This window comes from Rhinopithecus roxellana, chromosome 12 (assembly GCF_007565055.1).
Source record: "Rhinopithecus roxellana isolate Shanxi Qingling chromosome 12, ASM756505v1, whole genome shotgun sequence".
Classification (NCBI taxonomy): domain Eukaryota; kingdom Metazoa; phylum Chordata; class Mammalia; order Primates; family Cercopithecidae; genus Rhinopithecus; species Rhinopithecus roxellana.
In genome coordinates, this window is record NC_044560.1 from 26,173,373 (window position 1) to 26,456,867 (window position 283,495).

General features: G+C 52.6%; 1 protein-coding gene across 11 annotated transcripts; it reads left to right on the plus strand.

The window, feature by feature from the left end:
* Window positions 1-29,622: 29,622 nt before the first annotated feature.
* ARHGEF10L (Rho guanine nucleotide exchange factor 10 like) lies at window positions 29,623-211,697 on the plus strand. Of its 11 annotated transcripts, none has more exons than XM_010373032.2 (28): window positions 29,623-29,772; window positions 92,261-92,340; window positions 100,048-100,233; window positions 101,032-101,065; window positions 114,521-114,612; window positions 115,899-115,982; window positions 120,028-120,197; window positions 128,244-128,352; window positions 131,495-131,601; window positions 134,916-134,993; window positions 136,043-136,222; window positions 137,428-137,544; window positions 138,985-139,077; window positions 140,360-140,533; window positions 145,213-145,358; window positions 147,406-147,420; window positions 147,677-147,858; window positions 150,400-150,515; window positions 151,072-151,199; window positions 152,728-152,828; window positions 161,201-161,322; window positions 167,262-167,348; window positions 168,462-168,685; window positions 171,319-171,473; window positions 179,111-179,259; window positions 201,618-201,792; window positions 208,974-209,096; window positions 210,670-211,697. In XM_010373032.2, the coding sequence occupies exons 2-28, from the start codon at window positions 92,304-92,306 to the stop codon at window positions 211,200-211,202; spliced, it is 3,717 nt and encodes a 1,238-aa protein (XP_010371334.1). In that variant the 5' UTR covers window positions 29,623-29,772; window positions 92,261-92,303; the 3' UTR covers window positions 211,203-211,697. The 11 variants fall into 11 exon arrangements, with proteins under 11 accessions (XP_010371334.1, XP_030768550.1, XP_030768549.1 ...); XM_030912690.1 differs by having other exon boundaries at window positions 29,638-29,772; window positions 120,025-120,197; XM_030912689.1 differs by lacking the exon at window positions 29,623-29,772 and adding an exon at window positions 49,060-49,256 and having other exon boundaries at window positions 120,025-120,197.
* The last annotated feature ends 71,798 nt before the right edge of the window (window positions 211,698-283,495 follow it).

The window sequence follows — 283,495 nt, forward strand, 5'->3', positions numbered from 1 at the left end:
ATTTTAGCATCCCCAGTGCCAGGCAAGGCCCAGAGGAGATGCTCAGGAAGACCTGCTCTGGGCCAGAAGCAAAGGGAGGAAAGGAAGACTCCTCTTGCTGGTCTTTTCCCTGCTACCAGCAGAGGGCGTCTCCGTACCACGATTCTGCCCAGGTGGGTCCAGCCTCCGGTGGGGCCGCAGCCAATCTCCTTGTCCTCAGGAGGCTTCAGGACAGAGGGGAGACTTCCTTTGTTCTTTGAGAACCAGGTCCCGAGTGGTTACGTGCCCAGGCCTTGGGTGCAGATACTGCTAGCTGTGTGATCTTGGAATTTGTGACTTTCTCATCTGACCCTTGATTTCTTGATTTTCTCATCTATAAATTGGCTGTATTACCTTGGGGAGTTTGTGAGTCTCTAATAAAATCATCAATGCATTGCTGAGCTTAGAGGCACCGCTTGCTAGCTGGATAACCACGGACTAGTGATTTTGCCTCTCTGTGCCTCAGTTTCCTCGCCTGCAAAATGGGGATAATTGTAACCACCTCATAGGGCTGTTGGGACAATTAAATGAGTTATTCTATAAAACATGAAGCAGAGTGCCAGGCACATGGCCAGGGCTGTGTTATCATTTCCTTTATTGTTATTGTTGGTTGATGAGAGAATGGCCCAGCTCCGACTTTCACCTGCCATGTCGCACCCATGATAACTCTAGGGTAGAGGCTGCACCACCTGTTTTTTTTTTTTTTTTTTAAACAGAGTCTTGCTCTGTCACCCAGGCTGGAGTGCAGTGGTGCGATCTTGGCTCACTAACAACTTCTGCCTCCTGGATTCAAGCAATTCTCTTGCCTCAGCCTCCAAAGTAGCTGTGATTACAGACGCCTGACACCACACCTGGCTAATTTTTATATTTTTAGTAGAGATGGGGCTTTCACCATGTTGGTCAGGCTGGTCTCGAACTCCTGACCTTGTGATCTGCCTATCTTGGCCTCCCAAAGTGCTGGGATTACAGGTGTGAGCCACTGTGCCCGGCTGAGGCTGCACCACCTTTAGTCCCTGTGCTCTCCTGGAGCTGTTACCCTAGGTTGGGGCAGGATCCATAGCCAGCTTTCCCCTGAGGGGTTAGTGGAGGCACTTGGCCTGAGCTGGGCGCCAGGTGGCATCTGGAGGCCCCCACAGAATCCCAGGCTTTCCTGAGTCCCTGAGTAGACCCCGCCATCTATGAAGATGTCCCCTGTAGGCCAGGTACAGTGCCTCACTCCTGTAATCCCAGCACTTTGGGAGGCCGGGGGGGTGGGGGGCAGATCACCTGAGGTCAGGAGTTCAAGACCAGCCTGGACAACCTGGTGAAAACCCGTCTCTACCAAAAATACAAAAATTAGCCGGGAGTGGTGGCGCATGCCTATAATCCCAGCTACTCAGGAGGCTGAGGCAGGAGAAACGCTTGAACACTTGAACCCAGGAGGCGGAGGTTGCAGTGAGCTGAGATCGCGCCACTGCACTCCATCCTGGGCAACAGAGTGAGTCTAAAAAAACCCCCAAAAAACCAAAAACATGTCCCCTGTAGACAGGAAGCAGAGGCAACAGGGAGGAGAGGGAGGCTGGTGGCAGGGCCAGCCTTACAGCCACCATCTCAAGGGGATGGGGCAGGGCAGAGGGTTGGGCTTGATGGGGGTATGTAGAGACTGTGCCCCTCAGGAGGCGTCTGGTGCACGTATCCTCTGCACTGCCTCTGGTCTTTGTCTTTTGTTTGTTTGTTTTCAGAGACAGGGTCTTGCTCTGTCACCCAGGTTGATGTGCAGTGGTGTGATCACTGTTCAGTGCAGCCTTGACTGCCCAAGCTCAAGTGATCCTCCCACCGCAGCCCCCCAAGTATCTGGGACTACCGACATGCACCACAATGCCTAGCTGATTTTTAAATTAAATTAATTTTTTTTTTTTTTTTTGAGATGAAGTTTTGCTCTTGTTCAGGCTGGAGTGCAATGGCACGATCTTGGCTCACTACACCCTCCACCTCTTCAGTTCAAGAGATTCTCCTGCCTCAGCCTCCTTAGTAGCCGGGATTACAGGCACGCACCACCGTGCCTGGCTAATTTTTTGTATAATTTTTTTTTTTTTTTGAGACAGAGTCTCGCTCTGTTGCCCAGGCTGGAGTGCAGTGGCATGATCTCGGCTCACTGCAAGCTCTGCCTCCCGGGTTCACGCCATTCTCCTGCCTCAGCGTCCCGTGTAGCTGGGACTACAGGTGTCCGCCACCATGCCCAGCTAGTTTTCTTTGTATTTTTAGTAGAGGAAGGGTTTCACCATGTTAGCCAGGATGGTCTCGATCTCCTGACCTCGTGATCTGCCCACCTCAGCCTCCCAAAGTGCTGGGATTACAGGCGTGAATCAATGCACCCGGCCAATTTTTTGTATTTTTAGTAGAGGTGGGGTATCACCATGTTGGTCAAGCTGCTCTCAAACTCCTGACCTCGTGATCCACCTGCCTCAGCCTCCTGAAGTGCTGGGATTACAGGCGTGAGCCACCATGCCTGGGCTTTTTTTTTTTTTTTCGTAGATGGAGTCTCGCTCTGTCGCCCAGACTGGAGTGCAGTGGCAAGATCTTGGCTCACTGCAACATCCAACTACTGGGTTCAAGTGATTCTCCTGCTTCAGCCTCCTGAGTACTTGGGATTACAGGCACCTGCCACCATGCCCGGCTAATTTTTGTATTTTTAGTAGAGACGGGGTTTCGCCATGTTGGACCAGGCTGGTTTTGAACTCCTCCGGTGATCCGCTCGCCTTGGCCTCCCAAAGTGCTGGGGTTACAGGTGTGAGCCACCACACCCAGTCTTTTTTTTTTTTTTTTTTGATGGAGTCTCGCTCTATTCCTTAGGCTGGAGAGTACAGTGGTGCGATCTTGGCTCACTGCAACCTCTGCTTCCCAGGTTCAAGCAATTCTCCTGCCTCAGCCTCCCGAGTAGGTGGGATTACAGGCGCCTGCCACTAAGCCTGGCTAATTTTTGTGGTTTTAGTAGACAGAGTTTCGCCATGTTGGCCAGGCTGGTTTCAAACTCCTGACCTCAGGGGATCCGCCTGCCTCAGCCTCCCAAAGTGCTGGGATTACAGGTGTGAGCCACTGTGCCTGGCCTGATTTTTAAAATTTTTTGTAGAGACAGGGTCTTGCCATGTTGCCCAGGCTGGTCTTGGACTCCTGGACTCAAGCCATCCTCCTCCCTCAGCCTCCTAAAGCTTTGGGATTACAGGTGTGAGCCACTGCACCCACCCAGTGTTTTTGTTTTTGTTTTTGTTTTGAGACGGAATCTCACTCTGTCACCCAGGCTGGAGTGCAGTGGTACAATCTCAGCTCACTGAAACCTCCGCCTCCTGGGTTCAGTTGATTCTCCAGCCTCAGCCTCCTGAGTAGCTGGGCTTACAGGCAAGGGCCACCACACCCGGCTAATTTTGTATTTTGAGTAGAGACGGGGTTTCTCCATGTTGGTCAGGCTGGTCTTGAACTCCTGACCTCAGGTGATCTGCCTGCCTCGGCCTCCCAAAGTGCTGGGATTACAGGCGTCAGTCATCGCAGCCGGCCCATGGCATCTTAACCTTGGAGAAAACAGCAGAAGCAGATGGGCAGTCTCTCACCTTTGCCGCTCCCTTCTTCCCTGATCAGACCATAAAGCTTTCACTGAGGAGGTGCCCTCCCTATTCCCAGAGGAAAGGAGCCAAAGACACAGAGATGCCAAGAAGAATCTGAGCAATCGGGCCATGCTAAGTCCCATTTCCACTGTCCTGCCACCTCTCCCCGCCCCTCATCTATCATCATTAGATCAGACTCTTGTTCTCCAATTATACTTCTTCACAACTGCCTACTCTTCATCAAACCAAAGCAGAAAAGTACACAAATTTACTTGTTTCTTCTTCTTCTTCTTCTTCTTTTTTTTTTTTTTTTTTGAGACCGTGTCTCACTCTATCACCCAGGCTGGAGTGCAGTGGCACAGTCTCGGCTCACTGCCACCTCCGCCTCCTGGGTTCAAGCAATTCTCATGCCTCAGCCTTGGGAGTAGGTGGGACTACAGGCGCGTGCCACCATACCTGCCTAATTTTTTATATTTTAGTAGAGACAGAGTTTCGCCATGTTGCCCAGATAGGTCTTGAACTCCTGGGCTCAGCAATCCACCCGCCTCAGCCTCCCAAAGTGCTGGGTTTATAGTTGTGAGCCACCGTGACTACCTGTTTCTTTTTTCTTTTTCTTTTGAAACGGAGTGTTGCTCTGTCGCCCAGGCTGGAGTACAGTGGCACTATCTTGGCTCACTGCAACCTCTGCCTCCTAGGTTCAAGAAATTCTGCTGCCTCAGTCTCCCGAGTAGCTGGTACTACAGCTGCATGCTGCCACGCCCGGCTAATTTTTTGTATTTTAGTAGAGACAGGGTTTCACCATGTTGCCCAGGCTGGTCTCGAACTCCTGAGCTCAGGCAATCCATCTGCCTCGGCCTCCTAAACTGTCAGGATTACAGGCATGAGCCACCACGCCCAGCCGTGTTTCTTCTTTTTTTTTTTTTTGAGACGGAGTCTGGCTCTGTCGCCCGGGCTGGAGTGCAGTGGCCGGATCTCAGCTCACTGCAAGCTCCGCCTCCCGGGTTACGCCATTCTCCTGCCTCAGCCTCCCAAGTAGCTGGGACTACAGGCGCCCACCACCTCGCCCGGCTAGTTTTTTGTATTTTTTAGTAGAGACGGGGTTTCACCATGTTAGCCAGGATGGTCTCGATCTCCTGACCTCGTGATCCGCCCGTCTCGGCCTCCCAAAGTGCTGGGATTACAGGCTTGAGCCACCGCACCCGGCCGTGTTTCTTCTTTTTAAAAATATTTTCTCGATAGCTTTTGGGGTACAAGTGTGTTTGGTGACATGGATGAATTGTATAGTGACAAAGTCTGAGATTTTAGTGCACCTGTCACCCGAGTAGTGTACATTGTACCCACTATGTACAATGAGACCCTGTCTATTTTTTATCCCTCACTCCCCTCTCACCCTCCCTCTTTTGAGTCTCCAAAGTCCATTATACCACTCTGTATGCCTTTGCATACCCATAGCTTAGCTCCCACTTATAAATGAGAACATACAGTATTTGGTTTTCTATTCCTGAGTTACTTTGCTTAGAATAATGACCTTCAAATAATGTCCTCCAGCTCCATCCAAGTTGCTGTAAAAGACATTATTTCATTCTTTTTTATTCCCGAATAATATTTTACGGTGTATACATACCACATTTTCTTTATCCACCTATTGGTCAATGGGCACTGAAGTTGGTTCCATATCTTTGCAATTGTGAAGTGTAATGCAATAAATATATGCATACAGGTATCTTTTTTTTCTTTTCTTTTTTTTTTTTTTTTTGAGACCGAGTCTTGCTCTGTGTAGAGTGAAGTGGCGCAGTCTTGGCTCACTGCAACCTCTGCCGCCTGGGGTCAAGCAATTCTCCTGTCTCAACCTCCTGAGTAGCTGGGATTATAGGCTTTTTTGTATTTGTAGTAGAGACAGGGTTTCACCATGTTGGCCAGCCTGGTCTTGAACTCCTGACCTCAGGTGATCTGCATGCCTCGGCCTCCCAAAGTGCTGAGATTACAGGTATGAGCCACGGCACCCAGCCTAATGACTACTTTCCTTTTGGATGGATACCCAGTAGTGGGATTGCTAGATTGAATGGTAGATCTACTTTTAGTTGTGGGGGATCGGTCAGAGTGGTGGGAAAAACTGTAAGGAAAGGATGCAAATCTTCTGAAAGGTCAGAAGGTTCTGCAAAGCCCCGGGGGAGAACAGCTGAAGGCAACTGTTCTGTAATCCTGAGACAGAGGGCAAGGAGTAGGTACAAGGGAGTGTAGAGGAATTGATCTTAAACAGGCTTGTTTACTTATGTTGACCAGGAACTGACCTTTGATCATCCGCAGGCACTTGTGAGTTCCCTGAAAGGGGAACAATAAATGTTAATTACTTACAGGTTGTGTTGGCTCCAGGTTTTTGGCATAGTGCCTGCACTGACTAAAAGCAAGCAGCCTCAGCTTCTCGGGGCTGCTCTCTGGCCACGAGAGCCAGGCAGCCACCTAGCTGCTCTAACACTGCATACCTGTGTCTGAGTACTCATTTCATCCATCAGCCGGGGTCGGCAGGACAGACTCGGTATTCAGTTCTTTTTTTTTTTTTTTTTTTGAGACGGAGTCTCGCTCTGTCGCCCAGGCTGGAGTGCAGTGGCCGGATCTCAGCTCACTGCAAGCTCCACCTCCCGGGTTTATGCCATTCTCCTGCCTCAGCCTCCCGGGTAGCTGGGACTACAGGCGCCCACCACCTCGCCCGGCTAGCTTTTTGTATTTTTTAGTAGAGACGGGGTTTCACCGTGTTAGCCAGGATGGTCTCGATCTCCTGACCTCATGATCCGCCCGTCTCGGCCTCCCAAAGTGCTGGGATTACAGGCTTGAGCCACCGTGCCCGGCCCTTCAGTTCTTTAAGAAATCTCCATACTCTTTTCCACAGAGGTTGTACTAATCTACATTCTCACCAGCAGTGTACCAGTGTTCCCCTTTGACCACATCCATGCCAACATCTATTTTTTTTTGACTTTTTAGTAATGGTCATTCTTGCAGGAGTGAGGTAGTATCTCGCTGTGGTTTTAGTTTGCATTTCCCTGATGATTAGTGATGTTGAGCAGTTTCCCATTTGTTTGTTGACCATTCGTATATTTTCTTTTGAGGAATATCTATTCATGTCCTTTGCCCACTTTTTGATGAGATTATTTGTTTGTCTTCATGCTGATATGTTTGAGTTCCTTATAGATTCTGGATATTAGTCCTTTGTCGGGTGCATAGTTTGTAAATATTGTCTGCCATTCTGTGGGTTGTCTGTTTGATGATTATTTCTTTCACTGTGCAGAAGGCTTTCAGTTTAATTAGGTCTCATTTTTTTTTTTTTTTTTGAGACGGAGTCTTGCTCTGTTGCCCAGGCTGGAGTGCAGTGGCCGGCTCTCAGCTCACTGCAAGCTCCGCCTCCCGGGTTTACACCATTCTCCTGCCTCAGCCTCCCGGGTAGCTGGGACTACAGGTGCCCGCCACCTCGCCCGGCTAGCTTTTTGTATTTTTTAGTAGAGACGGGGTTTCACCTTGTTAGCCAGGATGGTCTCGATCTCCTGACCTCGTGATCCACCCGTCTCGGCCTCCCAAAGTGCTGGGATTACAGGCTTGAGCCACCGTGCCCGGCTAGGTCTCATTTTTATCTTTGTTTTTGTTTTACTTGTTTTTGGGTTCTTAGTCATAAATTCTTTGCTTAAGCCAATGCCCAGAAGAGTTTTTCCAATGTTGTCTTCTAGAATTGTTATTGTTTCAGGTCTTAGATTTAAGTCTTTGATCCATCTCAAGTTGAGTTTTGTATGAGGTGAGAGATAGATAGGGATCCAGTTTCATTCTTCTTTTCTTTTTTTTTTTTTTGAGAGGAAGTCTCACTTTGTTGCCCAGGCTGGAGTGCAGTGGTACAATCTCAGCTCCCTGCAACCTCCACCTCCTGAGTTCAAGAAATTCTCCTGCCTCAGCCTCCTGAGTAGCTGGGATTACAGCGCCTGCCACCATGCCCATCTAATATTTGTATTTTTAGTAGAGATGAGGTTTCACCATGTTGGCCGGGCTAATTTCGAACTCCTGACCTCAGGTGATCCACCCACTTCGGCCTCCCAAAGTGCTAGGATTACAGGTATGAGCCACCGCACCTGGCCCAGTTTCATTCTTCTACATGTGGCCAGTTTTCCCAGCACCGTTTATGAAACAGGGTGTCCTTTCCCCAATTTATGTTGTCGTATACTTTGTTGAAGATCAGTTGGTTGTAAGTATTTGGCTTTATTTATGGGTTCTCTATTCTGTTCTATTGGTCTATGTGTCTGCTTTTATAGCAGTACCATGATGTTTTGATAACTCTAGCCTTGTATAATTCAAAGTCAGGTAATGTGATGCCTCCAGATTTGTTCTTTTTGCTTAGGATTACTTTGGCTATTTGGGGTCTTTTTTGGTTCAATATGAATTTTAGGATTTTTTTTTTTTTTTTTTTTTTTTTTTTTTGAGATGGAGTCTTGCTCTGTTGCCAGGCTGGAGTGCAGTGGCATGATCTCAGCTGACTTCAACCTCTGCCTCCTGGGTTCAAGCGATTCTCCTGCCTCAGTCTCCTGAGTAGCTGGGACTACAGGCGCAAGCCACTATGCCCAGCTAATTTTTGTACTTTTAGTAGAATGGAGTTTCACCATGTTGGCTAGGATGGTCTCAATCTCTTGACCTCGTGATCCGCCCACCTTGGCCACCCGAAGTCCTGGGATTACAGGCATGAGCCACCTCGCCCAGCCCCTTGTTTTTCTGTGAAAAATGATGTTGGTATTTTGATAGGAATTACATTGAATCTATGGATCACTTTTGAAGCATGGTCATTTCCATGATATTGATTCTTCTAATCCATGAGCATGGGATGTGTTTTCATTTGTTTGTGTCATCTATGGTTTATTTCAGCAGTGTTCTGTAGTTCTCGTCAGATCTTTCTTTCTTTTTTTTTTTTTTTTTGAGACAGAGTCTTTTTTTGAGACAGAGTCTTGTGTGTTACCCAGGCTATAGTGCAGTGGTGGCATCATCTCGGCTCACTGCAACCTCCACCTCTCGGGTTCAAACGATTCTTGTGCCTCAGCCTCCCGAGTAGCTGGGACTACAGGCGTGTGCCACCATGCCTGGCTAATTTTTCCATTTTTTTGGTAGAGACGGAGTCTCACCATGTTGGCCAGGCTGGTCTTGAACTCCTGACCTCAAGTGATCCATTTGCCTTGGCCTCCCAAAATGCTGGAATTACAGGTGTGAGCCACCACGCCAGCCAGAAAGATTTTTCACATCCTTGGTTAAGAATAATCCTAAAGGCCGGGCGCGGTGGCTCAAGCCTGTAATCCCAGCACTTTGGGAGGCCGAGGCGGGCGGATCACGAGGTCAGGAGATCGAGACCATCCTGGCTAACACGGTGAAACCCCGTCTCTACTAAAAAAATACAAAAAACTAGCCGGGCGAGGTGGCGGGCGCCTGTAGTCCCAGCTACTCGGGAGGCTGAGGCAGGAGAATGGCGTAAACCCGGGAGGCGGAGTTTGCAGTGAGCTGAGATCTGGCCACTGCACTCCAGCCTGGGTGACAGAGCGAGACTCCTTCTCAAAAAAAAAAAAAAAAAAAAAAAAAAAAAAAAAAAAAAAAGAATAATCCTAAAAGGTGGAGCATGATGGCTCACGCCTGTAATCCCAGCACTTTGGGAGGCTGAGATGGGAGGATCACTTGAGGCCAGGAGTTCGAGACCAGCCTGGTCAACATAGTGAGACCCCCCCCCCATCTTTATTTAAAAAAAAAAAAGAATATTTTGTTAGGTATTTTACTTTATTTTTACAGCTATTGTAAAAGGGATTGAATTCTTGAGTTGATTCTCAACTTGGTCGTTGTTGGTATATAGCAGTGCTACTAATTTGTGTACATTGATTTTGTAACCTGAGACTTTACTGAATTTGTTTACAAATCTAGAATTCTTTTGGGGGAGTCTTTAGGGTTTTCTAGGTGTATGATTATATCATTGGCAAACAGAGCTAGGCTTCTTTTCCAATTTGGATGCTCATTCTTTCTTTCTCTTGCCTGATTGCTCTGGCTGGGAAGTTTCCCTGTTTCTTTTGGTTTTTATTTTTGAAGCCTCCCGTGGCATGTAGGACTTATATTAAACACATCACTATACTTTTCTCTTAATTTGTTTTTTTTACAGGTGGCTCAGCCAAGAACCTAGTGATGGGTGAGGAAAAGAAATCTTTTCTCGGCTGGGTGCAGTGGCTCATGCCTGTAATATCAGCACTTTGGGAGGCTGAGGCAGGTGGATCAAGGCTGAGGCAGTAGCATTGCTAGAAACTGAGAGGTAGAGGTTGCAGTGAGTTAAGATCATGCCACTGCATTCCAGCCTGGGTGACAGAGTGACTTTGTCTAAAAAAAAAAAAAAAAAAAAAAAGGAAAACTTTTATCTCCTGCAGGGTTTCTATGTGATTTTTACTAGAGCAATACAAGAGTATATCGTCCAGGTGAGCACTTTGAGACTAATGGTGAGGGGTGACCCTGAGTTCCGCATTGGTCAGCATTCATATTTCTGTTTCTTTCTTCCTTTTTTTTTTTGAGACAGTCTCGCTCTGTCGCCCAGGCTGGAGTGCAGTGGCATGGTTTTGGCTCACTGTAACCTGCACCTCCTGGGTTCAAGTGATTCTCCTGCCTTAGCCTCTTGGGTAGCTGGGATTACAGGCTCCCACCACCATGCTCTGCTAATTTTTGTATTTTTAGTAGAGACGGGGTTTCACCATGTTGGTCAGGCTGGTCTCAAACTCCTGACCTCGTGATCCTCCTGCCTTAGCCTCCCAAAGTGCTGGGATTACAGGCGTGAGGCACCGTGGCCCGCTGTGTTGCTGTTTCTGACTGGGGAGGTGGAGCTACTGCCCTCTGGATGGAGGAAATATGCTCTGTGGCCACCACCAGGCGCTAACCTTTTATTTCATTGATTCCTCGGAGCCAGGATGAGAGGTAGCATCATAATCCTGATTAGTGGACAAGAAAACTGAGGCTCCAGAACACTGAGTGACTTGTTCGAGGTCCACTCCTGCAAGCCCAGAGGCTGCCTCTGGGGCGGGGGAAGGGGCCCAGGGTCATGCCCTTCATACAGTCCCCGCAGTCCTGGAGGTGCTGCTCAGTGCACGACGCCAGGGGGCGCCATGCGCATCGAAGAACCCTTTGTGGTTTCCCAGCCCTGGGGTGCAGCTGCTGCCTCCTTTGATGGATTTCTGCGAAGATGGTTTCATGAGGACAGCACTATAAATGGGAATGACCCATGATACTCATGACTGGCCCCTTGGGGACTGGGCCCCTGCCAAGCCATGTGCTCCCAGGCCTCCTCCTACTTGCTTTCCTTTCTGCAATGTCTTGCCTGTGCCCCAGCTGCCTGTGATGCGAATTTAATTCCTGCAGAGGACGGATGCAACGGGAATCTCATAAATGCATGGGTGACCAGGCAAATAGGTATAAATAAGTAAATAAGTTGTGCCTCTGAAGCTCTCCGTGGGGTAACACATCCTCAGAAGAATGTTTATGGGCCTGAGCTGGAAACAGAAGAGATGCAAGTTCCATCCTCAACAAGGTGCCTGTTGGCAATTTGAGCTGGAACTAGGGTCAGGATGACATAATAGTGAAGTGACAGGTCTGTGTTTCAATCCTGACCCAACCACTGTGTGTGTGTGTGTGTGTGTGTCAAAAATGGCCACCATGCTTCATTTCTCTCATTGTTGAGGCATATTTTTCCACTTCTTTTGGACCAATACAAAGTGATGGAGGACTTGTGGCTTCCAAGCCAGGACCTCAAGAGGCCTTGCCCACTTCCACGTTCTCTCTCTCGGACTTTGGTGTGATATGAGCCTGAGTTAGAGTGCAGGGGGATGAGAGACCATGTGGAGGAGAGTGTTCCAAGCAAGGCCATCCTAGACCAGCCTGTCCCCAGCTGGCCTGCCAGCTGACAGCAGATTCATGAGCAAGCCAAGTCCAATTGAGATCAACCTAGCTCAACCCTGGCCAGCAAAACCACACGGCTAACCTGTAGATCCTGAACTGTAATAGAGGCTTATCACTCTATAAGTCATTCCATTTAGATTAGTGTATTATGTAGCAACAATGAACCGATATGGCTAATTATAGTGAAATGGTCATGGTCCATTTGCATACTCCTGTGAGCCTCAATTTCATTATGTGTGTGACGGGTACAATACATGATAGTAGTCTCTGTCCCAGAGAAGCAAAATGAGGAATAAGTTAAATGTTCATAAGGTTGCTTGCACAGTGTCTGACGTGGAGAATATCAGCTGGAATGGGCCTGGTGGTGCAGCCATACTTAGCAACCCCAGGCTGGGCGCGGTGGCTCACGCCTGTAATCCCAGCACTTTGGGATGCTGAGGTGGGTGGATCACCTGAGGTCAGGAGTTTGAGACCAGCCTGGCCAACATGGTGAAACCCCGTCTGTACTAAAAATACAAAAATTAGCCAGGAGCAGTGGTGCGCGCCTGTAGTCCCAGCTACCCTGGGGGGCTGAGGCAGGAGAATCGCTGGAACTCAGGAGGCGGTGGCTTCAGTGAACTAAGATCGTGCCACTGCACTCCAGCCTATGTGACAGAGCAAGACTCCATAAAAAAAAAAAAAAAAAAGAAGAAGAAGAAAAATTAGCAACTCCAAATCTTAGTGATTTTAAACAGCAAAGGTCGGCTGGGTCCGGTGGCTCACACCTGTAATTGCAGCACTTTGGGAGGCGGAGGTGGGCAAATCATGAGGTCGGGAGTTCCAGACAGCCTGATCAATATGGTAACACCCCATCTCTAATAAAAATACAAAAATTAGCCGGGTGGGGTGGCTCAGGTCTATAATCCCAGCACTATGGGAGGTAGAGGTAGGCAGATCACAAGGTCAGGAGTTTGAGACCAGCCTGGTCAACATGGTGAAACTCCATCTCTACTAAAAATACAAAAATTAGCCAGGTATGGTGGCAGGCGCCTGTAGTCCCAGCTACTCGGGAGGCTGAGGCAGGAGAATTACTTGAACCTGGGAGGCAGAGGTTGCAGTGAGCCAAGATCACGCCACTGCACTCAAGCCTGGGTGACAGAGCAAGACTCCGTCTCGGAAAAAAATAAAATAGAATAAAAAATAAATAAAAATACAAAAATTAGCTGAGTGTGGTGGTATGTGCTTGTAATCCTAGCTACTCCAGAGGCTGAGGCAGGAGAATCGCTTGAACCTAGGAGGTAGAGGTTACAGTGAGCCGAGATTGTGCTACTGCACTCCAGCCTGGGCAATAGAGCAAGACTCTGTTTCAAAAAAAAAAAAAAAAAAGGCCAGGCGAGGTGGCTCACGCCTGTAATCCCAGCACTTTGGGAGGCCGAGGTGGGCAGATCACGAGGTCAGGAGATCAAGACCATCCAGGCTAACATGGTGAAACCCCAACTCTACTAAAAATACAAAAACAAACAAACAAACAAAAAAACAACAACAGGCCGGGCGCGGTGGCTCAAGCCTGTAATCCCAGCACTTTGGGAGGCCGAGACGGGCGGATCACAAGGTCAGGAGATCGAGACCATCCTGGCTAACACGGTGAAACCCCGTCTCTACTAAAAAATAAAAAAAAAATTAACCGGGCGAGGTGGTGGGCTCCTGTAGTCCCAGCTACTCGGGAGGCTGAGGCAGGAGAATGGCATAAACCCGGGAGGCGGAGCTTGCAGTGAGCCGAGATCTGGCCACTGCACTCCAGCCTGGGCGACAGAGCGAGACTCCGTCTCAAAAAAAAAAAAAACAACAACAAAAACAACAACAAAACCAGCCAGGAGTGGTGGCAGGAGCCTGTAATCCCAGCTATTCGGAAGGCTGAGACAGGAGAATTGTTTGAATCCAAGAGGCAGAGGTTGCAGTGAAGTAAGATCGTGCCACTGCATTCCAGCCTGGGCAACATAGTGAGACTCCATCTCAAACAACGACAACAACAACAACAACAGCAAAGCAGCAAAGGTCTATTCCTTGCCCTTGTTACATGTCCACAGTAGGTGGACCAGGAGCTGTGAGCATTACGGTCACGTAGAGTCCTGAGCTGGTGATGTTCTTCATCTTGGCACTTTGCTGGCCACTGCACCAGAGAGAAAAGAGAAACTCAGGAGGGAGTTCAGAACTCATCAGTCCCACCCACCCAAAGGGCCCATCTTTCTTTCTAGAAGGGGAGAGCTGGAAGTATTTGGTGAACAACATTTATGAATTCATATGAGCAGTGAATGAGTGTTAGGTATTGCTTTCTGCTTGAGCCCTCAAGTTGGGAGAGTAGTAAAGTGAAAATAAAAAGAACCAATATTGTTTTGTTTTTTCGAGAGAGAGTCTCACTTTGTCACCCAGCCTGGAGTGCAGTGGCGTGATCTTGGCTCACTGAAGCCTCCGCCTCCCAGGTTCCGGTAATTCTCCTGCCTCAGCCTCCCGGGTATCTGGGATTACAGGTGCCCTCCACCATGCCCAGCTAATTTTTGTATTTTTGGTAGAGACGGGTTTCACCATGTTACCCAGGGTGATCTCGAACTCCTGAGCTCAAGCAATACACCCACCTTGGCCTCCTAAAGTGCTGGGATTTCAGGCATGAGCCACTGCGCCTGGCTGGAAGCAGTGGTAATAGAAGTCACAATAGCATAATAGCAGTTCCACGTATTGAGTACCTACTGTATGCCAGCACAGGGACAGGCCTTTAATCTGTGTCATTGAATCCTTACAAGAACCCCGTTAGATCAATATTATTGTCCCCCTTTTAGCTCAGGATGAAGCTCAGAGAGTGTAAGGGACCTGCCTGGCATGGCCAGGTTTGTGGCAGAGCCAGGATTTGGATCCAGGACTCTATTTTTTTTTTGAGATGGAGTTTTGCTCTTGTTGCCCAGGCTGGAGTGCAATGGTGCAATCTCATCTCACCACAACCTCCGCCTCCCAGGTTCAAGCGATTCTCCTGCCTCAGCCTCCCGAGTAGCTGGTATTACAGGCATAGGCCACCAAGTCCGGCTAATTTTGTATTTTTAGTAGAGACGGGGTTTCTTTATGTTGGTCAGGCTGGTCTTGAACTCCCAACCTCAGGTGATCCACCTGCCTCGACCTCCCAAAGTGCTGGGATTATAGGTGTGAGCCACTGTGCCCGGCTGTGACCCCTTTTTAATGCTCCCCAAAGGCTGACCAAGGTGTCCCAGAGATTAGGCAAGGAGCCAGACCAGGCTGTCCATCAACTGGACTGGTCCCTCTGGACTCCTGTCAGTTATGATCAGGAATCAGCAAAGAATAGGTCAAGTACAGTGGCTCATGCCTGTAATCCCAGCACTTTGGGAGACTGAGGCGGGAGAATCCCCTGATGCCAGGGGTTCAAGACCAGCTTGGGCAAAATAGTGAGACCCGCATCTCTGAATAGAAAAGAAATCAGACAAGAACTGTCTGGTTTTGCACCTTCATTCCCCCGATCCTTCCAGTTTTGTGCTATAAATTCCTTTGAGGAATTCCAGTGTAGGCGGAGGTAGCCAAGAGGCACAGGGCCTCCTTAGCCCCATCAGACTGATGGTGGCTCCTCATCTCGCACAGCCATTCATAGCAATGGCCTGTATTGACTGCACCAGCACTGTCTACCCATGCTATGCTAAGGGCTTTGTGAGCATTTTCTTATTGAAAGCTCCCCAAACCCTCTGCTATTATCCCTATTTTACGCAAGTGGGAACACATGCACAGAGAGGTGTGTGTCCTGTCTAAGGTCCTACAGCTGGTAAGGAACCACAATTGGAACTTAGGCAGCCTCACCCCACGTCTTCATCTCTAACCTTAAGGTATAAAGGGCTCTTACATTCTTGAGCTCTTGAGCTCTTCTGATCTCCCCTAGGCACCTTACGCCACATGCACTCACATAAGAGATGACCAAAGCACTTATTATGACTCCAAATCTACAAACATGGTATCCGAGGCTCTGGGACAAGTTCAAGGTCACAGGCTGGCCACCTGGTTCAAATCCAGTGTCCTGGCTGGGCGCCGTGGCTCACACCTGTAATCCCAGAACTTTGAGAGCCCGAGGCAGTGGATCACTTGAGGTCCGGAGTTTGAGACCAGCCTGGCCAACATGGCAAAACCCTGTCTCTACTAAAAATGCAAAAATTAACCGGGTGTGGTGGTGGGCGCCTGTAGTCACTACCACCTGCGCCTTCTGGGCTGAAGCCATCTTCTTCTCTCAATCTCCTGATTAGCTGCGACTACAGGCAAACACCACCACGCCAGGCTAATTTTTGAATTTTTAGTAGAGACAGAGTTTCACCATGTTGGCCAGGCTAGTCTGGAACTCCTGACCTCAGGTGATCTGCTTGCCTCGGCCTCCTAAAGGGCGGGGATTACAGGTGTGAGCCACTGTGCCCAGCCAGATCATGTCTTTTTGACTCTGGCAAGGCACTGTCCCACTGTGGGCCTCAGCATTCTCATCTGGAAAATGGGTGTGCTAATGGCACCCCCCCCCCCCCCGCCCTTAGGAGCTTGTTGGGAGGTAGAGAGGCTTATGAAACCACCTGGTACTTAGTAGGTGGTTAACGACAGCTTCTTGCCTTCCTGCTTTGCTGCGGGTGCCTCCTGAACCCAGGGAAGTAAGTTTATGAGCCACTGGTCCTCATGGATCTGCTGGGAGGTTGGGGAGAGAGCGTGGATGGTTGTCTTGTCCATCGCAGCTCCTTGGTGCAGTTCCAAGCAAGCGAGTGGAGACAGGTCTCCGGAGGTGTTCCTGTCAGTACAGAATGAACTAATCTCAGGGCCTCCGCCCTGGGCCTCCTGCTGTGCTGTGGGACGCCATGCTGGGCTGCAGGTGTGCATCGGGGCCCGGCGCACAGCAGACACTGCCCTCTGGGAAAAAGGAACGTGACTGGCAACATGCCACAGGAATAACAGCAGCAGCCCCTTCTAGGCACAGGCAGCTACTGGGCACCAAGCACCCCACCCTCTGTTCCTCGTGGCCTTTGTTCACGGTGACCCTTTCCCACCTATTTTGGGATGCAGAGGTTGAGGCTGCACTGCCTTTCTAGATGCCTCGCTGCTCCTCCCTGCTCTGCTCCACGTGAGCTCTGAGACACAGCTCATCTTAACATGGGCCCCTGAGCACCTGTCCTGACCTCTGTTTTTTTTTTTTTTTTTTTTTTTTTTTTTTTTGAGATGGAGTCTTGCTCTGTCACCCAGGCTGGCGTGCAGTGGTATGATATCAGCTCACTGCAACCTCCACCTCCTGGGTTCAAACAATTCTCCTGTCTCAGCCTCCTGAGTAGCTGAGACCACAATCGCACACCACCATGCCTGACTAGTTTTTGTATTTTTAGTAGAGACGGGGTTTCGCCACGTTGGCCAGGCTACTCTTTAACTCCTGACCTCAAGTGATCTGCCTGCCTCAGCCTCCAAAAGTGCTGGGATTACAGGTGTGAGCCACCGTGCCCAGCTCTGTCCTGCCCTCTTTCCTGCCCCTTTGCCTTCCAGCGCCAAGCTCCATGGCTGCCCATCCACCCCGGCTCGCACACCATCCTTCTCCTCTCCGTGACCTCCTCCCCCTAGTCATGGATGGTGCCAGTCCCAGTGAGCAATGAATGACTTCCACAGTTGTCCTTGGCTGGCTGACACTTGTCTGGAAAGTGAGGGTGGGGTCTCATTAGGGGCCCCACTGAGGAGCTTTATGAGCAATAGAGATCACTTAATTAATTTATTTTCATCATCATTATTATTTTTTGAGACAGAGTCTTGCTCTGTCACCCAGGCTGGAGTGCAGTGGTGTGATCTCAGCTCACTGCAACCTCTGACTCTCGGGTTCAAGCAATTCTGCGTCAGCCTCCTGAGTAGCTGGGATTACAGGTGCCTGCCACCATGCCCAGCTAATTTTTGTGTTTTTAGTAGAGACAGGGTTTCACCATGTTGGCCAGGCTGGTCTCGAACTCCTGACCTCAGGTGATCTGTCTGCCTCAGTCTCCCGAAGTGCTGGGATTACAGGTGTGAGCCACTGTGCCCGGCCAGAAATCACTTAACTTTAAAAAGTTCCTTCCTCCCCGGTTTCATCGGTGATCCTGAGGCCTAATGACTTCCAAACAGGAAGTCTTTGAGGAAGCTGCATTCAATGTTGAAAGCCCAGGAACTCACTGGCTTCAGAGGGGCAGGGGCGAGGGGAAAGTGACGCCTCTCCCGAGCCTTGTGGGGCCTCTGGAAGGGACTGATTTTCAGTGAATCAGCCTTAAATTTCCCAGCACTTGGGGCAGCCTTGCCTTTGGTGCAGTCCAGGTGCCTGATATCAGGGCGGCGCACTTCATGACCCTGGGGGCACCGTCCCCAGGCTGCAAAGGCACCTCTCGACTTGTACAATGTGGTAGGACTAAGGCTCTGTCACCTCCAGCTGCCAGTGCTGGCCTGGCCTGCGTGGGCTTTGCCTATGAACGAGGAGGAGGAAGGGCCCTCCATGGCCTACCTTGCCCTACCTGTGCCTTGCACCTGACTGCCTGCCTTGGTTTCCCTGGGCTGGGCCCTATACTCTGCCCATCTCTAGCAGTAGGAGGGGCCCCAGAGGGATCCTCCTTCCCTGGCCAAGGCAGCTGGAGGGATTGCTCCACATTGCGGTGGCATCAGCCCCTGACACTGAGGAATGCGGCCGCCTGGATGCTGCTATCAGGACTCCAACTTGGGACAGCCGCTGACGGGCTGACATTTGCCCAAACTAGGCCCACATTAGAAGAAGAAGGAAGAAGAAGCTCCACATCCCAACTCTGCCTCTTTCTCTCTTTGTGATGATTGGACAAGACTCTTAAATCTCTTTGAACCTCACTGTTCTCATCTACAAAATGGGGATAATGGCCAGGCATGGTGGCTCACACCAGTAATCCTAGCTCTTTGGAAGGCAGAGGCAGGAGAATCACTTAAGCCAGGATTTCAAGACCAGCCTGGGCAACATAGTGAGACCCCACCTCTAAAAAAATGGGGATAATAATAAACCTATTACAAATAGGTGGGGTGAATCTTGGTGGAACCGAGTAAAGGTGGCTCAGTGGTGAGGATGGAGCAGGCACCCAGAAAATGCCAGCTGTCAAATTCCTGTTTTTTTTTTTGAGATATAGTCTTGCTCTGTTTCCCAGGCTGGAGTGCAGTGGTGCAATCTGGGTTCACTGCATCCTCCAGCTCCTGGATTCAAGTGATTCTCCTGCCTCAGCCTCACCAAGTAGCTGGGATGACAGGTGTGAGCCACTGTGCCTGTCCTTAGCTGCCAAATTATCTTCCCCTCAGAGCCCTAGCTGTTTACGTAAGGCTTCCCCACTTCTGTTCCACCCAGACCCTACCTACCCCTGCCCCTCAACTCAGGACAGTCCAGCATCGATGGCGCAGCTGAAATCCTGAGCGCCAAGGCAAGAGTTTAATCTCTCCTCTGCATTTTTGATGAATTGATTTGGTCCAGTGGAGGTTCTCAGTAAATCTGTTTAAATGACAGATAAGAAGCATTTGCTGTTATCCTGGCCATCAGGAGTGTACATGGGGCTTCCACGGTGTTCGTTTTGCTTTCTTAAATTTATTCATTTCTTCAGTACATGCTTATCAGCCCCCTACTATGAGCTCAGCACTGGGTTAGGCAGTAGGGACACTGGCGAATCAGGTTGGCAGACTCGGATTTCCATGGACTTTGTGACCCGGTTAAGGGCACAGATAAAATCTAAGCCAACAGATATATCACCTCATTAGTGATTGTAATAAATGCTTTGGGCCAGGCGCGGCGGCTCAAGCCTGTAATCCCAGCACTTTGGGAGGCCGAGACGGGCGGATCACGAGGTCAGGAGATCGAGACCATCCTGGCTAACACGGTGAAACCCCGTCTCTACTAAAAATACAAAAACTAGCCGGGCGAGGTGGCGGGCACCTGTAGTCCCAGCTACTCGGGAGGCTGAGGCAGGAGAATGGCGTAAACCTGGGGCTGAGATCCGGCCACTGCACTCCAGTCCGGGCAACAGAGCAAGACTCCGCCTCAAAAAAAATAAAAATAAAAAAATAAACGCTTTGGAAAAAACAAACAATTTGCTTATTAAAACTTAAATGATACAAAGGTAAGTTTCAGTCCCGTGAAGTCTGAAGGCTTTTTTTAGGATAATAGAATAAAAAACAATAATAAGCACCCCCATGGTCCCTGCATAATGAATGGCCTGCTAAGGCTACAGTCTAAGTGCTTCATACAAATAAGCTCTTTTATTCCTTATACCAGCCTTTATAGTTGAGTGTCTTTATCCCCATTTTACAGACGGGCATATGGAGGTCAAGGGGTCAAGCGGCTTGCCCAAAGTCACAGGGCTTGCTGATGAAGCTGGATTCAAACTTGGATTTGTTTGATCCCTCCCTGTTGTAATTACAGACCTATGGTATTTGTTGCTGCGTCTCCATCTCAGCTGGGAGCTCTTAAGGCTGTGTGGCTAGAGGCTTGGGAGACAGCAACTCAGGAAGGGGCAAGTAGGTCACATCCCCTCACCTGGGGTGAGGCCTCCCATCTGAGCTAGAAGTTGCTAAAGTCAAGGCCCAACCCCACAATTTGTCCCATAGTGAAAGGGAGCAAATGGCATCTGTCTCAATGACGTTGACCCTGAAAATGGGCCTCTGGTCTCAACCTTGTTTGCAAAAGTGGGATGAGGATGAGGGGTGGGGAAAAGAGTTCCCATTCTGCACTCATGCAGCATGCGAGGCCCACCTTGTCACATGGCGTTGACTTCTTACACTGTCAAGGCTGCGGGCGGGTGGCTTAGGAAGTTGGGAGCCAATTAGAGAACGTTGAGTCCAGAATCTGGACTCCCTGTTTCTGGTACCACCTGCCATTGGCTGCCTCAATCCATTTCTCCCCTTGGTTAAGAGCCTGGGCCCTGGAAATTAAAGAACCTAGATTTAAATACCAGTACTCCCACTTAATAGCTGTATGGCTTGTTAGATTATTTAACCTCTGTTAGCCTCAGTTTCCTCACCTTTCATTTTTTCATTTCTAAATTAAAATTTTTTTTTTTTGAGACGGAGTCTTGCTGTCACCCAGGCCGGAGTGCAGTGCTGTGATCTTGGCTCATTGCAACCTCTGCCTCCCGGGTTCAAGTGATTATCCTGCATCAGCCTCCTGAGTAACTAGGATTACAGGTGTCTGCCACCATGCCTGGCTAATTTTTAAATATTTTTAGTAGAGACAGGGTTACACCATGTTGGCTAGGATGGTCTCGAACTCCTGACTTCAAGTGATACACCTGCTTCGGCCTGCCAAAGTGCTGATATTACAGGCCTGAGCCACTGCGCCCTGACTATATTTAATTTTTTTGAGACAAGGTCTTGCTCTCTTGCTCATGCTGGAGTTCAGTGGCATGATCTCAGCTTACTGCAACCTGGACCTCCTGGGTTCAAGTGATCCCCCTGCCTCAGCCTCCCGGGTAACTGGGACTACAGGCACACAATATGATGCCTGGCGTGGTGACTCATACCTGTCATCCCCAGCACTTTGGGAGGCCAAGGCAGCAGGTCACTTGAGGCCAGGAGTTGGAGACCAGCCTGGCCAACATGGCGAAATCCCATCTCTACTAAAAATATAAAAATGAGCTGGGTGTGGTGGCGGGCGCCTATAATCCCAGGTGCTTGGGAGGCTGAGGCAGGAGAATTGTTTGAATCTGGGAGGTGGAGGTTACAGTGAGCTGAGATTGTGCCACTGTACTCCAGCCTGGGTGACAGAGCAAGAGTCTGTCTCCAAAAAAAAATCAATAAATTAAAAAAAAAAAAAATCTGCAGCTCAGGCTGTCTGGGAGTAAACCAGATGGTTTATGTAAATGACTTTGCCTGGTTTCTGGATGATCATACTGCCTCAGTCGAGTCAAATCCTATTCTTCCAGGAACGTGGGGTATTGGCAGCAGTTCCCCAAATGCCATGGAAAAACAAGGTGTGGCCCATAGCTCTTTTTTCTGTGATTTTGTTCTAACCGCAGGAGTGCTTATTCATGTAAGAGACTGTTGTCTGGCACTCCTGGGAACTTTGCTCTTGGAAATGTCTTCAGAGCCTGGGTACAGCTTTGAATGTGTTCAGTGGAGAGTGCATTCATTCTCCAAGGGTCGGCCTGGTGTTTGGAATTAGCAAGAAATCCTTTGGACCCAAGACTGATGACTTTGGGTGAAGATTTGAGCTGGGAAATACTGACAAGGACAAATGGAAACAAAATGCAGGTTGGGGAAGGTAGAGAAAGGTTTTCAATCATGGAGGGCCGGAGAGCTGCTTTAAGCAGTTTCACAATCAAAAATGTTTGGAGGATGATTCTCGCATGGGTCAGAGAGAGAAATCTGGGGTTTCGAATTGGCGGTATCAATTTTGGAGGGCTGACCTTGGGCAGAGGGTGATGCCCCTCCAGAAACAACTGTCCCCAGATGTCACATGGAAATTATTTCTTTCTTTTTGTTATCTTTTTTTTTTTTTTTTTTGAGACGGAGTTTGGCTCTTTTGTTGTCCAGGTTGGAGTGCAATGACACAATCTCAGCTCGGCCCAATCTCGGCTCACCGCAACCTCTGCCTCCTGGGTTCAAGCAATTCTCCTGCCTCAGCCTCCTGAGTAGCTGGGATTACAGGCGCGCATCACCATGCCTGGCTAATGTTGTACTTTTAGTAGATATGGGGCTTCTCCATGTTGGTCAAGTTGGTCTCGAACTCCCGACCTCAGGTCATCCGCCTGCCTCAGCCTCCCAAAGTGCCGGGATTACAGGCATGAGCCACCGCGTCCAGCTTCTTCTTCTTCTTTTTTTTTTTTTTTTTTTAAGACAGAGTCTCCCGCCGGGCGCTGTGGCTCAAGCCTGTAATCCCAGCACTTTGGGAGGCCGAGACGGGTGGATCACGAGGTCAGGAGATCGAGACCATCCTGGCTAACACAGTGAAACCCCGTCTCTACTAAAAAAATACAAAAAACTAGCCGGGTGAGGCAGGAGAACGGCGTAAACCAAAGTGCTGGGATTACAGGCGTGAGCCACCGTGACCAGCCCAAAATTCTTTCATTTGCAAGGACAGAGCCCTGCTTGAATGTGCTTAAGCAAAAGAGGGAATGTAGGCTGGGCACAGCAGCTCGTGCTTGTAATCCCAGCACTTTGGGAGGCAGAGGCAGGCGGATGGCTTGAGACCAGGAGTTCGAGACCAGCCTGGCCAACATGGCGAAACCCTGTCTCTACTAAAAATACAAAAATTAGCTGGGTGTGGTGGTGCATGCCTATAGTTCCAGCTACTTGGGAGGCTGAGGAACAAGAATTGCTTGAATCTGGGAGGTGGAAGTTGATGTGAGCCGAGATTGCAGCACTGCATACCAGCCTGGGAGACAGAGTGAGACTCCGTCTCAAAAAAAAAAGGGTATATCTTCTGAGGATTCAGGGATGTTTTGGAAACTAGGGACCTGCCCTGGCCTCTTAAGAGGCAGACTCAGGAGCTGGACATGGGTTAGGAAACCAGGCAGTGCATCTTTCATTTTCTCTCTCTCTCAATTGTAGTAAAATATACATAACATACATTAAAAAAAATTTTTTTTTGAGACAGAGTCTCGCTCTGTCACTCAGGCTATAATGCAGTGGCACTATCTCAGCTCACTGCAATCTCCACCTCTCGAGTTCAAGTGATTCTCCTGCCTCAGCCTCCTGAGCAGCTGAGATTACAGGTGCCTGCCACCATGCCCAGCTAAGTTTTGTATTGTTAGTAGAGACGGGGTTTTGCCATGTTGGTCAGGCTGGTCTTGAACTCCTGATCTCAAGTGATCCGCTGGTCTCAGCCTCCCAAAGTCCTGGGATTACAGGCGTGAGCCACTGCACCCGACTGGCCAGTTCCAAATTTCTGAGGCAGAGAATGTGCCTGTCGAGTGGGCAAGCCATGGGATGGATCACATGGCATCACTCTGCCTGCTGGGATCCATCCTTGGATCCATCCTTGGGAGTGGAGCATGCTTCTCAGGAAGGAAATGGGAGGGTTGTTTGGGATTGGGCAACCTCCTCCTCAATAATAAATGAATTGGGACCCCTCTATGGAATCACTTCCACTCTGATGAAATCGTCTGGGAATTTTCAATCAGAAGATTTAGAAAGATGCTATTTTCATTTTGCCTTACATACATCTTTTGTGTCTTCTGGCTTATTGCTTTTGAGGTGTGTGTGTGGGTCGGGGGGGGCCTCTAAAAGTCATCCTGGGTCCTGGTTAGGCTACCACCTTGACCTGGCCTGGGGACCTGCTCAGCTTGGAGGCCAGTTGGCTGGAGGTGGGGGAGGAGGGAGCCCCAGTTGCGGCCTCTGAGCCTCTTGTGCCAGCGGCCCCGTGCAGTCCATTTTAACCCCGGCACCAGTTGTCCTTCGGCCCCTCCAGGGAGTGACTTATTCCCTTTCCAGCTTCTGTTTGTGGAGCATGAGCCACTGACTATTTGAAATGGGACACTCTCTTGATAGCACCAAGCCTCAGCTTTCCTATGGATAAAACGGCTAAAAATGCCCAGACTGCTTTCTTCAGAAAGTTGGTGCGGGAATCACATGAAATTGACGGCTGTGAACAAGGGTCCTCAATGCCGGGAAATTGGTCCTGGGTGGTTGGTGGGGGGCATTAGGTAATGTCTGCAGACATTTTTGGCTGACAGAAGTGTGGGAGAGTGTGCTCCTAGCATCTTGTAGGGGAGGCCAGGGTACATAGTGGGCACTTAGATACTATTTCTTTTTCTTTCTTTTCTTTTTTTTGAGACGGAGTCTCACTCTGCTGCGCAGGCTGGAGTGTAGTGGTGCGATCCTGGCTCACTGCAACCTCTGCCTTCTGGGTTCAAGGGATTCTCCTGCCTCAGCTTCTGGAGTAGCTGGGATTACAGGCATGGTCACCATGCCCGGCTAATTTTTTTTTTTTTTTTTTTTAGTAGAGATGGGGTTTCACCATGTTGGCCAGGCTGGTCTCGAACTCCTGACCTCAGGTGATCTTCCCGCCTCAGCCTCTCAAAGTGCTGAGATTACAGGCTCAAGCCACTGTGCCCTGCCAGATACTATTTCTTTTTCTTTTTCTTTCTCTCTCTCTCTTTTTTTTTTTTTTTTTTTTTTTTTTTGAGACGGTCTTGCTGTGTCACCCAGGCTAGGGTAGAGTGATACAATCATGGCTCACTGCAACCTGTGCCTCCTGGGCTCAAGAGATCCTCCCACCTCAGCCTCCCGAGTAACTGGGAGTACAGGTGTGCGCCACCATGCCCAGCTAAATTTTGTTCTTTTAGTAGAGACAGGGTTTTGCATGTTGCCCAGGCTGGTCTTGAACTTTTGGACTCAAGAGCTCTGCCCGCCTGAGTCAAATGCTGGGATTACAGGTGTGAGCCACTGCACCTGCCCAGATACTGCTTCTAAATCAAAGTTTAGCCTCAGGTAATGGTGAGCCCGGCATGGTACTGCTTTGGGGTCCTGTACAGACGGCAGAGAAGACTAAAGGCTTGGTGAGGGACTCCTTGGGGTGCTGTCTCAGTGACTAAGTGACTGTAGGTGGGCACAGCTGCTGCTGACAAGGGCTGCTTCCAGTGTGCTGGGGGAGCTGGTCGCCTGGCAGCCTTGCTGAGTGGAGTGTGGCTTAGGAAACTCGTTATGCTACCAGTGGGGAAAAGCCTCCCCTCACCTCTTGGAGTGACCAACAGTTTGGGGGAAAAAATGTGGAGGTGGATTTACTGATTTGTTTTTCTCTGAATGTGTGGCTCCTTCTCAACTAATATTCAGCCCCTCCTTTGCCCTCCTCAGGCCTTTCCAGGGCAGGCTGGGGGTATGGATGGAGTGAAGAGGGGCAAAGGTAGAGAAGACCCCTCCCCTCTACAGGGCAAGAGGAGATTCCAGAGACCTTTCCACCCTTCAGAAAATGGAGGCTGGTCCAGAGTTTCAAGTGAACACACAAAGGCCAGCTCTGGCCGCTCCACACTCCCCTCCCTGTCCCCTGACCTCTGCTGCGGCGGCTGCTGCTGTGGGAGTGAAAAGCCCAGGTCAGCCTTCCAGGTGGGTGAGATGGGAAGGCAGCCCTTCCCGGATGGGGATCTGGGAACGAGAATGCAGCCTCCTAACCGCTGCAACCTCCTCCTTGCCAGGGTTAAGGGAAGTACAGGAATCAAGGCTAGGGGGTGGGAGGGGGCAGCATCACCTCTTGCAAAACCCCAGAACAAGGGAACCTGGAATCGCCCCTCCCATCTCTGGCCAGGTCCCCACCAAGGAAGAGGTCTCCACGCTATTACTTCTGCAGGTGGAGCAGCCTGTTTCCACCTTCCCTCCTCTCACACTCTAAGCCTTCAAATAAGGACCACAAAGCTCTCACAGTGGCAGAAGGCTTTCTGCCTGGTGAACGCTGTTCTAGGTGCTGTATAGGCAAAACTGCATTTAATTCTCCTGCATGGTTGTGTTCCTATTTCATAATCAGAGCCAGGATTCAAATCTAGGCAGTCTCTGGTGCAAAGGTCGGCAGCCTCCCAGGAGGGAACCCAGTCAACCAGGCACGTGTTTACTCTCTCACGCTCCAGGACTTTTCAATCCAACAGGGACTTCCTCATTTGGGTAACCAGGAGAGCCAGAGACTTTGGATTTTGTCAGCTCTTCATTCAAAACATTTGTGTACTACAGACTCTCAGTGTAACCTTGGGCAAGTTACTTTAGCTCTGAGAAGCAGTTTCCCTCTTTATAAAAAGGGGAAATCTTGTGAAGCTTATACGAAATTCGGTATGGAGAGGTGTTTTTTATTATCATTAGTTATTTATTTTTGAGACAGAGTCTTGCTCTGTCGCCGAGGCTGGAGTGTGCAGTGGCATGACCTCAGCTCACTGCAACTTCCAGGTTCAGTGATTCTCACGCCTCAGCCTCCTGAGTAGCTAGGACTACAGGTGCGTGCCATCATGCCTGGCAAATTTTTGTAGAGACAGAGTTTCGCCATATTGCCCAGGTTGGTCTCAAACTCCTGACCTCAAGTGATCTGCCCACCTTGGCCTCCCAAAGTGCTGAGATTATAGGTGTGAGCCACCGCCGAAGGTTTTTAGAGTATAACACACGTAAGAGCCAATGACCAGGATTATCATTATTATTCTTTTCTCTCTTTCTCTCTTCCTTCCTTCCTTCCTTCCTTCCTTCCTTCCTTCCTTCCTTCCTTCCCTCCTTCCCTCCCTCCCTCCCTCCTTCCTTCCTTCCTTCCTTCCTTCATTTTTCCCTCCCTCCCTCCCTCCTTTCCTTCCTTCCTTCTTTCCTTCCTCCCTTCCTTCCTTTTTCCCTCCCTCCCTCCCTCCCTTCCTTCCTCCCTCCCTCCCTCCCTCCCTTCCTTCCTCCCTCCCTTCCTCCCTCCCTTCCTTCCTCCCTCCCTTCCTTCCTTCCTTTTTCCCTCCCTCCCTCCCTCCCTCCCTCCCTTCCTTCCTTCCTTCCTTTTCTTGTTTTTTGAGACAGAGTCTCCCTCTGTCGCCCAGGCTGGAGTGCAATGGCACGATCTTGGCTCACTGCAACCTCCACCTCCAGGGTTCAAGCAATTCTCCTGCCTCAGCCTCCTGAGTAGCTGGGATTACAGGTGCCCACCTCCACGCTCAGCTAATTTTTTGTATTTTTAGTAGAGACGGGGTTTCACCATGTTGGCCAGGCTGTTCTTGAACTCCTGACCTCAGGTGATCCATCTGCCTCGGCCTTCCAAAAGTGTTAGAATTACAGGCATGAGCCACAGCACCCAGCCTTCATTATTATTATTTTCATCATCTAAGAAGTCAGTAAACTTCTCTGTGAAGGACCAGATTGTAAATATTTTTGGCTTTTATGGGTCCTTCAGTCTCTGCCATTGCTCAGTTGTGCTGCTGTGTCTCCAGAGTACCTATGGACAACATGGTAAATTAGCAAATGGGTGTGGCTGTATTTCCATAAAACTTTACTTACCAAAACAGGTGATGGGCTGGATTTGGCCCATGGGCGATAGTTTGCTGGACCCCAATCTAGGACCCTGAGGCCTCTATTGCTGGTGTCTGAGCAGAAAGTGGGGCTGGGCTTTGGTGTGAAATTCATGCATCCATGTGTAGACTGCTGATCTGTGAGTGTGTTGAGGGAAGGGGTTGATTACCTTTGAAACCCCATTCTGGGTTCTCAGGAGCACATGAGAAGGGTAGAGCAAGTGTGTGTGGTTAAATGACTTGTTCCTGATGTCTAGATACTTGTGCTCTTAATGATCCCAGAAGATGTTGGCCAAGATCTAGGGGTGATCAAAACTGACAATATGAACTCAGAGTGAGGCCGGGTGTAGTGGCTCAAGTCTATAATCCCAGCACTTTGGGAGGCTGAGGTGGGTAGATCACCTGAGGTCAGGAGTTCGAGACCAGCCTAGTCAACATGGTGAAACCCCGTCTCTACTAAAAATACAAAAATTAGCTGGGCATGGTGGTACACGCCTGTAGTACCAGCTACTTGGGAGGCTGAGGCAGGAGAATCACTTGAACCTGGGAGGCGGAGGTTGCAGTGAGCTGAGATTGCACCACTGTATTCCAGCCTGGGCAACAGAGCAAGACTCTGTCTCAAAAAATAAAAAAAATAAAAAAAAAGAAAAAAGAAGAACTCAGAGAGCTGGTCCCACTGCCCTTAAGCGGCATCAGTGCCAGGTGCAGTGGTTCACACTGGTAATCCCAGCACTTTGGGAGGCTGAGGTGGGTGGCAGATTACCTGAGGTTGGGAGTTTGAGACCAGCCTGACCAACATGGAGAAACCCCATCTCTACTAAAAATACAAAATTAGTCAGGTGTGGTGGCGCATGCCTGTAATCCCAGCTACTTGGGAGGCTGAGGCAGGAGAATTGCTTGAACCCGGGAGGTGGAGGTTGCAGTGAGCCAAGATCGCACCATTGTACTCCAGACTGGGCAACAAGAGTGAAACTCCATCTCAAAAAAAAAAAAAAAAAAAAAAAAAAAAAAACATCAGCATAATCAGAGCCATCATTAGTGCCAATTCTCTCGGAGCCAGGAGCCCTTTCCCTACACAGTCTCATTTAATTCTCACAAAAACCCCATCAGGCAGGGCCTATTATAATCATCCCAGGTTAAGAAGGAGGAAACTGGATGGGCACAGTGGCTCACGGCTATAATCCCAGCACTTTGGGAGGCCTAGGCAGGAGGATCACTTGAGCCCAGGAGTTCGAGGCCAGCCTGGGCAATATGGTGAAACCCTGTCTTTACAAAAAATACAAAAATTAACCAGGCATGGTGGCGTGTACCTGTGGTCCCAGCTACTTGGGAGGTTGAGGTGGGAGGATCACCTGAGCCCAGGAGGTTGAGGCTGTAGTGACCCATGATCTGATTGTCCCGCCACTGGGTGATAGAGAGAGCCCTTGCCTCAAAAAAAGAAAATGAAAACAAAGGAGGAAACTCCAGCATGGCTAACCTGGTGAAACCCCGTCTCTGCTAAAAATACAAAATTAGCTGAGCGTGATGGCGGGTGCCTATAATCCCAGCTACTCGGGAGGCTGAGGCAGGAGAATCACTTGAACCTGGGAGGCAGAGGTTGCAGCGATGCAGTGAGCCAAGATTGCGCAATTGCACTCCAGCCTGGGCGACAACCAGAGACTCCATCTCGAAAAAAAAAAAGGAGGAAACTGAGGCTCAGAGAGACAAGGCCGGTTGCATGATGTCACACGGCTGGAGACGGCAGGGATTGGCACTTGCATCTTTCTGACGTCAAAGCATATTCCTTTCTACCTTCTCTGGCTGAAAGGGGTGCAGCCCATGGGTTACCCTCCAATCCTGCCCTGTACCCGGGCCCTGTGTGCCTTCCCAGGCCAGCAGGCAGTCGTCGGAGCTCAGCCCTACTGCTTGGCACCCCCCTCTGGAGGCCCCATCTTGGTTCTCGCCCCTCCCTTCCTCACCCGAGCCAGCTTCCTGGCCCTCCCAGGCTGGCTGATGGATGGCCCAGCCCTGGCTGGCTTGACTCAGTCTAGCTTTTCCTCGTGGACTGCCAGGGCCGCCTCCTGTCCTCCTGCTCACCACCCTCGCCTGCCCGGCAGGTCGGGCAAGTGAGTGACTCACATACCTGGGCTCTGTGTGGGCCCAGCCCTGGAAGCCAGTGTACTCACCCTCTGGGCTCCTGCCTGCCCTGCCAGCTACTTCAACCAACAGACGGGACCCTTCCCAGTAGAAGGGGGCTGCCCCTGTCACTTGTGCTCCCTTCCCGGAGGACTGCGATTGGACTGCACAGGATTGAGGTCAGTTTCCTTTCTGTTTTTAACCATCTCTGCCCCTCGCTGAGTTGGAGGAAAATCTTTTGGAAGTCGTGGGGGAGGGGTCCCCGCTGTCATTGACACCCTTGTGCATCAGGCCCAAGGACACCTTGCTCCCTCTCAGCAGGTGCTGGAGCTTGGGGCCACCTTGGGATGGACTCAGTGAGGAGAACCATGCTGGGTGCCTCTATGGGTGTGACCCCAACCCTGCAGCCACCTAGCGGGGCAGGTCATGGCAACCTGGAGTGAGAACGGCAGAGGTGGACTTCAAGGGCATGTGTAGGGGGGTACTTTCCTCACTTCCTTCTTAGGATCACAGGGTGAGGGACGCAGCCTACGATGGCTTCAGTTCAATGGCATCATTTTACAGCTGGGAAAACTGAGGCCTGGAGGAGAGGGAGTAACTGAGGTGGATTGATGCATTGGTGGTGGAACTGGGGCTGGAAGCCGGACTGGCTGACTCCCTGCCCAGGGCTCCTTCCTTGGTCCTCCTGGCTCCTGGCTGTTTCCCCCTGCTTCTTCCCCCCTCCGTTAGCTCTCTCCCATGTCATCCGGGCCTCAGCAGGGAGGAGGAATGCAGCTGGTGGGAGCCATTTCACAGGAGGATTTTATGGGCTCACAGTTGGGAGGCATTTTGAAGGTCATCCAGGCCATGAACCTCTGACAGGTGGCTGTTTAGCCACAGCTTGACTATCCCCGGCAATGGAGAGCTCACTTTTTTTTTTCCTGAGATGGAGTTTCCCTCTTGTTGCCCAGGCTGGAGTGCAATGGCACGATCTCGGCTTACCACAACCTCCACCTCCCAGGTTCAAGCGATTCTCCTGCCGCAGCCTCCCAAGTAGCTGGGATTACAGGCATAAGCCACCACGCCCAGCTAATTTTGTATTTTTAGTAGAGACAGGGTTTCTCCATGTTGGTCAGGCTGGTCTCGAACTGCCAACCTCAGGTGATCCACCTGCCTTGGCCTCCCAAAGTGCTGGGATTACAGGCGTAGCGCTCACTGTTTTTGGAGGCAGTCTCTTTTATTTGCATGGTCAGTGTCTGGCAAATTACTGGGCACTTACTTCGTGGCGAGCACTTTGCTAACAAAGTACAGTAGGTGAGTAAATGCCTTTCATCCCCGACACCCCAATGAGGTAAGTGTTATTGCTATCACTCTTATTTTATAGCAGAGGAAACAGGCACAGAGAGGTTAAGTAACTTACTCAAGATTTCACAGCTTGAGGAGGAGGAGCCGAGTTTTGAACCCAGGGAGTGTGGTTCCAGGGCTTAGCCAAGCTCTTAGCTGTTGTACTTGGCTGCTACCATAGGAGAACGGGACTTCCTAGGGAGGGGGTCCTGCCTGGCATGGTGAAGCTGAGGTCGGAAAGGGGACATTCAGGTGACTGCGTGACGCTCTGGTTGGTTGGCCTCCTGGGGCTGAAATGCCACCATCCAAGCTCTTCTCCTGTCACCTGCTTTGCCTCCTTGGCAGATTACCCTATTCTCACGTAGCCCCCAGCTACCAGAATCCAGGACCAATGACTGATGACTCCCAGGACAGTTGCATGCAACAACAGAGGGAGGGTTGAAAGCTGTGGCCCGGGATCTCCAACACCACTGTCAGGGTTTCCTTGGAGTGTCCTGGGCAAAGGAGGCAGGAGGTGAGAGTGGGCGTGGCAGAGGGGCGGGAGGGGCCTGGGCCCTGCGTCTGTTTCCTTCTTAACATTTTGACCTCCTGGAGTGGCACCTCACATGCTGCCTGTCCACACCACCTTGCCCATCTATTTAGGGGAGCTTGGTGGTTAATGAGGGCAGCGCCTCATCCTAAGGTGCTGGACAGTTTACGAAGCCAGCCAATGCCATCCTGAAGGGTGCTCACAATAGCCTGGGGAGCTGGGAAGGGCAGGAATGGTGATAATGCTCATAGTTGAGGGATGGAGGCTCAGAGAGGTCAGGTGAGCTGCCTGGGGCCGCACAGCTAAGTGATGGAACAGAGTCAGATCCTGCCTCCCCAGAGGGCTACCCCTCTCTTCTGTCCCCACAAAGGCTTGCTCTGAGTGTGATGCCAGGAGTCCTTCTGGCTGGATCTCTTCAGTTAATGAGACTTCGGGACTTTCAAGGGGATGACTGGCCTGGCTCCATTCACATCCCCGATATCTTCTTCCAGGACTTCCTCTCCAGGGCAGTCACGGGAACAAGAGATTCTTAAGTTGATCCCATCCTGTCTTCTCCCTCTTGTAATGATAATACTAATTACAGCAATATTAACTACTAATTCTAGTCATGTTCCTGGTGGCACACGTCTGTGGTCTCAGCTACTCGGGGGGCTGAGATGGAAGGATCGCCTGAGCCCAGAAGTTTGAGGCTGCAGTGAACTGTGATTGCCATTGCTACATTTTCTTTTTCTTTTCTTTTTTTATTTTGGAGATGGAGTCTAGCTCTGTTGCCCAGACTGGAGTGCAGTGGTGTGATCCCGGCTCACTGCAACATCTGCCTCCTGAGTTCAAGTGATTCTCCTGCCTCAGCCTCCCAAGTAGCTGGGACTACAGGTGCCCACCACCACGCCTGGCTAATTTTTGTATTCTCAGTAGAGATGGGGTTTCACCATGTTGGCCAGGCTGGTCTCGAATTCCTGGCCTCAAGTAATCAGCCCACCTTGGCCTCCTAAAGTGCTGGGGTTACAGGCGTGAGCCACTGCACCCAGCCCACCATTGCTACATTTTCATTTATTGGGCACCCATCGTATACCAAGCTCTGTGCCAGGCATCCTTCAGGCCATAGCTCATTGAACCCTCCTGGCAACCCCATTTCACAGATGAGGAAGCTGAGGTCCAGAAAGATGAAGTCACTTGCCCTGGGTCACATAGCTGGTCAATCACACTGAAATCACCAGTCAGAAAGTTGAAAGCACACTTCACCCAAAGTCACCACCCAAGGTCACACACTGTTCATGGCACAGCCAAGACTAGAGCCTGGCTTGGCTGAATCCTGATTTCCTGCTCTTCCCACTCAGTGCCTCTGGGTTGAGCTACAGTGGGATTTCTGAGCCATGGATTCTAGAGTTATTTCTGCCTTTACAGGACATTAAACAAGCCACTGAATCTCTTGTGGCCTGGGTCACACCATCTGAGTGCAGGGGCTGGTGACTTATTCCCTGTGACTGATAGCCATGTCTGGGAATGCTTTTCAAACACTGGCACATGCACACAGAGAATTAGTATGAAGAGAGGTAATTACCCAAGGCATGTCTCCAGTCTCTTCTGTGACTGAAAGCTTTGATATTTAATCCTTAGAATGAACTTGGACCTCCGGGTATGGTGGCTCATGCCTGTAGTCCCAGCACTTCGGGAGGCTGAGACAGATGGATCACGTGAGGTCAGGAGTTCGAGATCAGCCTGGTGAACATGGTGAAACCTCATCTCTACTAAAATACAAAAATTAGCTGGGCAGGGTGTTGTGAACCTGTAATCCCAGCTACTCAAGAGGCTGAGGCAGGAGAATCGCTTGAACCTGGGAGGTAGAGGTTGCAGTGAGCTGAGATTGTGTCACTGCACTCCAGCTTGGGTGACAGAGTGAGACTCCTTCTCAAGAAAAAAAAAAAAAAAAAAAAGAATGACCTTGGACCAGCCTGGGCAACATAGTAAAACCCCAACTCTACAAAAAACAAACAAACAAACAAAAATTAGCTTGGTGTGGTGGCTCGCCTATTGTCCCAGCTTCTCAGGAGGCTGAGGTAGGAGGATCACTTGAGCCCAGAGGTCGAGGCTGCAGTGAGCCAAGATGGCACTACTGCACTCCATCCTGGGCAGTGGAGTGAGACCCTGTCTCAAGGAAAATTTTATATATATATATATATATGTGTGTGTGTGTGTGTGTGTGTGTGTGTGTGTGTGTGCATATAAAATGACCTTGGGATGCAGGAACACAAGCCATGTTCTATTGTAGGGAAGCTGAGACTCAAGGACATGAACTCCCTCACTCAGGGTCACAGGACCAGGAGATGGGGAACCAAGGATTTGAACTTGGTCTGATCTTCATGTTCCCAGAAGTAAGCACCTCCCATCATGTAGAGAGGCAGCTCCCCGGGGAATGGGAGTCTCCCAGGGTACTCAGACGAGAAGCAGTGAACAAGTTTGCAGCATGGACTCCTTGGATTCCAGGAGGCCAGGCTTATAGGAAGAAAGTTTAGGAGCTTAGCAGGTAGGTCTGAGGCAGGTGGCCTGGTGCTGCCTGGTGCTGCCACCAAGTAAGTCCTCTTCTCCCCTGCTCAGGCCTGCTCCCATTTTTTCCTTCAGCAGAATGACAGAGACCCCCTTCCCCCATCCTTCCTTGTCTCAGAAACAAAGGCAGCCTTTGTTTCAGGGGGAACCAAGAAAACAGGGAGCTCTCCGGACCACACTGTGACCTGCTCTGCAGGTAACCCTGGTCCTTCCTCCTGGCCCAGCCAAACCCAGCTCAGCTACTATAGAAACATCCGATACCCCAGCAGGGGGAGGGAGGAGAGGGAGGGAGCCAGTGGGGTTAAGTAGGAGCCCCTGCCCACCTTCTCCCTCCTCATCTTAGTCTACCCTGTCTCTCCCCGTGAGCAGTGTTATAATTAAATCTGATAAGCATCCATTCTATCTGGTAAAAAGGGTCCCAATGTCATGGTTGGTTTGAGTCAATTGGGGTGGGGGATGGGACCCTAGGCTGGGAGCCAGGAGGCTGCCTCTGCTCCCCACTCCATTCTTCACGCCCTGCATGACCTTGAGCAAATGCTTGCCCTCTTGGGGCCTCAGTTTCTCTCTCTAGGAAAGCAGGATGTTGGCTTGCGCCATGGGTTCTAGTCTTGTTCCTGGTGGCACACACCTGTGGTCTGAGCTACTCGGGAGGCTGACATGGAAGGATCGCCTGAGCCCAGAAGTTCGAGGCTGCCGTGAGCTGTGATGACACCACTGCGCTCCAGCCTGGGCAACAGAGCGCGATTTCTTTCCAAATAAAGAAATAAAATCATTTTCTTAATAATTTTTTTTTTTTTTTTTTTTAAGTAAAGAGACTGGGTGATGTGGCTTATGCCTGTAATCCCAGCACTTTGGGAGCCCGAGCTGGGCAGATCACTTGAGATCAGGAGTCTGAAACCAGCCTGGCCAACATGGTGAAACCTCGCCTCTGCTAAAAATACAAAAATTAGCCAAGCATGGTGGCGTGTGCCTGCATCCTAGCCACTCCGGAGGCCGAGGCGGGAGAATCGATTGAACCCTGGAGGTGGAGGTTGCAGTGAGCTGAGATCCTGCCACTGCACTCTAGCCTGGGTGACAGACCGAGACTCTCTCAAAAAAAAAAAAAAAAAAAAAAAAGTAAAGAAAACCAGGAGGAAAATAACTAGAAGGCAATAACTCCTTCCCCCACCCCCTATTCCTCAGGGCCCTGCCAGCTCTGAAAGTCTCTGAATTGCTCGAATGGATGGCTCCCGGGTGCCCTCTCTGGGTTCCCTGCCAGTGCTCCCTCTCCGTCCTCCCTGCATGGCTGCAAAGCCCAGGGAGCACAGGAATGCGGGGGAGGTTCTTATGGCTTCTGATTTTCGGGGGACTGGCCAAGACTGGAGTGATCTCTGTAGAAACCTGCCCCTAGTCTGTGTGGCCAATTTTTGGAATAAACCCGAATGCCAATGTTTGCGGGAGAAGAGGCCTCCTAAGTCCTTTCCACCTTATTAGTGGAAAAATGTGGACTTTTTGGTCAGACCTGGGTTCAAATCTCAGCTCTGTCCCTTCAGATGGTGTGAACTTGGTTGAGTCACTTGGTCTCACTGAGGTGTTGAGAGGGTTGAGAGTTATCCCAGGCAGATCACTAAGCCTGGTGCATAGCAAATGCTCAATGAAAGGAAGGCCATGTCTTGGCACCAGGTTTGCCCCCGCTCCCTGTTTCTGACAAATAGACAAGGCTGGCTGGGCGCAGTCACTCACACCTGTAATCCCAGCACTTTGGGAGGCCAAGGTGGGTGGATTGCTTGAGCCCAGGAGTTTGAGACCAGCCTGGGCAACATGGCGAAACCCCATCTCTACTGAAAATATGAAAATTAGTCAGACGTGGTGGTGTGTGCCTGTAGTCGCAGCTACTTAGAGGCTGAAGCATGAGAATTACTTGAGCCTGTGAGACAGAGGTTGCAGTGAGCCAAGATCACACCACTGCACTCCAGCCTGGACAAGAGTGAGACCCTGTCTCCAAAAGAAAAAAAAAAAGACAAGGCTCGGGGATGGCAGGATGCCTCGTTGTGCTGTCTTGGACGGCAATGACTTGTTCCATTCAGGCGGTGGATGTCTCTAAGTGGGGCAGGGATCCCACTCTGCTTTCTAACCTTTTTCTCTTTTTCATTTTCTTGAAAAGTTGTTCTGGAAACTACAAAACTGGGCCACAGGCCTCCATGCCTGCTTTCCTGGGACTACTGGGTTGTTTCATCTCTGAGTCTTGCTTCTCCCACAGGAAACTGGAAGCCCTGGGCTCTGATCAGGGAATGCAGGGGTGGGGGAGGGGGGAACCTGCTTCACATTGATCTCACCCCAGTACCGGGTGGCTGGCTGACGCCGCTGATCAGAATTCATGTGGTCGGAGGATTTGTGGGTCAGCATGAGATCTTTTAATACACCAGAGAATCATCTCCCTAAAGTTCTAGGCTCCTGGCAGGTGCTCCACACACAATTCTGAGACAGCACCCAGGGAATGGGTTGGGATTGACTCTGAACAGAACTTGAGAGTCTGGCAAGGCTCTGTTCCCAGGCCCCACCCTGGAGCCACAGGGCAGGGAGCTCACTACATTGGAGACATTTTATGGTGCCACCCTTACCCCCCAGCCGGAGCTCATCCAGAGACCTGTAGTTTGGAATTGAGCAGGTTAAATTCCCTGGTGACTTCTGGGAAAATGCTTGATCAGACTCTCTACGCTGCAGTCTTTACTGAGCTCTCTCAAAGTTTATCACCCCCAGGATGCTCCTTTTTTTTTTTTTTCCTACCCCTAAAACATCAACATACTCTTCTCTGCTTTGCCTGGAATCCTTGCCAGGGGATTTTCCAGTTAGCAGAAAAACTGCATCCAGTTTCTGACCTATTCACTGAGGGGGTAGGTGACTGGGAAAGGAGGGTTATTGCCCTCTAGTGCTTTTCCTCTTGCTTTTTTCTCTTTCTTTCTTTCTTTCTTTCTTTCTTTCTTTCTTTCTTTCTTTCTTTTTTTGTTTCTTTCTTTCTTTCTTTCTTTCTGTTCTTATCTCTCTCTGTCTCTCTCTCTCTCTCTCTCTCTCTCTCTCTTCTCTTCTTCTTTCTTTCTTTTCTTTCTTTCTTTCTTTCTTTCTTTCTTTCCTTTCCTTCTTTCCTTCTTTCCTTCCTTCCTTCCTTCCTTCCTTCCTTCCTTCCTTCCTTCCTTCCTTCTTTCTTTCTTTCTTTCTTTCTTTCTTTCTTTCTTTCTTTTTCTTTTTCTTTTTTTTTTAGATAGAGTCTCACTCGGTCATCCAGGCTGGAATGCAGTGGCACGATCTCGGCTCACGGCAACCTACGCCACCTGGGTTCAAGCGATTCTCCTGCCTCAGTCTCCTGAGTAGCTGAGACCACAGGCATAAGCCACCATACCTGGCTAATTTTCATATTTTTAGTAGAGATGGGGTTTTGCCATGTTGGTCTCAAACTCCTGGACTCAAGTGATCTGCCTGCCTTGGTCTCCCAAAGTGCTACGATTATAGGTGTGAGCTGCTGCACCCAGCCCCTTTCCTTTTCCTCTTGGTTTTCTTTACTTAAAAAAATTCATTAAGATAATTATTTTCTTTGTTTGTTTGTTTATTTATTTATTTGAAACAGAGTCTTGCTCTGTCCCCCAGGCTGGAGTACAGTGGCATGATCACAGTTCATTGCAGCCTTGAACTCCTGGGCCCAAGTGATCCTCCCACCTTGACCTCTTAAAGTGTTACAGGCATAAACCACTGTGCTTGGCCTCCTTTTGGTTTTCAATTGTATTCATCTGTCCATCCATCCATCCAGCCATCCAGCCATCCAGACATCCATCCTCCATCCATCCATTTGTCTACCACCCATAATTTTTATCCATCCATCCATCCTCCATCCATTCATTCATCTAAAGACTGTTTATTGAATTCCTCTTCTATGCCAGGCACTGCATTCTGGAGACACAGCTCTGTGCACTGGATACATGATCCTGCCCTCAGGAAGATTACAGTATAGCAGGGGTAATAGACAATTTAACAAGCACTATAGTACTTGGTGCTACGGCTCAACGTCTCTGCTTATCGGTGTGCTCATCTGTTGTGTGGGATGGTTCCAGTACTTACTTCATGGGATTATTTTGTTTCCGTGGCATAATACAGTAAAGGGCTGGCTCAGGTCTTGTCGTGTAGCAAGTGTTCAATAAATGTTAGCTATGTTGATGGTGATGGTTGTGATGATGGTGATGCAGATGATGATGATTAAGATCATTTTGTTTTGTTTTGTTTTTTTGAGACGGAGTCTCGCTCTGTTGCCCGGGCTGGAGTGCAGTGGCACAGTCTTGGCTCACTGCAACCTCTGCCTCCTGGGTTCAAGTGATCTCCTGCCTCAGCCTCCGAAGTAGCTAGGATTACAGGCACATACCACCACACCCAGCTAATTTTTGTATTTTTAGTAGAAACAGTGTTTCACCATGTTGGCCAGGCTGGTCTTGAACTCCTGACCTCAAGTGATCCACTTTCCTTGGCCTTCCTTGGCCTCTCATGCCTTGGGTTTACAGGCATGAGCCACCACACCCGGCCAATTAAGATCATTTAACACAGGGTCTGGCATTAACTAGTTAACCAGATGTATCCATGAGTTGTTCTGAGCAGTTGGCTTGTCCTTGGCAGCCACAGACAGTAGAGGCGATGGTGACATAGGGCAGACCCCAAGCCAGCTTCTCAGGATGGGGAAGCCCGTGAGCAAACCACCTCCACAAAGGTGCTGTGGATGCCAGCCGTGGCTTCTGGGCTGGGTCTAAGGGGTTCTTCAGAGAAGCCTGGGCCACCACAGCTGCCTATCTGGTTTGCCCAGTTAGGAGCTGGTTGAGAAGCATCTGAGGGCAAAATGACCCATGAGATGAAATGCTGTGGACTGCCTTCGCAGGGGCTGGGGCAGGCTATCTGGGAAGTTCCTGGGAGCTCAGAGGAGGCGGGTGGCACTGGAGGATGAGAGGAGGCAGCTATAAGGGAGGCTCCAAGCAGAGCAGCCAGGAATGATCGGGGGTCCCTGGTAACCTTCCATGGGGCTTATGGGGCCATGGGGCCAGGAACACATCAGTCTTTTTTTTTTTTTTTTTTTTTTTTCTGAGACGCAATCTTGCTCTTGTTGCCTAGGCTGGAGTGCAGTGGGACGATCTCGGCTCACTGTGACCTCTGCCTCCCAGGTTCAAGCGATTCTCTGCCTCAGCCTCCTGAGTAGCTGGGACTACAGGCACCTGCCACCACGCCCGGCTAATTTTCGTATTTTTAGTAGAGATGGGGTTTCACCATGTTGGCCAGGCTGGTCTTGAACTCCTGACCTCAGGTGATCCACCCGCCTCGGCCTTCCAAAATGCTGGGATTACAGATGTGAGCCACCGCACTTGGTCACACAGCAGTCTTGTTTCTTTTACTGGCGGCTCCTGGAATGGTGCTGGGCACACCCTAGGCACCTGGGATGTTTGTTGAATGCATGCCAAGTCTCTTTTGGGATGGTTTGGTCTCACTGTCATGCTGGCTTACCTGGAAGGAACAGTGGTTCTGGAACCAGAGAGAAGAGAGTTCAAACCCTGGCACCTCCACTTACCAGCTCTGTGGGACAATGGGTAAGACATTTTCCCTTTCTGAGCCTCAGTTTCCTCATCTGCAGAATAGGAATTGCAATATCAACATTGAGGGTTGTTGTGTAGATAGGAGATGGTACAGGGGGCAGTGAGGTTGGCACTCAGAAGGTACCCATGAAGAAGCAGCTGTTATTGTCGTTATCCATGCATCTGTGGTGACACCCAGGGTTGTGAGCCAGTACTGTGGGATTGAGAAGGTGGGGACAGAGTGTCTGCTGGACCCACATTGTGAAGTTTTGGGGCAGTGTGGTGGGGTAGAGTCAGATAGACCCGGAATCTGTTGTTTACTTGCTGTGTGACCTCAGGCACGCTACTTACCCTTCTGGACCTCAGTTTCTTGTATGAAAAAGGGGATCTTGAAAGCAGCCATTCTAGTTGGGCATGGTGGCTTATACCTGTAATCCCAGCAACTGGGGAGACCGAGGTGGGTGGATCACTTGAGGTCAGGAGTTCGAAAGCAGCCTGGCCAACATGGTGAAAACCCCGAATACAAAAATTAGTCGGGCATGGTGGCAGGCGCCTAGAATCCCACCTACTTGGCAGGCTGAGGCAAGAGAATTGCTTGAACCCGGGAAGCAGAGGTTGCAATGAGCCGAGATCGTGCTACTGTACTACAGACTGGGTGACAGAGCAGAGCAAGACTTCATCTTAAAAAAAAAAAAAAAAAAGAAGGCAGCTATTCTACAGAGTTCTTGCAATAGTCAATGGGATTATGCATGAAGACTACAGAGCCTGGCGTATGGTAAATGTAGACAGATGCACAGTAAAAGTGGGGACATCATCAGCACAGGTGGCCTTCAGAGGAGGAATGGGGTGAAAGGTCTTTGGAGGGGTGAATGTGGGATACAGTGGGGACTCTGGGTTTCGGCGGAGGGAAGGGGCTCAGGGCCTCTTTCATGTCATGTCCCTGATGTGCTGAGTCTCCCTTCCAAGGTGACCCACCTCCTGTGCCTCTGCTGACCCTCTAGGTGGGTCAACATGACCATCCTGGGCTTTCGGGTCTCATAAGATGTCATATCTGGGAGCTTAACCTCTTGAGTTCTTGGGGGAAAACTTGGGCAAGCTTAACCAGAGGTCACACGGTCTGGGGGAAGGAGCATGGATTCTGGATTTAAACCTCAGCTCTTTTACTCTCCCACTGTGTGACCTTGGACAAGTCACTTAACCTCTCTGGGCCTCTGTATTTATTCATAAAGCAGGATAGAGCCACCTTCCTTGCGGGGTTGCCTGGAGGCTTGGCACACAGTGGGCCTCTGTAAACAGGAGAGATGGGTGTGATTCCATGCAGCCTCCACACAGTCTCCGCAGAGGGCAAGGGAGTAGATGTTAATGAGCTCTGGGGCTGGTCCAAAAAGCCAGTCTATAAAACCCCTGCCTGCAGCTTCTGGTGTGTTGCTCATGGGAGTTTATGTGAAGGACACAGCCGGATAACAGCCCATTGTTCTGAGTGGGGATGGTTTTATGACTCTTAGAAAGCGTCTTTCATCTGGGAGACCAGGGAGCTTATGGAGCCTCCCCGCCCTGGGCAGTGAAACTGTGGGATGATGAAGGTTTCTGGGGCTGGTGCCAGGCTGCAGCCATGGCCAGGCCCTCCTGCCACAGCCCAGGCCAGCCAGTGGGAGCTGAGCACCCACCCCCTGCCACCCACCCACCAAGTGTCACTGAAGTCTCTCTCGAGGCCCAGACCAAGGCCCTGCCCTCCTGAGGACCTCTTGCCCTGGCCCACAGTCTCCAGCCAGGTCTGCTTGGCAAGGCTGGAGGTTCACTGTGTCCCCTGGGCTCTCTCCCTGCTTCCTCTCCTCAGCAGCCAGTGACACATTCCCTCTATCTTTATGGCAACTTCTAGAACAGGCCCTCTGCCCTGTCTGCCATCAGCTGACCAGCAACTCTTATGCCTGGGAGCCTGGCCTGGTGCTCTGAGCCCTGGGTTGGAGCAGTAATCTGATGCCAGGAAGCAAAGACCTTGTCTGCTTGTCCTTTCTGGCTCCTTGGCCAGGCCCCAAGCCGAGAAATGCAACCTCCCCTTGGCTCAGCAGACAGCCCCAAGTGCTTTGCCTGTTATCCCTAGGGGAGGCTGCAGATACCCCTGAGGAATAGGTGGCCCCCTGGGGCCTGTGGGGTTTGGCCTGCTGGGTAGAGGAGCTGTATGTGTTTGCAGCTGCCTCTGATACCCCAGCCCACATTTACCCTGTGCTAAGGCTTTGTCCTTTGTCCCTTTCCCCTTGACCTTTTTTTTTTTTTTTTTTTTTTGAGATGGAGTCTCGCTCTGTTGCCCAGGCTGGAGTGAAGTGGTGTGATCTTGGCTCACTGCAACCTCCATTCCCCAGGTTCAAGCTATTCTCCTGCCTCAGCCTCCTGAGTAGCTGGGACTATAGGCGCAGACCACCACACCCAGCTGATTTTTGTATTTTTAGTAGAGACGGGGTTTCACCATATTGGCGAGGCTGGTCTCAAACTCCTGACCTCAGGTAATCCGCCTGCCTCAGCCTCCCAAAGTGTTGGGATTACAGGTGTGAGCCACCGTACCCGCGCCCCTCCCCCCTTGGCCTTTTCTGTTTTAGGAGATACAGGAAGGCTGATGCAGGGTGCTGGGGATACCTTGTGCCTTAATTGGTCCCTCTCCTTGCACAGGACTCAGGAATGCCCCCTTCGTCCTGCACCAGGACAGTAGCCAGGGACAAACAGCACCACCTGAATATTCATCTCTCCTCTCATCATAGGCTTCTTTGCTTTCAAGGAATAAAAATCCACTCAAGTGGTTCAAGTGAAGGGGTGCTGAGTAAGAACAGGTCATCTTGACGAACATTCAAGGCTAGGACAGAGTGTCTTTGTGCCTCAGTTTCCTCATCAGTAAAATGGGGATAAAAGTATCCACTTTATAGGGTTACTGTGAGGATTAAATGAGCTAATACATGTGAAGTGTTTAAACAGAACCTGGTATACAGAGAGTGCTATTAAGCGTTTGCTACTATTATTTTATCATTATTTTTGTAGAGATGGGGTCTTGCTATGTTGCCCAGGCTGGTCTTGAACTCTTGGGCTCAAGCAGTCCTCCCAACTTGGCTTCCCAAAGTGCTGCAATTATAAGTGTGAGCCGCTGTGCCAGCCTGCCGTGGTTATTTTGACACTACATCACCAGGAGAATGGGCTACTCGGACTGGTCTCTCCTGACACTAAGTCCCGTAAAGGTGCAGCTCAGGGAAGTCAGGCTTCCTTCCGCCTGATCCCCTGGAACACCTGTGGCTGTGTCTTTGCCCTTAGCTTGCTTCCCCCCAAATGCAGGTCCTGGGTTATGAAGAACCTAGAAGGCTTTAGGGGTTGCTTAGTGCATCCCAGCTCCCCTCAAAATGCCTGTCCTATCAAACAGGGGCAGGAATGTTATGGAAAGAGGGTTTCAACTTGGTAAGACAGACTCTATCATCCTCATTTGTAAGCAAAATGTGACCCATTCTCTCTTTGATACTAGCCTGTTCACGATTGGCTTGATGACGTAGTGCATAACAAGGACTGGCTGCTGGCTGGGCACTCTCCATTCATACTGCCTATGCAAGGCGGGTATCCAGACTTGGGAAGTCCACATTCCCATCCACCTACTTTCTTTCTTTCTTTTTCTTGAGACGGAGTCTTGTTCAGTCTCCCAGGCTGGAGTACAGCAGCGCGATCTTGGCTCACTGCAACCTCTGCCTCCTGGGTTTAAGAGATTCTCCTGCCTCAGCTTCCTGAGTAGCTGGGATTACAGGCGGCTGCCACCACGCCTAGCTAATTTTTGTATTTTTAGTAGAGACAAAGTTTCGTCATATTGGCCAGGCTGGTCTCGAACTCCTGACCTCAAGTGATCCACCCACCTCGGACTCCCAAAGTGATGGGATTATACGTGTGAGTCATTGTGCCTTGCCAGCCACCATGCCCAGCCCACCCATTTTCTGTTTTTTTTTTTTTTTTTTTTTTTTTTTTTTTGAGAAGGAGTCTTGCTCTGTCGCCCAGGCTGGAGTGCAGTGACACAATCTCAGCTCACTGCAAGCTCCGCCTCCTGGGTTCAAGTGATTCTCCTGCCTCAGCCTCCCTAGTAGCTGGGATTACAGGCACGTGCCACCACGCCCAGCTAATTTTTGTATTTTTAGTGGAGACAGGGTTTTGCCATATTGGCCAGGCTGGTCTCAAACTCCTGACTTCAGGTGATCCGTCTGCCTTGGCCTCCCAAAGTACTGAAATTACAGTTGTGAGCCACCATGCCCAGCCACTTTCTTTTTGATCTACTACGGCAGAGGTAGATCAAAGTTTTTGATCTACTTTTTTGATCACCCTCAAACTTTTTGGCATCAGGAACTGGTTTCGTGGACGTGGAAGACAATTTTTCCACGGTAGGGGTTGGGGGATGGTTTCGGGATGATTCAAGTGCATTACATTTATTGTGCACTTTATTTCTATTATTACATTGTAATATATAATGAAATAATTATACAACTCACCATAATGTAGACTCAGTGGAAGCCCTGAGCTTGTTTTCCTGCAACCAGGTGGTCCCATCTGGGGGTGATGGGAGACAGTGACAGATCATTAGGCATTAGATTCTCACAAGGAGCGTGCAATCTAGATCCCTCGCATGTGCAGTTCACAATAGGGCTTGTGGTCCTCTGAGAATCTAATGCCACCACTGCTTATCTGACAGGAAGCGGAGCTCAGGTGGTAATGTGAGTGATGGGAGTGGTTGTAAATACAGATGAAGCTTGCTTACCTGTCACTCACCTCCTGCTGTGTGGCCTGGTTCCTAATAGGCCACAGACTGGTTCTGGTCCATGGCCAGGGGATTGGGGACCCCTGCACTATGGAACTGACTGGTAGGAGCAGGGCCAGACTGGGAGGCAGCAGCGAGGGTCCTGGGTCCCCATCTTGGCTTTTCCACCAGATTGCTGAGCAACCTTGGACAGGTCACCTAGCCTCTCTGACCAGGGAAATACCACCCCTGTACACCCTCATTCCCTCTTTCCCAGGTCAGCAGTGGAGACAAGGAGGACGGACTCCTGAGTCCCATCCAGATGTAATGTATCATTGATGATTTTGCTTACACAATAAATCCTGCCCTCACCAGAGTGCTCACTGAGTGGGTGATTCTGGTTAATTGAATGTTCTGGGACATGGAAATGTTCCCAGAAATCCTTTTTGTTCCTTTTGTGGCTATTGAAACCCATCCACTCATCTATTCAGCACATATTTGTTTCGTGTCTATGCTGCAGCAGGTTTTGGAGCAGGTGCCGGGGATACCACCCGGAATGAGACAACAGAGTCCAGCCTCTGTGGATTCACAGTCCGGGGAGGAGACACGTGGCAAACATGCCACCACACATGGTAGGTAGGGCACACTGACCAGGGAATGCAGGCTACGGGTAGGAACCAGGGGCCCCGTGTGGAAGTCCTTGGAAAGAGCTCCCAGAGAAGGTGCTATTTATGTTGACAGCACTAAAAAGCAATTAACCATAGCGTCTGTGGGACGGAGTAGTCAGGGGCATTCCAGCCTAGGGCAAAGGCTCAGAGAAACACCTGTGCATTCATTTGTGCTGTGGAGTTAGAGTGTGCAACTGGGGTAGGGCGCAATGGCTCACACCTGTAATCTCGGCACTTTGCGAGGCTTGAGTCCAGGAGTTCAAGACCAGCTTGGGCAACATAGTGAAACCACATCTCTACAAAAAAAAAAAAAAAAAAAATACAAAAATTAGCAGGGCATGATGGTGTGCACCTGTAGTCTCAGTTAGGAGGTTGTGGTAGGAGGGTCACTTAAGCCTGCGAGGTGGAGGTTACAGTGAGCCGAGATCACATCATTGTACTCCGGCCTCAGTGACACAGCAACACTCTATCTTCAAAAAAGAAAAAAAGAATGTGCTTTTGGGAAAGTGAGAGTGAAGAGGCAGGTGCATGTCAGGAGGACAAGAGTACGTGAGGATGTGGCCTGCTGAGGGCTGACCTGGACTGTGAGGGCGGCAGGTTTATTTATTTTCCAGCGTATGTTTTGTGATGTGATTCTTTCTCATCAAAGTGGAGAGTAGAGGGGGAAAATGAAATCAAAACACTAAATCACAGAGGAGGGGCCTCAAATCAGAGGAGTGACAGAGGGCTGGGAGTGACACTGACAAGTAGAGAGCACAGCTGTGTCTAAAGGGCCACCACTCCTGGGGCCCTGCAGAGTGTGGCCATGGGGGAATGTGGACCTGACATTATCAGATCTTCAGATTTGTTAAGAGAAGCTAGAAATCTGGCTTTTAATTTTTTTTTTTCAGAGACAGGGTCATGCTGTTGCCTAGGCTGGGGTGCAGTGGTGGGATCATGGCTCACTGCAGCCTCAAACTCCTAGGCTCAAGTGATCCTCCCACCTCAGCCACCTGAGCAACTGGGACTACAGGCATGCACTACTGCATCTGGCTAGGTTTATTTTTTATTTTTGTAGAGACGGGGGTCTCCCGATGTTGCCCAGCCTGGTCTAAAATGCCTGGCCTCAAGCAATCCTCCTGCCTTGGCCTCCTAAAGTGCTGGGATTACAGGCATGAGCCACTGCTCCTGGCTGCAATTTGACTTTTTATGGGAAATCTCCCAATGACTAAATGATGGCAACTAACAACAACAAGAAAACCACTATAGGCAAAACAAAATGCTTCTGCAGACTCAATTTGTTTTATGAGCAGGTGGTTTGGAACCCTAGACCCAGAGGGTTCTATTGATAAGGGTTCTAGGGTGTCCTTTAGAATCCATTACAATCCTCTAAAGGATATGCCCCTAAACTGTGCTGGACTCTGGGGGGACAATGGGGGTCTGGGGCATGACCCCTGCCCTCAAGGCTGTATCATAGCTGCCCTCAAGCTAGATGCGTCAAATCAGTTATCACCCAGAGCCAACTTATAACAAAAGGACTAGGTGCTATAGAGAGCTCAGAGGAGGGGGAGATCAGGGAATGGAGGAGGCCATGTGAAAAGGCCTCCTGGGGATTCTGGGCCTTGTGATGGTTCTCAGAGGGGAGGGTAACACTTAGTACAACCATAGAAGGTAACGGCATCCTGAGCTGGAGGAGTCAGACATTTCGGGATCAGATGAGAAATAAAATAAAGGAGGCTGGGCACGGTGACTCACACCTGTAATCCCAGCACTTTGGGAGGCCGAGATAGGATGATCTCTTGAGCCCAGGAGTTCAAGACCAACCTGGACGACATAGTAAGACCACCATCTCTACAAAAAAAAAAAAAAAAAAAGAAAAAGAAAAAAAAATTAGCCAGGCATGGCTACCTGGCAATACAGGCACTACAGGCACCACCATGCCCACACCTGCAGTGCCAGCTACTCCCAGGCTGAGGCAGGAGGATTGCTTGAGCCCAGGAGTTTGAGGTTACATTGAGCTGATTGTGCCAGCCTGAGCCACAGGGCAAGACCCAGTCTCTTTTTTTTTTGAGACAGTGTCTCTTTCTGTCACCCAGGCTGAAGTGCAGTGGCATGATCTTGGCTTACTGCAACCTCCGCCTCCCAGATTCACGTGATTCTCCTGCCTCAGCCTCCTGAGTAGCTGGGATTACAGGCGCCCACCACCACACCCGGCTAATTTTTTGTGTATTTTTAGTAGAGATAGGGTTTCACTATGTTGGCCAGACTAGTCTTGAACTCCTGACCTCGTGATCTGCCCGCCTTGGCCTCCCAAAGTGCTGGGATTACAGGTGTGAGCCACCGTGCCCAGCCAAGACCCCGTCTCTTATAAAAGAAAGAAAGAAAAAAAAAAAAAAAACCAGATAGCCATGGAAGAGGTTGGAGTAAATTGTGTAAGACTGCGATGTTGGTCTGGGACGTGTACTTGGCTCTGGCACGTGTACTTGGCTCTGGCTATGACAGCAGGACTCAAAAGTCCATATTCTGGTCCAAAGCTTAATACCATGAGCCTGAGGTCACTCAATGGACATCTGAAGTGTTCTTCCTGCTTTGCTAGCATCCCCAAATCTCTCCTGTCTGCTGTCCTGCCATCATTTATTCACATCAGGGCAGGGGCCGTGCCTGTTGTGTTCACTGATGCCTCCTGCATGCCTAGAACGATGTGTGGAACAGAGCAAAAATGCTCAAAGAATATCCACCGCCTATTACTATGAGCCAGTGTTGCCCCAGCCTGGGGCTCAGGACAACTCTGTGGTGCTTATGTTCTTGTGTGGAGAGGGATAATAAACAAACCAACAAGTCGGTGAATAAGACGATTTCAGAGTGGCCTGTGTGACTTGTCTCACTGCACTGTAGCTTTCTGTTTATTTGTGTCTTCTCCTAAGCCTATGAGCTCCGAGAGGGCGGGGCTGGGGTCTGTCTGCTTCCTTGTCTCACTGGTAGCCCCTGAGGTTGGTGCCTGACAAATAGGGAATACTAAGAAAAAAAAAAAAAAAGTTTTTGCCGGCTGTAGGCTGTAAGGAACACAAGCTGAAAATGATTTCAACCTACGTGCACCTGTACCCTTTGGAGGCTGCAGAACTTATCATTATCAACCCAGGAGTAATTGCTGATAAGCCCGCGTGTGAATTTCCTTGCAAATAGAGAGGTAGCGGGGGAGTGTTTAACAACAACGCGGATAATCTTAATTAATAACCTGATAACTGTAATTAATTGCATCATATCCAGAGGCCCTCTTTGGAATTTCAGGAGGGAGTACCTAGTGTTTGGCAGCTTTGGAGCTGCAAAGGCAGGGGAGTGCTAGGATCTCAGTCCCAGCACTTTGCTGCTCAGTGAGCTTTGCCAAGTTACTCACAGTTCTGAGCCTCAGTTTTCTTCTGGGGAAAATGGGGCTACATCACTGGGGTGTTGTCAGTCTCAAAGCCGCCAATGCCTGAACCCGCCAGGGTTGTTCTTGGAGGTTAGGGTGCATGGCTGCAAGGTTCCCCATGTTGCCATGGCGGGGGTGGGAGGGCAGTAGGGGGCCGCTGAGACTGGTTGAGGGGCAGGTCATAAGTCTAGGGTTTCCCCTGGGGCCCGCCCAGGAATCTCTCACCCATTTGGGGGAACCTCAGGGCAAAATGTTGAAGCCGGGAAGAAGCCGGGAAGCCGGCACCCTGCGCGCCTGCGGGATCTCTCCGCGGGAGAACGCGAGAAGGAGAAGCGGGAGGCGGGAAGCGGGAACCCCGGGATGGGTGAAGGAGCCAGGAGGTCGTCGTGTGGCCGGGGACGGGTCCCATCCCCGCGGGCCGCAGTTTCCGCCCTGTACTGTGGGGGGCCGGGTGGGCTGCCGGGACCGCTGGGGGCTCGCAGCGGGTTGGGGGAGGCCCCATCTCCTTCGCGGCGCGCTTGGAGCAGGGAGGGGGCGCGGCGGCCGCGGCCCCGGCCACCAGGGGTTAAGCGGTGACCTCAGCCGCGGCGCCCCGGGACCGGGCGGGTGGGGGCGGCGCCGCGTCGCGCACGGCGGCGGCGGCGGGACCAGGCCTCGGAGCGCGGCGGGCGCGGGCGCAGTCCCGGCGGCCCGGACCTCGCAGGCGGGCGGGCGGCGCGGCCATTGGCTCGGGCGGCGGCGGCGGCGGCGGCGGCGGCTGCGGTGGGGGCGCCGTCCCGGCCATGGGCGCCCGCGGCGGCCTGAGGAGCTGGAGGCGCGGCGCCGGCCGCCGAGCGCCTTTGTGAGCGGCGCGCATGACAAAGGCGCGGGCCCGGTCGGCCGAGGCGGGTGAGTGAGCGCGGGGGCCTGCCTCCGCGGGATCCTCGCGTGTCCCCGAGTCTGCGAGTGCGGGGGAGGCGCTCCAGGCGCCGGGTCCTCCGGAGGTCCCGGGCGTGTCGCCGTGGGCCGGCAGGGGCTGTGTCCGCCGCTGTGTCCCTGTGTCTGGGTGTGAGAGCCCCGCGCCCGCGTCTCCCCTCTGTGTGGGTCTCTTCTTGTGTCACTGGAGTTCTGGTGTTACTAGGGCGAGTGGCCTTTGTGCTTCAGCTTGTGTGTGTGTGGCCTCCAGCCGGTTGGGGTCAGGACAGTTTGGGACCCCCCCACCCCCACCCTGTGCCTCACTTTCCTCTGTGGTCCACCTCCTCCTGCGCTGACCTTGGGGGTCCCTGGGATCGGGTGAAGTCAGGGAGTGCCCCTGTCGCCTCTGTGGTAAGTCAGCCTCTCCCACCCTGGACCCCCGCCCAGAGGCGGAACGGGACGGCCTCCTGCAGGAGGAGACTGTGGGAGGAGAGGATGCCGGGTCAGCCGGAGGCCGTGGCTGCAGAGCCGCCAGTGCGGATCCTCCCTGGAACAGGAGGGCCCTACATGAAGACCAGCCTCCTTGGAGTGTCTGGGATGGCCTCTGAGAGGGAGCGTCGGCCTGACTGTAGGGAGCATGGGGACAATTCTTCCTCCCTCTCCCAAAGCGGGGCCCTGGGGCAGGGGTCTCGAATCTTCCTTTGGCCCTGAAAGCCAGGAGGCCCTGCGTTGCGTCAGTGCCAAGCAGAGAGGTGGTGGCTGGTGGACTGCACTTCCCCACTGGCTTTGGAGCTCAATTGCTGCCCCAAAGTCCTTGGCTTCCCTTAGGGATGCTACTGGGAAGCCACGCACCACCTGCCAGTAGCCCCATCTGCTCCTCCTCGGATTCTGGGGAGAGAGGGCAGGTTGTGCAGGCTCATTAAAATGCATAGCTCTTCCTGGCATCCGCCCAGCACTGTGCCCCCCACGGTGTTCAGGCCCTGGACACACAGACTAGATAGCAGGTCAGCCTCCGGAAATCTCCAAGCTCCCTGTGACTGTGGGCTGGGGACTGCCCTTCCCCTTCCTCGGGCCCTCAGGGTGAAGCTCAGAACCCTCCTGTAAGGCTTCCTGTGGTGCCCGAATATGATGCTCGCTCTGTCCCCAGGCACTTGCCTTCCTGAGGCCCCCTGTCCCTTCCCCTTCCACCAAAGAGCCTCTGCGGGCTGTTCTCTCTATCCAGGAAGTGGGTCCCATCCTTCACCTCTTTGATTTCTCACTTGAGAGCTACTTCCTCTCCAGTGAGCCAGGCTAGCCCCAATGCTCTGAGGGTTCCTGCCCCAGTCATGGGGGCGGGGGGCTTTTTTTTACGGTCTTCCAGTGGAGCAGGGACCATGTCTGTCCTTGATCACAGCTCAGAACAGTGCCTGGTGCATAGTGGGTGCACTACACATAGTTGCTGAATAAATGAATGTCAGTTCTGTTCCAAGTTTTAACTCTGGAGGAGTCTGGGGAGGGGGGAAAGCTGGTGGACTGCTCTGGGGCCCAGGTACCAGGTTAGTATGAGAGGAGGTTGGGTGTGGTGGCTCACACTTGTAATCCCAGCACTTTGGGAGGCCAAGTTGGGTGGATCACTTGAGGTCAGAAGTTTGAGATCAGCCTGGCCAACATGGTGAAAACCTGTCTTTACTAAAAATGCAAAAATTATGGCCAGGTTCAGTAGCTCATGCCTGTAATCCCAGCACTTTGGCAGGCTGAGGTGGGCAGATTACCTGAGGTCAGGAGTTCAAGCCTAGCCTGGCCAAAATGGTGAAACCCTGTTTCTACTAAAAATATAAAATTAGCTGGGCATAGTGGCACATGCCTGTAGTCCCAGCTGGAGGCTGAGGCAGGAGAATCTCTTGAACCTGGGAAGTGCAGGTTGCGGTGAGCCGAGATCGCACCATTGCACTCCAGCTTGGTTGACGAGTGAAATTCCATTTCACAACAAAAACAAAAACAGAAATTAGCCGGGTGTGATCCCAGCTATTTGGGAGGCTGAGGTGGGAGGGTGGCTTGAACCCGGGAGGTGGAGGTTACAGTGAACCAAGATTGTGCCACTGCACTCCAGCCTGGGTAACAGAATGAGATTCTATCTCAAAAGAAAAAAAATAAAAAGAAGAAGATTGAGCATGGTGGCTCATGCTTGTAATCCCAGCACTTTAGGAGCCTCAGGTAGGAGGATCACTTGAGCCCAGGTGTTCGGGACCAGCCTGGGCAACACAGGAGACCACGTCTCTACAAAAAATCTTAAAAATTAGTTGGGTGTGCTGGTGCATGCCTGTAGTCCCAGCTACTCAGGAGGCTGAGATGGGAGGATCAATTGAGCCTGGAAGTTCGAGGCTGCAGTGAGCTGTGATTGTGCCACTGTACTATAGCTTAAGTGACAGAGGGAGACTCTGTCTTAAAATATATATATATGTGTGTGTGTATATATATATATTTATGTGTGTGTGTATATGTATGTGTATATATATATGAGGAAAGTGTACTGTTACTTGAACAAATGGTATATTAATTAACAGACATTTATAGTATATGCTGAGTGCCAGGTGCTGGGCTAGATGATTTAAGCATGTACCTCTTATATATTGAGAAGGAATAAAGTAGAAAGAATACATGTAATCTTTTTAGATTAATTTTGAAAAGATAAAGTAAGTGATATATATGCCATGATAAGATAGTAATAACATAGATTTACATTGCACTTTCATATCTGCTATCTCTTTGTTTTGACAACACCCTAGTAATTAGGCAGGGAGATGGGTTCATACCCATTTTACTGATGAGGAAGATGAGCATATAGTGTCACTGCTGAAGCGAGTCATCGAAGGAGCCAGCACTCAGCCTGGGACTCCCTGGCCACTCAGTCCTTGCTTTCTTCTGCACAGCTGTCTCCAGTGCCTTTTGTATTCCTGTCACCCGGCTAGGCTAGACGGGTGAATGAGCCACTGTTCTTGCCCCCAAGGGGTCTAAAGTCCAGGAGACAATCAAGTTCTTTAACAATTATGCCAAAGTTGTTCCACCCCACGGTGCCACCTTGGGCCCAGCTCAGTCCTTTCCTTGCTGTGTCCCAGAGAGTTCTTGGTCTCTCTACCTCCGTGGAGGGCATCAGAGCCATTTTCCTTCAGGACCCTGGTCTGATGACATTCCCAGGAGTCCTTATAGAGCCTCTGCTGGGTCCTGGGCAGTGGTGAGTTGGGAACCAGCTCATACCTACACATAAGAGCAGATTGCTAAATTTTAGGAATTTTATGAGCCAGTTGTTAAACACAGCCATTATAACAAATTTTGAGACTGGGCATGGTAGCTCACGCCTGTAATCCCAACACTTTGGGAGGCTGAGGCAGGCAGATCACCTGAGGTCGGGAGTTCGAGACCAGCCTGGACAACATGGTGAAACCTTGTCTCTACTAAAAATACAAAAATTAGCCGAGTGTGGTGGCACGTGCCTGTAATCCCAGCTACTTAGGAGGCTGAGGCAGGAGAATTGCTTGAACCTAGGAGGTGGAGGTTGCAGTGAGCCGAGGTTGTGCCATTGTACTCCAGCCTAGGGGACAAGAGTAAAATTCTGTCTCAAAAAAGATTTTTTTTTTTTTTTAGTATATACAGTCATCATTAAGTAAATTATATATATATATATATATATATATATATATATATATATGGAGGGAGAGAGAGAGAGAGACGGAGTCTCGTTCTTTTGTCCAGGTTAGAGTGAAGTGGTGCAATCTCAGCTCACTGCAACCTCCACCCCCTGGTTTCAAGTGCAGGGGGAGCCTCAGCCTCCCAAGTAGCTGGAATTACAGGAGCCCACCACCATGCCTGGCTAATTTTTGTATTTTTAGTAAAGACAGGATTTCACCATGTTGGCCAGGCTGGTCTCAAACTCTTGACCTTAGGTGATCCACCTGCCTCAGCCTCCCAAAGTGCTGGGATTACAGGCGTGAGCCACTGTGCCCGGCTATTATTATATATTTTTGAGATGGAGTTTCACTCTTGTTGCCTAGGCTGGAGTGCAATGGTGTGATCTCTGCTCACTGCAACCTCCACCTCCTGGGTTCAAGTGATTCTCCTGCCTCAGTCTCTGGGATTACAGTAGTTGGGATTACAAGCGCCTGCCACCACACCTGGCTGATTTTTTTTTTTTTTTTGAGACGGAGTCTCGCTCTGTTGCCCAGGCTGGAGTGCAGTGGCCGGATCTCAGCTCACTGCAAGCTCTGCCTCCCGGGTTCACGCCATTCTCCTGCCTCAGCCTCCTGAGCAGCTGGGACTACATTAGCGGGGACTACAGGCGCCAGCCACCTCGCCTGGCTAGTTTTTTGTATTTTTTTTAGTAGAGATGGAGTTTCACCGTGTTAGCCAGGATGGTCTTGATCTCTTGACCTCGTGATCCGCCCGTCTCGGCCTCCCAAAGTGCTAGGATTACAGGCTTGAGCCACTGCGCCCGGCCTGATTTTTGTATTTTAGTAGAGATGGGGTTTCACCATGTTGGCCAGGCTGATCTTGAACTCCTGACCTCAGGTGGTCCACCTGCCTCGGCCTCTCAAAGTGCTGGAATTACAGTCATGAGCCACTGTGTCCAGCCATAAATTTTATACGTATACATATATTATTATTATTATTATTTTTTGAGTTGGAGTTTTGGCTCTTATCGCTTAGGCTGGAGTGCAATGGCATGATCTCGGCTCACTGCAACCTCTGCCTCCCACGTTCAAGCGATTCTCATGCCTCAGCCTCCCAAGTAGCTGGGATTACAGGCACCCGCCACCACGCCTGGCTAATTTTTGTATTTTTAGTGGAGACGGGGTTTCACCATGTTGTCTGGTCTGGTCTCAAACTCCTGACCTGAGGTGATCTGTCCACCTCAACCTCCCAAAGGACTGGGATTACAGGTGTCAGCCACCGTGCCCAGCCCATAAATTATATTTTATAAAGTAATAAATACTCAAATTTTTTTCTAATTATTTTATTCTATTACCTGTGCATTTGTGGTTATTTGCTGCTTTGTGTGTGTGTGTGTGTTTGTGTGTGTGTGCATTGGGGGGTGTATTAGTTCTTTTTCATACTGCTGTTTTTATACTGCTAGGAAGAAATACCCGAGACTAGGTAATTTATAAAGAAAAAGAGGTTTGCTGGGCGTGGTGGCGCACGCCTGTAATCCCAGCACTTTGGGAGGCCGAGGCAGGCGGATCACAAGGTCAGGAGATTGAGACCACGGTGAAACCTCGTCTCTACTAAAAATACAAAAAATTAGCCGGGCACAGTGGCAGGCGCCTGTAGTTCCAGCTACTTGGGAGGCTGAGGCAGGAGAATGGCAGGAACCCGGGAGGCAGAGCTTGCAGTGAGCCGAGATCGCTCCACTGCACTTCAGCCAGGGGGACAGAGCCACATGGCTGGGGAGGCCTCACAATCATGGTGGAAGGTGAAGGAGAAGCAAAGGCACATCTTACATGGTGGCAGGCAAGAGAGCCTGTGCAGGGGAACTGCCCATTATAAAACCATCAGATCTTGGGAGACTTATTCACTATCATGAGAACAGCATGGGGAAAACCTGCCCCTGTGATTCAATTACCTCCCACCACGTCCCTCCCATGACATGCGGGGATTATGGGAGCTACAGTTCAAGATGAGATTTGGGTGGAGACAGAGCCAAACCATATCAGGGGGTGTGAGTGTGGGTGTGTGTGTAATGTACATAGTGGTGTGCTACTGCATATCTCAACTCCATTCAGTGATGTGATGTTGGCAGCTTGAAATTGGCCACAGTGAGAATATTTATACCATATAAATTGGCAAACACTGCAAATCAGAATCTTTTCCCCTGAAGAGCTTGTTTACCAGCACACCACTGGGAATCCAGCAATGAACAACTCAGTCCCTCCCTTTGAACTTACATTTTCATGTGATGCTGCTCCAGGACTGATCTTAGTGTCCTCGTGGCTGAGGGGCAGCTGCTGGGCAGGGCCTGCTGTGCTGATAGAGGTCGTAAATTGCCCTCAAATCACGGGAGCTCTCCACTCCAGCACGCGAGTTGTTACCGTGCACCAGGAAGAGGGGAAACAGGACAAGGAGGAGATTCAGTTAATTGAGAGCTGACTTTGCCATTGAATAACCCTATTCAGGATGACCCAGGCATCTTGGAGGAAAAACAGCGGTGGCGTCTGAGGACAGACCGTGGACAAGTTAAGTAGCTTGGGGCTTGTGGAGTTGTGACGTCCAGGACATGGGTGGCTAGAGCTGGCATAGACAACAGTGGGTATGATCTGTCCATATGGATGCAGGGCCTGCATGAGAGAGTAGAAGCAGACGGTTGCTCTTGTACAGCCTGTGATCTCTGGTTGAGAGATGGACACGTGCACAGTTACATACAGTGGAGGGATGTGCAGAGTGTAGCAGGGGAATGGGGTAGGGAGAGGGAAACAGTTCATGCCTCCGAGTCTTTGCACATGCTGCTCCTTCTACCCAGGGGAGTTAGTGTGTGTTTTTTCTACCCAGAAGGAACGGCATGTGCAAAGGCTCAGAGGCATGAATTATTGAGAGCTCAGTCTGACTCTGGTGTCAGGTGAATCAAAAGTCTGCAGGGTTTGAAACAGAGCAGGGGAAGCATTGAACCTTCCTCAAGTCTGGGGGCACAGCATCATCTGGATGCCAGCAAAGGAAGTCTGCCAAACCTCGCCTGTCAGGGGCCTTATGCTGTGTGGATCACCCTGCTTCCCTGAAAATCTTTAAGGTTTCTTGGTAGTTCTAAAGCTTGCTGCTGTTCTAGCCCCTGCCTCTGTGACTGGTGGATTCTCAAAAGAAAAAAAAAAAAAAATCCATGTTAATATCAAGCCAAACAAAACTTAATTGGGAAGAGGGGTCTGCTGTTCTTCCCCCATTGCTAATTAATACCAGAAAAGCTGCTTCTGTCTTTCATTCAGGCAGACAATTGAGAGCTTGTTTGTTTAAAGGCAACTGATTTTGACTTTATGCCTATATGTGCCAGGTATTTTTCATGCATCAATTCATTTCATTTCCATGCCGATCCTGCAAGTAGGTCCTATTTTCCCATCTTATCGATGAGGAAATTGAGTCTCAGAGACTTATCCAAGGGCACTGTGTTTATAAGTGTTAGGATTCGAACCCAGCAGGTGCTGAGATCTTTCTGCAGTCCCATGCTCCCCTCCTTTATGCGGTGTTCCTTTTCCGTTTGAGGAGGGGAAGGAGAGATTAGTCACATGCCTGGAATCTCAGCACACTTTGCCTTTCTTAGTTTGGAGTTAATGTGTGTTTTTTAATCCAGTGTTAGCAAGGCCCAGTCTGGATTTGTTACCCTGTGGCTCAGGGGCAAGGATGAGAACCCTGGTATCCACATGGGCCCCCTAGGCCTGGTGTCAGGAAAGAGCTAATACTAATGGCTAATAATTGCAGAGTGGCAGGCCCCTTGGTAGTGCATGACTTGTGGGAGCTTGCTCAGTTCTCAGCTACTCCAAGAAGTGGGGTGCATCATCATCTCTGTTTTGCCTCCATTGAACTTGCCCAGGGTTGTGCAACCAAGAGGTAGAAGCACCACATTCTGCTGACCCCAGAGTCCTGCCTTTCCACTCTGTGTCTTTCCTTGAGCAGTGCCAACCCTCCCACGGTCTGGCTCGGCTGTGCCTTTGACAGCCCCTAGCAGCAGTGCCCATATGCCATGGAAAATGGGGAAGGATAGTTGACCACTTGGCCACAGGCCCAGGGTCTGCCCACCACTTGGTTAGAGCCAGCACCGAGCTCCCTGCCATGGGGTTCATCTTCCCACTGGCCTGTTGGTTGAGAGGGTGGTCTCAGACCAGGCCCCAACACCACCTTCTTGAAGATCCATCCCCAGTCCAGGGCAGTGCAGGTGGTTTGTGATGGTGCCAGCCCATGTTGGCATGTTGGGCCCAAGATGAGGCGGCATTTCTGAGTTGTGGAACCCCTTTCTCCTTGAGAGCCTGCCCCCAGAGTGTCCTCCTCTCTGCAAAAGTCCTGGTTCTAGTCACTGGCTGATTGGTATGCATCCCAGAATCCCAGTCATTAGCATACAAGGCGGGAGCCAGCTCTCATTACTCCCCTCTCTTCATTGTTTGAAGTGGGCAGACTTGGAGTGAGCTTTGGAAATGTGAGCTTTTTATTCAATTTCCCTAGAAAAACAATGGTTAAATTAAGTAGGAAAATAACAGTCTCCCGAAATTGAAGAAAAATATTTCTGAACCTAGACATTACCCACAACCTTTGAATTTCTTTTAAAATAGGCATTTGTTTTACTCTTAAGTTATATATATATTGCATGACCACTGAAGAAAACACAGAGAAAATACAGAGAGAAGAAAATGGAAATCATTTTACCACCTAAAGACAGCCTTTCTCAATATTGTGGTGCATATCATTCATGTATTCAGTGATTCATTTGCTCATTTGGCAAGTATCTATTTAGGGCCCAGAAAGGGAGAGGCTGTATTGGGTTCTGGGAGTAGAGGGGTACCCTGCTCCCTGCTGGGGCTCTTTCTATGTTGGGCCTTGGGCAACTCACCTGACCCTTCTCTTATCTGTTTTCTCATCTGTAGAATAGGGATAACACTAGTAGCTGTGTCATAAGGCACGGGGATTTAACAAAAGTGCAAGTAGGATGCTCATTATAGTGCCTGGCCCCGGTCAACGCTTAGCAATGTTGGCTTTTGTCACGTAGGGGAGGAATACCTTTTCTTCTACCCTGTTAGGTTCTGTGATAGAGCCTATGAATTAAACTGACAAAAGACAGATTAATAGGAGAAAAGGCATATTGATTTTATTTAATGTTACCATACATATGTATTTTTTACTGTAAGGGATCTCCATAGAAAAGAAATGAAAATCCAAAGAGGCGGTTAGACCCGGAGCTTACGTAACATTTTAACAAAGGGTGATAAATTGTGGAGAAGCAGGAGACAAAAGAAAAGGATTGGACTCTTATAGGGGCAGTGCATTTCAGGAAAGTGACTAGGGAATGTATGGTAGATAAGGGTGGTTTAGTAAGGTTAGTTATGCAGATAAGGTAGAGGGATACACCTTTGCAAATGGAAATTTATATCACTTTTACAAAGGGAAATGTGTGCCCTGCTTATAGGCAGAAAAGGGGAGGCAAAGAGCTCTTCCTGCATCTGCTGCTGCTCAAGTACCTTGAGCTCAAAATAATTCTTTTTTTTTTTTTGAGACAGCGTCTTGCTCTGTTACCCAGGCTGGAGTGCAATAGCACAATCTTGGCTCACTGCATCCTCTGCCTCCTGGATTTAAGTGATTCTCCAGCCTCAGCCTCCTGAGTAGATGGGATTACAGGTGCATACCACCACACCCACACCCAGGTAATTTTTGTATTTTTAGTAGAGACAGGGTTTCACCATGTTGGCTAGGCTTGTCTTGAACTCCTGACCTCAAATGATCCTCCTGCCTCAGCCTCCCAAAGTGCTGGCACTACAGATGTGAACTACCACTTCTGGCCCTGGGATGGCATATTCTGATCTTTTTCAGTTACAACAGTGAGCAGGCTGACATTAACCTTGCCCTGGTGGTTTTTTTTTTTTGAGATGGAGTGTTGCTCTGTCACCCAGGCTGGAGTGCAATGGTGCGATCTTGGCTCACTGCAACCTCTGCCTCCTGGGTTCAAGTGATTCTCCAGCCTCAGCCTCCTGAGTAGATGGGATTACAGGCTCCTGCCATTACACCTGGCTAATTTTTTGTGTTTTTATTAGAGATGGGGTTTCAGTATGTTGGCCAGGCTGGTCTCGAACTCCTGACCTCAAGTGATTCTCCCACCTCAGCCTCCCGAAGTGCTATGATTACAGGTGTGAGCTACAGTGCCTGGCCTCGTGGGTCTTATATGATGGTGGAGGAGACAAAAATCAAACACATCAAATTTATAAAGTAACCACATTTTATGCATTAAATCCTGTGAAGGAAACAGACTGGTGTGACGGTGATAACTGGGGATGAAGGGTAGAGAGGGTGTATGTGGGGGTAGGGGTTACAAGATTCGTTATCTGCAGGTGGTCAGGGAGGCATCTCTGAAGAGAGACACTTAAGCCAGACCTGAATGACAAGCAGGAGCTCCCCCTGCAAGGATCTGAGGGAAAAGTGTTCTGGATAGGGGCTACAGCAAATGCAAAGGCCCTGAGGCCAGAGGAACTTGGCCTGTTTGAGCAACAGAATGGCCTGGGCCTGCATGGCGGGGAGAGGAGGGTGTAGAAGAGACAGTGTTAGTTAGGATTGTTACTCTAGGTGCAAAAGGAAGCCATCGGAGGTTTGTTTTCTACTTCCCATAAATACCTTTACTAATGAAATATAGTTCCAAGATTCCAGCTAGTAATAACTCTGTTAAGAAATTCACCTTTCCCAATAATGTATTCAAAAATAATTTACTGAGTGCCTATGATGTGGAAGCACTTGACTCAGTGCTGTGGGGTGATGGATGGATATAAAGATAAGGTGAGGTTTTAGGCTCCAATAACCCACGGTCCAGCAAACAAGACTGCAAACATTCGCAGGGTCAAGGGCAGGGAGTGACTGATTTACCTTTGCAAAAGATCCCTTGTCTGCTGGGAGGAGAACTGGCTGTAGAGAGCCAGGGTGGAGAGGTGGAGCTGGGAACTAGAGGAAAGGCAAGGAAAGGTTCCCATTTGGCAGTGGAATAGGAGAAAAGTGTTGCGTTTGGGTTATATATCAGCTGGAATCGGCTGGAATTTCTGGTGGATTGTACACAGGGGTGAGGGAAAGAGAAGAACTGAGCATGACTTCTAGATTCTTCTTTTGAGTATATGAGTGAGTGCTGGTGTCATGAAAGGAGGTGGTTAAGAGGGAGTGAGGAGCATGGCTTTTGGAGAAACCAGGGGTTAGGTCTGGGACAGGTTCATATTGAGAGGCTGATTAGAAGTACAAGGGGGTATGCCGGGTGCAGTGGCTCACACCTGTAAACCCAGCAGTTTGGGAGGCCAAGGTGGGAGGATCACTTGAGGTCGTGAGTTTGAGAGCAGCCTGGCCAACATGGTGAAACCCCATCTCTACTAAAAATACAAAAATTAGCTAGGTGTGGTGGTGGGCGCCTGTCATCCCAGCTACTCAGGAGGCTGAGGCAGGAGAATTGTTTGAACCCAGGAGGTGGAGGTTGCAGTGAGCTGAGACTGTGCCATTGCACTCCAGCCTGGGCAATGAGAGTGAAACTCCGTCTCAAAAAAGAAAAAAAAAAACCCCAAAACCCCAAAGAAGTCCAAGCGGGTAGTGAGGGCCTCTGGGCTGGAGTTTCAAACTTGGGCATCCTTAACATATAAGGGGGACAGGTATGACCACCCAGAGGGACAATTCGGAGGAGAGATCCCTCCACAGGGAGGTGAGCTCTGGGAGCTCTTATATTTATAGTCTGGTGGAGGAGGAGGAGCCAGGGCGGGCAGCCTGGGAACTGGGGGAAGATGGGTGCAAGGAACTTACTTTTAGTGCCAGGCGCTGAACTAAGCACTTGGGGAGGATCAGCCCCTGGTCCTCACAGTAAGTCTGTGAGGTGCAGGTGCTGTTATGCTTTTCACCTTATGGAAGGGGAAGGAGGCCCAGAGGTGACCCAGTGCACTGGCCAGCAGGTGCACAACTGCGTGGGGAGTGAGTATTGACACCAAGGGGGCAGTCCAGCTCCTTCGCCCACGGCATTCCCGTGTTGCAGAGGAGGATACCAAAGCTTGTGGTTTCGTTAATTTGTTTTCATTTGTCTGTCCTTGCATTCCTCTTCTTCCAACACATATTTACTGAGCACCTACTGAATGCTGTGCACTGGGCAAGGAACTGGAGATTCCAAGATGAGTAAGGTATGGCGCCCCTTAGTCTGGTGAGGGAGGCGGACGGGCAACAACTGAAGGGTGGACGGTGCCTGATTCAGGTGGAGGGGCCCCGAGGAGGCTTCCCAGGGAAGTGTCCAAGCCAAGCAGTGGAAAAGGCAGAGTTAGGTCAGGAAGCAGGAGGCATTCCAGGCATGTGCTGAGGCTCAGGGAAGGGAATAGCAGGGCCATGTCAAGGAGGGTGCAGGGGGTGCTGCTCAGGACCTCTGTCCATTGCACTAGGGGCTTGTACTTTATCTTGTGGGCCCTGTGAGCCGGTCAACTGTTTCAAGCCAGGGGATGATGGGATTAGTACTTTTTGTTTGAGGCAGAGATTGTGCTGCAAGGAACAGGAGAGTTACCAGGGAGAGCTTTCAAGGTTGTTAATAGGCTCTCTGGCCAGGCGTGGTGGCTCACGCCTGTAATCCCAGCACTTTGGAAGGCTGAGGTGGGCGGATCACAAGGTCAGGAGATCAAAACTATCCTGACTAACATGGTGAATCCCCATCTCTACTAAAAATACAAAAAATTAGCCGGGCGTGGTGATAGGCACCTGTAGTCCCAGCTACTCTGGAGGCTGAGGCAGGAGAATGGCATGAACCTGGGAGGCAGAACTTGCAATGAGCTGAGATCATGCCACTGCACTCCAGCCTGGGTGACAGAGTGAGACTCTGTCTCAAAAAAAAAAAAAAAAAAAAGGCTCTGATTTCTAGGTCATTCTCTGAACCCTGCTGCTTCTTTACTCCTTCCCAAATTCTGGTCATTTTTCTTTTCCAAAAAGATTTCTGAGTCAGAGAGGTTAAGCAACTTGCCTGAGGTCGCACAGGGTGCCAGGGCATCCAGGCTGGGACTGGTCTCCTAACGGAAACAACCACAGTCCCAGGGGTGGAAGCGGATGGTGAGTAACCCTAAGGAGGGGTTCACTGGAGGCTTGAGTTGAAGGTCACCGTCCACAGGTCCCCGTGTGCCTTTAAACATTGCCTTTTTGCAGTCTCAGAGATTGGTGCTTCTGGGCAGAAGGAGCTGGGCTGCTGCTGGGAGCCAGGACTGGGGCTTTCCCGGAGCTGCATGGGTTATTTAAGCAGTTTCCTGGGCATCTGCTTCCTTCCCAGTGAGTGATGGGAAAAATCCACGGGGCTGGTGCAGGATTCGATTAACAGGTCACATGAGGCCAGTGAGGGAGGCAGTCCCCGCTGGGGAGGGCAGATGCCAGGCAGAGGCTGGGGGGAGGGGGAGATGGGAGCATTTCCCAGAGCCCTGTGCTATGAGCTCTGTCACTTTGGGCAGGTGTCTTACCTCTCTGGAGTCTTGGTTCCCTCGCCTGTAAAGCAGAGATAATATGAAACGTGACCAATAGGATTGAAAAAATAACCAGTGTCTACTGCAGGCCTGAAGTATGCCAGGCACCGTTCATGATCTTGTTTCAATATCTCTTTTTTCTTTTTTTTTTTGAGATAGAACCTCACTCTGTCACCCAGGCTGGAGTGCAGTGGCATGATCTTGGCTCTCTGCAACCTCTGCCTCCCGGGTTCAAGTGATTCTCCTGCCTCAACCTCCCAAGTAGCTGGGACTACAGGTGTGTGCCACCACACCTGGCTAATTTTTTTTTTTTTAGTAGATACAGGGTTTCACCATATCAGCCAGGCTGGTCTCGAACTCCTGACCTCAAGTGATCTGCTCCCCTCAGCCTCCCAAAGTGCTGGGGTTACAGGCGTGAGCCACCGCGTCCAGCCTCTTGTTTCAATCCCTTGTCATCTTGTGAGGTATAGATGCTCATTATCTTCATTTTATAGATGACACAGCTGAGGAACAGGAAGGGTAGATATTTTGCCCCAAGTCACACAGCTGGTAAATGGCAGAATTTGAACCTGACCCTCTAACTCTGGAGCCCTCTCCTGAAATCCCTCTGGTCCCCGCCAAACTTTGTTCAGCTGAGCATGAGTCCCTTCCTTGGTAAATCACTTGATAGGATCCTGTGGGGCACTAGCATTCTGCCCACCTGAGTTTGGGACACCCCAATCCCTACAACCCCTTAAGTTTTATCACAAAGCCTTGGAGCTCCAGTGGGCCTCAGACCCTGGCTTGTCATCTTGCAGCCACTTGGGGCTGACCCGGGACCAGAACCCCAGCATCCCAGACTCCTGGACTTCTACTCTTTTCACTCCTCCAGGGCCTCAGAGGGGGACCGGACTGGGAGCCAGTTGCCTGGGTTCTAATCCCACTTCTTCCTTGAACCAGCCACAAGAGCTTGGGCAACATTTCGCTTTGCTCCTGCCTTTACCCTAAGCCTCAGTTTCCTCTTCTGTGAGATGGGTAGATTGAGAATCTAGAGTCTTTACTAATTCTAATAATTCATAAGTGTAAGATTTCAGGTTTCTAGGAACCTGTAAGAGTCAAACATTTGCCACCTTTTCTACTTCCTGTCCTCTATTGCCTGTGGGACTCAGAGAGATCGAGATGAGAAAACAATTCAGTGAACCCTCTAGAGTTTGATAGGCTGTAGTCTAAGAGTGTGGCTCATGCCTGTAAAATCCCAGCACTTTAGTAGGCTGAGGTGGGAGCGTTGCTTGAGCCCTGGAGTTCAAGACCAGCCTGGGCAACATAGTCAGACCCCATCTTTACAAAAAATCAAAAAACCAAAAATAAGCCTGGCGTGGTGGTGTGCACCTGTGGTCCCAGCTACTCAGGAGGTTAAGGTGGAAAGATGGCTTGAGCCCAGGTGGTTGAGGCTGCAGTGAGCTATGATGGTACCACTACACTCTAGCCTGGGCAGCTCAGTGAGACCCTGTCTCTAAAAAATAAAAAAATATATAGCTTACTAGCAGCATATGATAATGACTATCACTTGAGTACCATTGGGTGCCAGGCACTGTGCTGGCTGCGTCATGTATTATTTTATTGCCTCCTCAACAGGGAGGCGAGTATGATTAGCTCCATGTTAGATGTGAGAACTGAAACACAAAACGTTTAGCTAACTTTCCAAAGGGTCAAGTGATTGCATTATCTGTATATGAAAGCTGGACTTCAAAGACCAGAGGAAGTGCAGAGGACACGTTTGCTAGGTGCTTCCTTGTGGGGGTGGGTACGGCCTCTCTACCTCACGTCCCATCACTTGGAGCTCTCTGCAAAACCCGTTCTCCCAGGCCCCAGATGCAAAAATCCACCCAGTTCATCCGCCCTTGAGAAATGATGTTGAGTCAGATCTGGAAACACTAAATAGGTGAGTCACAGTGAGGATGGTGAGGGGCTGGGCAGGGAGGAACAGTGCTTAGCCCACCATTGGCCAGAGTTCAGCCTTGCCAAGGAGCTCAGCCCAGAGGGCAGGCCTCAGCTGTTTACAGAGAAGGGGACTTGGGAGCAGGGAGAGGATGCGGCTGGCAGGGAGGGAGACAGAGGAGCTGAGGGTCAGACAGCAGAGCTAGAAGGGTTTTCAGGGGTCATCCAGTCCACATATAGGACATCTCAGTCCCAGAGAGGGGCTGAGACTTACCCTAGGTCACACAGTCCATGGTGCCAGACCCAGCAATAGAAGGGGATTTTGAGGGAGGCTGAGGATTCAGCCTTCCTCCCTCCTTCTCTCCCTCCTTCCTTCCCTTTCTTCCTTCCTTTCTTCTTTTTTCTTTTCGTCGTCGTCTTCTTTTTTTTTGACAGGGTCTTGCTCTGTCGCCCAGGCTGGAACACAGTGGCATGATCACAGCTCACTGCACCCTCGATTTCCTGGGCTCAGGTGATCCTCCCACTTCAGCCTACCGAGTAACTGGGGCTATAGGCACATGCCAACATGCTAGGCTAGTTTTTGCATTTTTTTGTAGAGATGGGGTTTTGCCACATTGCCCAGGCTGGTCTCAAACTCCTGCGCTCAAGCGATCTTTCTGTCTTGGCCTCCCAAAGTGCTGGGATTAGAGGTGTGAGCCACTGTCCCTGACCCTGGCCACTTTCATGGGCATGACATTCTGACTGGGCACTATGCTGTTTGCCTTCTCTTTCTCCAATCAGGAGAACAAGAACAAACAGCAACAATAATAAAGGAATCATCTTGCTAAATCCTAAGCATGTTGGTTGCCAATATGGGTAGACTGTACCCAAGTCCCACCTCCTCCTCTTCCTAGGTGAATGACTATGGGCAAGGCACGTAACTCCTCTTAGCCTCCAAGTTCCTTTAGCTGTGTCGTGGTTTAAGCAGACTCTGAAATTGCAGCACTTCTCAGTGCCTTTAACATGTGGAGTATTGTTATTCTCCAGCAGGGAGACTTCTGCTGTGGTTTTCCATTGTTCCTTGAACACTGAATGGTTTTTTTTTTTCTCCCAGTGAGCACCTATTAACATATTTCAGGATACAAATGTTTCGCCAAATACAGAGATTGAGAGCACTGGTGTCAGTGGTTTCTCAGGATGGTTTAAACTTTTTTTTTTTTGAGACAGAGTCTTGCTGTGTCTCCCAGGTTGGAGTGTAATGGTATGATCTCATCTCACTGCAACCTCTGCCTCCCGGGTTAAGTGCTTTCTCAGCCTCCCGAGTAGCTGGGATTACAGGCTCACGCCACCACGCCCAGATAATTTTGTATTTTTGGTAGAGATGGGGTTTCTCCATGTTGGTCAGGCTGGTCTCGAACTCCTGACCTCAGGTGATCTGCCCGCCTTGGCCTCCCAAAGTGCTGGGATTACAGGTGTGAGCCACCACGCCTGGCCTGTTTAAACTTTTAAACTCAGACAGTGGACTGATTATGGAGTTTGGGGGACACATCTACTGAGCTGTGACAGTCAATCCCCCTCTGGGGTCAGCAGCACCATAATCCCCCCTGTCTGTTCTTGCTTCTTTTTTTCTCTCATGCCCCCTCTACCCTGGAGCACCCATTGCTTTTTTTTTTTTTTTTTTGAGACAGAGTCTCGCTCTGTCACCCAGGCTGGAGTGCAGTGGCCGGATCTCAGCTCACTGCAAGCTCCGCCTCCCGGGTTCACGCCATTCTCCTGCCTCAGCCTCTCAGGTAGCTGGGACTACAGGCGCCACCACCTCGCCCGGCTAGTTTTTTGTAGTTTTTAGTAGAGACGGGGTTTCACCGTGTTAGCCAGGATGGTCTTGATCTCCTGACCTCGCGATCCGCCCGTCTTGGCCTCCCAAAGTCCTAGGATTACAGGCTTGAGCCACCGCGCCCAGCCACCATTGCTTTATCAGCAGGAGCCTTCCTGGGAGGAAGGTCAGGCTTCTGTAATTGGAGCCACCCTGCCTATGTGGGGCAGGAAGACTGGCTGAGATGTCTTGGGCAGCGGCAGCTACCCTACAAAGGCTCTTCTCAGGGACCCTGGCTCACCTGGGAGCATATTTGGAGGCAAGGAGGATGGTGAGGGAGGAGCAGAGACTTCCAATTAGGTCAGGGCAGACTGGGAGCACTGGGGTGGGCCTGGGAGCATGGGGTGGGGGGCTGGGAGCATGGGGCGGTGAGACTGGGAGTATGGGGGTGGACCTGGGAGCACGGGGGTTAGCTTGGCTCTGTCATTCACCCTTTTAATGACTTTGGGCAAGGCACAGTCCTCTCTGGGCCTCAGTTTCCTCATCTGTGAAATGAAGGCCTGGGCTTGGTGATTTCTTGGTTCCCTTCAGGGCTGACGTTCTGTGAACTAAGTAATGGAGGAATAGTTACATTTTGTACCTTTTGGCCACACCCTGGTTTGCTGGGTTTCTTGGGGCCCTCCAAGGCTTCCCCCATCAGGAACTTTTCTCTCTCAGAAGGCGCGGTATGTGTGAAGATGCTGGATACAGGCAGGTGGCCTAAGCACCCTGGGAACCGAGAGCCAGTAATTCCCATACATTAATATGAGCCAGGGTCACCCAGACAAGCCTGCTAAGAAGGCAGATTCTTGGATCTCATCCCAAGAGACTCTAGTATTACAGGTTGGTATCAGAAGCTTAGCATCTGCATTTAAAAGAAACCTCCCCTTCACTCAGGTGGCTCTGAAGTCAGTAGTTCAAGGACAACTTTTTGAAAAAGGCTGTTAGACTCTTTGAGCCTTAGGAAAGGCTGGGCACAGCAGCACTTGCCTATAGTCCCAGTTCCTCAGGAGGTTAAGGCAGGACAATCACTTGAGTCCAGGAGTAAGAGGCTGCAATATGCTATGATTGTGCTTGCGAATAGCTACTGCACTCCAGCTTGGACAACATAGCAAGACTCCATCTCTTAAAAAAAGAAAAAAAAGGCCGGGCGCGGTGGCTCAAGCCTGTAATCCCAGCACTTTGGGAGGCCGAGACGGGCGGATCACGAGGTCAGGAGATCGAGACCATCCTGGCTAACACGGTGAAACCCCGTCTCTACTAAAAAATACAAAAAAACTAGCCGGGCGAGGTGGCGGGCGCCTGTAGTCCCAGCTACTCGGGAGGCTGAGGCGGGAGAATGGCGTGAACCCGGGAGGCGGAGCTTGAAAGGAGCTGAGATCCGGCCACTGCACTCCAGCCTGGGTGGCACAGCGAGACTCCGTCTCAAAAAAAAAAAAAAAAAAAAAAAAAAAAAAAACAAAAAAAAAAAACAAAAAACTAGCTAGCGAAGTGGCAGGCGCCTGTAGTCCCAGCTACTCAGGAGGCTGAGGCAGGAGAATGGCATAAACCCGGGAGGCGGAGCTTGCAGTGAGCTGAGATCCGGCCACTGCACTCCAGCCTGGGTGACAGAGCAAGACTCCGTCTCAAAAAAAAAAAAAAGAAAAAAAAAGAAAAAAAAAATGCGGCCGGGTGGAGTGGCTCAGGCCTGTAATCCTAGCACTTTGGGAGGCTGAGGTGGGTGGATCACTTGAGGTCAGGAGTTTGAGACCAGCCTGGGCAACATGGTGAAACCTTGTCTCTACTAAAAATACAAAAATTAGCTGGGTGTGGTGGCGTGCACCTGTAATCCCAGCTGCTCAGGAGGCTGAGGCAGGAGAATTGCTTGAACTCGGGAGGCGGAGGTTGCAGTGAGCCAAGATCGCACCATTGCACTCCAGCCTGGGCGACAAGAGCCAGACTCCATCTCAAAAAAAAAAAAAAAAAAAAAAAAAGACAATGCGTAGGAACATGCTAACCTTTTGGGGTTGGTGATGGGCTCTGTGTGGGATGCCCTCACCTGCAGTAACAGCCTTCAAGAGCTGGTGACTCCTCTTCCCACACACTGGTGTGTCCCAAACCTGGCTGATTGTCAGAATTGCCAGAAAGCTTTTGAACAAAATAGGAATTCCTGAGCCTCATTATTAGAGATTCTGAGGCAGCAGATCTTGGCTGGGACCGCAGGATCCGCATGTTTGAAAAGCTCCTCAGGTCTTTTGTTAATTTGTTTATCATTTGTTGGACAAGTATGTCTCAAGGCCTGTGATGGAATGGCCTAGGCCCAGGGAAAGGACACATAATTGTAAGGCCAGACACAGTCTCGGACATTATGTCACCTGCTCTATGGCTTGGTGAAGGAGACAGACGGTGATTACATAGGGATGCTTGGCCAGGCTGGGGAAACATGTAGCAAGAAAATGGTTGGGTCAGACTAAATACTTGGGGCAAAGCTAGGATTCCTGGGTTGCTGAGCTCCAGTAAATTTCACGTTGAAATAAAGCCCTGGGCACAGTGTCCACTGGCCACTACTTACATTCTCCTGACATCCATCCACTCTCCCTCCCCGCTCATCCACCCACTTACCCATTCATTCATCTGTGCATTCATTTACCCACCTACCCATGCATCCATCCGTCCATCTGTCTGTCTGTCTACCTGTTTGACCGTCCATCCATCCATCCATCCATCCATCCATCCATCCATCCATCCATCCGCTCGCCCATCCATTCATCCATTTATCTACCCATCCACCTACTCATTTATACATCTGTCCATCCACCCACTCACCCATTTATTCACCCACTCATCCACCCATCATCTCTTGAATCTCTTCGGCATGCTAGGGACTGTCCTGGGTATTGGACAGACAGCAATGAAGGGCATTATTCTTGCCTTCAAGGAACTCACAGTCTAGTGGGCTGTCAGAAAACTAAGCAAATGATTCCAGTCCAGAGTGTTAGATGCCCAGAGGGACAAGTGGCCAGCTGTCTGTCCCAGTGGTCACCATGGGAGACTGCTCCGACGTCAGCTGCATGTGCTAAGCAAAATGTATTTGGGAGTGGTCCAGGCAGATGAGGTGGGGAATGGCTTCCAGGCCCAGGAAGGGTCTTGCCTTTGGGAAGGCAGGTCATCATGGCTGGGGCAAGTGGGGACCTCTTCCTCTCTTGACACTCAGATTCTCTTTGGTTTTCCAAGTGGCCCCACGAGGTCTGGTCCTTGGTAGATGCTTAGACAACATGAGTTGTCAGTGAATGGGGAGATGAGTCAGAAAGGATGCCCTGTGAACCTCACTGAGGAGCTGTGGCTCTGGGGGGCCACAGACAGGGTCCAGGCAGGGGACAACACTGTGCCACAGGCTCCCTGGTCTGGGCAGGGAGAATGGAGGGGAGGGCTGAGGGGCCGTTCCCCAGCTTCCTTGGCTTTCAGCTCTTTTCTTGTGCAGATTGGAACCTTTGCATTCACGAAAGTTGATGACTCCTTTCCACCAGTGAATTTCCTGCAACCCACAGGGCCTGGCTTCAGTTGGGGTGTTGGGGGGAACAGAATAATGTGGGAAGAGGAGAGTGGTGGATGCAGCGGCAGCTAAGAGCCTTGGCCTCTGGAATCAGACTGCCTGATGTAGAGTTTCACTTCTGCCACTTGTCAGCTGTGTGTCCTGGGGCGAGTGTCTCAACCTTTCTGTTTCAGTTCAGTTTCTCAGTTGGGGATAATATCAACCCCTATCTCATATGGTTGTTGGGACGATTAGGAGTTATCTCTAGTAAAGCACTTAGCGCAATCCTGGTACACGGTAAGCATCGATACAAGGCAGCTTCCATGTGGAACTTTGGAGGCAGCCATGTCACAGGGGCAGGATGCTAGAAGGGGCTGGGTATTTATTAGCCCTGGAGCCAGAAAACCTGCTTGGAATCCCACCCCTACCTCTGACTGATTGTAGAGACCTTGGCAGGCTGATTCAATGCTCTGAGCTCAGATTTGTCATCTGTGAAAAGGGGACCGACACCCCCCAGGGCTGCTGGGAGGTGTCACTGGGTCTGATGGCTCATTCTCTGTGTTGGGCTTATGATTGAGGTAGGAAAACTCTAAACAGGAGGAGCGAAATCTTCATTTGCTAGGGTGGCCTGGATGGCCATGCCTGGGGGTCAGTCTGTGGGGTCTGTCGGGCCACCTCTCTTGGCCCTGGCCTTCTCCCTCAGTTGCCCTCACAGTTGCAGGTTCCTAAGGAAAGGGATGATCATGTGACTGGGGCCCATGGTCTTTAGAACGAGGTGCTACAGGGGCAGAGGGCCAGGCTGGTGCCATTTCATTTGCAGGAGTGCTGGGGAAGGTGACTGTCCTCCTCCAGCCACACTGGGTCCGGGTACCCAGGAGAGATTGAGGTTTCTGGTGCCTGCCCTGGGTTTAGCACCCCTGTCCCTCCACACCTCATGTTCCTGCTTAATTTGAATTCTCAGGGTTGGGTGACTCAGGCATGCCTGATGCCCTGCAAGATTTGGGTCACAAGCAGGTAAATATTAACCCACACGCATAGCTCTGAATGCAAACCTGTTTGGACTGGCTGCTTGGGGGACGGCTAGGTTCTGAGTGCCCCCTCTTCCCCAAGCTGATGGCCAAGGTAAGCAGGTGCCCTCCAGGGGAACGAGGTCACCTGCTTTGTGCCAAGTGATTGCACTGAATTCATACCACTGTCCAGTAGCAGGGGCTACTGTATCTATTTTACAGCAGAGGAGGAAACCAAGACATCAGGAGGGGAGGCCAGCTCGGTTACACAGTTAATGAGAAATGGGCCTGTGGCTGGAACCCGGGAGTGCCTCCCTGCAGAGTCCACACTTTTCCCACCTGGATCTCCAACTGTCTCCTTGCTATTAGGGTCACACGGCGATGCTGTGTGTATCAGAGGCACCTAGGTTTGCTTTCTGGCTCTACTTTACCTGGGCCTCAAATGACCCTTTTGTGAAGTGGGGTCAGGCTGGTTTGGGGTCCCTGATAGGCAGGAACCAGCCCAGGACACCTGAGTGCAGTAATGGGGCCTGGGTTGGGATTTGGGAGTAACCACCTGGCCAGCCAAACAAGTATCTTTTTCTTTTTTTCTTTTTGAGACGGAGTTTCGCTCTTGTTGCCCAGGCTGGAGTGCAACGGCGCGGTCTCAGCTCACCACAACCTCTGTCTCCTGGGTTCAATCGATTTTCCTGCCTCAGCCTCCTGAGTAGCTGGGATTACAGGCGTGCACCACCACACCCGGCTAATTTTGTATTTTTAGTAGAGATGGGGTTTCTCCATGTTGGTCGGGCTGGTCTTAAACCCCCAACCTCAGGTAATCTGCCCACCTCCCAAAGTGCTGGGATTACAGGCGTGAGCCACCGTACCCGGCCCTCAAGCATCTCTTGAAGACCTCCCAGGAGGCACTGTGGGGACACCCAGGGAGGAGCCACGGTTTCTGTCCTCTGGGAGCTGACATATGAGCAAGAGTGAGAACACAGGTTTAGGGGCTTCAGGACTGGGTTTGAATCCTGGCTCTTAGTAGCTGTGTGGTCTTGGGCAGGTGCCTTTCCCTTACTCAGCCTTTGGGGCTCCTGGGGCTTCCTCCAAAGATGGGAATAACAAGTCTTACTTCAGAGTGTATTGTGAGGCTAGAGTGAGATGGTGTCTGCAAAGCTCCCAGCACGTAGTAGGTGCTCAGTAAGGTGGTTTCCCCTGCCCAGACCCTCAGATGACCGTCTTCTAAGTCTGAGAGCAACCAGTGGGCCTCAAAGGTGATTGAGGGCTGCTTCCTCTGTCCTGTGCTCACTCCCATGATGCTGGCAGCCCGGGAGCAGCCTCTGACAGTTCTGTGGGCAGCTGGAGATGGGGCAGAAGTGGGCGTCAGCTCCACAGTGGGGGCACTGGGAGGTGGGGCCAGGCTTGACTGGGAGGAGAGGGAGATGCTGGCTTTTCCTTGGTCCTGCCCCCACAGCCTTGCAGTCAGAGGTAGCCCTGATGAGCCCTCTGCAGTTCTGAGTGCCTTCTTCTCCCGTCTCTCAGAGGGGGAAACTCAGAACCCCTGATAGCAGAAGTGACTTGCCCAGCGTCGATGGGTGCTGGTGGCAGAGCCAGGCTGACCCCCAGCCTGAGGCCCACCTGATCCCGATGCTGCACTCCTAGCTCCTTGGCGTAGGTCCCTGGGGCTGTCGGGTGCCTTGGCCTCCCTGGTCTGTCCTGGAGCCAGCTATGTAAGGAATATTCTGGGGCACATGACTCACAAGGCTGGCCCTTTCTCGGCCAGTGCACTTTTTGTTTTCCTTTCTTTTACTTTTCCCTAATACAGTCTCTTGTGGCCCTTGCTTCTCCTTTCTTGGGGCTCTGAGATGGCAGTGCCTTTTGCCCTGGAAAGCCTGTCCTGGCAGAGCTCCTGTTAGCTGTCAACCACAGCTGCTCAATCGGGAAGGTTCCAAGGGAGGCTGAGCAAAGGCATCAGAGCTGCACAGACCTGGGCCATAGCTTGGCCGACCCACTCCCTAGCTGTGTGACCTTGGACAAGTCGCTTTGCCTCTCTCAGCCTCAGTTTTCAGATTCAGTTCAATCCAACCAACATTTATTGAAGACTTGTTAGTGCCCAGTATGATATTAGCCATTGCAGGTGGAGCAGCTCCCCTGGGAGCCTCAAGATTGAGTCGGGGTTAGGTGCAGTGGCTCATGCCTGTAATCCCAGCACTTTGGGAGGCTGAGGTGGGCGGATCACTTGAGCCTAGGAGTTGGAGACCAACCTGGGCAGCATGATGAGACCCTGTCTCTACAGACAAATACACAAAATTAGCTGGGCGTGGTGGCGTACACCTGCAGTCCTAGCTACTCAGGAGGCTGAAGTGGGAGGATCATTTGAGCCTGGGTAGTAAAGGCTGTAGTGAACCATAATAGTGCCACTGCACTCCAGCCTGTGTGACAGAGTGAGACCTTGTCTCAAACAAACAAACAAAAAGATTGAGTGGGGCGTCAAGTGGGACCCTGGACATCCACCTCGCAGTGTTGTGAGGATTATGTGAAATAACACATAAAGCACTGCATGTGGTTCCTGGTTTTAGTAGAGTCTCAGAAATGACATTGAGCATTCATTTATTCCTGGCTAGTGAGAGCAGTACTGGGATTTCAGGTGAATCTTTGTCACTTTGATTTCATACTTGTTAGCAGAAAAGTGCGGAGGCTGCTTCTGCTGGTATTGTGTTGATTTTTTGTATACATTGGTGAGGTGAGCTACTCCCTGCTTGTGAGTTGAGGCTGCCATGTTCCCAGGTGTGCCCAGATCTTTGAAGGAGGAAGCACAGCCCATGTGGTGCCCTGCCCTAGGGCAGTCCACCCCTGGCCCATGCTGGGCACCCAAGAGGTGTTTGTTGAACTAATAGGAGAGGCAGTGGCAAGCTGGGGTACATCCTAACAGTGTGATTGACGTGGGAACTGGGGGTCTGGGAGCCACAGCAGGCGGCCATGGGACCATCTGACCAGGGCAAGAGGGGCCCTGGGATGGGAGGGGAAGCTGAGGACTGGCCTGTGCAGGATGAGAGGCCTCATTCTGAGAAACTCGAGGATGAGGGGAGGGCTGGGTGTGGGGAGGAGGCAGATTTAGACCCTTTTCTTCGGAGACAAGGAATCTTCTGCCAAAGGAAGAATTTCACTATGGGAGTTTGATGCGGGCCAGTGAGTCGGGCTTAGAGTGGGGGGCATTTATGGAATACCCACACTGTGCCAGGCACAGGGCTAGGATCAGTAAGCTTTGTCAGGGAACCCTTTTATTTTTTTGTTTTTTTGAGACAGGGTCTCGTTCCATTGCCCGGGGTGGAGTGCAGTGGTGCCATCTTGGCTCACTGCACCCTCGACTTCCCAGGCTCCAGTGATCCCCCAACTTTAGCCTCCAGAGTAGCTGGGACTACAGGCGCGTACCACCACGCCCGGCTAATTTTTGTATTTTTTGTAGACATGGGGTTTCCCCATGTTGCCCGGGCTGGTCTTGAACTCCTGAGCTCAAGCAATCTGCCTGTCTCGGCCTCCCAAAGTGCTGGGATTACAGGCATGAGCCACCGTGCCCAGCCCATTTTTCTTTTCTGTTCACTGATGTGTCCCAAGTACCCAGAACAGGGCTTGGCTCATGGAGGTGCTTAATAAATGTGGGTTGAATGAATGAATGATTGGATGAATGAATGAATGTTACCTAATTGGGTCTCAGGCGTATCATGACACCCAGTTTGCAGATGAATAAACTGAGGCTTAGGGAGGTTAAGTCGCACATTTGCTAGGTTGTGTATCTGGGATTTGGTGTCCCCGCTGTCTGACTCCAGAGACTGTGCACAGACCCACCCATCTATTAGGATCCTTAAGGAGGAATTCTTTCTGTGACTGACAGGTTGGATTTCATCTCAAAGACCCCTCCATCATCTGAGAGTGTCTGATTGTGGGAAGAAACAAAATGATTGACCCAGACGACCGCTGGGTCAGTGCTGCGAGTGGACAGCAGATAGCTCCTGCCACTAACTCCTGTTCTGATCAGTGGGTGCCCTTTCAAGGAGCCAGGTTGGGAGAGAGATGGATGCTGCCAGCCCCAAGGAGGCCCTTCCAGGCTTGGTCTGACATCATCGTTACCCTCAGCCACAGAGCGGGAGGTCACTGGCTCTGGCATGGCTGGTACATAGTGCTTGCTCTGGCCTGCACAGTGGGGCCTGTGTCTCAGCTCACCCCTGCCTGGGTGCATCTCCAGGGTGGTGACTGGATGGCCTAGGTGAATCCCAGGTGTTCACGGGGACATAAGCCTGCCCTCAACCCCCAGGTGGTTCTGGATCAGAATGCCGGGGAGCCTAGGGCTGGGACCCAGAGAGACTTGGAGGGGTGCGGCTTTCAGAGGCTCTGTTGGGGCAGTGCAGCTGCAACACTTCAGGGGGGCCATTGGTCTAGGGCACTTGGTCTGTGAGTCCCCCAAGTTCTCCTCCTGATGTGCTGCCCCACTGGGGCCCTGCCTTACTTGCTCCCATGGGTGGGGTCTTCATGGTCCCACCTGAGTGCACCCCAGCAGCACAGGAGCCCAGCTGACTGGTGGCTGGCTAGTGGCTGAGGTTTTAACATGCAAATACTGCAGGGGCTCAAGGCACAGGCTCTGCAGCCACGTGGCCTGGGTTCAAAGCCCAGCTCTCTCATTTATTGACTGTGTGACCTCCAGCAATTTTCGGCACCTCTCTATGCCTCTATTTCCTAATCTGTAAAATGGCAATGAGAGTGGCCCCTATCTCAGAGGGTTTTTAGGAGGAAATTATAGGAGCTGTAGGAGTAAAGGGCTTGGATTAGCACTGGGCCCTTAGCACGCTGTTAACCCATGTTTGGTGTCTGATGTTGATTTTAGCACTGACATTGGGCAACCCAAGGAGCCACTGCATTTCTCTTGTGCCCTTTGACTGGGACCTGGATTCGACTTCCTCAGTTAATGCTTGTCATGAATGGATGAGTCCCTGGGCCAGGTCAGCAGGGACAAGAGGAGCAAAGGCAGCACCGGGACACTTCACTCCCATCCAAGGCCCCATTCGGGCAGCTATAACGAAATGCCATCACTGTTACCGGCAACAGGCAGTTATTTCTCAAAGTTCTGAAGGCTAGAAGCCCATGATCAAGGCAACAGCAGATTCGGTGTCTGGTGAGGGCCTGTTCCTTGTAGATGACACCTTCTCACCGTGTCCCTGTGTGGTGGGAGGGCCTAGCTGGGGCCTTGTTTACAAGGACACTAATCCCTTTCACGAGGGCTCCATCCTTATGACCTGATTACCTCCCCAAAGCCCCACTGCCTAATCCATCACCTTGGGGGTGAGGTTTCTGCATAGGAATTGTAGGGGGATACAAACATGCAAATACTGTGGGGCTCAAGGCACAGGCCGTGGAAGCCCTCATTTCTACCTTCTTCCCTTCTCCCTCCTGCGAAGCATTTGCTTCTTGCTGCTGCGTCCCAGGCATTGCAGAAGAGCCCTCCATGCTTTTGGTCACCGTTTCAAGGAGTGCTGATGGACGGGTCCCCCTCCAACTCCCCATTGCCTGAATCTAGGCTCAAGTCTGCTCTTAGGAGTTCCTAGAGCCCCCAGGCCTCCTGAAGGGAAGCCCAGCTGCTATTGTCAATACTGTTCCGTTCTCCTTCCCCTTCTGGACTGCCAGCGGCTGTGTCTTTCTCACCACAGCAGGGGATACTTGATGAAAATGCATAGAGGGTTGAGCCATGCGCTAGGCTCTGGGACACAGGGCAGGAGGGCACAGCTCCTGGTCTCGGAGAGCTCACAGTCTGATTGTTTATGTACGAACTCGGGTGCCAGGACCGTGGCTGGGCGCTGAGGATGTGGAGAGGCATAAGATGCAGTCCCACCTTAAAGAGGTGGCCGTACATATTCCCCCTGCCTCCCCAGCTGCCTCCTCTCCCCACCTCCTGTATTCCGGATGCTGGGCCAGGTGGTGCAGTCACAGAGACAAGTGGGTCGTGGTCTCCACCCCCACAGTCTAGCAGGGAGAGGCACAAAAACAAGTACTGTAGCAGGATGCAGTTTCTTTAGACACTTGTAGCCTGGTATTTATCTGCCATGGAAACCAGTGGCAGTGGCTTTGGTCTCTGTATTCTTGTGACTAGTAGTGGTGACACAACCCTGCATTAACAGGCCAGCGCCTGCTATAGATCCCCAGAGGACGTCACCAGTGCCCTCTGATCGGGGTTTCCCAGCCTCGATCCATTGATATTTGGGCTGGATCATTCTTTGCGTTGGGGCTGTCCTGTGCCCTAAAGGATGTTTAGCAGCTTCCTTGGCCTCCACCCACCAGATGCCAGTAGCGTCCCCACTCCCCACCTAGTGTGGCAACCAGAGCGTCTCCTGCCATTGCCAAATGTCCCTTTGGGGACACAATAGCCCCCGGTTGAGAACCATGGCCTCCTATAGATCTATACAGCTGTAACTATAAATTAAGGTGGGATGGAAATTTTGAAATCCAATACTATCTCCCTCCTCAACATCCCATGTACCTTGGGAGCATCAGTGATCTGGTTTGGCATAAAATGCAAACATCTTCTGGGATGTGGAGGGGCCCTTGGAGGCCGGAGCAGCTGTGCACCTTGTCCAGGCCACAGAGAAGCAGGGCCCCTGGCGGAATGAAGTGGATCATTGCTGGGTCTTCCTGCGCCCTGTTCTGTGTGGATGCAGTGTTGGGCCGGTCATCACATGGCCAGCATCATACCTGGGAGAGTTGAGTCCAGATGTTCAACTGTCCTCTTGAACCTCAGTTCAGCCCCAGTATTCTCCCTCACTTCACAGCACCTATGACCAGGGGACCAAGTGCTCATCAGCAAATCCCAGAACCTCGAGTGCTTCCCAGGGCACAATCAAGATTTGCTGAACGAGTAGGGGGTGTTGTTGGATGGCAGAGGGATCCCAAGGGATGAAGACTGGCTTTTCTGTCACCCTCTTGAATGCCGTTGAACTTAAAAGTGTCCAGAGTGAGGAAGCGGGGAGTCTGGAGACCTTGACTCTGACACAGCATGTGTGGAAGATGTGACCGCCATCACTCTCTTCCTGCTTTGCAGCCTGTTCTGGAAGCAGATGGTGTCCCTGTGTCCTCGTCCTCTGACAAAGAACCGGGCCACAGGACGACCTTGGATAGACCTGGCAAAGGCTCAGTGTTGGCAGGCAGTGTCCAGGTGGCCATCTGTGCATTCGCCCCTCCAGCTAGCATTTTCGGGCACCTGTTATGCTTGCTGGCAGCCTGCAAGAAGTGAGCCCTTGATCCCACCTTCCCAGGCCACTGGCCTCTTTCTGCTGGTTACTTGGGATGCTCCTGTGTCAAGTGACATTGGGGACATGCTAGGAGATCATTGAAGGTTTGCTGCCTGGAGGGGTTTGCTGTTCCTAAATCGAGCAGACTTTTTTTTTGGTTTTTTTTGAGACATAGTCTCACTCTGTCACACAGGCTGGAGTGCAATGGCGCAATCTCGGCTCACTGCAGTCTTCGCCTCCCAGGTTCAAGCAATTCTCCTGCCTCAGCCTCTTGAGTAGCTGGGATTACAGGCATGTGCCACCACGCCCAGCTACTTTTTTGTATTTTTAGTAGAGACAGGGTTTCACCATGTTGGTCAGACTGGTCTCAAACTCCTGACCTCAAGTGATCCACGTGTCTTGGCCTCCCAAAGTGCTGGGATTATAGGCGTGAACCACTGCGACCAGCCTAGCAGAATATTTTTTGAGGTCCAGTCAGGAAGTGGAACCTGAGTTCCTGGGGCTGATTCTCCAGCCGGAGTGCTTTACTCGAAGTGGCTGTGTCTGCAGATGGCTCCAAGCTGGCCCTGTGCTGACCATGCGGATGCAGGGAATTGGAATGTCTCTTTGGCATCATGTACAGAGCTTGGTCATTGCTCCATTTCACACCAACTAAGGCAACTCTGGCCTTGCTGTCTCGTTTTTGGATCCTCCCCCTTCCTGACCTTGACCCTCTTCCCTGGAATCTCGACTTTAAAAGAGGGAGGGGCTGGGTGCAGGCTTTTGGGTGCTCAGTGTTGGGCCAAGCTGATGGCTTCCTGGAGCACTTCAGTGGCCTCCTCTTCCCCAGTGAGGACGGGTACTGCATGGTCAGATACTGTGGGAGGGGCTGCCCCCTAAGCCTTGCCTTCTCCATCCAGGCAGGCAGTGCCTTCCTGGAGGGCAGTGACGGGGAGCTCTAGGACCTTTCAGCTCTAGCCTGGTACACCACCCCTTCTTGTAGGCCAGTGCTGCTGTTCATTTAGGAGTAGGCAGTCATTTATTCATTCAACAAACATGTATTGAACACTTACTGTGTTCCAGGCTCTCAGTGAAGCACTTTCTGAGAATTATTATCTCATTTAATCCTTAGAACAGCCTTGTGCCATGGTGATTCTTATAGTTGTCATTGTATGGAAGAGGAAACCAGGGATCGGAGCAGTGGATGGCATCTGTGTCACAGCTGGCCTCCGCTGGGATTGAGTGCAGAGCTCATTCTAAAAATTCATATCCAGGGCATGATGGTGGCAAAAAGGGGAACCTGGAGGGCACCCTGGCAGGACCAGAGATTGCTTCAGAGCAGAAATGACCTGGAGTAGAGTGGTCCCGTTTTTCACTGGACAGGCAGCGGTGTCTCTGCCTGCAGGATGTCGGCAGTAGGGGGCTTGAAGCTCATTGCACCCAGTGTGGCTTCCATGCCAAGGCAGAAGGAATACTAGGGGGAGTTTAGGACCAGGCTGTGGGCAGCATCCGCGTTGTCTGGTTCCTCATAAGTCGCACCGCAGGGTTGGTCAGAAGCAGTCTGGCTCTTGTTAAAGTTGATAGGGAAAGAGGATGGGTGTTTGGGAACAGTTCTCTGGGGGGATCATGGTCCCAGATTTGACCTCAACCCAGGACAGCAGGACTCAGGGCAAATCCTTTTCATGATTGAAGTCATCCCTCCCTGCTCTCCCTCCCCCAGCACCTCCAGCCCAATCTCCCCTGCCCCCTTCCCACAGCCCCAGGCTGCATCTTCTCAGATGGTGAAGTTAATTGCAAGGGAGTGGGATGGACCCACTAGCCTGATCCTGATGGACCTTTCCAGTCACACCTGAAAGACCTTGGGTCTAATCATGGATCCACCTTGGATCAGATTCTTGGCTTTAGACAAATCTCTCTACCTCACTGAGCCTCAGTTTCCTCCTCTGTAAAACGGGGTCAGGTGCCTGCCATTTGTGGGTTGGCTCTGCGCCTGGAGGAGCTGGTGGGAGGATTAGAGGAGGCACCAGACACGTCTCCTGGCCTGGAGCAGTGCTCAGAGCCAACTCCCTCCAGAGAAGCCCCGGAACAGCTGGAACTGCACTCACACCCGTCTCTGGGGAGGACAGCACATCACTGAGGGGCATGGTTTGAATCTTAAGTGCTGGCTACTCTGAATTCAGCCAGAGCTATCCTGGGCTGTGTGGCTGGGGGCCCCTGGGTGTCCTGTGGCTCCGTGCTGGGCTTGCGTTTCAGGAGACCTCAGATTCTGCCGGCCCGCTTGCCCTGCCCTGGTTGGGTGGGTTGAGCTGTTTCTATCTCTGAGTTTTGCAAAGGCTATTTCTTTCCTGCCCAGAGCTCCCTTGTGGGACAGAGTGAATGGCCCCCTCCCTGCCAGTCAGAGCTTGGGCCTGAAGAAAGGGCTTGGAGCCAGATGGGACCCTGTGGGCTTTGAAAGGGAGGCCTGGTTTGCTGTCTGTGGCCTGCCAACCTGGGACACCGGTGTCCAGCCTTGCTCCTACTCTGGGAAGCTGAATAGATGCCAGGGCCTCACACCTGACCCGTGGGAAAGGCTGGGGTATGTGCCTGCCTGCTTAGTAGCAGATGACAGTGGCAGCCGCAGAGGCTCGCAGGTCCTGTCCCCTTTGCCTGGCCACATGCTTCTGACTCACCAGAGGAAGAATGTGGTCTTTTTGGGAGAGAGTTTTTAAAAACAGTCCAAGTCCCTCTCTGGCCCTGTCCCATTCCTCCCCTTCTCGTCATTTCCTGGCATCGGCCCCAGACCTCTTTCCACTCTGGTTTTGGGGAACTGCCCCTTTGCAACTTGGCCGTGAATCTGTTTGTGAAGCTTACTGGGGAGGAGCTGTCCTGGGTGCAGGCTGGTTTCAGAAGGGAGGGGCCCAGCTGTGGCTGCCTCCTCCCCAGGGGCCCAACTTGGGACCAGGGATTTCTGCATTCCTTCGGCAACTGTGCCTTGGGTCGCCTGTGTGTCAGGCCTGTGCCGTGGGTGCAGGTAAGAGTGGGGAACAGTGGTCACAGTCCTGCCTTCATGGAGTCCACATTCTTATAGGAGGAAACTGATAAATAGCTAAAATTTGTAGTTGCTGCAGGTGTTAAATCCTGTGGCAATGGGGACACTGGGTCAGGGGATGTGCGTGGGCTCTCAGGAGAAGGCCTCTGATACAGCGACCTTGGAGCAGAGCCCTGAAGGTGAGGGCAGCAGTGTGTGGGTACCTGGGGGAACAGCATTTCAGGCAGAGGGAACAGCAAGTGCAAAGGCCCTGAGGCAGAAATGTGCTTGGGGCATTCAGGGAGCTGGAAGGTGGTAGTGACTAGAGTGAACTGTGTAGAGAGAGGTAGGACATGAAGTCAGGGAGGTCGTGGGGGCTCTGACATGTGGGCCCTCGAAGACCAAGACGAGGACTTTGGTCTTCCTTAGATGAGATAGGCAAGCATTCCAGGGCTCTGAGTGGAGGATGAACTTGGCTGCTGTGTTGAGAACAACATGTCAGGGCAGGGGTAGAGGTGAGAGCAGAGGGACTGGTCAGGAGGCGTTTTGAATAGCCCAGGTGAGAGGTGATGGTGGTTTGGGCCGCAGTGGAGAGGGTGAAATGAGCTCGGATTCTGGGCGTATGTTGAAGGTAGAGCCAGCAGGTTTGCTGATAGTAGGCCCTGGGTATGAGACAGAGGCGTCAAAGATGACTCCAAGGTTTTGGCCTTAGCAGCTGGTGGGATGGAGCTAGCAAGCGGGATGGGAAGACTGGGAGGAGCAGGGTTCTTTGTTCGCGGCAGTGTGGTGATCAGGAGGTGGGTAAGGGCACATTAAGGCTGAGATGCCTGATTGATCACTGAGTGAAGACATAGAGCAGGCAGAGGGGTGGAGCCTGGAGTTCAAGGGCAGGACAGGCTGGCGGCATCACTATGGCCATGGCTTAGGACCCACGAAGTGAGCCAGGTGGTCCAGGTGGCCTGGGGAGGAGCCGAGGTGGAGCCTGAACCTCGGAACTGCCAACCTGGAGGGAGGAAGGTAGAGCAGAGGAAGGGGAGCCAGAGCGAGAAGTGAAAGAAGGGAGCAGCTGGCAGGTCAGGCAGAATGGGGACCGAGATGTGTCCATCAGAACCGGTGTAGTGGGGGCCCCAGGTGACCTCATGAGCTGGCCGGCAAAGCGGTGGACACACTTGGTTGCTCAGCACAGAATGGGAGACGGACAGGAGGCGGAGCATGGGTACTCCTCGGGGAAGTCTTGAAAAGGGGAGCAGAGAAATGGGGTAGTGGGTGGAGATGGTATGGGATCAGATGAGCAGTAACGCAGTGTATTTATTCATTTATTTATTATGATTTTTTTTGAGACGGAGTCTTGTTCTGTCCCCCCAGCTGGAGTGCAGTGGTGCAATCTCGGCTCACCATAGCCTCTGCCTCCTGGGTTCAAGTGATTCTCCTGCCTCAGCCTTCCGAGTAGCTGGGATTACAGATGCACGCCACCACGCCCAGCTACTTTTTGTATTTTTAGTAGAGATAGGGTTTCACCACATTGGCCAGGCTGGTCTTGGACTTCTGAACTCAAGTGATCCACCCACCTTAGCCTCCCAAAGTGCTGGGATTACAGGCATGAACCACGGTGTCTGGCTACGTATTTCTATTTGCTGGGAATGATCCAGTAGAGAGGAGTTGTGTCTCCTGGTGGCCTTGGCTTCTACCCCAGAAAGACATCCCTGTACCATGCAAAACACTCCTCCCTGCCCTCCTTACCCCATCTCATCCCATTCTGGCATCAGTTCAGAGGCCAGTTTGGGGGGGCTCCTCCAGTCACCATCTGTAGACCTGCAGACCAGTGATGGGATGGGCAGGGGACCCCTGCAGGTAATCCCACTCAGAAAGGCAGGGGTCACCAGTGGGCAGCAATTCTGAGATCCGGCTGTGCACAACCATCTCCCTGACCCAGCCCGAATTCTTTGCTTGCGGGGGTCAATCCACTCGATGCGGGAGGGTGCAGCCTGGGAGAGACCACCAGGGCACCAGCAGAGGAGAATGCCTTGTACTGGGTTCATTTTGGGAGCCTGGGACGCCCTTCTCAGCCCCCTTCTCCATGGGGCCCTGTGGGAATATCAGGGTAGAAAACTGCAGGCATGGAGAGTTTAACTATGGGTTGGGTTCCACCTGCGACTGATGGAGAGCGTGGTGCAGGCCCCTTCCTGCCGTCCTTCTGTTGTGCTTTAGGTGAGTTCCTGCCCAGAGCTGGGCCAAGTTTATTACCTTACTGGTTCCTCATCTAAACCCAAGAGAGCCTCACCTCCTTGCACACTCCCCCCTTTTACTTACATGGCTAAGCGAGTCTAAGAAGCCTAAGCCAGCGGTGGAGCCAGGATCACACATGCCTGATTCCTGGGCCCCTGCCTGGGCTCTGATCTGGAAGTGGGACACTGTGCCCACCCCCTGCCTTGGGGTCTGTACCCGCTGGCCTCCTGTGGCTGCTGTCTGAGGACAGGAACCCAGAACTCTTTTGTTTCTTTGTCCCCAGTGCCAAGCTGGGGCCTGGCAGGCAGTAGGTGTGCAGCGAGATGTTGGCTGAGTGGGGAAGGGAGTGACGGGATGAGCGACTTACTTTGGGAAAGCAGGAGGAGGTGAGCTTGACCCCTGGAGGTGAGGAGGGTGAACTGGGGTCACAGAGTCCCCAAAGGTTGCACCTCACCTTGGCTCCCTGGAGGCTTTAGTTCAGCCCTGAGGTGTAGCAGGAGCAACCCTGCCCCTCCCTTTGGCTCCACCCTGACGCCTGGGGAGCGGTAGACACCCCTGTGTGTGCCCCCGACACCTACTGTCTCCCTTGGCAGTGCCCTTCCCTGAACCCCAGCTCTTTCCTGCCATTCTTCCGTCTGTGTACACCTGCTGGGTTGCAGGGATGCACACGGACCTCCCTTTCCTTGCCTGCCTCATCCTCCCGGGGGGGCTTTGGGTAGGTCCCTTCCCCATCTGAGCCTCAACTTCTCTGTGTCTAAAAAGGAGGTGAGGAAACCCGCCTCTCAGGCTGCCTGCAGCCTAAATACACTCTCATGCTGAGTGGCGAGGGCCCAGCAGTGGGGACACTCAGCGGCTGGGAGGCGGGCATCCCTGTTGTAGGTGGGGAAACTGAGGCTCGAATGGGCGAGGTGATGGCACAGAGTCTGTGTCATGCCAACTGCTGTCCCTTCTCTGGCTTCCAGGTGGGAGCCACAGTGCCCCATCGCAGGGACACCCCTGATGTGGGGCTGAGGGTCTGGGGTTCTCTGGAGAAGAAGGGGGTCAGTTCAGCTGACGGCAGGTGGCTTCCTCCAGCACTTCAGCTTCTTCACTCCTGCTGGGCTGGATTGTTGGGGACAAAGGGGTTAATGTGTCTGGGGGATGGGAGGGAAGGAGGAAGAGCAGGAGGAGGAGGAGGGGGAGGGGGAGGAGGGAGGCTAGAGACAGAGTCTGGGCCGCCCCCCTCCCACGCTGTCCAGCCCGCTTCTCCAGGCTGGCTCTGGTTTCCCAGGCAACAGCCCCCAGGGGTCCCCTCTGGCCTGGCCTCAAGGTCAGCTCCTTCCCACAGAGACCTACTCCCAGGGCCCCCTCCCCAGTGCTCCCCACTCTTCCTGCCTGCGGATCCTCACCAGGGGCTCCCTAAGAGGTCAGTGAGGGAGAGCGGGTGCCACCGACTCTGGGCTCAGGACAGAGTCTCCATTGTCTGAGGCTCCAGCCATTGACCAAACTTGGCCCCTGCCCCAGCTAGGCAGGCCCCCTTCTCAGAGCCCCCCCCACCTCCCTGGTGAAGAGGAAAGGAAGTTGGAGTCACCCCCACCTCAGGAAGCCCTTTGAGTGTCCATCAGGTGGGCGAGGGAGGAGCTGGGGTGTGTGGTTCCTTGCCAGGTTCTGCAGCTCTGGCACCTGCATGGCTGAGGAGGGTCTGGGAGGACGTTCCCCGACCTACCCACTCCCCTACTCCCCTTTCCACCCTGGGCCTGGGATCAGCCTGAGGGTCCTGCCCTTTTGCTCCCAGGGGCTCAGTAGCTGTGTGGCCTTGGGGATGCCCCTCAGTCTCTGTCAGCCTTGTTTTCCTCATCTGCTGTGAGAATCAAATGAGATGCAAACTAAAATGTTCAGTATGGGGCCTGGTGCACACAGTGCTTGGAGGTGTCAGCTATTGTCATTTCAAATTTTGTGATCTCAGGCCTGCTGTTCTGGTGGAATACATTTGTCTTAGATTTAGTTTAGCAGTCTGTAAAATGAGAAAATGCTGTTGGTCCTCAGGGACTGGCAGGAACTCTGGAAGGAAACGGACATTCATTACAAACCTACCAGCATTGTCCAATGTCATCTTATTTACACCTGCACCTGACAGGTGAGTACAGGAGGCGCTGAGGGGTGCCTGCTTTGGAGCAGCGCTGCTGGAGAGCAGAGGATGAACGTTGTTTGGGCTGGCTTCATACTGAGGCCGGGTTCCTGTCCACGTACCTTATCCCTCCCTTCTGCCTGTGCCCCTCCTGCTATAGCTCCGCCTGTGTTTTCTTGAAGGCAGCTCCTCTCTCCCCGTGCCGGACTCTCCACCAGGTGGCCCTTTGATCTGAGAAGAGCTGTGGGCATCTTGCTGCCCTGCATGGGGGAGCCGTGGGCCCTCTTCTTGTCAGGAGGCCCCACCCGACTTCCTATTCCAGCTCCATTGTGCAGTTTGCATCCCCATCTCTTCCTTCTGGGCCCTGGGCTTTCAGGACAGGCAGAGGACACCAGGAGGGCTTGTACCACACCTTCCATCTGTTCTCCCCTCCTCTGGGCTGAAGCCCCACACAAGCAGCTCCCCCAGTCCAGGGATGTCCCAGCCTCATGGGTTCCTGGTCTATGCCCTTTGGTTCCATGCTGGGTGGGTCCCAAGCAAGGGAGGGTCACAAGCTGTTATCTAGTGTGTGCCCCGGGCCAATCCCAGTGCTACCCATGCTGAGATGGAAAGAAGCCCAGTGGCCCCAGAGAGGTCACAGGCTCTTAGGGAGGACAACAGTTATAATGGGGCTGTGCCTGCAGGCATGTATGTGTCCCAGCACCACCCATGCTCTTTGAAAAGAGCCTGTTGACCCCCTATCAGCTGCACCTCTGAGCCACTGTAGCAGAATCTCCGGGTATGAGCCTGGGACATAAGTATTTTTAAAAAGCTTCACAACTGGAAACCACTGTGTGAAATGGGTCTAAGGAAGCTTTGTAGAGGAGAAATGGGGCTGGATTTTGATGGCTGAATAGGAATTTGCTTGCTGGTTGTGAGAGAGAATTCCATGTGGAGGGAACAGACAGCTTAAGCAAAGTCCCGGAGATGTGAAACAGGTTGGGTGGCATGGTCATGGGGCTGAAAGCCATTCATGAGAGCCAGAGCAGAGTTCTAGTCCAGGCCCGGAGCTGCTGAGACCCGAGAGGTCAGTGGAGGGAACGAATCTTGGAGGGCCTTGCTTAGGACCCAGGCTCCATTCTGACAGTGATGGGGAAGAGTTTGAAGCAACAAGGTGATGTGGCAGGTGTGTTTGTGGAGTGTCTCTGTGGCAGCAGAGGTGGCAGGCGGGTTGGCCTAGCATGTGTCTAATGAGGCTGAAAGCCAGAGCGACCTCTCAGAGAACACAGCTACGTGGAGGAGCTCCGGTCCTGACCAGCCCAAGCACCTAGTCTTTCCCCCCATTCCCCACCTTCTTTCTCCTTCAGGAGGTGAACCCTGCAGAGGGCCTCCGAGGCCAGAGCTTGACAAGGTTGCCTGGGCCAGAACCGATTCTTGTTTCTCTCTGGGCAGGGCTGGGTGGCCGCTGCCCAGCTCAGCCCAGCAACCCAGTTGCTGCTTCCCCTGTTTCTGCCTGGACCTTGTTGGAGAGAAAGGCCGGCCTTCCCTGTCCTCAAGGCATGACTTGCTCAGCCTTCCAGACTTTCAGGGCCCCCAGGTGTTTTCTTCCTCCAGGCCTCATTCAGGTGGAAGAGGGATGGGGCAGCTTGATGGGTGAGGGATGGGAGATAGTCTTGGGGGGCCCAGCGTGAGACAGGGGCAGGCAGGAGGAGGGTTTCCTAGAGGGGCCTCTGGGCAGATGGTCTTTGAACGCTAGAGGGAGGGGAACTGATAAGCACTTTGACTGAATTAGCCAAGCTGGGAAGACACCTACTGTGATGGGCTGGGCAGCTGAGGGCAGCAGGAGGTGCCAGTGCTGGGCTGCTCTGGGTGGCCTGTCACTGAGCCTAACCTGCTCCGGGCCTCTGGTGGGCATACCCTGCAGTCAGGAGCTGGGGCCTCCCCTCTTCCTTGTCTGAGCGCTGCCTCCTCCTCAGCCATTCCACACAGCAGCAGGAAGGGGAGCTGTTCAGTGTCCACCTGTCCCTTGGGTTTGGCGGTCATTGTTAAAAAGGTGACCTCCAAGAGAAGACAATCTCCTATAACCCCACCCCCCAAACATAGCCTGGATAGGGTCCCCATCGTAACAGAGGTCCCTGTCTACCCAGAGCTTACTCCGTGCAGGGCACGGAGTGTAGAATTCGTCATACCCACTGCTGGGTCCTCATTTCATGAGCACAGGATGCTCAGGAGGCAGGTGCTGGTCTTACTCCCACCGTCCCAGTGAGAAAGGAATTAACTGCTGCTGTGGCAAGTGGCACAGCTGGGATTTGAACCTGAATCATCCTGGCACCAAATCCTATCCTCTAACCATGGCCTTCGCTGTCACCACCTGGAGAGTGACAGCGCTGTGGGCAGTGTCCTCCTCCTTTGGACTCAGTTTCCACTTCTGTAAAGCAAGAGCAAGAGCAACACCGCCATATTGGAGCTACTTTCTGGTTCTGACACGCCATGATGCTTATTAGTTCTCTTTTTAAAGATGAGAATGGGCCGCGTGTGGGTGGCTCATGCCTGTAATCCCAGCACTCTGGGAGGCCAAGGTGCGTGGATCACGAGGTCAGGAGATCGAGACCATCCTGGTTAACATGGTTCATGAAACCCTGTCTCTACTAGAAAATACAAAAAATTAGCCATGCTTGGTGGTGGGCGCCTGCAGTCCCAGCTACTCAGGAGGCTGAGGCAGGAGAATGGCGTGAACCTGGGACGCAGAGCTGGCAGTGAGCTGAGATCACGCCACTACACTCTAGCCTGGGCGACAGAGCACGACTCCATCTCAAAAAAAAAAAAAAAAAAAAGATGAGAATGGTTATTATTTATTTATTTTGAGACAGTCTTGCTCTGTCACCCAGGCTGGAGTGGCAGTGGTGCAGTCTTGGCTAACTGCAACCTCCACCTCCCAGGTTCAAGTGACTCTCCTGCCTCAGCTTCTCGAGTAGCTGGGACTACAGACATGCGCCACCATGCCCGTCTAATTTTTTGTATTTTTAGTAGAGATGGGGTTTCACCATATTGGCCAGGCTGGTTTCGAACTCCTGACCTCAAGTGATCTGCCTGCCCCAGCTTCCCAAAGTGCTGGGATTATAGGCGTGAGCCACCACGACCGGCCTGAAGTGGGTATTTTTTATTTTTTATTTATTTTTTATTTATTTATTTTTTTTTGTTGAGGCGGAGTCTCGCTCTGTCGCCCGGGCTGGAGTACTGTGGCCGGATCTCAGCTCACTGCAAGCTCCGCCTCCCGGGTTCACGCCATTCTCCTGCCTCAGCCTCCTGAGTAGCTGGGACTACAGGCGCCCGCCACCTCGCCCGGCTAGTTTTTTGTATTTTTAGTAGAGACGGGGTTTCACCGTATTAGCCAGGATGGTCTCCATCTCCTGACCTCGTGATCTGCCCGTCTCGGCCTCCCAAAGTGCTGGGATTACAGGCTTGAGCCACCGCGCCTGGCCGAAGTGGGTATTTTTTAATCCCCATTTTGCAGATGAGTAAACTGAGGTCCAGAGGTAGGATTAACTCATCCCAGGTCTCATACCTGCTGAGTGGAACCTTAGTGATATATATCGGGTACCTGAACTCTTTTCTAACCCCGTGAGGATCTGTAGTGGTGGCAGTGGGTTTCTGTGAGCCATCCCTACTCCCTTGTCCACATCCTTCTGAGACTAGCGGCCTGTGTGTGCAAAATGGTCGCCATAGGTCTATGAGTATGGGCAGGGCCTGTTGGCCTGTGTCCTTGTCCTGACACTTCAGAGCCCTGCATTAGTCTGTAGCAAACACCTTCCAGATTCCAGCCCCAAAGGCTAGGGAGGCAGTGTGATTAGAGAATTGAGATTAGGCTTTAGGGTCGGTGCTCGCTGGCTGGAATCCTAGTGTGGTCACCTTGTCCTCTTCCTTCTGTGACCTAGGGCAAATATTTGCTTCTCTGAGTTTCTGTTTCCTCATCCGTAAGCTGGGGTGTTATGAGAATTAGATGGAATAATGCTAATAAAATGTCAGGCTTCATACATGTTGTTATCTCTCTTCCTTTCTAGGGAAAGCCTTGCGCTTGGAGGGGAGGGCAGGAATCAGCCCCGAAGGGTGAAGAAAGGGGAGGACATTGGACTTTCTGTTCTGGGAGGGAAGGATCCTAGGTTTTGGCCCCAGGGTAAAGAAGCTGCCTCTTCTGTATCATCAAATTGTATTTAAGGAGCAATTTGGGCAGGAGGCTGGGCAAAGAGACTCCCTTTTCCCTTCTGTAAAATGGGTATAGGTCTTTCTGCCGCTTCCTTCCTGGAGCTCTTGGGGCACCAGAGCCCTCAGAGAAAGGCCGAGCAGACCTCAGGGGTTTTGAATGAGCCCACTGGGAGGGGGCTGTGTAGCAGGACAGCTGTACAGCTGTTGTTTGATCTTTCAAGTTGCAAGGGGGTTTGCAGACATATTAGTTTGCTTTCCAAAACCCTTTGCTGAAGTACCAGTTTAGTCCTGAGAGTTTTCAGTGTGGATCTAAAAGGCACAGTCACGCGCTTAGCAGAGAGTAACTGGTATCATCAGTCACAGTGAGAAATGCAGGCAGGCGTCGGGGTTCATGTCTGTGATCCCAGCACTTGGTGAGGTCAAGAATGGAGGATGGCTTGAGCCCAGGAGTTTGGGACCCGCCTGGGCAACAGGGTAAGACCCTATCTCTAGAAAAAATTTTAAAAAATTAGCCAGGCATGGTGGTGTGCACCTGTAGTCCCAGCTACTGGGGAGGCTGAGGCGAGAAGATCACTTGAGCCCAGGAGTTCTAGGTTGCAGTGAGCCGTGATTGTGCCATTGCACTCCAACCTGGGAAACAGAGACCAAAGCAGCCTCAGTACCTATCGATGGGGGCTATATAAATTAAACCCCCACCGAAAAAAAAACCCACCTACATCAAAGCAAAACCAAACCTATTGTGCAGCTGTTAAAAAAAGTGGCGTCCCAGCACTTTGGGAGGCCGAGACGGGCGGATCACGAGGTCAGGAGATCGAGACCATCCTGGCTAACACAGTGAAACCCCATCTCTACTTAAAAAAATACAAAAAACTAGCCAGGTGAGGTGGTGGGCGCCTGTAGTCCCAGCCACTCGGGAGGCTGAGGGAGGAGAATGGCATAAACCCGGGAGGCGGAGCTTGCAGTGAGCTGAGATCCGGCCACTGCACTCCAGCCTGGGCAACAGAGCGAGACTCCGTCTCAAAAAAAAAAAAAAAAAAAAAAAAAAAGTGGGATCAATTTCTATGTATTAGTAGTATTCTGAAATCATCACTGAGATTTAAATTAAAAAGGCAGTTGCAGCACAGTGGGTGCTGTGTGCTCCTTCTGTATGAAACAAGGCATATCTGCAGATATGCAAGTTGGCCCGTGCATGGGAAAGTTCTGGAAGGATTCTTGAGAAGTCGGTAACAGTCATCTCTTCTGAGGGACTGGGGGATTAGGGCAACCAGGATGGGAGGTAGACTAACTTTTTTTTTTTTTTTTTTAATTTTTTCATACAGAGTCTTGCTCTGTCTCCCAGACTGGAGTGCTGGAGTGCAGTGGCACGGTCTTGGCTCACTGTAACCTCCGCTTCCCACATTCAAGTGATTCTCTTGCCTCAGACTACTGAGTAACTGGGTTTAAAGGCATGTGCCACCACTTCCAGCTAATTTTTGTATTTTTAGTAGAGATGGAGTTTCACCATGTTGGCCAGGCTGGTCTCGAACTCCTAACCTGAAGTGATCTGCCCACCTTGGCCTCCCAAAGTGCTGAGATACAGGAGTGAGCCACCGCACCCAGCCTGGAGACTAACTTTTCATTGTCTACCTGTTGTATCGTTTGAGTCTTGAAAGGTGCTAGAGTGTAGTGGCTGCTTCTGAGCACAGACTCCAGAGCCCCATGGCCTGGGTTCGAACCCTGGCTCTTCCTACCTGTGTGATCTTGGGCAAGTTACTTAACCATTCTTGGTCTCATTTTCTCATTTATAATTTGGACTAATAGATGTTAATATTTGTAAAGTGCTTAAAATTATGTCTGAGATGTTGTTGGCAATGCAAGAATGTCTACTATTACTAATATTGCCATTAACCTGCATTTCATTTTTGTTTAGTAAGCCAGTTTAATAAAAATAAAGCCTTTAGGAATGGAAACGAAAACAGGAACACAGCCAGTTTGTGGCCTGGGCAGATTAGACCAGAGGGCTGGCTGCTTTCCCTCCAGGGTGCATTTCCTCCTCCACAGGATGTCTAGGAGGACAGCTCCCAGCGCACAATTGAAGGTGACAGTAGGGAGCTGGGGCAGGGTTGGCTCCAGGGCCCAGGAAGCCCACTGGAGGCGGAGGTGTCGGCCTCTTGGTTATGTGATCTCCCACTGTGAGGGGAGGGCGGTGCCACCTTGGGCCAGGAGGAACTGTGCCTCCACGCTGAGCATTTGGGATTCTGTCCCTGTCTTGCGCCATTGGCCTCTGGAGCCATTGCTTTCCTCACACTCATGTGCCAAGGCCAGGTTACCTCCTGCCTGCTGGTCAACCCATGGGGCGGGACAGGGAAAGGCAGAGTGAGAGTGGCCTTCAGCAGGGCCACAGGAAGGGACTGGCAGGAGCAGGCAGACCTAAGGGAGCGGAGCCCGTGCTTCCTGGGCAGCCAGGAGGAGGAAGTATCCAGCCCCATTTATGACAGTCAGGCATGATCTGATTCCTGGAAGGTGGGGGACTGAGCATGACCCTGGACTCTGGGGCCAGAGCTTCACCTGTAAGCTAGAGGGGATGAGGAGGGACACCCAGCAGGTCCCTTGGCACTGGCAACAGGAAGGTCTGTGGCTGCAGGGATTTGGGCTGCACAGCTGCTCGTGTTTCTATGGGTTAATGATTTATGAAGGGTGGAGGCTGGGGCCTTTCTGGGGCTGCCCAGAAATATCTGTCTGAGAGCCACCGGACTAAAGCACAGGGTGAGCCAGTGACTCGTCTCAGTGGCTGAAACTGCAGCCCTGACTCCAGCTAATGCAATTTCTGGTCTTCTTTCCACAGGTGTGTAGCTGGGACGGTGCTGGTCTGAGCTGGACCTTGTCTGATGGCTTCCTCCAACCCTCCTCCAGAGCCTGCCATAGGTACCGTACCCAGGGCTTCCTGTCCCTCTCGTTCCTTCTTAGAACGGGGCCGCAGGGGCTGGCAGAGGGCCTTGCTCTGGAGCAGCGTGGCGCCGGGTGGGAAGTCCGCTCTGCTGGCTGCTGGCCCTGCCTGGGCCGTGTCCTCTGCCTCATGTTCCTTGTCTACAAAATAGAAGTAACTTTCTGCTCACGGAGGAGGCTCTGGGCAAGGGTCAATCCTTTTCCTGTCTCCCTGAGATCCCCTGGAGAGGTGAACACATGGGGGTCTCAGGCTGAAGCTTATAAATCAGGGGTGAGGAACTGAGGTTGGGGGAGAGGGTTGCACCATAGGGTCAGGCCATCGAACAGTGGTAGCGTTGCCGTATTTAGTGAAAAAAAGAGAAAGTAAAAGAAAAATACAGCCAGGCATGGTGTCTCACGCCTGTAATCCCAGCACTTTGGGAGGCCGAGGCAGGCAGATCACTTGAGGTCACGAGTTTGAGACCATCCTGGCCAACATGGTAAAATCCCATCTCTACAAAAATACCAAAATTAGCTGGGTATGGTGTGGCACTTGTAATCTCAGCTGCTTGAGAGGCTGAGGCAGGAGAATTGCTTGAACCTGGGAGATGGAGGTTGCAGTGAGCTGAAATCACACCACTGCACTCCAGCCTTGGTGACAGAACAAGACTCTGTCTTGAAAAAATAAAAGAAAAATACATACTTATACTAACAAAATTATTCGTTGTTTATCTGAAATTCAAGTCTGTGTCCTGTATTTCATTTGGCAACCCTGGCACTGGGGCCTCAGATGCTGCAGGTGGAATCCAGGCCCCGCCTGGGAGGAACTGGACCCGGGGCTGTTTCACCCACAGCGGCAGCTTCCTGTCCTCTTGTACCACTATGAGAGAGGCAGAATTGCAGATGGTAACGAGCGAGGGCTTTGCAATCAGCCCAACCCTGCCACTTAGACTGCGGGGTTGGTTAAGTGACATGTTGTCTCTGTGGCTTAGTTTCATCATCAGTAAACATGGGGACAATGACACCCTCTCCCGGGCTGTTGCAAGGTTTAAATATCTGTCAGGCATGGGCATGGGGTAATCAATTGCTCACGGATGGAAGTGCTCATTATCGTGGGTGTTGGCAGGACAGACAGCATGTGCCCGCACCCCTGGGAGAGCCAAATGATGCATCTCCTCTTCCCTGAGCCTCGGGGTTCTTCTGGGGTGCGGGGTGGGGAGCAGCACAGCAGACCTGTCTTCTCTGTGGCGACGGGTGGCTTCCCACGGTCCCCTGCCTCCTGGACTCGCTTGTATTGGTTCTCACAAGGACCCGGTGTGTCCAGGAACATCAGAGGCATGAGTGACTAGCTCTGGCTGCACCACCCATGCAGGCGGTTAGGAAGGGCTTCCTGCAGCTCTCAGTTGGGCGGGGCTGGGCCTCCTGAGTTTTCCTTCTGATAAGGAGCAATGCTTGATTGCCTGGGGGGAAGATAGAAGGGGACCTAGGGGCAAGCACATCTCACCTCCCAATTCACAATGGGGACTTGGGTTCCAGCACGCATGGCCATGGCCTTGCCCCATCCTGCCCCTGCTGCCATGGGCATCTGTTCCCTTTCCCCTCCCCACCAAGAGGCCTGAACCTGAACATGGGGAATGAGAAAAAAAATGTATGACTAAGTCAATTCTGTTCTGTTCAGCAAACATTTGACAAATATTTATTGTTCCAGCTCTTTCTAATATTGCTGGCTAGTATCATGTGGGTGAACCCAGCTCTTTACCATTTTCTCATTCTCTGAGAGCTTCCCATTACCTTCCCAAACTAAATTCAAATTCCTGAGTAGGGGATTCCCGCACGCCCCTAGTTAGCTGCCGAGTGACCTTCTTCATCCTTGAGTGTGTCTTCAGCGCCCCGGGGCTCTTGGTGTTTCTTCTCTGTCTTTGCTGTGGCCTCTGCCCGGAATCCACGCTCTAGTCAGAGCCTGTCAGGCCTTTCCTCATCCTTTAAGGCTCAGTGCAAGGGCAGCCTCATCCTCGAAGCCCTTCCTGAAGCCCCAGAGAGCCCCAGCCCCTTTCTCTTGGCACCGTCTCAGTCTCTGAGATTTTAGGTTTTCTCCTGCTGGCTCTGTACTGCCAGCCTCACACTGAACTCGAGAGGGGAGCTCACAGTCCACCCCCGGACCCCAGGACTGTGTCTTGCCTCTCATTCCCTCTCCCTGCCCACTGGATGCTGGGAGCTGCTCACTGCATGCATGCGTAACTGAAGCTATTTGTACTCTTTTTTTTTCTTTGAGATGGAGTCTTGCTCTTTTGCCCAGCCTGGAGGGCAGTGGCGCGATCTTGACTCACTGCAAGCTCCGCCTCCTGGGTTCACGCCATTCTCCTGCCTCAGCCTCCCAAGTAGCTGGGACTTACAGGTGCCCGCCACCGTGCCCGCCACCGTGCCCGGCTAATTTTTTGTATTTTTAGTAGAGATGGGGTTTCACCATGTTAGCCAAGATGGTCTCGATCTCCTGACCTCATGATCAGCCCGCCTCGGCCTCCCAAAGTGCTAGGATTACAGGCATGAACCATCACGCCCAGCCGCTATTTGTACTCTTAAAGGGAGGAGGTGTAGGCCAGGTACAGTGGCTCACGCCTGTAATCCTAGCACTTTGGGAAGCCTTGCTTGAGCTCAGGAGTTTGAGACCAGTCTGGACAACACAGTGAAGCCCTGTCTCTACAAAAAAATGCAAAAAAAAAAAAAAAAAAAAAAAAAAAAAAATTAGCTGGGCGTGGTGGCGCATACCTATAGTTCCAGCTACCTGGGAGGCTGAGGTGGGAGGATCACTTGAGCCCAGGAAGTCGAGGCTGCAGTGAGCCATGATCATGCCACTGTCCTCCAGCCTGGGTGACAGAGAGAGAGGAGGTGTAGGAGTGACCTGAGTCCCTAGACATGGCTGGGGGCAGGGTTGCCTGAGGCTGGGCCTGGCCTGTGAGTTGGAGAGGACTGCCCTTCTCACCCAGCAGCAGGGACTGGGCTATGACAAGGCTGAAATCATAATAATAACAGTGATAATGGTGTTAATAATATGATAGTGATGATATAACGATGGTGATAATGATAAGCAGAATCATCATCGTAAGAATAGCTAACATTTGGTGAGCACACACCCTGCACCAGGTGCTTTATTTATGTTCATTCATTCCATTCTCCCAACAACCCTGTGAGGTAGTTGCTATTATTGTCCTCATTTTACAGATCAGGAAACTGGGAGGGGGTCAAATAACCCGACACTCATCCAGCTGGTACCTGGGTGAGCTGGAGTCTGAGCTGAACTCAGGTGGTCTGACTCTAAAACCTTAGTCACTGCAGTGACACCATCCACTTATAAAGGGAGACCCCACCCCCACTCCCTGCCCAGCAGATTCACTCGGGCAAGGACCGGGGGTGCTGAGAGGCTAAGAAAGCCCGGTACAAGTCAGGATGAGCCTGTATCTGGTACCCCCAAAATAGTGGGTGGGGACTTTGTGGTCATTTATTCCAGAATTTAAACAAATTTTTTTGAGACAGGATTTTGCTCTGTTACCCAGGCTGGAGTACAGTGGTGTGATCGTGGCTCACTGCAGCCTTGAACTCCTGCTTCAGCCTCTGGAGTAGCTGAGACTGTAGGCACACACCACCATACCCAGCTGATTTAAAAATTATTTAAACATTTTTACTTTTGTTTATTTTTTTGAGACAGAGTCTCGTTTTGTCACCCGGGCTGGGGTGCAGTGGCACAATCATGGCTCGCTGCAGCCTTGAACTCCTGGCTTCAAGCGATCCCACCACCTCAGCCTCCCAAGTAGCTGGGACTACAGGTGTATGCCACCACACCCGGCTAATTGTCTCATTTTTAGTAGAGACAAGGTCTCACCATGTTACCTGGGGTGGTCACAAGCTTTTGAACTGAAGCCATCCTCCCGCCCCAGGCACCCAAACCCAAAGTGCTGGGATTACAGGTGTGAGCCACAGCACCCAGCCTATGTTTTAAACTTTGAAAATTGCCACCCATAGACATGACAACAGAGGTGCGTGTGTGTGTGTGTTTCGTAAACACTTATCATGTGCCTACTATATGTTGGACATTGCACTAGATGCTGAGGATGCAACAGCAAACAAAACAGACAAAAATACCTGCCCTCGTGAAGCTTATATTTGAGTAGAGGAGAGCGACATCAACATAAATAGCATATAGCATCATATGCTGACAACAGCCATAGAGAAAGGTAAAGTAGGCAGGACAAACTGGGAGTCTCAGCAGGTCTCTGCGGCAGCGTGCAGTAGAGATGCCACAACATGCAGAGAGGTGATGTGCAGTAAAGACCTGAAAGAGAGGAGAGCAGAAGATACTCGTGGGAAGAACGTGCTAGGCCCTGGGGCCGCAAGTGCAAAGGTCCTGAGGCAGGGGCACGCCTGGCACATTTGTGGTGCAGGAAGGAGATCAATGTGACTGGAGTGGAGGGAGCAAGGGATGAGCAGAAGATTCTTTGTACATATGTACGTGTGCGTGTACATACACACCCACACACGCACATACACCCACATACACCCACACACACCTATACACACCTCCCCACCCCCACACACCCACCCACACACCTCCCCACACCCCCCCACACCCACTCACACCGACACCCCCACACACCCACACCACACACCCACACCCCCCACACACACCCACACACATGCCCCCACACACCCCCCACACACACCCACACACCCACACACACCCATACACACCCACACATACCCACACACCCACACACACCCACACACCCACACACACCCATACACACCCCCCCACACACCCACACCCCCCACACACACCCACACACTCACACACACCCATATGCCCACACACATGCCCCCACACACACCCACACACATGCCCCCACACACCCCCCACACACACCCACCCACACACACCCCCCACACACACCCACACACCCACACACACCCATACACCCCACACACACACCCACACACCCACACACACCCCCACACACACCCACACACCCACACACCCACACACACCCACACACCCACACACACCCATACACCCCACACACACACCCACACACCCACACACACCCATACACACCCACACATACCCCTACCCAATGTGTATATGTAACTGAAACAGAAGTGACAAAACCAATATCGAAATTATACCAAGGTGAATTCATTAGTATCACAATACATTATTTTTTAAACATCTGAAATAATTCAATACCAAATGTATTTCATTTGGTATTATAATATCAAAAAGAACACCCCATATGATTTTACTAATATTAGAATGCAATGTTTAGAAACATCTGAAACAAGCAATCCAAACACCTAATGAAATCCTGATTGGGAATCCCCTGATTGAACTTATGAGCTACCAGGGGTTGGGAACTGCATCTGAAAACCACAGATCCAGCTCCCACCCAAGCCCTTTATGTCAGCACAGGGCAGAATGTCTGAGGGCTTAGTAGAAGGGTGTGGAGGGTGAACGGAGCTGGGTTCCAATCCATGCCATCCTCTTAGCTGCTGACTGTGGGCACATTGCTTTGCCTGTGTCTCTGGGGTCTTGGGTAACTGGAGGTGATCCTGAGGCTGGATGAGGAAACTGCCCGGGGCACAGCTCAGGCTCTCTCAGGTCTTGTTTCTTGACACCTGGGGAAGGAGTTGGCTCTATAGGCCACATCGCTGCCCAGAGTCCACCCCTGCTGACCTGGTCTGTGGGATCCCCAAAGCCCCAGGAGGAGCAGGTGTGTCTCCTCCGTGGCCTCAGAGGAAGTTGGGTACTTCTCACTGTGGGTAGGGAGGGCGTGCTCTGGGCTTCCATTGCAGTTGAGCAGCTGAAGAAGGGGTTTCCTACATCTACCCCCAAAATATTATGTTTTGGGAACCTCCAGGTCATTATAGGGGAGTGACTGGATTTTTCTAGTCCAAGAGACTGTTGGAATCAGATATGTCCATCCGTTCGTCTGTTCATCTGCTGGCCCATCTGTCTATTTCTCTGTTCCAGCCACCTCCTCACCCATCACTCATCCATCCGTCTAATGTTTATTGAGCATTTGCTAGGGCTGGGTCCACAGACCCATGGACTAGAAAATCCTGTTTGTCCTCAAGGATCTGAGGCTGGGAGGGGAACAGTAATTGCAACAGCTGTTATTGTCATAATCCTTACATATACAGGCACTGTGCTGAGGGCTATACCTACCCCAGTGGTTCTGATAATGGTGATTTTGCCCTCCAGGGGGACATATGGCAATGTCTGGAGACATTTTTGGTTGTCACAGCTGGAGGGTCCCCCTGGCCTGTAGGGTGTTGAAGGTAGGGATGCTGCTAATCGTCCTACAGTGCACAAGACAGCCCCCCTCCCCACCCACAAAAAGAATTATCCAGTCCCAAATGTCAGTAGTACCAAGGCTGAGAAACCCTAAGCTGCACCTCGGTTGATGTTCATGTCAGCCTTATGGGGAAAGTGCTGTTTCTATTCTCCAGTTTGCAGAGGAAACCAAGATTCAGAGAGGCAAAGTGACTTGCTCAGAACCACACAGCTAGCAGGGAGCTCAGACACGGCCATGTGAGCACAGAGCTCATGCCTAAGCTGTGTGGCATGTGCCACAAGAGGACTGCTTAGGGTGGTCAGCTTGGCAGATGTTTAAAAACAGAACCAAACTGCCTGTTGGTTTTGCAGAGGGTTTGCATAGTAGGGGATGGAGTTACTGAACTCCTGAGGTTCCGTTCAGCCCAGAGTTTAGGAAGGAAGTCTTCTAGGAAGAGGACTGGGGAAGCTCCATGTGGTGAAATGGCTGGAAATGGCTTCTTGTGCTCTCTGGGGTAGAGAATTCATCCCTTAACTCATTTAACAAAAGCGGCTGAGCTCCTGGTCTGGGTCAGTCCAGGACCCACAGTCGAGGGGACAGGCAGGTGACATGTCTGCTCTCAGGGATCCAAGCTTGGTGGGGAGTACAAACAAGGGGCAGGGGCAGAGAAGGAGAGGCCACGCCTCCTGTAGTAGGGTAGGAGCGGAGGGTTTCTCTGCTTGAGCTGAGCTTCAATGGGTGAGGAGGACAGGAGTTCATAGTCATGGAGGGGATTCCCCAGGAGGGGAAAAGCAGGGGTTGAGGCCTAGCGAGCTGACCTCCATGCTGGGAGCTCGATGCTTTCTCCTGCCCCAGCCAGTCTGTGCCCTAGTACCTGCAAGCAGGCTGCCTCCAAGTCCAGGCATTCCTAGGCAGCTGTGTTTCATGCTGCTGCACATACCAAATAAAGTGCAGTGGGAAGGATGCACCTGTCTGTGCTCGTTTGCACACACAAAACACACAGACAAATCAACACAGAAACATACGATAAGCTTGTGCTCATGCATAAACACACATTTAAAAAGACCCCTTGCTCACAAAACAGGGAAACAGGAAATAAGAAGAGGAAAGATATACACTGAAGTACTGAGGTGCAGAGGCTCGCCCTGGGAGCACACTCCCTTCCCTCCCTCAACTGCCACTTGCTTAGAGACCTAACCCAACCCCCTCCCCTCAGCCTTACCAGCACTGTAGCGCCATGTGGCTTGAGTTTGATGGCTCTCATTCCCTGGCTCAGACCTGAAGTGCTCACCCAGTTCCAGCCCATGCCCATCTACCCCAGCCATCTCTCCATTGACCCAACTTCGGAGATCCTGCAGCCTGGCCAACTCCTCCTCTCTTCCAGGAGATCAGCTGGTTCCAGGAGCCCCAGGCCCCTCCTCGGAGGCAGAGGACGACCCAGGAGAGGCCTTTGAGTTTGACGACAGTGATGATGAAGAGGACACCAGCACAGCCCTGGGAGTCCCTAGCCTTGCTCCTGAGAGGGACACAGACCCCCCACTGATCCACTTGGACTCCATTCCTGTCACTGGTAAGATGTTTCTGGGAACTTCCGTTCCTGGGGCTACAGGGAGCATAGAGAACTGAGCGGAAGCTCCAGGCTCTCAGGGATGCCTGGTGGCCCCTCCGCTGTCCCCAGAAAGCAGGAAGGGAAAAGCCAGTGGGAAGAAGCTGCAGTCTATGGCTTCCCTTGGGAATTTGAAATTCCTAGCATTCCTGCAACATCTGGTGCACTTTGGCATATTGTAAATGGAAGTGGTTGGCCTGAATTTTGCTTTGGAGACAGTTGCTGCCCAAAGCTCGTGTCTCTGAAGTCCTCCCTGCAGCTTCTCCTAAAGAATCCACACCAGCCAGAAGAGCAGCCTCCCAGAGGTCCCCTCTCCTGTCTGCCTTGGGGAGCTGGCAACCCTGGGGGGCAGGAGGGCCCTGCTAAGCTGGTGTTAAATGGCAGCTTCTGGGCTCTTAGAGTCTGTTATCCAAGAGAGAATCTGGGGACCCGACCAGCTGGAACTTCCTGCAGGCTTGGGGACAGCGGGCTCCTGGAGCAGCTGGGGGTGGAGGGCAGGCCCAGAGCAGGCGGGGCGGCTGCCACGAGTTCTGGCTGGAGTTGGGAAGTGGGCCATGGGGTGGGTGGGGGTGGTGCAGGCCAGGTAGGGGAGCTGATGACTGAGCCAGGGCTGGGGGAGGGAGGCGGGGCTCAGCAGGCACCCAGGCTGGCCAGGCCCTGTCTGCGGCGCCCCTGGGGAGGCTGGGAAAGGGGCGGGGAAGGCCTGAGTGCTTGGGGCCAGCCTCTGGCCTGACAGGCTCTCTGTCTGCTCCTCTTTTGCAGACCCAGACCCAGCGGCTGCTCCACCCAGCACAGAGTAAGTGAACCTGGCTCCTTTGCTTTGGCGGTTGGAAACGGAGACACCGGGCAGGGGGTGGGGATGGGGTGGAGCTGAGGCCCAGAGGACCCGACTTGGCTTTAGCTAAGGAGGAAAGCATTTCATTGAGGCCCTGTGCCCTGGGGGAAGAGGTCAGTTCCAGAAACTCATGGTACTTTTTCCTTTACTTTGCCCACAAGCCTCTGAAACAGCAGGAGGCAGGCCTGGCTCCAAACCCTGCCTGTGTCCCTTGCTAGCTGTGTAGCCTTGGAGGAGTCACAGAAACTCTCCAAGTGTCAGTCTGTTCGCTGGTGAAAGGGAAACAATGAGAGCACCCCCTCTGTTGGGTTCGTCTTGAAGAAGCGAACAGCTATGTGGTGCTCAGTGTGTGTGCGAGTGAGTGTGTGTGTGTGTGTAGTGGGGGGGTACTGGGGGTGTTTGAGGGTGGGGGGATGCAGCCCATTGTAATTATTTTTGCAGTTGCCATTTGTCTTGCTAATATTCCCATTCCTATATCAGTTGCTGTTAGGGACCCTGCCCTCTGTGCCTGCGAGCCTGTCAGAGGCAGTGTAGCCTAGTGGTTAGGAGCCTGGATGTTGGGGTGAGGGCCTGCGTCTTGTCTGTGGCCCCCACACTGGCCATAGGTCCTCTTGTCAGTCAAGTCCCCCTTTGGTTTTCTCATCTGTAAAAACGGGCCATTGGGTAAGATGCTCAACCTCATGGTAGGTGCTTAATCAAGGCATTTGCTTTTTATCACAGTTCTTCGTCTTCTGCAAGTCACGTCTGGGTTGGAAGGGTAATTGGGCAACTGGGGGTGGTGGGAGCTGAGGCCTCTCAGGACCGGGTGCTTAGAGCCTCCTTGTCTAAGCAGTGGAGGGGTCTAGGCTCCAAATGAATGGCCCAAGCATCTGGAACCCTGAGTTTAAATCCTGACTACCCTGGTGAGGGGAGGCATGTTTGAGCCCTGCTTTGTCTTCCTGGGGTGCCCCAAACTGAGCAAGAGGGGCTAATTCTCAGGCAGGTGTCACCCAGCGGGAGGTTTCAGAGATGCAGGTTGCAGGCCCAGGCCCCTGGAGAAGTCCTTCATGTGCTCATTTGCTGTCCAGAGTGGGTGGACTCGGGGAGGGTTTCTGCTGAGCTTGCTGCTATGTAATTAAGGTCAGAATTAGGGGCCAGCCGCTCCTCCCTGATTAGGGACCTGAAATGAATCAGCAGCCATTCGTCCTGCACCTGGGCTGGGAAGGGCCGTGATGGCTGCAATCTTCCAAGGATTTAAATCTCCAGGGTGGGCCAGGAGTGAAGTTGCGGAGAAACTCAGTCTGGTGGGAGATGCGGATGCGTCAGAGTGGGACAGAGATGGATGCCCAGGGAGCTGGGACACTGACTAGAGGGGAGCAAGGGTGGGGCCATCAGAGAAGACTCCTGGGCCAGGTCCTGGCTCAGCAAGTGAGTGGAAATTCTCCATTCAGGATGGCAGAGGGGCAGGGGGAGTGCCCACGGAGGAAGCCCCTGAACAGAGGCACAGGGTTGGCACACAGGGTGGTCAGCACACTGGCTTCCTTCAAGCTACCTTCCTGGAGACCCCAGGAGGCCAGGTGCTTGGCCACCGTGCTTCCGTGCCTCCAGGTGCTCATGCCCTGGTCCCTGATGAGAGGGTGTGGCTGGCTTCATAGGAATGATCTGATTGTGTGTTCCTTTTTTGAGGTAAGATTTTTGCCCACTCAGAGATGATCTCTGAGCTCTTGGGAGAGTGGCATCTAAGCAGTTGGTGGAATGTTCCATAGGTCCCTCGTGGGAAGCCTTGTGCGGCAGTGCCAGGCGCGTGATTCCTGGTGAGGTCCCTTCCCTTGATATGAGAGCAGAGCAAAGAGAGCCTCCTCTTCGCTCCCCCAGCATGGAGATCTTGTGAGGGAAGAGGGGTGTGCTGGTCTCTTCACCAGCAGTTACCTCTATGGCGACAGGGACTTTTTGATTTTTTGGAGGGGGATGTTTTGTTTGTTGCCGAACCTCATGGCTTAGCACAGTGGTAGGCACCGGCTGAGTACCAAAGATGTCCCCTTGTTGAACGAATGATGGACAGAAGGACAAGAGGGTCTGTGTCTCCATGGAAGCAAGGAGAAAACTAACAGCATGTCAGGCTGGGTGAAGTGGCTCATGCCTGTAATCCCAGCACTTTGGGAGGTCAAGGTGGGTGGACCACTGAGGTCAGGAGTTCAAGACCCAGCCTGTACAACATGGCGAAACCCTATCTCTACTAAAAATACAAAAATTAGCCGGGCCTGGTGGCGGGTGCCTATAATTCCAGCTACTGGGGAGGCTGAGGCAGGAGAATCGCTTGAACCTGTGAGGTGGAGGTTGCAGTGAGGGGAGATTGTGCCATTTCACTCCACCCTGTGTGACAAAGGGAGATTCTGTCTCAAAAACAAACAAAACCTATAAAAAAATACCAGCCCACCCCCCAACCTCCAAACAAATGGCATGTCAATAGGGTTTCTATTGGATTCTGACTCTGGCACCTGCAGGGGCCAAGACTGAGGCCAGGGGAGAGAAGCACGGTGTGGTTGCGTGGCCCAAGGCCACATAGCTAGAGTCACCTGACCTCACTGGTGTTGATGGTGCTGTGCTGAGCCACAGGCTGTGCTAAGTGCTCTGTGTATATTATCTCTTTTTGCTGTTGTTTGAGACAGGGTCTCACTCTGTTGCCCAGGCTGGAGTGCAGTGGTGTGATCACAGCTCACTGCAGCCTCGACCTTCCAGGCTTGAGCGATTCTCCTGCCTTAGCCTCCCAAGAAGCCGGGATTACAGGCATGTGCCACCACGCCTGGCTAATTTTTTTTTTTTTTTTTTTTTTTTCTGAGACAGTTTTGCTCTTGTTGCCCAGGCTCGAGTGCAATGGCGCCATCTTGGCTCACTGCAACCTTTGCCTCCTGGGTTCAAGCGATTCTCCTGCCTCAGCCTCCTGAGTAGCTGGGATTACAGGCGTGCACCACCATGCTAAACTAATTTTTTGTATTTTTAGTAGAGATGGGGTTTCATCATGTTGGCCAGGCTGGTCTCGAGCTCCTGACCTCAGGTGATCCATCTACCTTGACCTCCCAAAGTGCAAGGATTATAGGTGTGAGCCACCGCGCCCAGGCTAATTTTCATTTTTTTTTGTAGAGGTGGAGGTCTCACTCTGTTGCCCAGGCTGGTCTTGAACTCCTGGGCTCAAGCAATCCTCCTGCCTTGGTCTCCCAAAGTGCTGGAATTACAGACATGAACCACTGCATCTGGCCCATATTATCTTATTACTTATACTCCTAGGAGCCCTAGAAGTCGGGGACTATTGAACATGCCCATTTTGCAGATGAAGCAGCTGAGGCTTGGCAAACTGAAATAATTTACCCAAATCTCATGGAACTAGTAAATGGCAGGGCTGGGACTAGGCCTGTCTGCCCTCAAAGCTGTCTACTGAGGGCTGCAGGGTTTGCTTCTCCGGGTGGATTCTGAAGCATGTGCACTCATGTCCACCCTGAGCTCTTGCTGGGGAAGTCGTGGTTGAAAGAGTAGCCCTGAGTACCCAGCAGTGCCCGGGAAACGTGAGCACTGCAGATCACTGGCTTCCTGTGTTTTTCCTGGACTCAGGCCTGCACCCCTCGCCTCTGAGTGTAATAGCCCCATGGACTCCGGCCCCCTCTGGAGTTGTTTGCTTTTCCTGTTTAGTTTTGCCTTTATCCCCCTGTGACCTCCACACTTTTCGGTGGGTCAGCGTTTTGGCTCCTAGCCCTGGTCGCGGGGATTCTCGTGGGCTCCCTATAGGTACCTGGCCTACCCCTTCCTGGGCTTTTCTGGATAAGATGAATGTACTGCCTATTGGCCAGTGTCTATTACTGGAGCCTAGAGCCAGGGAAAGGGATGGGGCAGCCGGATTCTGGGAGAGGACAGGGAGACCCATCCTCCCTGGATGTATCAGGGACTGAGAGGATCAGGCCAAGAGGAGACCAGGCTCAACGAAGCAGTGTTGGCACAGGATGGAAACAGGGCGCTGGTGGCCTGTGTCTTCTGAGACTGCTGGGTGTGGGGGACATAGGGGCTCTTGGGAAGGGCAGGTCAGCAAGGCGGGAGTGGGTCCGCAGTATCTGGAGGAAATCTTCAAGGTTTTCCAGATTGCCGCAGACCTAGTGTGGAGTTGCTTGGAATCCTGGACTTCTCCTTACATGCGCTGTTTCCCAAATCTGGAGCATTTGAGCCTCCTGTGTCCTGTCCCACAGGGTCCATGCAGGATGTGAGGCCTGGCAGATACCGGCTTTCCACCCATGGAGTCCCTCATGGGAGGGTTATGGGGACCAGGTCCTTCTTTGCATTAAAAATCTTTCTCTGAAGGTCCCTTGCCAAATCCCTAAACTGGAAAAGCTGGTTTTTGTGTTTTCTTTCCTTCTTTTCCTCCTCTGAGGGTGGAAACAAGGGCTCCCGGTTTCCAATCAGAGCCAGGACCTTTGGATGCCAGGCTCTTTGAGGACCCACACAGACTCTTCGTTGAAAAAGGCACATGCAGGGTAACTGGTTGGCGTGTCTCTTCATGGTATAAACATGCCTTCGAGGAATCCTGTGACGTCCCTCCCTGTATCCCTGCAGCGGTAGGACTCTGCCTCACTTGATTTTTATCCCAGTGCCTGGCACAGAGATGGTGCAACAATACTAAGCCTACATGTGCACGGACTTTACAGTTTACATCTTATTTTGATTCTTACAACTGGGAGGCAGAATCACGGCCCTTCCACCCCTTGGAGATTTCCCCGTCCACATCCCCAGCACCTGTGAATCTGTGACATTGTGTGGCAAAGGGACTTGGCAGATGTGATTAAGTGAGGGATTTTGAGATGGGGAGATGACCTTGGGTTATCCGTAGGCCCAGTGTCACCGCAAGGGTTGTGACAAGAGGGAGGCAGGAGGGCCAGAGTCAGAGAGAGGTGGGAAGATGCTACGCTGCTGGCCTTGGAAATGGAGGACGGGATTGTGATCAAGGAATGCATGTGGCTTCTGGAGGCTGGAAAACATGGGGGATGGCTTCTCCTCTGGAGCCGCCCTGCTGAAACCTCGCTTTTAGCGAGAGCACAGCCCTGCCGAAACCTTGCTTTTAAATCTGCGAACCCCTTGATGGCCTGCTGACCTCCACACCTGTGAGAATAGATTTGTGTTGTAGGTCACTAAGTTCATGGTCACCTGTTACAGCAGCCATAGGAAACGAACACAACAGCCCCGGAGGAGGAAATTATCATGGGCGCCATTTTGCAGACCCGGGAGAGGGTGTTACTTGTCTGTGGGGCTGGGCTGGCAGGCGTGGTGCTTGGGCTCAAAGCCTCAGGCCAGGGGCTCTGATTGCTCTTCCTCTGTGGCCCTCTCTGTGCATCTAGGATGGTGCTCTGCTGACTGGCTGGGATTCCCCTGCCCTTCCCTTGCATCTTCCTGTCCTTCCCCCAGCACCTCTTTACTGAGTGACTGCGATGGGGGCCGACATGCTTTGCCAGGCTGTGTTATTTTTACGTGCCTGTGTGTGTTTGGCTCTAGGGCCAGATCATAATGGCCTGGATGTACCCAGCACTTCTTACATGCTGGGCTCTGAGAGCTTTCCCTCCCCAGTGCCATTCGTCCTTGCAACACTCTCACAGGACAGGCGCTGTTATAATCTGCATCCTAGAGATGCGGGAACTGGCACAGAGAGGACATGACATCAGCCCAAGATCACAGAGAAAGATGGGCAGAGCCAGAGATAATCCCAGCTGGCTTCCACAACCTGTGGTCTAACCCCTCTGGTGCTGCCGTCTCCCACACAGAGCTGGTTTGGATCCCGCCTGCCCTACACGTTAGCTGCATGACCCAGGATGTGCTCTTTGGCTTCTCTGCCTAACCCTCAGTTTCTTTTCTTTTCTTTTCTTTCTGTTTTTTTTTTTTTTTGAGACGGAGTCTCTGTTGCCCAGGATGGAGTGCAGTGGTGTGATCTCAGCTCACTCTAACCTCTGCTTTGCCCTCTGGGTTCAAGCGATTCTCCTGCCTCGGCATTCCGAGTAGCTGGGATTACAGGCCCCCACCACCGTGCCCAGCTAATTTTTTTTTTTTTTTGAATTTTTAGTAGAAACAGGGTTTCACCATGTTGGACAGGCTGGTTTCAAACTCCTGACTTCAAGTGATCTGCCTGCCTTGGCTTCCCAAAGTGCTAGGATTGATTACAGGCATGAGCCACCACACCCGGCCCCCTCAGTTTCTAATCTCTGTAAAGTGGGGTGATGAGACTCACCGGATGGCACTGTTGGTGGGGATGAAATGAGATGTGAGAGATTAGGTGCTTACTTGGTGAGGTGCCCATTGTCACTGTCCCCAAAGGGTGCAGATCTGTCTGGGGCAGACTTCACACACAAGGGACCCCTCCCTGCCAATGCATTGCTTAGCATTACCTGAGATGCTCATCAGTCCATCTCTTCCCCACCTCCCTATCTCTCTTCCTTTTAAAAAAAATACATCTTTGTTGTAGAAAAATTAGAAAGTACGGAAAATGATAGACTAAAAGCAACTTTTAATCCTACCATGGTGTGTTTCTGTCCAGCATCTTTGCTAGGCATGTATACAAGTATGCAAAACTTTTTTTTACAGAACTGTGGTTTTATTGCACATGCTGTTTCGTGGCTCACCTTGCTTTTTTTTTTTTTTTTTTTTTTTGAGTTAATTACATATCATGAGCATTTCCCCAGGGGAACTTGTATTGTTCTGCAACAACCCCTATGGCTCTTGATACATTCTTGCTGGGGGTGCAGGGCCTCTCCATGTCTGACTGAGCCTTGGGGCCCCTGAGATGTCAGGGAGGGAGGTGCATATGCCACAGGGCAGGAGGCCAGAGGCCGGACTTTGGCCCAGCATTCGTGTGGGGGGGCCAGCTGCACAGAGATGGTTCCCCAGAAGCTTCGAAGCTCGCTGCCTGCTGAGGTCTGTGATATGATGCCACCTGAGGGCCGCTCCCAGACTTCCCCTGGGGGGCTTCTCTGCTCTTGGCTCATCCAGTAAGGGGATCTGTGACCATGTGTGGGGTGGCACAGGACAGACACACTGGGTCCTGGAAGCCCTCTGTGTGCAGGATGGGGGGCCACAGAGGGAAGAGGGAACACATGTAGGTGAGGGACCCCATGCCTGGAGGAGGGGTGGAGGGAAGGAGAGGGCAGGGAAGCAGCGCACACGAGGCGGTACCACATGCCAGTCCCTGTGCTGGGAGATTTACATGCCTTCTTAATTTACTCCATACCAGAACCCTGTGAGGGAGGTAGCATTGCCTCATTTTACAGATATGGAAACTGAGGCATAGAGAAATGCTAAGTGCTTTATCTGCATCATCTCACTGAATCCTTACAGCTGGAGGTAGGACTGATAATTCCCCCTGGTCCACATTCAATAACTTGTCCCGGTGCACACAGCCAAGTGGCTGAGCCACAGTCTTATCCCAGGTCGTGGTCCCGGAGTGTTTGCTTCTCCCCCCGTCATGCCTGGGAGCCCTGGTTCTCAACCCTGGCTGCATGCTGGAGCCCACAGGGAGCTTACCCCTGAGCAACAGTCAGAGTCTCTGGGGCAGCGGCCCTGGTGCCCACATCTTCTAGGGGCACCCTGCTGACTCTAGTGGGCAGCCAAGCCAGATGCTTTCTAAGGTCCTCAGCTTTGACATACTGTACAATCAGGTAAAGTGGCCAGGGCCGAAAGAGACCCGGCAGGAGGCTGAACCTGGGCTGCGTGTTATTCCCTTTCCTTCGTGTCTCTTGATCTCTTGATCGGGCCATCATGCTGGGGGGGGAGTTTCCGAGGTGGGCGGTGACACTGTGTGGGGCTGTCCTACGCACACTCTCTTGTCCTGTCCCTCCCTGTGCTGCAGCTTGGGTTTTCCTTGAGGCCTTATAAGGCAAATGTCATTCCAGTCCTTTCTAGTCCCGTCCCCAAAGGTGAAATTCTTTCCTTTCTCATATTTGTTATGCCTTGTCCTGCCAAGGGCCCCAGAATGCCTGTGTGTGCAGACCCCGCTGGCCAGGAATCCTTAGCTTGTTCTGGTGTTGGGGGTCTCCTCCCCGACCACCCACATGGGACAGCCTCTGGGAAGAGACGCTTGGAGGTTCACTGAGAAACTAGGGCCTGTACCAGCCCCTGCCGGGGTGGCGGGTGCCATTCTCTGGAGTGGGGCTTCTTATCTTTAAAATAGGCTGGGGGCCTGGCGTGGTGGCTCACACCTGTAATCCCAGTACTTTGGGAGTACTAGGCGGATCTGAGGCAGGTGGGTCACCTGAGGTCAGGATTTCAAGACCAGCCTGGCCAACATGATGAAACCCTGTCTCAACTAAAAATACAAAAAAAAGTAGACAGGCATGGTGGCACACGGGGACCTACACTTCCCTGCCCTGCTGCTCTTTGGAGAGAGAAGAGGTGGGGCACAAAGGTGCTTGGAGCTCTGTGGACCAGAAATGCGCCAGGTTGCCTTCTGGTGTACTTGAACTCCTCTGCCAGCAATGTAGGCTGCTGCTTGGGGGGCCTGGGAGGGGTCCTTTCCTCTCTCCCTTGCCTCTGCGTCTGTCTGCCTTTTCCTCCCCCATCTGGCGCCCCTCTCCATGGATTCAGCTTCTTTCCTTTGCATTCAGGTTGCTGGCCTTACTCTCATTTGCAAGCTGAGAGGCATTAGGAGAGCAGGAAGCTCAGATAAGGGTGAGATAATTGCCTCTTATTGGTTTTTATGGCTCTTTTATGACCCAGAGGCCCCTGAAGGAGTGTTTGTTCACTGGGAGAATTAGACACTGCAGCCCTGTGTGGCTTCCACGGACAGCGGCTGGGAGAGGCTGCTCCGGGTGGTTACAGGGTGGGTCTGGGGCCTTGGCAGGCAGCAGGGAGGGTCATGGATACAGGAGGCACCCCCAGCCTTATTTCTTGCTGTGCCTTCCTTACATGCGTATCTTGAACTGGAACTTTGCTCGTGTCCCTGCTCCCCCAACTTTATTCCTCTTCCCCTGCCTGGGAAGCCCTTTCCCCATCTCATTGGCCCCAGGAACACCTGCTCCAGTCTAGGGGGGCAGTGGAGGTGGTCCTGAGAGCAAGGCTTTGCAGGCAGATCTCCGGGGTTCAACCTGCTGCTGTGCCACTTGCTGGCCAGGTGACTTGGGCAGTGGGGGTGGGTATGAAGTGACCTCTCTATGCTGTGCAGACCCCCATTCCCCAGACCAGGACACCAGAGCCAGTACCTGGGCCGGTCGCTCACTGGGTTTTGATAAGGTGCAGCCAGGAGGACTGGGATTACAGGCATGTACCACCATGCCTGGCTAATTTTTGTATTTTTGGTAGAGACAGGGTTTCACCATATTGGCCAGGCTGGTCTCAAACCCCTGTCCTCAAGTGATCCACCCACCTTAACCTTTAACCTTCCAAAGTTCTGGGATTACAGGCATGAGCCACCATGTCCTGCCTAAGAGAAACTTATTTCTCATAGTTCTCAAGGCTGGGAGGTCCAAGATCAGGGTGCCAGCAGATTAGTGTCTGATGAGGGCTCGTTTCCTGATCATAGATGGCGCCTTCTCACTGTGTCCTTACATGGTGGAAAGGGCAGAGGAGCTCTCTAGAGCCTCTTTTATATGGGCAGTAATCCCACCCATGGGGGCTCTGCTCTTAAGACCTAATCACCTCTCCAAAGGCCCCACCACCTGATACTACCACTTTGGGGGTGAGGATTTGAACACATGGACTTTTTTTTGTCAGGGGAACACAAACATTCACACCACAGCAGTTGGAGACTTGAACTTATGTCTCTGAGTGTGCCGAGGGCTACTGCTCTCTTTCTTTTTATAAAATGGTGGCTAAACAGGCAAGAGTTGAGGTGACCATATGCCACAGCAAGCCTGTGATGTAGGCGAATGTCTACATGCAGGTTCTCTACTTCCAGGTGGTCTGGTTGAAACAACAGAAGCTTTGCAGGTAGACGTAGTCTAAGATCCCAGCTCCTACTGATTAGCTGAGTGATTTTTAGGTAATTGAACCTTTGTGAGGCTGTCCCCCACTGTGAATGGGGGTAACAACACCCGCCTCCGGTGTGTTCCTGCAAAACTAAATGTGCAGGCTGGGCTTGTTGGCTCACTCCCAGCACTGTGGGAGGCCAAGATGGGCAGATGACCTGAGGTCAGGAGTTTGAGACCAGCCTGGCTAACATGGCAAAACCCTGTCTCTACTGAAATAGAAAAATTAGCTGCGCGTAGTGGCACATGCCTGTAGTCCCAGCTACTCGGGAGGCTGAGATGGGAGAATTGCTTAAATCCAGGAGGTAGAGGTTGCAGTGAGCTGAGATCGTGCCACTGCACTCCAGTCTGAGTGACCAGTGAGACTGTCAAAAAAAAAAAAAAAAAAAAAATTAAACGTGCAATTACATGTAAAGCAGAGCAAGCAGTGCATAGCAGATGCTTTGTAACGGTCACTGTTTGTCATGGTCACATATCAGAGCAAAGAGGACCTGTGGCCGGGAGACTGTCCAGCCAAACTCTTCTAAGCTCATGTCTGTTTCAGCTGGAACAGTTTGGTTCCATCTGAATAATTCTGAGCAACTGATGCGGCGCCTTCAGGATGTTTCTGTGTTGAGGAGGTGGCGACTCAGTGAAGCAGCTGTAGAAATCGGGGTTCAGGTGGCTCCCATCAGCCCATCACCCACCTTCCTGGTCCAGAGCAGCCCTGTCCTCTCTTGGCCTTTACTTCCTGTCATTGGTGAAAAGTGTTTCCCCAGGACTGAATGTGCTGCCATCTTTGCCCTAGGATGACACTGCTGACTTCTGGCTGTGAGCTGACACTTGCTCCTTTAATAGGGCAGGTGACTTAGACCTGCACCACCCAGTCTAGTGGCCACTAGTCATGTGTAGCTATTTAAAATTAAATTACTTGAAATCAAATAGAATTAAAAATTAAGTTCCTTGGTCCCACTAGCCACATGTCAGTGTTCAATAGCCATGTGGCTGGCGGCTGCTGCACCGGATAGGACAGGCAGGAAAATTCTCGCCACCACCATCACTCTGCTTATTATCTGAGAGGCAGTGGAGGGCGGCATTCAGAGCTCAGCTTGGGAGCCAGGCAAGCTGGCCTCATGGTCTAGCCCTGCCACTCCCTGGCAGAGTGATCTTGGGCCGGTTCCTCTACTTGCCTGCAGAATACAGAAGATGCCAGGATCCCGTTTGGTGCTGGGAAGGTGAGGCAGAGGGCCTGGCTCACAGAAGGTGCTCAACAGCGGAGATCTCTCCTCGCAGCCTCCACCCCTCCCTCTTCCCCTGCACTGTCCTACTCTTCATCTGCTAAGGGCTCGGGTGCCAGGAAGTTCAAGTTGATTCTTTGGCAATGGCGCTGCTCTCTTGACAGTCTAAGGCCTCTGCCCTCTAAGTTGGCATAAGTGGTCTTTGGTCTTTGTTTTATTTTATTTTTTTGAACCTGGACTTAAAAAAAATTCACGTTAGAGGGCCGGGCGCGGTGGCTCAAGCCTGTAATCCCAGCACTTTGGGAGGCCGAGTCGGGCAGATCACGAGGTCAGGAGATCGAGACCATCCTGGCTAACCCGGTGAAACCCCGTCTCTACTAAAAAATACAAAAAACTAGCCGGGCGAGGTGGTGGGTGCCTGTAGTCCCAGCTACTTGGGAGGCTGAGGCAGGAGAATGGCGTAAACCCGGGAGACGGACCTTGCAGTGAGCTGAGATCCGGCCACTGCACTCCAGCCTGGGCGACAGAGCCAGACTCCGTCTCAAAAAAAAAAAAAAAAAAAAAAAAATTCGCGTTAGAATAGCTTTAGATTTTCAGAGATGTTCTGAAGATGGTACATAGAGCTCCACATAACCCTCATCCAGCTTCCCTGCTATGAGCATCTCACACGGCCTTGGCACAGTTGTCAAAGCTGAGGCCTACGTTGGCACACTACCATTGACTAAACAGACTTTGTGTGGATTTCATCAGTTTTCCCACTTATGTTCATTTTTTGACCCAGGATCCAATCCAGGATCCCACATCGCACTTAACTGTCATGTCTCTGTAGCCCTCTCCGGCCTGCGGCAGTTTCTTGGTCTTTCCTTGATTTCTGTGACCTTGAGACTATTGAGGAGTGATGTTCAGGCACGGTGGCTCACGCCTATAATCCCAACACTTTGGGAAGCTGAGGTGGGTGGATCACTTGAGGTCAGGAGTTCGAGACCGGCCTGGCCAACATGGTGAAACCCAGTCTCTACCAAAAGTGCAAAAATTAGCTGGGTGTGGTGGCGCATGCCTATAATTCCAGCTACTCGGGAGACTGAGATGGCAGGATTGCTTGAACCCGGGAGGCAGAGGTTGCAATGAGTCAAGATTGTACTAGTGCCCTGAAGCCTGGGTGACAGAGCAAGACTCTGTCTCAAAAAAAAAAAAAAAAAAAAAAGTCTTGAGGAGTAATTCCAGGTGTTCGGTACAATGTTCCCCACTCCGGTTTTGTCTGGTGTTTTCTCCAGGATTAGACTGGGGTTATGGGTTTTGGATAAAAACACCACGGAGGTGAAGTACCCATTTCATGACATCATATCAGGACACATGGCACCTGAGTGGTGTCGCTACAGATGCTCACCTGGGTCTCTTGGTTCAGGACATGTCTGCTGGGCTTCTCTGCTGTTTCCCATTTGCATGTCTGCTCTGTGGAAGGGACTCACTGGGCCAGCCCATCCTCAAGTGTGCGTGAGGGACTAAGCTCTACCTCCCACGTGTAGTCTTTTGAAGCTTTGCAATTCCTTGTTTCTTTTTCCTTTTTTTTTTTTTTTGATGCAGTGTCGTTTTGTCACCCAGGCTGGAGCGCAGTGGCATTATCTTGGCTCACTGCAACCTCCCTCTTCTGGGTTCAAGTGATTCTTGTGCATCAGCCTCCTAAGTAGCTGGGGCTACAGGCGCGCACCACCACGCCTGGCTAATTTTTGTATTTTTGGTAGAGAAGGAGTTTCACCATGTTGGCCAGGCTGGTCTTGAGCTCCTGACCTCTAGTGATCCACCCGCCTGGGCCTCCCAAAGTGCTGTGATTATAGGCGTAAGCTACTGTGCCCGGCCAAGTCCTTGTTTCTTGCAAGAGGCAGGGATCCCCCAGCCTGCCCCTTCTGTTGTATGTGGGAGAGTGGAGAGGTGGAGGTTCCCTTTGAGCCTGCCCTGTCGAGAGACGAGACAGCCCCCGTGCGGAGAGTGCTAAGGGTTATCACTGTGAACACAGTTGATCTTTATGCTCTTGTGAAGTGCCAGCCCAGCCTTGTGCATGCCTTCTAAAGATGAGGACCCTGGGGGCTTGTCTGAGGCCACCTCCGCCTCGGGTCTCCCCAGTATCCTGGCCCTCAGCCCACTTTTGCCCATCATGTCCTGCTGACCAGGTGAGGGGCTGCCAGAGGCTTCCAGGGGCCACCTCTGGACACCTCTGCAGTGCCGTCTTTTGCCCACAGGGTGCCGGCCTGGGTGAGCAATGGGGAGGCAGCAGATGCAGCCTTCTCCGGGGCCCGGCACTCCAGCTGGAAGCGGAAGAGTTCCCGTCGCAGTAAGTCTCCCCTCCGGCCCGCCACCCACCCCAGGTAGCTAGCTCCGGGATATCCTAGTCTTCCCTAACCCAAGAGAGTGATGTGGGCTCCTGTGAGCCCAGTGTTCATCCTCACTGGGGGCTGCTGTGGCCCTGGAGGACCAACCACTGCTCACAAGAGCCGAGGTCCAGGATCAGCTGACACACCCAGTTTTTCATCTGCCCTCAAATACTTACAAAGCTCCCACAACAGGCCAGGGTGGCTCAGTGGTGTTAGTGCCCTGGGGACCAGGATGAGGTCCCTCTGTTAACAGAACCAGACACTTTGCCATGGGAAGGTGCCTGCCCAGATGTTCCCTGCAGATAGAGAAGAGGGCAGCAGGGGTGGGGGAAAGAGGGTCCCAGACAGGGGCCAGTTTGTGCGAGGGCCTGAGGGCAGGAGGACCCCTGACTCCCAGGAAGCAGCAAGGGCCTCATCTGTGGGGCGTAGGGGAGCATTACAGGGTGAGGTGTGGGTGCGGGCCCTGCAGCTCCTCAGGGCCTCAGAGGCTGTGCTTAAGGTTCTCAAGGAAATAGGAAACCACAGAAGGAAGGCCAGTGATGTAGCTGCCTTTGCCTTTCAGTCCCCTTGCACTGGGGTGGGGGCAGTGTAGGAGACCGGGTGGGGAGGGGTGGAGCCTGCTGGGAGGCTATCATGGTCTTGTAGGACAGGAAGTCTGAGGGTGGGAACTAGGGGCCTAGAGAGAGGTGGGCAGGCCTGGGAGCTGGTGTGGGAGGAAGAGGGGGCTCTGACAGGGCTCTAGGGGCCCCAGGACCTAGGGAAGCATCACAGACCAGTGGGTCTTGTGACTTCTTCCTGGAAGGCCTGTGGGTCGAGGACTGGCTCCCATCAGGGGTGGGGGCTGGTTTTCCAAATCCTAGCACTGCTACGTGATGAGGGGCTAGCCCCGGGGTCCTGGGTGACTGAGGATGCTAGGGCCAGGGCACAGGTGCTGGACTGCATCATGCTCCCTGCAGGGGCTGGGAGCAGCTGTCCATTAGCCAGATGGGCAGGCCTGCGGGCAGCAGGGAGCCAGGTGGGGTCTGTGCGGTCACTGGGAGGGCGCCTTGGAGGAGGTGGGGGTTGGGGAGAAACGGGGGAGCCAGCATCCCCTGAGGGCAGCTAGCGAGGCTGAGGGCTGTACTGGGCTGGCAGAAAGGAGGGTACTGCGTGCCACCAGCTGGTGCAGTCCTGATGTCATCTGCAGCACCTCTGGCCAGGCTGCCACAGCCCACGTTGGTGCTCTCTCTCCCCCCTTCCCTCCCAGTCGACCGGTTCACTTTCCCCGCTCTGGAAGAGGATGTGATTTATGACGACGTCCCCTGCGAGAGCCCAGATGCGCATCAGCCCGGTATGGTGTCTGCAGTGCTTTCCCCATTTTTCTTGGGGACAGGGGAGGGAGGCAGGGACCGGGGAGGGTCGTCTCCTTCCATTTCCTTCTGTCCCCACCTGGCCCTGTGCCCCTCCTTCTTGTCTTTAGAAACAACTGTGGTCATCAGGGATAATCTGGAGATGGTTGAGGGCGTGGCCAGCGGGGCTGGGCAGGGCGTGGGCATCATGGGCAGGGCCATGCTCCGACTGTGGGTACCCGGGCAGATCATCACCTTTCCAAGCCTTGATTCCTCCCTCAGGAAAATGGGGCCATACTCCAGGCTTTCCAGGGCTGTTGGAGAAGATGACAGCTTGTTATACTGAAAGGGTGAAGCAGATAAAGCTTTGCAAAGCCCTGCGCCCTGCTCTGGGTTGAGGGCTGAGGTGGGCGGGCAGGCAGGCGATTGTGGCCACAGAGGGAGATGGGGCGGGACTAGGGTGAGTCTTGCTGGAACTCACCTGATGGGAGAGAGGACTGTTCAGTGACAATTAACAGGAAGAGCCGTCTTTGCTTGAACACATTAGGCCAAGCATATTTTCAATCATGTAATGGCTTCAAGACTTTGATTTGGGATGTTACGTTCTTATTTTACAGACAAGGGAACGGCCGAGGCAGGGCTAGGATTTGAATGTGGGTCATTCTGACCCCAAGTTCAGTGCTCTGTCCCCTACCTCAGGAGGATTTGAGTGGCATTTTATGACAGATGAGGCACATTTGATCCCACTGATCTCACGACCCCATGAGGTCAGCAGGGCCAGGCTTATTTATGGCTCCCATGATAAAGAGGTTAAACCACCAGCCCCAGAGCACACAGCCAGGATTTGAACAGACGACTTCTTTTCCTACTATGCGATTCTTCCTGTTTTCAGGGGCTCTCCATCCAACGGGGAAGCACAACCCCTGCTTTTGAGGAGCTCCGAGTCTGATGGAGAGGCTCTAACCATCCTTGAGCAGCACAAAGCGCAATGGGAGAGACACACAGACAACATGGCAAGGCCCGAGGCCCCCAGAGCCACACTCCTGACTCCTGTCTCAGGAACGGGGACAGATGGGCCAAGGATATGCTTATCCCTTTAGCAAGCCTGGGATGTGCTTGGAGCACATTTTCCTGTTTGTAGGATTCCCACTGTATTGGGAGGCAAAGGAGTCTTAGGAAAGTCCCAAAGCTGGGAGGTCTGAGCGGCTGAGGGGCCTCAGTTGTTGTTTAACCCATTTGGCCTACTTCCCACCTGAATTCAATCAAGCCACTGAGTCCCTGGCCCCAGTCTTTACTGTCCTCAGGGTCTGGGAGGATGTGGCATGTTCATGGCCTGGGTGTCACACAGCCTGTGTTTGCACCCTAGCTCTGAGCCTGCAAATGAGGACCACAATACCTACCCCAGGATCCCCGCATGCTGGGCTGTGGGAGGATCAAGTATGACAAGGCTGCAAAGAGCTCAGTGCAGGGCTGGCTCTTGGAGACAGGGCCGTTGTGGCTGTTGTTGTTAGTGTTATGCCTGCCGAGGGTCTGCCTGGGGCTGATGTGGGCTCAGCAGGAGCTCAGAGAGGAGGTCGTTACCCGAGGGACAGGCTGTATGCAACAGTGGGCACACGCAGCCCTGTGTTTGAATCCCGGCTCTGCCATTGATTTGGGCACAGGGCTTTGTGCCTTTGTGCCTTGGCTTCTTCATATAAGGCAGGAAAATCCCCAGCTCACAGGCCTTTGGGGAGGGTCACACAGGGTCCTGACCAATCTCTCTGGGCCTCAATTGACCCATCTGTAAAACTGGGGCAATAATAGCTAGTCCTAGGGTGGTAGCATGGATTCCATGAGGTAATTGATGAGGACACTGAGCAGGAAGCATGAGGGGACCCTTATGTGGTCCCTGAAAGCCCTCGGGTGGTGCACAGGCACAAGGAGTTTTGTAACTCTGTCTCCACTGGAGAGGATATTTCTATATGTGTAGATGGTGGGGACTTCAACGGAAGGTGGTGTGGAGCCCTGGCCCCACTCACTGTCTTACTGTGGCCAGCCACGTCTCTCCCATCTGTCTAACAGGAGTGATCTTTCACACCCTGCTGTCTGCACAGGGCCGCTGGGAGCCGCTGTGGCACACCAAGGATGGAGGTGGTTGGGTGCGCGGCTCAGCCCTGTGGAGGGGTGGACCTGCCACGTGCTGATGGGGTTCCTCCTCAGGGCTACACCGAGAACTCTGCCTCTTTGGTCACTAGTCGAGGGGCCTCCACTGCAGTAATGGGACAATCAGCTTGGCTTTCTGAAGGTCACAGCTGTTCCACTCTCTAAAGACATCAGTTACCATTATCTTTTGCTTAAAAATAACCTCATGTTCCCTCCTGGTTCTGGGACCTATCTCCCACTAAGCTTTGGCACATCTGTTTTGTTCTTTGGCTGACACTCTTACCCCCAACCCCTCACACCCCAGCTTTCCTGTGGGGTGAAGCTCGGGGGCCCTGGGTCTATGGACTGACACCCAAGCTCCCCCAGAACCACCATGAGTGGCGGCCTGCTGCTCTCAGCCAAGTGCATGCTGTGTGCCAGGCACTTTGCCAAGAGCCCCTTGGCTGTTTTATTTACTCGATCTGTCCGCTTAGTATTAGCCCCATTTGGCAGAGAGGTCTCTGATGACCAAAGCTCACAGTTTTTTGGCATAGTCGTTTCTGAGCAGATTTCTTTTCTTCTTCTTCATCTTCTTTTTTTTTTTTTGAGATGTTGTCTCTTTCTGTCACCCAGGGTGGCCAGGCTGGTCTCAAACTCCTGACCTCAGGCGATCCACCCACCTCCGCCTCCCAAAGTGGTGGGATTACAGGCATGAGCCACCGCGACCGGTCAGATTCCTTTTTTTAAAAAAACCTTTCCCAATGCTATATTTCTTCTGTGATGACAAAAGCATTTTCATCTTCATGTACGTTTCGGTGTCCGACCCCACTTTCGTGAGGTCTGCAGTTCTCCAGGTAACAGATGACGAAATGAAACCCAGAAGGGCAAAGGGCCTTGCCCAAGATCCCCCAGTGACGGAGCTGGGGCTGGGGCCGTGTGTTCTGGCCTCGGGACAGTGGCTTTCCCACCTCAGGCTTCAAGCGGCATCTCATAGCCCAATTGAATGGGCCCCACGAGTGCCCTGGCCCTTGTGGGACCTGTCCCTCCAGACGATGCGACTCAGCTTTTTGTCCCCAAGTTTTCAGTCCAAGGCATTTCCTGCAGGCTTAGGAAGGAAAGGAGCACCTGGACTCTGGGCCAGCTGCGCCCCCTACTGGAAGATCCTGGGCCGAACGTGAACTCAGATTTGGGGTGAGGGACTCTGAGGCCCCAACAATCTCTGTTTCATTCGTGAGGATGCTGAGGGCCTGAGCCAGGACTTGGCTCCAGGTCTTCTCTTTTCCAGTAAGAAACAGGTCACGTGTGATGGCTCGGCTGGGTGCGGTGGCTCATGCCTGTAACCCTGGCACTTTGGGAGGCGGTGGCAGGAGGATCACTTGAGCCCAGGAGCTCAAGACCAGCCTGGGCAACATAACTAGACTCCATCTCTACAAAAAAATTAAAAATTAGCTGGGTGTGATGGTGCACGCCTGTAGTCCCAGCTACCCGGGAGGCTGAGATGGGAGGATCACTTGAGCCCAGGAGTTTGAGGCCACAGTGAGCTGTGATTGCACTGCTGCACTCCAGCTTGGGTGAGACAATGAGACCCAGTCTCTAGAAAAATAAAACATTGCCAAGGAGGCCCAGAATGAGAGCTGAGACCATACAAAAGCAGTACTGGGGGCAAAAGGAAGTGAGTGGGCCCGTGCGCGGCTGACGTGTTTCTTGTGTTTTCCCCATTTTCTCAGGCCCTTCTTGCCCTACGAGGGGGAAGATGTATTGTCATCTTTGTTTCATGGTTGAGGAAGTAGACCTGGAGCCCCAGGGCCCCCACGTTCTCCCTGACCCCGCCTCGCCCCACCTGGGTTCAGAAATTGGGTCTGAGGCTGGAAGTCTGGTAGGCTTGGCCTCAGGGCCTGGGCTCACCGGCTGCCGCTTGGCCAGCAGGGGCAGAGAGGAACCTGCTCTACGAGGATGCGCACCGGGCTGGGGCCCCTCGGCAGGCGGAGGACCTAGGCTGGAGCTCCAGTGAGTTCGAGAGCTACAGCGAGGACTCAGGGGAGGAGGCCAAGCCAGAGGTTGAGCCCGCCAAGCACCGAGTGTCATTCCAGCCCAAGGTGAGGGGACCGGGGGTGTCTCTCACTTCACTCAGGACATGGAGACCCCTTCAGGGAGGGAGGGAGCAGGGTGGTAAGGGCCAGGCCCAGGACTCACGTCTGGGTCCCAGGGATTCCCAGGAATGTGTGGTGAGAGGGGAACCAGAAGCCCAGGTCATCCTGAAATAGGAGGTGGCCCACAGACATTGCTGTTGGCAGCCATAAGCCCGGGATGGGCATGGCTGGTACCTGGCACAGGTGCTCCCCCCATCCCCTTGCTATAGCAGACCTGGTTGATTGATCCTCATGCTCACGGGCTCAGACTGGGTTTCAGAGTCCTCTCAATGCCGCACTCCAGGTAGCCCAGCAACTTGCTTAGAGGTGGAGCCGGGATCAGATCCACTTGCTTTCCCCGCCCTCTGGGACTGATGCTCAGGGACAGTCCAGGCCTCGGCCCGCACAGTCCTCTCTGCTCTGGGGAGTGGACAGTGGGGGCTGCTGTGGCTCAGCCAGAGCGACATGGAAGGCTTCTCTCTGGGGCCTCACACAGTGCCATCCATGCATTTGGCTTTCCTGGTGTTTCTGCCTGGAGCAGGGGCCATTCTGCTTATTTCCTGGAGGGGAGCCCCTGAGGCTGCGAGGAGGACAGGTCATCTGGTTCCTCCTTTCCCGTGGCACCCATGCTCCTTCCCTGTTGTTCTGCAGAAGCCACCAAGAGGCAGTGTCTGTCTGTGCTGAGATTTGCAGTTTCATGGGGACAGCTTCTTACAGGCCCTGACTGAGCAGAGGGGGTGGGGCCCCTCTGCTCCTTTTATTTTTATTTTTATTATTTATTCTTTTGAGACAGAGTCTCACTCTTTCACCCAGGATGGAGTACAGTGGCATTATCTCGGCTCACTGCAACTTCTGCTTCCCGGGTTCAAGCAATTTCCTGCCTCAGCCTCCCGGGTAGCTGGGATTGCAGACGTGCACCATCATGCCTGGCTAATTTTTGTGTTTTTGTAAAGATGGGGTTTCATCATGTTGCCCAGGATGGTCTCAAACTCCTGGCCTCAAGTGATCTACCTGCCTCGGCCTCCCAAAGTGCTGGGATTACAGGTGTGAGCCACCGTGCCCAGCCTCAAGCTCCTTTTAAAAGATGTAGCAGGGCAGGAGAGCTCCACCTGGGGCCATTCCTGCATGGGCAGGGTGGGGACAAGACAGGGGACTTTCCCGGTGCCTCCCACCTTTTCTGGGTTTGGGGGATCCACTCTGGGAGAGGCATGCTGGCCAGAGGAACACCAGCACCTGAGTCCTCAGGCAGCCATTCCTCAGACCAAGATGGGCTCCCTGAGTCCTGAGCAAGCCTGGGACTTTCCAGGGATGGGCCTCCAAGGCTGGGCTGTGGGAAACAGCCTTAATGTCTTGCTAGCCAAAAAGCGAAGCATTTACTACAATACCTACTGTCTGCCTCGTCCATTTCTTCAGTTGTGGGATGAGATACATTGGAACAGGAAGACCTGATCTGTACTCAGTGAACCTTTATGGTCCACAGGAGACACTGAATGGGAAACAATTTGTCAAAAATGAAGACAAAATGCTGGTCATCATGATCAGTGTGGTACAATTTTCAAAAATAAACTAGCATACCCTTCAAAACAAAATAAAGACAAAAATGCCTTTATGTAAACTTGAGCCTCTGTCCAGCCTGGCTGTGTGCCTGATAGGGGTAGGGACTGATGCGACCAATCAGAGGAGGCCTCTGAGAGTGGTGAGCTGGAGCTGGGCTTAGGAGCCAGAGGAGATGGGACAGGTGATCCAGGCTGCAGGAGCAGGCCAAGCAGAAGCCCAGGAATAGCTTGTTGCTACTTCCTGCAGTTCAGAAGGGGCAGCATGCACTGCTTTAGGGAAGGGGGCTTTGGTTATAAAGCTCCCACTCCCCCCAGTAGCCTCTCCCTATGGCAGGACCGGTGTGTCCCAGCCCTGCTCTGGGCAGTGTGACCAGATGGGGCTCTCGAGTCCTGGCCTAGCCTTTTAGCCTCAGCCTCTGGCATTCCTCCTTCTCTCCCATGGTAGCCCCGGCCCTCTTGCTGGGACTAGGATACCATGTGTGTCTCTCAGAGGGAAGGGGGGATGACGATGCTGAATTCAGGCTTTCCAGTGGTGGTCCCCATTCTTCCACAGGCATCAGAATCACATGGGTAACTGGTTGAATCACAGATGCCAGGGCCTCACCAGGTACTCTGATTCAGGGGTTGGGTGGGGTCCGATAATCTGCCTTTTAAGCAGCTCTCTGCCCCCAGGGGGTACAAGGTGCTCACAGAGCACTCCAAGAAATGCTGGGCCACGCTCACCATGGCCTGGCCCTGGGAATGGGACCTCTGGGGGCTGCCTGTGAACTCGTGTCCCTCACACTCTCAAGCTGGAGGCTTTGGACCCTCCCTCAGCAGACAAACTATGTGGCACAGTTGTTGGGATTTCTAACCACTTGGAGTGTTTTTCTCTGGCCGTGGCCAAGGCCCACCTGCTCCCTGATCAGCAGGCTCCTAGGGAGACAGGAGGTTGTGGAGGGCTTTTCCTCAGGTACCCACTTCTGCCAGGGACTCTACTGAGCCTGCCTGTGGTGCTTCACCCTCCTGAGCCGCTTGGGGCGCACTTGCTCACCCGCTGGCATTGCAGCAGCTGCATGTTTTAGGGCCACTGCTGCTTGGCTATGTGTTATATGTGCTGCAGGCACAGGACAGCAGGGATCTGGGGATGTGTTTTGTCCTGTTCTTGGAGTCTGACCATTGCCAGGCACCCTGCCCAGCTGCAAGAGAACTAATGGAACCCCTTCTTCAGATATCCGTAGAGGCCATCCCTAGGCAGGTGGACTCTTACCAAAAAAAGTGACCATGGGATCTGTAGAAGGGCACGGACCTAAGTGGAAGCAACTGCCTCATCCTCTTATGTGAACAAGTGGTCCTGCTGGTGCCAGTCTGGGGTCTGTGGGTTTTTTTTTTTTTTTTTTTTTCCATTTGTGGGATGGATTGCATTGAACTGTTACACTCTCCAGCAGTGACCTCTTTGAAATCAAGGTCTCTGATCCAGCTGGACGGGGACTGGGCAGAACTCGTGGATTCATTATAGAAATGCCAGCCCTGGCCTAGCCTGCTCCATTCCCTGCTCTGATCTGGCCAACTCAGCAAGTGGCCTCTGATCCTGACATTTCCTTGTTCTTCTGACCCTGAAAGAAGGGAGGGAGCACCAGAAGACCCAGGGACTTTATGATTTTATTGTGTGAAACTATTTTATAGATGAACATGACTCAGGTCAAACCCCAAACTCCCCAGTTTTTTGGGAGTCTGGGTAGGTCTCCGAGAGACCCCTGTCTTGCATACTTCTTTGCATGACAATATTGAACATTTGCCTAGAATGGTGCACTTTACAAAGCAGTGCCATTTACCCTAAGTGGTCAGTATTATTGTTGTTAAGATTCTTATTTTGTTGATCGGAAAACCTGTGTAAAGCTCAGAGAGATTTAAATGATGTAGAATGCGACATCACATTTGCCTCATCTGTCTGTAAGTCCATCCATCCATCCATCCATCCATCCATCCATCCATCCATCCACTCATCCATTCACCCACCCAACAAATATTGAGCACTTGCAATTTGAAAGATAATAATGGCTTCCATTTTTTGAATACTTAATAAGCTCTCGACTCTCAGTTTTGCATGCACATTTAATTTTCTCAACAACCCTATGTAGAGGCTATTATTATGGCCACTTTACCAGTGAGGAAGTTGCAACTCAGAGAGGTAGAGACTTTTCCAGCTAGTAAGCAGGGAGCCATGATTTGAAGTAGGCCTACCTGCCTCTTGATCCTTGTGTCTACTTCTCTAGAAATAGCACCTGTCTTGGTCGTTTGTGTACTTTACCAAATATCACTGTTGCTCATATGGTTCATGCATTTGAATATCTATCTCTTCTTCTGTCCATCTACCTGTTCTCCCATCTGTCCATCCATCCATCCATTCATCCATCCTCCAGATAGTCTGTAAGCTGAGCATCCCTTCTTCCATCCTGTTGCCCATCCCCCTCCCTCCCTTTACCTTTCACTCATCCTCCCTCCATTCATCCTCCAGCAGTGTGCCAGAGGCAGCTAGTGTCAGCTCACAAGAACTCAGGAACCAGTTTTGAGCATCTCTTTACAAATTCCCATTCAGTGATGTCAATTTGATAGCTTGGAATTGGTGGAAGTATTCACGCCATGGAAATGCTTCAAAGCAGGGCCCTTTTCCTGGAGAACTGGTTGTTAAATATTTGCCAGCACAGCACTGCCTAAATCCATTCTCCTATCCATCCATCCATCCATCCTCTTATTCCTTCATCTGACTCTCTCTTCATCCATCCATCTGTCCATTTGCCCAGCTATATAGTCACCTAACCAAATTTATCCATTTGCTCATCCAACTGTTTATCTGTCCATCCATTCATTCATCCATTTATTTATCCATCCATCCATCCCTCTATGAGTCTGTTCGTCTACCCATCCACCTGCCTGTCTGTTGCCCATCCATTCATCTTTCTGTGGATTTGCTCACTTATCCATTTATCCCCCGACCTCATTCCATCCGTCCATCCACCTGCCATCTGTCCATGTCACAAACTTATCAGGAAGCTCCTATGTTACAAGCCCTGTGCTGGGCCACAGCGCTGGGGAGAAGACACAGTCCTTGCCCTCAGAGCATTTTCCCATTTCCCTAAGATAGGAGGCCTGGGTTTGCTCCCCTCCCACCTCTCCACCCCAGCAGCCCAGATTCCCTCCTGCAGAGACCCGGCCCCCAGCTGCCTGGCGTGGTGGGGTTGGACACAGCTGGAGCAGATTCCAAGCAGGATCTGGCTGGACTGCTGCCTGGGACCTGGGGTGCCGCATCCCGCCTGCCCGAGCTGTCCATCCGCACTTTACCTGAGTCTCCTTTCTCCCCTGTTGTCTGTGTTTTGTCTCCTCCCTGTCCCGCCTGCTCCTCTCACCTGCTCTCCTTCTGCCTGGCCGCTTGGGGTTCCAGCTTTCTCCAGACCTGACTAGGCTAAAGGAGAGATACGCCAGGACTAAGAGAGACATCTTGGCTTTGAGAGTTGGGGGGAGAGACATGCAGGAGCTGAAGCACAAGTACGATTGTAAGGTATTGTCTGTCTGTCTTCTCAAGTCCTGGATGGGAGCTGTTTCCAGCTGCAGCTACCTCCAGGGGCCTTTCCTGCTGCCCTGGTACCACGAAGCCTCCCAGGCCCACCCTTGAGTCCCAGGGCTGTCCTGAGACCTGGACCCTGGCCACCCTCACATCTGTGCTGGAACTGGCAGGTGCCTTAAGCCACGTGTTCCCTTCCATGTTCTCGCCCCTATCTTTCTCCCCACCTGCAAGTGAAACCCTGATAGCCCACGAGAATTCCCAGGAGGGTTTTCAAACTTTAGGACCCTTGGATTCACCTGGGGTGCTGTGTTCAAAATGCAGGTTCCTGAGCTCCAGCCCCAAGGGTGCCACTTCTGTAGGTCTGGGACGAGGCTCAGGAATCTGCACATTTCATAATCTGCACAGTTGGGGTTACACGTTGAAAAACGTGAATGTTGGTGACATTGAATTTTCCTATCTCTCCACACTGTTTAGAGGAATCCAGGATAAGGAAGTGTGTAGGAGAAATCACAGTACTTTCTTAAACTTTTGGATAATGATGATGTCGACAACAGTAGCTTCCCTTAACTGAGCACCAGCTGTGTGTCTTGGCCGAAGGCATGGACTATCGAGGTCTGTGGGCCTGGTTTGAATCCCAATCTCACCACCCTCATGGTGTGATCCTGAGCAGGCCCCTTGGCCTCTCTGAGCCTTGGTTTCCTTGCCTTTGAAATGGGAGCATTCATAGTACCGGCCCCCAGGGTGGCTGTGAGGGTGGATGGTCAGGCCTGTTGGGTGTGCGGTGCTGTGCTGGGTCTAGGAGCTCAGTGGACAGTGGCTGTTGTTATCTACGCACCTGACCACCCTGTCCTTGTGGCACTCTGGGCAGTAGCTGCCTTTCTGCATCTTTTAGTGTCAAGTAACCGGCTAGTGGCCACACCTAGTGGTCAGCGATAGAGCTGGGATTCCAACTCGGGTCTGCTGTGTGCTGGAGCCCAAACGTCCTCCATCCTGCAGTGCTGCCCACTTTATTGGAATGTGAAGCCTTCCCGGAGGAGGAGAGCAGACCCTTTACAGTTTACGGGACCTTTCACAGATACCCCTGAGAGGGCTATAACCCAGGGTGGGGGTGGGTCTAACCTCTCAGGAAGCCAAGGCTGAGAGAGGGGCCCTGGAGCTAGTGAAGGGCAGAGTCTAAGACCGGGCATTTCCCCTGGTGTGGCCACACACTGTGGGAAGGGGTGGATTCGACAGGTTTACTCAGGGACACCTTCTAGGGTGTTGGCCTGTTCTTTTTTGCCCAGGAAAACGCCGGGAGAATGGCCTCAGATGATCCCCTGAAAGACCACTTTGTGGGGCTCATGACAGCACCATTGATGGCTTTCTGCCAGGACAGAAACTGGATTCTGGAACAGAGGTTTCGGATCTCTGAGGGTGTGACCCCCTTCCTCCCACCCCCCCAACAAGAAGATGAGCGTCTATGCCATCCATTTCATGAGATTCTCAAAGGCCTCTATGACCACTCCCCCTGCCCAAACCCAGAAAAGGCCAAGCACAACTGCTCTAGGATTGTCCCGTAGAAATGCAGGGCAGGCAGGGAACTTCCTTCTTTTTCCCTGCTGCTGGTTCCTTCCAGAAGGTCAGCCTCGTTCCTTAAAAGCCATCACCCCTGCTTCCCCATGCACAGCACCTGGTGGCTTTTCAGCAACCCTTCCTTGCCCAGACCCCCAAGAAGTACTTGGATACTTAAGTGGGGACCAAGGGGTTATTGGAGGTGATAGAGCAGAGACCAGAGACACCCCCAACAGATTAGTGCTCCCCACCTTCAGTAGAGAGTTTTAGGAAGGAGAAGGTTTTCTTAGGACTGCACTGTCCATTATGATAGGCATGTGGCTCTTTAAATGGAAATTAACTAAAATTAAATATATTTAGAAATTTGGGTCCTTCCTCGCACCAGCACATTTCAAGTGCTCCATGGTCACATGTGGCCTGTGGCTGCCATTTTGGACAGGGCAGATACAAGTGTTTCTGTCATGGCAGAGCCTTCTCTCAGCTGGTGCTGCTGTGTGTTGGAGAAGATGCAGGGGCCGGAGCTGGGGCTTGGGAGGACAAAGGACAGGCTGAGGGGACAGCAGCTCTGTCTCAGGCCTGGGCTCCCCCATCGCCCTGGATGCCTACTTCTCCCTCCTGGGTACATGCTCTCCTTACTTCTCACATTCTGCTTAGCTTGCTACGCTCGTGTCCATGGATCCCCTCCCCACCACCAGGGGAAACTGCCTCTTCTTTCTGGCAACTTCAGCCTTTTCTCCTTTTCCCAGACAGTGGCTCAGTAAGAAACCTGGCTGTTTTGGGGGAGGCAAGGGATGGGTCCCTCACCTGGGTTTGGCTGATGGGATGGGGGTGTGCACACATCTCCTTCAGTTGCTCCTAAGGTCATGTTCAACATCATGGAGTGCATTTTGCTGCTCAGGGAGCTTTCCCAGACCCGGAATGTTTCGGTGCTCACAGACCCTGATAAGGACAGGTATTGCTGTTCCTCAGTTTTGCCTGGGGAAATGGAGGCTCAGTGACGTTCAGTGACGTGCCCAGAGTCATGCCACTGGGGGGTGGCCCAGGACTCCAGGTCTCCAGCACCCCTTGCCACACTCCTCGCCAGGTCACATCGTCTCCTGGATTTCAAATCTGTTCACATAGTCTGTCCCGAAGGGAAAAAAATCAGTTATGGCCCCCTCTTGCCCATAAAGAGGGAGATCCCTGGGCATGAATGCACCTTCTCACCCCCACTGGCGTCCTTGGCCTCTGCTCACTGACCTGGGAGGGAAGGGTCTGGGTGGTTCTGACCTCCGCAGGCTGAGGCCCGGGGAGGCGGGTGGCCCTCGATGGCAGGCATCCCAGGCTGTCCCTTCCCTGATGAGCCTCTCTACCTTTGCTCAGATGACCCAGCTCATGAAGGCCGCCAAAAGCGGGACCAAGGATGGGCTGGAGAAGACGCGGATGGCCGTCATGCGCAAAGTCTCCTTCCTGCACAGGAAGGACGTCCTCGGTGAGGCGCTGCCTGAGCAGGAGGGTCTGGTCTGGTGCCCAGCTCTGGGCTGCGGGTCGAGAGGGTGGGATTTTGCTTTACACCCCAGTGGTCATGCTGAGTGGGTACCACTTGGCGTATGGCTTCCTCTGGCGGTGGGGGTTGCGGGCTGAGTCCCAAATATCCTGGTAGGTCCCAGTGTGCCTCCCCTTCCTCTGGCAGGCGTGGTCTGTCTCTTTTTGGGAGAGCTGGGCCTCTCCCTTCAGCATCCCTTTTGCTTTTGTCACAGCCGTCTTGGCCTCCTGCCCCCTGCGCTGTCTGGCTCACCTGTCCTCATCTTTTTTGTTCCTGTTCCCTCCTTCCTTTATCCATCCACCCATCTCTCCAACCAGCTGACATTTACTGAATCCTACTAAGCGCCACAGCCGGCGCTGCGTGCAGGGACCCAGGATGCATGTATCAGCAGTGCCTCTGGGGCCAGCTGGTGGCATAGCGTGGGAGACAGACACGGACATGGGAAATGACAGGACAGATTGACAAGTGGTCCACTGGGGTGCCCTGGGGGGCATGGAGGAAATGAGGATGGACTTGGGGGATGACAGATCAGGAAGGAGGAGGCACAGGTCACCAGGTGGAGCAGAGTGGGTGCTCTGGGAAGAGGAGCAAGCGGGTGTGCAGAGACCCTGGATGTGGGAAAGTACCAGATGTTCCAGAGATGCTCTTAGTCAGCACCGATTGAGTACTTATTGTGTGCCAGGTGCTCTCCTATGAGCCTGCAGTTCCTCACTTAATCCTCATCCTCACCACACAAGGTGCAGAGAACTCTCACATTCCCACGCAGCAGATGAGGGAATATGCACAGAGAGGTTGTGACAGGGCTGAGGACACACAGGCCTGGAAGGGATAGAGGAGGCCTCAGGTGGCGGGAGTGAGGGCAGGCGTGATAGGTTAGGGTCATGGTCAGTACAGGCTCTGTCAGCCTTGCTGGGCATTTGCCTTTGGTCTTAAGGACGCCAGAAGGTCAGTAGAGGGTTTTACACAGAAGTGTCCCATGGTTAGATTTCATCAATTGGTCATTCATGCGACAAGTTTTATTAAGTATTTACTATGTGCTAGGAACTGTCCTAAAGCCTTGGGACACAGCTGTGAACATGAGTCCTGCCCCTGTTCCCCCGAACCCAGTCTTCAGGTGCCTACCCTCACTCCTGGTTCCCACCAGGCTCTGGTCCATTCCTCCAGAGAATGTCTAGGTCAGGGCCCCTGATGTGTTCCCAGGCATTGGTGAGACAGGGCCAAGTGAGACCAGCCCCTGCTGCTCACCTCACATCTTTGGAGGCAACAGACAAGGAGACGAAGAATCCCAGTACAGTGGGATCACAGCTGGTGGAATTCTGGGGGTGCCAGTTCTCCTTGGAAGGAAGTAGGCTTTGTCTGCTGCCCACCCTCAGCACATGGCCTGGTGCAGTGGAAGGAACACAGGCCTCAAGCCAGGCAGAACTTTGAGAGCCTGTGTCCTCCTGGAAAATGTTGTAGTTTAACCTCCCTGTGCCTCGGTTTCCTCATCCGTACAGTGGCGTGGCTGTCTCTCTTGTAGGGCTGTGGTGAGGATGTCCGAGGTCATACGAGGACAGAGAGAGTCCTATGTAGCAGGCATTATTCTTGGTGGGCAGTCAGACCCTAAGTGGAGGCGTTTGGTGCTAGGATGGCCTCGCGCTGGCTTGCTCAGACCCTGGCTCTGTGGCTTTCTGGCCGTGTCACCTTGCACTTTTTCCCCTCTTGGGGCGGCAGACTGTAAATGGGTTTTCATCTGTAAAATGGGTTGAGCCCCACCCGTGTACTTGGTGCGGTGATAAACCAGGTAGGTGTGTGCAGGCCTGGAAGGGGGGTGCTCAGTGATTGTCCATGTTCCCTCTGCATTTCGGGGAGCACTGACCCTTGATGAGGGAGGGAGCAGGCCAAGTGGCCATTCTAAACTCATTGAGATGGTCCTAAGAAAGGACAGCGTGGCCTGGCCAGCTGGCTGGGAGCTCTTCCTGGGTCACCCTCCCAACCCCAGGCTGGCCAGGGCTCTCCTCAGGCCTCCCCACCCCGCCCATGAGCCCAGCGCCTTCCTGAAGTGACCCTCCCCTGCAGAGGCGATATTAATAGCCGTGGCAGGGCTCGAATCACAGGCCAAGAATGTTACCCAGCAGCTCGTGGGGGAAGAGGAAGCTGCGAGGCCGGCTGGGGTGGGTGCGGAGTGATGCCCGGGGCGTGATGTGGGCCCGGCAGGAGGGCCTGCACCACCCCCACCCCAACGCTGTCATCCGCTGTCCCTCCTCCTCCTCCTCCTCTGTCTCCTGCTCAGGTAAGGGCCTACTGGGGTGTCCCTGCCCCCTCCCACCCCTGGGATCGCTACCGCTTCTTCTTTCCTCCCCAGCTTCCTCACAGCTCCCATTTGCTGCTGCCCACGGCCGCCGCTGGAGTCAGAGCCCCTCAGCAGCTGGGGTCCCGTCTCCCAGCACCTGTACCTTTCTCTGGTGGGGACTGGAACCCTCTCTGGAGCCTCCCTCACTGTCTGACCTCCTCCCACTCTCAGAGGCCTGGGCCTTTGTCCATCTCATTCCGTCCTCCATCTGAGGTCCAGCTCCACTCACAGCCGGGATTGCCTGTCAGGCTCCCATTGAACTTTTTCCCTTTAGCTCTGCATTTTTCATTTAGAAATGAAAATGCCAAACCACGCTGCCCTGTTCTTCTCGGGGCTTATTTTCTTCCCCCTTTTAGACTTCCAGAAGAAAACTATTTTTAGTTCCTAGTGATGGGGACACGGGCGACTGGCCTTCGCCAGGCCAGAGCGGGCGGGCCTGAGCAGGGACAGTGGCTTCTGGCAGCGTGGATGCCGAGAGCCCAGGCCCCGCAGGATGTGGCTTTGGTTTCTGCCTGTTTACCCTCTCGCTCACTCACTCACAATTGTTCACTGATAGACTGTTCCAGGCCCTGGGACGTAGCAGGGAACTCCTGAGAAGGAGCAACCGGGCAGCTGTAACCCCACGGGGCCCCAGGGGCTGCTCGTGCCCTAGGACCTGGGTCCAAGGCTGGTCTAGGGGGGCTCTCAGCTCCTGAGGCCTGAGAAGGGTGTGCTGTCCCTGCCTTAGCTGTGTCATCAGCCCGTCTGACTTTACAGGTGACTCGGAGGAGGAGGATATGGGGCTCCTGGAGGTCAGCGTTTCGGACATCAAGCCCCCAGCCCCAGAGCTGGGCCCCATGCCAGAGGGCCTGAGCCCTCAGCAGGTCTGTGGGGGAGTGGGGCAGGTGGAGGTCTGCAGGGGAAGGGGTGGCTTGGGGCTTCCAGCCTGTTCTCTGGGGCCATGCTGGTCTGGATCTCACAGGGGATGTGATGACTGGGGGCTCTTGGCAGAGCCCAGCTGGGCGGGGGCCTCCTGGGTTCTTTCCTCAGCCTTCCCACTTTCTACCCCTGGGTTCTCTCCTCAGCCATTGCACAGGCTTCCCACTTTCTACCCCTGGGTTCTCTCCTCAGCCATTGCACAGGCTTCCCACTTTCTACCCCTGGGTTCTCTCCTCAGCACAGGGTTAAAAGCTGGGTTTTCCACTTTCTACCCCTGGTTCTCTCCTCAGCCATTGCACAGGGTTTCCACTTTCTACCCCTGGTTCTCTCCTCAGCCATTGCACAGGCTTCCCACTTTCTACCCCTGGTTCTCTCCTCAGCCATTGCACAGGCTTCCCACTTTCTACCCCTGGTTCTCTCCTCAGCCATTGCACAGGCTTCCCACTTTCTACCCCTGGTTCTCTCCTCAGCCATTGCACAGGCTTCCCACTTTCTACCCCATGTGCTCTGTGCTGTTGATTTTAGGGGTGGGCTCCCAGCATCTAGAGTGCTTGCCTCCTCCCACTCCATGGCACGCAGAGCTGTCCTGTTGGCTGTTTCTGACTAAGGTGTCATTTGAAGAATGAGATGGGAAAACAGACTCAGGGGAGGCTGCAGGTGTGTAGGTGCCCGGCCCCTGCCATCTGTCCCCTGGTCCTCACCCTGGGCCTTAGTGCTGCCACGAGCTCACACCAGGAACTGAGGCTCTTTAAGAATGGCTTCCTTGGCCGGGTACGGTGGCTCATGCCTGTAACCCCAACACTTTGGGAGGGTGAGGTGGGTGGATCAACTGAGGTCAGGAATTCGAGACCATCCTGGCCAACATGGTGAAACCCTGTCTCTAATAAAAATACAAAAAAAAAAAAAAAAAAAAAAAAAAAAAAAAAAGATGGGCGTGGTGGTGCATGCTTGTAGTCTCAGCTATTCAGGAGGTTGATGCAGGAGAATCACTTGAACCCAGGAGGCAGAGGTTGCAGTGAGCCGAGATCACGCCACTGCACTCCAGCCTAGCGACAGAGGGAGCGAGACTCCATCTCAAAAAAAAAAAAAAAAAAAAAGGCTTTCTTATTGTAGAGCATCATGCTGAGGCTGGGCGGCTTTGCTCTGGGATCTCAGCCCAGTCACGTTTTCCCTTTGCTATCTGCATTTTGCCAGCTGTGAAACAGGGTGCGAGATCCCTGGTTCCTCTGGCTGTGAGGCCGCTGAGCGGGATGTGTCAGGGCAGATAGCTCAGTGGAAGGGATTTCCCATTTTTTTGGTCAGCAGAAAATCCTGATGCTTGGCCCTTTTTGAAAATCAGGAAGATAGAGCCACCAGGCTCCTGCTGGCAGCAGCTGGCCAGAGCAGAGTTGGGGCAGGCAGCTCCCTTCTCAGGACACTTATTCTCCCATTCATGGCAGTCCACCTGCCTCCCTCATGGATGGTACCTGCCCGGCCCAGCATGGCATTTGAGATGGCGAAGCCCCAGCTATGAGAGCCCGAGAGACCAGACCTGCAGCTCAAAATCCGGGCCTCCCACTCCTGCTCGTGCTGCCCGGGACTCTGTCATCCTGGTGCTGCCCCTGGGCCTTTCCCCTGCAGCCCTATGCAATTTCTGAATCAGGCAATGTCAGTTACTCTGGGCCAGCAGCTGTCAACCAAGGGTGATTTTTGCCCCCCACGAGATATTTGGCAACATCTGAAGACAATTTTGGTTGTCATCACTTGGGTTGCTACTGGCGTCTGGTGGGTAGAGGCCAGAGAAGCTGCTGAACATCCTACAAGGCAGGGGACAGCCCCGCCACAGGGAGTTACACGGCCCCAAATGTCCTTGTGCTCTGTTCTGGGTGCTGCTTGAATACCTGGGAATTGTTGGCAATGGATCGACAATGGGGCAGGGGTCTTGCCATCTGCTGGGACTGTGTGGCCAGGCCATGGTCAGGCCTGGCTGCAGGCAGGGCAGTGGAAGATGGGAGAAGAGCCTGCTGGAGGCAGGAGGAGGCAGCAGAGGGAGCAGGGCAGGAGATCGGGGTTCTAGTGACAGTGGGCTCCTGATGGACACTCAGGACAGCTGTGGGGGTAGAGCGGGGCGTCAGTCACCTCCCAACCTGAGATCGCGAGGGATGGGCTCCCCCTCGGACCCCTCTCACATGTGACACCTATGAGCACTGTCCTAACTGTCCTGTTGTCCCAGGCTGCACAATAGAGCCACCCGGGAAGATTTCAAAATCCTTGGTATCCAGGTTGTACCTCATTCGGAGGACAGTAGAACTTCAGAAGGTCTGGGGTGGGAGCCAGGTGACTGTGTTGGAAAGATCCCCAGCTGAGGGAGGTGTGAGCCACACCACGCTCGATGGGGTGCTGCAGGCTGAGGGGTTGTGGTCCCCTCCGTGGGCCAGGCTTCTGGAGGGATTAGGGTGATGGTGGGAGGGAAAGGAGAAGGGACTGGGGATGTTTAGCCGGAAGCAGAGACCACCCGTGTTGGGGGACAGTACCCCAAGGCCTGTCTTGTGAAAGAGGGCTCAAGGATTTCATTCACAAGTGAAGGGAGCTGAGATTCAGTTCACGATAACGCTAAGACAGAATTTTCTTTTCTTTTTTCTTTTTTTCTGAGATGGAGTCTTGCTCTGTTGCCCAGGCTGGAGTGCAGTGGCACGATCTCGGCTCACTGCAACCTCTGCCTCCCAGGTTCCAGCAATTCTCTTGCCTCAGCCTCCCAAGCAGCTGGGACTATAGGCATGCGCCACCACACCCAGCTGATTTTTGTATTTTTACTAGAGACGGGGTTTTACCATGTCGGCCAGGCTGGTCTTGAACTCCTGACTTCAGGTGATTTGCCCATCTCTGCCTCCCAAAGTGCTGGGATTATAGGCATGAGCCACCTCACCTGGCCTAGAATTTTCTATTAGAGTTGTCCAAAGATGGAGGTGGTCACCTGCCACCATGGAGGAGCGTGGTGATTACCCCATCCCCAGATGTATGTGTGTAGAGGGGCTTTCCCTGGGATGTGCCCTTCCGCCTCCATTCTGCAGCCTGGGCAGTAGGGTATTTCTTTTGGGTTGGCAGGGGCTCTGGAAGGAAGAGCAGCCACCAGGCCCAGTGGTCCCAGGTGGGACTGGGAGGGGATGGGTTTCTCTGTCCTGTAATCATCAGCTCCCCTTCCTGTCACCTGGGCCACAGCAGGCACTGGCCCTGTGCAGCAGGTGTCATGTGCACTGACCATGCTTTTCGGCCCGAGCAGGTGGTCCGGAGGCACATCCTGGGCTCCATCGTGCAGAGCGAAGGCAGCTACGTGGAGTCTCTGAAGCGGATACTACAGGTGCGACTTCAGGGAGTTCTCAAGGGTCTCTGGGGGAGAAGCAGGGAGGGCCCTGGAGGGTTACTTTACATGGAGTGTTTGGGGACTGTGGGCAGTTTTGAGGGGACAGGACCATAAGCCAGCACTGCTTTATGAGGACAGTAGAACCTCCAAATGTAGGCAGCAAGAATTCCTGGTGCCTTGGTGTTCACGGGAGTGACTTCTTTCTGAACAAAATGGGATTCTTTGAAATGACTCCTGGAGAGCTGAGGGCATATACCCCCATTTATGTCTGGAAGGGAGTGTATCCTTCTTGCCACTCTGGGAGCCCCTGGGGCTTGGAGCATGTCTTCCCATCCTCCTGAGATCCTTAGGTGGGAAAATGTGTAGGATGGAGTCCTCCTTCTTGCATCAGGAGGTGCAGGATCGAGTCCTCTTTGTTGCATCAGGAGGCCCAGGGATTGCTGAGTGGATGCTTGCATGAAGTGACTAGTATGTGCCAACCTGAGAATCCCTGAGACAGTGTTTGAATCACTGAGACAGTGACTTTTCTGGGATGCTGTGGGCTACCAGAGTAAGGCCCCCGGGGCAGGGAATTGTTGCTAATGATACCCTTTCTTCCCCTCTCCAGTTTGGATCCTCAGAGAGAGATCCTAGGCATCAGGCAGGTAGAGATGAACATATCACCTGTCTCTGACAAAGCTGATTGGAGAGTGACGCTGGGTGTGGGAGCCAAGGGAGCTTGTGACCTTACCACTCACAGGCTCAGTGACAGGCAGAGCTTTGCCCTCAGGCCGGCCTCCAAGGAGCTCCTTGCCGGCAGATGGCACATAAAAGACCCTCTTCCTCCCACCCAATTTAACACAGAAGCATGGGGGTGTTGTGGGTGGCCAGTGAGGCCAAGATGTTATGTTGATGGAGATCCTTCCAGAAGGACACATGAGTGAGGGATGAGTGCCTCCCGCTGTGCCACAGGAAGGACCATTCATGGCTGGCTGAGTTCTGCATGAAGGCAGGTAGGGAGAGAGGCTGCGGCCTGGCCTATGGCCTCACCCCGCCCTCCCCGGCAGGACTACCGCAACCCCCTGATGGAGATGGAGCCCAAGGCACTGAGTGCCCGCAAGTGCCAGGTGGTGTTCTTCCGCGTGAAGGAGATCCTGCACTGCCACTCCATGTTCCAGATCGCCCTGTCCTCCCGCGTGGCTGAGTGGGATTCCACCGAGAAGATCGGAGACCTCTTCGTGGCCTCGGTAAGTGTCCCCCAAACTTTTCCCCCAGCCCACCAAGATAAAACCACAACCAGTCTGACCCTGGGGCCATGCAGTCCAGTCTCCTGCCTCTGCCTGCTCTCCTTGTTCAAGTCAGTGGGATTAGAGGGTGGCAGGGTCTCTGAATCTTCCGGACCTGATCTAGGGGTGAGTGTGACACCTTGAAGTGGCCAGGATGTCCTTGGATATACCTGGCAGGCCATGGTGCTGCTGAAGCCAGGTGGCTGTCCTGGTTCCTCCCAGGTGGCAGCACCCCCTGGCCTCCCAGTCACTGTGGGCAGCCACCTGGCCGGTTGCACGCTCCCTTACAAAGCACTTGAGGGGTGACAAGCCAGTGTGAAATGCTGTGAAAGACTACAACTTTGGCCCCGAGAGGATGTGCCGCAGTGCTGGGGAAGGGGCACTGGCTCATGATCCGGGGGACCTGGTTCTGGTCCCAGCTCAGTTCTGCAACCTAGGGCAGGTCCAGGGCCCACTCTGGGCCCAGGCTTCCCATCTGTGGAATGAGGGTTGTACTGGATTTCTGGCTTTTCTAGCTGAAGTCTGAGGGTCATGGGGTGAGGGAAGGTCATGTTGGTAGCACTCTGCTTTGATGTGTTTTAGATAATAAGGTTTTGCTAAAAGAAAAAAACTTTTTTTTTTGAAAGCCATAGTGCTCAATAGAGTCACTAAATAGGTCCGATGTTCCAGGTGTATGTCAAGGGGCTCTGGTAAGAGGGTTGGTTGACTCTAGGCCGACTATCCCTCCCTCGGCAACTCAACTCTGGGCACACTGCCTGGTGAGAGGCCAGGAGCACTTTCCTTAAAGGTGGAGGGCAAGGGGCATTTGATTTCATGAATGAATGCAGTAGAATGGGTGTTGCCTCCACCCTCCCTCCACCTGTGGGCTTGAGCTGCTGCACTGGGTATGGAGACCTGGGAGGTGAAGGCCCCCTGGGCTCTCCCATGGCACCACCCCAGCCCACCTGTGACCTCAGGCCAGCCTCTCTACCTCTCTGAGCCCCATGTCCTCACCCCAGTGGGGGTGATGGATTTGCACAGCTCGAGGCACTAAGGGAGCATGGGGTGAGTGCAGGCTACCCTTCCGCTCCCTGGACTGAGGCAGCCTCCCTGGCCCATACTTGCCTCGTTTCCTTCCGCTCCTTGCACTGAGGCGGCCTCCCTGGCCCACATCGGCCTCGTTTCAGTTTTCCAAGTCCATGGTGCTAGATGTGTACAGTGACTACGTGAACAACTTCACCAGCGCCATGTCCATCATCAAGAAGGCCTGCCTCACCAAGCCTGCCTTCCTCGAGTTCCTCAAGGTGGGCCTCCACGGTGGTACCGGGCTTGGTCGGGGTGGGCAGGGAGATTGCTTAGGCGGGAGGGAGGATTCTGGCCCCATAGCTTTGGCCTGGACACCTCCCTTCTTCCTTTTGGGGCAGCCCAGTCCCATGGGACGAAAATCATTCCTTCCTGCCCCTGGGAGGGGGGTAGCCAAGTGTCTATAAGCAGTTGGGATCCTGGAGTTTTGGCAGGGTGGAGGGGAGACCTGTGTCATCTTGCTGACCCTTTGCCTCCTGTGCCCTGGTGAGTGGGTTGGTCTACCTGGCTGGCCCTGTGGCGGGCTGTGGCTCCAGGGTTGCTAAGCTGGTTCCTTTTCCTCATTTATGAAAGAGTGAGAAAATTCCTTAAAGGAGTGTCTTGGGCGTTGCGTGGGAGAGTAAAGGTTAAAGGCTTCGGAAAGCTTCAGAGTTCTCATGTGCAGCTGTGCCCAGGCTCCGCTGTTTTCTCTGGGAGTGTAGTCTGGTGAGTCAGAGCCCCTGCCTGCAGGGAGCCTGCTGGCTGGCAGAGGATGCAGCTGGGCTAGGTGCCAGGAGACGCACACATGTGCAGGCAGCCCAGGTTAGATGCTGCGGCATCGGTGGAGGAACCCACTGTCCCCATCGAAAAGAACAGGGGATCAGGAGGAGCTGCCATCTGACCTGGGCCCTGGCGGGGGATGGTGGGATTGTGCCAGGTAAAGACAGAAGAGAGGCTATATCAGGTGTAAGGATAGTGGGGCAAAGGTCAGAGGCAGGAGGAGAGGGGTGGGAAGGTCTGGATTCTGGGAGCACTGATGCCTGTTGGGGAGTCCCAGGAGAGAAGGCCTGAGTGTGCACACTGAGAGGCAGCTGAGTTCAGTTTGGGCGGTTCTAGACCTCCAGGCTCAGGGCCTAGGATGTAATATTTCAGGCAATGGGGAGCCATTGAAGGATTTTGAGCTGGGGCAGATGGAAGTGGAGGCAGGTGGAGAAACTGTGGGATTGCAGCATATGGGGGCCAGGACCAGGTAACAGGTGTGTGGATGGAGTGGGGGACAGATGCAAGAGACAGGACAGAAGGCCCCCCTGTGCCCCGCCCCTTATCCTAGCCCAAACCTGTCTGCGCTTAGTTTAAGTGGAGGGAATGGTTGCCTTGGCCACTTCTAGAAGTCTGACGTCTTGAGTAAATTGCCGAGTTTCCCAGTTATGCCTTTAGTCCAGAGACCTTAAGATGACTGCTTTAGTCTCCTGAGGGTGCGGGGCCATGCAGGGGCACTGGTGGTGGGAGGGATCCCTGGCTGCGGAACCAGGGACCTCCGTCAGCTCTTCTTGCAAGCCCAGGGATGGGCAGGGTCTTAGGGCCTGGGGAGAGAACCCCAGAATGGGGACAGTGTCTGGACTCTGGGGCACTGGGCCCTCTCTGCAGGGAGTCAGCGAATGACGGAAACTTGTCTCCACCAGCGACGGCAGGTGTGCAGCCCAGACCGTGTCACCCTCTACGGGCTGATGGTCAAGCCCATCCAGAGGTTCCCACAGTTCATCCTCCTGCTTCAGGTACCGCTCCGGATTCTAGCAGCCTCGACCCACAGGGTTTGCCTGTGGACTGGGAGGCGACTCCTGGGGTGGGAGGGAGGAGGTCTGGGCTCTTGTCCACGATCCACAACCCACCCAACCTGCTGTAGGACTCATCTTTCTCCACTTCTAGAGTGACACCGATCATAACTCACAGCTCAGTTGGCACACCCCTCTGTGGGGAACGCCGAGGGACTGCTGGTGGCCTGAGCCTAGGTTGCAGGAAGGGAGTGAAGGCACAGGGAATCCCAGGACCCACGGGGCTCCTGGCATGGAGATGTCCAGTAAACGTGCTGAGCTTGGCCAGTTCAGATTCCAGCTTCAGAACAGGGGATGCCTAAGGGACATTAGCCCCACACAGGGTCCTGGAGAGCCTGGGACACTGTCCCAACCGCTGAGGGTCCTTGGGCAGGGGCTGGTCCTCATCAGGGAGCTGAGAGGGTGGTTACCAGGCTGAGGGGTCTGATGGCATATTCCTCTCCACTCTCAGTGCTGCCAGGCTGTGGGAGTGGGCTCTTATGTAACCATACCATTTATCAATTGGTCAGTGATTGATCTATACATTTATTTACCATCGTAACCATTTCTAAGTGTACAGTTCAGTGCATTCACATTGTTCTGCAACCATCACCACCACCCATGCCAGAACTTTCTCATTATCCGAAACCAAAACTGTGTGCCCATTTAACAACTCCCGATTCTCCCTCCCCACAGCCTCTGGCAACCACCATTCTACCCTGTGTCTCTATGACTCTGACTGCTCTAGGAGAACACGTATATGTGGAATCACACAATGTTTTTCTTTTCTTGACTGGTTTGTTTTCCTTAGCATAAGATCCTCAAGATTCATCTGTGTCCTAGCACGTGTCTGATTTTCCTTCCTTTTCAAGGCTGAATAATATGCCATAGTATGGAGAGACCACATTTTGTTTACCCATTCGTCTGTCGATGGACATTTTTGCTTCCACATTTTGGTGACTGTGGCTAATGATGCTATGAACATGGCTGGACAAATATCTGTTTGAGATCCTGCTTTGAGTTCATTTGAGTCTATTCCTAGAAAGATCCATGCTTTTGTTTTCTTTTTGAGTCATTAGCTGTTTCTTGAGGTCTTGTTCTGCATCGGATGCCATGTGTCCTGGCCTCAGGCCGGGCCCTGTGCAGACCCAGTGTGTGTAGGGGGGTGCATAAGGTGAGGCTTTGCCCCAGGCCGGGGTAGAGTTGGTCATGGGTGGGCTGCTCAGTCTCGGCTCTGGCCCGGCAGGACATGCTGAAGAACACCCCCAGGGGCCACCCCGACAGGCTGTCGCTGCAGCTGGCCCTCACGGAGCTGGAGACGCTGGCCGAGAAGCTGAACGAGCAGAAGCGTCTGGCTGACCAGGTGGCTGAGATCCAGCAGCTGACCAAGAGCGTCAGCGACCGCAGCAGCCTCAATAAGGTGAACCCGGCCTCCCACCTGCCTGCCCTCACCTGCCTGCCCTCACCTGCGCTCCTGCCCGTGCCCCTGACCCACACCACCCACTAGGTGGCAGTGTTCTCTGAGGGAGGGGAGGCCTCGCTCTTCCAGGCCCACAGACGTGACCTTGAGGACTGGATCCTCAGCAGGACCTCCACGTTCATTCCTATTCGTGTTATTTTACGATAAAAGTTCATTTTGCGTATCAGTGTGATTTCCAGTAAAGACTCCAGAAATCAAAGCCTAGTTAAATGAGCAGGCTCTGGAGAGTCAGAATCTGGGTTTAAAAATCCAGATTTTGCCACAGGTGCTTGCTGTGTGCCCTCAAGGGAATCACCCACCCTCTCTGAACCTTACTTGTTCCCTTTGAAACGAGGAGCATTTAATAGCACCGGAGCCCCAGGGCTGCTGCAGTGAAAGAGGGAGCTGGCAAAGCGGCTTCCTGACTGTCCTTAACACAAGAAGAAAGATGAAAAGTCCATACCACTTTTTGGGGTTGCCACTTAGGAACATGCTATTAAAAAAAAAAATTGGGCCGGGTGTGGTGGCTCATACCTGTAATCCCAGCACTTTGGGAGGCCGAGGCAGGCAGATCACCTGAGGTCAGGAGTTCGAGACCAGCCTGGCCAACATGGTGAAACCTTGTCTCTACTAAAAATACAAAAATTAGCCAGGCTTAGTGGCACACGCCTGTAATCCCAGCTACTCGGGAGGCTGAGGTGGGAGAATCACTGGAACTCAGGAGGCAGAGGTTGCAGTGAGCCGAGATTGTGCCACTGCACTCCAGCCTGGGTGACAGAGCAAAATGCTATGTTTGCAAAGTGGGGGGGGGAAGAAAAAAGACTTGCAAATGAGTCCACAGAGGAGCCTGTTTTTAAAGCACAAGGTCACCTCACAGAGTCACCTGTTAGTCACTGGAGTCCCTCTTCTTCCCTCTCAGCATATGACATGAACTGCCTGGTGCTGTGTTGGGGTCTCTGGGAGGTCCCACACCCCGGCCCCCCTGCTCACCTACTGGAGGGTTGAGGAGGGCTGGGATAGTTCAGACTGGGGTGCCCAGGCCCTGGGCACATTGCAGGACTGTTCTTTGGAGAAGAGATACTGTGTGAGGTCATCGGGAGAGGTTCAAATCTTCTGGGGAATAGACTGGGAGCCTCTTGGCTCTGTGGGGTCCTAGAAGCAGAACTAAGGCCTGTGGCTGGCCGTTTCCAGGAGGGAGGTTTCAGCAGCATGGGGAAGACCTTTCTAAGAGTCCAGGAAGGAGTGCCCAGAGGGACGGTGGCCCTTTCCGTGTGCGCTGCACTTTATAGTGTAGAGTGCTAACTTGTATCAGCATCTTTGCTCTCCACCCCATGGCTGTGAAGTGGGGCGGGGACAAGTCCTGTAGGATCCCCTGCAGTGCCGAGCTTCAGGCAACCGGCATCTTCGGACTCTCCTGCTTCGGGCTAAATTCAGGTTGCAGGTTGTGTTGTGGCCCATACAGTATTTTATCCTATTTAATTTAATTTTCATTTTCATTTTATTTTGAAACAGGGCCTCATGCTGTTGCCCACGCTGGAGTACGGTGGTGCAATAATGGCTCACTGCAGCCTTGAGCTCCTGGGCTCAAGTGAGCCTCCTGCCTCAGCCTCTCGAGTAGCTGGGACTACAAGTATGAGTGACCACATCCAGCTAATTAAATTTTTTTTTTTTTTTTTTTGTAGAGATGGGGTCTTACTGTGTTGCCCAGGCTGGTCTCAAACTCATGGGATCAAGTGATCCTCCTGCCTCAGCCTCCCAAAGTGTTGGGATTACAGGCATAAGCCACTGCACCTGGCCCACACAGTATTTTTAAGAACATGGCAGTAGTTGCCAACATTTAAAAATTGGGAGAGATCATATAAAATTCAGACTTGTGGGTCTCCTTGGAGGGTAGGAAGAGCTGGCTCACTGGCCCACCTTCCCACGCAGCACCAGCCCCGAGTGGCAGGTGACCTCTTCCCCTTGGTCCCCACCCACCTTTCCCACTGATGTTACCTGCTGGCCTCTAAGGCATCTGAGTTCACTTTACCTACTCCTGAAGGATTGGGCTGGGGAAGATGAGATGGGCATGAGACAGCCCTCTCCTGGGGATGTCCCCATCCATGTGGCTCAGGTTGGGCATGAGGGGCAGGGTCACTCTCCACCCCCTGGTTCCAGGCAGGACTAACTCAGCCATCCCCCACACAAGCCTCGAGTTTGGAATGTCTCGGGAGAAAAAGCCTTCAGCTCCGCTGAAGCCATGGCAACCCATGCTGGCCTTTGTGCTCAGGAATCTTCTCCTGTCCCCACCTTCAGCTCCGTTTTTGGTGACCAAGATGCTTTCTCTTGCTTTGCGTCATACACCCCTGCAGCCACAGTGGGGAGAGGCCTCTTGGGAGGAGGAAATCAATTCTGTAGTGCTTGGGAAAAGCCATTCTGCCCTCTCCTGTTCTGTGAGGTGGGCCCTGGCTGTTTGATGTTGGGCAAAGGACTGGAGGCTCTAAGCTTCCGTTTCTCCATTTGCCAGGTAAGGGTGGGTTGGACTGTGTGAGATGTTAGGAAGAGTGTGGTGGGGCCTGCACCCTGGGCTTCCCCTTCCAGGGCCCTCCCTGGACAGTCCTGGCCAGTTCTGTGACCTGTTCAGTGATGTCCCTATCACCAACACCCAGGGAGAAGCAGAAATGAAACTGGGTGTAACCCGAAACGGAACCATGCCAGCTGTTTCAAAATAGCCTATGCAGGAGCCTCCAAAGGGGACGTTTGTGCAACATCCTGGTTTTCTTTTTCTTTTTCTTGGTTTTCATCTGCCAAAGGGGCACGGGCTGACTGCCAGAGCCCAGGGGACTTTCCTTTTCCAAGTTTTGGGTCTTGGCACATTTGTCAGCTCTTGGGGTGGGGGGCCCTGCTGTCTTCAGGGTCCAAGTAGTGTTCTCTTGAGTTGGTGTTTGGTTTGCTTATGGAAATAGTGAGGCGGAGCCTGGCCTTAGCAGCCGTGGAGGACCCTGAGTTCTGCATGTTAGGAGCAGTGGGGCCTCGCCTGGCTCCTGTCACGCTGTGCACTAGCTGCTCAATGCAGGGAATGGTGAACATGGCCTGCTCTGTCCTGTGCTGTCAATCAACAGTGGGTGGGTCTCAGCAAGTCACTTTACCCCTGGAATCTCGGTTTCCTCACCTGGGCAATGGGGAGGGCCTCAAGGACCGCTGAGCTGATTCAATGAGATGTGGAATATTGAGTGCCATCCTCAGTGCCTGGCACACACTGGGCATTTGGTCCCACTGGGACTTTTGGTTGTGTGTTGACTTGAGAGAGATGATGCTTTGGAGAACAACAGCATTCTCTCCCGGGGAGGCTCAGCGTGCTCTGTCCTTTCCTCTCCCCGGGATGCCCAGGGGTGATCTGTCTTTTTCTCTGGAGAGGCTGGGGGTGATCTGTCCTTTTCCCAGACAGGATGGGGAAGGAAGGGGAGCGTAATGGTTGTCGTCAGAGTCACGGGTTTTGGGAATGAATTTTGCTGAATATCCTCCCTCCCCCTGAGAAAAAATCCCTGTTAGAAAAAAGACGTTTTCCCAGGGGGTCCCTGGGTGAGTTAGTGGCCCTGACACCAGCAGGGGGGTCTTGACTTCCAGCCTGAGGTTGCCAAACGCCTGCTCCGATGCCTGGGGTGTGAAAGTCTTTGTCCTCAGAAGGTGGTATTATAGAATGGCAGGTCTGTTCCAACTCTGTCATGAGGCCACCTAAGAGGTGAGACAGGCCAAGGCTTTCAACAGGTTGGGGTGCAGGCTGGGCTCCCCTGCACAAGGCCACGCCTGCTCCACCAGAAAGACTATCACAGACAGGAGCTGTCTATGGAGCACACATACAGGGCCGGCCTCTCAGGCCATGACCCGTGCCATTGCACGTGACCCGTGCCTTCACAAGTGACCCGTGCCATCACACGTGACCTGTGCATTCACAAGTGACCCGTGCCATCACACGTGACCTGTGCATTCACATGTGACCCGTGCCATCACACGTGACCTGTGCCATCACACACGGCTGGTGCCCAGAAGGGCGCCATGCTTGCTTCCATGTTCTGCTATGGCCTTCTTGAAATTCATAGTCACTTTGAACAAGAGCCTGTGTTTGCATTTTGCACTGGACCCCAAGAATTGTGTAGCCAGACCTGGTCACATGTTCATTACCTTGTGTGATCTGAGCAGTAGAGGTAATTGCCCCCACTTCGTAGCTGAGTAAACTGAGGCTTGGACATGCGAAGTGACCTGCCCGAGGGCTTCACAGCAGGAGTGGGGACAGGGGCAGAACTACCTCTGTAACTCCAGAGCTGTGTCCCTGGCAGTGGCAATCAAGCAGAATCCCTACAGAGAGGGGCTGGCAATGGCTGGCGCGTCTGAGAAGGGGGCACTGGCTGCTGGGCCCACACGGGTGCTGGTGAATGCTCAGACTCCCCAAGGCCTCCCCAGAGAGGAGACCCCGGCGTGTGGTCCTCTGGTCTTCCTCCCCAGTGCATCTTGTCACCCAGGGATGGAAGGAGTGGCTCCACCTCCTCCGCCTCTCCCAGGCTCAGTCTCCCTTTCTGCACCATGGGAGGATTCTGGGTCTGTGGCGTGGTAAAGCCGCCGGGCCGCGATGCTGATGCTGACCTTCCCTGCCCCTTCTCCAGCTGTTGACCTCAGGGCAGCGGCAGCTGCTCCTGTGTGAGACGTTGACGGAGACCGTGTACGGTGACCGCGGGCAGCTAATTAAGTCCAAGGAGCGTCGGGTCTTCCTGCTCAATGACATGCTTGTCTGTGCCAACATCAACTTCAAGTAAGTGAGCCTGGGTTGGAGGGGGCAAGCACCCCTTCCTAGAGACTCCATCCTGCCCTACTCCAGTCTTTCTGCTGGGCATTGCAGTAAGACCCCACGTGAGCTTGGTTTAGATTTCCAATATTCCTCTCCCATCCCTCTCGCCTGCTCTGCTGCTGGTCCCCAATGCTGGGAAGTACCTGGAGCAGTCATCGGGGGCAGCCCTCAGCCTTGGGCACGCAGCTGTCCATGGTACAGCGTTGTCTGTTCTGGAACTCTGCAGTTGGTGACTAAACAGTGGTTTTGTCCACACTGAAATTCATGAGATTCTTCCTTGTGTCTACCCCACATCCCTGTGGCTTTAACTCAAATCTGTTTTGCTCTGGCCAGATCGCAGAATTTCTCAATGTGAGCCTTTGCCTTTCCCACAGAGCATCATCATCAGCCCAGAGGAGCCTGGTTTCCTGGTTCTGGGCCAGGGGTTGTGGAAATGCCCAGAGCCCGGCTGCTGGGCTGTGCCTGGGAGCCAGAGCCCTGGTGTGGGGTGAGGGCAAGGCTTTAGGTCGGAGCCTGAAGATGTGGCCCGTCAGTTGCTTTAGGCTTCTGGGTATCTTACGTTTTACTCACACAGGGAGCCCAAACCACGGGTGAGACATAGGAGAGATCCAACGTTCTGGGGGCCTGGCTGCCCGAGGCCGCGTGGGCCTGGTGCTGGGTCTTGGGCCCTGCTGTTCTCCAGCCTTCCTGCCCTGCCTGGCTCACCTGCTCGTGTCCCCTGCTTGGTCCTGCAGGGGACCCTCTATCAAATGCTCCCTGAGAACTTCAGCGGTGGTTTTTCTAGCCAGGCTCTTAGGAGAATCTCTGCTCTCAATATTTGACAAGACTTTTATTTTTATTATTTTATTTTTATTTTATTGTTTTTTTTTGAGATGGAGTCTTGCTCTGTCTCCCAGGCTGGAGTGCAATGGCACGATCTCGGTTCACTGCAACCTCCGCCTCCCGGGTTTAAGCGATTCTCCTGCCTCAGCCTCCCGAGTAGCTGGGATTATAGACACCCGCCACCACACCTAGCTTTTTTTTTTTGTTTTTATTTTTTTATTAGAGACGGGGTTTCACCATGTTGGCCAGGCCAGTCTCAAACTCCTGACCTCAGGTGATTGGCCTGCCTCGGCCTCCCAAAGTGCTGGGATTACAGGCGTGAGCCACCGCGCCCCACCTTGACACCACTTTAAAAAGCATCACAGAAGCAATAGTATGGCCACAATCACCGAAATCTAGGAGGGACACAATCACCTCGGTGGACTGTGAATCCCAGCATAGCTCTCGAGCCTCCCAGCTGAGTCAGTTCTAGGCTCTGGACTGAGTCAGCTTGGGCCTTCCTGGGTTTGGCCAGAGTAGGTTTGGGGATTTTCCGTGGTTACCGATCACGAGTCCTGGAAGGGGACAAACAAGGCTGTTTCAGGACCTGCGCACTCATTCACCATCCACCCATTTGTCCACCCGTCTATGAATCCATTGAATGTAGACCGAGACCTGTCCCCCGCCTCCAGGAGCTCAGGGCCCGGTTGCGGACTCGGGCAAGGAAGCCTCTGTCACAGATGGGTCTGGGCAGGGCTTGTGGCTGACCCATTCGTTCATTTACTCACTGACTCACTCAATCAAAGATGGTCATTCTTCAGTCCCATTTATATTCTGGACATCATACAGTGCCGGCGGTATGATGAATACCCTCTCTGCCTTCATGTTGCTCTAGCACAAAGTGCAAAGTGGGGTGCTAGTGGCCCAGTTTTGGGGAATCAGTTTGGGTGATTTGGGCTGAGTCACTTCACTTGGCTGAGAATCAGTGTCCTTGTCTGGGATCATCCAAGCTTCCTAGCGGGGCTGCTGTGAGACCCAGAGTTGAAGGAAGGCCCGCCTCCGTCCACACCTGGCCTCTGATGCCCTCACTCCCCGCAGGAGGCTGTCTGTCCTTCCAGCCCCATGGCTGGCCCCCCACGGGGTCACAGCTCCCAGATTAGCCACTCCTTTGTAATAACAACCTCCCTTTCCTTCTTGTCTTTTTTCCCAGGCCTGCCAACCACAGGTACGCGGTTCAGGGGGCTCCGGGGCTCTGGGGCTCTGGTGGCATGTGATTCTGGACATGGGGCTGGGTCCTGGGCGCCTGGTGCTTCTACCCTGGTGAGGGCTCTCTGCTCTGCCTGGCTTGGTTTTGGCCTGAGGTCTTGCGCTGGGGCTGCGTGAAGCCTGGCTGAGCTGGTGTGGAGGAGCATTGCCCTGGGCCAGCCCTGGGGCGGGGTGGCTGCGGCCTCTCCAGGGCCTCGTCCTCTCTGTCCGGACAGGGGCCAGCTGGAGATCAGCAGCCTGGTGCCCCTGGGGCCCAAGTACGTGGTGAAGTGGAACACGGCGCTGCCCCAGGTGCAGGTGGTGGAGGTGGGCCAGGACGGTGGCACCTATGACAAGGACAATGTGCTCATCCAGCACGCAGGCGCCAAGAAGGCCTCCACGTCAGGGCAGGCCCAGAGTGAGTACCCCCTCTCTGTGCCCTGCATGCATCACCTTCGCCCTCACCAGCCACAGCCTGGGCTGCTCCTACCCAGGCTTGGCCCCGTCTTGGGGACTCCTACACAGGCTGATGGGTGGCTTGGCCGGGAAGCTCTTGCTGGTTTTGCAGCCCCACCCTGGACCGAAATGCAGAGCTACGGCCTTACCTGGGTGTGCACAGGTACATCTCCCAATCCATGCACTTCGCTCCATCTCCACATTGGGTGCCACATACCCAGTCCTGCTGTGGCAGCTACCTGGCTGCTCTCCTTCCTTCCTCCTACCTGTGCCCACTCCCTGTCCATCCTCTACCCATCCCCAGGGCTGATTCTTCAAAACGCAGGTCAGATCAGTGCGTGTCATCCCACCCTAGTGGCTTCCCATTGCCGGTCCTGGGGGCACCCCACCTGCCTCACTCACCTCGCTCTGCCCCTTCTCTCTGCTGCAGCCATGCCGGCCTCTCTGGGCTCCTGGATAGGCCATGCGCCCTCCCACCATGCCCTCTCCAGCCTGTGCCTTTTGCCAAGTACTCTCGTGCCATCCTGTTTTGTCTCATCTATGCTTGGCTCAAATGGCATTTCCTCAGAGAAGCCTTTTCTTATGCCCTCATGCTGAGCCAGGTTGCCCCTCCTGTGCTCTCGAGACCTCTGGTGCATTTTCCCCTTTATGAGTGATTGACCGGTTGATGTCTCTCCTCTCAGCCTTGCTGCAGCCCTGTCCGGGAGCCCAGGGCACGATGGGCGTTAATAAGTGTTCCTTGAATGCATGCAAGATGCTAAATTGCAGGGCTAGCAGAAAGGAACCCTGTGCCCAGAGGCATCTTCCATGGGTGAGAAAGGCACTGGGGTTTCACTTCCCCCTCTGTCTACTGTCTGACCCGGGAGGTTGCCTCATGGGCCGCTCACAATTCTGGAAATTCTGAGGGAGTGATTGCACCACCTACTCTTGCCGTCTGGGTGCTGGTCTGGGACAGCTGTGCCCACTTCCAGATGCTGTCTCTTTCCGCAGCTCTGCTGGGTAGGAAGAATCCTCTGGCCCACGTGCCTTCCTCGGAGGCACCTTCTGCCTTGGCTCGACCGCACTTTCCCTCGCTGCTGCTTGGGACACAGGGTTCCTTTCTGCTGGCCGCGGGGTCTAGCATCCTTCATGCACTCCAGGGTTGCTTAGGGGATCCCTCCTTCAGTGACAATGATGTGTCTGTAGCCGCATTCCTCAAACCAGAGTCATGTACTGCCAGACCCCTTCTAAAGGGGAAAGAAGTTCTTGTGGAACCCTTCATTATATTGTATTCAAATATATACAAATACAAACCCCCCTGTGATCAACGCCTTCTGCTTATAGCCCTTGAAGAACCATAAAACCAAAACCAAATCACAAATTGAATAAAAATAAAGCCACAAAACCATAACATTCCAATTAACAGCATTAATGTAACTTGATGGATGATGTTGTTTTGCTGAAACCAATTTGCTCACAATGTGGATGTGGCACAGGCCCTGGTGGAGCAGATGCCTCTGAGTTTTTGTGCCTGTGCTACAGGGTGCCCTTTGGGGATCTGCATTTCTCATGAGCTCCCCAGTTTGGGTCACTGCAGAGCCCCTCTGATGCGAGCGCATTGTCCACATCCCAAGCTCGCCACGCTCTTTGCTTGTTACCCGGCAGTAGAGTGTGGCTTTAAACTCATTCCACACACAGGTGACTCAGGATATGCACCTGTTTTTCAGATCATTATCTCAATGAAAACCCCCTTTAAGATGTCCCCTCCATTCCCCTGGGGCTTCGTAAGACCTCAGTGTGCAAAACCATGGCCTAGAGAATACAGTCCAAATTCCTAGCCCGGTGTTCAAAGCCTTCCCCATCTGGTCCTCCTGGACCCTCCTACTCTATCTCTAGCTGCCGCCCCCTACCCGTATCTCATCCTTACTCCATCTGTATCATCACTGGGGATCTGGGCCCACTCACTCCATCACTGTCCCACCATGCTGATATTTCTCCCCACCACCTCCTACCACCCACCTTCGTTAACTGACTGCTTCTTCCACCACTCGTCCTGCCCAGGTCATAAGCTTCGGAAGAGTGGGGACCCTGTCTGTCTTGTGTACTGCTGTCTCCAGTCTCTAGCATGGAATCTGACACATGATAGGTCCTCAGGATGTCTTTGAACAACTTGCTGTTCACGGGGTGCCTCAAGCCACAGTGCCTTTGCACACGCTCTTGTCTTTCTCTCCCGGCAGTGCCCACCACACTTCCAGCCCCATGCAGGCCCCTCCCCGCTCCCAGGCACAGCTTGCTCTTGGTCTTGTGGTCTCATACAGCCCGTTGTACAGACTGACTGTGGCCTGGATCTCAGGTGTTAGACTTCACGCTTGAAAGGATCTGGTTTCCCAGCTGGTCTGGGCGCTCTAGTCAGGGTAGGAACTGGATAATGTTACTTTCTGGATCTTTTTTGTTGTGAGCCGATGCTTGGCTTCTTGTTAACGCCTTCTTCACCTGAGCCCGAGTTGCTCTCTTCTCTGCCCAGATAAGGTGTACCTCGGCCCCCCACGCCTCTTCCAGGAGCTGCAGGACCTGCAGAAGGACCTGGCCGTGGTGGAGCAGATCACGCTTCTCATCAGCACGCTGCATGGCACCTACCAGGTACGTGGCCTGACCTGGCCTTTTTGGCCTGAGCTCCCTGGTGTGGGCAGTGCCTGGATTGAGCAAGCTCAGTAGGGAGGGGCTACTCTCCTGGCCCATGCCCACCATGCACTTCTGGCTTTTGAGCTCCCGTAGGCAACCGTCGCTGCTGAAGCTCTGTGTCCCTGCCTGGAAGTCTCTTGTGCGGGCCCTGGTTCGGGTACACCCTCTGGTTTGGGTTGAGCGGAGCCTGGCTGTGGGGTCTTTGTTTGTTCTCTGCACAGTGGCCATTCCATCATGTGGCCCTCCTGGGCCTCTGCCCAGTCTGGAAGGGAAGTGGCTGCGATGGCATGTCCCTCTCAGAGGAGGGCTGCCAGGTGGGATCTGAGTCCAGGGCTGGGAAGCCTGGGGCATGGCAAGTTGGCCTCCTGCTTGGGGCTAAATGTGCAGCCTCAGTGAGGCACCAGGACTGCTTCAGTTTCCTTCCTCTGGGGTGCTGTGATTCCTATAGGATCTGGTGTGGCTTTTGGGGAACCAGTGGGCTGTGTGGTAACCTCATTCGCCTCCTGAACCCTAGAACCTGAACATGACTGTGGCTCAAGACTGGTGCCTGGCCCTGCAGAGGCTGATGCGGGTGAAGGAGGAAGAGATCCACTCGGCCAACAAATGCCGTCTCAGGCTCCTGCTTCCTGGGAAACCTGACAAGTGAGAGGAGCGGGTCTTGGAGGGAGGGCTGCTGCCTCTGCTGGGCTTCCAGTGGAGCAGGGGATCCGGAGAGGGTACCTGGAGCCCTCTTATTTGTCAAGATGCCATGGTGGGAGTGGATATGTAGGCATCATGGGCAGTGTCTGGGATAGCACCTGGCACGCAGTAGGTGCTCATGGGAAGACTGTGGAATGAATGAATGAATGAATGAATGAACACCCTGGTCATATCCTGGATAAGCCTGGCTCACTGTTAGGATACTCAGACACTCTGCCATTGGTCAGTTCCATTGCGCTGTGTCCTTTTCAGTCACATCAGCCTATCTAGGCCCCCAGGCCAGGCCCTGGGTTTCCTCTCTCTGGACCCAGCCTCCCCCCAGCACTACCTTACCCCCAAAATGCCCACCACAGGAGCTGTGCACAGTAGACCCCAACTGAGGTTTGTGGAACTGATGATAGACGTAGCTGTTTGGCCCAGCAGAGACAGGGAAAGGTATCTTTCTGGTCCTCCTGAGGCTTTGTAAGTTGGGTCTTTTTATTTCCACTTTACAGATGAGGAAGGTGAGGCTCAGAGAGGCTGAAGACCACACAGTGAGAGGCAGAGCTGGGTCCTGATGGGGTCTGACTCTAAAGCCCAGGCCAGTGCAGTGAGGGGGCTCAATGCCCAGGTTTTGGCTTCCAGGGTGGGGTGAAGGTAGGGATAGAGTGTCACAAGCACAGTGGCTGCAAGGAAGAGAAAGTTGGAGCACTATCATTTGAGGCAGGACCATGGGCTCAGTTCCGCAGGGAACCATGTGCAGGAGTCAGCAGCTTTGAATCTACCGCCTCTCTGCCGAATGGCCTGCCCATCTCTCTTCTTCCGTCTCCCTTCTCTCTGCCTCCCATTCTCCACGTGCACCCTAGAGGCTTGTGACACTGCACTGCCCACCTCCCAAAGGGCTGGGAAGGCCCCCACTGCTCCGAGGTGAGAGGACAGTATGGTGACAGCAGCAACCTCTGGTTGCCCCAAGCTGGTACTTAACCCAATTCATTCATTTCTTCATTCATTCTTGTGTCATTCATTCTTCATTCATGTGTCCACTCAGCAAACATTTACTGAGCAACTGCCCCATGCCAGGTGCTGGGAACAGACCCAAGTGAGACCCATTCCTCCCTCTAGAGGCACGTGGTCAGACACGTAAGGTGTCTAAGGCCTGTGGACAGCTGACCGCTGACTAGGTGGAGTCGCAGCCTGCAGAGGCTCTGCTGGGCACAAAGCCAGAGGCTCCTGGAGCCAGGCTGGGGAGCGTGGCTCGGCCACTCTGGCCAGGTACCTCCCTCTGGGGGCCGTTGTGGGTGAAGGGATTCCTCCTCCAGGGGACTGAGGCTTTGCCAGGCCACTGACCTCTTTGGCCACGTTTTGGGGATGCTCTGACCAGACCTCCCCAATCTCCAGGGCACGTGGGTTGGAGGAAGTACTACGTGACAGCTGGGGGAGCCTGGCCCTTGTGTGGGTACTCACACATCCACCCTCACCCTTCTCACCGCAGGTCCGGCCGTCCCATCAGCTTCATGGTGGTTTTCATCACCCCCAACCCCCTGAGCAAGATTTCCTGGGTCAACAGGTTACATTTGGCCAAAATCGGACTCCGTGAGTATAGCCCCAGGGAGAGTGCCCCAGGGGGCAGGGGTGCAGAGAGGGGTGGTTTGGGGTGTGTGAGGGTACAGGATGGGTGTTCAGGGTCTGTGGGGGCCAGGGAGGCTTCTGAGTGGGAGGGAGGCGGTGTGGTGGAGAAACAGCTCGGGCCGGAGCCAGAACCTTGACGCTCTGCTCTGTGACCCTGGACAAGTCACTTTCCCTCTCTGAGCCTCAGCTTCCCCATCTAGGAATAGATGGAACTTGACAGAAAGTAAATTAGTGGTTGCCAGGGACCTGGGAGGAGAGGGTAATGGAGAGTGACTGCTAAGGGTTTTTTGGTGGAGGTGATGAAATGTTCTAAAATTAGATGGTGGTGATTACTTAACTCTGACTACACCAAAAATCAGTGACATGTGCACTTCAAAAGGGTGCATTTTATGGTAACTTAATTATATCTCAATAAAAATGATACCTGGAAAAATGATGCAGGTTGGACTATACTGATTCTCAAAGACCAAAGACCTCACTACTATGCTTTTCTTCTGGTGCACCCCATGATACGAATACAGATACATAAATGGATATTTATGTGTACTTTTCTGAGTATTTTCTGTGCATCTTTTTCATTTCACATTCACAATAGCCCTAAGAGTTCAGTCTGTTGAGAATCTCTTTTTCCATTGAGGATTCTGAGGCCCAGAGAGGTTCAGGGACTTGCCTGAGGTCACACAGCAGGAAGGGGCAGATCTGGGCTGCAGACCCTGGGCAGCCTGCCTCCAAAGCCCAGTCTCGATCCCTGTCCATTCAGCTTCCTCGGCTTGGCAAGAGTCTGTCTGCAGACTGCGTTCATTAAGTTGTAATTACTTTACTTGTCCATTTTTTGAGTTGATGAGAGGCTCATGTACCCTCCAGGCAGAGCTGTTATTCCCTATGATGTACCACAGTTCCCATTTGCTGATGCCAGCCAATAGCAGGGACATTTTTTTGATTTTGTTTCTGGTATGATCTTTCTATAGAGAAGCACACATTTCCAACAGGTTTTAAAACATTTACAGAAGGCCAGGAGCAGTGGCTCACTGTAATCCCAGCACTTTGGGAGGCTGAGGCAGGTGGATCACGAGGTCAGGAGATTGAGACATGCTTGCTAACACGGTGAAACCCTGTTTCTACTAAAAATGCAAAAAATGAGCCTGGCATACACCCGTAGTCCCAGCTACTTGGGAGGCCAAATCAGGAGAATTGCTTGAATCCGGGAGTTTGAGTTTGCAGTGAGCCGAGATCACACCACTGCACTCCAGCCTGGGCAACAGAGCCAGACTCCATCTCACAAAACAAAACAAAACAAAACAAAGCAAAACAAAAACATTTCTGGAAAGAAGTCAGGACCTTTGGCTGGGCGCAGTGGCTCACGCCTGTAATCCTAGCACTTTGGGAGGCCAAGGTGGGCAGATCACCTGAGGTCAGGAGTTCGAGACGAGCCTGGCCAACATGGTGAAACCCCGTCTCTACTAAAAATACAAAAAAAATTAGCCAGGCGTGGTGGCACATGTCTGTAGTCCCAGCTACTCGGGAGGTTGGGCAGGAGAATCACTTGAACCCAGGAGGCGGAGGTTGCAGTGAGCCAAGATCGTGCCACTGTACTCCAGCCTGAGCAATAGAGTGAGACTCCATCTCACAAAAAAAAAAAAAAAAAAAAAAGTTAGGACCTTTGTCACTGGTTTTCATTAATTGAAAAAAACTATTGAGACTCTACATAATTTTGGGCATGGGGGAAAGAATAATGACAAAAGCAGAGAGAGCTCTGCTCTCAAGGAACTTAAAATTTATGAGGCTCAGGGAGGAGGACATTAAATGGGGACCAAATCTGCAAGCAGGAGTTATGCTGTGCAGGGCATAGAGCTGGTCTGGGACTGCCATCTGGGGGACCCGGAGGCAGGGACCTCAGAAGCTGCACAAAGACCTGGGCGGAGTGATCCAGGCATGGGGACAGCAAGTGCAAAGGCCCTGAGGTAGGGACAAAAGGAAGCCCAGAGTGGCCAGCACTGGCAGATGAAGGGGAGGGAAGTAGGTGGGTGGGTATGTTGTGGGCAGGTTTTCTGGGCAGCCAGGGAGAGCCATATGGGATTTGTTCTGGGCATGATGGGAAGCTGTGCATTATAGCATTGAGAGCTGGATAATGTCCTGATCTGGTTTTTCATTTAAGTGGGTCATTCTGGCTGCTGTGGGGAGAGGGCATGGGAGAGGCAGTTGTGGAGGTAGGGGAAGGAATGGGGAGTGGTTGCCTGTGGGGGAACCTGGACCAGAGGCTTCTACTCAGCTCATCCCTTCTTGGATCCAGTGCTGATATTGCTCTGGCCTCAGCTGGATGTTTCTGGGTGACAGAAAGGCCTTTGGAGTGTGCAGAAAGGGTTTTAAGCAGAAGCTGCCCTGTCCCTGGCAGAAGACTTTGGGAATCCTGGCCCTCAGAAAGGCTAACGTGGCTTCCCTGCCCCTTGGACCATGCACTCCCCTCCCCACCCCATGCATCACTTCCATCCTGGGAAGTGCCCAAGCCCCATGTGTACACCTGCTTTAAAGGCAGATGAATCTCCTCTTTGAACCACATGTGCTTTGCTGCACGGGGCTTGGTGCTAGGAGGGATGGGAGACGGCGATTTGGGCAGCCCCAGCTCTCCGCAGCCTGTGAAGACGCTGGGCTGCCTTATCTCCACACAGCTTCACTGCAGCAAAAGTTTTAATGGAAGGAGAGTCATTTGAAATCTTATTTGAATGCCTGTGTTCCCTTGGGGCTTGAATTATTTGTTTCTTTTATTTTGCCAGTACTTTTTTTTTTTTTTTTTTTAATCTGCAGTGCCTGGTTTGGGAGGGGATGATAATATGAGCCTGTTAGAAATAGAATATGTTAAAAACATTTATTCACAAAGCCTGTTATTCCTTTATTTTATTTTCTGTATCTTTCTCTCTCCCTGACTACAGTGTGTCAGGATCATAATCTGAAGATTGAGAAAGGAGAGGGATGCGGTGGGGGAGCCTGGGATCTGGGAGAGGGTATTAGCTCTGCCCTTTGGAGGGGCAGGGAGCCCTGGGGAATCTGCGGACCCAGTTCAAACCCCAGCATGGCCACCACCATACCTTGTGGTCCTGGGAAAGGCAGACTCCATTCCAAGACCCAGTTTTCCTATTTGTGAGTTGGACTAGATCTCCAAGGGCCCTGTTGCATTCTTTGGCACACAGGAAAGTTTGAGAGGCAGTAAGGGGTGGTCCTCAGCACCATGGGAAATGGAGCCAGACCGTCTGGGTTCCGTTCCCAGCTCTGCCACTGACCAGCTCTGTGATCCCGGCAAACTGCTCTGAGATGCCTTGGATTTTCCATCAGAAAATGGGGAAAATGCCAGTGCCCCCTGCACAGGGGTCTCATGAAAATGTGGGGAGATGGTGTGTGGAAGATACCTAAACAGCCAGCCCTTGGCACATAGGAGCTGTGAGAGAGGCTCACATAGGAGCTGTGAGAGAGGCTCATAGGTCAAGCAGTGTCTGCATTTCAGATGGGCAATGGCCTTTCTGAGGTCACACGCGATTTAGTACAGGGCCAGGATATCTTCCTACCTCTTTCTACTGGTTCGGCTCTTTTTAGGGCTTGAACAGGGCTGCAGATGGAAGGCCCCAGAGAAGGAAGAGGTGAGGTAGGGGGCTCCCCGACTTCCCTTCCTGTACCCTCCCCCCGCACCACCTGCTCTGCTCACACAGCTGCATTGCTGCCCCGTACCCTTGGGCCCTTGGAGCTCCTCCCACCCATGGCCCTCCTCATTCCCACCTCTCAAGGGGACATGGGCCTGGCAGGCCATGGCTAATGCCAAACTCACAGGGACATAACCAGGTGGCCCAAGGCAGTGAGCCTGAGCGCAGGGCTGGGCCCTCCCTTGCCGCCTCTCATTTGGTTTAGTTTTCTGGCCCACAGTCATCACACTGACGCCAGTTTTCCTTTCAGTGATGACTCCAGCTGCTGGGTCCTGAGCACAGCCCTGGCAGCGTGTGAAGTGCGTTCTAGACCTCATCATGTCCTTTAACCCTCACTGCTGTCCCACAGGCTGGTGCTGGGATCTGCCCACGCCCTGCAGCTGGAAGGGATGGGTCTGTTCTCCAGGAGTGGGGCCGAGGGCATAACCTTGGAGCCTGACCCTGGTTTTACCCCAGCTGGGAGACTGGCCACTTGCCTGGCCTCCCTGGACACCAATGGCCCTCTCTGTAGGGGACAGGTGATTGAATGAGATGCCTGCTGAGGTCTGGCCCAGTCTGACATCTGTGGCTGTGGCCAGCAGCATCTCTGTGGTGCTGGGGAGGTGTGAGTGGTATCTTGAAGGTGGCTTTAAGTTTGGGAGGTTCGGGAAGAGCAGTAAAGGCACGATACTGGGACTGAGTCCAGTAGGAGTCTGGGAGGCAGGTCGGGCTGGAGAAGCAGGGCAGGGCCTGCGGTGGGCTCAGCTGCCCTCAGTAATAGGAGCAGCGAGGACAGCGACCATCATGGCTGCTATTTCCAGAGTGCCTGGTGTCTGCTAGGCATGATATATATGATTTCCAGTGCTCACAACTCCATATGGTTGGAGTTCTTTCCCCCATTTTCTAGATGAGGCCACAGGCTCAGAGAGGGTAAGTACCTGGCTCCATGTCACACGGCGAGTTGGAGACTGAGGTGGGATCTGCCCGGGCCCTTCTAGCAGACCAGAGGGGATTGTTCTGAGGGTGGTGGGGGATCTGCAACCCTGGAGCTGTTCCCTGTGTCCCATGGGGAGCTCTCACGCCCAGGGGGTGTTGGCAAACAGAGCTGGGCGCTAAATAAGCCCCCACTTAGTGTCAACTGGAAATCGCGGCTCTGCCGTCGGTGCCAGTTCTTAATGTCACTTATCCCAAGCGGGCTTTCAATTTTCAGCAACAGTAGCCTTCTAATTTGGTCTCCGCCACTCTGGTTTTGTGACGGGAACAATGGCAGTGGCAGATGGGGAGCAACGACTCCATTTTCTTGTAATGTCCCCAGTCGCAGGCAGGGAAGGCACCATCTGGAAGGAGAAGGTCAGATCATTAAAAAAATACATACGAATAAATTGCCAGGACTTGATGGGCTGTGGGTGTTCGGGGAGGAAAGAGAGGAGCTGAGCTCTGGGCGCCCTGGTGACGGGGGCTAGGGCGGGGAGATGCTCGCTCACCCAGCTCCTGCAGGCCGTGGGGTGAGGAATTGGGGGTCCAGACCAGAGCTCTTGTCTGGTAGAGGTGAGGATCTGCTTGATTGTAAGTTCCTTGAGAGCAGGGACAAGCTCTCAAATCTGGCCTATCTTTATTTGCTGCCCAGGGGCTTGTCCAAGAGGCAGCGTGGTGAGCCCCGGCACGCTAGGAGAGGCTAGGAGAGGCTGTGCTTCCCCGGGACGAGCTGCGTTGCAGGCACCGTGCAAGGTGCCCCCGTGGGTTAGTTCCTTGGCACCTGGGCCTTCCCCTGCTTTCCCCTTTCCTCTGCTGGCCAGCGTGGAGTGTGGATGGAAGGACCTGTTTCCCAGTGATGGCTGTGAGGATGCAGTGAGGCAGTGTGGAAACTGTGAGGTGGGGGCACGTAGAAGTGTCTGTTATGGCAATGTGTGCACCCTGTGCGGTCGTGCCCTTCCCCTGAGGGTCTCTCATGTTGGCCTTTCCTCCCTGGTGGCAGGGATCAGGTCTTACGTAACTCTGCTTCCAGGGACCAGCAGGGTAGAGGGCTGGACATGGAGGACGACGGCTCTGGGCCCACTTCGGGAATGAGTTCATTGCTCAGTGACTCAGGCCGGAGGGTGTGAGCCCGCTGGGTGCTGGTGCCTTCACGTCATCACGCCTGACATTTGGGAATGTCTTTCACTTCTCAAATAGCATCTCACCTGCCACCTCATTCCAGCTCCTCTTGCTGTGCCGGCGTTCAGATGCCACCTCTCTCGGGCAGTGATGGCCTGCGGCTGCTCTCACTCGTGTCCAGCCCTTTGCTCTGACCCGGCAGGATCTCTTCGATGAAAGCGAGTCAGATTAATGTTCATGTCAGGGGTATATCTGACAAACCTAGAAAATGAAGCTCTGAGAAAAGAGACTCTGTTCATGTCCCTGAATGTACTGATGGTCCGTGGTGGGTCCAGCCCTGTGTGAGTGGGTTGGGTGAGGTGTAGAAGGAAATAGGGTGGGAGGTTTCGGCCTTCACAGAACACTGGCATGGTGGGGGAGCCCCTACTTCCATGTGCACACACACACACGCGTGCACACAAAGGAAGAAGAGCCACACTGGTGGAGGAGCAGGGAGTAGCTCTGAGAGGTGTGATACCCTCCGATGGGCTGAGATGGCAGGTGGTAGAGGCCAGGGCATGGAGACATGGGCGGTGCAGGCCTCTCCAAGAAGGAGAGGAACCAGTCCTGGGGAGCTGAGGGGTAGAGTTCCGGACACAGGGAACCTCCGGGCCCGTCCCAGTGAGGTTGCTGAGCACAGTCCAGCTCAGTGGAGCTGAGGGCCGAGGGAGGAGGCCGGGGAGGGAAGGGGCCTTCGCAGCTCTTCCAGGAGAGTTTGGATCTTATTCTGGGAAGACTGGGACTCCATTGATGCTTCCAAGCAGGGGAACGGTGAGGCCAGATGTAAGTTTTAGCAGGATGGGCCTGGCTGCTGAGTGGAGACGACTGTAGTGTCAGGGGGCCCTGGTGTGGCTGGCGGGCACTCTCAGGCTGAGTTGGCCCCTCCTAGGGGAGGGGCAGGCTGGCCGTAGGTCCCAGCTTCCTCTCTGTCACGGAGAAGTGCGTTGGAACACAGTGATTCAGTCTGTGACCTGCCTTTGTGGCTCTGGAGCTCTGGGCACTCCTCAGCTTGGGGTCACTGCAGTAAGTGGCCTCTCTTCCTTGGGCCACCTGTCCATGTCTCTGGCTGCCTGCAGCAGAGCTACTCTAGCATCACTGTGCCCACAGGCCTTTGTGACGGAGCATCAGTGGGCGTGGTTGCTGAAGGCTGCCTGGTTTAGTCCAGAGAATTCAGTCTTGGGTTTCAGACCTAGGCCTGAATCTGGGTGCTGCCCCCTAGCCATGGCTGTGGTCTGGCCGTGTTACCAAATCCCTGAGTGCCAGTGTCATCCTCTGTGGAGTGAAAATAATGATTCTGACTATGCTCAGCAATTGTGAAGACTAAACCAGGGCATAGACGGTGGCGCTCAGTGTGGTGCCTGATGTGTGGGCGCATAGTAGGTGGCGTCTTCATCACGCCCATCCTTGCTGTGGGCTTCCTGGAAGGGAGTCCTCATAGGGAGTGTAAAGAAGGAAGGGATCCTCCACAGGGAGAATTCTTCAGGACAGATGGTGGTTTATTCCTCCCTCTTTCCTTTCATTCATTCTTTCCAGCCATGTTTTCTGAGCACTCACTATGTGCCTTGCAGTGTGCTGGGTGTCAGGGTGACAGCGGTGAATGAGACAGTGCAGACCCCCACTGACTACAGCTTTGATATTAGAGACTTATGGAAATGAACCACAGATGATTTCAGATCGTTATGAAGGCTGTGAGGAAAGTAAGACAGGCTCTTTAGAGTGATTCCTGAGAGAAGGGGCCACTGTAGTCAGGGTGGTCAGGGAGGACTTCTCGGAGGAGGGGACGTGTGAGCAGAGCCCCAAGCTGTGTAAAGGAGCCTCCACAGAGGACAAGGTTTAGCAGATGCTCTTTAGCACGGTGATCTCCCGTGGTGAGTCCTGGGTCTGGGATCAGGTTAGGCATGTGTACTTGTAACAGGACCCTGGGAGCTTTGAGGCACAGCTAGGGTGGGCGAACTGGAGGCAGGTGGCTTCCTAATTTCAGGATAGTCTTGAAGGAAGCAGGAGTGTAATTCTCCCGCATTTCCATCACCACCACGGTCGAGTGTGAGTGCCGCAATGGCAGCCTCCTGTCCTCTGATCATTCATGGTCTATTTCCTACTCTGCAGCAGAAATTCAAGGCAACAGGGGTCTGTACTCTGTTCAGCATCTTAATTTTTTTTTTAAAAACCCTTTCACGTCTATTATTTCATTTGGTTCTCACAACCACCACAGGACGAAGGCATTTCTAGCATTCCTATTTTCTAGGCAAAGAAATCGAGGCTCAGAGAGTTGGGGTGACTTGCACAGGGTTGTTCAGCAGTAGGATGGTCAAGCTGGGACCTTAAGTTTTTCAGCTCCCTCCCTGAGACCCTGGCCATGGCATCACTCCTGAGGCTGGATTTCATCTCAGTCCGGCAGGAGTAGGGTGGGGAGTGACTGGATGGGGCCAGGCTTCTGGGGCCTGCAGTGGCTCCCTGGGGCTTGGAGGGCTCCTCATGGCCTGGTTGGTCCTTGGACTCTGACCAGCTCTACCCACCTCCTTCCTCTTGCTGTAGGGGAGGAGAACCAGCCAGGCTGGCTATGCCCGGATGAGGACAAGAAGAGCAAAGCCCCGTTCTGGTGCCCGATCCTGGCCTGCTGCATCCCTGCCTTCTCCTCACGGGCACTCAGCCTGCAGGTGAGTGGAGCGGATCTTGCTGAGCCGACCTCGAAGGTGGCTGCGGCTCCCCCTCGCCTGGGAGAACCAGAGTTTCCAGGGAGCGCCCACAGCAGGGAAGGCTCAGGTTCCAGCTGCGGCTTCTAAATTCTTACTGACACGCTTGGTCGAGACTTTTTGTTGCTTCGGGAATCAGCTTTCCCACCAAAAAAATGGAGGTGAATGACCACTGTGGGTCAAGTGAATGGAAAATTCCATTATTTTGAGATAATAAACAGCAATGATCTCATCTGTTGATGGCATGGCTGCAGGTCATGCCGAAGCGGCTGTGCCAGCCCCTGTGGGTTGGGTGCTTTGTGGTCCACCAGGCGGGAGCCGGCTTTGGTGCAGGGATTGCCCTCATTGTGGGATGCTCCCTGATGTGCCGTCAGGCCTCCCGTGTATTGAGCACTTGCTCTACACCCTGGTTCTTTCCTGCCATTCTCTTATTTTAATATCTGTAAGAACCTTGCGAGTAGATGTTTCTCTATCCATTTCACAGATAAAGAAACTAAGGCTAAGACAGGTGCTATGATTTTCCAAAAAAGACACAGCGAGTAAGAATTTGAACCGTGCCCTACCTGATCACAACACCCAGTGTCTTAACCATGAGGATGTTCAGCCCCTACGGGTTACCTGCCCTTATACCCTGTCCAGCTCCCCCTCCATCTGGAGCAACTACTGCCTCCCCTTTCCCAGGGAGATGAGGTCATCTCAGCTGCAGGGATGGGAGCACCAGCTGGAGACCCAGGCCCAGCTTGGTGAGCTCCAAGAGACGTGCCGATTGGGCTGTAGACTGGGGATCTAAACAGCTGAAAGAACAAATCCTTGAGATGTGAGTTCATTTGTTCACTTGTCCATTCTGCATATAATTTTTTGAGCACCTATTTTGTGCTAGACCCTGGGAATACAATAGTGACTAAGACTTACAAGGTCCCAACCCTTATGTAGCTTTGAATCCTAGCGGAGAGAGAGAGGCAAAAACCCAGCAAACCAAAGGAAATAGAAAAGAGTGAGGTGCATAACAAAGACATCGGGGCCACAATAGATACGTGGGTAAGTTGAGGTTCAGAGATGGCCACTTGGAGGAGGTGGCGTTTAAACTGAGACCTGAATGGCAAGAAGGATTCAGCCCAGGGATGGGAACGATATTGCCAGTAGACAAACTCACACAGAGGGTGCAGCAGGAACAGTGGGGGAAGCCAGGTGAGGCAGGAGGAGAGAGGGCGGGCCCTGAGGTCAGCTGGTGGGTGAGCTGGACCATACCAGCCTTGCAGGCTGGGTCAGCTTTGGATTTCGTTCTCAGAACAGTGAAAAGCCTTGGAAACAGGTGTTTCCCAAGCTGGGGACTAGTACGATTTGATTTATAATTTGCATTTTTTGGATCCTTCTGGCTGGTGTGTGAGAGTGAATTGCAGATAAGGATGGATACCGGGACTGGGCGTGGTGGCTCATGCCTGTAATCCCAGCACTTTGGGAGGCTGAGGTGGGAGGGTCGCTTGAGTCCAGGGGTTTGAGACCAGTCTGGGCAACATAGTAAGACCCCCATCTCTACCAAATAAAAATAAAAAAAATTAGCCAGGTGTGGTGGTGCGAGCCTATAGTCCTAGTGGCTTGGGAGGCTGAGGTGGGAGGATCGCTTGAGCCCAGGAGGTTGAGGCTGCAGTAAGCTGTGATTGCACCCCTGCACTCCAGCCTGGGGGACAGAGTGAGACCCTGTCTCAAATAAATAAGTAAATAGTACAAAAGGAATGGATGTTGGCTGGGTGGGGTGGCTCACGTCTGTAATCCCAGCATTTTGGGAGGCCAAGGCAGGTGGATCACTTGAGGTCAGGAGTTCAAGACCAGCCTGGCAAACATGGTGAAACCCTGTCTCTACCAAAAATACAAAAATTAGCTGAGCTTGGTGGCGCATACCTGTAGTCCTAGCTACTGGAGAGGCTGAGGTGGAAAAATCACTTGAACCCGGGAGCCAGAGGTTGCAGTGAGCCAAAATCGTGCCACTGCATTCCATCCTGGGTGACACAGTGAGACCCTGTCTCAAAAAAAAAAAAAAAAAAAGAATGGATATAGAGGGAGCAGCTCAGAGCTCAGCTCAGGGTCCTACTGAGACGTGACAAGACTTGATGTGGGCGGAGGCCAGGGCTGTGACTAGAGTAAGGCATCCTTGCCTCAGGCACAAAATTTCAGCAGATGTCAAAAATCTCAATAATTAAAATAAATACTATTTTAATGCAGTGCTGAAATATAATAAAATCAGCAAATTTCTGTTGTGGTTTGGTTGCTCTTTTTGTCTCTTGATACACAAAGGGCCAGGATTAGGGTGAGGCGAGTGAGCCAGGGTTGCACAAGTGTAGGGTGAAGTTTTGTCTGTATTTAAACTTTTAAATAATTATTCATTATGGATTTTTTGCATTAATATTGATTTTTTAAAAGTTGCCTTTCTCTCTCTCTCTATATATATTTTTTGTGACTGCGTTTTTGGTGCCCTTTTAAATTTTGTACCCCAACTAGGTGCCCTGTCTATCACCCTAGCCCCAGCCCTGGTGGAGGCCTTGGGCAAGGGAGGTGGGAACATGTTGGGGATGTGTTGGGGTGGGACTGGCTTAACTGGTGATAGATGGGGTATGCCAGATTGGGGGTTACCTGTGGGCCCCGGGGCCTTGGGCTGGAGACAGCGACTATGGAGTGGGGAGTATCAGGGCCCACTGTGCCTGCGGTCAGCTTGGCCTTAGTGCATCCCTGAAGAAGGCTGGCCCTGGGTGACTTTTATGGTGGGCATTGGATTCTCCTGTATCCCTCAGGGCCTTGGGTCTCTTGAGAGCACAGGATGCAGGCTGAGCCCTGACAGATCAGACCCCAGTGGTAGAGTCACAGACTGGCCACTGCCTCTAAGGCCTCCCCAAAAGAAACCCCCATCCAGGTGGGGAGCCTCTGCCACCTCAAACCTGGGGAACCAGGGCCCATGAATCTCCTCAGTGCGAGCTCTTGGGGCCCAGGAATATGTAGGCCAGAAGCCTCCTCAGTCCTGCTGGCCCCAGTTCACTGTCTCCTGAGGAGCGCCAGGGCTAGTGGAGGGAGGCGAGTGACTCTCTGTGGTAAGGGGCCTGTGGAGCTCCCAGAAGCCAGAGCAGAGCCTGTCTCGCCACACTTGCTAGGCCTCAAATTGCCATCCCACTCTGCCCACACCCTACCCTACCCCCCGCCAGTCCAGACACATGTGCCCCATCAGCTGTGTGCAGGCAGCCTGATGAATTAGGGCCTTGGAGTACCAAGGCCCTGTCCAATTACTGCAGAAACAGATGTGAGTGTGTGAACTGCTGCCCAGGCCCCCTTCCAGCACACCATGTTTCCAGGTGGTCCTGGGGCAGGGGTGACTCCAGCTCTGGCTGGCCTCATGGCAACCAGTGGCCCGGACTATTTGTCTAGGGAGGGCTTGGGCTGGGCAGAGGGCGTTGCTGGCCACCGTGTAGACAGGGTCAGCACTCTTGTACCAGTGGACGAGGGTGTGTTGGGCTCTTTCCTTCAAGGGACCAGGGTGTTGGGGCGGGAGGCAGGAGTAGGTCTCTTGTCTGTGCTGACAGTGGCCGCTGCCCACACTGGGCCACACCAAGGCCTTCTGACTCAAGGGAATCGGCCGGGGGCGTGACAGAGCATCAGCAGGGGCCACCTACCTTGGATTGAGTCCCAACAGTGTGACATCAGGAATGCTGCCTCAGCTCATGGTATCTTAAACTGGGGTGGTCACAGCACCTCCCTGACTGGGTCACCATGAGGATTAAAGGATACAATTTGGGTCAGGTGCTTAGCCAGTTGCATGGGGTGCGCTCAGGGCTCAAGAAATGGAAGCAAACACCTGAGGACACCTTGGTCCCCAGGAAGGAAAGGACACCGGAGTCTATTCTGTGGCATTTCTGAAGGCCTGACTACTGGGGTGTTGAAGGTTCTTCTTGGACCCCTGGCTCCATCCAAGGGGGAATGTTCTCCCTGGAGGGGCAGCAGGTGGGCAGGGAGGGTTCAGCACAAACCCGTCCTTGACTGTCAGTCTCAGAGCCTGCCCGGGGACAGGGCCTTGGGGATGGTGCTGGGGGTGCTGCCTGCTCTGAGATCCTTTAAAACTCAAGCATCTTGGGAGCCCAGACCCACAGGGAGTCTGTGGCCAGGCTTGCTTAGGCCAAAGCTCACCAGCCCATTGGGCTGTGTCTTGACCTTCACCGACCTCAGCCAGAACTGCTGTTGGCCGTGTACCCTGTCTGCTGCTCATCCGTGATAGCTCCACCCTCATAGCCTTGCTCCAATGATGAAATGAGCTAAGGTGTGTGAAGTGCTAGAATATCCTATGGGAGGCCCTTGGTAAGCCTTAGTAGCTGTGGGGTAACTGGATACCTGGCCCTGGGCCGGGTACTTTACACTTTCCCTCTCCAGTCCCCACGGCCATCCTGAGAGATTTCAGGGTCTCTGCTCTGTAGGTGAGGACCTGATTTGTTCAGTACCATCCAGATGGTAACCACTGAGCTGAGGCTGGAGCCAGGTTGGCTGTACCTGAAGCTGCTTCCCTTCACAGCCTCGTGCTCCCCTCTTCTCTTCTGCATAGGGTACCTTGACTTCCCAGCTTCCTGGCACAGGCAAGACATTTAGGGCCAGGGCCTTGCCCGTGAAGGAGCCATTTGAGTTTTTCCCACCATCTTCAACCTGGCTCTGTTGACTCAGCTGACATCAGGGCCCACTGGAGTTGCCATGGAAATGCCCGAGCAGGGGCTGCTGTGGCCTCCTCTCCACCAAGGGAGCAGAGAGCATCAGCCCAGCAGAAAGGGCATGCACCCTCAGCTAGATGCAGCCACCAGGAAGCAGAGAAGACGGAGCCCAGAGGCCAGGCTTAGTGAAGCCCCCTGCTCTGAATGTGGGGACCCATGTTTTCAGCAGGCAGAACTGGGGCCCCAGAGTGCCGAGGCCTCTGGTGTGCAGCCAGGCTTCTGGGGTAAAATTCAACCAGAATAGAAAGAGACCTGAACCAGGAGTAGAAGGTTTGAATTCTAGCCCTGACTCTGCCACTAATATGCTGTGTGACCTTGAGCCAGGCACACCTCCCTCTGACCTTCAAGTTGGCATCTGCTAAATGAGGAGGCTGGATGAGGTGACCTCTTAGGGACTCTCGCCCATGGCCATTAGAAATTTTGTTAGAATATTCTAACAGTGGGTCCAGGGACGGCTGGGGCCTTCAGCACCAGCAGAGGGCAGCAGCTCCCTGGAAAAGAGCCCAGTGGTCAGCTGCATCCTCCCACCAGCCAAGAGCTGTCTCCCCTTGTCTTCTCTTTCAGTATGGCCCATGAGTGGGTCAGGCCATTTCCTAGAATTGCTGTCCTGGCCAGAGAGAGGGACTGGCCAGGTCTAGCTCAGGAAACAGGCCTCAGAGAAAGCCCACCCAACACGGGGTCTGGGGCAGCTGATTCAGGGGGAGCAGGCGGAAGGTGGTTACTGGTGATAGTGGCGACAGGCTGAGCCCTGGTTTCTGTGCATGGCCCTCACAAGCTGCCCAGCCCTGCCACTCACCTCCCCTGTGGTCTAGGGCAGTCACCTGCCCTCTGTGACCCTCATTTCCCCGTCTGTAAAATAAGGAAGGGTGGGCATTAGTGGCTTTCAAGAAACCGTATCTGGAAGCTGCTCAGTTTCAGAGACCCTGGGCTGATACAGAGCCTCCTGCAGGCCTCTTCTAGCCGGGAGGTGCTAGGAGAGGAAGAACAAATGTGAGCGTGTAGGAACTGCCTGGAGAAGCAGGCACTTGTGAAGCATGTTGCTTTCCTGGTCCCCACCCACAGGGATTCTAATCCAGGGAGAGTTGGATGGGGCCCAGGAATCTGCCAAATATTGGCATCTGGGCACCTTGACGATTAACCTCACATGTACCATTTCTGTTTCTGCAGCTTGGGGCCCTGGTCCACAGTCCTGTCAACTGTCCCCTGCTGGGCTTCTCAGCAGTCAGCACCTCCCTTCCACAGGGCTACCTCTGGGTGAGTCACCCCCCTGCCCAGCTGGGCATTCTGGCCTCAGGATAGGAGTAGGAAGAGCAGTACCTGGGAGGGGGTGCTGGAGACAGCAGCTGCCTGCCTCATCTCATGCAGCTTCATCCAGCAAGGTCTTCCTGGGAACCTCTGGTGCCAGGCACTGTATATGGAGTTGGGAGGTGCAACCTCATCTGGGGCAACAGAAAACCAGGGAGCTAAGAAGAGAGTGTGCCTTTTGCAAATGGTGACAGGGCTGAGAAGTAAGTGAAAGGGGGAGCTGTGCAGAGGGCCTGGGTCTCAGGATCTTCGCCCCTGGAGTCAGGAGGCAAGACTGGCTAGTGCCCTACTCATGCAGACATTCCAGCCCACCTTTCTATCCTTGGGCTTCCTGGCAAAGCCTCCCTTGATTCAAGTGAGGTACTCTCCACCATGTTCCTTGTGCTGCAAATTGTGTGCTCTCTTTGCTGCTCCCCATCTGAGAGTGATTTGTTCCTCATCGTTCCCCCATGATCTAGCACATGGTATATCCATCCATCCATCATCCATCCATCTATCCACCCACCTATCCATCTATCCATCTACCCACCCACCTACCTATCAATTTATCCATCCAACAAGAATATATATTTAATCCATCCATTTATTTATCTGTCCATCCATCCATCCACCCACCCATCCATTCATTCACCTATACAGCCTTCCATCTCTCTGTCTATCATCTGTCCACCCATCCATCCATCCATCCATCCAACAAGAATATATTGAGTATGTATCTATCGTATGCTAGACACAGGTAAAACAATGGTCAACACAGAGAAGGGCATTTTAAAGGGATGGAGTAGATGTTTACTTTATATTCGTTGAAATGCACCCTGCAGAGGAGGAAATAGAAAGCTGACTGAGTATTTAGCCCACCTTAGCTCCTTACCTGATTTCCTGTGGGCCCTGAAGCTAACTTGTTGCCATGGCAGCTGGGGGTATATGACTTTTGTGACCGCAGGAGCGTGTGGGCAGGAGAAGGGATGTGTCTCTCAAAGGATGGGGTCCTTGGGAAAGCAGGTCCTCCTCTGCTCCCTCTTGTGGTTCCCACCTGATGGCCTCTTTGGGTCTCTGCTCCAGGTCGGGGGTGGACAGGAAGGCGCAGGGGGCCAGGTGGAAATCTTTTCCTTGAACCGGCCCTCGCCCCGCACCGTCAAGTCCTTCCCACTGGCAGCCCCTGTGCTCTGCATGGAGTATATCCCGGAATTGGAGGAGGAGGTAGAGAGCAGAGATGAGAGCCGGACAGCTGCTGACCCCTCAGCCACAGTACATCCAACCATCTGCCTCGGGCTCCAGGATGGCAGGTGAGGGGCCCAGAAGGAGGGGTGAGAGCAGCCTCTGCAGGGCTGGGCACTGGGTGGGGGCTGTTCCTGTAGCTTTCTGGATCTGCCTGTTGCCTGCCAACATTCTCTGCCCCTGCTCTCCAGGAAGGTAGGCACCAGAGCTGCCCAGTGTGGGAGCCAGTGTCGGGAGCTGCCTGCAGTGCAGTTGCCTGGCTCCTCCCAGGAAGCATGGCTGGTGGAGGTGGATGCTGGCTCTGCTGTCAGCCAGACCTGGGTTTGAATTTCAGCTCACCCACTTCCTTGCTCTGGGTCTTGGGCACTCATTTAACCTCTCTGAACCTCAGTTTCTCATCTGTAAATTGGGGACCAGAATCCCCCCATGCAGGGCTGCCGTGAGAGCCCACCGAGACACAGCCACATGAGGCCTTCAGTTCACTTAGCTGTCATTGAATGTTCACTATATGTGGCCCCCATTCCCCTTGCTGGGCAGGGTGAGGGTTCCAGGGTGTTTCCAGGTCAGGAGGTTACTACTGGCAGAGGGGGCTGCCCTCTGTAAGACATCTGGGGCTTTGTGAGTCAGCAAAACCCTGACTCGAAGCAAGGAGGCTCAGGGCAAGCTGTGGCCTGTGCAGGATGGGTAGACCACCTCCTATAGCGGAAAGGGAGAGGGAATGTTCATCCTGTGCACAGGGAGGTATAGGTGAGGATCAGTGAAGATCTGAGGTGGGCCGCGCCCCGGGGAGTCTAGGGCCTGGCACTGCTGTGTCCTGTCCTCCCTGCGTCTCTGTGCACTCCACCCCTCCTAGAGAGCAGGAGATGAGATGAGAGCATATTTCCTGAGCACCTACTGTGTGTTGCTTAGAGGTAAGCCTCATAGCCACTCCTCTGTAATGCAGAGGTCGTTCCCTCCCCTTTCCCACACAAGGAAACGGAGTAAGGAGCAAAAGTCCAAGGCTACTGAAGTCAACTGGGAGCTACTCTAAGCTCTGCACAGTCCAGGCTTGGCCTACAGCCAAGGGCCCAGCCAGGGCCTGGACCTAGGAGGGGCCTTCCAGACCTTTCTTTTTACCCCCCAAAGAAACCACATGTTCATTAAATAATCTCCCTCCATTCTCCTGCTCCCCACCCCCACCCCAGAAACCACTAATCTACTTTCTGTCTCTATGGGTTTGTCTCCTCAGGACACTGTATAAATGGACTCACACACTATGTATGTTCCATGTAAATGGCTCATACTCCATGTACATTTCATGTAAATGGACTCACACTACATATGTTTCAAGTGAATGACTCACGTGCTATGTACATTTCATGTGAATGGACTCACACTGTGCAAGTTTCATGTGAGTGACACACTGTACATTTCATGTGAATGACTCACACGTTATGAACATTTCATGTGATTGCCGCACACTATGTACATTTCATGTGAATGACTCATATGCTATGTACATTTCATGTGAATGACACACACTGTGTATGTTTCATGTGAATGACTCACATGCTATGTACATTTCGTGTGGATGACTCATGCACTATGTACGTTTCATGTGAATGGACTCACACTGTGCATGTTTCATGTCAGTGACACTGCATTTCATGTGAATGACTCACGCTATGTACATTTTATGTGAATGACTCACACTAGGTACATTTCATACGCATGGACTCACTATGTATGCTTCATGTGATTGCCACATACTGTGTACATTTCATGTGAATGACTTACATGCTATGTACATTTCATGTGAATGACTCATGCGCTATGTACATTTCGTGTGAATGACACTGTATGTGTTTCATGTGAATGACTCATATACTATGTACATTTCATGTGAATGACTTGCACACTAGTACATTTCATGTGAATGGACTCATACTATGTATGTTTCGTGTGATTGTCACACACTATGTACATTTCATGTGAATGACTCACACACTATGTACATTTCATGTGAACGACACACACTATGTACATTTCATGTGAATGACTCACATGCTATGTATCATGTTAATGACACACTGTACGTTTCATGTGAATGACTCACGCTATGTATATTTCATGTGAATGACTTGCATACTAGTATATTTCATGTGAATGGGCTCACACTATGTGTGTTTCATGGGAATGACTCACACGCTATGTATGTTTCATGTAAATGGACTCAGACGCTATGTGGCCTTTCCTGTCTGCTTCTGTTAGCATCACGCCTACAAGATCCTTCTGTGTAGCATGTGTCAGTACTTTGTTCCTTTTATGGTGGTGAAGTAGGCATCGTTGCCCCATTTTACAGAGAGAACTGAGGCTTAGCAGTCCAGGGTCTGTCAGACTGGAAAGTGGCACGTCTGGATTCGAACTCAGGTCCACGTGACTCTGAAAATAGCTCTCTCAGCACCTTTACTGTGCTGCCTCTGGAGCCTCCCTGAGTCCTCTTCATGACAGAGGTCAGGGAGGGTACCATTCCAGAAAACCATGGAAAAGTGAGCTCCCGCATGGTGGAGCTATGGCCTGGCCACACAGCAGAAAGGCGTGGCTTAGAGGAAGCAGCTCCCTGGGGCCCTCTCCCTAGGAGGGCATGGGGGCAGTGAGCAGGTGGGAGTGCTCAGTGTGTCACTCAGACTGCTCAGCCTGCTTCTCTGACCTCTCCCTGCAGCATCCTGCTCTATGGCAGTGTGGACACTGGCACCCAGTGCCTGGCGACCTGCAGGAGCCCAGGTCTGCAGCCTGTGCTCTGCCTGCGACACAGCCCCTTCCACCTGCTCGCTGGCCTGCAGGATGGGACCCTCGCTGCCTACCCTCGGACCAGCGGTGAGGACTGGGGGGAATGGGGGAAGGGGGGCAGTCCTGGATGCCAGCTGGGTGCCAGATTCTCTACCAAGAGAGGATACAGGAGGCTGGGCAGGGATGAATTGGGAAATCTTAGTGCTGAGGATGTTGGGAGATCCCTGAGCCCCACTGGGGTTCAATGGGTGGTCCCCCATACGTGAATACTTGCTGGAATAGGGTGCTCACTACCATGTGGGCAGTGAAACCTGTTGGCAGGAGACTCTAGCGGATAAGAGAGGTACTCGTAGGTCGGAGGGACCTGGGTTCCCGTTCAGGCTTTGCCCCATGACAGCTGTATCCCTTGCTGCATGGTCTCCCTTCTTTGGTGCCTGGGGCTGTTCATGAGAATAAGGGCAGTGCCCACTGCTCATGGGTCCTGGAGGGTTAGACAACTCCATGAGGGCAAAGCACAGGGCCAGGCCCAGGGTGTACTCAGTGGAGTCAAATATTTCTGTCTGGGTTGTTTTATTGAGCCATCCCTAGCACAGGTTACGATGTCAGGAGGGCAGGAGGGCCATGTTTGGGCTGCTGTGCTCCAGGGCAGGGGTAAAGTACTTAATGCATGCATGTTATCTTAATTCGCACGCACCCCTTGAGAATTTCCTTTGCTTTACTGAGATGATGCTGACTGGGGACCGAATGCGCGTTCTCCTCAGCCATGTGGAGTGCTGTGGTCCCCATCCCCTGGGCTTGTTCAGCCCCGATGTGATGAAGGGGACTGAGCGGAGAGTGTAGCCAGCCCCCAGTCCCCTAGAAGGGGCAGAGGAGCCTGAAGGCCCATGGCGTCTCTTCTCCCCTGCCTTTTCCGCCAGCCAGGCTGTGATTGCTGCGTCATCACAGCCTGTTGCAGGGTTATAAACGGATATTTGTACTGAGCTAATTTTTTTTTTTTTTTTTTTTTGCCACTTGGCACTGTGTTAGTATTTTTAATTAGCTTTTGATAAGGCATTTATAGTTTTTAATTAAAGGGGGAAGAGGGAGGGAAAAACCCTTCTCACCGTCAGACCGAGTGTGCGTGTGAATGTAAATACGGGCTCAGATCTGCAGAGACTCATGAGGAGTTCTAGAGGGACCACTCCCGACCGGCTCCCACAGAACGCTGTGAGCCCGGCCTGTGCCGCCCTGGCGCCCTGGTCCCCAGCTTGGGTCGCCTTTGGCCTGTTCCCTCTTACTGCTCGATTCGCCAGTTTGGACACCTGGGTTGGAAGGAGGTGAGGCTGCCCTGACAAGGACCACAAACGGCAGATATGTAGAGTCGTGTATCCTAGAGGCTGGAACCCAGGGGTCCATGTTTGGATGGGTCATGTGCCCTCAGTAGGCGCTAGGGAAAGGCCTTGCTCCCAGCTGCTTCAGGTGTTTCCTTGCCTATGGCTACAGAACTTCAACTTCCGCGTGGTGTTCTCCCTGGCTGTGTGTCGGTGTGCAAATTTCCCTTTTTTATGAGGACACAGATAATATTGGATTAGGGACCTGTCCCTCTCTAGTATGAACTCATCTTAATTACATCTGCAGTGACCTTACTTCCCAAGGAGGTCACATTCTGAGGTACCGGGTGCTGGGACCTTAACATACAGATGAGGGGGCACAGTTCACCCCAAAACAGGGGGCTTGGGGTCTACCCATTGGCTTCTAGCCTGGGGTTGGAGCCTGTTAGTTTGTCAGGACCAAAAGGGCCACTGGGGACCATTGAACCCCACGCCTTCATTTTCTGGATGGGAGCAGACTGTCCAGAGCCCCCTGACTGAGCTGAACCTGCACCCAGTACCCTGCCTCCCAGACTAGAGCTCTCTGCAGACATGAGGGGGCTTTGGCTTGTCCAGGTAGAGTGGAGGCCATGAGGCCTGAAGGCTGAGATTTCTACCAGCTTTCCTGCTTTGCAAACATGTGTACACCAAATGCTTACCAAGCACGTACTATATGCCATGGACACAGTGGCAAGCAAAATGGACAGACTGCCTGCCCTCATGGAGCTTACAGTCTATAGAGGGAGAGAGAATCGGTTAGTAAACAAGCAGAAGTATAAGATTATACATGGTGCCGAGGGCTCCTACGGGAAGGAATGAGCGTTGTGTGAGAGCCTCACTACCCAAGTATGGGGCGGGGTGTGCCACAAAGGCCTCCCTGAGGAGGGGGATCCTGAGGCTAAGATCTTAAGAAGTCAGGCAAGTGGAGAGTTGGGATGGTGTTCTCAGCAGAGGGAACAGTACATGCAAAGGCCTGAAGGCAGGAGAATGCTTGATCTGGTGGGGGAAGCCGGAGAGGAGGCTGTCTTGCTGGACAACTAGAAGATGAAGTGGCACTAGGCATGAGCCAGGGGCAGACAGAGCTGTTTGTGAGGGCCTCCAACTTGTCTCAGTGTGTCAGGGCGTAGAGAGGCATGTTAGAGGTGGCTGAGCACTGGGCTCCCTCTGGCTGGTAGACAGGAGGGGAGGCAGGTTGGCTGGCTGAGAGGCTGAGGCAGCCACCTGGACAGGTGAATTTGGTGGTCATGCTCTCTCTGGGTGTCCAGTTTGGCTGTGGCCAAGAGGCCCCTGAGACAGGGCTTGCCTTACCTGGTATCCCCACCCGTACCCGGTGTTATCTTTCAGAGGTGGCCCAGGCAGGCAGCTGGGTTCTCAGGACCTGCTACACCGTATGGGGTGGGTGGGATTCGCCTCCATCACCTTCTACCTGGATTACATGCAGCCGGGTCTGGAATCATCCGCCTGGTCCGTGACCAGCTGTGGGCATCAGCTTGGCCCTCATCCGGATTCACTGAGGCCTTGAATAACCCTCAGATACCCCCACCCATCCCAGCAGCAGAGCCAGGGCTTGGAACTGCACCTGCATCAAGCTGGCAGGCTCTGTATCAACCTCAGAACCCACTGTGGTGGCCCTGGTGGTGTGGAGGGTCCAGGGATTGTGAAAATCTAGACCCCTCATCTTCATCCAGACGCAGGTACTCCATGAAGTATTTGCTGGTGTTTGAAGTCACATGGTTACTGTCCTGCTGGGTTAGGCTGAGACCAAGACTGGCATTCCTGCTAAAACTGGCATTCCTGGCCATGCTTTGGCTTATTGGAGAAGGACAGGACCAGACACAAATAGGTCTGTAGGACAGAACCTACAGAACCAGTAGCTGAGAGTTGACTGTCCAGACTCCAGGGTGACCAGGCCACGTGCAGGAATGGACTGGCAGAGCTGGAGCAGCCTCAGAGTCCCACCTGCAGCTGAGAAATGGGGAAACTGAGGTGAGAGCAGTATGGCCATGGCAGTCACTCTGCTGCCCTCAGGAGCATCTGCTTGTTCTCATTCATTGTATCGCTCATTCATTTGCTCAATAAGCCAGTGCCCCTGAGGTGTCAGGCACACAGCAGGGTGCTGGGGCCCAGAGCTGAGCCAGGTGGCCACTGTCCTTGCCTGTGTGCTACCCAGGCTCTCCTGTGATACAGGGGCATTGCCAGGCCTTGGGTGGGGATGCTGGGGTATCCCTGGTTGGGCACTGGTGCCGTGGTTTGGAGTCCCCCCTTGAGGAGGTACATAGCATAATGGGTAAGGGATGGGCTGGGCATCAGGCTGCTGGGATTGAGTCCCCACTGCGAGAGGTTGGGCCTTTGCTTTGCCCCTCTAATCCTCAGTGTCCTCACCCATGAAATGGGGGTGTGGGCAGCCCCACTTCATAGAATGGCTGTGAAGGGTAGACACGGCAGTTCCCACGAATGCCACGACAGAGCCTGGAGGATTGGCGCCTCCCACGTGTCCCTTTATTACAGTCATCATCATCACAGTCACTATTTACTGTCACCCGGCAGGGGCTGCCCTTTGGGCCCCTCTCAGCTGTGATGACTCACTCTGGGACCTGCTTTCTGGCTCCAGCCCGATCTTGACCCCTGAGGGAGACCCGGGGGCTTTCTCTGCTGCGGGCTGGGGGAGGAGGGATGCCAGTCTCCTGAAGCTGCCTTTGCTGAGACAGGACCTTCATCTCCCTTGTGCTGGCCGCGAGAGCTGGTGCCGGGCCCAGATGAATGGGCTGTCACGCAGGGGCAGGTGTGTGCGTGTGGGCCTGTGTTCCAGAACATGTGTGTGCGTACCCACAGCCACTGGAGGGGAAGATGAGGAAGGGTGGAAAGTGCGGGCTGCCATCAGGCAGGGGCGGTTCTCACCAGAGCTCACAGCAACTGGGTTTGTGATCTCAGAATCATGGTGTGTGAGAGCTGGAAAGAATCTCAGAGGACCAAGTTTTGTCCTCATGGTACAGATGGGAAAACTGAGTCCCAGCAAGGGGAAGTCTCTTGTTCAGGATCCCACCATGGGCCCTCTAATCAGGGACTCCTGTCCAGTGTCCTTTATGAGCTTTTTTTTTTTTTTTTTTTTGAGACAGAGTCTTACTCTGTCGCCCAGGCTAGAGCGCAGTGGTGTTCCACTGCAACCTCTGCCTCCCAGGTTCAAGCAATTCTCCTGCCTCAGCCTCCCAAGTAGCTGGGATTACAGGTGCCCGCCACCACGCCCAGCTAATTTTTTAATTTTTAGTAGAGACAGGGTCTCGCCATGTTGGCCAGGCTGGTCTTGAACTCCCAGCCTCAGGTGATCCACCCACCTCGGCCTCCTGAAGTGTTGGGATTACAGGTGTGAGCCACCGTACCTGGCCTTTGTGAGCTTTTTGATCTAACAGTATTAGCATTATTAAATTTCATCACAGTTCATCATTCTGCCCTGGAGTCAGGACTTCTTAGAGGATTTCTGGAGACTCCCCGCAAATGCAGGAACAGCATTCATGTAGTCCTCAGGGTTTGACCCTAGCTCCTACCCTAGGCTGCCACAACGAGGCTCTGTTCCAGGGGAGTGGATGCAAGGGCTCCGGTGGCTATCGCTGCTGGATAGAGCCTCCCTTTCCAGTTTTGGGAGGTGTTTCCTCACCATCCCTAGCTGCTTTGTCCCTGGGAGGGGTCCCAGCCCCCATCTCAGCCATAGCAGCCTAATGAGACGCCGGCTTCCCGCCACGAACACTACTCACCTCTGGCCACTGGGGGGTGCTCAAAGCCTTGCATTTTCTTGGCTCTAGCCCTGGTGGAGGCCTGGCCGCCTTCAGGTCACTCACCCCTCCTGGACACCAGGCCCAGCTGCACAGCCCTTCAGAAACCTGAGAGGGCAGTGTGGTTGGAGAAGCAGGCCAGGCCCAGAGTCAGACAGAGCCAAGTTCAAAACCCATTGTGCAAGGTCTTAGCTCCACAGGTCACTGCTGTCACGTTGGTTAAGTGGATTCAACACTTGCTTCCACACACTGTTGTGTTGTGGCAAATGACATCAAACAGTAAGAGCCACGAGCATAGACTCCTTTGTAGCTGAGTGAATTGGGGTAGTTATTTAAATTCACTGTGTCTCAGTTGTCTCTGTTATGAACAGGGATAATAATAGTATCTACCACACAGGCTTGCTGGGAGTTAAGGAAGTAATTCAAGGAGGGAGGGCCTGGTGTGCGGATACAGAACGCTATGTAAGAACTGCTGTCAAGGCCTCTGACTGTGTGCCCAGATAAATATTCTTGCATATTTTATTGATTCCCTGCAACATCCGGAGAAGTGCAGGTGTGGTTATCATGCCCAGTGTGCAGATGAGGGAAACTGAGGTCCAGAGAGGCGAAGCCCCCTGTCCAAGTTCACACAGAAGCTCTGGGGCTGAGGACTGCCCTGCTCTGACTGCTTCCCTTGTGCTCACGCTGGCTGGCTGGGCAGAGCGCTCTGTGTGCCTGGAAGTCGAGGGGAGTCCTTGTTCCTCTGCCTCTTAGCTGAGCTTGGAGTCTGCCCATTTTAAGTAGGGCATGAGGGCAGAAGGGGAACCTGTTTTATAGATGGGAAAGAGGAGGGGAGGGAGGGAAAACTGGGACCAGGCAAAGCATGGGATAGGACAGGGAAGGACGGGGAGGGGGTGGGAATCTAGTTTGGCTCTTCTGACCACACCCCAGCAGTGGCTTCCATCACGTACCCTGGGGCCCTTCCAGCTTTGGAGACAGCTGTGCCCCATCGTGCCACCAAGCAGCTGGCTCAGAGGGGAAGGGTCTACCTGTGATGGGCTGCTCTGTATCAGGGACCCAGCGGAGGGCAGGTGAGGTAGCAGGGCATTGTGAAGCTCACAGCTAGCTGTGTCCTGTCTCTCAGTCCCCTGTCACTGCTGCCTATCTCTCCAGAGTGTGCCATGGCCCAGGCTGCTCCAGGCTGGGCCCCAGCTTCCCCTTCAACTCCCTTTACCTACCTGGTACCCTGACAAGACAGGGCAGCCACTAGGGTTCTGTGTGGCATCAGGTGTGACTTCTGAGAAAAAAACAATCTTGGCACACACTGCTTGGTTGCCAGAGAAAATGGTTCTTGGGTGAGCTCGGCATCCCGGGGGAGGGGAGGACCTGGCTTGGGCCAGACTCCTAGGTCTGTTTGGTTTTCAGGGATGACAGACTGGAGATTTATTGTCTCTCAGAACATCCTCTGGATCAGGCACGGTGGCTCATGCCTGTAATCCCAGAACTTTGGGAGGCCGAGGCAGGTGGATCACTTGAGGTCAGGATTTCGAGACCAGCCTGGCCAACATGGCGAAACCCTGTGTCTACTTTAAATTAACTGGGCATGGTGGTGGGCACCTATAATCTCAGTTACTTCGGAGGCTGAGGCAAGAGAATCGCTGGAATCCGGGGAGGCAGAGCGTGCAGTGAGCCAAGATTGTGCCACCGCAATCCAGCCTGGGAGACAGAGCAAGACTCTGTCTCAGAGAAAAAAGAAACGAACAAACAAAAAGCACCCTCTACCTCACCTGGTGGCAGTGGTGTTTCTGGAGGAGGAAGAGATCTTGGTAAATTTGACAGAAGTGCCTTGGAGTCGGCCAAAAGATTCATGAGAAATCAAGATTCAGTCTGGATAAGCTATAGCATTGGAAAAGTCTTCAGAGACAATCTTGTCAACTCCTCACCCTATTTTACACATGGGGAAACTGAGGCCTCTTGAAGGGTAGAGATGTGCTCAAGGTCCTTAGCAAGTTAGTCATAGCAGCACCAGGGCTAGACCCCAAGTCTCCCGACTCTGGGTCCAGGACACTTTCCACCATATCGTGCTGCCTCTTCTGAGAAGCCTCCCGGATTTCCCCCGGGGCAGAATTAGCTCCGTCCATCTCAGCAGTTCTCAAGACCCTTGTGCAGGCCTGCTCATTTGTGCTTGGCGTGTCATGTGATAACTGTTGATTAACCTGTTGGTTGCTCTGACCAGTGAAGGGCTTCCTTGAGGGTGGGGCCTGTGTCTGATTCCTTTCTGTCTTCCCAACACCCAGTGCATGGCCTGGTGTGGAGTAGGTGCTTACTACACGAATGGGAGAGAGGGAAAGAGAGAGAGAGGCAAGGAAGGGAAGGGGGAAAGAGAATGGAGGGAGGGAGGAAGGAAAGGACGAATCTGAGAGTAGGTGTGGCCGGGTGTGGGAAATGAATGGTGGGAGTCGGAGGCAGATGGGGACAGCCACCATCCAGCTGGATGGAGAGAGAAAGGCCCTGGAGTGCAGGGAGAGGGTGTGTGGGGCCCCGCTGAGCCCCCCTGCTGCTGGCCTGCGTTCCTGGGGGACCTGCTTGCCACTCCTGGCCCCGACCTGCCTCCCCTCTCTCCCTGCAGGAGGTGTCCTGTGGGACCTGGAGAGCCCTCCTGTGTGCCTGACTGTGGGACCTGGGCCTGTCCGCACCCTGTTGAGCCTGGAGGATGCTGTGTGGGCCAGCTGTGGGCCCCGGGTCACTGTCCTGGAAGCCACCACCCTCCAGCCTCAGGTACTGCCCTATCCTTTGGCTTGTGGCCCTGGAGGCCTGCCTCCCTTTTGCTGACCCTTTCTTACGTCCACCCCGGCACTGCTTTCAGCTCCCAGTAGCATCTCAGGGATCAATTGGGCAGAGTTTGTCTGGAAGCAGAGGGGGCCAAGGTCCCAATTGGGCCTGACCTCTTCCTCTGCCACACATCGCCAAGGCTACCAAGAGCAGAAAGCGCCCAGCCGCAGTGCACTGTGGCCTGGATCCTGAGTTGTGTTGGTTGCTGCTTGTGGAAGTGGGACTGGGGTCCCTGTCCTTGGACTGATACCCAGGACTTGTACCCATGGAGCCCAGGCCATGCTGAGGGTATGGCCAGGGTGGATACAGCCATCCGCTGGGCTCTTCAAACCACATGGAGGGAGAGGCTGCCTGGGTCCTGCATTGCCCTGTTTCCAGCACCATCCATGCCTTGGCCCCCAGGATGAGGGACTGGTCTGGGGGACTCGTCCCTGGCTCAGCCTAGGCCCATGCCTGTCTCTGACCAACAGCACTGCCCGCTTACCTGACCACACCTGCAGTCCATCCTGGGCGGGAGACTCAGCATGGTTCCCCAAGAGGCATTTTGGTGATGTTTGATTTGTTTGGACTATCAATTGCGATGAGTCACCACCTGGCCTGGAGTGGAACCCTCCCAGGGTGCTTCCTCATGAGGGGCGGTCTTCATTTGCCTATCTAGTTCTCTGTCATGCAGCCGTGAATCAGCTACTCAACAGTAGAAACACTAAGTGGAGTCCTGGGATCTTAAGAGCACAGATAATCAGGGCTGGGATCCAGATGACACAACTCTCATTTGACAAAGGGGAAAACTGAGGCACGGGGCCTTACGAATGAGCTCTGAGACTGGAGGCTGAGTCTTGGGGATGCGGCCCGCCTCTTTCCCTGGCTTGCTGGAGCCAGACCAACCAGATCATCTTTCAGTTCTGCGCCTTACACCTGGGCGCCTCTGTGCTGGCCCCCGGGGAGCACGAGGCTTCTAGTCTGTAATGGGAATAAGTGTCCCATTCCTGGAATCCTTTTCCTTACTGTATGAGTCAGGGTTCTCCAGAGGAACAGAACCAATGAGGCATATGTGAGTGTGTGTATGTGCATGTATATGTATACACATGTACATAGGAAGAGATTCATTCACAGAGAGTCGGCTCATGGGGTGGTGGAGGCAGCGAAGCCCCAGCATCTGTGGACAGCATGCTGGAGACCCAGGCAAGCTGCCGGCGTAGTTCAGTGTGAATACGGAGGCCGGGAAACCTGCCAGCTGGTGGTGTGCCTTCCGGTTCAGAAGCTGGCAGACCTGACACCTCAAAAGAGCTGATACTTCAGCGTGATTCTGAAGGCAGGAAAGAACCAGTGGAAGGTAGTCAGGCAGGGAGCGAATTCTCCCCTCTCAGCCTTTTCCATTCAGGCTTCAGCAGATTGGGTGAGGCCCGCCCACACTGGGAGGGCCTTGTGCATGACTAAGCCTACCATTCAGATGCTAATCTCATCCGGAGACACCCTGACAGACACACCCAGAGCCACGTTTAACCACATATCTGGGCTCCCGTGGCCCAGTCAAGTTGAAACATAAAATCAGCTCTTTCTCAAGGAGTAAGATGATGCTTGGGAGCTGTGGTACCCGGCCAGTGCCAGCCTGGGAGATAACTGATCAGTGGCTCTTCCTGGGTGCTGGGAAGGGGAGGTGGAGTTACCCAGCCCAGCTCCTTAGACAGGAGGGAGAGGCAGCGCCATGTGCAGGACCAGCGGGTGAGCTTTTGCTCCTTTGAGGAGCAGGGGCCTGGGGTCTGTTGGTGATTCTTGGGCCGGGTACCCTTCCTGGGGGCAGCATGAGCTCCAACCTCATGTCCTGGACTCATGCCAGGACCTGGAACTGAGGACCTTTGACCTCACTGGTACTACAGGGCTGGGCCAAGGGCCAGTGAGACACCAACAGGAGGGAAAACTGCTGCCTTGGCTTTCCCGGTTCCTCGGTCCCCTTTCTCCCCCAAGAACAGCTGGAGCAACTGTAGCTGCAGATTCCTTTCCCAATCCCTGGTTCACGCTGGGGGGCTTCCTGCTCTACCCCCAGCCCACCCCACCCCATCCCTTTCCAGCCCCTGGTTCATGCTGGGGGGCTTCCTGCTATCCCCCAAGCCCACCCCACCCCATCTCTTTCCTCCAAGGGCCTTGCACTTCCTCGGCCTTCTGAGAGGAAGGTGAGCAAGGAGAACTAGCTTTCCCCGGTCCTTTCGGGTCCCCTGAGCCATCTGGGTCTCAAGCCAGGAAGAAGGACATGTCTGAACCCTTGGCCTGCCTCTCCCAGCAGCCCCCAGGTGTCTCAGCACTGTCCTCACAGCAAGTCTGACTGCTCTGCCAGCGGTGTCCTGTGGACCCCCTGGCACAGGGTCTGACTCAACCCACGAGAATACTGGTGGACAGGTGCTCGGCCTGTAGGCCTAGTGTGCTGGGCGCCCATTTAGGGCAGTGGTGTGAGAGGGAATGGAGGCCCAGCCTGCTCTGGGGACCTCCAATCTATTGGGGGAGACCCAACCCTTGGGGCAACCTTCAGTCTGATGTGGAAGACACAGTCTGTCTTTGGAGTGGGGGCTTCAGTCTGGGGGGAGAGACACAGCCTGCCCTTGGAGGGCCTCCAGTCTCATGGAGGAGGCACAGCCTGCCTTTTGAGGGCCTCTAGTCTGATGAGGGGGACCCAGCCCCTGTTCTCAATACTGGGGGAGCAGGGCCTGAGACAGGAAGAAGCCGAGAGCAGAGAGAGAAGGGAATGAGAGGGTGCAAGCCCTCAGCCCCCTGTTGGCCAGAGGACATTCTCAGTGCTGCCAGTAGGAGAACTGGGACGCACCAGGTAGGAGGCAGCTCAGGAAACAGGAGGCAGGGTGAACTAAGAGGCGTTTCCAAGGAAGAATCTTTTGATGACGGGATCTGGAGGGAGGGGAATCCAGAAACTACAGGCAGGGGCCTGCAAGAGCAGAGAAGCGACTGCCGGCTGCTGGCGGGGGAGATGTGAGTGGCAGGGCCCCAGGGCACAGAGCTGCCCCTGTGAGCTGGGCCTGTGGAGCTCCTCCCAGGCTCTCCTGGCAGCTCAGGAGCACTTGAGACTTCAGGAGTGGGGAGGACTGGGGAGGCATCATTGAAGACAGCAGCCCCCCGCCTGTGTCCCGGCCACTTCCAACTCTGGGTAGCTGGCACCCTACCCCCTTAGACGTGTGCAGTTGGAGAGCAGGCTGCTTCAGACGGGACCCTAGCTGTGCCCCTGCCAAGCTATGCAACCTTGAATAAGACATGGAGCCTTCCTCGGCCTCAGTTATTTCATCTGTAAAATGGAATGGTAACAGTACCAGTGGGGAGTTAGCAGGAGGACAAACTGAGGACATTCAAGTGAAAGGGGGAGGGCTGGATGAACATTATTTGCTGTCATTGTAATAATTCACCCATCTTAAATCTGCATTGCCGTGTATGTCGCTGATTTGGAAAATCAAGCTGCTCCCGGGATCGGTGTCGTCAGTGGGTGTGGGGCGTGGAGCCCACACTGCAGGTCTGCCATCCTCTCGCCTCACTAGAAGACAGCCTTCCTCCTGCCAACAGCCGTCCAGGAGCATGGGACAGATGGTGAAGGGAAGGACAGGGGCCCGGGTCAGGCCCTGCCTGGCTCTCACCTGTTTTTGCCCCTTGCCAGCCATAGTGCAGTCCACTCCTAGCCCACAGAGCTCAGCTCTGGCGTGACCATCCCTGGGGCCCCAGTGGCCACCAGGCTATAGCCTGAGGCTGTGATTATTTAAGATTAGTTCTGGATCAGTTGCTCTAAAGAAGGGTCTTTAGACCCTTAGATCAATATGGCCTTTCACCTGCTTTTCACACCTCAGGGGACATCAGGAGGGCTGCTGACTGGAGGGAGGTGAGATGGAGTAAGGGGTAGCCAGGGAGCCCCTGCAGCAGAGGCCAGCACGCGCCCCTGTCTACAACCAGGAAAATGGAAAAGTTTCTGTTCGCTGCGCGGTGCGGGCAGCTTGCCTTCAGTACATACAATCATTCGGCACAGTAACCAGGTGATCGCCATGCATATTTAATAAAGCCATGCTCCTGCTGCTTGGAATACAGGGGAAGCCAGCTCCACCTTGGTGCTGGAGATCTGGAAATGGCTCGGTCTGGTTGCTGTTAACGACTGCTTGACCTGCTCCTGGGCTGCCCAGCTCCATGCTCACCACAGTTGCCACTGCATGGCCAGCCAGGCCTGGGGGAGCCGCCTGAAGCCTGGGCTGCTGCTGCTCTCTCACTGGCTGTGGTCTCATATGTGTGCCTAGGGCTCAGCACCTGTGGGCTGTGCCTCGCATGAGACGTCTGCAGCAGAACGCCTACCTTCAGAGGAAGGGCGTTCCTTGCTGGCAGCCAAGTGGCAGAATCTGCCCTAGGCTTGAGAAAACCCCCTATGGGATTTGAGATTCTTGGAGCTGTTCAGTGCTCCAAGCCAGGAGACTCAGGCATGTGTTTTGGCCGAGGGTATGGCTGGCATGGCCCAGGACCAAATGTGAAAACACAGGGGCTTAATCTAGGACTATGTTACCTCTAAGGGGCTTTTCTGATTCCTTCCACCCTCAGGAAGTAATCCAAACCAATGTATATTGAGCAATTCCTTTGGACCAGAAATAAGTTTTGCACTTTTCCTGTAGGATCTTATTTAATCCTCAAATCACGCTTTTGGATGAATACTATTATTCCCACTTTACAGATGAAACAGAGGCACAGAGAGGTTAAGTAACTTGCCCAAGGTCACACAGCTAGAAGAGGCAGGGTTGGGATTTGAACACAGACATTCTGAGTCTTAACCCCTGTGCTTAACCCATCCACCTTGGTAGGCAGAAGGCTCAGTTTCCTTTGGACTGCCTGGGCCCCCGAAGCTTTCTGTCCATGTCAGATATAACTCCCCTCTTGTTTCCATGACGCCTTCTGGGCTGAGGACTGTGTTGTGTTCATCTTTGTTTCCACAGTGCCTGGATCACTGGCACCTAGCAGGGGCTCCCAATTCCAGGCCTTCTGTGTGAGGTGCTGGAGGCACAGAAATGAGCAAGGTGGGCTCAGCAGTCCAGGAGCTCGGAGTCCAGTGTGCAGAGACAGAGCTGGGACTGTCAGCTTCTGCCCAGTGTTATGAGACCAGGGACAGGGAAAGCCCAGGGTAGGCAGGATCCCGGGGGAGGCGAGAGGGGTGCCACACCCAGCCGGAGGCAGGACAGGAGCAGGAGACAGTTGTCTGGAGGTCAGGATCCCCGAGCTCAGCTATGCAGGTGAGTTGGTGTGCGACTATGAAGGAAGGGGGGAAGTGATGTTCTGGCCAGAAGAAAGCACCACGAGCAACGCCCAGGCCAGAGGCAGCCTTCGAGTGGCCAGATGGCCTCCAGGGGTGGGGCGCCTGAGCTGAGGACTGCCTCCCTGAGGCCCACATGGCCTGGACTCTGCGCTTTGTCCACCTGGTCCCTGCTGGGCCGCCTTGACCTGTTTCATGCCACCATCCCCTGCAGAGCTGGCACCCGCGGTCTGTCTGTGGGTTTTACGCTTGCCCACCAACTGCTTATTCAGCTCCTTGATCCCAGCAGAGGCAGAAGTGAGGCCTGGTAAATAATAATGTCGCTCACCAGGGCCCGTGTCAACACCGCGTCCTCTGCGTTCATGATCTAGATCACACCGCCTTCAAAGACTAATCCAGTCGTCTGGAGTTCATTTTAACCGATCGCTGGAGGGGGAAGCCGGCTGTGGGATGATTGTTGCATCTTAATTTAAAAAAACTTATTGGGAACAGGCTGATAGCACGCCTGAGGCACACAGGGTGTGCTCTGCTGCATGGAGGGCCGGTGCCCTGCAAGGCTGCTCCCTGACAAGGTGTGGGCTGGGGTCTCTGCCACCCTGGCCTGTGGGAGGACAACAGTAGTGACAGGGTGGGGCGTTGGGGACCCAGCTGGGCTGTGAATATACATTATGCTATTGGATCTCCTCAAGGCTGAGGAGTGACCCGCTGGGCCCATTTTATAGATGGGGATGTGGACTAGAAGCCAGGCCCTTTTGCTTTCGGTCTGCAGCCATGCTGGCCCTTTCCCACCACCAGGCCAAGCTCCTTCCCACCACCAGGCCTTCACCTCTGTTCCCTCTGCCTGGAGCACTGCTCCCCTCCTGTGTGGCTCCTCTGTAGCTTGGTCTCGGCTTAACTGCCGCCTCATCAGTGAAGCCACCCTGACTGCTCCAGCTGAGTCATTACTACCCCTTTATGGTCTCAGCACATCACCCGGCTTTATTGTCTTCCGAGTGTTGGTCACTTTCTGCAATTATCTCCTTGAATGCAGTTGTCCGTCTGCACCACTGGGATGTAAGCACCATGGAAACGGCGCCTCACTGCCTTGTTAACCAGTGAGTCCCAGGGCCGGGCACGGTGCAGCCTCTCAGCCAGTTAGGGGTGAGTGTGCTGGCACCTTCCTCCTCCACGGTGGAGCTGCCTCTGCAGGGCGGTCGCAGGGCCCTCGCAGGACTCTGCAGGAAGGTGAGATTTGGGGGTTAGGCATTCCTTCTGCGCTGGGGCAGTTAGGGAAGTGTCCTGGGAGAACTGTGCCTTCAAGGAAGTAGGGCAGGGAGGCCCCTCCCAAGAGAGGGGAGGGAGGAATTCATAGAAGGGGCTTGTCCAGAGGGTCTGTGGCCAGTGGGGATAGTCCCTGCCTGGATGGCAGCCAGGGACAGATGGACAACTGTGTCACTCGAGGGTGAGAGCCCTGCCTGGACCTGCCCCCACTCCAGCCTTGCGGTGTTTCTATGGCAACCCCCTTCCCCCAAGCAGATTTTCAGCCTTCCTGGTGCAGTTCCAAGAAGCGCAGGCCTGGGTCCTGCCTGGAAAGTGCTGGAACTCGGGGCAGGTGGCAGCATTTGGACCCCAGGCCCGGCTCCTGCCTTGCACGGCTGTGGTGGGGTTAACTGGGGTAGCCCCTCCCCCATTAGACCCGGGCTTCCCATTCTTGGAGAAGCCTGTCTGGACCATTTCACCTCCTACACACACCACAGCTATGTGCTGACATCCTGGGGCCGGTTATGGGATTAACCAGACCGAAGCTGAGTAGGGTGGGACAGGGCCTGACTGGCTCCCATTGTTACCATCGTATCCCCGTGGCCCAAGGCCAGGTCTGACACAGAGCAGGTGCTCAGTAAAGGGTGGTTAAGGCCAGAAGGGCAGTCCTTAAGGAGATGGGCTCTGTCTGTGGTGTTTCCCCAAGTGTGGTGGGGGCATTGCGGAACAGCTGACCGGCTTGGTTTTTACCACCTTCGGAGCATGAAGATGCTTCGTGAAGTGTGTGCTGTCAGCAATCTGCTCTGCGGCTGACGCCTCCTGCTGGTACCTCTGCACTGGTCTCTCATACCGGCACTCATGCTTTTTGTCCCTAAGCATGACAGAGAAGAAACTTCTCTGGGCTCCTGGACACCAACAACCCTTGATTTCCTCTGCCCACCCCCCCAACCCCAGCCGCCTTCCCCACCCTTAATTTTCATGTTTAGTGCCTAAACTTAGTTTGCATGTATTAGCTGTTGTAAATCTATCATACCAGTGTGACGTGGCATGAATAATGCATCACTGGGCTGTATTAGTTTTCTGTCTCCTATCTTATTTATGACACGAAACGGGTGGGAATTTGCAGAAGAGAAATCCAGGCGCAGGGCTTCTTGGGTAATGGTATGCAAATTAGCGTGAGGGTGAAAACATGCACCAGGCCCTCCCGGTGCCCAGGAGCTGCCGAGGAGGAGCGCCCGGGGTCTGGGCCCACCGCCAGTGCGTGCAGGGTCTCACGTCCTATCACTGCGTGGAGTCAGCTCTGCTCGGCAGTTTGTCTTAATTTTTTTTGTTAATGTGTGTGTCATTGTGGTTGTCACCCTGTTATGTTTTTTAAATTAAAAGTTGGCAAGCAAAACTTGAGAAATGGATTTTCTAAAGATTGTGGAGACTTCCCAGGGGGCTCCGACAAGAACAAGTTCACGAGGAAGGCGAGCGTTTTCCAGCATCATGAAGGCTTGAAGCTAGATGTTCAGAAGGACTCCCTTTCAGAAAGTGTGTGACACATGGGAGGTGGGGGTGGGTTTGGGACCCCATAGGGCCTTGCTCCTTGGAGGGGTCAGAAATAAGTTGGTTGGTTGCAAAGTCGGGCCCAGAGAGGGTGCAGAGCATGTCAGGGCATGTCTTGTGGGGCAGTAGATGGCTGAGGGTCAGCCTCCAGGCCCCTCTCTCCTCACCTGGAGGAGCTCAGATCTTTCCTGTGTCGAGCACTTGGTTTCCCCCCAACCAGAAGATTTAGGTGATGAAAAGATTTCGTGATTTTAAAAACAAGTTGGGAGCTGATGGCTCAGGGAACAGGCTTCACGACACCTGACCTGGAGCAGGACGGAAGCTGGAGGAGAAAGGTAGCCGGTACAGGGAAGGCGGACGAACAGACATCGTGGAGAGGACATATGGGACGGGAGGTGAGGAAGGGGTGCTGGCACAGCAGGGGCAGTCTTGTCCTTGTGAGTCACCCCCCAGTCTTAGCTGGCAGTAGCCAGCCCCTGATCCTCGCCTCCCCTCCACTCCGTGTGTCTCTTCCACATCCCCCTCCCCTCTGAGCCCATCAACAGGGAGAGGGGGAGGGTAGATGTCCAAGGGGCAACTGCCCAGTCCTTCTGAAACTTGGCAAGGAACAAATAGAGCCATGGACGTGGGTCTGCTGAATGTCAGCCACTAGGCTGAGGGCTTAACGCAGTGGAGGCCAGGCCCTGGGTGTCATTAGGGAGGCTCCCTCCCGGGGTGGTTGGGAAGAATGAATGAGGTCACACTTGCAGAGGGTGTAGGTTAGTGCCTAATGCACACTCAGGCAGAGTGGCTGCTAAGCAATGGTCCTCTGTGAGCCTGGCAGCCGGGTTGCAGGGAGGGTCCACAGCAGGCAACCTCTGCAGGAGACATTCCTGGCTGCCCCTGCATACCTTGTCTGAGTGGGCTTGGATGATGGTCAGTGCAGGCTCAGGGGCTGGGTTGGCTGGCCTTTCCACTGATGACCTCAGTTTCCTTCCTGTAAAATGGGGAATAATTATAGAACCTGCCCCAGGACTAAGCAGCTCCGTGTACATGCAGATCCCAGGGCTGTGCCTGGTGGGAGGAAGCACCACATGTCAGTTGTTGTGTCATTGTGGTCACAGGACTTGCTCAGGGTGCCCGGGACCACACAGTGGTGGAGCCAGGTTCTCAGGATGCCTCTGATTTTGAAGCCCCCACCTTGTCTGCCGTCCTCTGCCTCGTCGGCCCTGTATTCCACTGGGTCTTGTGGGTGTGCTCTGCCCACACCGTCCTCCCTCCAGATGGCAAAATATCTGTGAGCAGGGCCAGGGTCTCATTCTCTCTGGATTGTCCTGAAGTGCAAGTGCAGGCATTGACTTGGCTTCTTTCTCTCCTTCGCTTTCATTCTCCCCCAAATCTCCCTTTTTTCCCACGCCAGCTCTTCCCTTCTGCCTGACTCTGAGCCTTCCAGGGCTCCAGCTACCCTTGGCCCATAGTGTTCACACGACTAGTGGGCCCTGATGGGGGTTGCTGACCACAGGTGAAGACCGGGCTCTTGGCTTCTCCCAGGTACCTGGGGAGAGAAGGGAGCTTCATAGAGTGGGTGGTGACACCAGCCCAGTGACAGCACAGGTCCTGCAGAGCAGGTGCCCCAATGAGGAAGCCTCACCCACAGGAGAGGATGCAGGTCAGCCCCATACATGTGCCCAGCCATGGGGCAGACACACCTGCCACTCATCCGAGGAGCCCAGGAAGGAACCCAGGAGGGGAGTGAGAGTGGGGCTGGTGGTGGGCCAGGCTCCCTGGAGGGCATTCAGCGGGAGGGCCCCTGAGAAGTGTGAGCTGATGCCTGTGCATGCGTGTGAGAGGGAGGGAAATTGGTCAGTTATATTAATATAGTCACATGCTGCGTAGTGACTTTCAGTCAACAACAGAGCACACGTATTATGATGGTCCCTTACGATTACAATACCGCATTTTAATGTACCTTTTCTATGTTTAGATATGTTCAGATTCGCAAATACCATTGTGTTACAGTTGCCTGCAGTGTTCAGTACAGTCTCATGCTGTACAGGTGTGGGGCCTAGGAGCAACAGGCTGTACAGCATAACCTAGGTGTGCAGTAGGCTTTACCACCTAGATTTGTGTAAGCTCACTCTATGATCAGATGGCAAAATTGCCTAATGGTGCCTTTCTCAGAACAGCATTATTCCTGTCATTAAGCAACACGTGTCTGTATCATATAAGTTCTTGACTGTGGCTTGAGTCTTTTGCGCAGTGTCCACTTGGGAGCTGGGGCTCTGAACAAGCCTGGAAACCCCAACTCTCCCACTCCCCCTTCCCAGCCCTACCTGTTCTGGGCTGGTCCCAGCTTTGTCTTGGTCACATCACTTCTGACCTTTCATGCAGCCACCACTGCCCAGCAGTCTTGGATGGGGATTTACCTGTGGAAACTGAGAACCATCCTTCTCTGCAGTTCTCACAGCCTATGTGGGAAGCAGGGCAACCACCTTGGCTGAGCCATCCCTCCCTGTGGCCTCCCCACCACCCCCGCACTTCATCAAGGGGAACCTAGAGTCTCAGCCTTAAGATGTTGGTGATGTGCCCTCTGACTAAGCACGGGCAAATGGGTGCTGAGCAGATACTATGCAGGTATGGGTGCAGGTGTGGGTGCAGGTGTGGGTGCAGGTTGTGTGTAGGTGTGGGTGCAGGTGTGGGTGCAGTTGTGGGTACAGGTGTGTGTTCAGGTGTAGGTGCAGGCATGGGTGCAGGTGTGGGTACAGGTGTGTGTTCAGGTATGGGTGCGGGCATGGGTGCAGGCATGGATGCAGGTGTGGGTGCAGGTTTGTGTGCAGGTGTAGGTGCGGGCATGGGTGCAGGTGTGGGTGCAGGTGTGGATGCAGGTTTGTGTGCAGGTGTAGGTGCGGGCATGGGTGCAGGTGTGGATGCAGGTGTGGGTGCAGGTTTGTGTGCAGGTGTAGGTGCAGGCATGGGTGCAGGCGTGGGTGCCGGTGTGGGTGCAGGTTTGTGTGCAGGTGTAGGTGCGGGCATGGGTGCAGGTGTGGATGCAGGTGTGGGTGCAGGTGTGGGTACAGGTTTGTGTGCAGGTGTAGGTGCAGGCATGGGTGCAGGCGTGGGTGCAGGTGTGGGTGCAGGTGTGTGTGCAGGTGTAGGTGCGGGCATGGGTGCAGGCGTGGGTGCAGGTGTGGATGCAGGTATGGGGCAGGTGTGGGTACAGGTTTGTGTGCAGGTGTAGGTGCAGGCATGGGTGCAGGTGTGGGGTGGTGGAGGGCCAGGTGAGGTGTCTGGATTCCACCATTCAATATCATGCAGGCAAGGCGTGCAGGCTCCACGTGGCTCCCTTATGCAGAGCTCAGTGCAGAGCAGGGCAGCCACAGCCAGTGCCTGGAGACACTTTCTGGGCCTCATGCTGAGGCTTGACTGCTGGGGGATCTTTCTAGAACAAAGCTCCTATCACATCTGAACCTGCATCAGAACCATCCAGGCTGCCTGTGGCCCAAAGTCAAGGCCCCCAGGCTGCACTTGGTCACTATCCCTTGGGGTCCCCTTCTCTAGCCACTGGACAGGTCCCAGTCCCCCAAAGGCTCTGCCTGGGCACTCCATTCCCCCGGGCCTTTGTCCCCACTGCTCTCTCTGCTGGGATCCTCAGGCTGTCTTCTGATTGGGCAGAATCTTAGCGGTGACTGACTTCCTGCCCCTTTCTCCAAGGAGCCCAACTACCTCCACCAGTTCTCCTCTGGGCTCCCTTAGTCCTCAGTCCCTCCTCAATCGCCTTGGGCCTTGAACAGGACTCTAAGCATCTCCCTGGCCATGCTGTGTCCTCAGGGCCTGGCAGGCATGAACGCTCCATGAGGTTTGCTGAGTGAGTGAGCAGGACCAAGGAAAGGAGGTGGGCGGGGCGGTCGCGTGCCTACAATCAGCAGGGTGTAGGATATCCCTTTACATCAGGCGAGGAGCTGATAGTGACCAAACCCCTACTGTGTGCTGGGGGCTCAGCCAGGGACCTGATTTTGCCTTCAGTGCTTCCCTTTCTAGATGTTAAATGTATCCAGAGAAACAACCCTGACTGTGCCTGCTCACTGGCACCCTCTTGCATGCACAGGCGTTCTTTCCTCTGCCTTACCTCTGTCTGTCTGTCTCTCTTTCAGCACTCACTCGTCTCTTCCTCCCTGGTGGTCTGATTTGCGTGCTTATGCTCTGCTGATCCCAGCTTCTTTTTTTTTTTTTTTTTTTTTTGAGACGGAGTCTCGCTCTGTCACCCAGGCTGGAGTGCAGTGGCCGGATCTCAGCTCACTGCAAGCTCCGCCTCCCGGGTTTACGCCATTCTCCTGCCTCAGCCTCCCAAGTAGCTGGGACTACAGGCGCTCGCCAACTCGCCCGGCTAGTTTTTTTTGTATTTTTTAGTAGAGACGGGGTTTCGCCGTGTTAGCTAGGTTGGTCTGTATCTCCTGACCTCGCGATCCACCCGTCTCGGCCTCCCAAAGTGCTGGGATTACAGGCTTGAGCCACCGCACCCAGCCTGATCTCAGCTTCTATCTCTGTATCGGTGTCTCCTTTGGTTGGTGCCGTCCCAGCTCTTCCAGGCCCTCTGGCCCAGGGTTGGCACTGGCTGGAGCTTCAGTCCCTGTGCTTGGCACTGGGTCCCAGGGACAGCCCCTGCCCTCATGGACCTGCCTATCTGATATGGGTGTGGTAGGGGAGGGGACATGGGGGGAGAGACCACCACCACCCACTTAATCCGGTTTGAGACTCAGGGGTCCCAGCGGCTGCTTTGAACTCTCCATTAGCAGCAACTCGAGTCATCTCATCGCAGCCCTGTGCAGTAGGTACTATTAATATTATCACACCCACTTTAAAATGGAAGAAACCAAGGCAGGAAGTGGCAGGGTCGGGACCTGAACCCTGCAGGTCTGCCCCCGGGCCTGTGGGTTTACTGCTTCTTACAAACAGCAAACAGATAACAAGATAATCCCAGGCCACAGTGAATGCCAGGCAGACCCAGGCTGGGTGCTGTCACTGCCTGCACTGGTCACTCCCCTGCCTGGCCTCCCTGCCCTCTCTGACTAGAGGCTCGGTGGTCCCTCCTTTCTCATGGGGGCTGCGGGTGAGGTGAGCTGAGCTGAGGGCAGCCCAGCACGTGTAGGAGCCAGAAGATGCCTGGCCCCTCTCTATGGCTCAGTCTTCACCAGGTCCCCAGGGTGGTGGGCAGGCGCAGGTACCAGCTCAGCCCTGGCACATGCTTGTACAGGGCAAGGTTGGAGCAGCTGCTGAGGGTAAAACTCACAGCAAAGGTGGTTGCTGGCCCCAAGTGGCCCAGATGGCCCAGGTAGCTGGCTGCCCAGCCCTCCGTCCTAAAGTATCGATGCTGGAGAAGAAACGCTAGTCTGGCTGTCATAATTGAAGAAAACAAAAGAAATTAAACAGGACAAATGAGGAGAATATCAAAAGCCCATACTTCATACTTTTTCTTCAAGATGCTTTTTCTATTCCACTTCTTCCAGAATAGCCAGGTGCACTGATGGATTTCAGGTTTTGTGGTTTTTGTTGTTGTTGCTGTTGTTTTGTTTTTGTTTTTGTTTTTTTTTTTTTGAGACAGAATTTTGTTCTTGTTGCCCAGGCTGGATGGAGTGCAATGGCATAATCTTGGCTCACTGCCACCTCCACCTCCCAGGTTCAAGCGATTCTCCTGCCTCAGCCTCCCAAGTAGCTGCGATTACAGGCATGTGCCACCACACCTGGCTAATTTTATATTTTTAGTAGAGATGAGGTTTCACCATGTTGGCCAGGCTGGTTTTGAACTCTTGACCTCAGGTGATCTTCCCGCCTCGGCCTCTCAAAGTGCTGGGATTACAGGCATGAGCCAGTGAGCCCGGCCGGATTTTTGTTTTGTTTTGTTTTTAAAGGCAAAATTTTGGCACAGCCAGGTCAGAACAGCATTCTCTGCAGTGGTGCTTTCTGTATGCCTTGGTCTGGGTTGTTGGGTTGACCCCAACATCTGTGTCCACTTTCTTGTGTGCTTAGTAACAAGTAGGCCTTACTGTAGGAATTGTTAACTTTTTTGGAGGTAGGCAAGGGTGATTTATAGACCTCTTTGAAATGCTGGTAAAAATAGTTAACCATCTTTCTAGAAAGACACACCAAAAATACCAAATTTTGTACAATCAAATCCAAAATGGATTGTTGAAGGAAATTTGGGATCTGGGCACAAGTCTTGGAGCTGGCAGGGACGTCCATCCCTCCATCCCTCGCAGGCTCCCATGACGGCCCTGAGCTAGGAGAGTCCAGCATCCAGTGAAGTGTCTGCCCCACAGGATGACCACAGGATGACCTCACACCTGTGAATGAACGGAGACCCAGAGACCTTAACCAGTTTGCTGGGAAGAGGTGGACCGGTCGTTGCACCCAGAGCCTCCCTGAGAAACGCATCAGGCAGGGCAGATCTGCTCCTGGTGCATAACCTCTTGGCCTCAACCAGGTCAGACTCTGAGGGCAGGAGTGTTGGGGAATCAGAGCCGACAGAGGGATCCATCCATGGCTTGCAGGCCGAGTATCGTCACTGGAGTCCCGTTCGGGTGACCAAGTGTCTTGGTTTGCCCAGGATTGAGGAATTTCCTGGGGTTTGGGGCTTCCAGTGCCGCAGCCTGGACAGTCCTGGGCAAACCGGGTCGGACTGGTCACCCTAGGTTTGAATTTGGCTTTCCTCCCATTTCCTAAGCAGCGCGGCTTTGCAGACATCGTTCAGCCGCTCCGTTTGTTTCCTCAGCTGTAAAGTGTTGATGAGAATGAGACAAAGACAGGGAAGGGAGTTGTGATAATTGCCTGTGGAAGGCGGCCTCTCCGCGTGCCCAGTGCAGGCCGTGCAGAGCGGACGTGACCCTGGGTCTGAATTCCCAGCCCTGCCCCTTGCTGGCGGGGTGGCCCTGCACAGGTCATTTCTTGTGCCCTAGCTGTGGGGTGAGGATGGAGTGGTGAGGCCCACCTCCCAGGTGGCTGTGGGGATTAAAGGGAGGCAGAGTTGGTGAGGTGCTGGCAGGTGATCATGGGTGATCTCTGGGCCCACGACTGTGTCTCCCAGGGCCAGCTCGGTGGTGACCAGGCTGGGAGTAGGTGGCACAGCCCCTTCATGCTCACACTCAGCTCTGGTGCTCAACAGTGAGAGTCCCCCCGGAAGACCCTCGGAGGAGAGCACGTGAGCTTGGAGCTAGGTGCACGCCCCTGCCCTGCCCCCTGCCCCGCCCCCGCCCCACCCTGCCCCTGCCCCTGCCCATCTGGGCCACTCGGGGTTGGTTTGCTCTCTTTTCATAAAGTCTCTGTGAGGTGAGACACTGTGTGCACAGTGCCCAGTCAGGCATTGGAAAGTCCTGACACACGGTGGGTACTTGGAAAGTAGAAGCCCCACCAGCCTCCTGCCATTTCCTCAGGATTTCGCAGCCCCTGAGAGCCCCTGAACCCAGCCAGCCTTCCGGCCCCTTGGCGACATCTCAGCTCTAACGACTTTGAGTGCTGAGCTGCTCACCCTGGGAATTTATGGAAACCATGCACAGAAGCGTCACCTGGAGGCACATAAATATTGTAGGACTGGAGGTTGGGCTGTGTCAGCACTATTGGGAGCAGTATCACTCACCTGAAACTGACTGTGTGGGCGCCTGCAGCGGGTGGATGGGGGTGCTGCAGGGAGGGGCAACGTGGGTGGGGGCAGGACACACGGGTTCATCTCAGCTCACCTGGGTTCATTCCAGGTCATAGTGTGCCAATGCTCTCCCTGGAATCCTCACTGTGCCCAAGTGTCATGTTCTCTTTTTGTCCCCATGTATGGATGACAGAGGAGACTGAGTCACTGGGTAGTGGGGATCTGGGAGCTGGAGGAGGCAGACCCAACCCCTCCCCTCTGCCTGCCAGCATTTTCTGTTTTTTTAATTACTTTGACTTTTCTCCCATAACTTTTTTTTTTTTTTCGGAGATGGAGTTTCACTCTGTCGTCACTCAGGCTGGATTGCAGTGGTGTGATCTCGGCTCACTGCAATTTCTGCCTCCCGGGTTCAGGCGATTCTCCTGCCTCAGCCTCCCAAGTAGCTGGGATTACGAGTGCCCACCACCACGCTCAGATAAATTTTATAATTTTAGTAGAGACATGTTGGCCAGGCTAGTCTTGAACTGTAGACCTCAAGTGATCCACCCACCTCAGCCTCCCAAAGTGCTGGGATTACAAACGTGAGCCACTACGCCTGGTCCCCCATAACTTTTTACTTTGAAAAATTTCAAACTGCAGGAAAGGTGAGAGAATAATACATTACACAGATATTCTTTACCCAGTTAACATGTTGCTGCAATCTTCCCCCATAACGCACAGAGACATACACTCACTTTTAAAAAAGTCAGTTGCAGACATCATTACCCTTTACCCCTAAATACTTCTTGTCTCTCCCACATAACTGCATGGCATATCACACCCAGGAATTTAGGTCATTGCAGTGATGCTATCTAAATACTGTCCAGGTGCAGATTTTCCCAGTTGTCCTCAAAATATCTTTCAGAGCTACTCCCGCAAATGCCATCCAGGATCCAGCTTGAAATCACATGCAGCCTTTGGTGTTCTTGTCTCTTAAGTCTCCTTTTAATCTAGAATAATCCCTTTGCTTTTTTGTTTTCTTCATGATATTGACTTTGTTGAGAAGTCAAGCCAGCGTCTCATAGAGGTTCCACAGTCTGGAATTGCCTGGTTATTTCCTTCCGATGAGGTGCCAGCATTTGGCCAGGTGCTGCAGGGCCGGGGGTCAGGGGAGCCCTGCACCTCCCACAATAGTCCTTGGGGAGGAAGAAGAGCAGCTGGCCCCGTCCTGATCACTTGGTTAGGGTAGCGTCGGCCGGATCTCTCAGTCTAAAGATGCTGTTTTCCCTTTGTGATTACTCAGTCACCTTTGGGTGATTCTTGGAGACTGTGTAAATATCCTGTTCCTCCACAAACTTTCCCCCTGGGGCTTTGTCATCCACGGGTCATCCTTGGTGATTGCCAGTTCACCATTGTTTAATTCTGCCATGCCTTCAGCATTGACTAGTTGTCACTAGTTACAGAGATTTCCCTGACCCCACTCCACACTCTGCCCTTACTATCACTACAAATTCCTAGATTAAAAAAAAAAAAATCCAGCGTGCTCTAATCAGGACCATCATTATTATTTTTGATGTCATATTTTCTTGTGGGGGTCCCTGTGGGGATCCCTTCATGCTGGCTCCTAGGCCCTTTGGACACATTCCCATCATTCTTTGAGCTCTTCCTTGCTTTTCAGCTGTGAGAAGTTCTGGGCCTTTCTCCAGGGTGCCTTGGCTAGAGTCATTGCCTTCAGGCTCTTTCAGTGGACAGGGCCAGGGAAGAACTCTCGAGTTAGAGTTCGTTTTGATATCTCTAATTTAGATTTGAGATCCTGGAGTCTACCCTCATCTCTGCCATTCCACACCGGACTCTCTTCTATCTGTACAAACCCTGGTTCCCAGTAACATCAGTGTATCTCAGTCCCACTGCATAGGTTCAGAATCACTGTGCCTGCCCCACCACCTCCAAGCCTGCCAAGGAAGTTCAGGTTTCCCTTGCGGATCGTTTTGTCCTCCAGCAGGGACCAGGGGTGTACAGTTGGAATGCTGTGATCTTGAGCTACTTCAATGGATTCTTTTTTACGTGGGTGTGACTGTGTTCCAATAAAGCTTCATTTACCAAAACTGGTGCAGGCTGGTTGTAGCCTGAGGGGCATTGTTTGCAGACGGCTGCTCTAGTATATAATCCTAACAGCACGGTTTCTGGTGCAGGGTGAGCACTCACCCAGTAAATAGCTGTGCCTGGATCATGGAGGCTGAGGGGGCAGGAAGCACTGGGCAGGTGGCCTTTTTCAGGGATAAAGGGGATAGAGGCCTCTTAGAGAGTAGGACAGCCCCTCACCCCACCAACCCACACGCCTGGACCTCCCAGACCAGCCAAGGATGAGGGACAGGTCTGGAGGTGCGTGGCCTGGGATCGGTGTGCTGGGTGAGCAGGGTTTCACCCTTTCCTGGCTGGAAGGAGAGCAGAGTTTGATGATCTGACCGCCTCTCCTGGCAATGAATTCTGAGCTCTCTCAGGGTACGTGGATACCTTGTATTTGGAAAATGAAATGAACTGCATGGCCTGCCAGCAGCAAGATCAGTGGGCAGCGAGGGCTTCCCCCATGCTCTCACCCAGGTGATCACTGCCCCCTGCTCTCACCCGGGTGCCACGCTTAGTCCCTTAGCCCCCTCTGGGACCCGTGATGCTGGCACGACTCTCTGGCTCCACCTACTCCCTGCCCTTTGGGCCTAGGAGGCTCAGGCAGGACTCCAGGCTCCTGGCATGAGGAGGGGACCCAGGAGCCCAGAGGTAACTGAGACATGCCGGACTGGGGCTGGGGCTGGAGATGCTGTGCTGTTCTTACTATTCATTCCTGCCCTTTCCCCCGCCCGCCTCTCCCCTCTGGGCTCGGCAGGTTTGCACAAGCCTTCTGCAAAGCCCTCTGGGCCTGGAGACAGACTTGTTATGCCACTGGAGAAATGAGCCTGGATTTCCACCACCGACTTCTCTTTTAATTAGATTCTGACAGCAGCACACAGGGTTGGCTGGCTGCAGATTCAGGTGCAGCTTTCCTTGGTCCCAGGCCTCTGGGTTTCAGTGCGCTTGGCTTTTTCGGAGGCAGGAAGTACTCTGACCTTTCTTCGGGAGTAGAGAGGGAGGCTGGCTGCACGTGTGTGAGCGTTCAGATACCTATCCCAGTGTGTGCATGTTTGTGCATCCGTGAGCAAGGAGGTGCATGCTGTGTTTTGGAAAAGGCTGCAGACAAAGCATGTTGGGTCTCACTGACTGTCCTGCTGCCCCATCCATTCGCCCCGCCGCTCGCTGACAGGTGCTGACAGGGTCCCCTTGGCCTCACTGTCCTCATCTGTGACTGGGGCTGATGCTGCCTCAGCTGGCTTTTCCCAGCAAGCCCTCGTGGGAGGTTTCCTTCCTCCTGGATTCCTCCTACAGGCTGGTTCGGCAAAACAAAGCTATTCTGCATATTTCCTTGAAGGAGCGTACATCTCAGGACGAGAGAACTGAAGGCCAGGACTGCCGGGGTTGTGGGCAGCAGATATGGGCGGAAGGTTAGAGAGATGGGGACATGGTCTCTCCCCCACACGGCATGGACTACTGAACCTGACTTTGTGCAGGCTGTGAAGAGGCGTGGCCTCCTCCCAAAAATCAGAGGCTCTGAGCCTCCTGCACCTGGTCCTTCTCTGAGGGCAGGGACTGGGTGGCTAAGAAAAGAGGAAGAGACCCCCGATACCTCCGGAGCCCTTAGCCTGAGTCCCCAGTCTGAGAGAGGAGACAGTTTGCTTCCTCTGAGCATGCCCAGCTTGATACAAGATTCTGTCATTTCTCCTGGGGTCCCCACCCAATGGAGACACTGCGCCTCTGCCTTTGGTGAACTTTCAGTCTGAGGAAACTACAGTGTCTGCTCTGGGGCGTCCCCCTGGCCAGGGGTGGGCTGTGCAGTAGAACCCCCCCTCTCCAAGAGCAGCCTGACCCTGGGGAGAGGAACCACACTGCTGTCTCTTCTCCCCTCCCCTCCCCTCTTCTGGGGAGCCTGCCTTTCCTGCCCCGCCTGCCACCCTTGCTACTCGCAGCTCAGCCATCAGGGACTGGCTCAGAAAAAGCAATTTCCTTGGACAGCTGACAGTCTTGCCCTCCTGGTCCCCACACTCTGATCAGGAATGAGCCCAGAGCTCATTGGCTCAGCTCCCCGTGGAGACCCCTGCCCCTCACAAGCTTCCTTAACTCAGTGGGAAATCGCTTAGTGATTTCAGCTGGGAAAGAGCTGGGACCATCCTCCAGGGCAAAAGAAGCTGAGTCCTGTTCCTCCCGCTCCACTTGCTAAGCCCACGCGAGGTCTTCGGGGGCTGAACCAAGAAGCCAGCCTTCCCCGCACTGTTGTCAGACTGAACTTCTTTAAAAGTAAAACTGACCCTGCTACTTACCAGCTCAACCCCCTGCAGTGGGCAAATAAAATCTAAACTTTTCCCCATGGACTCCAAGGTAGCCTGGTGCAATCTGGCCCTACCTGCTCTGGCCAGTCCCATTGCTGTGCTCCCCACCACGGGTCTTTCTGCTTCTCATTCCTGCCCCCGGGCCTTTGCACCGCTGTGCCCTCTGCCTGGAATGCTCTTCTCCCTTCTCCCAATCATCGCAGGGATGTTTCCTCCATGTCATTCAGGTCTCTCACTAAATGTCACCTCCTAGAGAGACCCTCCCTGACCCTAGTCAATGGCTCTCAGTATGTTTTCTGTGCAGTGCTTCTCACTATCTGATGTAATCTTTCTTTGTTTTAATTGCCTCCTGTCCTGGGAACGTTTGCCCCACAAAAGTGGGTCTTGCAGTCATCATGACGTTTCCAGCACTCAGACCCATACCAGGCACCTAGTAGGGACTCAAGAACATCTGCTGAATAAATGAGACCCTACTAGGCAACGGACCTGTGCCAAGCTCTCCTCACCCAGGTCCCTGTAATCCTCATAGCAGCCTGCACTTACAATTGAAGAAACTGAGGCCTGGGCCTGTGAAGCTGCCGAGGAAGTCAGATTTAATAGCAGGTTGGATCCCAAATAAATGCCCCATCCAGGATCCTCCTGCAGTCTTGGGCTTCCACCCAGGACAAATTCTTTACGGAAAAAGGAGAAAAGCCAGAAAACTGGAAAAGAGGAAATATACCCCATCCTGCTCCTGGAGTAATCCTCAGGGTGCAGCTCTCCCTCCCCTGTCCCTCTTCTCCCCCAGCTTTGGGTGTGGGTTTTTTTTTTTTTTAATTTCATTTTCTGTAGCATTCACATTTTCTGTGTCCATCATGCAGTGTCTGTAAGCACGAGCTTAAATGCAGGGAGGACAGTACAGAGCTGGATACACAGTTACCTGGCTGTCCCCAAGGCTTGGGCATTTAGATTGTTTCTAGTCTGGTGTGCCTGAGTTAGTGACATCTGAGTGTTGTAGATGGAATTGAAATGTCCATCCATTCATTTTTTGACCAAATTTTACTGTGCTGGGCCCTGTGTCAAGCAGGGGACCGACACTAAAGGGCATTATGCTCAGGCTCTGTCCTTGGAGTCCACAGTCTTATGTGGGAAGTGGCCAAGTACAGCCACAGAATGGTGTAGGTATTCCAGGCTAGACAGCAGAGCACACCATTCAGAAGGAAGTGGCTGGTCCTTGGGCGGGGTGGGGCCTGCCTCCTGGACTGAGGACGCCACCCTGAAGTGGAGTCTTCAGATGTTAAAGGAGGACAGTTGGGGAGGAGGGGTGCGTACTGTGCGCAAGTCATGGTGAGGGCAGAGGTGCGGCTGTGTGGTGTGTCCTGAGCATTGGCTGGCCTGACACGTAGGGAGCCCACAAGGAAGGGCAGGAGTGGAGGCAGCACTGGGGCCCTGAATGCTGAGCTAAGGAACTTGGGCTTTCTCCTGCAGTGGAGGGGAAGCCTGATCATTTGTATCTTCTTTTTTAAAAAAGTTTTTGTTTTAAGATCAAAATTGTACATACACTTGCAAGAAAACAAAACAAAACAAAAGCATGGAGTGGTTTATCCTGAAAGGCTTGTCCGCCATCCCTATCTCAGTCCTGCTTTTTGGAAGAGAATGCTTTTCACCTGTTCTGTTTTTAATCCACCTGACACTTTCCTCAGGACCCAAACTTGTTCACTCTGCTGCTTCCTGATGTACCAATTTTGGGACATTACCTGTTGTCTCCTCACTGTGAAAGATGAGGATTTGGCCCATATTACCCCCATTCCTTACCCGGTCCTTCTGTCAGTTGCCTTTGTCACTTTAAATCATTTATGTAAACCACAACTTCTTCTTTCATGATTTTCGGCTCCATCTTTTCCTTTAGTAAGGTAAAGCTCTGAGGGGTCGCTGGACCGTGCCTGGTCCTATTGGCTTGTGAGTGAGCGTGTGCGTGTGTTTCCTGCTCCTCACTCGGTGATATCATGTTGGTAGTTTGCAACTGGCCACGTTAGAATGTTTACACCATGGAAATTGGCAAACCCTGCAAAGCAGGATTCCCTGACAGTTGTTAAACTTTGGCCAACACAGCACCACTGGGCTTCTAAGGTTCCTTTCCAGCCCGGAGTAGCTTGTGCTTTTGAAGAATGTGAGAATGGCTGGCCCAGGGGTGGGGCCTTGTAGGGAGGCTCAGCTGGCAGACCCAGCCAGCACCGACACCCCTCCCTTTGTGCCACAGCAAAGCTTCGAGGCACACCAGGATGAGGCAGTGAGCGTGACACACATGGTGAAGGCGGGCAGCGGCGTCTGGATGGCCTTCTCTTCCGGCACCTCCATCCGCCTCTTCCACACCGAGACCCTGGAGCATCTGCAAGAGATCAACATTGCCACCAGGACCACCTTCCTCCTGCCAGGTGAGGCTGCCACGGGAAGTGCGGGAGGTGACAGTCACAGAGCACCTTCCACGGCCAGGTAGCGGTGTGACCTGGGCAGCCCATCCCATTTTCCCTCGTCAGCCCTGAAAACTGGGGCTTTAAGGCGGGGCACTCCCCAGGAAGTGGTGGAGTTGGGATTCATACCTAGGACTGTCATCTCAAAGCCCCTGCCTGTCACTGTGTCCAGCTACCGCATCACAGCACCCTGGGGTGCTCAGGAAGTGCCCCCCAGTTGTGGGCCCTCCAAAGTCAGGCAGCTGCTAAGGAAAGGCCAAGCTGGGCAGGAACGCAGGTCTTTCTGTTCTGCCCCACTCCTCAGGTTGACCAAACACCCAATTCTGCCTCATCCCCTGCAGGAATGGGAAAGTGAGAAAACCAACGGATGGTCTCTGTCCTTGGAGGTTTTTCTAAGAAAGGCAAATGTCCCTCTTGGCCTTCTGGTCTGTGAGTTTGGATGGCATCTGCTATGGCTGGGGCCCCTCCTGCATAGCTGTGTGTAGATGAAGTGGGAATGGCAGCGAACGATTAAGGCTGGAGCCCACCTAATGCCCCCAAGGCCTCCATGGCGTTGGCTCTCAGCCCTTCCTTACCACCTGCTGCCCAAGATGCAGGCGCCATGCCCATCCTCACCCTAGCTGGCTTCAGAGCAGCCTACGGGGCCAGCAGGCATCAGTTAACCTTGCTTCCCTCCTTGGCCCAGCTTCCCCAAGAGAGACTGACCTGAGGCTGGTGTGGGAGGGTGCAGTGGCTCTGTCTTGTCCCAGTGCCCCAGGCAGTGCTGGGTTCAGCAGCTGGGAGAGCCGAAGGGCCCTCGGGCCAGGGAAACACAGCTCTTGTGGCAGGCAGTGGCCTGGAGCTGATTGTCACAGGACCTGACAGATGGGCCATGGCAGAGGCTGGGAGCAGCTGTATGCCCAGCAGGGTTGAGTGTTCTGTCTTCTGAGGCCATACCAAGGGCAGTCACGTTAGCCAACACTCCAGGAGCCTTGGGGACCTCTACCTACCCCAGGCGCCTGGTCCCTAACTCCCTCCTGAGGGCCTAGAAATCAGCCTGGTTTCTGCTTCCTCTTAGCCAGTCATCATGGTCCTTGAATCTGAACTGGTCACATGGGGATAGTGGTTACTAACAACACAGTCCATGGCAGTCACAACGGTGTAATAACTGCCACCCTGCGCAGGCCCGAGGTGACGAGGCCGCAGGTGCTTAGGTACAGGATCTCATGTCACCCTAACCCTGTGAGCTGGGGATCGTCCCCATGTTCCAGATGCAGACACTGAGATTGGTTCAGCAGGCCAGGCATCTTGCCCATGGTCATGCAGTAGACCAGAGGCAGGATCACAAGTCACATCAGACTAGACTCAGTCCAGCGTCCTACAGTGTGTAATGGGGAAAGAGAGTTGGCTTGAGGCCTGGCTTGGCCAACGCGTAGTATCAGACAAGTCCCTTCATCTCCTGGAGCCCCTCATCCCTCTGTAAGATGGGATGTAGTTCCCAGCTCAGGGACTGTTATGAGGATAAATGCTGCCCGGGGTGGGAAGGTGGCTGTCCTGGGCCGACAGGGTGGCAGGTGCCCGATGAGACTGAACCCTTCACCCATGTTCTCCTGGGGTATGTGAGAGTCTTGGTGGGACCTGTGTTTGGGTTGCCTCCTTCCCCCTCCCTCTCTCCATTCCTCCCTCCGTCTCTTCTTTCCTCCCTCCCTCCTTCCTCCTTTTCTTGTTTCATAGTATTTAGCCATTATACAAGTTCAATCCATTTTAAGTACGATAAAAATGTCTCTGTATCACAGAACTATCTCCACATTTCCTCTGATAGCTAAATTATTTCAAGTTAGTGGAACAATGAAGAAATGGATAATCTTACGGGCTTTTAAAAATCTTTGGAATCTCATCTTGTCAGCGCAGAGGAGAGTGAGAGAGAGTGAAGCTGATCAAGTGGTGGGAGGCAGGATGTGTGGACAGACCCGGCTGCAGTTAGAACAGCCCCTCCTGCCTGCACAACCCTGACTTCACTGTTTCACACGCACCTTCACGTCTGTTGTCTTTACTCACTCTTTGCCTTTAAGGAAGGAAGGGCATTCGTTGTTACGATGATTTGAGGGCCGGGTAAGCTGGGGCTCGAGAGGTGAAATGACTGGTCTGCCATCGCAGTGCTGATACGGACAGAGCCAGGAGCAGCCCCACGGGCTCTCATTAGAGCTTCCTCACACTTACTGTGTAGGCTTGGGCGGTTGTGTTCCTGTCCTGGGCCTCAGCTTCCCCATTCATACAACCAAGGGCTGAGATTTGAGTCAGCTTGGCCATGCTGGGTGGGGTACACCAGAGCCTAGAACCAGGATTCTTCCTGGAATCCCTGCCTCCCTGCCTTCCAGCTCTGATTGGCAGCACTTGAAACACCCGCTTCCCATCCTCGGTCCCCACCCCGCAGGGCAGGTGTGGGTGTTGCATGTGACAGAGTGAGGACAGTGCCCACAGTCCCCGTCTCTAGCCAGCAGCAGTCCATGATGGTGACATTTGCCATCATCGTCTTTACTGCATCCCCACCCTGCATCTCCTACGAGGACTCCTTGCCCCTCCTAAGACCCTCCAGGTCAGTGGGCCATTCCTGTCGCATCAGCTGCATCAGAGCAGACAGAGGTGACCCCTCTCTTGCCAGACCTCCCTGAGGGTGAACGCTGGAGAGGGCTGGGTATAGGCTGAGGTTCCAGAGTGTAGGGTTTCCCGAGGGTTCCCTCCTTCCCTCAGGCCTGAACTTTCCTAATCAGCAACCCTGGGGAGCTGCCAGACCAGGTCCTCCTGACCCCTCATATCTGAGACTGGCTCCCTGAGCCAGAGCCAGCCGCAGCCACCATGCTGGGGACCGGAGCGTGGGGGGCAGCTTCAGATCCACCCCACGTTGTGCCTTTGCAGAAGCGCAACACAGCAGGATTCTTAAATTCTTTATTAGAGATATTTTAAAAAGGCTTTTAAGTATTTTTTTCCTTCCCCCACACCACCAAATGAAATAATTGCATAATTAGTAATAAATTTGTTCCTCCACTAAGTGTGGATTTTTTTAGGGTGTGTTAAAAATTTATCACGCTTCCTTCCCCTGACCCCTTTCTTCCACTCGAGTACCCGACTGGTATTAATGCATTTTTTAACCTAAACTCCCTCCTCCTTTTAACCAGACAGGTCATTAATAAAATGTTCTCCGAGAGCCTGAGCTTTTTAAAGTTGTATATCTCCAGATAGATGGCTTGGGTGAGTTGAACACTGCTGCATTAAGTCTCTGTGATAAAATATTTATTCACCATTAGAATTTTTTTTTTTCTTTCGGACTGTTTGTGAAGTGTCTTGCTCTTTCCCTGAGGCGGAGGGGGAGGGGGAAGGCCCCAGAATGAGGTCTGCAGATGAAGTCATTTCTCAGTTCCAGCATCTCTTTCCATTTCTTGCTTGCCTTCCTCCCATTTGTCGGTTTCGCCGTCCAGTGGGGGCCGGGAGGATGCAGGGGCATCGGGAAATGGTCTCCTGCCGGTCTCCATGCCCTGGGGGCCCTGGAGAGGGAGGCGATGAGGCTTGTGGAATGAAAAATTCACTACTGTCCCCTCTCTTGGCTTTATTGTTCTTGTGGGTTTATGGCTCTGATGGAGCTGATCTTAAGACATTAGCGTCCAGATCCTTTTAATAATCGTAAACATTATCCTCATAGCCTCTATGTATTGATTGTATACTATGGGCTAAGAGCTGTGCTCAGTCGTGTGTATATATTGTATGTGTACATATGTGTGTATATATTTAGTATCTCTAATAATTATAAAATTGAGCAAGGGAGGTTTGTAGTACTCACTGATGGATGAGAGAAGTGATTTGTCCAAGTTTTCTCCTTTCCTTTATCCATCCATCCATCCATTTACTCATTCACTCACAGATACTTCTTGAGAGTCTCCCATGAGCCAAGGTACTTGGCCAGGAGTTGGGGAGTTGACCATGAGCACACAGATAAGCCACTGCCCTCACAAAGCTTGTCATAAGTAAACAAACAGCAAAATAAGGTCATCACAGGCCTTGACTAGGGCTAAGAAGAGAAGTCAGGTGTTGAGGAAAGGAACTCATGGCCTGAACCTCCCATGCTGGCCAACTCCAGGAGGGCTGGGGGCCTGACCGGAGGCTGCCATCATAGTGAGCCTTCATTCACTTTTGGAATGGATTTAGGTGTGGGAAAGAGTCCCAGCTCCACAGACACCCAGGTACTGTTTGTGAAATAGTCCCTGTTGCCAAGCCTGTAAATCACTAGTGGGCTTTTCTTCCAGCCGGGTTTGTGTTTCCACATTGCATGGGCACTATGAATGTGATTTTTTGAGGTTGCATCATGTTGCCAGACTCGAATCCCACTGCCTGCTCGATAGCTCCACTCAGGTGTCTAATTTGTGTCTCAGACCACACATCCAACCAGGAGCTCTGGGCTTCAACCCCCAAACCTGCTCCTTTGCCATCCCAGGCCATGGCACTGCTGTGCACCCAGCTGCTCCAGGCAGGGGAGCCTCAGTGCTGTCCTGGGTTCCTTCCTTCGCTCCGCCCCTGCTCCCCTCTCCCAGCAGCTCTGTAGTTCTGCTCCAAACAGGTCTCGAACAGGTTGGGCTCTCCTTGCCTCCCTTCCTGCCTGGGCAGCTGTGGGAGCCCCTGCTGGGCTCCTTGCTCCTCCTATTCCCACCCTCCACAACTGCAGCTAGAACGTTCCACTCAAATCAGGTCACGCCACTCCCCTGCCTAGGCTTTCCGGTAGCTTTTCACTGCAGCCAGAATTAAGAGCCCCAGTCCTGGCCCTGACCCATCCCCTCTTCTGACCATCTGGAGTCTGCCTTCTGTGCCCCAGCTGCACTGACTTCACTCTGCTCGGTGGGCTGGCTGAGCTCGTTCCTGTCACAGGGCTTTTGCATGCCCTGTCTCCTGGGCCTCGGGTCAGGTCTTGGTGTGGTCACCTCTGCCTTGTTGCCCAGAGTTCGCAGCCTCACGCCTGCCTCCCCATCCTTCCAGGAAGCAGAGAGAGGCCTGAAGACCCGGGAATCCTCCACTGGCTCTGCCCCATCGCCCTGTTTCAATCCTCTGCCTGGTGTTTACATCCCTTGTTTCTGTTTTTGTTTCCTATATCTCCTCTCTACGTCTTTGTGGCTACTACAGTAGCCATTATTACAATGAAAGAAAATAACGCATTCAGTCCCTCGGTGCCACTAGCTATATTTCCAGTGCTCGGAAGCCACATATGGCTGATGGCTGTCAACATGTCCATCATCAAAGAAAGCTCTAGAGTATCTGCTCCTTATGACAAGACTCTGTGTACGTGGTCCCAGCTGTGCCCCCAGCACCAAGTGTGGTGTCTGCCATGCAGTAGGCATCTGGGAGGTAAATGAATTGCTGATGGGATGGCACACTGTGTTAGGCAATGCTGGGTGTACCCTGAGTCGGTAACCTGCCTTTTGGGGTGAGAGAGACACACCATTTCTCTCCATGCCTACACTGCAGAGGAAGCACATACACCCACATGTATGGAGTTGAAGTGTCACACCCAAGGAGGGAGAGGTGATGGAAGCACTGGGCGGTGGTGAGCAGTAGCCCTCAACTCTACCCCACCCTGCACTCACCAGCTGGGGGCCTCTTTGAGCCTTAACATTCGTGCCTGGAAAATGGGGCCAGCATTTGTGTCTTGCGTACGTCTTGGCTGTTGCAAGGCTTCTGTCAGATAAGAGCAGGTATACAAGTGCTTTGGAAACTCCAAAGCTGTATTTTTTCAAGTGTGATCCATGGACCAGAAGCAGCAGAAAGTGGGAACTTTCTGGAATGCAGCCTAAGCCTCTCCCAGAAGGCAGCAGGATTAGGGCAAGAAGGAGACAGCCCTTTAGAAAGGCAGGTGCCCAGTGAAGCCCAAGGAAGTATGTCAGAGCCGTACACCCTGTGTGTGACGTGGTGGGGGGTCTGTCCCTGAGCTGGCAGCCTATACTCCATGCCTCTTAGCCCCCTCAGAGAGCCTCCTGCCCCCAGCACTCCCAGCCTCTCCATTGTGCCCATTCCCGTTGCTCAGAATTGTTGGCAGCAGTGCAGCAGCAGTGATGACAGCAGATAATATGCCCATTGTGCCATGTGTGGGCACAGGGTTGTTTTACGTTCATTCATTTAACCCAATGGAGAGTATTTGTGTTCTAAACATCAAAAAGGGACAGTAAAAATATGGTCCTATAGGACTGCCATTGTATACATGGTCTGTTGTTGACCGAAAGGTCATTATGTGACATGTGACTGTATTATCCTTGTCCCCTTTTACACGTGAGGACACCATGGCCCAGAGGAGTTTAGGATGGGCCCCAGGTCACGTAGCTGGAGAGTGGCAGAGCCAAGGTGTGAGCCCCGCGCCTGGCTCTGGAGCCCTGTTCTCGGCCACTGTGCTGGGCAGCCCACACCTGGCATCTTCTCTGTCAGGAGCAGGGGACTGCCCCCACGCCCTCCCTGACATTGCCATTCTTGCTAAAATGAAGAGACAGCACTGAGGGGGAGAGCTAAAAGGAATGAATCTGGGCTGGCATCGGAAACATGCTGCTTCCCACCAGCGAGTTTTCTGCTTTACTCTTGGGCCCAGGGCCTGCAGGATGTGCTGTGACCTCATCTGAAGAAGCATCCACACAGGCAGGCCCTGAGGGCTGCAGCAGACCCACCTGGATGCCTCTCGAGCCCTACCCAGCCCTTATGCCTTCCATTTGCACCAACACCATTGAGAAGCTTGCACCTCCCCAGTCTTCCCTGGTTTTGCTTATAGCTGGCCAGCTGGATCCCTGCTTGGGTTGCCCTTGGACAACCCTTTGTGCCAGATGACCTGGCCACTGTGTATTGAGAGCGCACATAGACCAGGCACTGTGCTTGTGGTGTTCCCCCAATGCATCCGCATGGCAGCCCCACTTTACACAGGAGGAAACTGAGGCTGGTTAGGGGAGTGCCCAGCTGGAGGACCCCACAGCCAGACCCCAGGCAGGTTAGCCCCCAAAGCCCCAGCTCTTACCCACCCCACCATCCAGCTTCTTGCTGGTTTCAGGGGAGGAGCCCGCTGTGCCATGCCCTCACTTCATGGTGGCGCCCAGAGCCCATGCCGTCTCCCCAGGAGGGCACTGCTCAGCCGCCCTCTCTCTCTGCAGGTCAGAAGCACTTATGTGTCACCAGCCTCCTGATCTGCCAGGGTCTGCTCTGGGTGGGCACTGACCAGGGTGTCATCGTCCTGCTGCCCGTGCCTCGGCTGGAAGGCATCCCTAAGATCACAGGTGAGGCTTTGGGAGCTGGTGTTGGCAGGACCTGGGGGTCAGCTGCAGCTGGCCGGTGGGACTCGGCAGGGAGGGTGTATTATGCCCTCATCGGTATGGGGATGGGGTTCCAGTCTCCAGCTTCCTCTCATCTCAGGTGGCACGGTGGCCAGTAGAACCGAATCGTCCCAGCCCCACAGTCTCCCACCTTTCCAAGTCTCAGTTTCCTAATCTGGCAGATGAACGCAAGAGTGGCTTGGGGCCTGGCTGAGACACCTGCCTAATGGCAGGGGCTCCACTGGCCCTTTCTGCTCCTTCCCATAGCAGTTTCAAGATGTCCAGGCTCCAGAGAGAGAAATAACTAAGCGCTTCTGGGGCCAGGCCCAGCCTCCTCGTGGGGTCCCTGTGCAAATGAATGTGTTCGCATAGATCAGAGGAAGGTCTGCTCTGATCTCTGCCACTGGGCCCAGGAGAACAAGGACAGGATTAGAGAAGCCCCCCACACTTGGATGCCTGGAGCCCCGGGGCCCCTTTTGCCTCTGCCCTGAGAATGATGACTGTGGTCTCTTTCAGCAAGGGAGCAGGGCCGATCGGAAGCCCTGGGGGTGGGCCGGCTCCCTGCGCAGACCTCGAGTCTTTCTGCTAAAGAAGAGTTGCTTTGGCCGGGCACGGTGACTCACACCTGTAATCCTAGCACTTTGGGAGGCCGAGGCGGGTGGATTGCCTGAGCTCAGGAGTTTGAGACCAGCCTGAGCAACGTAGTGAAACCCCGTCTCTACTTAAAAAAAAAAAAAAAAAAAAAAAGCCGGGCGTGGCAGCGTGTGCCTGTAATCCCAGTTACTTGGGAGGCTGAGGCAAGAGAATTTCTTGAACTTGGGATGTGGAGGTTGCAGTGAGCAGAGATTGTGCCATTGCACTCCAGCCTGGGGGACAGAGTGAGACTCCATTTCAAAAAAAAAAAAAAAAAAAATTGCTTCTAAATTCTGAGATTTTCTATTTTCAAGGTTTCATCAAATAGGGCATTTTGTCCATCCAAAAGGCATTTGTGGAGGGTCTATTTCCAGGTGGAATCCTGGGATGTGGGGATGAATCAGGCAGAGACCCTGCTGTCAACAAGCTGATGGTCTCCTGGGTGTCATCATAGCTCGGGTGACAGGTGCTGGGATGAGGGTGCTCCGGGGGTTGGGGACACAGAGACTGGGATGGGCAGCTCCCCATGCGTGAATTCAGGAGGGATTCACAGTGAGAAGCTTGAGCTGGGCCTTGCAGAAAGAGTTGCAGAATCAGGTAGACGGGAAAGGATTTCTAGGTAGAGGCAGCCTCTTGGCAAAGGCTCAGAGACGAGGAAATTCTTGGAATTTCACACTGAGGCTCCCCCATGTGGTGTATAAGGTCGTTCCTGTTCCGCTTCCCTGAGGAAGTTGTGCAGGAGCACGGGATAGCCAGACCTGTGGCCTTCGGGGGAGGTGCCAACATAGAAGAAGTGACCCCTCCAAAAATACCCACACAGAGAGTTCTCCAGGAGAGAGACTCAGGTGCCTCCTTAATGCGCTGGGCCTTTGGGTCCCTTTCTCTCTCGCCCCATTTTCTGCAGGGAAAGGCATGGTCTCACTCAACGGGCACTGTGGGCCTGTGGCCTTCCTGGCTGTGGCTACCAGCATCCTGGCCCCTGACATCCTGCGGAGTGACCAGGAGGAGGCTGAGGGGCCCCGGGCTGAGGAGGACAAGCCAGACGGGCAGGCACACGGGCCTGTGCCCGACAGCCACGTGGGCCGAGAGCTGACCCGCAAGAAGGGCATCCTCTTGCAGTACCGTCTGCGCTCCACCGCACACCTCCCGGGCCCACTGCTCTCCATGCGGGAGCCGGCGCCTGCTGATGGCGCGGCCCTGGAGCACAGCGAGGAGGACGGCTCCATTTACGAGATGGCCGACGACCCCGACGTCTGGGTGCGCAGCCGTCCCTGCGCCCGCGACGCCCACCGCAAGGAGATTTGCTCCGTGGCCATCATCTCCGGTGGGCAGGGCTACCGCAACTTTGGCAGCGCACTGGGCAGCAGTGGGAGGCCGGCCCCATGTGGGGAGACAGACAGCACCCTCCTCATCTGGCAGGTGCCCTTGATGCTATAGCCCCTCCCATCTCCCCTCAGAGGGCACAGCTGCAGGCCTGACCGAGGCTACCACCGGCTCTTGTGCTCTAGAGACCTGCACGGATGTGTGGATGGGCCTGGACTCTCCAGAAACTACTTGGGCAGAGCAAAGGAATACCTCTTCTTTTTAAAAAAAATTTTTCGGAGTGTTTTGGGGAGAAGTTTTAGGGCTTGGGGAGAGGGAGGACACATCTGGAGGAAATGGCCTTCTTTTTAAAAGCAAAAAACACAAAACCTCACAACTGCCTGGCAAGCCCAGTATCACTTGTTCGGGCCCTAGCGGGGCTCCAAGGCAGCCACACACCCCTCCTGGAAGGGTGTGTGCGTGTGAGTGTGTGCGAGTGTGTGGGCTGGTGTGTGAATATCTATAAATACGTATATATGGTGTATATTATATGTGTATAAATAAAGTCTGTACATATTGGAGCTCTGGGAGATGCTGGAATAAAAGACAAGAGTTACATCCGGACTTGGATTGAGGTTTTGTTGTGGTTTTTTAAAGACATGATGGGAAAGAGACAGAGAGAGCAGCTATTGGTAGAGAGGGGTTATTCAGGACCCAGGAGTAACTCTTAGGCTTGGCCGGAGGGTGGAGCTGCTGCGGGAATTGGCTCTAGAACCTCACAGTCCAATCTAGTTACCATTTACCACAGGTGGCTAATTAATTTTCAAATTAATGAAAATGAAATCAAACATTCAATCTCTTAGTCACCATAGCCACATTTCAGATGTGGCTTGAGTGGTGAGTGGTGAAGGATGAGGTGGCACAGATATGACCATTTCTACTTTAGAAGAAAGCTCACTTCTGCTCCAGAGGGAGCTCTGGGAGCTTCTTTTCTGAATATTTTTTGGAAAAAAAACTGGTTCACCCCAGCTCTGGAGTAGCGTGGGGGCGGAAGGCCTTGGTGTCTAACAGTGCAAGCCAGCAGGGAGGGGAAGCTGAGGGACTTCTCTGCAAACTGGCAGCCATGTCCTAGGACTTGGGGTCAGAGGGAGGACTGGGTGGGCTTCAGGTGAGATCCATTAGCAGCAGGAGCAGAGCCTAGGCTGCAGGTGGGATGGGCAGGTGGGGCTGCCTCTGGCCCTGGCTCCTCTCTTCTGGCTCAGTTTATCCTTAGATTTCCAGAGCTGCCTGCAGGAAAGAAAGTCAAAATCAAAAGCCACCACCCAAAAGGGAAGTGTTTCCTCCATCTTCCCACCCTCTGCCTCTCTGTCATCTGTCTACCCACCACCCACCGGTACTTGCATTGAGCTCTTTCCACTGAAGTTCTGGGAACCCAGTGGAAAAACTACCAAGGAGTGGACATTCCAGCCGGGTGCTAACCTCCTGATAGATTCTCGCCCACTAGAGAAGTCATTTATTACTCATTTTGCAAACCCCTCAAGTTCCTGCTATTTGCCGGGCACTGTGCTATGTGGGCAAGACTGCAGCTCTCCATGCCCACAGGAAGTGCATGATGTAGCGGGGAGGGCAGGCGTAAATACCCACGAGTGAAGGCTTGAGGAGATCGAGGGTGCTGCGGAGGAGGAAGGGGGATGGAGGAGCAGCCCGTGCTCAGGTGGAGGGTAGACAGAAGTTGGCTATGCCCAGAAGGAGGTAGCCAGTGTGGGTCCCCAGGAAGGGGAGAAAGGAAACTGGTCCAGAGGAACCAGTACACCTGAAGGTCCCACACTGACTACGGCTCAGACGTGTCCACCTCCTTTGGGCCTCAGGATCCCATTTTGTATCCAAAGAACCATCACTGCCCTGTCTACCTCTCTTGGAAGAGAATAAAGTGCCCTGGTTCCATTTTTGTTGAACAAGTGGGTTATTGAACAAATACTCTGTCTGAATGGGCCTCCCAGGAGGTGTGTTTATCCCATCAATCAAATGTCAACCAAGACTTCCTGAGACAGAGACCAGTGAGTCGAGGCTGCCTGGGACAAGGAGTGAGCCTGGACTCTAGGGTCTGGCAGGCCTGCGTTCAAGTCCAGTCCCACGAAAATGTGGCTGTATGGCTCCCAGCACGTCCCTCTGTTTCCTTATCTCTAGAATGGAGGGGATGATGTGTCGCAGAGTTCCAGGTACCAACACCACAGAAAGCATCTGGAAGAGCCCTCCAGTGGCGTTTTAGGTGATGGTTCCTTATATCCTCGCTCCAAATGATTTGAGGCTGGCGGTTCTTATTGAGGAGGTTCCTCTTTGGTGCTGGAGCTGGCATCTGGGATCTCCACGGGCCTGTTAGATCCTAGACCTACAGATCACTCGGCTAAAAGGGACCTGGGAGATCGAATGACGCCCGTTAAATCCCGTCACGGAGAAAACGACTGACTTTACTACTTCAGTGAAATTATCACGTCAGTCACCAGCTCATCTCCGCGCCTCCAACAACAGAGCAAGGGAGGGTCACGAGTACTGCGAACGGCTCCCGAGACCCACCGAGGACGTGCCTCACATGTGAGTGGAGGCCTGGCCTTAGATATTGATAAGGGTAATAATACCTAATAATACCCAGAGTGCTCCGGGTGCCTGAGCTCCTTTCTTCGTTACAACTGTTCTCTGAGGCTGCTTTTGTTTGCCTCATTTTGGAGGTGAGGGGTCTGAAGTTCAGGGAATTTAAGCAACCTGCCTAGGAAGCCTCAGAGCCTCAAAGTCAGGCCTGGAACTATAGTCTGTCTGCCACCAAGGTGGCTCTTAGCCCCCAGACTACTCGCCCCCAGAGCAAAAGTTTGGAGACAAACAGAGCAGAGTTGCTACTGTGCTCTCCCCACTTAGCAGCTGGGGTACGTCAGGCAAGTGCCTTAATCTGTGTCTCAGGGAGTCCCTGCCATGGGAACGGACCATCATTCATTCAGTGTTCACTGAATGCCGATTGCGTTTTCAAGTAATCGCCCAGACCCGTTTTCAAGTAGACACTGGGTAGGGTGTAGTGAAAAAGACAAATCCCATACACACCCGCTCTCCATTCTACTGGTGGGGGCGGGAGGGAACAGACAAGGAGAAAAATATGTCAGATGATATTTGAGCTCTGGAGAGACATAACAGAGAAGGGGGATGGGGAGTGCTGGGGAGGGGGCTCATGATGTCAAAAAGGGTGGTCAGGAGGCCTCACTGAGGAGGTGACCTCCAAGCTAAGACCTGAAGGCAGAGCAGACATCGGGTGGTAGAACATTTCGGGCTGAGGGCAAGTGCAGGTGCAAAGCGCGGAGGCAGGAGTGTGGCTGGAGCAGGGACGGGCTGGGGAGAGGAGGCAGTGGGCAGTGGGAAGTCACTGGAGGGTTTCAAGCAGAAGAGGGACACCATCTGTCTGATGTTTTCAAACAATCACGTTTGGCTACTAAATTAAGAATAATCCGTGGAGGTGGGGACACCAGTGTGGGAGCCAGGAGCCCTCCTGTTGAGAGCTGTTGCAGTCAGCCCGGCTCGAGAGGCAGGGGGCAGCAATGGAGAGTGGTCAGCTTCGGGATGGATTCTGTTGTCCCAGAGCCCACTGGGTTTGCAGATAGATGGGCTGGGAAGGAAAGACAGGAGTCAAGCATGCCCCCGGGGTCTGGCCTGGCGACAGGAAGGTCAGAGCTGCCAGCTTCCCTGGCAGGGTAGCTGTGAGGGGCAGCTTTTCTGCAGGAAGAGCGGGAATGGGGTTTGGATGGGCTACATTTAAGTTGCCTTTGGGCATCCGAGTGGAGACGTAGGGAGGACAGTTGACTGTGTGAATTTGGAGTCAGCAGAGAGGTCCATACCAGGGGTGCCTGAGCCTGGATGCAGCCTCCAAGAGAGCAGAGTGGACGGAGGAGGTGTGAGGACAGAGTCCAGGGAAGGCCAGTGTCGGGAGGTCCAGGAGCTGATCAGGAAGCAGGGGGGAGGCTGAGATGCCAGGATGAAGGTGGAAGACTGGGAGGGCAGGGCGAGGGTTGGAAGGGGAGGGGTGATCTGTGCTGAATGCTGCTAAGGCTAAGGAGGAGCCTGAGGCCTGTCTTGGATTTAGCCACACGGACGCCCTCTCTGCGCTTAGGAGAGGTATGTGGGCAGAAGTGGTGGCGGGGAAGCCTGAGGATGAGGAAGGAGGGTCTGGGACAGGAGCTCATGAGCAGTGGGGTCCTGGGTGGTTCTCAGGCCCCAGTGATTGGGTGGAGGGAAGGAGGGGCCATGACAGATGCCCCAGCCATGCAAGCCACAGCTCAGAGGGCCCGGAGTTTATCAGTTAATGGGCCTTCATCCCCTTGCCCTTCCCCAAGGGGGAAAACTACTTTCTCCACCCCTGGTGAGCAGGCCGAGGCTGCAGACAAGCCCAGTTCTCAGGAGGCAGCTGTGAGCCAGGCTGGTCTCCCAGCAGGAATCCTGCACAGCGGCTGATTGAGAATCTCTGGCTAGTGACAGGTTGCCCCAACCCCACCCCGGGGGAAAGCTAGCCTGCCATGCTGGGTTACTGCCAGACGCCTCTGTTCCTGTCTCTGTGCTCAGGCCTGGAGAGGTCAAGGCCTGACACCCCCATTCCTCAGAGGGAGGTGGGAATTGTTCCCTGGGCACTTCTGGCCCCAAGCCATGGACTCCAAAGGTGGGAGGGAAGCAGAGGCTGTCCTCATCCAGCATCTGAGCAGTCCCCCGCCTTGGAGCCCGACTGCCTGCAGTGGGGGGAGACCTACAGTCAGGACACAGAAATGGCCCTCTCACTGTGTTCCAATAACTGACCTTCCTGTAGTTTGGACATCCCATAGCAGAAAACTCTAATTCTATTTTTTTGTTTTTTTTTTTTGACATGGAGTCTCACTCTTGCCCAGGCTGGAGTGCAGTGGCACCGTCTCAGCTCCCTGCAACCTCCTCCTCCTGGGTTCAAGCGATTCTTCTGCCTCAGTCTTCCAAGTAGTTGGGATTACAGGTGCCTGCCACTACGCCTGGCTAATTTTTATATTTTTAGTAGAGACAGGGTTTTTCCATGTTGGCCAGGCTGGTCTTGAACTCCTGACCTCAGGTGATCAACCCACCTCAGCCTCTCAAAGTTCTGGGATTACAGGCATGAGCCACCGTGCCCAGCCTCTAATTCTTAATTAAATGTGACATAGTCATTTCTGGGGCTTAAGCTGCTTCTTGGGGCTAACACAGTCTATTTGGGGTGAATTGATAGTCTTTTAGGCCCATCTTCTTCCCCTTCTGTCCCCCGCCTGGCATATGAACCCACGGGACGCTAATAGGATGCAGTGGTGGTGACCAGGGTGCAGGTGTCTGCACAGTGGCAGAGGCATTGGGGGTGTCCCTACTCTGTTCTGGCTTCTTTTGGTCTCCATGCCCCTACATCCCCTGCCATGGTGGTCCGTCCCATCCTTGGTGTCAGGCTGGCATTGTCAGTGCAGCCTGTCTCTGGTCTTGGGCACCTCACCTTGTGTACGCCCCAACCCTATCTCAGTCTCCCTTAGCCCTTCCACACCCTCACAAGCCTCCACCCCCAGGACACTCACAGACCTGTGTACCCTAGACCCCTCCCCTGCCCTGCTCTCCCCACCCTGGGGGGTATGTCAGGGATCAGACCCCTGCCCGCGGGCTCTCGTGCTCGCTTCAACCTTTCTGATTGACTCCTAGAGGCCAGGTGAATTCAACCTCAGGCAGGTCCCTCCCGTCCATCCTGTTGCTGACTTGCTGCTTACAAAGGGATTTCCTAACGGGAAAGCTGCCCTTCGGCCTGTAGGAGTTGTGTGCTCAGGCGTTGAGCTCTGTTTTTGCTTCGTAAAAGAAAGCAGAGTCTGAGACAACGATTTTGATTCAGGTTGTTTATTTGGGAGGGGAGATCAGGGAACCCTGACGGGGGCATGAAATGGGGAAGGGAAGGCAGCCAGTGCGGGAGGAGGTATTGAACATGTTACTAAGTGGGTACCTTGGGCCCAAGCCTGCTGAGGGACTCTGGGAGACAGTGTCGAGCTTTCTTCTCCAACCCCCACCAGCTGGGTGCCTGACTGAGCTGCCCCTGGAGGCGTGGGTTGTCTGCTTCCTTGTTAGCCAGAGATGGGACTTAGGTGGAGAGAGCCGGCGTGCTTGCCTGTGCGCTATAGCAAGTGCCCGTAGCAAGCTGTGGCTTTTATCATTTAAAATTTTTTCTACCCCAACAAAGCCAGACTTTCAAGAGGATAGTCTTGCTGTGGACACAAACGTGGAATTTGGAACCCAAAGCCGGTTGTTTGTTCTAGGTTATATCCCCGTCTCAGCTCGCGCTGTGCTAACAAAATGCCACTTGCCAGGCAGCTTAAACAACAAACATTTATTCTCACAGTTTGGCAGGCTGGAAGCGCAAGAGCAAGGAGCTGGCAGATTCACTGTCCGGAACGCTCCTCCCAGGTTGCAGGCAGCTGCTTTTTTGCAGTGTCCTCACGTGGCAGAGTGTAAGCTCTGGTCCCTCTTTCTTTCTTTCCCTTTTCTTTTTTTTGGACATGGAGTCTTGATCTGTTACCCAGGCTGGAGTGCAGTGGCACGATCTTGGCTCACTGCAACCTTGCCTCTTGGGTTCAAGCAATTCTTCTCTCTCAGCCTCCTGAGTAGCTGAGATTACAGGCACACACCACCACACCTGGCTAATTTTTGTATTTTTAGTAGAGACAGGGTTTCACCATGTTGGTCAGGCTGGTCTCGAACTCCTGACTTGAGGTGAGCTGCCCACCTTGGCCTCCTAAAGTGCCGGTGCTGGGATTACAGGTGTGAGCCACCATGCCCAGCCTCTTTCTTCTTTTTATAAAGGCGTGAACCCCATCTTGGGGGCTCTACCCTCATGACATAATCATCTCCCAATGGCCCCACCTCCAAATATCATCACATTGGGGTTTAGAACATCAACACATGAACTTTGAGGGGACACAAACGTTAAGGCCATAACACTTCCTACCCCCACCCCACAACATGTGATAAATGGCACTGACTGAGGTGGAGGTTTGGAAACATCAACTCATCAAGATTTATAAGTGATATGGTTAGGCTTTGTGTCCCCACTCGAATCTCATCTTGAGTTGTGATCCCAGGTGTTTAGGCAGAGACCTGGTGGGAAGTGATTGGATTACGGGGGCAGTTTTCCCCATGCTGTTCTCGTGATAGTGAGTTCTCATGAGATCTGATGGTCCTCGAGATCAGCTTTCCCTGCTTTTTTTTTTTTTTTTTTTTTTTTTGAGACGGAGTTTCACTCTGTTGCCCAGGCTGGAGTGGTGCAGTGGCGCGATCTCGGCTCACTGCAACCTCTGCATCGCGGGTTCACGCCATTCTCCTACCTCAGCCTCCTGAGTAGCTGGGACCACAGGCGCCCGCCACCACGCCTGGCTATTTTTTTGTATTTTTAGTAGAGACGGGGTTTCACCGTGTTAGCCAGGATAGTCTTTTTTTTTTTTTTTTTTTTTTTTTTTTGAGACAGAGTCTCGCTCTGTCACCCAGGCTGGAGTGCTGTGGCCGGATCTCAGCTCACTGCAAGCTCCGCCTCCCGGGTTCACGCCATTCTCCTGCCTCAGCCTCCCGAGTAGCTGGGACTACAGGTGCCGCCACGTCACCCGGCTAGTTTTTTGTAGTTTTTAGTAGAGACGGGGTTTCACCGTGTTAGCCAGGATGGTCTCGATCTCCTGACCTCGTGATCCACCCGTCTCGGCCTCCCAAAGTGCTGGGATTACAGGTGTGAACCACCGCGCCCGGCCTCCCTGCTCTTAGATGCTCCTGTCTCCTGCTACCTTGGAAGAAGGTGCCTGCTTCCCCTTCCTTCCATCATGATTGTAAGTTTCCTGAGGCCTCCCCAGCCATGGGGAACTGTAAGTCAATCAAACCTCCTTGATTTATAAATTACCCAGTCTCAGGTGTTTCTTTACAGCACTGTGAGAAAGGACTCATACAATAAGGGATAAAAATAAACCTCAGGCTATGTCGCCAACAAATTGCGCCCCCTACACAACTAAGCACCTTTGCTGTACCTGACATTAGGCTAGAGTTACTGAGGATGTAATAGTGTCCCTGTCCTCTCTGAACATGTAGTCCAATAGGCAGGATGCTGGCACCAAGGAGAGTCAACCAAGGAAGGCCTCCTGGAGGCAGGGAGGTGTGGCACAGCAGATGTGGGCGTTGGAGCAGATTTGAGTTTGGATCTTGGCTCTGTTACATATTGACTGTGTGGCCTTAAACGAGTGCTACTCCTGGGCTTCTATGTCCTCAGCTGAACAAATGGGCTTTTGAGGGCTTCCTTAAGGGATGGCTGTGAGCACCCAGGGGGCCTCAGGTGTGAGCAGTTTCTAGTGCGTCTCCAGGCCCAGCTGCTGCTTCTACAAGCATTATCTCTGGGAATCCTCAAAATTAACCAGAAAGGGAGGCAGATGAAATGAAGCCTCAGAGGATGCAGTGACCTGCTGGAGTGTTCACAGCCTTAGGGGTGAGGGAAGGAGGACTGAGGGAGGCCCTGGGGAGGGCTGGGGCTGAGGCTGGGCCATGCACTGGGGTTGGGGCTGGGGCTGGGCCATGGGCTGGGGCTGGGGGCTAGAGCTGGGGCCGGGGGAGGGAGGACTGAAGGGATCCTGGGGAGATCTGGTCCTGGGAGGGCTGAGGCTGGGGCTTGAGGCTGTGTTTCTAAACCTGGGCTCAGGAGGAGACTCCAGGCATCACTCCTTGGGGCCAGAACCATGTCAGACTCCTGGCCACAAGTCTGTTGCCCTTTCAGAGTGGAACTGGCCCTCCTGCCACCAATATGTTTTGTGTGGCCCCCCAGCTGGCTCCAGTCCTGTGAAAGCCCAGCAGCTTCCCTGCGGTTCCCTGGGGGTAATGGAGCCTCTGAAGCATGCCTTCTGGAGGGCCCAGTACCTGCTTTATTTTGAGACAGGGTCTTGCTGTGTTGCTCAGGACCAAAAGATCTTCCCACTTCAGTCTCCTGAGTAGCTGGGACCACAGGCACACGCCACCACACCTGGCTAGTTTTTCCAATCTTTTGTTGAGACAGGGTCTCGCCATGTTGGTCAGGCTGGTCTCCAACTCCTGGGCTCAAGCGATCTGCCACCTCAGCCTCCCACTGTGCTGGGATTACATGAGCCACGGCTCCCAGCCTCAATGCCTGCTCTCTTTAGACTCCAAAGCACGAGCCTGTGGGTTCATGCAGGAGGCCATGGGGTGGTAGGGTGGTCACAGGAGAATGAGGTCTGAGCTTTCACAGTCCTACTGCTCTGATGGGTGATACTGAGTCACTGACCCGGGATGTTCCCCGTCTGCTGGGGGAGATGGCCTTGTTCTTAGGAAGCTCCCAGGCTGCTGGAGGATGCACAGCTCCTATCACCGGGTTTGATGGGGAAGTCACGAGTCTGCTAGGGAGCCCTGACTCTGCTCTCCCTATCCCAGATGGGGTAAGATCTAATTTCTGTTCAGGGGGCGACTCTAATCTGCTGGGGGAGATAGTTCCCTGTCCTCAGAGGATTCTCCAATCCAATGGTGGAGATCCCTGGGCTGAAGTGGGAGTTCAACCCTGTGCCCTCGGTGAGCTCCCAGTCTGAATGGGAGACAGGTCTCCCAACCGTGAAAGAGACCCAATGATAAGACACGTCGTAACGGAAACTTTTTAACAATGCAGACCTAATTGCGGCATTGCCGAACCACTCGAAACTCCTCATTTGCACATTCCTGGGGAAATGGCAAATAGCAAGAATGTGTAAATTGAGGAAAATTAATATAATTACCCGAGCTATTTCTTGTCAACTCTTCATCTCCACAGAAACCACAAAACCTTTCCTGGTGAGTGGCGGTCATTCTGGGCTCTCCGCCTGAGACAGGAAACTGAGGCTCCTTCTCTGTATCGTGGGCCCTTCCAGGTGCCCGGTGTGTGGGTTCCAGAGGATCCTGGAGTTGGGAGACCTGGGTTCGAGTTCTGGCTCTGCCACTGGTCTGCTGAGTGATCCTCTGTGGCCCAATCCTGTCCAGAAGTGCTGTGCTCTTTCTGGGTTCCGGCACTGGGATGTGTGCAGTCTACCTTCCATCACAGGAGTCATCACAACCACACCCAGGGGGAGGTGCTATTATTGTCCCCACCTTACAGAGGAAACGGAGGTCAGGGAGGCAAAGTCACTTGCCTGGGGTCACATGGCACAGAAGCGGACCCGGGGCTGTGGACTCAATACCATACCTTTAACCATGCCTTGACTGCTGCCCCTATCCTCGGTCAGAAAATAAAGCCTGTTTCCCAGCACCCCCCAACCCTCCACCACTTTGCTGCCTGAGGACCCCGTGTGAGAACAGGTGACATGTCAATACAAGCTGCAGAATGCTTGTGAACCCTGGGCCTCAGTTTCCTCTTCCAGAACATGGGGCTATTCACAGCATTCACTGCAGGGGCTGTTTCAAGGATGAAATGAACTGATTCATGTAAAATACTCAGCTCCTGGCCTCTAGTGGGCCCTCAGTAACTTGATTATCACTGTCTCGAGCGGGGTCGGCCAGGTGTCTACCTGTATTCCAAGAGGCCCCTCTTTGCCTCTCGGAATACACACCCAGGCATAGGCATCTTGCTGAGTCCTCAGCACCTTCTTTTCTTTTCTTTCTTTTCTTTTCTTTTCTTGTTTTTTCTTTTCTTTTCTTTCCTGACAGTCTCACTCTGTTGTCCAGGCTGGAGTGCAGTGGTGTAATCCTGGCTCACCGCAACCTCTGCCTCCTTGGTTCAAGCGATTCTCCTGCTTCAGCCTCCCGAGTAGCTGGGATTACAGGCACCCACCACCATGCCCGGCTAATATTTGTATTTTTAATAGACTCAGGGTTTCACCATATTGGCCAGGCTGGTCTCAAACTCCTGATCTCAAGTGATCCACCTGCCTTGAACTCCCAAAAAGCTGGGATTACAGGCATGAGCCACCGTGCCGGCCGCCCTTAGCACCTTCTTAAGAGTGGCCACAGCCCCTCTTAAGCTAGCTGGAGAGCCCTGCTGTCTGTGTAGAAACTTCTTTCCATTCTGCTGGCTTAGGGCATACAAACACTGTTGCCGCTCACCAAGCATTTTTAGAAAACAAGGACAAAGTACAGTCAGCAGTGTACTGTCAAACACACATCCCATCATGACCCATACAGTGGTCCAGAGAGTGGATGGTGCGAATTTGCAGAAAACCCAGCTGGGTTTGGGCAAGTGTACCTATTCATTCAGCAAATGTCTACTGCTGGCCACTGTGTGCCGGGCTCTGGGCTGGGCTCTGGCACCTGGGCAGTGGAGGGACAGACACAGCCCTACCCTCCTAGATCTGAGCCTCTAGCTTCATGGGTGAGACAGGCTTGAAAAGAGGAAGTTTGGTTGGGCACAGTGGCTCACACTTGTAATCCCAGCACTTTGGAAGGCCGAGGTGGGAGGATCGCTTGAGCCCAGGAATTTGAGACCAGCCTGGCCAACATAGGGAGACCCTTGTCTCTATATACAATTAAAAAGTTAGCGGGGGGTGATGGCACATGCCTGTGGTGCAGCTACTCGGGAGGCTGAGGTAGGAGGATCACCTGGACCCAGGAAGTTAAGACTGCAGTGAGCTGTGATTGTGCCACTGCATGCCAGTCTGGGGGACAGAGTGAAATCCTGTCTCAAAACAAAATGAGAGAGAGAGAGAGAGAGAGAGGAAGAAGAAAGAAAGAAAGAAAGAAAGAGAGAGAAAGAAAGAAAGAAGGAAGGAAGGAAAGAAAGGAAAGGAAGAAAGAAAAAGGAAAGAAAGAAAGAGAAAGAAAGAAAAAGAAAGAAAGAGTTCAGGGAAAAGGATGCTGGTGGCTTTGGGGCCTCACAGATGTGGAGTCTCCCACTTGGTTCCACTCCTGGGGTTTTACCCTTTACTGGCCTCAGTTTTCCCCTCTGTAAGATGGTAGTAAGAGAACTTATCCTGGGCTACTGCTCGGATTAAAGGAGATGATGTGTACACAGTGCTCAGCACAGGGCCTGGTAAAGGGGAGATGTGCCATCAACGGCAACTATTTTTAATGGTAATAACATTAATGGTGGGCCTGACCTGTTGTGAGTGTATGGTTGTGAGTGGGTGGGGCTGGTATGATGGGACTGAGCCTGGGGCTGGGGACCATCCTCTGCGAGGACCCCATCCGGAAGGTGGAGAGATCCAGGTGCTCAGCTGCAGGGGAATTGGGCACCATTGTGGGGCTGGACTCTTTTCTCAAACCCAGGGCTGGGGGTTTGTGGCTTCAGGAACTGGGGTGTCAGGGGAGTGCTGTGACCCAAGGTGGCCAGGAATCCCTCAGCTCCCTTCCAGAAGGTGTTGTGAGTTCTTTCTGGTCTGAACCTAACTCTAAGGAGGAGATACAATCTTCTTCTCCTGTTATTGGATGACCAGGCATTTTTTCTTTGGCAAATCCAGGGCCGTGCATTTATTTTATTTATCTTTTTTTTGTTTTGCTTCATTTTTCCTTTCTGAGGGCCATGCATTTATAGACTGTTTTGCATATACACGAGGGCCTATTTACATCCTATTCACATGTTTCTCTGGGTGTGAGGTTCAAGAGGCCCAAACTCAAAGCGTGTAAAACAAAATAAGTGTGTTGAGTCTACCCTTCTTAGCTGACCTGGACCCCACAGGCAGGGATGGAGGAGCTCAGAGGGGTGGGTGGTCCCCAAAGGATGGTTAGAGCAGGGAGGGACCCTGGGGTCAGCTCTTTCCTGTGTAACTCTGGACCGGGGGAAACAGGAGCTTTGGGCCCCTGGGTGCAAAGGAGCTAAAGAAGCTGAGATGAAACCACAGCACAGGGCATCCTTGGCTGCTCAGTACAGACCTCAGAACTGCGGACAGGTGTAGATGGGATGTGGTGGCACCTGTTCTAATAAGCCCTGGTTGTTCAGCACCTACTATATGCCAGGCACTGCACCAGACTCTTCAGGAATGTTAGTGTAACAGTTAAAGAAAGAGGAAAGAAACACAAAAAGCAGCTCAACAGTCAAAGACAGCTTTATTTTGGAGAGTAAATCTGAGAGGGGCTTCTGACTGATTTTGGTCAGGAGGATTCTCCCTTACAGACTAAGGATATTTAAGGGTTTAGGAAGGGGAGAGCTTAGCACAGGCTCGGAATGTTTCCCCGTGACGGAAAGTTGATTAAGATGTTGGAATGTCTCTGGTCGGAGAGAAGGCTATCTTGGGGTTGGTGTGTTTCTGGTTGGAGGGGGGTTTATCTTAGGGTTGGAATGTTTCTGGTGATGCTGACATTAGCCATTAGGCTGATGTTTTGGGGCTGGATTTGGGCAGTTTTTAAATTAAGGTGAACTTAAAATAGTGGTGTTTGTCCAATAAGGTGATGCACCTGCTCCGTCAGTTAGTTCACTGTCTTTTCAGAGACTTAGATGTGTGCTGCTTCCAAATCCATTTTAGAGACGAGCAAACTGAAGTTCAGAGACCCAAAGTGACCTATCCAAGGCCATGTAACTGGTCTTTGGAGGCCCTAGACTCAAACACAGGTCAATTTGGTTCCAGAACTTTTCTGTCTTGATTTAGGAGAGTAAGAAACCCAACCTCTGGCAGCCCTAGGAGCCGTGGGTGCACTGGCCTCCACGCTCTCCTCGGAATCTCCTGAACCTCCCTTCGTTCCCAGGGAAAGGACTTCTCTTCTTCTGTTTCACTGGATTGCCTCAGGTATGAGGAAGGCAGGAACAGTAGGAGCCCCTGAGCCTCCAGGTTTCCATGGCAATGTGGCAGGGTGGTGGGGCAGCTTGTTATGAGAACATTCTCTGTCCTTTGAGAGATCCTGTGTCCCTTGAGGAAAGGAACTTCAGCCCCAGCCCCCAGCACAAGGCCTGGCCCCAAACAGGACCTCCATAGGTGTTTTTGATGCACCCAACCCTCCCAGGGTGAGTTAAAGGTGGTGGAAGGTTCTTTGCCACTTCCCCACATTGAGAAGTGGAGTTTATTTTCCTTCTTCTTGAATCTGAGTTGGTCTTTGCTTGAACTGTGGAATATGATGGAAGGAGTGCTGTGCCAGTTCTGAGCCTGGCAGCTTCTGCTTTCATGCTTTTGGGAACCCTGATCCCAAAAGAAGTCTAAGTACCCTGATGGAGAAATTGTGTGGGCATACTCATGGAGACACAGAGGACCTGAGAGAGAGGCCTGGCACCCCTAGTTGGCCCCCTGCAGGCAGCACACATGGGGGAGTCATCTTGGATGCTGCTGCCTGGTCAAATGACCAGATGCCATCTTGTTGAGCAGAAGAACTGCCCAGATGAGCACAGAATCATGAGATCATCACAAAGCCTGCTGTTTTAAGATGCTGAGTTTTGGGGTGGTTTGTTCTGTGTGACCTCATCTCTCCTCTTTTGGTAGTAAAAGCATTCTTTTGAAATCCCCCCCTCACCTGCTCACCTGGTGGGGCTGCCAATAAAAAATATACCCTGTCCCTTCACCCACAGGAGTGGATGTGGGACCCAGGCCTAATCAGTAAAATGACTCACCCCTGGCAATAGCAATTGGGCCAGAGATGGGCATGTGACCCAAGAGGAACCAATCAGGGCCCTTCTCTGGCTTTTACATGTTCATCCTGGGTGAGAGAAGCTCTCAGATTTTTCTGGGATTGCTAAATTGGGAAGATGTAAACCCTGAATCAGTGTGGTCATGTCCCCCATCTCCATTCCCACCCCCGCTCAGTATGGAGTAGTGTCAGCCACATGAGAGGGAAGGGGGCCAAGATAGGGACAGAGTAGTGGTGGTGACACCTTTGGGCTCTTTGCTTCTGTGGGCCAGTTCTCTCTCTGGACTTTCCAGTTTCATGAGCCAATAAGTGTTCTTTTTTCCCTAAGTTAGTTTGAGTTGATTTGTCACTGCAACTGATGGGATCCATGTCATGCCAATTCTGTTTCTTCGCCTTATCTTGCTAGAAATAGCATAGGCTGTGCTGTTCTCTGTCTCAGAGGCTCAGTTCTCATGGGAAAGGAAAGGAAATGTACACGTGCTCTGTCATAGGTCCCAGTGCTGGGTGCTTCCTCTTTCCTCTTACCAAATGCTCACCGCTGCCTTCCAGGGAGGTGTGCCTGGTGCCTGTTTTTCAGGGTAGGATGGTGGCAGGTCAGAGGCTGAGAGGCAGAGATCCACTGAGGTGGGGATCCATGGTTCAGGATGCCCCGGTCCTCTCTCAAGGTGCAGTGGCCTTGCTCTGGGACAGAATGAAGCAGAGACTGGTTGGGGGAGGAAAGGGAATCCCATTAATTTTTCCAGTCCTAAATCAATGTAATGGGAGCCTCCGATGACTCTGATTTGATTTTTCATTTTCAGTATTACAATTATCTGCCCGATATTACCGGCAGCTCAAGCTTGAAATGGGACAACACGGCAGAGGCTGTCAGAAAGGGAACAGTACAAGATTACACCAATTACCGAATATTTTGCTAATTAGACACCCAATTCATCGCTTTCATTTACGGCAAGGGAAACAAATGCTTAGCACTGTCATTGTTATTCTTCCTTGCTGAGCGGCAGTTCTCACCCCGGCTCTCCTTGGGTCTTACATCCCATGGAGAACTTCAGCTTCAGGATCCTTCATCCCTGCAATACTGGACTGTTTAGAATCAGGGAACCCCTGACATCTACCCTTAGGTCTTCTGGCTGCTCTCTGAGGAGACAGAATGCAGACGGTTCCAGTGAGCTCACCCCATGGGATGACACTGTGCCAGAATGCAGGATGCGTGGTGACAAATTTCAGGTACCCCAAACTGAAGATCAGGTGGCTCAGAGGAGAATCTGTGGAAGGAATCAGGCTGGGAGGTGTTCAGGTTCAGAAAGCTTCCTTCTCTTTTACAGATGGTGGACACTGAGGCTCAGAGAGGGATACAATTTGGTTAAGGTGCCACAGATGGTTGTGACCGACCTATGCCTGAACCCCAGCTCCCCTGACCTCTAAGCTGACAGTCTTTCCACCCACTGTGTGTGGCCAATGTGACCTCAAGTTTGTTTAAATCTCCTCTGCAACTGAACATGTTGGCAAATCTGGATCAGAGAAGAAACAGAATCACCCAACGTGTACAGGCGCTGGCTCTACCTGTTATCTGCAGGCCCACACATCTGCACGCTGCCCTTCTTAGCACATTCATGGGCCTTTCTGTGGGGTTGGAAGATCTGTGTTCACACCCTACATCTGCTACTTACCAGCTGTGTGACCTCGGCCAAATGTGTCAACACTTTGAACCCCAAAAGGAGCAGAGCAGCATGAGAGAGGCTCAGGAAAACCAGTCTTGAGTGGTTTAGCTAAAAGAGCCACTTACCAAACGGACGCCCCAGGCTCAGAGAGGAGGGCTTCCATTGTTTCATTTCAGTGGTGAAAATAACTGCTCTGATGTATCCAGGGCCCACTATGACTCCATCCAGGCAGGTGCCAAATCCAAATGCTTTATGTGTGTTTTCTGTTTTTTTTTTTTTTTTTTTTTTTTTTTTTTGAGTCTCGCTCTGTTGCCCAGGCTGAATTGCAGTAGCGTGATCTCGGCTCACTGCAAGCTCCACCTCCTGGGTTCACACCATTCTCCTGTCTCAGCCTCCCGAGTAGCTGGGACTACAGACGCCCGCCACCATGCTGGGCTAATTTCAGCATTTTTAGTAGAGATGGGATTTCACCATGTTTGCCAGGCTGGTCTCAAACTCCCGACCTCAGGTGATCCACCCCCCTCAGCCTCCCAAAGTGCTAGGATTACAGGCATGAACCACTGTGCCCGGCCTATGTGTGTTTTCTTACTTAACTAGTGCAGGGAGGCAGGACTGTTATGCTCATTTTACGGCTGAGAGAACTGAGGCTGTCAGGAACCAGGTGACTAGATGCCTGTGGCACATGGCAAAGCCAAGACTGAAGACCCGCTTGTTTCCAGAAACCATTAGGACAAGATGGATTCCCTGGGTCCTTCAGCCTGCTGAGGATAAAATACTTCTGGGCTGGGGTGATGGTGTGCCCCGGAGACACTGCTGGCAAAGCCCATTCACCACTTCCTAGCTCCTGGTCCTCAGAGCTCAGCCCTCAGGACAGTTGCTCCTGGAAACATGGTCAGCTCTGCTCTGATGAACTTCATTATCTTTATCAAATTAATTTACACAAACCAGTGTGGCCACCTAATGAAGACATTTCCCAGGGCCCTGTGCAGACTGCTTAATGAGGCAGGAGCGGCTGGACTCAGGTTCCAAGTGTCCTGGGGTGAAGAGGAGAGCGGAGCTGTCGGCGTGACTGTGGCGGCCGTGGGGTTCCTGCTCTGCCCCTGTTCAGGGCTGTGAATGATCACCGCTGGTCATTTCCTCCTTCCTGCTGCCAAAGTCCTCACTTTGCCAGGTGCCAGTTTATCACTCCAGGACTTCTTGAGCAGGTGGGTGTGCTACGACCTGCAGTACCTGGGAGGCCTTCCTTTATTCTAGCACAGATAGATTCCTTGCTCCAAGCTCCTCCTTGTTAATTTCATAAGTGACCAAGATATGACTTTCTTTTGTGCCTGCTAATGGCTCAGCCCTGCAGCAGAGTGCCCCCAATTTGGTAAATGAACTTCTTTTCTTTCTGTAAATGAGATTTTTAAGATGGGAGGAGAAGACAGGCGAGACTGAAAGTCGAGAGGCCAATACAGAGCTGTGGCGGCTCCGGGTGAGCAAGGGTTGCTGTCATTACGGGAAAGAAGACAGGGAGCTGCCGGGAGGCCTGCTTCTTAGGAGGAGTGGGGGACGGGGTACAGGTAGCCTCATTTCCGGCTTGAGCAACTGGACAGAGAGTGATCAGCCTTGCCAATTCATTCATTCATTCATTCACTCATTCAATACTCACTCACCAAATATACATGTGAATATACACACATATGCCCACCTATTGTATGTCAGGCCATGGGTGCCAAGTACCATTCATGAAGCCATGAACAAAACACACCAAACCGCTGTCTTCACAGACCCAACATTCTAGTAAGAATTTACTCTTAAACTTCTCACTTAGGATTTTAAAATTTTGAGTCTTGGGTTCACCCAATCTTAAAACCAGAGACTCTTCACTGTGACCGTGTAACTTGCACCCAATGAGCACAGACCTCATGCATTGTCTGCCTCAGTCCTCGCAACAATCCTGCGTGGTGGATCCTAGGATTGTCCCCATTTTACAGATGATGCCATTGAGGCTTAAGGAGAGCAAGTTACTTTGGCCAAGTTCACACGGCCCTGCAGCCAGGATTTGGCCCAGGCCTATCAGACACCTCTGTTCCCCTCTGCTGCCTCCCTCATCTCACAACTTGGGGTAACTTTCAACAGGCACCCCAGACTGTCTGTTAAAAGGGACTGTCCTCCCTGCATGCAGAATCTGCTGTGATATCTCATGAATGAGGCCATGTAGCCCTCACATATCCTGATCCTCAAGCACTCAGGGCCTTGCCTCTCCACCCAAGCCCCTTCCTCACCATACCAGCTACTTCCATCCCCACTCGACAGGGTGCTTTTCTTCCTCACTTAGCCAGGCTCTTGCAGCCGGCACCCCTGAGTCCCCTACTCTTTGTCGTCACCCTTTCTCCCAGCCTGCTGGATCGGCTTATGTTGGCGGTAGAGCCGTCCCTGGTCACAGGAAGGAGGGAATAATGACAGTGAAAACAACACACGCTGGCCCTGTGGCAGGCTTAGTAAGCGCTTAGTACGCGCCATGCCCTGCCTCACCGAATCTTCCAGGTGAGTACTGTCATTATTTCCACTCGACAGTGCAGGGAATGAGGCTCAGGGAAGGGAAGGGTCTTGCCAGGGGCACACAGATAGTAAATGGCAGAGGCGGGAATGGAACCCGGGACCGTGGCTCCAGAGTCTACATACATAACTAGTGATGATGTGGGGAGTCCGGAAGCTGGGCTGGCCACGTGTGTTCTCCCAGGAAAACTCCCGACTCAGTGATGCTCCATAAGATGGGCCCAGGTCAGACACAGTGACTCATGCCTGTAATCCCAGCACTGTGGGAGGCAGGAGGCAGAGGCAAGAGGATCACTTGAGCCCGGGAGTTCGAGACCAGCCTGGGCAACATATCAAGACCCTGTCTCTAGAAAGAATTTGAAAAATTAGCTGGGCATGGTGGCATGTGCCTTTAGTCCCAGCTCCTCAGGAGGTTGAGGTGGGAAGATCGCTTGAGCCCAGGAAGTTTGAGGCTGCAGTGAGCTATGATCATGCCACTGCACCATGGCCTGAATGACTGAATGAGACCCTGACACTAGAGAAGAAAAAGAAAAGATGGGCCTGATCGGTAAACAGCTGCCTGATTTGCAGTAAGGGGGGTGGGGAAGAAGGCTGGAGTGGCCTGCTGATATGGCAGCCTGCTGATGGAACAGCTGGCCTCTGCTCAGCAGCAAAGAACTCTGTGGCCAGCGCCTCCCTCCTGAGGACTCAGGAGGCCAGAAGTCCCACAAATGTTACTGGAGTCTCATTCCATTGTGATTCTCCCATCTGAAGCAGGCTTCCCTCCCAATCTCATCTTTCTCTCTCTCTTTCTTTTTCCCTCCCTCCCCCTCCCTCCCTCCCTCCCTCCCTCCCTCCTCCCTCCCTCCTCCCTCCCTCCCTTCCTTCCTTCCTTCCTTCCTTCCTTCCTTCCTTCCTTCCTTCCTTCCTTCCTTTCTTTCTTTCTTTCTTTTTTGAGACGGAGTCTCGCTTTGTTGCCCAGGCTGGAGTGCAGTGGCGCAACCTCGGCTCACTGCAAGCTCCGCCTCCTGGGTTGACGCTGTTCTCTTGCCTCAGCCTCCCGAGTAGCTGGGACTACAGGTGCCTGCAACCACGCCCGGCTAATTTTTGTATTTTTAGTAGAGACGGGGTTTCACCTTGTTAGCCAGGATGGTCTCAATCTCCTGACCTTGTGATCCACCCGCCTCAGCCTCCCAAAGTGCTGGGATTACAGCCACCATGCCAGGCCTCTTTCTTTCTTTCCTCTTTCTCTTTCTTTCTTTCCTTCTTTCTCTCCCTCTCCCTTCCTTCCTTCCTTCCTTCCTTCCTTCCTTCCTTCCTTCCTTCCTTCCTTCCTTCCTTCCTTCCTTCCTTCCTTCCTTCCTTCCTCCCTCCCTCCCTCCCTCCCTCCCTCCCTCCCTCTCTCTCTCTCTTTCTTTCTTTCTCTTGCTCTGATGCCCAGGCTGGAGGGCAGTGGTGCAATTTTGGCTCACTGCAACCTCCGCTTCCCAGGTTCAAGTGATTCTCCTGACTCAGATTCCCGAGTAGCTGGGATTACAGGCATGCGCTATCACGCTTGGCTAATTAGAGATGGCATTTTACCATGTTGCCCAGGCTGGTCTTAAACTCCTGGCCTCAATTGATCTGCCCACCTTGGCCTCCCAAAGTGCTGAGATTTTACAGGCGTGAGCCACCGTGCCTGGCCCCAATCTCATTTTTCTATCACTGATCAGTTTTAAAATTATCATGACCCTCTCGGTTTACTTTTTTTTTACTTGCGTGTTTTTTTTTTCTTTCCTCTAGAATGTAAGCTTCAAGGGGGCAAGGACTTCATCTTGTTCACGTGGAGCTGAAGCCCCAGCATGTACAATCCCGTGCTGGGTCGCTGGTTCATCAGCAGAGAGGAGCATTGATTCTCCTTGGAAAAGACGATCTATCTACACCCCTGGAACTGTGGCACAGTCTCACGGAGGGCCTGCTTCCATTTGGGTCAATGGCGAAAAAACAAATAAATGTGAGCCGCCATCAGGTGGGGCCAGATGCCCCTTCTTTCTGTCCCAGCCTTAGCGCTGTCATGGCTGCCTTCTGCTCCTCCATCCAAGCCCCACCTCCGTCTGTGATGTCAGCATGGCTGCCCCTGGGATCCCAGCCTGGTTTGCCTTTAAATTTTACAACCTTGTTTATGCAGCTCGAGGCCCGTGCACTAAAGACCACACGCTCCATTGAACATTTATGGCTGCAAATGGCTCCTCCGTGTGGGCAAGGGAGGGGCTGCGCGTGCTTAGGGCGAGGTGGCTGGGACAGGGAGGCCGCTGGCTCTCAGCCTCCGCTTCTTTCTCTTAGGATTCCTCCTTTGGCTGACTCCCCCAGTCTTATTCCTGATGACATCGCTCAGTTCACATTGTACAAGCCCAGGTCTGGGCACTGCTAGGCATGGGATAGAGGTGAACAGATGTTAGCCACTGTCTTAGGTGGCTGCAAGGGGGCATGAGGATTTGGGTACGATCTGTGCTCCCAGGAGAAAGAGCAAGGGAGTGGGAGAAATGGGGGAGGTGCTGGAGAGGCGGGAGCAGCCAAGCCGGGGTGTGATTTCCAGAAAAGCCTCACAGAGAGTGACCTCAGCCTCATACTGTCGGGCACTCTGGAGTTGGTCCCAACTCGGGGGGCCTGTCAGTCATTGGCCAAGGGCCAGGCTTTGGGGTGTTGACTCCCACACAGCTCAGCTCCCTGAAGACGTGGGCACAGTGGTGGTGGGAGCTGCTGAAGAGTTGCAGAGGCAGCTGCTGGAGGGGAGGCCGAGGTCAGCAGCAAGGTTCACAGGGACACAATGGGATGGGAAGCAACGCCCGACAGGCTCAGCTACAGGTGCTGACGGGTTGACAGGCAGGTGGCAGAAGGCAGCCAAATAAATGAGACAATATGGCGCCCTCCCCACGACCACACACCCACCGCTCATGCCTGTGAGTGCTCAGAATGCGCTGGGTCTCACTCTGCGCGTTGCACGTGTCCCGCGACGCCTCACGAGGATGCTCTCTGGCAGACACTGGTATTATTATTCTTATTTTACAGGTGAGGATGTGGAAGCACAGGGAGGTTATGCCACTCTCCCAAAGACAAACAGCTAATCGGTGAGAGCTGAGACTTGGACCCCAGAACCTATACTTTATAACTATTTTACAGTTCTGGGCATCAGGGGATCTCGTATGAGAAGCCCCTAACCCTGCCCGGGTGGAGGTCAGGGAGGTCTTCCTGGAGGAGGGGGTTCCTGGCAGCAACTTGCTGGATTTGGTGTTCCCTGTTGGTTGGTCAGTGGCTAGACAGTTATTCAATGAGCTCTGAGAATGGGCTGCGCCCTGCTCCAGGCCCTGGTTGGACAGCAGGGAACAAGACTTGGAGAAATGACTCCCAAGAAAACGGACATGTGTGACCCTGGGTTCTGGGAAGGCAGGGAGGGAAGACAAATACCAGAGGTACAATGAGGGTCTCTCTGGAGCCACAGGGAGAGGGGAGGGATGCACAGGCCTGGGGTGCTGCAGGGCCTGAGCCTGTGGCTGCTTCTGGCCAGGAAAGAAACCAACATTAAAGAACTTATTCATGTAACCAAATACCACCTGTTTCCCAAAAACCTATGGAAATAAAAAATTAAAAAAAAAAAAAAAAGAGTAAGCAACAACAAAATAAATAAATAATAATTTTAAAAAATAATTTTAAAAACTCCACAATACTGAGTGTTTGCAAAGTGCCAGGAGCCACCCTAAAAGCAGTCCTGTGGGGTGCGGCCATTGTCATCTGCAGTTTCAGACAAGGAGACAGGGTTGCAGAGGTGAAGGGGCTGCTGGTGGTGCGGCTGGTTGGTGGCTGAGCCAGGGGCTGGGTATGTTGCTGGGAGGAACAGAGGAGACCCTGGGGGATCGATAGTTGTGGGGAGAGAGAGGAAGGCTGAGGAGGGGAAGGGATGTAAAGTTAAATTGCTTTTAGAGGTGCTGGGTGTCTGCAGAGATGGTTCCCCCATCATCCCAAGGTGCTTGTAAATTGTCGCCTCTGCCTCCGATAGCCTCCTCGGAGGAGAGAGAGTGTCTGGCTTCCCCACCTTGGTGTTTCTGCATCCTGAGAAACTCACTGTCTGGAAGCTCCGGGCCCTCCCCACCTTGTCAGACACGGGCTCTGCTGGGAGGGGCCTTCAGGCTCCAGCTTTGCAGCAGAAGCTCAGAGCTGCCCAGGGGGGACAAAAAGTGGAAACAGACCTGGGATCTAACCTCTACAGCACCCCCTGTTGGCTGGGAAATAGGGACATGTCATGTTCCTCTACGAGCCTCAGTTTTCTCATCTGTCCAATGGGTATGCTAAGCCTCTCAGGCCTGCCCTGGCCTTGCAGAGGGGGTAGGAGAGCAGGATTTCCCATCTCAGGCCTCAGAGACAAATGTGGGTGCCAAACACTGCCGGCTTTCTCTGCCCAGCTGTGGGGCCTTGGGCGAGCCACACAATTCTCAGAGTCCCAGTTTCTGCAGTGGTCCTGCTAAGTCACCAGCAAGCCTGTTTACTGGTGTCCGAGGTGAGGGAACCCCCCAATATCTCTTTTTGGTTCCAGGTCTTTCTAGGTCTTTTCAGGCCCTTGGCCACTGCCCCAGCTGTGTGCTCACAGCCTGTATGGCAGTCGGTGGGTGCTCCTACTGGACCTGAAGGAACTGCCTCGAGCGGAGGATGTGAAGTCGGGGGCAGAGGCTCCTCACTTTCCTGTCCAGCTTCCCAGGAGTCAGATACTGGAGCCCCAGACTGAGAGGCCTCGACTCCTCAGCTTCTTCTCCCCAACCTGTCTGGGCCTCCTCCTCACCAATCCTCTTGGCCATTTACTCTTCATCAGCTCCAGCATTTCTCTCTCTCAAGCTGCAGCAACCAGAACTGAGGTCTAACTGTATATCAATCGCACCAACAATAACCATAATGAAGTCGATGTTTGCTCCTGAACCCACAGCCCTGTCTGCTCAGGGATTGCCTTTGTCACTTCTCCTTTTGGGTGAATCACCAGCTCCCCATTGCCCCTCACCATCTTGAATGCCAGCTCAGACCTGTGTAGAGAGCCTCGGCCCTGGTGTCAGACAGACCTGGGCTCAGATGTGGGTCCTGCCACCTGCCATGGTGGCCCTGGAGCCTTTGACCTCCCCAGGCCAGTCCTCAGTTTCTTCATTGCTCAAGACTGGAGCGTGGTGATGGCCTTCTGCTGAGTGTTACACTTCTTAGTTGCAGCAGGGCTTATGACTCACACATCTGGGAGAGCGTGGGGCATGTGATCCCACTGTGCACTGCAGAGCTCAGCCATGTGTAGTCGCACCTGCCCTTAGAGAACTTGCTCCTGGGTTCAAGGAGGCAAAACACAAAACACAATTGACAAGTAAGTGATAATTCAAATCGGTGTGGTAGACACACAAGGTGACTCAAACTCTCCCCTACCCCCAAGCAGCTCACAGCCAAGCATGGGAGACAGGAAACAACATCTTTAATAAAATTACGGTCACAACATCTTTAATAAATACTAAGGATAATCTGTTGAGTATTTATTACAGGCTAGGAACTTTAGAGAGCTTTACATGGATTTTATTTTAATTCTCACAACCCTGAGAAGACAGATGTTATTATCCTTAAGTTACGATTAGGCAAACCGAGCCTCAGAGAGGCAAAGTCCCTTGCCCAGGTTCACACAGGGGAGCACAGAGCAGATGGAACTGAGCTTTGAACCCAGATCTGCCTGATATGGAGGCCCATGCTTTTAGTTTGCCTGCTCTATTGCTCTGTGCACAAGTCTGTGATCTTCCAAATGCCATTTCTGTGCCAAACGAGGCCCTGTTTCTGCATTAATACCCATCCCGATTACTGCAGTTTTAGTTGCAAGTGTCAGAAAATCCAATTCAAAGGACTTAAATAATAAAGATAATCCCCTGGCTTACATAACTGAAAAAGAGGTAGCGTCTGCTTCAGGCAAGGATTGATCCAGCCGCCAATGCATTGATTGGTATGAATAGGACCAGTGAGTTTTCTTTTTTTTTCCATTTCTTGGCTCTGCTTCCTCAGTGTCAGCACCATTCACAGCAGGCATGCCCCTCCTGCCTCCAAGAGAGTCACCAGCAGCTTCCTCCTCCACATCTGTGAGTAAATGAAAGGGTCTACTCCACCCAATAGCTCAAATCCCAGTTTCAGGATTTGACCTATGGTTGGTCAGACTAGGGACACAGGCCCATTCCTGAGCCAATCACTGTGGCTGGAGAGGTGGGAGACACTGCTTGGTCTAAGCCAGTCAAGCTCTTTCAAGGCCAAACTGCATGGGCAAGAAATTTAGGCCAAGGGGAGGAAGAAGGAAGAAAAGAGAATATCAAGGAGGCAAATGACAAATAATACCCACTCCTTTCTTCCTACGAGAGAGCTATTATTCCCCCCATTTCATGGAGGAGGAAACCGATGATCAGAGTAGCCAAGAAACAGGATGACGTTCTCTGCTGGGGAAGGGAGTGTTCCCTGGAGAGGAGATCCGGCTTGCCATTGTGGGTTTCTTACAGCAGAGATCCTGTGTGTACACACATGCCGAACAAGGCACACTTCATACTTCTTTCCCCAAATCCACTGTTGTACCTCACTCTGGAAAACAAAGAATACAAATGGAGATGAGGTTGCTTTTTGCCCCTCGAATTGGCAAACATGAATAAAACCATGTTTCTTGGGCTAGGCGTAGTGGTTCACGCCTGTAATCCCAGCACTTTGGGAGGCTGAGGTGGGTGGATTACCTGAGGCTGGGAGTTCGAGACCAGCCTGACCAACATGGAGAAACCCCGTCTCTACTAATAAATAAAAAATTAGCCGGGCATGGTGGCGTGTGCCTGTAATCCCAACTACTCGGGAGGCTGAGGCACAAGAATCGCTTGAACTTGGGAGGCGGAGGTTGCGGTGAGCCGTGATCATGCCATTGCACTCCAGCCTGAGCAACAAGAGTGAAACTCCGTCTCAAAAACAAACAAACAAACAACAAACAAAAAACCATGTTTCTTGATGCTGGGGAGTGTGGAGTGGTGCAGGTTATTCCTGCCTGGTAATGTAGAGATTAATATGAGCTTTCTGGAAGCGAGAGCTTCTATATTGTATTAAGAGTCTTGAGCATTTTGTACTCTTTGACTTCCAGAAATTTTATTTCCAGGAATTCATGTCGAGATGATGGGAGAGATGGACATTTAATGATATATAAAGCCATCCATGGCTGTGTTACTTGTAGCAGGGAAAACCTGGCACCACCATAATCTTGATTTTTTACACTTACTTGTCAGCAGTATCCATCTCAGTCCACCAACTGCCATGTGTAAGAAAAATACAACCCTCTTTATTGTTCTAGGACTGAGTTTAATTTTTATTTCAAGACTCTAAGATGACCAAGGGACAAAAACCTAGTCTCTGTCAGCTCAGGGACCCCCCCACCACGTCTCCCCCTTTGGATTGCATCTTGCCCTGGCATCTATGAGGTTCTTGGTGTGGTGTGGTTGTCAGTCTTTGATCCGTTTGGTCACCGCCTGTGCCTCTCCATTCCTGATTCTACAGGCTCTTCTGGTCCCACGGCTCTCTGTGCATAGAAAACATTCTTCGTCTGGGATGTGAAAATGTGGCGGGCAGTCAGGCCCTCTGCGTGGACCCACAGGAGGTCAGGCAGTCGTTTCTTCTGCTCTCATGCTGTGCTGATGCATGGACTGTGGGGTCTCCTTGCTTCCTTTGGGAATGACAGCATTAGACTTCCTCTGTCTCAGATCCCCACACTTTCATGGAAGTTTGGGGATTCCTTAGCTGGTCAAGGGTAATAGCCATTGCTTTTACACGAACCTCCTGATTTCTTCCACATTTTCTGCCTGTGTCAGAAGCTAGGCAGTTAGCACAGAATGCCCCAGCTGCCTGGACTTTTTGGGGCTGGGGTGGTGCACAAAGAAGACTCTGGAGGAACCTTGGTTAGAACCCCAAATGAGAACAGCTAGTATTTATTGAGCATTTGCTAGGTGCCAGAGCTATTCTAATTGATTTCCATGAATTGCTCATGTATTCGTTGTGAAATCTTCTTTGATAGTAGAAGAAACTAAAGCACAGATAGGGGAAGTCACTCCTCCAAGGCCACACAGCTGGGAACGGTAGGATGGGGCTTTGAACCTAGGCAGTCCAATTCCACACTTTCTGCTCCCAACCATTCCCTCCCGTGGCCAGCAGGGGCTGTGAGGGGTGTTGGCACTGAGAGCAGGGCTGAAGAGGTTTAGGGGCTCAGAGTTGGTCTAGAGGAGGAAGGAAGTTCAGGGTCAGCCCCCTTTCCTGCTCCCTGCTGCTGTGAACTGCCCGCGCCTGGAAAGGGCTGAGCCACTCTCTGAGAAGCGCATGGGCCAATGTTCTGCTGCAGCAACTAAAGCTCGAGCCCGCTGGCCTTGACCTTGGCTCTGCCTATGGAGTTGCTGAATGACCCACCTTGAGGCTTCTTGCAGCAGATGCATTTTACATGGGGGCCATGGAGGCTAGCCAGCTCCTTCCATGGTGGGGCTAGGAAATCCAGCCTCCTTCCACCCCTACATCCAGCCCCACTCCTGTCTGAGGTGGGGGGTGGAATCCTGAGCACCTACTGTTGTATTCTGTCTCTATACACCGTCTCATCGGATCTTCCCACCAGCCCTATGTGATGATTCATCTTAAACAGTCGAGAAAACAGGCTCAGAGAGGTGAAGACACTTACCTCCATCACACAGCCAGTGGGAGGGGGAGCATGGGGTTGAACCCCGCCTGACTCATGCTCATCCCACTCCATTAGGGGGCGCGAATAGGAGGTGTGGTCCCTGCCCTTAGACTTCTAGCACTGACAGGGTCCTTTGGGGAATGAGGCCAGAGTTCGGATTATGAGGTTGGAGGTGAAGAGGGGGCAAGGGCTTAGCTGTTTGCTGAAGAATCCAGGAAAACTTTCTATTGGGATTCTTTTCAAAGGACCTGCTTGAGGCCGGGCACGGTGGCTCACACCTGTAATCCCAGCACTTTGGGAGGCTGAGGTGGGTGGATCACCTGAGGCCAGGAGTTCGAGACCAGCCTGGCCAACATGGTGAAACCCTGTCTCTACTAAAAATACAAAAATTATCTGGGCATGGTGGCGGGTGCCTGTAATCCTAACTACTCGGGAGGCTGAGGAAGGCGAATTGCTTGAACCCAGGAGGTGGAGGTTGCAGTGAGCTGAGATTGCGCCATTGCACTTCAGCCTGGCCAACAAGAGCAAAACTCTGTCTCAAAAAAAAAACCTGTTTGAGTGAGAAAGGAAGGTCTGCCATTGTGTTCCGATGATGAACTTTGGAGTCGCACAGACCTGGGTTTGAATCCCAGCTCTACCCGTTTCCAGGTTTGTGGTTTTGAACAAGTTCCTTATCTTCTCTGGTCTTGGGCTTTGTATCTGAACAATGGGTATAATAATGCCTCCTCTGACCCTAGAGAAGTAACAGTATACAATGTCCACATACAGACTTAGCTGAAATCATTGAGCTCTCACTATCTACTAGGCCTCAACCTAACCCTTTCCACCTCTAACTTCATTTATTCCTCATCACACCCCATGGGGTGGATACTCAGAGTTGAGTCACCTGCCTGAGGTCATGCAGTGTGGAGGTGGCAGAGGTGGGGTTCTGTGGCCTGCCTGAGCTCCTCTTGTCCTTCTCTTTCTCCGTCCTGCTCATGCTTGGCTGTGGCTGCAGTGGTTCTGAGCCTGTGAAGAGCTCTGAGGTGAAGCCGGATTCAGGATTCTGCAGGGATTCTCTAGCAGCCTCCGTTATTCCCTGGGAGAGCTGGGGGCTCAGGGTGTGGGTCCTCTTGACTCTCTCCCAGGAGCATAAATAACCCTTTGCCTCAAGCCTTTTTTTTTTTGAGACAGAGTCTCGTCTAGTTGCCCAGGCTGGAGTGCAGAGGTGCAATCTCGGCTCACTGCAGCCTCCGCCTCCTGGGATCAAGAAATTCTTCTACCTCAGCCTCCCAAGTAGCTGGGATTATAGGCCTGTGCCACCATGCCTAGCTCATTTTCTTATTTTTAGTAGAGATGGCATGTCACCATGTTGGCCAGGCTTGTCTGGAACTCCTGGCCTCAGGTGATCCACCCACCTCAGCCTCCCAAAGTGCTGGGATTACAGGTGTGAGCCACTGTGCCCAGCCTCAAAGAGGTCCTTTGAAAAGACTCCCCATAGAAAGTTTTCCTGGATTCATCCTGGCCTCAAATGATCCACCCACCTCAGCCTCCCAAAGTGCTGGGATTACAAGCGTGAGCCACCACACCTGGTCCCTCAAAGTTTTTTAATCCCTCAAGCTTGTAGAATATTCCCTGCTGGGGCAATGATACTCTCCTGGAGCTTGCCAGGGAGCTCAGCTTCAGGAGACATTCAGCGGGTGCTCCCAGCCCCCACTCCACCTGGTGGCTGATGGTGTGGCCTGGCCCTGAGATGGCCAGCTGGTGGCTGTTGGTGGGCCCTGGGGTATCCCCAGAAGACTCCCCGTAAGCCTGCCTGGCAGGCAGTGCCAAAGGCACATCGCCCTAGAGAGTCATTTCGTGGAGCTTATCTCTCTCTGTTGGGGTCTCGTATCCCAAAGGCAGACCCCAAGACAGGGCTTGGTACAGGTAGTTTATGTGGGGCTTGATTCTGGGGACCAGGGGAAGAGAAGAGAGAAGGATTCAAGTGCTACAAGTTAGTCTTTGGTGTGGGGGATGGTGCTCCCTCTTGCTGGAACATTCTGAGAAGCCTTAGGAAATGCATCTCTTAACTGTCCACGGGGGGGGATGCAACATTTACCCACCAGCCTGTGTCCCTGCCAGTAGAGGTGGCCCCATGGGTGTTAACTCCCCTGCGTCTGGACTGTGAATCTGTGAGTCCCTTGGCTGCTTCAGAGAAGGAGTTCCAAGTGCTGTGAGGAGACCCTTGCAAGAAGATGTTGCTGGAGATCTGTGTAGAATTGGTCCCTGCAGCAGTGGCTGGAGAAGGCATGGCAGGGGCAGTGAGAGGATTTACAGAGGGGTAGAATCCCCCAGTGTCCCCGGCTTTTTTTCTGTGTCCTGACCAAAAATCAGAGTGCCTTGACCCGGGGCCTGTGACCCAGCCAGCTCCAAGTTTTTTCACAGCAGGTTTGAACCCAAACTAGGGCCTTGAACATTCCTAGGCACCGACAAAGATATCTAGGGTTACGAGAAAGAAATTGGCCGAACTCTTAGCGAAATTTCTTAAGCCCTCATGTAAATTCCATACCTCACCCTCTCGCTGCTGACATAACCTCGGCAGATGCCCCTTTTCTCTCACGGTCCCTCAGAGGATTGCCATAGCACTCTGTAAGTTCCCTAATGAGTGCTTTGCATGGACCACCCTGGTGTTCAGGGCTTCTTTTTTTGCAATCTCTGGCCCTGTCTTAGTAGAGCTCGGGGCACTCCTTTGCGGGAACTAGCCTGCCATTGTTTTTTGGGGTGATTCCAGCTATGGATTTGCAGGGACAAAACAATAGGCGTGAAGGAGGGTGCACACACCTCATCTCTGCCTCGCTGGGTCACTCAGTCCCCCCGCCCCTGGCCTGGGAGTGCTGAGGGGGTGCCCTGCAGTAATAGTCCCTCTCAGTCTCTAGACTCGAAGAACACAGCTGAACTTCCATGTTTTTGTGTCTTCCATGTTTTTTGGAGATGGAGTCGTGCTCTGTCACCCAGGCTGGAGTGCAGTGGCACGATCTTGGCTCACTGCAACCTCCACCTCTCGAGTTCAAGAGACTCTCCTGCCTCAGCCTCCAGAGTAGCGGGGATTACAGGTGTGCACCATCACACCTGGTTAATTTTTGTATTTTTAGTAGAGTTGGGGTTTTGCTATGTAGGCCAGGTTGGTCTCAAACTCCTGACCTCAAGTCATTCGCCCACCTCAGTCTCCCAAAGTGCTGGGATTATAGGCGTGAGTCACCATGCCTGGCTCTTTTCTTTCCTTTTCTCTCTTCCTTTCTTTCCTTTCTTTCCTTTCCTTCCTTCCCTTCCTTCCCTTCCCTTCCCTTCCTTCCCTTCCCTTCCCCTTCCCTTCCCTTCCTCCTTCCTCCCTTCCTCCCTTCCTCCCTTCCTCCCTTCCTCCCTTCCTCCCATCCCTCCCTCCCTCCCTCTCCTCCCTTCCCTCCTTCCTCTCCTTCCTTCCTTCCTTCCTTCCTTCTTCCTTTCCTTCCTTCCTTCCTTCCTTCTCTTCCTTCCTTCCTTCTTCTTTCTTTCTTTCTTTCTTTCTTTCTTTCTTTCTTTCTCTCTCTCTCTCTCTCTCTCTCTCTCTCCTCTTTTGAGACTGGGTCTTGCTCTGTCACCAGTGTATTAGTCCGTTGTCATACTGCTGTTAAAGGCATACCTGAAACCGGGAAGAAAAAGAGGTTTAATTGGACTTACAGTTCCACATGAAAAGAGGCCTTAGAATCATGGCACGAGGTGAAAGGCACTTCTACATGGTGGTGGCAAAGGAAAATGAGGAAGACTCAAAAGCGGAAACCCCTGATAAATCCATCAGACCTCCTGAGACTTATTCCCTATCACAAGAACACCATGAGAAAGACTGGCTCCCATGATTCAGTTACCTCCCCCTGGGTCCCGCCCACAACATATGAGAATTCTGGGAGATACAATTCAAGTGGAGATTTGGGTGGGGACACAGCCAAACCATATCACCAGGCTGAAGTACAGTGGCACAATCACAGCTCACTGTATCCTTGAACTCCTGGGCTCATGTCACCCTCTCCCCTCTGAGCAGTGGGACTACGAGCTTGAGCCACCACATCTGGCTTTTTTTTTTTTTTTTTTTTTTGAGAAGGGGGAGCTCTTGCTGCTTTGCCAAGGCTGGTCTCGAACTCCTGGCCTCAAGCAGTCTTCCCATATCCCTCCCAAAATGATGAGATTACAGGTGTGAGCCACCACACCCGGCCACTTTAACATCTTATTTGATCCTCCGAATTCTACAAGACAGTCGTTACTTCCCTCTGCATTTTACAGGGGAGGAAACCAGACTCAAGGAAGTAAAGAAACAAGCCCCAGGTTACTTGGCTGGGCAGGAGTGGAGTCAGGATTGGCAACCAGATGTCACCCCTTCACCCTGACCCCCACCATCATGTCTCCTGCATCCCTACTTCCATTCCCTGCCTCTGCAGCTCGGCCTTCCAGGCCAGACCACCCAGGTGAAAGGCAGGCACTATATTTTCCAAGACAGGGAGCCTTGGGGAGGCGCCGAGTGGGAAGAGATGAAGTAGGTGGCTATAGCTCTTCCACGTGGGGGCTGTGCCCACTCTTAGTCTTGACCCACCCCAACCCCAAACCATCCTGCAGCCCTCAGTCTTGTCTCTCCACCATCTCTTCCTTACCCCCTAGACTCCCAGAGGGTCTTCATGGCCCATCTAGCCTGGAATTCCCTTAAAGTGGTGAAATCCTTTGTTGAAATGACATCTTACATGGACTCCCGGCACATCACACAGATTAGAGCAGGTCTGGTCTGGTGGCAGTCAGGGTCAGGGACAGGGTGCCACTTTCTCTTCCTCCTATTCCAGATGCCCCTGAGGCCTTTGTGGAGAACGCTGGGGTCCCAAGGAATGCACGTTGCAAGCCCCTAGTCTGGTCCATACCCCTCCTTGAGCAGATGAGGGAAGGGGACCCAGTGAGGTCTCCCGACTTGTTCAAGGTCATCTGGGGAGTCAGGAGTGGAGGCAAGGCCTGAGTTGCATGGTGTCCCAGGCGTGTGTCCCCAGAGTCCTCTACAGTGCTAGGGGGTCTCCATGGAGCCTTCCAGAGCTGTACTTTGTGAAATCCCCTATGCAAATGCCACGCCTGCCTGGGTGCTGTGTTTGCTCACAGCTGCAGAGGCTGGTGTTTCCAAAGCCTTATCACTAAAGCGGGCATCTCATTCTGGGCCTCCTGCACCCTGCTCTCCAGGTGGAGATAAGGGGCATTATCTGTCTCAGAGAGCGGAGCTCCAGGAACGGACGTAATAAATAGTGTTTGCCGATGAGTGCTGTGTTCAGAAGAATCTCCTTGCAAAAAAGACCCAGAAATAGCTCTGCGGGCTCTGCATTCCTCAAGGCCTGACTTCCCCAGGAGACGCGAGGACCAGGCAATGTGAGACCTTGGAAGACTCCTGCTTTTATAGGGCCCCTTTCTCAGGGGGAGCCCCCAGAGAGGCCCCCAACATGACTCAGGATGAGCTAGGCTACCAGCTGGCAAGACGAGTACCCAGGGTCCCGTTGGCTTCCATCTGGCTGTGTGGCTCGGTTGTCTCTGCACCTCTCCAGCCTCAGTTTCTCCACCTGTCCTGGAAGCCCTTGGCCTGGATAATCCCTGATCCCTTCGTAGTTCAGGCAGCCTTTGTCTTCTGAACCCCATGCTGCCTTGGGTCCCACGGATGCAGGTGAGGCTTGGCGGTTCCCGCCCCTGTCTACATGCTCGGGGAAGGCTCTCCACTGCCGCCTTCCCTGCCTGCTAATGGCTCCCGCCTGCTCCCCTCCCAGAGGGCTGACTCCAAAGGAAGCCTGTCCTTTGTCAGCAGAGCTGCCTTGCCGGGCAAAGAGGCTTTCATCTCTGTGCATAGGACTTCCCGCCGCATCAGCAGAAACTTCTGGCTGGGTAGGACACAGGCTCCTGACTCTGGTGGGAGCCTTCAGAGAGCCCAGCCTCTTGTCCTCTGGAATGTCAGGGCTGGAGCTTAGTGCAGGAACTAGGGGGTGGCTCAGTTGTTAAGGGCACAGACTTTGGAGTAAAGCGGCCCTGGCCTTGAATTCTGGCTTTGCCACTTACTTCTGTCTGACCTTGAGCTAGTCACTTAATCTTCATCTGACTCTGCGTCCCTAACTGGGATATGGAGGCTACTAACAACATGTAATTAAATTATAGGAATGACTCAAGAAATACATGATAACAAGTATAAAACACCCAGCACACTGCCTGGTGCCTGGTGTCTGGGAGAGACTCTATTGTGATTAACTGATTGCATTAACAACCTCAAGTTTTCAGTCTTTCCCATACCTAGAGGCTTTGCAATGAGACTTTGAAGTTGCTTTCACTCACGAGGCAGAGGTGATCTCCCCATCCTCTGTACCTGGTCTGGCTTTATGATGTGCTGTGGCCATAGAATGTGGTGGAAGCAATGATGGACCGGTTCAGAGTCTAGGCCTTGTGCATTTCCACTAGCGTGTCTTGCACTTCCGTCATTGTCAGGAGAACATTCCTGGCTACCTGGTGCAGAGGAGACATGGGGAGGAGCTGAGTTGCCCTAACTGAAGCCAGCCCAGATCAGCCAACCAACCCCAAGACACAAGCCAGAGCCACCCAACTGACCCATAGATTCATGAGCCTAATAAATGCCAGTTGTTTCAAGCCATTGAGTTTTGGGCTGGTTTGTTACACAGCATTATTATGGCACTAGATAACGGATATAGATACTTGTATGATTTACCTTAGAATGACAGAGGTAGCCCTGTGTACTAGCTTGCTATGTGGCCTTGGGGAAGTCACATCTTTCTGAACTGTGAGTTGCTATTTGCTAAGTGGCAGTCTTAACACCCCGGGCTTTTGTGGTGACAGTTCTCACTAAGCTTCGTTGCCAGAGTTAGACTGGGGTTTGAACCTTAGCTCCACCACTTTCGTCATGCCTGAACTTGACTTATCACTTGGCCTGTCTGAGCCTCATTTCCTTCCCTTGCTGGGTAATCAAACCATCTTACAGGAATGTCGTACAGATTACAAATTCTTACAGGAAGGGCTGAGTCCAGTGCTTGGCACACATTAGGGACTTGTTCTGGTTATCTATTGCTGGATCACAACATACTCCAACACTTTGAGGTTTAAAACAACAGGTATTGATTGTTTTCTTAATTCTATGGGATAATGGGTTGAGTTTTCTGCTCATCTGTGTTCCGTAGGGTGATGGGGTAGGGGCAGGGGGGAGTGTTCCTGGGAATTGAAAACTGGGAGTGTCCCAGGCCACCTGAGATGAGTTGGTCACCTTGTTATTGCCTGGATCACTCATGTAGCTGCAGCCACTGTAGGTTTGCTGGGCTGGGGGTCTAGGATGGCTTCAGTCATGTGGTTGGCAGTTGATGCTAGCTGTGGACTAGGAGCTCAGCTAGTGCTCTCTGCCAGGGCTTCTAGGTTTTTCTTCGTAGCCTGAACTTCCTTACAGCATGCGGTTCTCAAGGCAGCATTCCAAGAGGGAGTGTCCCAAGAGCAAAAGCCCAGCCGGGCACGGTGGCTCACGCCTGTAATCCCAGCACTTTGGGAGGCCAAGGTGGGCGGATCACTAGAGGTCAGAGTTTGAGACCAGCTTGGCCAACATGACAAAACTGTCTCTACTAAAAATACAAAGTTAGCCAGGCATGATGGTACGCACCTGAAATCCCAGCTACTCAGGAGGCTGAAACAGGAGAATCACTTGAACCTGGGAAGCCGAGGTTGCAGAGAGAGACCCTGTCTCTCTCTGACACACACACACACACACACACACAGGCCAGGTGCGGTGGCTCACGCCTGTAATCCCAGCACTTTGGGAGGGTGAGGCGGGTGGATCATGAGGTCAGAAGATCGAGACCATCCTGGCTAACACGGTGAAACCCCGCTTCTACTAAAAATACAAAAATTTAGTCCGGCGTGGTGGCACGCGCCTGTATTCTGAGCAACTCGTGAGGCTGAGGCAGGAGAATCGCTTGAACTCGGTAGGCGGAGGTTGCAGTGTGCCAAGATCGCACCACTGCACTCCAGCCTGGGCAACAGAGCGAGACTTTGTCTAAAAAAAAAAACAACAACCCAAGGAGTGAGCACCCATGGAGCACCCACTTGCTTCTGCTAGCCAATGCCCCAGTGACCAAAGCAAGGGGTATGGAGTGTGAGAGGGGCCTTCAGGAGGGCAGAACTACTGGTAGGCATGGTTCACGGGGACCACCAGCAGACGTGCTGGTCTGCCGCAGAGCATAGGCGGTTTGAGTCGTTACTGTGCTTATTATCCATATAATGAAAGGCCTGGATTGATGATCTCTGAGGTCTCTCCCTTCCGGTGCCTGTATTCTGTGATTCAGGAGGATGAATGACTCACCCAGGGCCACATAGGGAGGTGGGGGAAGAACCAGATACATTGCGGAACTCCCATAAACAGCACTATTGATAAAACTATCAGTAACTGAGAAACGACAGAAACATACAACATTCTATATCTAACTGTTTGTTAGGAGTTTTAAATGTGGCAAGACCATCGCAGGGGCAAGCTGGTCTGTGCGTGCATCATTGCAGACAGTGATAGGCTGGGAAAAGAGTCAGAGGGACCTGGGGCCACGAGGGTGACGCACACAGATCCTACTGTGCAAAGGCCTTGCCAGAGGGGACGTGCTTTCAAACCAAGAATGAAAGAATATGTACAAATTGAGGCTCAGAGAGCTCAAGCCACTTGCCCAAGGCCCCACAGCTAGGACATGGTGGAGCTGGGATTCAAACCAGGTGTGTCTGATTGCACACTCCCAGGCATATTTTTCAGGTCATACCGGCTCCAGTCTTCCTAAAGCAGTAGCCCTACTCCGGGGTGCTGGGTCAGGATAGATAGCTGGCCCTCGGCCCAGCGGGCCTACAGGTCAGGAAATCCCATTTCCTTGCATTCTTGATCCCAAAGCCTTTCTGACAGGCAGGTTGCTGCATGGTTAAGGTCAGACTTTGGATTGGGGAAATTGCAATTTGAGGTTCAGATAAGTCTCTTCCTGGCTGTGTGACTTTGGGCAAGGATCTTAACCTCTCTGGGCCTCAGTTTTCCCAGAGAGCTATAAGGATGAAATGAGAGGGTGTACCCTCAACTCTTAGTCAGGGGCCTGGCACTCAGTAAACCCTCCATAATGCTCCCTGGTGTCCCACCCCCAAACACCACCATCCTCTGAAGCAGTAGTGGAAGGGACAGGATGACAGATGACCTCTCTAGGCTCTTTTCGGACAGGATTCTTTCCCTCAAGGCCCAGTAATGTGGATGCAGATATAACTGCCTCCTCCACCCGTCTAACCCCCCACCCCTCCGGCCCCGACACCAGCACACGTATGAGAAGGAAACTCAAGCAAAATGAATCGGTTGGCCGGCAGGAGCAGCTGTTGATTTATTTCTGGGAAGGGCCCGGTGTCCCCTGGAACGATGACCTCTATTAATGTTGATGTGTTCAAAGCCTCATATTGGGATGCAGCACACCTCTCCTGTCCCTTTAAAGAGCCCGTTGTTAAGTTTCAAAGACCCTTGCGGAGCATGAGGAGTGTCTGGGAGCACGATTCCTCAAGGAGGAATATTCCATCAAACGCCGCGTGATAAATGGGGACCTGCATGGTTGTAGACACTCACTTTGGACGCGAGTGGCCCAGCGCGGGCGACTTCACTCACTGGGATAAAAGGAGATTCATTCCAAGCCGAGCGCCTGAACAAACAGCCAGCGCCTGTGTGTATTTCGGCTGCCTCTGTCCTTTGCTGCAGCTAGTATCTTGGTCTGGCCGGAGCTGGTTTGGGCTTGGAGAAGGTCAATTCCTCACCAGGAAGCAGAAGCTCTGTACTAAGGGGCCTCTGTGTGCCCAAGATGTGCTGGGTGCTTTGCATAAGCTGTCTCACTGCATGCCTTCTCTTTTCGGCCAGGTGAGAGTTATTCCCATTCTTCAGGAGAAGGTGGGGCCCAGAGGGTTTGGGGAACTTGCCTAAGGTCACACAACCTAATAATCAGGGAGCCAAGAATTTGACTCCTAAATAATTTTCTTGGCTCGCGCCTGCCTGTAAATGCCAGCACTTTGGGAGACCGAGGCAGGTGGATTGCCTGAGGTCAGGAGCTCTAGACCAGTCTGGCCAACATAGTGAAACCCCATCTCTGCTAAAAATACAAAAAATTAGCTGGGCGCGGTGACGCGCGACTGTAATCCCAGCTACTTGAGAGGCTGAGGCAGGAGAATCGCTTGAACCTGGGAGGTGGAGGTTGCAGTGAGCCGAGATCGCGCCACCGCCCTCCAGCCTGGGCGATGGAGCGAGGCTCAGTCACAAAAACAAAACAAAAAACAACAGAAAGAGAATTTTCTTTGTCCTACCCAGAATGTTAGCACCAATTGAACCCCTAAAGACAAGAATCAACCATGGCATTTTACAGTTGGAAAACTGAGGCCCAGAGAGGGAATGTGACCTGCTCAAGATCACACAGCAAATTCAGCAAAGAGAAATTTTCTAGTGGTCAACAGAGAAACAAACGGCAGCCCCTGATCCGTAGTTGGCACTTACTAGGTTTAAGTTTATTTCCTTCCCCCTTTCCCTCCCTCCCTCCCACCAAGGGAAGGAAGCGGGTATTACAGTAAAGAGAACTAGAAAACCCAGGGGGTTGGAGTGAATGGCCTGGGTCACACAGCGAGCCTGGATTGGAATCAGGTGGTGATAAAACCTCCCTTCTGTATCCAGGATTCCCTTCAACTCTCGCCGAAAGGCCTGCGGCCTGAGTGTCAGCTGCTTTGTGGGTCAGGGATGGCTCCCTGCTCTGTTGGACTCGCAGCAGAGATCACAAAGCTTCCAGAAGGTTAGGCTGGGATCCTGGAGAATCTGGGGTTGCTTGGCACCTCCCTGGAGCCCTGGATAACACCCTTCTCTTCCACGTCACCTGCTCTCCCACTCAGGCCCCACTCCAGAGAGACAGCCTAGAACTGATTCTTCAAAAGCACATAAGGTAATGCCAGGACCCCTGCTCTCCCGCTGGCCCTTGTCCCACTGCAGAATGGCTGCTAAGCCCTGGACACACCCACCCTCTTATCTGCCTCTGGCTCTTTTTCATGTTGTTCTCCCAGCTGGAACAACTTTCCCTCTCCCTTCCCTGCCTAACAAAGCCCTTCCTCTTTTTTTGGGCTCAGCACAGTGGTTGCCTCCTCCAGGAAGCCCTCCTTGCTTTTAGCGTGGGCTTGTGTCCCTCCCCTGGGTTCCTGTAGCCCCTGGGCTTGCTTCTCTCAGCGCACTAATCACCCAGACAGTAACTCCCTGTTTCATCTATTTTCCAAACAGGGCTGTGAGCCTCTTGAGGGCAGGGCCTGTCCCCTATTCTGGTCAGTGCTCCAGGGCCTGGCACATAGTAGGTGCTCTGTAAACAGCTATCCTGCAGCCATCCGTGGGACATGGACATGGCTCGGTATGTGTCTGGGCAGGGGTCTCAGATGCCAGCTGCTCCTGTGGGAAAAGGCCTCGGAGTAGTGATTTGGGGTGACTTTCTCACCCCCAGGGGTCCCACAGGGCCCAGCTTCCCTGAGCCCCACTGCAAGGGGTAGCCTGTGGGGGCTGGCCAGAGTCAGGGCTCTTCACACCCTCTGAGCTCCCAATCAATCCCTGCTCCTCATGTGCCCTAGGACTGCTATTCTTCCTTGGCCTGGCCCAGGGCTGGATCGATTCCTGTCTTAAAGGCACAGACCTCCCTTTACAACCATCAGCGGGCATTCTGCAGAGAAGTTTGTTTACAAAAAAACTCTTTTGTGTTATTCTTGACTCAGATGGTGCCAGTTCTCATTCACTGACTGTGGACAGGAGGCAGGTGCTGGACTTGGTGCTCGTTATGGATTGTCTAGTTTAATCTCTAGGTAACCATCTGAAATGGGAGTATTAGGATCCCCTTTTTAGGTGGAGACACCAGGCTCAGGTTGGTGTGGTAACTTTTCCAAGGCTGCACAGCCCCCGAAGGGCAGAGCTGGGACAGGAACCCATTTACCTGAGGTTGGGATCCATATGCATAATGGGGAATGGACCCAGCTTGGGTGAAACCCTGATGGCAGACCCTCCACCCCTACTAGAAGTCTGGGGATATCCCTGAAGCCCCCAGCACCCTGCTGCCTGCTGTACTGGGGCCGCCTCAGCCCCAGTCCCTGGTCCTGGGAGTAGGTCCCTCCTTTCCCATCCCTCCCTCAGCCTCTTGCCTGCTTGATTGCAGTTAAGGATGAGAACCACTGAACAGGGCTCCAATGGGAATTAACAACCGTATCTCCAAATCTGGGGCCATTGCACATCTCTGGCCCAGGTGGGGAGGGCTTCTTTATCAGGCTGCAGGCGGCGCTCAGATTTTCCTTCTTAGACAAGATGAAACAATTATCTCGCCTGTTGGCCGCTTCCCCTCCCCACTCCCAGCTGCTGCTGCGAGTGTCCAGCTACTGCCTGGAAATTCCTTAAAGCCCAGGGCTTCTCTTGGGAAATGCACCCCGAGCTGCTTGTCTGAAGTCTCAGGGTTGGATTGGTTCCATGCGATGCATTGGTGCCTGCCTCTGTCACCGAGCAGGGAGTGACGGTGTTCCCCTGGAAATGATGGCACTTTGTCTAGTTCGGGGTGGAGGCTGTGTCCTGGCAAGGGCCATTTTTAGGCTATGAGCTCCCACCTGCAAGGATAAGGACAAGGACTGCCTGGCAGGGAAAGGTCTCAGTACCTAATTCGAGAAAGAAAAGATGGCGCTCCCCTGGATCCTCTTTGGCCGTTGGCTCATTTTCCTCCTAGCCGTGGTGGAGAGGGAGGCGCTGTTTCTCAGGGGGACCCTGAGGGCTCTTGCCTCATAGGTGGTAAAGGGGTGACACTGTTGTTGTCTGACCTAAAGTCTCTGCCTCCTTGGCTGACTCTAGCTGGTTCACTTGCTCTGCTGGGAGACCCTTATCATGGTGAAGGGAACCAAATTTGGCTACGATGCTGGAGGGAGAGAGAAACAGCTGACCCCTGTGTCACAGGCCCACATTTCAGATGCTCACCACGGAGGTGGCTCAACACAGCTCAAAGAATGTGGAGGCTTGGTCAGACCTCATGGCATCCTGGCTCTGCTACTCAAAAGCCAGGGTCTTTGGGTGAGGAATCTGTTCTCAGCCTCAGGTTCCTGCTCTGTGAGCTGGGGACACTGGCAGTAAGGACTACCAGGCGACTCTGAGAGGCAAACGAGCCAATCTGTGTGAGTGCCTCGAACCATGCCTGGCCCAGAGTCAGGGCTGTGTAAGCGTTAGTGGTCATTCTTCTATTTGATCCTCATGTGAGAACCCTCTGAGAGGTCATCAGGAAACTGAGGATTAGAGAGGGGAGGAACTTGTCCAAGGCCACATAGCTTTGAAGAGAGAGCTGGGATTTATTTATTTATTCTAGAGACAGGGTCTTGCTATGTTGCCCAGGCTGGTCTTGAACTCCTGGCCTCAGGCAATTCTTCCCTCCTCGGCCTCCCAAAGTGTTGGGATTATAGGCGTGAGCACCGCATCTGACCTTAGAGAGCTGGGATTTAAATCTCTAAATCCTTCCACCTTATTTTGCGGACAGGGGCCCAGGGCTCTGGGTCTCCCCTCTGTCCCCGATTCATCATGTGACCTGAGGCAAGTTACTTCACCTCTTTAGGCCTCTGTTGCCACACCTTTAAGATGGTGATATCCCCTTTGCTGAAAGAAGGCAGAGGATTGATTAGATGGAATGGAATAGACTAGAAAGGGCCTCAGAATCCATCCAGGCTCATTCTGTCCTTTTAAGCGCTATGGTCACTAAAGCGTAGAGAAAAGGAGAGAGCTTCCAGAATTACATAGAATTTGAATGCAGCCAGGGCCGGAAGTTTCCGGCATCCAGAGCCCGGGTCCAAGAAGTCACTTGTGGTGGCACTCCTTGCTGAGACTTCAGGATCCTCCCCACCTGGTGGGTGGTGTCACCCACATCCCAGCTGTAGGCTCCTGTGGCTTCTTGGCTCAGCCCTGTTCTGCCTCTTCTGTTGGGTCTGGCCAGTTACAAACTGTGCCCGTCTGTCAGATCCCCCACTGGCCTCTTCTCCAAGTGTCAGGACCTTCAGAGAAAACCTGTGGAGGACCAGGCAGGGTGGCTCACGCCTGTAATCCCAGCACTTTGGAAGGCAGAGGCGGGTGGATCATGAGGTCAAGAGATCAAGACCATCCTGGCCAACATGGTGAAACCCCATCTCTACTAAAAACAGAAAAATTAGCTGGGCATGGTGGTACATGCCTGTAGTCTGAGCTACTCGGGATGCTGAGGTAGGAGAATTGCTTGAACCCAGGAGGCTGAGGTTGCGGTGAGCCTAGATCTCACCACTGCACTCCAGCCTGGTGACAGAGCGAGACTCGATCTAAAAAAAACAAACCTGTGGAAACTGGCCCCATTTGGCAAATGAGTGGGGAAGACGGGAAGGGATGCCCCAGGAAGTGGAGAGAAACAGCCTTGAAATAAATGATGCCCTGCGAGACCCAATATTGAAGGGGATTGGATCCCATCTTGGGAGATTAACGCCCCAACCCCGTTGGTCTCACAATGTTCCTACTGGGTTATAGATACGCCAGAAAGTGAATGCCCCAGGAATACTGATCTTTAAGGATTATTGGGACCTCAAGCTCTGGAAATTGTGATTGTAGGAGTGTTAATTGCCCAAGAACACTGTTATTTGAGAAGTACTGAGTGCCCATCTCAGGAAATTGATCCCCTGAAAGTATTGATTCTACAGTGCTGTTGATACCCCAGGAGCTTTTCTTTCTAATCTCCAGGCCCTCAGCAACCTGACTTTCCCTGAGTTCATTTGAGGGCAGCAGGGGTCCCTGTGAGTAATTTCTTCCAGGAGGGAATTTGGAGGAACATTCCAGAGCTCGGCTCTCACACTTGAGCTGCATCACAATCACCTAGGGGGCTTTGTAAAACACAGCCTGCTGGGCCCACTCCCAGAGTTTCAGATTTAGCAGGTCTGGAGTGGGGGCCAAGAAATTACATTTGTAACAAGTTCCAAGGTCCGTGAGGCCACAATGTGAAGACCACTGTTCTAGAGGTTAGATGATGGGTTCTCAGCCCCAGCTGCACCTGGGCATCGTCCATGAAGCTTTGAAAACTGTCAGAGTCCCAGAGCTCACTCCTAGAGGTTGACTCGATTGGAGTGGGATGGAGCAGGACATTTACAAGGTTCTCTGGGTGATTCTGGTGTGGTCATGAGCAAAGAATCAGCCGAGTTTGGGTTGAGGTGAGTGAGCAACTGTACCTTACTAAACGTTCTGAGATGCGGGAGGCAAAAACACACCTTGGGCTTAGCTCCCAGTGGGGAACCCGCAGACTCAGGGCCAGGCAGCCCAGGGGCCTCCCCTCGGAGCTACTGAGGTGGCTTTGCCTGGAATCTGGCACTGCTAGGGGGTCCATTCATTCATCTACCTGCCTGTATTCAGTAGACATGGCACTGTTCTTGACCATGGGGATCAATGAGGCAGACAGAGCTCCCAACCATCATGAAGTTCATAGCATCAATGTGGCTATGAACCACGTTGGACCACGCTCATGGTCCAAAGGTATCCTGGCACCCAAGGCTCCCTTTGTTCATACTCATGACTGTCAAAGTGATGGAGGCTAGATACTGGGGCAGGCAGTGGAGTCAGGGCTGGGCAGGGGACAGCGGGTGGGCTCTCTGTGTACCCTCTGGGGAGATCCTCCAAAACCAGCCAAGAAGTGGGTTGACTGTTTCTTGTTGGCAGACATTGGTCAGCTAGGCACCTCATGGTCACCCAGTCCAACCCCCTGCCTGCAGCAAAGACTGGCAGCAGCCTCCCCCACCCATGGACTTGTCTCCTGGTGGTGGGTCTAGGAGCCCCTTCTGTCTTAGGTCTCTGCCCCATGTTGTTCCTTCTTGGTTGAGAGTCTCTCTCTCTCTCTTTTTTTTTGTCTTGAGAGAGGGTCTTGCTTTGTCACCCAGGCTGGAATGCAGTGGCATGATCATGGCTCACTGCAGCCTCAACCTTCCTGGCTCAAGGGATCCTCTTGCCTCAGCCCCACAAGTAGCTGGGACTGCAGGTGCATGTCACCATGCCAGGCTAATTTTTAAAAAAATTTAATAGAGATGAGGTTTCCCTATGCTGCCCAGGCTGGTCTTGAACTCCTGGGCTCAAGCAATTCTCCCACCTCAGCCTCCCAAAGTTCTGGGATTACAGGCATGAGCCACCATGCCAGGTGAGTGTCTTTTTTTTTTTTTGTCTCCAATTTTTGACCCCTTCCATCTCTGTTTCTCCTTTGTTTGCCCGTCTCCATCCCTCCAGCACCTAGTCGGACCACTGACACCTTAGGGTGGTTGGATTTTTTTCTAGCTCTGTCTCCTTGTACAGCATCTTTCCTGGTTGGTTCTCTCTTCCCTGCCCACACTCCCTTCCTCTTGATAAACATTTTCCAAACCTGAAGCTCCAAGACCCCTTTGGCAACTGCTTGACCCATTTCCTTCCCTCTGCCTGTGGATATAAGATTCCCTGTCTGGCGAGGGCACACGGAGCATCCCGCCTTTGCCCTCTCCCCAGGCTTGGCGGCACCAAGGGGCTACTCAAGAGGCAGAGCCCCCAATGGGCAGGTTTCAATCTTGGTTGGGTCATGAAGCGAGGTCCTCAAGCCTGGTCGGGGTGGTGGCTGCGGTTCATTCTCTGATCAATATTAATTTGGTGACAGGTATTGACTGCTGGTGGTGCTTCAGGCACAGGGAGAGAGAAATAGTCACAGTCCTTGCCCTGGTGAGTTAAATGAATAATGTTTAAGGTGCCATTCACCCACCCTTCTATCCATCTGTCATTCATTCATTCATTCATTCATTCACATATCCATTCATTTATTCAGTAAATAGCAAGCACCTACTACTGTATAGGAGTAATTCCGAGACAATCTCTGCCCTCAAAGTCACTTCCTAGTGGGGAAAACAGACAAGCAGATGGACAACTGGGGGGCTTTGAGCGCAGAGCTCTCAGCAGATTCCAGGTCTGGGTGGCCAGACCTCTTTTTGAGCTGACCGAGCAGTGGGCTAGGCTTGGACAATCACTGCAGCCCTTGGCTCTGGCCTGGCTCAGGGACAGGGTGGGGCTGATGGGACCCAGCTCAGAAGGGTGGTCCTGGGATGCTACTAAGCCTCCCTGGGCTGGAAAGGGATTAGGGGCCACAGGACCAGAGCCTGCTATAGAGTGTGCCCCTTAAAACCTCAAGGATATCGTGCATAAGAATGCAGGCTGTCTGCTGGGGGAAGGAGAGGAAATCCATTTCCCAGCTCGGAAATTATTGAATATTTAGGAGCCAGAGCAGATCATTTAGAGGGGAAATGAATTTCTCCGGTTTCCTCTGGCCGAGATAAATCAGCCCAGATGTTCTTGTACTTTCATTTACCCCCGCAGAACAGGGTCTGGATGGGTGTTTATGCAGTGCTCAAGTAATCATTCTTCTAGAAGTGGTAGCGATTGCTTCCACAGCCATCAACTTTCTTTTAATGCTGGTGTGGTGACCCGCTTGGTCAGCCTCTGCCTGTGCACATCCCTGGGGTGTGGAGCCCAGGAAGGGGAGGAGCAGGTCTGGCTGTTCATAGGTTTGTCCAGTAGTGCCATTTCCTTCCGGGTGGTTGAGGTCTTGCAGGCTTGACAGGGCATTGAGCAAGCTCCAAGCCTTAGCCAATAACAGCTGGAGACCTAACAAAGTGGCTGGGTTGAGCTAAGGGTCTGAGCTCGGAACAGGAGGATTAGGGGGTGCAGGATTTACGTTAGATTTAAGAAAGAACTTCCTGGGCCAGGCTCAGTGGCTCAAGCATGTAATCCCAGCACTTTGGGAGGCAGGTGGATCACCTGAGGTCAGGAGTTCGAGACCAGCCTGACCAACATGGTGAAACCCAGTCTCTACTCAAAATGAGAAAAATTAGCTGGGCGTGGTGATGCACACATGTAATCCCAGCTACCTGGGAGGCTGAGGCAGGAGAATCACTTGAACCCGAAAGGCAGAGGTTGTAGTGAATGGAGATAGCAGCACTGCACTCCAGCCTGGGCAAGAAGAGTGAAACTCTGTCGGAAAAAACGAAAACAAAAAACAAACACAAACAACAAAAAAAAACTTCACCTACAGTAGATGGTTGTGGTATTGCTCTCCCTGGGTGACTGGTCAGAGCAGAGACCCTCTTTTATGGGGCATAGAGGCAGGGGGTGGATTGAATGGCCTCTGCATCCTGAATGACCTGGGATTCTATGATGTGCAACTAATCTTCACAGTGTGATGTCTTCCTAGACCAGGGTTCTGCAAATTTTCTGCAAGGGACCAAATAGTACATTGTTTTGGCTTTGGAGGCCGTATGATTTCTGTTACAACTCCACAACTCAACTCCACTGCTGCGGTGCCGAAGGAGCTGTAGCCAACGTGTGAATGAGTGGAAGTGGCTGTGTTCCAATGAAACAGGGAGTGAGTGGCCTGGACTTGGCCCGTCTGCCGTAGTGTGCTGGCTTTATTCTAGAGACTGAAAGCTCTTTGGGGGTTTCTTAGAGGAATCAATGTTTCTGGCTCTTGTCTGTTTTTGAAACAACTCTCTTTCACTTTCCTGATGAAAAAGTAACATTTGCTTACAGCAAAACATTAAAATAATACAGAAAAGTAGAAGGGGGAAGTCTTAGGTAATCCTCCCCTGCTCAAAGTTCACAGTTTAATGTCCATATGTATTTTTGCCCTAATATTATGTTCTATTTAAAGACCATCTTATACAGACCATATTTACAGAGGCTGTTGTATTTTGAGTCCCAAGTGGACTCCGGTTTAAAAAGGAAATCTGGAGACGGCTGTTGGGAAATCAAGTCCAAGGTGACAGGAAATGGACAAAGTAGACTTCTCTTTCCTCGGGGTGTTCCCTCCCTCCCAGGGAGCTGCCTGGTGCCTCTGAGGGTGGAGGAGGGATGGGTGGAGGAAGGATGGGTAGAGGAGAGGCAGGGAGGGGAGGGGGCTGGGGCCTGCTCCTGCTCCTACTGGGAGCTCAGAAGCTGCTGGGAACCACTTGCAGAACCCAGCCATGGGGCAGGGACCCCAAGACCCCAAGATGCACATCCCAGTGGGTCCCAGACAACTGGAAGATGAATCCTGAGCCGCACAGGGCTGGTTCTTTGGCTGCCCTGAGGAGCTCTCAGCTTGGGCCGCTGGGCTGATTTGTCCACTTCTGGAGGGGAGGAGAGGCTGTTTCCAAGAGGACCCCTTGACTGCTGTGGGAGCCTGCTCCTTCTCCTCCCCAACCCTCCATCTTGCACAAAAAGACATCGAAGCATCTGAGCTCTGAAACAGGGGCCCGCATCCCCACGCACTGGCTTAACTTCAGTCTCAGATCCACAGAGGAGGACATGTTTTTTCCCTAATGGTGACAGGATCAAGGAGAAAGGAAGAGGACAAAAAGGCCACCTGGGCCAGCTGTCCATCTCCACTTCGAGGCAGAGAGGAGGATTGGGGGTAGAAGTGGAGAGCATCGCCCCCTTACCAAGGCGAGACTTTTGCCCACAGTTCCCACTGTGGCCATCACCACCTTGGCCCTCACTCATTTCCGGCACTTGGCATTCTAGGATCACACTCAAGTCTGACCCTTGGCTCCTGGGGACAGGGAAGGGCCCAAGACACGGTGGTTTTCTGTCAGAGGCCGAACAGCCTGATGGTTCCAGGAACAGGTCTGGGGATCGCTCAGTCTGAGTTCAAGTTCTGGCTCTGTCACTTCCTCACCATGAGCCAGTTTGGCCCCATTTGAACCTCAGTTTTCTCATCTATAAAACGGGTCTAAAGTTAGCACCCCAAGGATGACATGAGATGCTTCATTGTGCAAAGTGTCTACCCCAGTGAAAGATACTAGAGGGATTTTTCATTCCTTCCTGCATTCCTTTGATAAAATCTAATTGGTGACATTGACATAATCTTGTACTAAATCTCAGACTGATAGGAGGCTCTGGAGAAAACTGTTTTCTGTTGTTTTTGTTCTTTATAATCTTAAGATTCTCGATGACAAAGCAGGGCTGCAAGCTCCTTGGGCGGGAAGCTTGACCACCACGTTCACGGCTGTATCCCTCTCTAATGCCCAGCCGAGGCCTGGTGCCCAGGAGGTGTTCATAAGCAGCTGTGGAAGAATGAAGGTATCAAAGGCTGCGGAAAGAAGGGCTTCCCCCTGCAGAGAGTGGAAGAGGCAGAAAGGCTGAGCAGTGACCTTCCCACCCCCTACTCCCCGGAAGCCTGAGAGCCGATGGCCCAGTTTTCCATGCCGCTGTGTTATGCTACAAATTAATTTCAGGTCGGCCAGATCCAATTGGGTTCCTGAGGATTTTTTTTCTCTCTTTAAAGAGGTGTAATTAAAAAACAATACAACAATGGAACAGAAGTTCAGCTATCACAGTTGATTTTTCACAGAGGCTGGTGATGGGGAGGCTGGTGCAGCCCTGTGTGATTCTGGTAGCTGTGCCAGGCGGGGAGCAGATGGGTGGCCCTGCCTCCTCGAGCATGTGTGGTCCCAGGAGGGACACTGAGGCTGGGCATTTCTTCCCCCCCGTCAACTGCAGGGCAGACCTCACTGGCCTCACAGCCAGACTAACCTCTCTCTTTGTCCCTGTTTGTCTTCTGCAAGGCTGAGTCTCCAGTCAGCTTTCTGCAGTCTTGGCCTGCACTCCTCAATCTGCCACCCACTGCAGTCTCCTCTCCTGCAGGAAGGCTGCTTAGCCGCCCTGTCATGTCACAGCGGTGTGGAGCTGGGAGGGGCCTTGAAGACTGGGCTCCTACCCTTCATGACAGTCAATGCTCTCAGCTAGCTGTGAATGCACACCTACTATGTGCCTGCATCTCCTCCTCCTCCTCATGACATGAGGTAGGTGGTATCATGCCCCCATTTTATAGATAAAATAACTGAGGCTTAGAGAGGTGAAGTGTCTTGTCCAAGGATAACAGCTAGCAAAGGGCTAAGCTGGGGAAGACTGTTTTGGACGCCACTCTGTGGCCAGTTGAGGACACAAAACCAGGCAAGTCAAGCCCTTGATGTCAAGCAGTTCACAGACCTTGAACCAGGCTGGCTGGCTAGCTGTATGGACAGACAGACAGAAAGCCAGATTTGAAGGCACAGAGAAAAACAGGTAATGAAGCAAGGCTGCACAGGAGACCTCTTTCTTCTCAATTTGATGGGTGATGAGTGAGCAAGTCTCACTGGTTTGATGCTAGCTTGCTGTGTGACCTTGATGATCCATTGAACCCCTCTGAACGTAATGGTGCCATCTGTGAAATGAGGGCTTAGATACCACAGCTCCTAAAATCCCAGTGGGCCTCAGTGTTCTCTAATTTTCTAAATCTCCAAACTCCACAGTTGTAAGATCCACATTCATCCTGGAAAGCCAAGGTAGTGGTGTGGGCGGTGGTGGATGACATTTTAATTCTGACTTGTTGAAATTCTCTAAGAACAGCAATTATAAGCTGGCAACTGAGAATGAGACATGGGTATCTTTTGTGTACATCCACAAATAATAATTTTTTTTCTTAATTAGCAGCCAGCATTTAAAAATCAGGTGATTTTTCAACTTTCTTTGGAAAACTGAAAGGTCAGGCAACATGGGATTCTGCTCCTAGCACAGTGGCAGAGAGCCCAAGCTTTGCATCGAGCTTGATGGGTTCCAATCCCAGTGTTGCCATTTCGAGCTGTGAGTCTTTGGGGGAGGTGACTCAAACCCTTTGTACCTCAGTTTTCTTATCTGTGAAATGGAGATGATAACATTACCTGCCTCACTGAACTAACTTTGGGAGAAACTTAGTTTATAGTTTAAACAAAGAAGGTAACAGCCCTTTCCCAAAGCAGACCTCCTTCTTGCCTGGAGACTAGATTGCCTCTGTAGGACTAATATTAGCCACAAGATTAGAAATTATGGTTTAGGAGCCACACAGCTGGAGGCTGCAAGATTTCCACCCTCCCTAAACTGCTCCTAAGATCAGGGCTTGAGATATTTTGCAGACCCTGCACTTGATGGATCAGCTGGCCCCCTATCAATAAACTGGCTCATCTGACCTTGTGGTCCCCAGCCAGGAACTGACTGAGCACAAGAAGACAGCTTCGACTCCCTACGATTTCATCTCTGACCAATCAGCACGCCTGGCTCACTGACTTCCCCCCGCCCAACAAGTTATCCTTAAAAACTTTGCTCCCTGAATGCTTGGGGAGACTGATTTGAGTAATAATAAAACTCCGGTCTCCCACAAAAAATTTACCTGCCTCACAGGGTTGTTATTAAATTAATCCACGTAGAGCCTAGAACACAGTGAGTGCTGTGTACGTGTTAACTTTTGTTGCTATTATTTTCCCCCAACAGATACTACGGCAGCTAGGGCTGCCACAACTGTTCTGGAGGCTGGAAGTCCAAGATCAAGGTGCATGCAAGGTTGGTTTCTTCTGAGGCCTCTCTCCCTGGCTTGCAGATGGCCACCTTCTTGCTGTGCCCTCACATGGCCTTTTCCTGGTGTCTCTTCCTCTTCTCACAAGCACACCAGCCACACTGGATTAGGGTCCCACCCTTAGTACCTCATTTAACCTTAATCACTCCCCATGAGGCCTTCTCTGCCAATGCAGTCACATTGGGGATTAGGGCTTCAACATATGGATTTGGAAGGGGACAGGGTTCAGCCCATAACACCACATGGTAGCAGTCGGCCCAAGGCTGAGTAGCTGCTGCCCTGCAGGACAGGATATATATATATTTTTCTGTTCACTACAGTCCCACTTAGGTTGACCAACCTTTAGGGTTTGCCTGGGACCTAGGGAGTGGCTGGGATGGAACTCTCTGTTTTAAAACCAGGCAAACCAAGATGAATTGGTTACTTTCTTTCTTTCTTTTTTTTTTTTTTGTTGAGACCGAGTTTTACTCTGTTGCCCAGGCTGGAGTGCAGCGGCACCATCTTGGCTCACTGCAACCTCTGCCTCCCGGGTTCAAGCTATTCTCCTGCCTCAGCTTCCCAAGTAGCTGGGATTACAGGCATGTGCCACCATGCCCGACTAATTTTTGTATTTTTAGTACACAGGGTTTCGCCATGTTGGCCAGGCTGGTCTCGAACTCCTGACCTCAGGTGATCTACCTGCCTTGGCCTCCCAAAGTGCTGGAATTACAGGCATGAGCCACCGCACCTGGCTTGAACTGGTTACTTTCATCCTAACCACAACCCACTTCTATCATTTATTTTACCTGCCTGGCTCCTGAGTTTTGCCTCTGCCTTGGAGTGACAACTGGACCCAGGAAGGCTGGTGGAGATGAGAACAGATGTGCTCCTGGTGCTTCTGGGAACTGGCAAGTGACTTGGCCAAGGGAGGGAGAGTACACAGCCCTGAGGACCCTGCAGGAGGCCAGGCTACTGAGGGTTAAATCTACCTCGAGAAAGAACATCTAGCAACCACCAAGGGAGGGAACCCACAAAAGCATTATCATGATTAATATTATTTCAAAGACTTAATTTTTCCCTCTCTTTCAGGAATGTTTGTGTGTAGTTGTACTGAGTGCTGTCTCTTGATTCTGCATGTCCTTCCCCCGGAGTAATTTGGGACAAGGTCACTGTTCACCTGGCGCGTGTCCTCACCCCCAATCTACCTGCTGACAGGCCTGCAAGGCTGAGGGGCTGTGACAGCAGGAGGCTGCATGGTGGAGGAGCCACATGGGGTCAGTCTTGATGTGTTCAGGGCTGGGCCCGGGACGTCTGCAGCCTCACCTCACCCAAGGACAGATAGAGGCTCAGCCCAATGGAGTGGGGTGGGAGGAGTCTGGGGTGAGGACCCAGACCCTTATTTTGGCTCTACCCCTTGTCGACTGGGGAACTTCTCCAAGCCTCAGTTTTGTCATCTGCAAAATGGGGACAAGAATGATGCTTCCTCTTCCGGCTGATGTGAATGGCACTGAGCACACCAATCACCGGGGCAGGTGGGGAGGTGGGGGTAAGATGGACTCTGAATTTCTAACAAGTGCTCAGCTGACAGCCATGCTGCTCGTCCATGGGCCACATTTTGAAAGGCAAAGGTTGTAAAGATGAAATGCAAGGTAAGTTCTTAGCCTGTAGGAAGTGCTCAAAGTACACACTGCTTGTCATCATCACCACATCTGTCATCATCATCATCATCATCACCATTTCATCTTCATCTCCATCACTGGCATCATCTTCTTTATCATCATCACCACCATCATCATCACTGGCTTCCTTGTGATTGGCATTGTCAGCAGCTGTTGTCTTTCCCTTCCCTTCCTCCCATTCTCCAGAAGAGGTAACCAAGACCTAGAGATGTTTGAGACTTGCACCAGGCAATTTTAGACAGAAGAGAAGTTGCCTAGGATTGAGGACTGAAGCAGACAAGAGCCTGGTGGCTGGAAGACAGGGGACTGAGATTCAGGTCCTGGTGCTGTACCTGGCTCATTCAGCCTTTGAACTTTCTAAATGGAAAGGCCCTTAAAGATTATCCAGTCTAAGTCTCTCCACCAGGATTTGAGGAACCTGAGGCCAGATTGGGGATAGGGAGACAATATATAATCAAGGGTATAGATTTAGGAGCTGGATAGTCCTGCATTCAAATCTCTACTCCATCACTTGCTGGTTACATGACCTTAGGCAAGTCCCTTCATTTCCCTGAGTCTCAGCGTCTTCGTCTGTGAAATGGGATGTGCTACCCAGCTTCCAAGATGGCCTCCAAAGAGTCTCATCCCCTGGTATTTATAGCCTTGGTCAATCTCCTGCCACATTGTCCCAGGGTTGTTCTATGTGACCCATAGAATATAGCAGAACTGATGTTAGTATCTTTGGAGGTGAGGTTATAAGAGATGCTGTGAGTTCTGTCTTAGGTTCTCTCTCTCTCTCTGTCTCTCTGGTCATTCACTGTGGGGGAAGTCAATTCCAGGCCCTGAGACCACTCAGGCAGCCTGTGAAGAGGCCCACATGGCCAACAGCCAGTGAAGAATGGAAGCCTGCAATGACCACTTGGATGAGCTTGGAAACACGTCCTCCATCCCCAGTCAAGTTTGAGGTGAGGCCAGAGCCCTGGCCAACAGGTGACGACAACATCATGGGAAACCCAGAGCCATTCAGCTAAGCCACTCTCAGACTGCTGATCCCCAGAAGCTGCGTGATATAATAAATGTTTGTTGTTTTAAGCTGCTAAGTTTTGGAGTAATTTACTACACAGTAGTGGCTAAATAACGTGTGGGGATAATGATTTTGTAGGTTTGTTGTGAGGATTAAATTCACATAAGCACTTTGTGTAGTACATGATGCATGTTGAAGGCTGTGTGAAATGTAAGAAAACAATGGCAGCATAGATAATATCGTCAATCAGCCCCAGGGTCGTGTAGCCAGGGTGTGACAGGCTTGATGATGCTGTGGTTCCTAGCTGCCCAGTTTTAACCATTTGTGCCCCCTAATCCTTACTGATTGCGGTGGGCACCACAGGCTTTGCCAGAAGTGGAACAACAGCGTCAGAGAGTAGGGAGCAGAGGAGGAAGTGATGGTGCAAATCAGTGGGCCCCTGGGGTGGGGAGCAGCCCCAGGGTACTGGTGGTGAAGGACTGAGGCACAGGACTGACTAGAGTGAGTGTGAGAGTGTGTGTGTGTGAGAGAGTGTGTGTGTGAGTGTGTGAGTGTGTGTGTGTGTGTGTGTGAGTGTGTGTGAGTGTGTGTATGTGTGAGTGTGTGTGTGTGTGTGAGAGTGTGTAGGTCACCTCTGGAGACCCTTCCAGCCCAAGACTGGCTGATGATCTGATTTGCTGCTTGTTTCTGGCCCTGCTCTGTGTGGAAGACTCAGAAAAACTGTGGCAACCATGGGATAATTAATGATCAGGGATGGAGGAGGCCAGGAACCTGGTATCCCCGACGCCACATGGAGAGAAGCTCGGGAGGAAGGTCCACTGGGCTTTCTCTCCACAGCCATGTGGACGTCCTTGGAAGAGAGATATTGCAGAGGGTCCAGGTGGGAGATAAGCCCCTGGGCCTGTAGCCCCAACAGTCCAGGAAGCACAGGGCTCTCTGGGCCCAGCAGATGGCTCCTTTGGGGTCGTTGGCTCCCAGGCCCTGGACTGCTGAAATTAATGCATTGTTTTCAGGAGGCCATCCATGGCTTCCACCAGGTTCTCAGATGGGTCTGGGACTCAAACCATGGAGACTGTCTAGATATTACCCATTGTAAAGACAAGGACATGGAGGCACAGAGAGGTTAAGAGACCTGCCCAGGTCACCAGGCTGTGGCAAAGTCAGGCCTAGAATCCAGGCCTCCTTGCTGAACACTGTCCCAGGGTGGGGCCCACAGTGGGTGGACCGGAATATGCTGTGCATGTGGGCCCCTCTGGCTGGCAGAACTCCTGTTAGGACAGCTGGGTCACTCCTGCCCCCTCCCTGGGCTAGATGGGCAGCCCTCTCCTCTGCTATTTTCTCCACCTTTGCCTTTTCACAGGGAGTAACTGGGGTGGAAAATTCTAGGGGAGCACAAAGTCTGCCAAGTTTGAGCCTGGCACCAACCCAGGTACCTGGCTGCTAGGCAGGTTGGAAACAGAACTGGTAAAGGGGTCCCTGGGGGACTGGGCTGCTGGGAGCAGCTTGGCAACTGCCTCTCCTGGCTCCTGCCAGACCTTCTATCCCAGGGATATTCCCTCCCTGCTAGAACCTGCTGCCATGTGCCAGGAACATCTGGAAGAGAGTTTTCTGGCAGGTCTGGGGGTACAGAAATGGGTTACAGGGGACTTGGTCATGTATTACATCACAAACATCTACCACGGTAAGTGAACCAGTGTGTCTGAAGCACCTGCTGCAAGGGACTGAGTGAGGCCCCTGCACACCCTTCATTTCCCTTCTAACCCTCCCATGATATGGGGTTCCCCATTTTACAGATGAAGAAACTGAGGCTTGGGAACTCCAGAGGACTGCCCAAGTTCACCTAGTTTTTCAGTGGCAGTGCTGAGAATTGAACCCAATCTGTGTGACTCCAAAGCCTGCCTTTTTCCCTGGTCTCTTCCTGTGCCCTCCACATCCACCATGTCCAGGTACCAGTCTAGATGCTGGGGATATGGAGATAAACGAGCCACGAGCCTTGCCCTTAAAGCAGCTGTAGTTTAGTGAGTGTATTAGCTATTGCTGCTATGCTAATGCCCCATAACAAGCAGCCCCTACCTCCCACATCTCAGTTGCTTGCAGCCACAAGCAATTATCCTTCTTGTTCCCAGCTGGCTGGATCAGTTGGGGTGGTCCTGCGTCAGGCTGCCGGTTGGCCAGGTTGGCTTCAGCTGTCTCTCATTCTCCTTGCACCAGTGAAAAAGAAAAATACTCAGGGCCTGTTTTCATGACTGGGCAGGAACATGCAATGTCTCCTAAGGGTTCATCTTAGAACTGGGGTACTGTCCTGATGCTCACATATGGAGGCAGGTTACATGGGCAAGGCCTACATCATCAGTGGGGTGGGGAAATACACTTTGCCTCCTCTGATGTGAGGCACTGCACAATCATATCGCAAAAGCAGGGATGCCTAATTCTCTAACAGGGAAGCAGGAAGAACAGGCCACAATAATCCAGTCACCCACAGTGTGGGCTACAGACTTATGCTAATAATATTGTACTGCTTTCTATCAAACCTAAGCTGGAAGACACACCATTAATTTATCTACCACTAAGAAAGAAAAGTGGCTGTGAACTAAAGTATGGCACGATGCTTTCTTAGCCCATCATATTTTTATTTTATTCTTACTGAAAGAGCTATTTGATGCTGAGGCATGGAAGTGTCAACAATGGGAACAGTTGGAACCAGGTCTGCTCTTGCAGAGACAATGACGACTGTCACAACTGTCACTGTCCAAGGAGATTATGAGATCCATCGGTTGTAAGACACATTTTGATTTCAAGGATGTGAAAATGTGAAAATGTGTGTCTTAGAACAGATGAAATTTGTCATTTACTGAGAGTAAGTGGTTGTTCTGGGGTGGACGCTGCTAAAAGTTCTATGTGGACAAGCTCATTTGTACCTCAAGACAACCCAAGAAGAAAATATTATTATCCCCATTTCAAAGATGAGTAGAGCAAGATTCAGAGTGATCACGAGGTGGGAGGCAGGTCTTGACTCCAGATGTGGGGCTTGGACACTGGACCAAATGGAGGACTAGCTAAAACAGAGGGGGCAAAGCAGCTTTCTATAAGGCACATCCACCAGTAGGCCATGTCAGTTTACCATTGCTATGGCAACATGCAGGAGTTACCACCCCTTTCCATGGCAATGATCTCACAACCCAAAAGTTACTACCCTTTTCCTAGCAATTACTGTATAAACCATCACTTAATCTCCATGTAATTAAACATGGGTATAAATATGACTGTGAGACTGCCCTGAGCTGCTGCTCTGCCTGTGGGTAGCCCTGCTCTGCAGGAGCAGTCAAAGACTGGAGCTGTAACACTGGCCCTTCAATAAAGCTCTGCTTTCTTCTACACTTTCTTCTCACCCTTGAATTTTTTCCTGGAGGAAGCCAAGAACCCTCATGGGCTAAGCTCTGCTTTGGGGCTTGCCTCCCCTGCATCAGTCAGTTGCCCTGCCCAAGACCCATGGTTAGTAAGTGGAAGAGCTGAGATTTGAACCTAGGACGGTCTGACTTCTAAGACAAAGTGATAAAGAGTGTGGGCCCTGGGACAAACTATACTTCAGTTTCTTCATCTGTAACATGGGGATGAGAGGAGTAATTACCACATAGATTATTGTCATATGAGAGTTCCGAAAAGAGTGTCAGGCACAGAGCACTAAGACATGCTGGGTTCTCTGGTAGAACCAGAGATTTTTGCCTCTCTGAAGCTAACATTAGTGTAATAAAAGCTGCAACTGGACTAAGAGGAGAGGACTACGGGAGCCCAGAAAAGCAGGCCACTAGATTAGTAATTTGGGGGAAATATCAGAAATTTGATGTGAGAAGAGCAAAAAGAATGTGTGATTCATGTGTGCATTTATTTATTCAAGAATATTTGTTTACCCACTGTGTTAGTCTGTTCTCATGCTGCTAATAAAGACATACTCAGAGCTGTGTAATTTATAAAGGAAAGACGTTTAATGGACTCAGTTTCACACGGCTGGGGAGGCCTCACAATCAAGTTGGAAGGCAAAGGAGGGATAAAGTCACGTCTTACATGGCGGAAGGCAAAAAGCTTGTGCATGGGAACTCTCATTTGTAAAACCACCAGATCTTGTGAGACTTACAATCATGAGAACACTGTGGGGGAAACAGCCCCCATGATTCAATGATCTCCACCTGGCCCCATCCTTGACACTTGGGGATTATTAAAATTCAAGGTGAGATTTGGATGGGGACACAAAGCCAAACCATATCACCCACTGCATACAGGTAGTACACAGTGACTGGATTTGAAACCAAGTTTGGGGGCTAATTTTAAAAAATTGAGGTATAATTTATCTACAATGCAACACACAGATCTTAGTGTTCAGTATGAACTTTCACAAATATATACAGCACCCCAATTGCAATAGAGAGTATTTCCATTGCCCTAGAAAATTCCATTGTGCCGCCTTCCAGCAAAATACACCCATCTCTACCTGTATTTTTAAAAAAATTTTTGTCACTGTAGGTTGCTTCGCCTGTTCTTGAACTTCATATTGTGAACAAATGTGAACCTGAAAGTGCCAGATCTTCAAGATGGATCCTGAGTGGCTAAGTGGGCCAGGCTCCCTGGTTCTTGCCTGTAATCCCAGCACTTCCGGAGGCCAAGGTGGTCGGATCACTTGAGCCCCTGAGTTTAAGACCAGACTGGGCAACATAGCAAGACACCTGTTCTCTACAAAATAAATAAATACTACCCCCCTGCCCCCAAATCAGAATGGCTAAGTGGGCCTAAATTTAAAATAGCGTGAAGCAGCCACTTGCTGACTAGGGTTCACATAAGTACCCTGATTTCTCCCGAAAAGCTGTACCTTTTTATCTTTGGTACTTTCCCTAGCTCACCTGAACCAACCAATCAGGGCTCAAGTATATCAACCAATCAGGGCCTGGCTGTATTAACCAATCAGAGCTCAGCTGTATTGACCAATCAGAACTAAGCAAGTTTCAATCCTTCATTTGCACAGCTTGATCTGATTGGGAACCTGGGCAGGAACTTTTGCTGTAAAACCTGATCCTTCCCCTCATTCTCAGGAACTCCCCTTCATTTTCCAGTGGAGGGTGCATCTCCAAGTTTGCAAACTGTTTTCTGTACTAAAGTCTCTTTCCTCCAAATTCCTTTTCAGATAACTTTTGTGCATCATATAAGTGGAAACTTACAGATTGTGCTGCTTTGTGTCTGGTTTCTTTTACTCAGCATAATATGTATATGATTAATGCATGTTGTTTTATGTATCAGTTAGTTATTTTCTTTTTCACTGCTGATATTTCACTGTTGCTGGTTATCAAATTATTGCCTTTCTGCTCCACATTCACCCTTCTTGCCTGCTTGGTGAAATGGATCTGGGCCCTTTAAATGTTCTCCCTGGCCAGCGGGCATGCTGGGCTTTGCCAGTAGAGGGCGTTGGGGAGCCCTAGCAGTGGGGAGGTTCCACTTCCTGCTTGCCGCGTGCTCATAGGGTAGGCTCCCGCACCACGTGCAGCCGCTCGTGCTGGCGCTTGCAGTGCACGACAGAGGTCGGCAGCTCCCACAGCACCCTTTTCGAGTAGTTTGCAGTGGGTGCCTCTTGTGAGACACTGCTTCTGAGAGCAGTTTTTGTGGCATCTTACAGGGCAGATTTCTGGTGAGTTCTACAGGTTGAATTTCTAATAGCTTTGGCTGGCTGTGGCCCCATTTTTTTTTTTTTTTTTCTTCCCATGGCACAGACATGCCCTCTTAAGCAAGGCCTGGATGTCAGCCCCCAAGGGTGTGTGTGTGGGACACTTCTTTGTGGGGGGGCGGGGGGTGGTGACAGGCTCTACCTCAGCCCAAGAGCTTTTCCTTAGGTACTTGATTTCAGCTTTTGGAGGAGACTTCCATAGCGGCTGTACCTCAGCCACATGTGTGGGGCTGGGGGGGTCCTACCTTGGGGGCCCTAGCTTAGCCTCTTGTTGGGGCACCTCCTGAAGGGGGGTTATCTCAACCTGGTGGAAGATCCCTTCCCCGGGGTAAGGGGCTCTTTTTTTGGGTTGCTATCTCTGTGTCGGGGTCTCTTTTTGGGGCTCTATTTCAGTCCTGGGGTAGGGGGCTGTTCCTCAACTCTGGGAGGGCTTTTTTTTTTTTTTTTGAGGACATTGTTTCTGCCACAGGTGGCAGGAGGGTGTTTCTTGGGGACTCTGCTACAGCCTCAGGGTTTTTTTCCTTGTGGACTTTATTTCAGCCCTAGGAGGGAACTCTTCCTTGGGGGATCAATCACAGCCCTGGGTGGCCGGGCGGGGGGCCCTTCCTTGGTAGCTCTGGGAGCTCATCTTTGGGGCTCTACCTTATTCCTTGAATAGGGGTTCCTCCCAGGAGCTGTGGCTCAGCCTTGGGGGCCTCTTCTTGGGAACTTTTTTTTTAACCTCTGGTGGGGGACTCATCTTTGGGGAACATATGAAAGCCCCCAGGGGCTCTTTCTTGGGGACTCCATCTTGGCCTTGAGAGGTTCCTCCTTGAGGGCTCTATCCAGCTCTGGTGTGGGGGATTCTTAGCAGGGGGTTATCACAGCTCTGGGCGGGGTCTGGTCCTTGGAGGCTCCATCTCAGCTCTGTGGGTTGTGGTCGCTCTTTGTGTCTGCTGCTTCTGTATTAATTATCATTCTTTTTACTCCTTATCAGTCAATTTCTTGTTAATTCAGTCCTCTGTTATAAGTTAATAATTCTTCATATGAAACTTTCCCTGTAAAAATCACTGTATGGTTTCCTTTCCTTAACTGTACCCAAACTGATACAGAATTGGTGTCAGGAATACGTATCAGGAGATAGACCCACAGAGGTACCATTTGGGAATTGGTTTTTTGGTGATTTTGGGCTTGAGTGGAAAGTTCCTTGGCAATGGGAAATGGGATGCTAGTTACTCAAGACATGTGGTGACATTAAAATTAATCAGTCTATCATTTGTGGTTAAGACAAAATGCCACCTGAGGCACTTCCCTTGGGAACCAGAGTGATGCTGCACTTGACTGTGTGACCATAATGAGGACTGTGAGAACTGTGGGGTGGGATGGATCCTTTTGAGGGCTTCTGTCTTCAAGGAACCAGATACAATGCTCTATTTAAAACATGTGTAGGCAGGCCAGGCACAGGCATGGTGGCTCAGGCCTTTAATCCCAACACTTTGGGAGGCCGAGGCAGGCAGATTGCTTGAGCCCAGGGGTTCGAGGCTGCAGTAAGCTACGATTGCACCACTGCACTCTAGCCAGGTGACAGAGCAAGACCCTATCTCTAAAAATTAATAATATAATAAAAATTTGACAAATGTGTAGATAATGACATAGAAAATGACAAGCCCAGGTCCATTAACTCTCTCCTTGAGCCACAGTCTGAGAATCAGACAGCTTCTGTGGCAGCCCTTATGGAAGTTCTTATTTCTTGCAGCCACAGGGCTGATACTGCTGAAAATCAAACAACAAATTTAATTATGCTGGTTGTTGAATTATGACAACAGCTGGAATCACATCTGGACAAATTAGGGCATGAATCGTGAACGAATGGGGTCCTGAAACATGGAGTGGGGACATTTGTTGGACTCTGATGAAACTGACAACCTAAACTGCAAGTCACTCTGAGCCCACCACGTCCCTCAGCTTATCAAGTGGAAATACCTTGCCCTCCTCAGTGCCCGAGGAGACTGGTCTTCCTCTGTTAAGAAACCCTGTGATAATCTCGGCTGGGGCAGATGTCTTGAAAGGTGATGCCCATTCTCAAGACTCACCACAGCCACCTGCTGTTGTCACTAGACCCTAGCTGTGGTCACATCTCAGCATGTTCCACGGTGATGGGTACAGACGGACCTAGGAGGAAACAAAAAAGAATGACAAGAGTGGTGATGCCTATGGGAGTGGATTCTAAGGGTTTTAGAACCAGAAAGGCAGAATGTAACACTAGATTGGGCTGAATGCCTTAATAGGGGCACACTCATTAGAGGTTCTGAATTTGGCTGTTAGCTTCTGCAGCTGGAGGTGGCTCTAGCAGCTTGGTTGGTTGACTAAGACTTGGAATTGACAGTAACCTGCAGTTAATGAGGGTTGTGATGTCATGATGTGGAAGAGGGAATCCAAAGGCTTGGGGAGACCGCAATGTTGGACTGCATGTATCATGTCTAATCTGCACTCCCCTGCTGCCACCACCTGTGTCCCACAAGAAGGACCCAAAGACAGAGACATAGAGAGATCCATTAGTGAGGGAGCCCCTTTGTCCTTGAAATGCATGGCGGCTGCTCTCTTTTGTAGGCCACTGTGAATATGGAGGCTGCCTCCATTGAGATGGGCTCCTTGATTTCAGTGGGGATAAGGGGGTCCTGGAGTAGCAGAGACCAAGGGGCAGCACTTTACTGTTAAGGACAAGGTGGGCACACACTGGAAAGGGTAGCAGGAATGTATGGGCTGGCAGAATGCCTTTGCCCATTGGGATTTTTAGTGGTAGCGAATTGATCAGAGTGTTTCTGGGAATGAAATAAGTGGGCAGCCTACTAGACTATTATTTCATGTATTTTTATATGTGATAGAAAGTTCTAGACCCAGTAGCCAAAACATGGCAATTGACAGTCATGGCTTCGCATCCAGTTTCCAGACCCTGAGTTAATTAACAGACCCAGAATCCCTGGGTGGCCGGGTCACCTTGAGGAGGGAGCCTGCATCTGCCATAAATACTTATTGTAAATCTTCCTCCAAATCTTCCTCCAAAGGGACCTGTGACCATTTACCAGAATAATGGGGAAATGGACGTACCTAGACAATTGTGGAGTTACTTGGCACTCACTCTGAACTGATGCTGGTTCCTGGGGATCTAAAATGCCACTCTGGTTCATAAGTCAAAGTGGGGCTTGTGATGGTCAGGGATAGAGTCTTAGCTGTAGTCTGACTCACAGTAGATTTGCTTGGTCCATGACCACCCTGAAGTTATTTTCTGAGCTCCTGAATAAACAATTAGAGTAAGCACACTTGGTGATTATCCATTTTCTTCTCTCTTCTTCCCATTTTTGTTTTATATGCAAGTTTTTGGAAGTCGACTTTGTAGTATTTAGGTGACAGAATGTTCCATGGAACTGTGATTGGTATTTAAGTCGTAATAAATATAGTCCAGGACAACTCCTGGGCCTGTTAGTCTCCTTGTTTTGGGGAGTGAGAACTTATAAGAGTGATAACTATATCTTCTTAGATAGAAATACACCATTGTGTTGTTATACAGGACTTCAGTGGTGTGCAGGAGGAGTCATATGGAAGGCAAGTAGTCAAAGAGATGGCCTTTTCTGGTTATCAGTTACTGCTTTTCTGTGTCCAATCACCCTTCTTGCTTGCCTGGTGAAAATGGATCTGGGCCCTTTAAATTTTCTCCCTGTCCAGGCAGCAAGCTGGGCTTTGCCAGTAGAGGGCGCTGGGGAGCCTCTGCAGCAGGGACCTTCTGCTTCCTGGTTGCCCCTTGCTCACAGGGCCTGCTCCTGCAGCACGTGCAGCTGCTCAGTGCTGGCTGCTGTCTTGCTCAGCAGAGGCCAGCAGCACCTTCTTTTAGGCAGTTTTGTAGTGGGTGAGACACCTGTAAGCAGCTTTTGTGGCACCCTGCAGGGCAGATTTCTGGTAAGTTCTACAGGTTGGCTTTCTTGCAAGTTCTGCTGGTGTGCTCCAGACCAGCATTTTTTTTTTTTTTTCCCATGTAGGGAGGCACAGCCATACTGTCTTCAGCAAGGCCTGGATATCAGCCCTCAGGGGTGTTTGCGGGAAGATGCTTGTTTCTGGGTGGAGGCTCCTCCTTGGGCATTTTCTCAGGTCAAGTTGAGGAGCTGTTCTTTAGGGGCTCTGCCGTAGCACTGGAGTAGAATTCTCTTCCTTGAGGGCTGAACATCAGCCCTGGAGAAGGTGCGTTTGCATGATACTCTAGCTCAGCACTGGGTGGGGTGGGGAACTCTTGCCTCTGAGGTTCTCTTTCAGCCCTGGGGGGTAGCAGCTGCTCCTTTTGTCTCCTAAACCTATATTCTTCAGAGTTCCCTTTCCTTCTTTCTAGCCAATTGCTTGTTAATTTCATCTCCCGTTATGGTTAATAATCCTTTATATGAAACTTACCTATTCAAATGACTGCCCAGCTTCCCCCTCCTGATAGGATGCAGAGTGATGCCTGTTGTACACACTGGCCACAGTTTGTCCACAGTTTTCCAATTTGGGGCTATTATGAATAATCTGCGACATGTATTCTTGAGTGGACGGGCTTTTTTGTGTGATACGTTTTTGTATCTCTTGGATAAATACCTTGAGTGGGGTTCCTTTGGGAAGGCCAGACCACAGGCTTTCACTTGGTCTAGAGGGTGCCGAGGAGCTGCTGGAAGTTTTGTGGGTCTGTTTTTTTAAGTAACACGGATGGATTTGATGTGGATCTTAGAAGGAGTGAATAGGAGGGGAGATGCCAGTCTTCAATTCCCTAGATGAGGGTGGCAGCTCAAACTGGTGACTCGGTGTGGGACTTTGCCCCATCGCCTTTTTCCTAATCTGTGAAATGGGTTTTTCACAGGCGTGCATGGGATCGTTGGCAGGACTGAGTGGGATGATGCATGAGGCGTACTTGGCATGGGGCTGGTGTGGAGCAGATGCACAGTGGTGGCAGCCAACAGGACTGCCATTTTTAGGTGTTTCAGGCAGGATGTCCCAGCTTCTCCCTGGTGCTAGCCATTATGTGTTCACAGACCAAGAGCCCAGGGGGGTGGCAAAGGGTCTTGGTGCCCTGCTCAGAGACATCTCTGGACTCAGAAGGTGGGGCACAGCTGCCCACTGCTGTGCAGTGCCAGGCACTTTCTGATGCCTTCTTATGGCATCCCTCAGAGGAGTGGGTGGCCAAGGTGGCCTTGGGTTCTGGGCACTTTGCCCAACCCCCTGACAATCACCCCAGCTGGCATCTTGCCTGTCCAAGCCCCGAGGTGCTGGGCCCCAGCAAGTCAAGCGGCCATGATTAGTCAAATAAAATTTCCATCTGTTGAGGAATTTACGAGAGTTATTACTGGCTATAAAACTGCTCTGAGGAGAAAGATGGATCCGAGGGGTAAGTGCCTCTAATTATGTGCAGCAGTGACTTTTAAATAAGGTAGAACAAGTCCTTATTGGAGGGAACCAGGCCCCTATCCCTGTCTGGGCCCAGAATGTGCCAGGCTGGTGGCGGTGGGTGCTTCACTGCAGAGGGAGGAAAGAGGAGCTACCGTATGCAAACTCGGGGATGGGGGTCAGTGTGGCTAAAATCTTTTTTTTCTTTTTTGGTAGAGACAAAGTCTTGCTATGGTTGCCCAGGCTGGTCTCAAACTCCTGGGCTCAAGCAGTCCTCCCGGCCTCCCAAAGTGCTGGGATTACAGGTGTGAGCCATTGTGCCTGGCCATTGTGGCATTTAGAAAGATCTTGGATGCAAAATGGCCTAGCGCAGTGCCTGGCATGCAGCAGGGACTTAATAAATGCATGTTTCTTCTTTACCTGTTTCCCTCTCTTCTACCCGCGGGGACTGAGCTGGGCTGCTTACTGGATGCAGGCAGCGGTCTCCCTGGGCCAGGCTCTTGTTGGCACAGACTCTGTGTGATCCACCCAGGTAACTTGCTAGGCCTCCATAGCTTCGACTTTAAAGTGGGACGATTAATTACCAAAGGAACACGGGAAGGCAGGTTTTTGGGTATGTGGGCCCAACCTTGTTCTGTTTTCTTTTTGGGACTGAGTCTCGCTGTTTCACCTAGGCTGGAGTGCAGTGGTGCGATCTTAGCTCACTGCAACCTCTGCCTCTTGGGTTCAAGTGATTCTCCGGCCTCAGCCTCCTGAGTAGCTGGGATTACCCACCACCATGCCCAGCTAATTTTTGTATTTTTAGTAGAGACGGGGTTTCGCCATGTTGGCCAGTCTTGTCTCGAACCCCTGACCTGAGGTGGTCCTCCCTCCTTGGCCTCCCAAAGTGCTGGGATTATAGGTGTGAGCCGCCGCACCTGGCCCTATTCTTAACACATGACTCAACTCTAATGCGCCCAGCATCTAGCGAAGGAGGCCACATTGTGGGTTTCTCCTCATCTTAGGTGGGTCCATGTGCTCACCTGAGGTCACCTGGATCTCAGATGCTCCTGCTTTCTTGGAGGAATGTGGCTTCAAAAGGCCAACCCCTAACCTTCACCTTACTCAGGATACTGAGAACAAGACCATTTGGGAGCAAACGTGGCCTCCTGGTGGCTGGGGAGAGCCGTGAGATGGTAGGTGCTGGAAATTCTGCCTGGAGTCCAGCATAACTAAGTCCCCAGGACCCAGGGTGGAGACGAATGACCCCATCCCAGAGAGTCCGAGCCTTCAAATGTGGGGCTCTGGGGCCTGAGACTCTGAGGTCCTGCAGCACCTTCGTGGCAGGTCCACTGACTGCTAGGCCAGGGGTCTTGTCGCTGGTCCACGCGGAAAGGAAGGATGGCTACTTTCTGTTCCTCCCCTGACCACTGCTCCATCAAGCACAGACCAGGCCCCATCCCCTGGGCCATTTAAAACCAGAGGCCCAGGTGCCACGGCCACGCTTTCAAGACCGTAGAGTCAGCTGTTAAAAGGCTCACACCTGGGCCAGGAGCCGTCAGAATTCAGTCTTCCAGAGGCTCTGGCTCGCCTCCTGGCAGGTAGGTCTCACCGCGGGTCCCTTTCTCTTGGCCAGGCAGCTTGGGTGTGACTGCTTGGCAGTGGTTGTGCAATGTGGAGCCGCTGGTCCCAGATTCCCGACCCAAGGGGCCTGGGCTGCAGGCGGGAGCCCAGGGGCCGGCGTTTGTGGTGGGGTTGCAGGAAAAACCAAGCTTCTCTGGTCAGGTTGTGGCCTGTGTGGGTGGCCTCCTTGGTGCCCCCCCAAGCCTTGTTCCCTGGTGACTCCTGAGCTGTGGGCCCCAGGTGGCAGTGGAGAGGCTCCCAGCTCTGGCGCTTTCTGCGTGGCCTCCCGGGGACTCGGTTTTCCTCTGCGTCCGTGGGGATGGTAGGGCTGCCTGGTGGGGCCCAGGCAATGATGAAAGGAGTGTGTGTGTGAGAGAGAGGAGCAGGCCTCTGATTCCTTGTTCGCCTTTGGTGGCCAGGCTCGGAAAAGCGGTGGGGAAACGCCTGCCTTGCTGTGGCAAGTTGATGTCTCTTGGACTGAGACCTTTGGGCTAGAGTGGCCTAGGTGTCTGGCGCTCTCCCCTCCTCTCACACCTCATTGCAGGATGAGAAAGCCTGGCCTGTGGGTCCCCAGACACTGCGGGCTCTGGGACAGCTATGGAATTTCTGTCTTTGGAAGGCTTCCATCGTGCTGAGGGCTTCATTCTGTCTGGGTTTCATGTTGTCTAAAACCAGGTAGGCTGGGGAGTGGGAGTGTGTGTGGGCTGTGTTGATGCACCCCTGTGTTGGCCCCGAGCTGGCCCATGGCCCCTGTGACCTCGCTTTCAGACCGTAGAGTCAAGTGACAGGGAAGCGTGGGGGTGCCTTGTGGTGTGGTCTTTAGAAAGGCTCCCCGGAGGTACTGGCATCCCTGGTTCCCTCTTAGTCACATGTGTGTGACCTCACTGGCTTTCCCATCTCAAACTCGGGGTGGAGGGGGTCCCTCAACCGCCTTCCCCACTTCTGCGGGACCCCTGGTCCCCCCTGTGTCCCCTGCCTCCAGCCTGGAAGGAGGTTCTGACGAATTGGAGGGCTGCAGATCCCCCTGCTGGCTTGAGAGCCTGTGTAAGCAGCTCATTACGTTTTACCCCTCCTATTCCTCATTAGCCGCAGGCCCTCTCCACGAGAGGGTTCCGAGGATTTCTGAGTTTTTGCTGGCACCTGGGGCAGGGGAAGGCTTATGGCAAAATGTTCCTTAGTCTTTTTCTCCCCCGTTCTCTCCCTCTGCAAAAAAGGATGAGCGGTTGGGAGCCTTGGGACTGACAGGTTTTGTGAGTGTTCAGTGGGGGCTTCCGCCCTTGGGAAACAGGGGTTGGCCCTCTGGAAACAGGGGTTGCGATGGAGCTCCATGCTTTACCAGCTGATGACTCAGCACCAGCTGATGACTCAGCAGGTCTGAGCCTCAGCTTCCCATTTACTGAATGGGCTAACTGCGACAATGATTGATCTAGTGCCTTCTATCATGATAATCATTATTTTTGATAATATGTCCCAGACAAGAATAGCAAAGGTTGGAAAGCAGCTCTGTGTTGAGCTGAGCGGGGCTCGGGAAGCCCTGGTGGGTGCGGGGAAGGGGGCTGTGGGGGTGCTGGTTCTTTCATAGAGGCAGAAGCCTCTGGCTGGTCCCTCCCCTTGGTGGGCAGCTATGGTCCAGTTTCTGGCCAATGGTGGGGCTGGCGTTAGGTGTGACCCAAGGGGTGGGTAGAGGCCAGGGAAGCTGCTCTGTATCCTACAGTGCACAGGCCGGCCCCTGCTGCAGACCATCATCCTGCCTCAATTGTCAACAGTGCCCAGGTTGAGAGACCCTCTAGCTCCATGCCCGGCACATAGTTGGCCCTCCCTAAAGCTTGGACGAATACCAGTGGGCAAGCCAGGGGGGACTGGTCATAAAGTCAGCCTGAAAACTGGGGGTTCGCTTCCTTCCAGCCCAATATTTCTTCCTGTTGCTCTGTTAGGCATAGTCAGGAATGCTATGAGGTTCTGACAGGCAGTTTCCAGCCCTGGGTACCCTTGGAGGTAGGGTTGGTGATGCTGTGACTTAAGCAGCCTGAGCTCCTGGGGGCCCCTCCACAGCACCTCTCATCCTGGTGCTTACTGGGTTCAGCCTCGTCCTCCTTGTCTCGCCACCATGACACACAAGTCCCAGCTGCCGATGATCTGCCAGCCCCACATGGCATGCCCGACGTGGCCTGAGAGCCTGGGTTTTAATAGCTGAATATTTCTTTTAAAAAATTCCACTTGTCTCGAGGCCCTCATTCCTCCAGCTCTGCCCGCCTGGCTCCCCAGGGGAGTTCATGCAGAAACTGATGTGTTAACAGGCTGCAGCGTCTCCCTCTCCATCTCTCCACTTAGCCTCCCTTGGAGATGGCCTAGTCGCTGGTTCTCTATGTCCCTGCCCAGTGGCCCAAGATGGCACTTGGCTTGGGGCCTCCGGGTCTGGGTAGGGAGACTGTATAGACACGAGATGTTGGAATCCACCCAGGTAAAGCCACCATGACACACAAGTCCCAGGTGCCAACTGTGCAGCGCTGGGGGCTCCAGCCAGAGCGGAGTTGGAGGGATGCTGCTGGAATCCAGCTTGTGGGGAGATGGCACCAACTGGAGGTGCTGGACGCTTCCTTCCCTGAGATGAGCAGGCAAGGATCACTGGGTCTGGGGTTGTGCGGAGCAGGTTGGGGCTGGCCTTCCTCCTTTGGGTCCCTGAGTGTGGTGGGCCTAGAGGAAGAGAAACATGTCAACTTGGCTGTCCAGGCCATGTGTACTAAAGAGTAACCTCCACGCAGGCAGGGATTTTTATCTGCCTTAGTTCACTGTGGTGTCCTGGTGCCTAGGAGAGCGCCTGGCACGGAGGCCTGACGGTCCCCCACTCTTTGCCTCCAAACCACCTCTGCTTGAGCTCTACCTACAGACAGGACCCTGTGCTTTTTACACATTAACTCATCAGACACTCACAATAACCGTATGGAGTTGGTGTGATAACATACCCATTTGACAGGTGAGGAAACCGAGGCCCAGGGAAGTGAGGTAACATGCCCAAGCCCCTCTCCATGGCAGGCTCTGTAGCATCTCTTAGGTCTCAGCTCAGTGTTCCCCTCTTAAGAGGTCTGACCAGAGCCCTGGCTCTGTTCCACACACAGTGTCATTGTTGCTCCCTCGTGGCACATGTCACCGGCTCTCTATGAATGTCTGATGCACTCACTTATTCACGATCTGTCTCCACTCCCCGGAATGTGAAGTCTGTCAGGACAACGTCCGGCCTGTGGCAGGGCAGTGCTGACGGGTCTGATCTGACATCTGTGCTCTTACCCATCAGGCTTTCCTGCCTGCCTGGTTTGATGAGCCGTGGGTTCATTACATCTGGCATGGGTACCATTTCCCGGGTCTTAGGATGCGACGCAGAGGTTCCCTCGAGACCTCTCTCAACTCCCAGGGAGTTAAATCTCACCCCAGGTTTTAGAGCAGCCAACTTCCCGTGGCCTGCCCTCCTGCAGAGTAATTACTGTAATTTCCCCAGTGTCACCCTCAGCTTTTGGATGATATTGTGACCAAAATGTGAGAGGTCCGTGACACTCCCAGCCCTTGTAATTGAGGCTTCGAAAGCACTGCTGACGTCTCCAAAGGGATCTGGGTGCTCCATGGCTGTGATGGAGGCGGCATCTCTGAACCCTGGCTTTTTGACTTTGGCTGCTTTGCAAAAGCAGTGACTAATAGATGTGATGCATTGATTCACTCCCTTGTCTTCCCCAAATTGCGTTCACATCGCTGATCCAATGTGGAGCCTCGTGGCAGCCTCGTGAGGCTGGGACTGGTACTTTGGCCCTGACTTAATCGGCAGAGAAGTTGTGCGTTCCTTGAAATTGTACAGCATATGAGTGGCAGAGCCTGGCTCAAACCCAGGTCTTCTGCTCCCATGTCACACACACTCTGTCTGGGACCTCTTCTGTGCAAATATCCCATTCAAGAGGGCCTCCTGATTGTTCTACCACTATCTAAATTTGGTTGCAGAGTAGCAATAGCAAAAGCAAAAGTCATAACCTTGGGCGCTGACAGCCTGCCAGTCACTGTCCTCATTGACTTGCTGGGCATTAATGCATTTATTCCTCCCTGAAGCTCACTGTGGTGGGGGCTGTGATTATCTCCACTTTACAGATGAGGAAACGGATGCCCAGAGAGGGTATACTTAGCCCAGGAGCCACAATGTGATGAAGCTGGGATTTGGAACCCACGCAGTCTTCAGAGACCAAGCTTTAACCATCCTGCCACATGAGCCATCCAGAAAGCCATCATTCCTGGAATGCACTGCATTTTTTTTCTCAGGGGTGTTCATCTGTTCATTCATTCCTAAGCTATGGTTGGATGAATGAATGAATGAATGAATCTATTATGTACCGACCATTGTTCTAGGTGCCGAGGATTTTGTCCTGGGCAGAACAGACAAAGTTCCTGCCCCCACGCAGTTCCATTCTAGTTGGGGGAGACACAATAAGTGGATGCTGAATGCAGTTTCAGGTTGAGAGAGCTGTGGAGAAAAATGAATGGAAACGGAACACAGAGTGATGAAGACGATGACTTTGGCCACAGTGGTCAGGGACGGAGGAGACAGACACCTGAGGGAAGTGAGGCGGGTGAGCATCATGAGGAAGAGGTTCCAGGCAGAGAGCAGTGTGTGCGAAGCCCCTGTGGTGGGACTGTCGAGGCCTGCTGTGGGAACAGTGAGGAGGGCATCAGGAGGTGAGGTCAGAGTGGTAAGAGTGAGGAGATGCCTGGGTTGCATCAGACGATAGGATCTGACTTCACTGCTGGGGATGGAGCCCCGGGGGATGAGGCGGAGGTAGGGGGCCAGTGTGGGTTCTGTCCCTGTGGTACAGGGAAGAGACGATGCTGGCAACTTAGCCTCAGGGTGCTTCTAAAGAGTCTCTTCTTAGACATTGCTTTCTTCCCTTTCCTTCTGGGCTGATGTCAGCACATCCTTCTCTCCCCGCTAAGACCTTCCCTGTACTCTTGGGGGTTGAGTTTGGCCTCGTCTAGGCCCGTGGCTGGGCACACAGCTCCCAGGCACTGCTCTTTTGTGGCTGCCTTGTCCAGTGGTTTCTTGATGCACAGTAAGCCCTTTGCTTTTTGGGTATTGACTGTAGATCAGTGCTTACCACATTTATCCTCCATAGGTACTTTATTATTATTATTTTTGGCATCTGCAGAAATACCTGCTTTATGTGTTGCCTGCTCAGTTATGCCTCATGGTTGCTTTTATTTATTTATTTATTTCAAATGAGGCAACACCCCTGCTTGGCCTCTCGGCTCACTTGGATGCCGTGACTGCTGACACGGGAGGAATGATGCTGCATTACTCAAGCAGGTGGCAGCCTGGCTTTTCTCGAAAGCGTGAGGCCCCAGCCTCTCTGGCTGTGCAGAACAGGTGCTCGTGAATCCCTCTGGTGGGACTAGGTGCCTGTGGGTTCAGTCCTGGGGGGCAGGGGTGAGCGTGTATGTGATGTGGGGTTTTAGAGAATCAGTCAGGGCTCCATGTGTGTCAGCAATAGAAATTGCCTCTGGCCAACTTCAGCGGAAAAGGAATCATCAGAAGGAAACTCTTGGATCTGAAGTTGGGCCGAAGGACTGGCTGGGAAAAGGTGGGAACCCATCTAGCTCTGGTTGGGAACGGGGTGGGGGTGGGTGGGGGGTGTTTCTAGGAAGATTTGCTCGAGGCCCTCTGGGGACCCCACCAGGATGGGTGGCTGCAGCCAGCTCGAGAATTTTGCAAGACTGGAAATCCATCTACCAAGAGAGAGGGGACCTAACTGGTGGGGATTTGACCCTGTGGCCAGGCCAGGCCTGGGAGTGTGCAGGGCTCGTGTTCAACAGTCCTGCCAAGACTGCAGTGTGGGGAGAGGATTACTCCTGGAAAGGAATTTTGGGGTGCTGGTGTCAGAAGAGGAGGGGCTAGGCACTTGGCTGCTACAAGTACCTCCTGTACCCTAAGAGTCGCACGTGTGAGCAGTGTCTTGGTCTTTTAAGATGCTAAGGACGGAGGATATCATCAAATGGAATGTTAAGGAACAGGACCGAGTTCCTCCAAGCCAATGAAGGGGCTGGGCTCAGAGTGCAGAGAGGTTCCTGGGTCTGGGGAGGTTTTGGACACGCTGATCCGGCTGGGCCTCTAGGGCTGGGGTGCCTGGAACAGGAGGGGGGTTTGGGGAATGGAGCTCCGAGTCAGGCTCAGTGCATGGGCAAAGGCCTGGAGGCTGGGTTTGGTAGAGGTAGGGGCAGAGTTGCCGATTCACTGTTAGGGAGTGGGGAGTGAGACTGGAGCTGCAGGCTGAAGATGTCTTTGGACACCAGGCTGAGGAGTATAGTCTTGGGAGGGTGACTGTGTCAGGAAGCAGAGCGGGAGGAGTGGTCCACTTCTTCGTGACATCCCTACCATGTGCCTGACACTATGCTAAGTGCTTTGTTGTAGCCTATTTAACCTATCGATACTGCTATTTCCCATATTATACAGATGAAGAGACAGGGGTCAGAGAGGTTAAGTGACTTGGACAAAGTCACATAGTGAGTCAGTCGCAAAGAAGGTCCCGCTTCTTGCGACGTGGCCCAGGCCTGGCCAGTGTTCTCCACTGGTCTGTGTTGCAGAATCGCCAGCTGTGAAGGCAGGCAGCCTGCTGATCTGTCCTGTCGCGCACCTTGATCCTGTTCCTTCAAGCTTCTCTTCCCCGGTATCCCTAGAGCACATTGGGCATGGCTGTGGGCTGGCAGGAGCGGCAGAGTGTAGGGAGAGGGTCTGGGGAGACTTTCTCTTTGTCTCTGCAGAGCTGTTTCTCTTCTCTCCGTTCCCGCTGTAAAGAGCTGGAACAAAGCTAGCAAAATCAGGGTCAGCAGAAAAACCTAATTTTCACCTTAGGCACGTTTGTAGCTGGCGGACAGTAACCCAGCTTCTAGACTTTCCTTCCAGACAGGGCTGAGCTGAGTCCTGCCCTGGACATTGGGAGACCTGCTCTGTCACAAATTCCCTGTCTCTTGTGAGGCAAGACAGTTCTCTGTAGGCCTCAGTTTGTCCCACCAGTAAAAAGGGGGTGGTGGTGATCGTGGCGGGGTGTCACAAGCCCACTTGCCTGCAGGGGCCCTCCAGGAGAGACAGAGGCGTGAAATAGACCAGGCACAGGGCAGAAGAGGGCGTGGGAATACAGGGGCCTGATGGGCACATGCTCGCCTGGCAGAGTCAG

Excerpts from the sequence above, each read along its gene's own strand:
- ARHGEF10L (XM_030912690.1), top strand. The coding sequence starts at position 92,304 with ATGGCTTCCTCCAACCCTCCTCCAGAGCCTGCCATAG. Across the intron at positions 100,234-101,031 it reads GGACTCCATTCCTGTCACTG|ACCCAGACCCAGCGGCTGCT; the intron begins GTAAGATGTTTC and ends CCTCTTTTGCAG. Across the intron at positions 114,613-115,898 it reads GCGGAAGAGTTCCCGTCGCA|TCGACCGGTTCACTTTCCCC; the intron begins GTAAGTCTCCCC and ends CTTCCCTCCCAG.